Source organism: Trachinotus anak, unplaced genomic scaffold, assembly GCF_046630095.1.
Source record: "Trachinotus anak isolate AG129_WGS33_773 ecotype Australia unplaced genomic scaffold, CSIRO_AGI_Tana_v1 ptg000023l, whole genome shotgun sequence".
Lineage (NCBI taxonomy): Eukaryota > Metazoa > Chordata > Actinopteri > Carangiformes > Carangidae > Trachinotus > Trachinotus anak.
Genome location: NW_027273874.1, coordinates 5548115 through 5790541, shown reverse-complemented (window position 1 = coordinate 5790541; position 242427 = coordinate 5548115). Strand labels below are relative to the sequence as shown.

The window sequence follows — 242427 nt, the reverse complement described above, 5'->3', positions numbered from 1 at the left end:
GCAACTTCCTGTTGTCAACATGACCGACATTAGAAAGATTTCTAAAGTCATTCTGACATTTGTTTTCTGAATAACAACACATTTTGTGTTTCTGGGGTTATTACAGACTGTATATGAAGATGGATGTAGCCTCTGTGACGTCACCCACACGTTTCTGAAGAGAGGTTCTGAAGCGCAGAGTGGGCTGCTCCGCTGTCGCCATCTTGGCAGTGCCTGACTACGCCTAAGTTCCAGCTAATCCAAGAGGTGGGGCGTCTGTGGAGCTGACATTTCAGTGCATGAAAACAGTTCGTGGTAACCACCTGTCACTCAAAGTGGCACGCCTTCAGTTATGCTTCATTTTCAGCCTTAATATAGTTTAAATGGGTGAATTATATAAAAATTCAACCCCAGTACAGTTGTCATGAAGGAGGAAATTAGCCATAGAGACCAAAAACGTTTTTTGTACCAGGCTGTAAACATGTTTATTTCTGCTAAGTTGGATATCTTAACATGGGAGTCTATGAGGGTTGATCACTTTTGGAGCCAGACTCTAGTGGCCAAGGAACTGGTTGAGGAACTTCAGTTTTTGGTCTTGATTCATTTTTCAGCTGCTTAGGAGTAATTGTGTCACATGTTTTTTATTTTTCTTTTCTTTATTCATGCACATAGCTAGCTCTTTAGCTGGTTTGTTCACCTAGTTGCTAATTTTGCCTGCCTGTTGCAGCTGTAAATGACTGATGAGCTTTGAGAGTGAATCAAACAGTCAAACCAAAACGATGAGCTGAAAGATACTAAAACGCCAGGTAGATTTGAGAGGAGCTTCACAGTTGGATGATAATTCTCTGTGGGTTTGTCACTCTGAGGGGGGCCTTTCACAATAAATGTATTTCATTTCATTTCAGCCATTGTTGATAAAAAACAAAAAAGTAAAAAAAAAAAAAAAGATTAGAGCAGCTTTAACTTTGACCCAGATCTTATTATTCATAGAAAATGTCTCATCCAAAAGCTAAAAGCCCAAAACAGTTGACCTAAAGCGTCATGCACAGCACGTTATGTCAAACACAGTGCAAATTTATAGTGCTGCATCACCAGTCTAGGTCTAATGAAACTTGGAGCGGTGATGCATCTTGACGCCAATCTTTACGCACTGAGGGCGTCCTGCATTATTCACAGGCTACGACGAGTTTCCCCTGTTTCCTCTTGCTTCATCAGAACTAAGGTGTGTTTGAGGCTGAATCACCAGTGGCACTGTAGTCTCTTTCCCAAGCGGAGAAATACATGCATTATTCAGCGCTCTGCTGTAGGATTAAGAGGAGGACACCGACTTTTCAGACCCACCAAATCCCTGCAGCGCTGTCAGGACGTGTGATTCGGTAGTTAGCAATGGCTCCAGGGACCCATAACTCTGCTTTGATTAAAGGTCTCAGGGAAAGGTCAAGAGAGAGAGGGAGGCTGAAAGAGAGCAAGAGAGCAAATTGATGGACTACAGAGAGCCTTTGGTTGATGGAAATGTCCCTCTTCACTGTTGAAGTGAAGCTTGAAATGAGTATGTATGCTGCCGTGATAATGATGAGTTGGACTGACTGTACAGTAAACATTTACAACACTTCTTATTACATTTATAACCTTAACAGTGTGTTAAGACTGAATTCAAAGCAAGTTCTGACCTCACATTATTTGTGCAGCGTACAGTCGGTGTACCAACAGAAGAGATGTTAGCAGCGGCAAAGCTTTTTAGTGTCTTTCAGCTTATTGTTTTGGTTTTACGACACACAGCGTTCATGTTTCGGTTCACTCTGACTGCTCTCATCAGCTCTGGCAGCTGTTTTCAGTGAAAAAGCTCTGACAAACCCGCAGCAACAAACAGTAGTAAGACTAGCAGCTGGTGAGCAGCTAGCTGCTAAAGGTATTTACATCGTAAGTTGGCAAAAGCCCAAACAGATGTTCACCCGGTGGCCGGCAACATGATTCCAAAGAAATGATAATGTAGCGCTTTCTCTTTTAGATGTGTGAATAAGCAACAGTTTGCGAACATGTGAACCTCACATGTTAGCCAATGGGCCTAAACATGAGACTGACATATGAGAGAACATTCAGCTCTTGCATTGTGCTGTTCCTTGCTTGCACTTTCAGTTTTTAAATTATGACTGGAACTATTTTGTGGGTTGTCTTTGAATGTGTATGTCTACACAGCAGTTTGCCGAGGTTAGCTAGTAGTAGTAGTAGTAGTAGTGGTGGTGGTGTGTGCATGTGTGATTGGACGGTAGTTCCTGGTTGTCTTTTTTTGTCAATACCACTGGGAGGTAGCAAAGTTACAAATTTCCAAACTCTACACAAGGTGGCTTTAACTGCACTTATTTGCTAAGCTAACAATGAATCACAACCGGGGAAATGTCAGTGCATTTTGTTGAGACTATTGCTGAGGAGATGAGAGCATTTGTTGCTGTAATGAGCATAAATTTAACCTTTGAACAGCTGTGATCCTGCTATGAGCAAAACAATCAATAGTCTCGCTTTAATCTCCTCTCACTATCTTCATTTCCAGTTCACTCTAATTTGTTTGTCTAACCCTCATTTTATTGAGCAGGCATGTACCTGACTAAGGGCCCACCTGCATGAGCACGTTTGTGTGCATGCGTAGGTCATTATCTCCCCGTGGTGTGTTGTTGCAGCAGAGTGGTCTTTAAATGGGGCTTAGTAATGATGATGACGCCATTATTGACACCATGAAACTACCCTGGAAGGATTCAGAGACACAGGGGAGAGAGAGAAAGAAATAAAGAAGGGAAACAGAAATGATACAATGCCACTTTTCTATATTATAATAGTCACCTTTTTAATAATAAATTACAAAATTTTGGTCATATTAATGATATGAATATCCAATTAATTGTATCTTTAGAAAACCAGTCCATTTTGTACTTGGTTGAAATATAATCATTATAATACTATATGTAATTTATTTTCAGAATTTTAAACTAAAGAATTTGTAAAGAAATGATCCATCTGCTGTACCCTCCTCTCTTCCCTCCACATCCCGTTTTAACTCAGGCCTTAAAGGTGCACTCATACCTTCACATTTTGGCTGTTGCGCTCCCTTCCTCACTTCTTGTGCCCATCTGCCCATAAAGTGCAACATGCCCTCTGGTCCTGGCTCCCACTCCTTTTTTCTTCCACCAACTATATCCATCCATCCGCATCCGTCCCCTAGTCACAGCAGTTGGACTCAGACGCCGGCATTTCAGTGATTGCCCTCCAGTTTCTGGCTGAGGTCCTCTGGATGGAACCCAGGGGCCACGCTGACCAGATGCTGCCCAGCTGTAGTAGCTCTTGTCTGGATCGCTCAGTCACCAGATGGCCTCTCACCTCTGTACCCATCTGGATTGTCCTCATCATTCCCTCTGTCTGGCTGGGAAACCCATCAGTCCATTAATCCAGGACTTTTCTCTTGATGTTTTTTTCCCCTTTGCTTCTGTAGCCATATGCCCCACAGAATATACAGGACATAAACACAACTATACAGTACATACAGTATATAGTCAAATAGGCCATATGTGTAGTTTTGATGTAAATAGGGCTGCAACAAATGATTATTTTCCAAACTCAATAATCAACCAATTATTGTCTGGATTAGTAAACCTGAAGTTAATATCCATTGAACAGTCAAAGACCCAAAGATATTCAATTAATTATTATATAAGCCAAAGAAAAATCGCAAATCTTCACAACTGAGAAGCTGGAACAAGCAATGTTTGGCATTTTTCTTAAAAAAAACAAATCAATTATCAAAATGCTAGCGATTCATTTTCAGTCAAGTGACTGATCAATTCATTGACGTTTCTGCGACATTGAACCCATGAGGAGAAACTGTAGGTCTATCCACCTTCTCTGACTCCAACAGTGGTTTCTACAGTCTTCTTTTATCTAACATGGCCTGCTGTATGCAAATAGTTTCCTGTCGAATAAATTGACATTTTATACACATTTTATTTTAAGCGCTCCACAGGAGGATGCCTTTAATTTCACAGAGCCTTGAGGAGGAACTCATGTGCTGTCGGCTTATGCTATACTGGGATTCGCTAATGTATAATGTCACAGCACAGCAAGGGAAGCACAGACACGACATTAAACTAAAGATTTATTAAACGAAACAGAAAATGAACCATAAAACTATGTATTGTCACAAAAGTCGCCATCATCTGTTGTGCATGGTCGACTGGGACTGTAGCTGAGCAGCCAGCACAGGGGTCAGCCATCCCACTGATGGACTTCCTGCCTATTTCCTCAAGGGAAAGTGCACCACAGAGGACCAATCAGCACCAGAGGGCTGTCACCATAAAAACACACACACATACACACACACACACACACACACACACACAGCATGGTCTGTTGTCTCTGCACAGCTTCATTTTGTTGAGGGGTTTAAGAGCGTGAAGACAGAGGGAGGTCAGTGAGCAGAAACAAAGGAACTCACACAAAGCCCAGTGACATACTGTATGTACACACACACACACACACACACACACACACACACACACACACACACACACACACACACATGTCTTCATGCCTGGAGGTACTACTATTCCAGTCGGCTCCTGTTGAGACAAGTAGCAAGATTGAATGTGTGTGTGAGTGTGTGTGTGTGTGGCCCCTGTTGTGAGTGATGTGTCTGAAGGAGTTTCCTGCAGAGAGCTGCAGTGGTGTTTTGTCACCAGTAGAGATGCAGCAAGGAACCCTACAATGTATGTGTGTTTGTGTGTGTGTGTGTGAGAGAGAGAGAGAGAGAGAGAGAGAGAGAGCTGACAACAGGAGGGGAAAAAAAGATTGAGATGTAAGAGTTATTGAGGAGAGTGTTGCTCGGGGCAGAGAGGGAAAAACATGAGAAAAATGGACACGGAAAAATAAAGTGTGACAGAGACAGACATAAAGAGGGGTAAATAAAGGATGAGGGAGGCATCATACAATCATGCCTCTCTGAAAACACAATAAAGTCAGTGTAACGTCCATAAATAAAAGAGGAGACTACCTCACCACTTACAGGGAACAGACAAGGTGCTCTGCTCTCTGAGTAGTGAAAAGAGAGCAAATACAAACACAGGAAAGAAGAGGAGCAAGTAACATGGGCTTAATTCTGTCCGTTAAAAAGATGTAATTTCAATTAAAGATTCAATTTCTTTGCATTTCACTTCAGGATTATTTGAATGATAGTAATTTTGATTTGCAGTTTATGTTGGATGGTTTGCAACAAAATCCTTTGCATTTTTATCAACAGGGAAAATGATCCCCGTAAAGGCCACTGTTCGCTGTCAAATAGCCTTTTTACACATGGAGCCACATTAGCATTAATTTGGAGATATGCTTCTTGCCGCCTCGTGAATATAAGTCTATGGCCAGAAAGAGAAATTGTAAAGTTGCAGTGAAACTAAAACAATAAAATGAAAATAAAAAAGTATTAATTTTCGCTGTAAATTTGAAAAAAAAAAAAAAAGGTTCAAAGGTTTTTGTGTGTATGTATGGGCATGTGTGTGTGTGTGTGTGTGTATGTGTAAGTAAAACAATGATGCAATCAGACAGGCTGTTGTCACTGTGAGCAGCTGTGGGTTAGGACCCCACTGAGCCACACCACTGCTGTCTGAATCACACACACACACACACACACACACAGTCTCACACACCTGTCAGCCTGTATCACTGTTAACATGGGCGACTTGAGAGCCACACTGGGATGTCAGATAAAAATAGTGCCTTCTTCTTATTCATAGAATGAACAGCTTTGACGCTGATAGATGAGGGCAGCGTGCGTACGTGTCGCTGTGTGTGTGTGTGTTTGTGTCGGTCTTCATATTTCCTCAAAATCAAAGCTATGTGTCAGCTGACATAAATGTGTGTCACTTGGGGTCTGTAGCCTGGCCTGAGCATGCTCTGAATGTCTCGACATCAATGCTGAAAAAAAGTGAAAATCAACAGTGACAGCTCACACACTCACTAGCCTGCAGACAACACAACATGGAGCCACACACTGTTTAATTTAGCAATGTAAATATTTCAAACATTGGTAATCAAACACATAAAAATACTTAAGTCTGACATTCTTTTGAGAGTTTTGCTAAAGAAAAACCTCCATGTGGACTCTGTTACCTGTCTGTCCAGGTGCGTCTCTATTAATTACATGCCCTTTTTAATTAGATAACTTTATAATTCAGCATCAGAAAGAAGTAACACAAAGTACATGATCAGGAAAGCAGCAAACACCATTTCTTAAGTTCTTAAGTTCAATGCCAAGATATGAGCCACAGCAATGCTAACAGTTAGCCAGCTAGCAATAGCAAAATTTGCCAAACACATTCATAATATCAGTAACAGCTAGTTAGCTAAGGTTTATCATGCCCACTGCAGCCAGTCACTAATGTATGTAGCATCAAGTTACTTAGACATCAAGGAGAAGAAAAGCCAGTTCTGAGTCAAGCTGGAGCCCTTCAGCAGCTCGTGGGGTTCTCCATCTCAATAAAGCCAGACCAGTACTGACTCCACAGTCAGACTGGGAAAGAAATGCAGGCTTGGACTTATCCACTGGGAGCAGGCTGGATGAATGACCCTCATGGTGCCATTAAAAACACTGATGGAGCAGGTAAAAACTTTTAAAACTTAATGGATGTTTTGACGGACCATCGGCCGACCAGGATTTGAAGCGGTAGTCCTCATGGCCAGTCCGCCTGTGCTCAGGGCGTCATAACGCCACGATATCTTTACATAGAAAATAGTTGTTTACTGCTGTATCATTGTTTAAAATCTCGTTTACAGAACCTTTAACAATGTGTTTGTTGATTTAAATCATTTCCATCCCAGACCATTAGTCATGTTATTGGGTAAGCTGTTGGTTTGACTCTGGATCCACTATTGACCAGTGCTGTTTCTTTTCAATCAATTGATTTTTCTCTTTGCTGTTAATCAATTTGCCTGACATGTAAATATTCTGCAGCTACTATTTATAAAGTAATTGATTTCTAAAGGTCATAGATTTGCGTTCGCACTGGACTGAACTGTATCTCAAGAGCACAGTGGCTTTCATCATTCTTAAATGGAAGAAGTTTCGAGCTACCAACGATTGGAGGGGAAAGGTCATGGTAAGAGAGATGGCCAAGAACCTGGTTGTCACTCTGGCTGAGCTCCAATGATCCTGTGTGGAGATGGGAGAAACTTCCAGAGGGACGACCATCACTGCATCCTTGGTGAAAGACCCATGAAATGACCCATGACATGACTGTGAGAAAGTGGTCTGATGAAAAAACAAGACTTAACTGTTTGGCCTCAGTTCTAACTATCATGTCTGGAAGAAACCAGTCACTGACCATCACCGGCCCAGTACCATCCCAACGGTGAAGCATGGTGGTGGCAGCATCGGTCTATGGGGCTGTTTTACAGCGGCAGGGACGGGACACAGGTCAGGGTTGAGAGAAAGCTGAAGAGGGCAAAGTACAGAGATATCCTTAATGAAATCTGGTCCAGAGCACCTAGGACCTCAGACTGGGCAAAAGGTTCACCTTCCAACAAGACAATGACCTTAAGCACACAGAAAAGACAGTGCAGGAGTAACTCTGTGAATGTCCTCGAGTGGTCCAACCAGAGCACTGACTTGAACCCAATGAACATCTCTGGAGAGACCTGAAAATAGATGTGCAGAGTTTGTCACGTCATACCCAAGAAGACTGGAGGCTCTAATTGCTGCCAAAGGTGCGTCAGTGAAGTCCAGAGTAAATTGTCTGAATATTAGAATTCTGTTTTTGCTTTGTCATTACAGGGAATTGAGCGCAGACAGCTAGATTAAATAGATAGATAAATACTTTATTCATCATTGGGGAAATGCAAAATGAGGATGATTTTTAGCACGAGGCTGTAACAAAACACTGTGAAAACAATGAAGGGGTCTGAACACCTTCAGAATGCATTGTAAATTGACTTGACTTTTGTTGAGTTTAAAAAGTGCATTTTTTTAATCTTAAAACTAAACTCGTTTGAAAGTTTGATTATTTCGAATTTTAATCTGCACTTTGAATTTCTCACTCATTATTTGCGTGTTTATGGATCTGTCCTGCGAGGGAATCGATGCCAGCCAACACTATGTCCCATATGGACTGAAATATTGATCAGCACATACAGTAAGTGGCTGAGACCCAGCTTGTAATCGCAGCCTTTTACCCTCTGCTTCTCTCCATCTCTGTTTTGTTCTCTCTCGCTCCACCTCTTCACCTCCCTCTCCCTTTATAAATAACCGAAAGTGTGTGTATCACTGTGTGTATGTGTGTGTAGGAAGGTGTGATCTCACACAGTTTTGCTGGTCTGTGTCACACATGCCTTTGTGCACCTACACACACACACACACACACACACACACAACAATTGCAATAACAAAACAGTTGTTGCTTGCGTAACAGGCCAGCTGTTCCCGCAGTGGATGCTGAATATGAGCGATTGTTGTTTTGTTTTAATTATCAACTTTCTCACTCCGCTAATTAGCGCGTGAGATGTGAGCACACACACACACACACACATGCACACACCCACACGCGCACCCCACTTTCCGTGATTACATAACACAGATGCATCAGCCATACAGTACACCTACTGCTCTGCCGCTCGCTTTGAAAGTTGAATATCAAAAATTCTACAAAAAAAAAAAAAAAAAGAAAGAAAGAAAATCGTTTGAAGAGTTCCATCCATCATCTCATAGCTGATGATTTTAATTTGGCGGGTGTTAAAATATTCACACGCAGCGACCTGTTTGTGTGTTTGTATGAGAAGCACCTCCAGCCTATTTGTTTGCTCTACGAGTGATTCACAGTCTGCCCATTCACTCGGAGACATGTGCCTCCTCAGATTCTCATAGCTGCCATCGGACTGAAAGAAACATGTGGAGCTTTTAGATTTGTGATGTTAAGTCACGATGATTCAGAGTAAATTATGCCATCTTCTCAAACCACAAATAGCTGCCTTTTGTTATGTGTCATGCTGCTGCTTCTGCGCCGGCACATTATGGACGAATTGATTTAGACGGAACAATATTTATACACATGAGATTTATACACTCCACGGCCAGAAGTATGTGGACGCCTCAACATTATAGCCCCTGTCCACATGATTCTGGATCCTGGCTCCAGGGATTCAGCTGCCAGATCATAAGCGAGGTCCAACACTGATGTTGGATGATAACGTCTAAGTTGCACTTTCTACTACTATTTTCCCATGTAGTGTAAGTGTGCATTCAGTGTGCGTTTTAACACTTGCATCACATTTAAAATGCATGCAAATTACAGATTGTGTGCTCAAAATGTATTTTTACAAATCTGTACTTTTCTCATTTTGGTTTTGTTCTTGCTCAACAGTTTTACCATCTGTGGACTGCTGTCAAAGGTAAGTTGCAAATACACCTTTTGTGATTAAAACTGACAAATGTTGTCAGATCACTGCAATGTCAGTAGAAACATATGCTCTTGACAATTCGAGGGTTCTTTCAAATGTGCCAAACAATTCTGAGGTGCTTTTTGACTCCACCAGTTTCGTATTGTGCTCCTATAACACTGCAGGATTTATACAAGGCCAGTTGAAAAAGAAAAAAAAAAGGATCAAAGTCAATGCAGCAGAGCCTGATTTTGAAATTCCTCGTTTGTCAAAACCTGGCACCTACATTACCCTCACTGGCAGTGTGCTAGTTCTAGGCTAATGTAGCGTCAAAATGCTATTTTCACGAGAAACATGAGGAGCAGGCTGCACAGCTCAATTTTGATAATGATACACTCGCAGATTTTCTTTTTAAGACTCAGGTGACTCAGCTGCAGCCACTGAGGGTTTTATACAATATGCTTTTTTTTTTTTTTTAGTTTTTTTTTTTTATACATGCTACAAGATTGTTCTTCATTGATGTTCATTCTTCAGCTTCACAGAGGAAGTGGTCCGCTGATTGAAGAGAAAGTCCTTAATTTCAATGCATGCATCCTACAACATTTACTGAAGTGCTCTTGCACAGGATACTTCAATCCCAAAAGCTTCAGGGTCGCTGTTCAGCCTTCGTTTAGCTGAGTGAGGAAGGAAAGGGAATAATGTCACATTATTGTTAACTCTTTGTGCATGAAATGTGGTGTATTAAAAATACAGTGATGTGTGTTTCCCTTGCAGCTCAGCATTAATTTCACCATTGACACATCTGATTGATTTGTTATTTAAATGTCAGCTTGTAAGCCAGCAGCTCACCAACAAACAATACAGCACTGTGTGATTATGCAGCAATAATGTGTAAATTGTAATAATGAGCTGTTAAGCAGGAAAGCTGGGGAAACACCTGAGCGGGCAGAATAACCAGGAGTTGACAGAAGATGATGACCTTCTAGTAGACAGGTGCAGATAGCTTTAACCCAGAGGTCTAGAGCCGGTGAAGTGGTCATTTTCTGTACATGGTAATGACGCTTGCATCTGAGCTGTCCAGACTGTGAGTGTTCTCATCAGAATAAGCACCGGAATAGGATTTTAATTCACTGCATGAGTGTGCGTCATGCTGCTGCGGTCGCTGCTGCAGCAGTGCTGGTGTTTTTGCGGTAAAGAGATGGGATTACCAAGGGATTAATGAACAGCTGTCACTATTAACGCTGCTAACAATGGTGACATACTGCTGCCGCCGCTGCCGCTGCTCAGTCAGATTCTCATTTATTGTACCATTTGGTAAATGAGTTTCACGCTGGAGGTTTAGTAAACCACGGCAACTCTTTGAGGTTAACACCTCCCTGCTTATCTTGATGACACCGCTGCAAATACCAGTGCATCTCCAACTTCAATCAGTTAGATATTAGCAGGAATTTGATGAAAGCTTCTTTGTTGAGGTTTCATTGCAAACAGTTCTTTGGTTTTGATGAGAAACACTTTTAATTCATTCTGAAGGCTTTAAAAACGTTAAGTGCTTTCCCTTCATTAGCGCCTTTGTTTTGAATGTTCTGAAACTTGCGGCTTGCGTTCTTCTTCTCCTCTCTTATTGTTGCATTGCCACCTTTTTGCAGCACATTAATTCCCACCTGTTGCAGAAATGTGGTTATGGTGGTTTATTTGAAGCCACCGTGTAAACACGGTATCAAACGACACATGCAGCTTTGCATGCAGTTGACGCCTCAAACGCACAGATTTAGTGAAGGTACAGTAGCCGGGATCTGATCCAGGTCAGGTTTCGTCAATGCATTTCTTCTTCTTTGTCAAGACCTGGCATCTGTGTTACCCACAATCCAACTCTACCGCTCAAACTTCCAATCAGAAAGACAGAAAGTGATGGTGTGTGTGTGTGTTTTTGTGAACTCCCATTGCGGCATGTTGCTTCATTAGCAGCTCTGTGTTTGTGTTGCGTGTATACAGCCTGGTTGTTAAAGCCAACAGGATGTGTTGCTGTGCTCTTTGAGGTTACCACCTGTTCAACACTCAGTCTTGTGTTCTCATGGAAACGAATATGGTGAAGAGCCGCGCCAATCAAACACATAATGGCCTCTTTGTTTTCCCACGTGTGTGTGTGTGTGTGTGTTTGTGTGTGTCTCTGTGCTGTGGACAAACTGCATCTATCTCTGCTCCCCTTATTTTTTTTTTTTTTGCTGCTGCTGCTGCTTGCGTTATTGACTTCTAAATTGCACCGTGGCGCCACCGTAACGCCAGCAGTGCACTCTGCCTGGTTTTTCCTCCCCGTGTTCACCTGCAATACTCAGCCTATTAAAGTTTGACGTGCAGTCTGGCGCTTGCAGCTCAGCATGGCTGCTCAAAGTAGGCCTGCTGCATTAGGCTAGACTTCAAATGGCAGATGACTCAAATGTTCCTGATCTATGTATTTTCCACAGTGATATTTTTAGCTTCAAAAGATCACAGTGGGGTGGAGGCACTTTCTTTTTTTCCCCTTAGTGTCTCTCTAGATACTGTACATCCTTTACCTCAGTCTTTTTACAGGAGGCTTGTCCTTCATACTTGCTCTTCGTTTTCATTCATTCTCCTCTTTTCTCCTTAGTGGGGAGTTTACCACTCTTTTTTCTCTCTTCTTTTTATGGCTGTAAAGGTATGTGTAGTGTGACTTTTTTTTTTTTTCTCCATCCAGTGTCATTTCATTTCTTTGTCATTTAATCAGTGTGTGTCATTGAGCTGGAAACACCTACTGAGAACAGAAACAGCACTGATGAACTGAACAGTCTCACCACAAGGAGGTTTTGATAATACGAATGTCCTTGGGAGATGTAGTTTTCCCACTTTTGCCACAATTATAGATGTTTAAATTAAATTTTTTTTGATCATGTGATATGATCAGAAGTGTTAGAGCTGCTACTGAATGAACCCTGAGGTGAGACTGGTTAGTCAATTGACGATTCTGAGGTCAACTTTAGTAGTAGTTTAGAGTTTTTCATGTTTTATGCTGTATTTTAATATGCTGTCACTTATTTAGGCTGCTATCTTGACAAAGTCTCTCTTCTAAAAGGTATTTTTATCTCAATAGGACTTCCTGGTAAAATAAAGGAAAATTTGATTAAATAAAAAGACCTGTAGAAACAGAAAAAAAGGTGCAGATTTAAAAAAACAAATCAAATTACTATACTAACAATATGATAACAATATATTGGGAGTGTATTTATCTAATAGCAGATGGCTATTCCATCTCAAGTTTATCAAATCAATTATATATCAGAGAAAAACACTTTGATATACACTATCAAGTCTTTAAATTCTGGCACTTTGTCCCATTTTATTCGAGATAAGACAGAAAAACTTTCCATACATTTAACTGCGGTTAAATGTATGGAAAGTTTTTCACTGCAGTTCACTGGAGGTAAACAGCCCTGAGAGGCTGATCACTCTAAATCTCATCACAGACCAACAGCATGACACTCGATCATGAAATAACATTCCCTGTATGTCACCGTCTCCTCCTTTCATCTCGCTGCCTCACCCCTTTCCTTTCGTCGGGGGAGGCGCTCTGTCTCTCTCTCTCTCTCTTACCCGTCTTACCCCCATCAAAGTCTCTTTCTTCTTTTCCTTTTTCTGCAGATCCTCATCTCTCTTTTCCAGCCCTCCTCCCATCCCATGCCTCATTAGCGTTACCAGTGATTACCCCGTCTCACTGATCAATGGGGGAATCGCAGACTATAGTTAATAATTGATGCTCTTAAACAGCCCCTCATTTGACTTCACCACCACTTATCATGCCTCTTCTAACTGGTCACTGGCATCTTTTTTTTTTCATTATCTGTTCTTTTTTTTTTTTTTTTTTGTCACTGCATGTTGAGTCTGTTGCTACACAGTCCACATTCATTTTCTAGATGTTTTTTAATGGTGGAATAAATCACTAGGTGGCAGCATAGTAACACAGGGTGCATACATTGACAGAGTAGGTGACTGTATATTGTAAATGAACTGCACCAGACTACATCATGTGGCCAGCTAATAGTTTAAGACGCAGTATTGAGTGTGGTAAAGTTAATCCCAGATTAGTGGAGATGTGGAATGACAGCAACACCATTCATCTTTTCGTTTATCCCTTCTGCTCCTCTAATTACCTGATCAATAAGCTCCAGGTCGATTCCAGATCAATTGAAATAATGTTCCCCTGACCCATTAAAGACCTTTTACGACCTTTTAAAAGCATATTGGTGCTTTGCCAAGTCTGTTAACCTTCAGTGTCTTACGGTTAATGAGGAGGTTAGCTCCAAAACAATTAAGGGCTCAGTGTAAGAAGGGGACAAAATCCACCTGGGTGTATGTGATTTAAAGCTCTCAGATATTAAACATTCATTTAAAAAAAAAAAAAAGTGCATCTTATTTTAAAATATCAGTCCAATCGATCACAATGACATTGTCAATTCAATTAACCTGCTATTTTCACATTTTAACCGTCTGAGCATGTTGGCTCATATTTCACTGTGTTTGTGCCAATGTAAAAATGGTTCAATGACTAAGCATGACCATTTGGTTGTGAAATCCAAAGAGTTATCTTTCAGAAGAGACCAGAACCATGACTGTGAACAAACAGACTCAGGATCAGTAGCCATTTGCTTTCGGGCTATGTTATTTTCGGAGTTGTTGTCGAGAGTATGTCACCGACGGAAATAAAGACATAACTTGTGTAATGATGACTGTGAGGAGTTTCTTTTCCACAGAAGCTGCTACAGCATCTGACAGCGCTCTGTGAGCTCTCTGAATGGCTCATTTTCAATATTTGTGTGCAGGCTTATTTTAAGATCTGATGTAACCATTCCTTGGACGGTTTTAGACCGTGTGTGTGGGGAGGTGTGTGTGTGGGAGCCCAGTTTGGTCGTGGGTGGTGAGAACATGAATGACAGCAGAATTAGGACTGAGATTGGAGCATTTCCCATCTCACCTTTCCCTCGAAGCACCAGACAGGCTTCCCTTGTGATGCAGTTTATGATGATGATGACGGTGGAGATAAAGGGCCGGGAGTGAATCTGCAGCTTCCCTCGGCTTTAAAGAGCTTTGCGGTGAGATCTGGCTTGTTGTTTAGCTGTCTGACCAACAACTTCACTGTTTTGGTTCACTTTCACTGCTGTCCTGGTGCCATTTTCAGCCACAGTACACAGCTGTGTTTAGCAAAAAGTCTCTAAAACCCACTGTGCTCTACCTGTTCATCACCAACAGCGCACAGAAAGAGTTAGCAACTAGCTGGTGAACATAGTGAAGCATTTAGCAAGTAGTACAAAAGGCTGGACGTTCAGTAGTTGATGGGGCCAAAAACCAAAATTGGACTTACTGCAGCTCCAACTCTAAATAAATGCTAATATTGCTCCGTATTGGATGTGCAGCCTATAGCTGATTCCTCATTCAGGGGCTGCATCCTTCAGAGGCTGCTTTAAAGACTATTGCATCACAGTGGTGCGACTAGATGGTCCCAAATGCGGCCTTTATCTGAGCAACAAAGGATCCAACTGGTGGATCGTTCATTGCCCAACCAAAACCAAGACTGATTGCGCACCAGTATCGAAAGCAAACAACACTGACAGAGAGTGCAAAAGTGAGTAATGGATTTAGCTCAGTTCAACAACTGATGGTACAACTGTTAAAGCCAAGTTATGTGTTCAAGTCAAGGTTGCTAGCCTATAGGAGGAGCTGAAAAAATCCTCCAAAGACCAGACTGTCTCATTTTGGTTCGGCCTTCGCGGTCTCCAACACCTGTAAAGGACCAAACCTCCACAGACTGTGCCCAGTGAAGGATGCAGCCCTGCATCGGGACACAGCTAATACATGCAACTATCTGCTAACAAGTTCAACTTAAAAAGTTAATGCCACAACTTGTTTCTGCTGCCAAATGGCCCAAAGAAATCCAGTTTAACGGTTAGTTCAACACTCTAATTTTGTTTCTTCTGAAAAGTTTAATTAATACCCTTATTGCTGTATAATCATTGCAAAGCTACCACCAGCCGCTGGGTAGCTCCGTTTAGCGCAAAGACTGGACAACATGTCGTTTATACTTCGAATTTTGCACGAATTTAAACAAACGAGATATGATGTGTTAATTAATGAGCTTTAGAGGTGCTTGTGGGTAGATTTCACTACATTTGGACAGATGCAGTCTAACTGTTCCCCCCATTTACAGTTAGCTGTTAGCAGTAGCTTCATATTTAGCAGCAAGAGTGGCTTCAACCCTTTCATCTAACTCTTGGCATGAAAATGAGCGAGTGTATTTGTCAAAGAAAAACTGTTTGATAGAAACATGTATGCAACCAAAAAAAGTTGAAATAATGTATAGAAAGGGGTCAGAGTAGAAAATAATCTGACGAAACCTGCTGCATCCACAGAGCTATTAAATAATATGTGTTTTCCCTGCAAACAGCAGCAATAAGTGTATGAACACAAAGCAGAAGCAATTCCTGCACAGCGCTAGCTGCACATTACAAAAGAGATAAATATAGGGGTACGAGGACAACTGCTTGTGAAAGATTAGCACAGGATGTGCGACAGTATGTTCCTATTTGCATGATGATAATGACGGTGCAGTAATTTGCCCTCGGTTTGATACGTAACACGGAGCTGTTAATTATCTCTCTGTTATCAGTTTCTTTTATTCCCCAGCTCTGATTGCTGCTCCCACTGTGCACCACTGGGATGGGGAGGAGAGGACATTTGACAACCTGTAAGCAGCTCCTTGGGAGGGCTCTGAGGAGGTGTGTGTGTCAGAGAGAGAGAGAGCGAGAGAGAGAGAGGGAGTGAGAGCGCCTTGCTTCTTATTCATCAGTTTTCCCCTCTGTTTCTTTCCTGCCGTCCCGGATTTGGAGAAAATTGGAAATTATTAGTTTTTGGAGACAGGAATAAATTAAAACAACAACTCATCCTGTGAGAATAACAATCACTTGGTGGGATAAATATGCCACATGACAACATCAAATGGTGTCATTAGAACTGAACAATTAGTCTGTTAATTAAGCAGTCAATTGACAGAAAACGTATGTGATATTTTACTGTTTTGATTAATTGCTTGAGCTGTTTTTCATGCTGAAATGTCAAACATTCTCTGGTTCCTGCTCCTCCTGCGTGAAGATTTGCTGCATTCGTCTGCTTATACCATTGCAAAGTGGATATTTTTAAGTTTTGAACGGCATCACCTTGGATTCTGGAGAAGTGGGATGGACATTTTTTTGTAATTATTTTCACACTTTATGCATGATTAATGGAGAAAATAATGCAGATTATTCAAAAATTTAAATGACCACCAGCTGCAGCCGTACATGTGATTTTCACAGAGTCTGTTCTCTTCACATGCATTTTTGCCCTTGGTCTTCTTCGTCCCTCCCTCCTCTCCATCCTTTCGCCCTTCCTTCTCACCGTTGTCAAGGGCAACCGGAGGAAAGAGCCGAACACAGTAACGCTATCACCTGATCGGCGGGGGAATCCAGCAGGTGTGCGTGCACGCTTCTTCCTGTGCATGTGTCTGCCTTTTCCATGCTGACAGTTATGGCAAAAAAAACCCAAAAAAAACAAAAACACAGATACAGGTGGTGGAGGGAGGCTGGGAAGGGCACACACACACACACACACACACACACACACGGTGCAAATGAAGTGACTGTTGGCAGGCTCACAGCTAATTCACCATGAATATTTAATCAACTGTAAACAAATTACTATTGCACAGAGTGGTGCCCGTGTGTGTGTTGTGATAGTGCGTGTATATGTGTATATGTTTGTCTCTGTGCCCTTGTATCCGTGTTAGTGTGTAGCTACATGTTGCTCTCTCTCGCTCTCTGCCTTATTAATGTGAGAGTCTCTCTCTCTCTCTCTCTCTTTCTAATGGAGCTCTATCGCTCTATTAGGTGTGGACTTTCTGTACCAACAGCTCTACTCTAGATGTGATGGATGTGTTATCGCCTGCAGGAGGATTGTTGTGTCTAGGTTTGATTCAGCAGCAGTTTGCATCACTCACATGCAAACTCATGCCTGAATCAGTCTTCTGAGGTTATGACCTATGGCACTGTTGTGAGCACTTCAACTAAAGGGAATTTTCTTCCACAGATTGTTTCATTTGTTGGATTTTAGGAGGTTTCAACTGGTAAAAACTGGTTAAAATGTTATTTCACAGGAAAAAAAACAAACAAACATCTGAGAAATGTAAGAAATCATGACCCTTGAGATTTATCATGGGACCCAATGAGGTGTCCTTAACCGAGCTTGGTAACTACTGGGTTCAAAACTACATTACATTGACTTTTCAAGCAAACATGCATGAGAAAAGAAAAGTGTCCAAGAAAATGGAAATTCACAATTTCCATGACAACTCCATCTACTGATGAAGCTCATGTGATGTGACTGAAAACAGCTACTTAATAGACCTTAAGGTGAGCTTGTTTTGTTTATGAGCCACGTTGAAAGTTAATCTAACGATTTCATGAAACTCAGTGACGATTCTGTGCAAAAACCATCTAAATTCATCCCAAAAAGTTAGTTCTGAAAATGCTAAATATGAACTCGATTCTGATGCTTGATTCTTGAACACATGGAAACACAAAGGAAGTAGTTCAATGATATTTAATCCTATAATGTGTCTATGTGACACATTGGGATAACATTGTCCTCACCCAGTCAGTCAGGTGCGGGGCTTTCAAACCAGCTGTGCAGGTTGAAAACAATCGCCTTCATGCCATATTAATCGATTTCAACCCTACAAGGCAGGGCTGTAATACTGTACTCATCTAAGTGCCCTGATGTTGTCAGGTGTGAAACTGAGAGCGCATTTCCACCACACTCGTGTTTTCTTAGCGCTCTGCCTGCTGCTCTCCCTCACATCGGTCCGCACTTATCGGTGTGTGTGTGTGTGTGTTAATTGGTGCTTCTGTGTCTTTCTGTGTGTGTTCAGCCCGTGTCTGAGCGCATGCGTGCGTGTGCGTGTTTCTGCTCTCCGTTTAACCTCCGAGCAGCGACTCAACACGGCCGCTCTCTCTCTCTCTCTCTCTCTCTCTCTCTCTCTCTCTCTCTCTCTCTCGCCCCCTGCTGCCTCCTCTTCCTCCCCCTCCCTCCCTCCCTCCTCCTCCTCCTCCCTCCTCTTCCTACCTGATCCGCTCCGACGCTATGCGTATGACCGCGTCTCTCTCTGCAAGGCGAGCACCACCGGAGAGACCCGCACGCCGCCGCCGCCGCTGACCGCCGGCCGCCGAGCGACCCAGGCCGGGCAACAGGAGCGGGAGACGCCGCCACTGACTGACCTCCGGCGGAGGAGAAGGAGGAGGAAATCGGCCGGGCGAAGGTAAATAATGTCCATGTTTCACCGACACATGAGGGTTTATCTGTGCAGGGGGAAGGTGGCCGTCCAGGTCTCTGGCAGACGCCTTCGCGTCGGTGACAGCTGAGGCGACCGAGCGCGTTCGACGACCGTGCAGGAGTCCAATTGATTATTGAATATTGATATTTATTTTTGCGCGTCCGCCGAGAGCCGGTAAAACGGCGATATGGACGGAATGAATGATCGAGCTGGCGGAGGCGCACGGCAGCCTGTTGTGCGTCCGTTTTCCGCTCTGCTAAATCAGCCTTTCAGACCTGGAAGCCACATAAATATAATTGAACAGGCACAGTGTTTGTACCGGAGTCTGTTTTTCACATTGATGGGCTCAAGTTTGGTGTGTGTCCCCCCCCCCCCTCCCCACCGCCCCCCGGGGGGCTGGGGGTGGGGGGGGGGCAGTGAAGTGAGATGCAGACAGGTTTAGGAATAACGTGGCCACATCGTAATCAAGGAAACACACACACACACACACTCTCACTTCATCTGGTTGCCTTTTAAAAACCTGCTCCCAGATCTGGTGTAGTTGCAGGACAAGCTGTATCATGCAGAGCTGCCTTCCTGTAATGAGCCCTATTATCAGCTTCATCATCACTGCTGTTGTGCACTTGTTTGCCCTTATCATCATCATCATCACCGTCATCATCATCATCATCATAGTTTGACTGTGGGTTTGCCACTTGCCCTAAAGGGCTGCCATGCATCACCATAGCTCTGTTTGAAAACACAGGGCTAAACTGTTAACCTCAAAGTCTTTTGCCACAAATGCAGGAAGGAGTAAAGAAGAAGCGAGAACGACAGGCGGCAGTTGTTGTCTCTTTAGCTCTTTAACTGACAAGGAGGTGGAAAAACTAGTGAGAGTTGGGGAAAGACAGTTGTTCATATGCGCTGAACTTCCAGCGAGGGAGCTGCCAATCCCTCCTAAAAAAAAAAAAAAATTTAAAAAATAATAATAAAAACTCCAGTGAGCTTTTCTCTCTTAATCAATAATTCATTCCTCCATCTTTTCCAGAGCTGGCCCTGGATAGAGGGATTGGAAAAAGAGGACGAGTGCAGCGTCCCGAAGCCTGCCGTCCCGTTCGTCATCCTCTCCTCTCTTCCTCTGCTTAGCCAAGCATTCACGTCTCGCCAGACTCCACTCCCCCCCCCTTCTCTTCTTCCTCTCCTCTTTTATTCAGAACTCCTCCTCCCACTCTGCCACTGGCAAACTTTTCATCCACCTCTACATCTTCAACACCCGTGTCTTCTCACTCTCTCTCTCTCTCTCTCTCTCTCCCTTTTGCCATATTCTTCCCTCTCTTTTCCGTCACCTTTGACTCGTCATGGCGTCCAAACTGAACCCCAACGTCCTGTATGTGGCGGAGCCGGGCGAGTCGCTGGGATCGCCCCAGGCAGACTCTGAGAGGACTCACATTGTAAGTACTGTCCAGTCCAGAGAAAGTTTTGCTTTCTTTGTCCGGATGAAGCAATGGTTTCACTTTGACATCAGGGAGTGAAGGCCGTCAGTTATGAGATGCCAGTTACTCCTCACCCACCTCCAGGTTTTTTTTTTTCACTATCTTTCCTTTACACTTCTATAAAACTTGCATGTTAATTGCACAACTTAAACCTCTTTCCACGTCGTAATTTGACCGGCAGACAATTCAAAGATTCTTTAGATGTTACACATTTCTAATTTAGTACCTTTCTTAAATGCGAGTTGGGGAGATAACGCGTCGTGGCAACACAGATGATCTTAATCTTAAACCTGTATACCTTTGTGAAAGTCAGTTAAGAGTTTTTGACCTCAGGTCTACAGCTGTGCAAGACCGGTTTTTCAATCCCACACGTGCCTGTTCCCGTAGAGATGATAGAAACTCTACTCATCCTGGAGAGGAAATGAGACCCACATAGCCCTTATGGATTATGAAATACAAGTTCAGTTACTCAGCTGCAACGATCATCTGTAGAACCGTCTTTAAAATGCCTTTGGATAATAATAAAAAAATGTAATTAGAAATAGATCTTCACTCTATTACTGGCTTAAGCGCTTGGATCTTCACACAGGAAGTGATGAATGAAAACATAACCCTGTGCTCATACTGTGCCCATCAGAATGAATAAGTCAAGAGTTCATTTCCAACAAGAGAGACTCAGTAAGTGTGTGAAAAATCACACCGGTGGAGAAAATCTGATGGTCACAATTTATGTTTGTGCATTTTGGTTTTTCCATCCAACTTGATTTGCTGTGGTTTCAAAAGTGCAGAAAGTGCCTAAAAAGTTGAATCCAGGCATTCAAACTTCTCTTTACCCTTAATTTGAAGGATTACTGGGATACACTAGAAAAAAATGTCTCTGAAATAATCAATGGAGAAGTCTGAAGCAGGGCACAGAGGTCAAGTTCTCAGTATTTTTACACGGGGTCCTGACGAGCAGTTTACATTTTTACAAGATTAATTGAAGATTTTTCATAAGGTCCAGGTCTCGGTGAAGGTTTTGTGAGGTGGAGGGTAGGACTTCAGCTAATGTCCATCACAAAGCCCACCCTGCAGACACACAGCTGTCTGGCTGTTGTGATGTCTGGTAACCCTAATGTCTGCAGTAATTTCCAACTAAAACTTAACGTCTGTCCAACGTCTTTCTGATGTTAAATTTATGTCTGGTTCCTGCAGTAGCTAAAAACCCAAAGGTCTTCAGTTTATCATTCAGGACGGTTACGAAAACCAAAAAATATTCACATTTGAGAAGCTGAATGTGTAAATAAAATATTTGAATTATTAGCTTATAATTTATTTTTTTTTTCTGTGTTGATTGATTAAACAAATTATCGTTGCAGCTTTAGTCAAGGTTCTAGATGAACTGATGACCTTACTGATTCTTGTAGAAATTCAAATCTCACTGAACGCCTGCTTTTTAAAAGTAATTTGTTATTCCTGCATGAGAGAGGACGAACGCCATGTTTGACAGTCAGATCTTTAAGTTTTGCTCCTTTTTTCTGTCCGTTCAGTGTCAATTCAGCCCAACTTGTTGGCTTCCGATCTCATGAAACAACCAACGTTATGTGGGGCATTGTGAACCAACAGGAAACTGTGGCATCAGATCTGTAAATAGATGCAACTGAAGCTTTTCACACTTTGAGTGTGGTCAGAATTGCATCCAATGTTAACGTGAAGACAATACGAGTGACAAGAAAAGATATTTCTTCTAAAATAGCAGACAGAGTGAAACTCACCAGTCAATGGCTGAACTTTTCCACTACCTACTTAGTAGAGGGACTTTTGGTCACTGAGCCGTGAAGACCTAAAAATTCAGTTAATTTGCACTGTCATGTTGAACATTGCTAATATCTCATCTTTGCCTGACAAAAAAAAAAAAAAAAAAAAAAATTATAATTCTTCCTCTTTTTTCTCTGTTCTCAGGCTGGAGAAGCCGGAGAAGAGTCATCAGACAGCGACGGAGAACAAGAGGAAACGTCACACAAACTGATTCGCAAAGTGTCGACCTCGGGACAAATAAGAGCCAAGGTAGGAAAAGACGTGAGAGTGAAAAGAGAGTATGTGTGTGCGGAGGAGGGATCGTGGCCTCTGCTGTGTTTTATCCATTAATACGCGTTCCCAGTGGTCAGAGAGACTCTGGAATATTACTGTACATTGACAGGAAAAGTCAGGAAACTGGATAAAAATCTCTGGGACGTTGTCAGGTGATATCAGATCATTTTACTTTACAACCATCATGTTTTGCAGAGAGTGCATTTCTTGCTGTTTTTCTACATTTTTTGAAACGCTGTACCCCTTTGAGAGCTTTTTTTAAACTTTATGCATAATAAAACAAGCGTCTCCAAGGTAAAAAGCCATATTGGTGAACCAGGGAGGGATAAAATTTTTAGGTTCATGGAAGTGCTCTTGACTAAGTTAGGGAAAGTCATGGAAAAGTTATGGAATTTTTCATCAGGGCCACTCTGGGAACCCTGATTAAACATGCTGGCTGCTCATTTATTCAAGGATTGATACAAAATTTAAACATCTCACCAAAGAATGGACGTGTCTGTGGGTTTGAAGCCATTTGAAGGACACCTGCTTTTATCTACAGCTGCACGCATGACTGTCTCACTGTTTTCAAGGGGACTGAACTCCTGACTTGTTAACTGCATCAATCGACCCACTGAAGGGTCTGTTCACTTTATCTGTGTCTTTTATCTGTTCGATCATCTCTGCCTCTCTCTGGTGTAACTTCATCGTCGCTTTAATCAAACCTTTGCTCTTATCTGCACCCCGTCTGAGTCTGCTGAGGTCAGCTGACTTCCTGGTTCACTTCCTGCCCGCGTCATTTCTCTCTCTTACAGTCGCTGTGATGTTCAGATCTTTGACAGCCAATCGGCCCTAATCACACAGTAATAGCTTCCTCATATTGACCTTGGGACTGTGTCTTACTGTAACATATGGTTTGATATTAGCCCCTTACTGGAAAATACTCAAACACACTCACCCACACACACACACATAAATCTGCCTCATTAGTTATCGATGAGCTAATAGCCACAATGAGAAATGCACTATTTGAAATGCAAACACGCAGATGACACCAACCCAAATTATTATAATGCATGTGTGGGTTTTGAAATCCATTACCTCCTTTGGCCATCAGCTGTAAATCACCCTCAGATCAATAGGAGACACGGGATACCTGGCAACACATGTTGCCATGGCGATGACATCCCATAATGCTGCATTTGTTCCTGGAGCAGATAATGATATTGGATATCAGTGTGGTATTGATCGGGTAATGTCATCGGACGTGGCTGTAATGTTCTGTGTTGAGGTCTGATGTGCGCGCCCATATAAGGGCAGGAGAAAACTACAGGAGGTTGCCATGGTTCCAGGTTCAGAGAATTACAGGTGAAAGCCATGACTACATAGTAATATTTTTACCTTATTTAGTCTCGTTAATATTGCCTGTACTTTTTATATATGTTTTTACATGTATTTTATATTTATTTAATGTAGTTATCTAGTAGAAACTTAATTATTTTAAAGTAGTGATTAAATTTTTTAAAATTAATTAAAAAAGATTCCATTTCATGATATGGTATCATATTGAAGAAAATATAAAACAGACAAATAAAGCAGATTTAATATAGTGTAAAGCATTTTGAAAATTGTAGATAAAGTTTAATTGTGTATAAGCTTTTTGAATTTATTCTTATTATTTCTATTATATTAAAGTGTGTGGTATCGTGAGAGACAAGTGCGAAAAAGAATTAAACATAATCATCATCATGTTTACAATAAGATAATACACATTTGAAATACATAGTGGCATCTTCAATAGAAAGTTGAAGACTGTTTATATAATAGATGCAATGATAAGTCAATTTTAAACCATTCGTTGAGTTAAAGAAAATTTACAGCCAACTATTTTGATAATGAATTATCAATTATTTATCAAGATTTTAAAAAATCACAAAATTTTGATGGTTTCATGTCGTTAAATGTTGTTGTTGTTTGACCGTTGGACAAATAAAATCTGAAACTTAAAAATGTTAGTTACAGTAAAAAAAAACAAAAAACAAAATTAAGACTCCAGTATAGTGATGTCATCATGCAGCTCCCTTCCTATTGGCCCACAGAAGCCACTGCTAGTCGTGGCTCTATATCTTATATTCACCAGCTGTCAGTCACACTCAACAGTGCTATGATTAGTTCGTGTGTGTGTGCGTGCGCGCGCGTGCGTGCGTGCGTGCGTGCGTGCGTGTGTGTTGATTAGATTGTGTGCACCTACAGTCACGTGACTCAGATTTAGTTAGTCATCGACTTCAGGATTACGCTCCGGTGACAACAATGCCTTGAGCGGATTACTGTGCTTGTGTGTCCCTTTGTTTGTTTGTGTACATGTGGGTGAGTGCATGTGTGTATTGGAGTGTGCGTCTGTGTTGGTGTATTCGGCTGCATATGTGCTCTACAGTGCTTCGTAATGTGTGTTTGTGTTGTTTACTGCTCAGCAACATTGGAGCAGCCCTGCCGCTCGGCCCGCGGTCACGCCTCGCCTCATTTCGTCCCCCCGCCTGTTGCTGCACTTGTCACAGTGGCAGTGTGTTGGCGCACTTGTTAACGACGTGCTAATTCTTATCAACTGTGACATGACATCCTGACACTATTAGATTAATTCAGCTCCTCGGTGATGGGTTGCTAAATAATTGTACAGATGCAGCAAGAGCCTGCGAAGACCGGGCGTGCCATTTCCATTTCACTTGGGCAATGTGTTTGTGTTTGTCATTAAATGTCTTTGGGTGTAGACACAAGCTTTTGGGGGCATTAATGGTTCAAATTGCATGCCTCTACAAGTTGGAAGGAGTCACTTTGGCAGTTAACTCTTAGAGGTTTCACCAATTCAGGCACATTTCCAATAGTAAAACATATTTGTTGTGCTACTGAATGCTGTTTCCACAGCTGAGCCCCCCTCTGCCAGGCGTGTGTGTGACAACCTCTCACACTGTAAATGTTTTGCTGCCGCTGTTGTATTGTCTGCACTGTAATCAAGGTGAATGTGACCTTAGAGATTTGACAGTAGGCTGACTCTGTAAAACTCGGCCTGTAGACTCTAACTGCCTAGATTGGATTTTTAAGACTAATGGAGATTGATTTTTTTTTTTTGCCGTGCGTGTGTGTTCTTGTTTTGATATCTTTGTGAGAATCAGTTTGTGGTTTTGACCTGAGACTTGCAGCAGCCTGTTTGTGCAGAGGCTGTAAGAACTCAACCCAACCAATGCAGCCGGGGAGAAAAAAAAAGGGCACTTTTTGCTCTGATGATTTGTTTTTAATAAGAAAATACAGTCACAGCGGCCTAGGCACCTTTCTCCCCACATTTCCTGTTTTTGTATCAACTATGCGAGAGATATATTGTATAACTTAAAAGCTAAATTCCCCAAAACACATATGTAAACATTAAAAAAAACACCCAGATCTTAATAACAATTCTAAATGCCTTTACAATAAAGATAAAATCAGCCTCAGCTTGCAACAGTAGGAATTCAAAGTAGATAAAAGCGGCCCCTGTTGCTCTGATAGTTTATGTCTCGTCCAATAGCAGCACACACAAACCGGATGCTGAGACATCAGATTTCAGAGCAGCAGTGACAGTGTTACTCTTCAGCAATCACATTAGAGTAATGGAGCCTGTCTCTAATTTTAGTGACATCAGTGCATAATTTACCCAAGACTATGACTAATATAAAATGAGAGGGCGAGAGAGAAAAAACGTAGCTTATTATTTATTCATTTGTAATAGTTTAGGGTCTAAATGTAGGAAATAGCATGTCCTCATAAAGATGGGAGTCTGTGTACTTTTGTGCCAACAAGTACCCATCACCATAAATCCAGAAAACACGCTGCAGCTCTGTGTGCAGCAGCCAATCAATAGCACACGTTACATCCAGATATATGATGCTTTACTATAGCAGAGCGGAGCATAATTCACAGTCCAGTATAGGTAATCAATACAGCGATGCATCCGACACCCTGTCCTGACTCTATTCCAGGGACGGCGCACCACGCCACGTGCATAGCTGCGCGGTCACATGACCTGATCTCAGTCAGACATTTTCACCGCTCCCCACGCAGAGCAACTCTCTGCTGAGCAATGTTGATTATTTACAGGTGGTTTTTAAAAAGACCTAAATACTATGACGCTAAATGCTATATGCTAAGACTTTATGAAAGTTTATAAGGCTGCAGTGTATGGCTTTGGATTTTCTAGGTACAAGTTATAGCTTTTATTGAAATAGTTGCAAGTGTAATCGTGTATTTATGGCTTCATTCATATCTGACTGATCAAAAAAGAAGAGGTTTCCTGCACTTGATGGATGACTGAACGGGCCTCTGGACATAGGCCCAGGTGGGCAAGGGATCAGGGGGCCATGAGCCAGAGCCTCTGTCAGAAGTGTCTATTATAAATCAAAAAGTCAACCAAAACAACTACCAAGAGATGCAAAATGACTTTAAAGTGATGTAAAATGATCACAGAATGTCCACAAAGAGACATAAAACAACCTCAAAGAGACACAAAATGATGAAGAGCTGATGAAAAGAAATGAAACGACCACAGGTTGGCGACAGAAAAACTGCAGACAGCTAGAAAGAGGTGCATGACGAGCACAAAGACACACGAGATGATGTCAAAAACGCAAAATGACTGCAAAGAGACACAAAACTGCAAACAATCACAAGAAACAAGAGACACAAAATAACTATAAAGAGAAACAGAACAACTACAAAGAAGCACAAAAGACCAATGACTGAAAACATGTCATTTATGTCGCTTTAAATCTGAGGTGATCCTCTTGTGTAGGAAGGGTCACGTCCACACTACTCCGGCGTTTTCAAGCCCAAAAATTAGAGAGTTTTGGCAACGCTGCTGTACCGGTTTTAGTTTGAAGAATCCAGGTTGAGCTGTAGTATGGACGGGCAGAAACGGAGACCTTTAGAAACAACGACATAAATACCCACGGTCGCTACCTGATTGGGTTTTATCAGCCTCGAAGCGTTACGGACCTTGTCGTCTTTGCCGTCAGCTGTTGTGCAGTTAAATTCTGCATTTTAACGCTTTTGAAACGCTGTGGATGTGGCCTCGGCATGTTGCAATTGTAACTTAACGTGTGTCATTTCTAATCCGCTTTTTCTGATTGACCTCTCTGAATCCAGTCTTCCTCTCCTTTCGTCTTCCCTTCTTTTTGTCTCTCTTCGACTCCAGCCGTAGTTACGTAAGGATTCACACTCCTTCCTCTCCTCCTCCTCCTCCTCCTCCTCCTCCCGTTCACCTTGCTCTTGTTTACTGTGGAAAATAAAGGAGACGCAGGAAGAGAATGAGGCGGAAGAGCAAACAGCTTCTTTGAATTGTGTGTGTGTTTTGTATTTGTGTGTGTTCTTCTGTGTGTGTGTGTGTGTGTGTGTGTGTGTGTGTGTATGGCTTTGAGTAGGCCGGTCCCAAGCTGTAATGGACATGTGTATCAAAGTGTGCACACATGCACACACACACACACACACACACAGAGAAGGGCTGTCCCTTCATTATGTTTGTTTCCACCTCCTTTTCCTTTTTTTTTTAAATTTTTTTTTCCTCTACCTTTCTATCTCTGTCCCCAGACGCCTCTTCTTCCTCCACCTGTTTGTTTTCTTTACCTGTCTCTTCCCTGCACTCTTTGATTAATTTATTTTTTCCTTTCGTTTTTCTATTTTTGTTCATTTCTCTGCATGTTTTCACCTCATTTGTGTTCTACATCTCATCTTTTGCTCACTTTCATTTTGGATGTTCTCCAGCAGTCTCAGGAGACTTTTTCCTTCCAAAACAACATCTACAAAAAAAAAAGAATAATTCAAAATGTAATTTAAATTAACATCAGCAGCCTCTTCTTTATCATATCTAACCTTTTGCCCTTTATTCATTTCATTATTTTTCTTCTTTCCTATTCCTTTTTTTAAATATTTTTCCTATGACTGCTTTTGGAGCGTTTGTACCTTGATGTCATTTTTAGTTGTGAGGAATCAATAAATCTGAAGTTTTCTCTGCTTCCCAACCAAACACTTTTCCTTCTAAAATAGCAGCACCACTTCAGATTATATAACCAGTCGTATTTCTGGCATTTTGAGGGGTGACCAACAGGTAACGCTTCTGTTTTTTTTTTTCCATTCCTGTGGATTTCCTGCACGGCGCTTTGGAATCAAACCCACTATATTTGTTCTTTTTTATCTGCATCTCGCTCCCGGTGCAGAAATCTGTGTGGGTGTTCACTGCAACGGCGATGAGGACGAATTATAGATGTGTGTGTGTGTGTGTGTGCGTGTGTGTGTGTGTGGGACGGTAAACAGAAATGGCTTGAGGAGAGTGCATGAGTGTGTGGGATGGCCTGTGTTGCGTGCGTACGTGTGTGTATGTGTGTGCGCTTTGATTTATGCCCTTGGCTTGATGTGATACAGCTGCAGTAGTGTGTGAGTCAATACTGAGAGAGAGATGGAGGGAGTGATGGAAAGAGATGAGGAGAGAGAGAGAGAGAGAAAGAGAGAGATGGAGATAGGCAAAGGAGAGAAAATTAGTTAGTGGAAGAGGGAGAGCGATGGAGACAGAGTGGAAAGTAGCAGCGAGACAGATCCAGAGTCAGTTATATAAGAAATGTACACAGCACACAGCAGGCGCTAATGCCCATATTTACTATCACAACAGGTTGGCAGGCCTGTAGAGGAGGCGGCCTGACCATTTAAGATGTGTTGTTCAGTCGGTGGCACAAAGATTGCACAAAACACATTGTTTCCTTAAGGTTAAATAAACATGTTCAATGCATTTTCTACCTTATGAAACACCTGAAAAGCTTTTTTTTCTGTGAATGTTTCTGAATTGCTGAAATTGGCTTCTTTCGTCTTCTTTTTCTGTTTTATTGGTTTGTTGCAACCTTCACTGCCGCAATTTGTTGATACATGGGACTGAATTAAGCCAAGGGATGTCATGCAGCCGTTCTTGTCCATTTGATGAAATAGATATAGCTGGTGTTTTTTGGGTAAATGCCAGATTTATTCTTTCTTCAGAGCTCCATTAGCTCCCACAATGTGGCTCGTCTTAACAACTACGACAACAAACAATTATGTAGTTTTCACATATGCTTTAGTGAAGCAAAAAAAGGAATAACAAGTGAAATAAAATTCAGAATTCATATTAGCTTCAGCTTCACTTTAGCAACCTGGTTCCAATCTGGCTCCTGATTGGCTGCTAATTTTGGCTTAAATTTAGCTGTGTTCCCGTTTGGTGCGTACTTTTATCATGAGCTGGAGATGCTGCAGTGTACGGTAAAAATGATGTTTTTGTGTATAATTTGTCTTCCTGGTTTGAAAATAGCTTTCAACTACATAATAAGCATGAACGCATGAAAAAAATTCCAGCTTTAGATCATCAGCGTATCAAATACAACTTTTCATCAACAAGTTGTCAGTCAGATTTTAGACACTGTATCTCTCTATCTTTCTTTTGACTCACTCTTAAGTGTAAAGTAGATTTATATTGAAATTGTGACGTTACAAGAAGAGTATATTCACCAAAAGTGTTTCTTGGCAGGTACTGTAGCTGCAGGTGGCAGGTGCGCCAAAAGCCAAAAGACACAATATAAGCACAAACTTCCCCCAAGGAGCATTAAAAACTAGCTGCTGTTGGGAAAATGTAGCGATACAGAACAAAAACCAGTGTTTGTATATTGTGTTATTGTAGTTCATGTAATATTAGGTACATGATAATGGAATATAATGGTCATATCTTAAACGTGGTTTGAGCAGTGAATGTTTCCACAAAAAGCTTTTTTTCTGTTTCATTAGTTACAACATTCACCCAAGCATGTCCAATATCACTGCTTGTGTTTTATAGGTAATCTATGGTAAAGTGGCTAAGTTGTCATGATCCACAGTGGACACAGCGAGCGCTATTGATTTGCTCTAATGAAATTACTGTACATAGGCTGTTAATCATACATGCGTGAATGTACTCAGCCAAACATAACACACACACACAACCACACACCCACACACACACACAGAGTTCAAATGCTGAGTCGCTCTGTCTCCTGGACTGACTGGTGTTCGTTAACTGGAGCCTTCCAACCAAGTTTCCATTGATTTGACCTCATGTCCCCCCAGAGACGTCAGATCGTGTAGTGTAAGAACTCTTCACACTCAAAATGAAACAGGAAGTCCTCAAAAATACCACCTTACATTCAAGGAAAGTAGGAAGTCCTTAAAAAGCTCTGAAGAAAAGAGTTTGGGCAGAAAACAAAAAAAGGTTCTTCAGTTTTTAGACGCACTTGTGTAAGTTATGTTTCCTATAAATAAAACGCAAAAGGAGATGATAAAATACAACCAAGCCCATTTTAATCAAGTGAAACTAACTGTAGACAAAAGTGTCATTTACTGAAGAGAACAACTCACTCAAAATGTCTCACGTCCCTTTTTGGGCGCTTCTCATTTCACTTCCCCTCTCTATTTTTACCTTTTATCTTTTCAGTGTTTATCTTTTGTGTCCATTCTTATTTCAATTCCTGTCTTTCATTGCTGCCACCTGGTTGTGCTTTATATCTCCTGCCTTGATCTCTACATGCTCGCTCTCTCTCTTTTCTCTGACCTCCATCGCTCATCGTCCCATCCTTCCTTCCTTTCCTTTCATCCCGTCCTCCCTTCATGTGTCCACTCTGTTGCTTGATACCGCTCATATTTTCTTTCTTCTTTTCGTCCGTCATTTATGCATGTCAAATTAGTCAGGTTTTTTTTTTTTTGTCCTGTGACGCACTCTGTCTTTCTCGCTTCCTTGCAGACGTGATCAGTCTTATTTACTTTTTAATTTACTAATTGATAAACATCCATCAGACCAAGGAGAAAAGAGCCTTTACTTTTTTTTTGTGGATTTCATTTTCCTTAGATTTAATACCTAAATTGTTTTTTCCACTTCATTTGTGTTTCATTGAATCAATAAAAGATGCTTAAAAACACCTAAAATACTATCGACTAACTGTCTCAACTCAGGAGCCATTTACTGGCTTGTTCCCGAGCAGTCAACCGCAGCACAACAGTCAACAAGAGGTCCAAAAAATGCGAGAGTCATGGAAAGTTTGAACATGTGCATTCTAATGACGACCATGTCATATGGTCGAAAGCTCTGCGAAAAGTGAGTAAGTGGACCTTGAGCTGAGAATGTTTTGCCAACTGCTGTATCCAAGGTCAAGAATGAACTGTCAAACTTAAAGGTGCCATATGTAAGTCTTTTAGTTTAAAAGTATTTTATTTTAAAACATTAAGAAATGAACTAAGATTATGAACAGAATGTGAGGAAATGACAGTTTTGTCAAAGACGTCTGTGTATTGTGTTGCAGAGACACAGTATCTACTGAAGTTAGCATGCTAACCAGCTAGCCCCATCCCGTCCCGTCACTTTGTAGCTCAAGTGGTGGTAGCTAACCAAGCTAGCTACCAGGAGAAAAGTTAGCATGACTTGTTGTCACAAATACACAATCATGAGAATAAGAACCAGATTAAAAGATACATGAATTTTTCTTAAAATGTTTCAGCTGCAAGTGTTTGGTGTCGGCTCCAGAGTGGTTTAAGTTGGAGTCAGTTTTAACTCATTGCAGATACACTGGTGTCTGTTTATATGTCAGCCGATAAATTACAAGAAGTTAAAGTATATTTTATAGTTTGTTCAGAGTAGAGACAAGTTTCTTTTCAACAGTGAATGTTTAAGTGGTTGAGTATTTGTTAAAAAGTAATTTAAGAGACGCTTCTCTAAAATGTCAGGTGTTTAATCAGTTGCCTGGATATTGAGAATGTGTAAATGTTGACCCTGAGATCTGTAGTCTCTGATTTAGTGCTGGAACAATATCTCTTGTTTCACTTCAGTTTCCAAAGCTGCTTTAATGTCTTAACGTCACTTTGGGAACATTTTGTTTCGAGTCAAGTTGATGCATCTGTCAAACACTTGCTTTTTTTTTTTTTTTTTTTTTTTTTTTTATAACCTTATAAGAGTCTCACCTCACATGTCACATCACAGTGACTGTCACTGTACATGAACATCACAGATTTACAGCAACAGCAAAAGGAGGGGGAAGTGACTGTAGGTGAGTTTAGCTGCTTTTACAGTCACTGTATCGATCTGTTTTTCTTTTTTCCTGCCTTTTTTCTTTCACTCTTCCAGTTTTAACCTCCCCGTCTTTCTCCCCTCCGTCTTGACCTGTCATTCCTCCTCCCTCCTGTGTCTGCAAAGTCTAAAGCACCATTAGGCTTCAGTCTGCAACACACCATTAAGAAGAGTGTGTGTGCGTGTTTCAGCGCGTGAGACAGAGACAAAGTTGCAGAGTTATCTACAGCAGCTGTGTCTTACATAGTGACACTCACTTTGAAAATGTGCTAATGATGAGATGACAACAATATCTCTAGTGTGTGTGCATGTGTGCGTGTGTGTGTGTGTGTGTTTGGTCACCAAATGTGTGCTCTCAATCAAGGACAGCCGCGTGTGTGTTTGTGTTATCGCTAATGAGCGAGCACATTTCAGTCTTGACAGGTGTGCATTCATCTGCGTTTGTGTGTCTGCGTGTAGAGCTGCTAATGTGCTGACGTGTGTTATCAATCAGCAGGAAGGTGTGTGTACCGTTCGTCAGTGGTTGTGTCTGTCTGCTGTCTGCCGGCTAATGGAGACTGACAACACAAAGCGCACGCTCTGAAGTGAAATCTTCTCCCTGTCAGTGAGTGATGATGTTCACTCAGCTGGCTCAGCTCGCTAAAGCTGCACCGGTTGTAGTTTTCTTTTTCCAAAATAAACAAGGAAGTGAATTTTCTTATGTTTTGCATAACGCCTGCAAATGTTTTCAGCATTTCAGCTGTAATCTTCGCAGTTAAAGGTGCAATGTGCAATTTTTTGTGTGTCCATTAAAGAGCAAACCCCTAGCTCAGAGGCTAGGTGTCTCTCTATGCTAACAATGCTACACGTCTACGCCCGCTATAATTGTGTTTTCATCCCCCTGTTTTTATGAGTATCTTCAATTTGAAGAAAATATCGCAAAACAGTTTTCCCACTTGGACGAGGTGCAAAAGCTGGTGTATTGAAAAAAGCGAAATGCGACAAAGCACAATGGAAGCAGACTTATCAAATGAATCATGACTTACATGAATCGTGACCGACCTAGTGAATAGAATTGCAGCAGCAAAAACGTCAGACCTGTGTGGAGACGGGAAGAGGAGACGGGAAGTGAAATGAGAAGTTTCCAAAGAGGGACATGAGACATTTTGAGTGAGTTGTTTGCTTCAGTAAATGACACTTTTGTCTACAGTTAGTTTACATTAATTAAAATGGGCTTGGTTGTATTTTATCATCTCCTTTTGTGTTTTATTTGTTGTGTTTCGCTAAATGTGGATGGAAACGTGACTTGTGACACATTTTAGAGTTCTACAGTGCAGTGTCTGGTGAGAAAGAGACAGCCGTTCATTGCAGTTGGTGGTCATGAATGAAATAAAGTATAACTTCATGCCTCAAAAGTTAGGTTTAGTAGAGTCAGGCTTTAAGTTTAGGTTCAGAATATCCTGGTCTGTCCTAATCTCGTCATTAGCATATAGCATAAGCTAACTATTATAATGTAAATGGGAGCTATATTTAGCACCAGTCATTGAAATGGTAAAATGATTTCTTGAAAAGATTGGGAACTATGATTTTACTTTACTTTACATTTGGTATCAAATCTGCAGAATCACACAGAATATTTTTATCTTTTTTTTTCTTTTTGACCTTTGCCAGAATATAAAAAAATGGAATTGAATGAAAGAAAAGCTGAAGGACGTGCGACATGAAAACAACCTAGAGATGCGTTTGACACATTCTGTTGAGAAACGTGTGAAATGAGCCCTTATCTGACACGCATTGCTCCTGAACGCTGCACGTCGTGCACGCTGCGCCCTTCACTCGTCATGTGTGTCTATTAATGAGACTCTGAGGCCACAGCACTTCCTGTGATGCGCTGCTGCTGTCTCTGAGTACAGTTTATCCTGTCAGGGTGTTGGCCTTTAAAACAGGACAACAAACAAGAGGAGACTCTATCACACTCGTGCTCCTCTCTGCTTTGCATTTCCGCTTTTCTTTTTTTGTCTGTCTTTTTAAAAGATAATTTCTCGTCTTTTTTTGTTCTTGTTTTGTTGTTACGCCTCCGTGAACCTCCTCTTATTTTAACCCTGTTTATCGCTTCATCTTTCTTTCTCTCTCTGTGGCCAAAAATAGACTCACTCTGGGTTTTTGTCAGCCTCTCTCTTGAAACCTCTTTAACAGGAAGCAAGAGACAGTCACCACAACACACATACACACGCACACAAATGCACACACACACACACACACACACACACATGCGTTGCTTTTGCAATACTGCTGTCCTGAGAAATAAGATAAATTTTATGATTCAGTTTATTCTTTGTGACTGCAGCTTGCAAAATCAGCTTTTTTTTTTTTTTTAAACGTGTTTGTGTGTGTGTGTGTGCGTGTGTGTGTCAGATTGCCTGACTTGAAGTACCACATGAAGACTAAGTCTGAGTCAGCAGCATGAAAAAACACATCTGTTAATGACACTTGATGTGAAGACTGCACCCGGTGTGTATGTGTGTGCGGGTGTGTGTGTGTGAATGACAAAGACAGAGTCAGCTCTATTCACTGCTGTTACTTCCACTAGTACACATGTACTTCCTACAATTACAGTCATTAGAATGAATAGGATTATTACAGCTTCTGCTAACCGTCTACCTGCTATACACACACACACACACACACACACACACACATACTTGATTTTGGTCCTTACTATATAGCAAGTACAAGTACACACATACACACAGACACACAGACACACACACACACAGAGGGCTCAGTATTAAGGAACTGGAACTTCAAAACTGGATACTGGATCCCAAGATGGCGACTGCTAACTTACTCAGCACATAAGCCGAGAAGGTTTTCTCGTGTCACTTGTTCTTCCACATTGCGCTCCCACACCTTTTCAAAAGTGGAACTGTGGAGGTAATTTTCTGAAACAAACAGTCCGGCCCCTGGCAGGCAGCGATGAGCGTGTTTGCACGTCTCGCCCGTCTTTTTGATGGCCGCCTTTTTTGGCTTTGAGTGAGGCCAACCAGAGCCTTCATATGCAGTCAGACGGCGAGACTGAGTTCATGAAGCAGCACAGCCCGGGCCTTGGCGCTCTCCTCCGACTGCTGACGCTCAGTGTCTCCGAGGTGTTTCTCCACAGGGTGACAGTAGTTAGCAGTGGCCATGACGGCAGCGCGGAGGGAGCTCGGCCTCCTGTAAAACAGTAAAAATCAAGACTTAACACAATATAAACTTCATAATAGGATTATTGATGCGACCTTGACCTTGATGAACACCTTTACAACATTATAAACACTTTAATGACTTTAAGACCCAGTTTTTTGAAAATGAAGAACGTGTTAAACAGGAACCTTTTACAGATGAGCGTTGCAGACCTCCCGATGTCTGGTGTCTCCCCCGTACACTGTGGTAAACGTGTATTTTCCGACCTGCGCTGGCACTGTACAGCTCAGCGCTTCCCACGTGAAGGTACGACGGTTAAGTCAGACGAGGAGGAAGGCAAGTGTCTGATGTAAGAAGACACCTTTTGTATGTCATCCACCTGTGTAGGCGTGTGCTTCACTTCCTGCAGTTTACCACACAGGAGGGATGCCCTGTTGATTGTTTTGAAATTGACAGTGATGTGTATAAGAATTTTATTTTATTTTTTTTATTATTTCATTTTTAATTTAGCTGCCTCATTACATTGCTTATTATCCTACTACTGCTGCTGCTGCTGTTGCTATTGATAATTCTTCATGATATAAGCATTTATAGATGCTATTTCAAATTTTTCTCAACAATCCTTTTCATGTACTCGGTGTTAAAGAGACCGCAGCTATAATTAGAAAACTGCTGCCAGTGACGAGGTCATTGAGTTGACATGTGGCGAGCTACAACATGCAAATAATAGACTATCTAACCTGCACCGTGACCGCACGTTGTAAAAGGAGCTAAAACAGGACCGCCGCCCCGCCCAGACCCCTGACACAGATCACTCGTTTTTACACGGTGTTGTAAAAGGTCAGCGAAAGACGTTCAGAGGTGGGAAACGGCACGAGGCAGACATGTTGGCAGGAGCAGGAAGCAGGTTATTTCCAGCTATATTACATTGTGGGATTTGATTGGTCGGATGTTACTGAAGTCGGTACAGAGGCCAGAGAAGGTCACTGATTTCAAAAAGGGAAAGAAAAAAAAATCGTCCGGAGTTATTAGTGAATCTTACTGGAAACAGAGTCTGAGTAAAACCGAGAGAGAGAGAGAGAGAAAGATCGAGAACGAGAGTCGGGGTGACTGCACTGGAAGGATGTGGCTTTCCTTCTAAAAACAACACATTTTATTTTTATACTCTGTGTATGTGTGTGTGTGTGTGTGAGAGAGAGAGATTTGTAACAGTCATAACGAAAGACTGATAGAGAAAGAGTGAGATGATTAATAAATAGATAGATTTCCACTCTATCACATTAGTGGATGGAGTTTGCTCAGTCAGTTTGGACTTTGTGACCTTGGAAACAGCAGTTTGACGAAACAACACCAACTTAAAGATCTCTTACTTGCTTGTATTTGTAAAATGTGCTCTAGAAAAAAGCCAGTAAGTGGACCTTGAGTCCGTGAGGCTCAGGATTGCTCGTCAAACCTGTCTGGAGTCGCTACGAAGGCTCGAAGTCGCTGTGTCACTCGAGGACAGTTTCAAAATCTTTTGCATGGCAAAACAGTTTAGCCTTCTTACGAGACACCAACACCAGTTGCACTGTTGCGTTTCAGGTGCCGTTGCTCAATGCAAATCATTTTAAAATGAACAAATTCAAATAAGGAACAGGCCCGAGCATTTTCAGTGTCACACTCACCACCGTTTCACACATGGTCGTCTTCAGCGAATGAGGTTATATACAAATCAGATGTTATCACTATTCTGGTGCTAATTCAGCCGTCGAGCAGTGGTTTACAGCCCAGACAGGGCTCACGGAAAGCGGTCGATGTATATTTGTTGTAAAACTGCGTTGGCCTGTGCCTCATTTGTGTTTACATCTCAAGATCACGCATACAAACGTATATATATATTTTTCCCATGATCAGTGATGAAATTGTAGAATTATCTCGAGATATCTCACAATCTTGTGTTAACAAATACGAGATTTTTCCAAGATCTTGACCTGAGTTTCCCGTTAGTGTTGCTGAAGAGTTTAACAAACTGGCTAAATCTGGATTAATGACTGGATTAATTAAGTGATTGCATAATAAAAAATAACCTCACAGTCAGATGAGAAGTATAAATTTCAGCATCATCACAAATAAGCCATCTAGTGATTATTTTTATTAGTGATGATTTCTGATGTCCATCACAACCTATCGGAGATGACGTCTCTTCATATTTCTTGTTTTTTCCAACCATCAGTTCAAAACTCAAACGTTGTTATTTAAACCAGAATAAATAACAGATCCTCAGTTTAAAAAATGTGGAATCAGCAAGTGTTTTTTGTCAAGAATTACCGAGTAAATTTTTTTGCTTGACAAATTCAGCTGATTTTTCAACCTCCACCTAACCCGAACCCTCTGACTGAAAACTCTCAAAGCTTTAAGCTGTTTTAAAATCCAGCTGAAGAAACCCAAGCTGACGTCTTCAGATAGTTTGTCTCTGTCTGGTTAACCATCTAAAACTCAAAGATATTCAATGTGCAGTGATAGGAAACTTTAAAAAGCTGAAACCAGAACATTTTTCCTCTTGATAAGTGACACAAACAGTTTATTGACTGCTTGCTGTGCATCGACTAATTGATTCATTGACTTGTGTCACTTGTGTTCATCCCAGTAGACATTTAAACAAGATATTGGCCCGAGACAGTGAACAGTCACGTCAGCTTTCATTTTCTGCAGATTCTGTACTTCCTGTGTGAGTTTGGCTTCCTGACTTCCTGCTGGCGTCCGTCCGTCCCGCAACACCTTCATTTCATTTAAGCAAATCTACAGCATCTCAGCTAGTGAAGGTGGGACCCTCTTGTGTTGATCCAGCTCCACTTTGTGCCTTGAGCTGATGAGGCCGGCAGATTTTATCAGGCAAATCTTGCTTAGTCCGGCTTTTGAAAGCTGCATTTTGTTGATACATCCTGTTGCATTTACTCTAATAGCTGATGCCTTCCTTTTTTTTTTTTTTATCTAAGTGTCCTTTAACCTCAGCCAGCAGTGCTTCTGTTTTTGGAATTTTTTTTTTTTACTGGCACTTAACTTAGTTGGCCTTCAGAGGTTTTTCAGGCTTGGAGCGAGGCTTCCTCCCCCTCAGACTCTCCGACTCGGGGCCAAGGGCGCAACTGGCACAAAAAGATGAGGACAAGACGATTTATAATCATATTAGGAATGAGCGCTTACCCGGCCCCAAGTCGCTCGAACGCCAAATGCTCTCCAGTTCTATCTCTATCTCGCTCCCTGACTCGGCCTTTTCTCTCTCGCTGCCTCTGCGTCTGCCACTCTCTCTTCCCTTAGTCATCGTGCTCAACGCTGAGCCAGACTCTGAATCACAGAGGTGCTGGCAGCTCAACAGAAACACAACAAATACCCCTGTTTCTTCTGGGTAATGAAGAAGCACAAGTAGGCCTCATGTACATGGACACACACACAAAACGCATGCAGTGTCCCTCCGCTAACACACACATGTACTCAAATACACCCCCAAAGGTCTTCACATGCACTGAGGGTTTTACCAAGAAAGAAACTGATGTTTGTGAGAGAGAAGCCACATCCTGGGGAGGGGGGTTTCTAAACAAAGAGCTGATCGAATGTCACTGTAAGCAGTGAGAGAAGAAGAAGAAGAATAGAGAGAGAGAGAGAGAGAGAGAGAGAGAGAGAGAGAGAGAGAGAGAGAGAGAGAGAGAGAGAGAGAGAGAGAGAGAGAGAGAGAGAGAGAGAGAGAGAGAGAGAGAGAGAGAGAGAGAGAAGAAAGGGGAAGATGGAGAGGAGAATAGAGGGGGGAGGTGGGGAGTGAGTGTAAAACAAGAGATGTGTGTTTGTTGGGTGTAATGGAGGGAGGTGGCTGGTTCGCAAAGGCTTCTTTGTATTTAAAGTAGGTCTGTGTGTGTGTGTGTGTTTGACCATGTGCCTGCTGGTATTTCGTTTTCAACACCAAAGTGTCCTACATACCTCTTGTGCATGTGTGTTTGTGTGTCTATATGTTTGTGCATGTGTTTGAGAAAATGAGGGTACAACGCTTCCTCTCTGACACACACACACACACACACACACACACACACACACACACACACACACACACACACACACACACCCCTTACTGGTAGAGCACTGTGGTAAATCTGCTTGTGAACAGAGAGTAGATTGCAGCGCGGGAATCCAACGTTTGTGGCTTCCTCTGTGTGTTCACCATGGAAGTGCCTCTGTGTGTGTGTGTGTGTGTGTGTGTGTGTGTGTGTGCGCGCAGCATGTGTATGCAGATAAGTGTGCAAACATGTAAATGCCAACATGTTTTCCAACACATGCGTATGGTGCATAAATAGCAGCATAACAAACGATATGCACAGTGTGCCACAAAGCAGTGCTGTGGTTTGAAGTCGTCGTAAACAACTTCAGCCTCCTCTTGAACCAGCCTGCTGCAGCTCGGACTACATTTCCCATGAACACTTCATGAGAATAATCTGTAGTTCTGACCACCCACAGAAATAACCATTTTACTTTTGTCATCTTTGCTTTTCGGTTCAGTTTTTATTGTCAGTCACATGACAAGGAGTCAAAGTCATGATGTGGCTGTTTACCAGGCAGGGAACATCTAATAAATAAGTAAGCACTTATCAAAATCAGCCTTTACAATGTGGTTCCGGTCACCTCAGTGATGATCTCATTAGTTTACAGCAGCCTAAAACTGAATTAGGTCATGACTTATGTTAAAAATGATGATGCTGTTTATTACCTAATAATAAAGTTCACATTTGGATCAAAGATTGATAGAAACATTTCCAATTATTTCCAGAGAATTCATAGTTTCATGTATTAATAATGTAACTTCATTCCCTGTAGCTTTTTTACTGTGCAGCTCATCTGTACGACCAGATTTAATGACATTGTAATTGAACAGTCGTGAATTACAGCGACGCATCAAGTGCTTTTTTTAGTCTGTGCATGCGTGTGTGCAACATGTTTGCAGATGAATGAGTGAAAGCGTGCACATGATAAGATCATGATAAACTTCCCCACAGTTGTTAGTGTGTGTGTGTGTGTGTGTGTTTGCAGCAGTGTGTTACTGTTGCAGCAGCGCAGGATTCCCTTCAGTCTGATGAATAGGCAGAGGATTCAGAGACTCGTGGATGGAGTGCTGAGAGTCTTCTGCTTCCTGCACCACCACTAACCACTCAGCAGACTCTTTTGTAGGAAGTCTGTTTTTGTCGTCCCATGTCTATGTTTGAGAAACTATTCTAGAAACGGGCTGTACTGTACTGTAGTTACTGTACCTGGTAAATCCCCAACTGTTCTCTTGTTTTGTTTATGCATCAAGCTCCTTTTCTTTCTACTTTGCTTTTTTTTCAGGTTTTGTTCTTTCTTTTTCTTTCTCACTCGTTTGCTTTCTCTTTTATTTGTTCTCTTTCTTCCCTTTTGCCTTTCTTGTTTCTCTTTTTTTTCTCTTTCTCGCTTTTAATCTGACTTTCTTGCTTGTTTTTTCTCCCTTTCTTTCTGCCAGTTTTGCTCTTTCTTCCTTCCTCTCTGTCTTTCTTTCACTCTGTTTTTCCTGTCGGTCACTGCAGTAGTCTGTCAGTGTGAGTGTGTAAGCACGCTGTGCAGCAATCTGCTGCCTGTCACGGACACACACACACACAAACTTGCTTTCACGTGAATATACAGGGATACACACTTAAAGTATAGCATTACAGTAGTACAGACACACACATACACCCATCTGTTGTGCAAGCGACAGAGGGGAGCAGATCATGTTGTTACCACACAGAGGCAAACTTTGACACACCTCTCTCTCCAGCTTCCCGTTATCTGCAGTATGTTTTCAGGTCATCCGTCTGTCTTATTCTCATGAATGTGGTATCTCAGGAACACCATCAGGGAATTGATGGTGGTCAAAGGTCAAGGTCACTGTGACCTCACAAGGCATGGTTTTGGCCATAACTCAAGACTGATTATGACAAAGTTTTACACAAATGTCTAATAGCATAAAATCAAGACATTTCATATCCCAAAAGTGAAAAATCAACCTCACTGTGACATCATAATGATAATAGTAATAATACCTTTTTTTTATTTATTCCAAAAAATTAAAGGTCCCATATTGTATAAAGGTAGACATCCATGTCCTTTTTGATTATAAAGCAGGTCCAGGTTCTATATTAAAACTGTCCACAGAGAAATGCACAAAGCCTGTATTCAGAAACTGAGCCTTAAAATGAGCTCTCAGGACTTCTGTGACTTTGTGATGTCACAACAAAGCAGTCACTGCTCTCAGGCATGCCCCAGGCCCCGCCCACCAGGACCAAGGCAGGGAAAGTATAATAAATAATTTGGTTTCTGTGAGTTTTTACCTGAAATCTGCTATATTTTTATTGAGAAAACAGTCGGCCACTCCGAAGAGAGGCTCAGAGCCGCAGAGCTGCTGCCAGTTGCTTGGAGAGAAAGTATCAGGTGGATCATGTCTTGTTGTGTATCATTATAGTGTCATTAAAAGCCTTTGACTGTCAAACGCTGCTCATACATCATTCAAACATTCATAAGAAAAAAGAATAATCAAAAGACATTTTTGACTGCTATGTGTAATAAAACTGAAATAGAAACATACAGTAGTGAAATCATGGTTTATTGCATTTGAATGCGATGAAAATCAGTTTGACATGCAACACTGTTTTGCATATGTTAAATAGAACTGGCAGCGACAGTCGCATCACTTCCCCCTGTGGTTACAACATGTTTCCAGTTTACATTATGTGACCATGACACGGTGATAAGACACAGACGCCATGCTAGTTAATGCACAGCAGCCGCCCACCCACGTAAACGCACAGAACATATAAAATACACATCTACTGTAATCCTGAGTTTTCTGCACCTCCACTATCAGAGCTGAACACGTGCAGCTGCACCTGATCCGCTGCCGGATTCTCGGAAAGTGTTTCAGCCCTTGAGATGTTCAGAGCCAGAGTACAAAACAGAACGAGTGGAAGAAGAAAAAGGAAGGACTTTCACAGCCTTATACACAAACACTTGAGTCAGGAGAGGCCTTTTTCTCACAGTCCTGTGTCCTGAAGATGACCACAGACACTGTTGTTGATTTTTTTCCCTCCATAAAAACACTCCAAACCAGAGGAATTTCTGTTGTAGCCACAAGAATTCAGACATGTACGGTTCAGACACACACTCATACAGATATAATAAAAGTAGCCACGCACACAAGGGCTTGTCTCCATTTTTAGAGCCTCCTCTGGGATATGGAGTCTAAATTTAGAAGGTCATTTTGTTAAACAAATACAGCATCAGCGCGTTGGAAGATTGTCAAAACACGCTGGCCATGTGTTTCCGTCAGCGTGTGTGTTTATGTGCGTAGATTTATCCTCTTGTGGACACTACATGTCTGTGCAGAGTAAGGTTATTTTAACTTTGTGAGTTTTATATAAACAGTGAAGCCAAAAAGGGGGAGTAATGGTGGGAGAGAAGCACAGAGCTGCGGGAGGAGAGCTGAAAAAGGTGAGCGAGGGAGGGGGGGTGTAGCATTAAAAATGAAAAAGTGGACAGAGAGATGGAGAAGTGTAGGAGGAGGAGGAGAGTTCAGTTTCATTAGCATGACAGCCAGCAGAGAAGCCCTAGTAAAACCACCCAGAAGGCACACACATGCACTCACACACACATGCACTCACATGCACTCACACACTTACATGAATACACATGCATTTAGCAATCGTGGCTACTCTGCTTGTGCAAGTCCTTACAGGGGAACTTGTTGTCATAATGGAGCGTTTCAACACTTTTCAACCCTGTTTATCGACCTGGTCGAACTCCATTGTTTCATAATGACTGTTTGCTTGGTGTATATGATGAAGCAGTGTGCAACAGGGGAATATAAACATCCTGATGTTGCCACACGGCTACCTCCACAAGGCAGCTGCATGCTACCAAAAGCCAGAAATTAGCCTCCTGATAACCCCAAGTTGCTGTATTTACATGTTTTGCCATTAGCCAACCCACTAAACCCACATTAACAATTAGCTAATTTAGGTTTGAATTTCCAGAGAGCTAAGTTTAGCCACTGCGGCTAGCATTAAGCTAGCTGTTAAGGTCAAATACCTCCAAAGCCTTTACACTAGCAGCTTGTTAGGAGTCATTCAAAAACGACTTTGATGGAGCCTGGCTCTGTAACAAAAGTAATGTAGCAAGTAAAAGTAACTTTTAATGTAATTTTGAAGTAATTCAGGTATTTAGTAATTAGCTAGCTAGATTTAAATTTTAAGCTCATTTGGTAATCATGCTTTTTTTAAGACACTATAACGTTAACTATATCTTTAGATTCTTTACATTAAAAACATGATGTTTCTCTTTTTCTATGAACAAGTAAAATGTTCAAATCACACTAGTGAATAAAGTCATGATTTATTAAATTTCTATGTTAAAAATAAAGTAGAATAAATTCATATACCAAAAAATGAATATTGGTATCCATATTATATGAATCAGTTTATTTATTTATTTTAATTGTATTAATAATAATAATAATAATAATAATAATAATAATAATAATACTAATAATAATAATAATAGGCCGAACCCTTATTTTTTTGAGCTGCAGCAAGTCTTTCACAACAGAAAAAACATTTCATGCGTATTTTAAAGCAGTTTACTATTTTTTCATAGAATACTTTTTGTTTAAGACAAGAAAAAATAAACCCTGATTCTGAAACATTGTGGCCGTCTCCGGAACTGATAATGTTCCCACTGAGAGACCAAAGTTGATAAAAGTCAAACTTTGATTGGTATCACACCTACAATACCAAGCTCAGATCGTTAATAGCGTCTTTAATGCTCGAGGTCAAGCCATTTAGACCGCCAGACTGTGCAGGATGAATTTCAGTGGGAAAATCACTACAGTGAAAGAGCACATTATTATAGTCTAGACATGCAGAGGTCTGCCCCATCCATCACATTACAAAACCCAACGGAGGGGGGCGGAGAGCAGGGTCACCTCAATTCAGTTTATCTCCCTTTTTTATGTGACAAATAGTCTACCGGCCTTTAAGTCGGACAAAGACTCCAGAGAAATATGAAACTGATGAAGATGTATGAGCGCCCCATTTGGAGCAGTTTAACGTTGAAAATGTCAGAACATAGGTGTAGGATGCATTATTCCCAGAAAGGACAGATGATAAGGCGAGGAAAAATATTGACAGAGCGTTGAAAGAATGACGACAGAATTAAAATCAACTGGAGACAGTAGGTGGCGGTGAAAAGAGGGTTGAAGGAGACGGGAGAGGAGAGCTGGGGGATGATGAAAGAAGAAATCACAGTTTTAAAAAAAAGGAGGAGGAGGAAGCGGTATCGATCTGGGCAGTAAACAGATGCCCCGGATAGAGGAGGAATGGGCGAAGGGATGAGATGGAAGAGTGATATTGATCTGAGGCAAAGAATGAGAGTTAATGTGCAGAGAAAGGAACTGAGGCAGAGACTGGAAGAATGAGATGAAAGGATGGCACAGAGAAAGTGAGAGGTAGAAAGAGAGTGATGGAGGAAAGGAAAAATTGCCTCTCAGCTTCAACTCCACCTTATCTTTACATGCACGGGCTTGGACTAGCTTACAGAAAGTGACCCCCTATTCACTGCAGTACTGCTATATTGTGCTAAAACGTGCCGTCTTATAGCACTACCACTTTGTGACACTGAGAAACTGTTGACTTAAGAGCATCATCGTGCTGCAAATTGTAAAAGTACAGTGCTGTTCTCATCAAATTCTTATCGACAATATGCGCTGTCAAATTCTTACTCTTTCTGATGTACAGTCCAGGCGCCTATTTTAGTTTAGCTCCTTTCTTAAGCCTCATAAACTAAAGCTTAAATACAGCAGATAAAGTGTGTTGATATGTCTGACTTCTGCTTTGATTTAAGGTAATGCAGTGTCTGCTCTACATAAAACTCAAAAAAAAAAAAATATTCTGAAGATATCTGCGCCATTACAGATACACCGTGGTAACCCAAATGATTTTATTGACTCCTTTTACAGCCCCGTAATTACCACCGCCAAGGAGCCAATGTTTTCACCCGTGTCTTTTTATCTACCAGCACAATTACACAAAAAGTGCTGAATTATTGGCTTATTGGAGTTAACTAACCTGACTTTCAATCTCTTAAACAGCATTGCAATAGGCCATTATTGCTAGTTGGAGAGAAATGTATCATAAAATCCCCCACACACTGGCACCCACATGTTGTAAGCTATGATTCCCAGGCTGTTGAAACATTCGTGCAACTTGAGCAAGAAGAATTGAGAAATAATATTGAACTTTAGCTGCGTAAACTGAGCCTGTGAGACGGTGACGCTGCTAAAGGCTGCAAGTCTGTTGACCCAGTAAGTTGACACTGTAACAAAGTGAAACCTGTTCTAACTAGGTGTCTGCACACAGTAGCAGCATGAGGGTGTTGATGTCAGTTTTCATCAGTTATGATTCATGGAAAATTTTAGGGGATGTTGTGCAGCCTGTCCCTGAAGCTCTTGTGTTTTTTTTTGTTTTGTTTTTCTGGTTATTAATGATCAAGATTTTCCTGTAATTGCTTCTCTGACTGTTTACAAAAACAATTAAGAGAAGTGTTCTGCTTAAACAATAAATTAATTTGCTTTGCATCTTTTATTATGATAATAAAGAGAAGAAAATTTAAAACTTCGATGTTTTTCATCTTAATATCGTACATACATTTCCTTTTTTAATATGAGCAATATATTCCATCTGACTCATAATAGTAATTCAGTTTTTCCATTAAAAGGGACTCCACAGTTTCCATTATCCTCATTATTTTCTGTGTATGTAGATGTGTACAGTATGTGTCTGTGCACATGTGCACTGTGTGTGAATATACAGTATCTGTGTATTGGCATGGTTGTGTTTAGTAACCGTATGATCCACATTATCTTGACCTCTGTAATTAAATGCTATGCTAATGTAAACCTAGCCACTCTCATTTCTGAGCTGAATTACTGTCAATTCACCTTCAATAGAAGTGCTTTTATTCAAAAGTCCAGATACTGGATTAACTGTTTGTATCAGCAGAGAGTTATGAACTCTCTCAGTTTCTGAAGTTATCAACAACAAATTTGGTGCCAGTCTGCACAAAACGTAAAGAAAAGTCAGTGAAATAAACAAAAATTAGAAACACTTCTTGCAGACATTTTTAAAATCTGATAAGCAGTTTGCTTTTCAAAAAAATAATCAGGTTTCTTTGCGGCGCAGTTACAACAGCAGTTGCCACAAACGCATATGAAAACTGTATCGAATTAGTGGAACAAACTCTGAAATGAATTTTTATTTAAAGTGAGGGTGGCCGAGGGAAAGCAGAGTCCTCTCAGTCCGTGCCAGCTGCAGGGAAACTCATTGCGGCGACAGGAGAAACCCTCTGATTCATGTTCCTTTACTTGATTCGGAGTGACCTGACCCCGGTCTGCAGCCACCAAACCAGTCCGCAGGCTCCGAGCTCTTCAACACATTTAGCAGCGCGGAGGAGACTCTGGAGCCTGAAGCTTTTCCTCTTTCTGCTCTGATCTGTCAGTTCACTCGGCCTGTGTTTATGTGGATGACCCACCCGCCAGTCCACAGCTGAAGGCGCTTTGTGTTTAGACAGTGCAGTTAAAGGATATGTCAACACTGACTTTATCCTACAGATTAAATACAGTTTCTTTGTCAATTTCACTGTGAGATTCGGTTTTCCTGCTTTCCATTCAAGTCCCTGCCCTCCAATACAACCTGTAGGAGCCTCTCCTGAAATAGGGCCCCTACGGCAGCAGGTGTACCACGCCTTTGTCGTCATAGCTACAGTGAGAAACGGCTATTATTTAATAAGAGTTTAACACTCAGCTCTGCCTCATCAGGACAGGTTTGATCAGATTTTTATTGGTGATCACGTTTTGTTTTCAAGTGTTGCTGAGTCCTGATTGGTGCTCAGAGGTACATGACATCACCTCTGTGTAACGATGCCCTGCCCACTTTAAACAGCAACAACAACAAAAACAAAAGAAAAACAAAATACAGAAATCTTTTGAGTGAAACAACCACTAATGTTCGAACTTGGGCAGAAAATTGTGTGTTTTTGTAGGACCTCATCTCTGAGTTTGAGTAAAATATGTTTTGAAGGCCTTTAAAGGTCCCATATTTTACACTTTCCCAGTGTTTTTATTTGAAGCAAGAAGATCTACTTGTGCTTTTCACAAGAAACATCTCAACGTACTTTTACATCTCCTCTCTCAGGCTTCTCTCTAGTAACAATCAAATAAAAATATGTTAGATTTCAGGTAAACACATTATGCAATATGGGACCTGTAACAGTATCACAAAGCGACTCATTTGCAGACACCTCATTAGCATCCTCTTGCCTCTCGTGGCTCGATGTGTCAGTGCAGTCTGACTGTGTAGTGCTGAAAGTCCCAATTAAAAGCCACTTCGGCGGCGTCTCAGTGCTCTAATTCGAAACATTTGTCCCTAACAAAAGCTTACCCCATGCGTTTCACACTCACTGTGGCTGATGAAGCAAACCATTGTGAAATACTTTGTGCGTAATCTCGAGCTGATCTTGAGTAACATGCTGCTGTCTTATCACAGGAAAAAGGAGTTTTCAAAGGAAGGCGACACACAGTTTACCACATGAGAGGGAGAATAATTTCACAAGAAAGCGCTTTTTCTATGATATTTACCTTCGGGTGAACATGTGATTATAGTATAGATTTATTTTTTTTGTGACTTTCCACCATGCAAACACACCTAACGCGTAGATAGCTATGCTCTCCCGGGCAGATTCACAACCTCTCAGAGCAAGAAGGATTATGAGTGAAGTGTGAGAGGCGGTGGTGGTGACGGTGGTTAATATCTGTGGTCGTGCCTTATTGTAGTCATGAAATGTAATCTACAGACCCTGTATCATCTTAGTAAATCATGATGGGAAAGAACTTAAAAAAACAGGTTTAAATATGTAATGTGTTTTTATTCTCACTCAAAGCAAGAAAGGAATTTTTAACACTGTTTTCATCATTTTTATGTAGTTAACTTTCCAAAAATGCCAAGAAATATTAAAAAATATATTATTATTGCTAATAGTGTAGGAGAGAAAAATTAAAACGCACTGTCGAGCCAGATCTTCTGTTCCCTGAGCAGTGATAAACTTTCATATGAAGAAGAAGAATTCAAGAAATCCAGATTTTGTTTTGGGTCTGGTCGTACTGGTGGAACTAAAGGGGGTTTTAATAAACATAACTGTCAGCAGTGTCTGCAGGAGCGCAGCAGGATCCAGTTTACCACAGCAATTATGCTCTGAACGAGGCTGTAGGGGAATGAGTGGAGAGGGCAGGAAAAGCCCCCACAGGTTGCCGTGGAAATCACTCATCTCCCATGACGACGACTCAACCGATGAGAGAGCGAGAGAGAGAGTGTTTTGTTTTTGCCTCCATTTCTGTGTGTGTGTGTGTGTGTGTGTGTCCTAAGCTGTGTTACAAATTCCAGTGGGGAGAGACATTACAGCTTGACAGCACAGGGACATAAAAACAGAATATTGCAGAGCATGCACACGTGCACACACACACACACACACACACACACACACACACACACACACACACCTTCACACCTTCACTCAGACACACAAGATTTTGTTTAAATTTCTTTTAAAATGTCTTGAAATTTTTTTTATAAAATCTTAAATAGATTGCATCTGCATGCACATTAGGTCCTCAGAGGCACTGTTACAGGCACACGTGGTCCTCACACACACACACACACACACACACACACACACACACACACACACACACACACACACACACACACACACACACACACACACACACACAAACATCCATCATATCTGATGTGTGTGAGTGTGGGGAGACAAGATTAAACAGCACTGTGTGATCATCAGGGATAATCACCAGACACACACACACACACACACACACACACACACACACACACACACACACACACACACACACACACGCCACACCATATTTCATCTTCGCCTATCTCCTCCCATCTTTACTCTCTCCTTTTTCTGGCCCCACCTGCACCCTTACATCCTCTTTCCTCTCCTCCTCTCCTCTTCCCTTTCCCCTCCTTAACTTTCATTTCTCCTCCTCTCCTTTCGTTCCTCTCCTTTAATTTCCTTTCCTTTCCTTTTCTTTCCACTCATCTCTCCTCTCACCACTTCCCCTCTCTTCTTCTTCTTCTCTTCCTTCTGTCTCCTCTCGTCTCCATCTTTCTCCACCCATCTCCTCTATTTCAAATGTAAAACCTTTATTTGCACGACTGTTTGCAACAGTGCAAATAAAAACAAACAAAAAAAGCATGGATGTGATGAACAACATTGACGACAAGCTAATCACATAAGAAGAACCTTCCACCTCTTCTCCATCTATCTCTCTCTGGCTGAGAGACTTATCTGTTCATTCGGCTGTGTGTGTGCGCCACGTGTGCCAAACAGTGTGTGTCTGTGTATGTGAGGATTATGCTGCATCAGAGCCAGATTTGGTCCGTATGCTCCGAAGAGCGCACACACACACACACACACACACACACACACACACACACACACACACACACACACACACACACACACACACACACACACACACACACCCATCTCCTCTACCAGCAGCAGCAGATTATGTGTCCTTCAGCGCACAAACCTCACGGGCAGCGGCCAAAAACTGGATGATATTTCAGAAACACATTAACATACGAACATGAAATGTGGCAAAAGTTGAAGAAATGTGTGTGTTTGTGTGTGTGTGTGTGTGTGTGCGTGTGTGTGGAGATAGAAAGTGTGTGTTGTGTCTGGCTGTCTCTCCATCTGTCCATCTAAAGTACGAAGCAGTGTCAGTGTTTTTTTCACATATCACTGGTGTGTGTGTATCTATTAATAAATGCACAGAGGTACATGAGACAGGATGTGGTCGCCATGGTGCAAAGTCCGCCCACGCCTTGTTCTGACTCTGTGTGTGTGTGTGTGTGGTCAGACGTTGTGTTTATGCATGACAGATGATGCAAGCAGTTCCTATTTCAAATGATGCGTCTCGCTGTGTTACTTGCCGTTTCTTGCGTAACAAAAGTTGTCAAGGACAATGGGTTGACACTTACGCACTCACTCACTCACTCACTCTCTCTCTCCCTCCCTCACACACACACACACACACACACACGGAGGAAGCCTGTTCAATGAAGAAAATGCCCAGATGAAAACAGTGCTAAATTGAACTTTTTACTGTGTGTGTGTGTGTGTGTGTGTGTGTGTGTGTGTGTGTGTGTGTGTGTGTGTGTGTGTGTGTGTGTGTGTAAGCGTGACTCTGTGTGTTTCCTTACATTTCCAAGCTGAAGGTTGACTTGAAAGTCGGCCTGTTACCATGGCAACCCTGCATGCCTTTGCGTTACCAAGTTTAAATGTCAGGAAGCAAAAAGAGAAAATTTGTGTAATTAACAACACCAGACCTGGGTCGGCTATTATTTGCAAACGATACTGTGTTTGTTTTAGCCACCTCCGAGCTCCAGATGGGTGGGGTTTACAGCATCAGGATGATTCACTTGGCATCTGCCGGAGTCTTAAGCATAAAACATTCTCACAGATGTGTTTCGGTTCTGCTCAAACAGCTTTGAATGTGTTTACCTGTTAAACCCCACCTGTGTGGTGCTGCAAAGCTAATTCATAAAAAAATAATTTCCCTAATATAAAACCCTACAATGACTTTTGTATGTTTTAATTGTGGACACACACACACACACACACACACACACACACACACACACACACAGGTGGGAGGCTGTGAAGAGTTAAAACTGAGCTTAATCTGACAGAAACAAATGACTGCACCACTTTCTCCTGTTTCTCGTCTTTCATGTTCCTCTCTAATGCTTCTGTCGCTCCTCTCCTTCCTGAGCCCTCGTTCCATTTCCAGTCTTGCCGTTTCCCTCGCTGTGCACCCCCATCACCTTGCCCCTCTCCTCTGTTTTCCCGCCCCAGCTCTTTCTCAGTCTGCCATCTGCTGGAGAAAACGAACAACTGCGCCGCTGTGAAACCACAGCTGGTGACTTTGAGGCAGCTTCATTCGGCATTCCAGCGATGTCCACCCAGGGACGGCGAGCCCTCATGATTACAAAAACATGGCCGTGTTGGAAAGGTCAGGGGGTTCAGTGTCTGCAACAGTCAGCGGGCGTTTGCTTTAATTAGCTCTGGCACAGACACACCTGAAAGTGTCTCTGTGCTGGTTCCAGTTACTCATGAATAAACAGCTGCTGAGTTCTCTGTCCTTTAAAACACATTATTTTACAGATAATTCAAGGCAAAAATTTTAAAGAATAAAACGTATAAACTTGAAATCAGTCATGTTAAATGTTCAATGTTCGTGCATTTATAAAGATATGATTTAAAGTCACCGTGATACTTAGGCTTTATTTACAGTACGTAACATCATGTGATCTGGTCTTCCCTGAAATTATGACGTTTGACATATGACATTTCTTGTGAACCCCCTTTAGTTCCCCTCATTAAAGAGGAACTAATGCTTTCTCTGTCAATTCAAATGACTTATGAATAAACAGTCATCGTCCATTGTTTATAAAACAATACAAGCTTTATATAAAGTCTAAACATTTAGTATCTCACAAAGCCAGATGGTTCTGTCTAGGAAAAAAAAAAGTAATATTATTTGAAACACTTTTATTTTGAAAGCCAAGACTCATAACTTTAAATAAGAATCAGAAATGAGACTTAGATAAAATTTCATGAACCGAAACTATATATTTACAGCATGTTACACTGTTTTTTTTCTATGTCTTAAAAGCAGTCTCCACAAAAAACTAGTTCTACTACTTACAGCATTTATAAGAAATGTTATTGTCTGAGTCACTGTGGGATCTTGATGTAGTGACTGTATGTGTGCAGGTACTGGTGAGAAAAAGAAAGGACAGTCCAGAACATATCACAAGAGTAATACTTTATATCCGTGAGTTTTAAGGCTGCAAATTCTGCAAGATAAGATTTTGCAACTCTCTGGGACAGATAAGTTCTTTATCCCTTGTCCTGATGACCCTGGGGTAAACAATTAACTAACCCTGTTCATGTTATGAGTTACCAGGAATGTTTTCTTGCCTGTATTTTATTGTGTTGCTTCTAAAGAGCCTTCTTCTACTTTACAGCAATCATTTTGCCAGGACTCTCTGTTTTAGGCCCAGCTCCAACGCAGCGGTCTCATTGACATAAATGGAGACGCTGTTCTTAATGATGTCGTGGTAGTGTTTGTCCGAGCATGGCCCAGGGTCTGGCCGTTTTTCAAACCTGCACCTGTAAAGCTCTGTACTTGAATGGGAGGGAGGAAGGAGCAGTATTTTTTTAGCGAAGGAGGTTAACATAGCATTAGTGTAAGATTTCAGAGAAGGGCTGAAAGACAAAGGGAGCGAGACAGGGGCATGTTTGTATTTGTCAGATAGGATCTCGCTCCGGGTTACTTCTACTTTTGTTTTGGACGTTAAAGAAAGTGTGTGGCGTGTGAATACACTGCAGAAGAGGAGTGTATCTTGCTAAGGGCCAAGTCTGCACACCAAATTAAAATGCTGAGGATGTTTATACTGTACCTGTCCCACGCCTTCTTCTTCTTGCTTTCAAAATAAAACGTATACATTTGTCCATAACTCAAATTTTAGCTCAGTTTGCTGCAAAAAAAAACAAAAAAGAAACAAACAAAAAAAACAATTAGGAATCTCATTAACAGCAAATTAAGTTCTCAACATCAATGTGGCAAAGCTGTACCAATGTTCACCTCAACGTATTTAGCTTTGTCTGGTGCTAACAGGCTGAGAATCTGTGTAAGTTAATAATTTCATAATGTTAAAACATATTAATTGAGACTTTACTAATGAAGTAGCATGAACTCCGTGTCTGCTCTTTCTCCCTTCAGGGGAAACTCTGCAGCACAAATGGTCTAGACAGAGACACCATGCCTGTTATCAGAGTCATTTCACATCAATAGCTTTGCTACATGACTCATTAAAGTTGCTGATGGAAGCTGTTTGACCTGATTCTGAATTTGTTTAACCAGTAATAACTTGGATGGCGGGTGCTTCAAAAAAAAACAAAAAAAACAAAAAAAACAACAACTTTTGGAGAGAAAAAGTGAGAAGAGAAAAAAAATAGTGAAGGAAGCTGAGGGGGCAAGACAGAGGGACGGAGAGAGAGAGAGAGAGAGAGAGAGAGAGAGAGAGAGAGAGAGAGAGAGCTGGTGTCAGTGAGCGAGTCTGCAGGGAACAGCATGTTTCTGCTCATTAAAGACAGAATGATATGCCGACTGGCAGAAAACACACACACACACACACACACACACACAAACGCGCGCTCAAACACACTCACACACTTGCTGGAATTTGCCTTGGCAGATGAGACACTGATCTGACACTGAAAGCAGTCCGATGACAGAGCGTAGGCAGCAGAGCGCAGACACACACACACACACACACACACACACGCACACACACACACACACACACACACACACACACACACAGAGTCAGGACAGCTCATACAGGCTGGCAGGACATGAGTTTGTGTGATCACAGTGACGTCTCCAGCTAACATTATCCTCCCCATCATTTCGACATGACTGGACTGAATATGCACCGATCAGCCACAACATTCAAACCTGGATGTTTGTGCGTGTTTGTGCATTCTTGTATGTTTTCGTGTCTTTTTGTGCCTTAAATCAGTGTTGAAGAGCAGAACAGCTATTATCCTGTGTGTGTGTGTGTGTGTGTGTGTGTGTGTGTGTGTGTGCTCATGTAAGAACAAGCCTATTTCCTTGAGGCTATAAATAGAACTTGAGGAACCTGTCTGACTGCCGATGCGTGCACTCACACACACACACACACACACACACCCCTCCTCTCAGGTGTGTGTCACTCAAGGTAGGGAAGAGCTCATTTGCATGCTTTAGGTTGTGTGTGTGCGGGAGATAGAGTGTGTGTGTATAAGACAGACACACATATGTAAAAGAGGTGTGTCCTGCAGCACACCTGAGGGGGCGTGGCTACCTCGCAAGGGAAGTTTGAGAGGGAGGAAGTAGGTTTGTATTGTTTGAGGAACTGCTGGTGTGGAAGGAGAGCTACAGCAGAGGTGGGGCAAGGCAGGGAGGGAGTTGAGAGAAAAGTTTATATAGACAAAGTAAAAAGAAGATTTCAGAACTTTTTTAAAGTAGTAGAAGAAGAAAAGATGGGAAGAAACCAGTGCTAATAGGTCCAGAAAAGTTTAAAGAGGAATTTCTTCTCTACCTCCTGAAACCATCTTCTGGCAGCAGGGGACAAACACCGTTCAGATTGATTCTGCAATACTCGCGAGGGTATTGCTCACCAAGCACAGGAAGTGAGGTCATCAGCGCGTGCCGCCAAATGCTGGGGTTGTGTCGGGCCAGTGGGTGCTGCTTTGCGCCCCTGTTGTTTGGCTATGAGGGAGGAGGGGAACAGGGGGAGGACAGCCGGCTCAGCCACGAGGACCATCTGAACGCCAGTCACATCCAGAAGTTGCAGGAGAGTCGGCTGGTGGAAGAGGTCAGTGTGTGAGAGAACATCCAAGTGGACCCGTGAAGGATAGAAACAGGAGGTCAAAATGAGGAGATTGAGTGGTAAATTTCCCAGAATTTCCCAGTTTGGGATCAATAAAATAAATCAATCAATCTATCTATCAATGTAAATCCACATTTTAAAGGTTGTTCCTTGCCTTCACACTCAGACTTAGTTGGTGTATTGTAGTTTTAATAGTTGGTTTCACTCTGACAGGCTCCTTTTGAGTGTTTGCTGTGGTATTTACACTCCTGTCTATGTGCTGTTTCGTCATCGCATCCAAACAGAAACTTTTTTTTTTTTTTTTTTTTTACACCTTTGTCACCTTTCAAATCTTAAAAGGATAAAGCTGGCAGCGTTCTGCGTTGTTATTTTCAACGAGTCCCACAAAGAGACCAAAAGACTTCCCTACTGTGGCACTACAGCCGATTCATTCACACTGACAATGTGGAGTTTTAAAAGCAAAGAAGTTGACTGGGAATCCCAACAATAGGGGACTGTTGTCCGAGCATACAGATGTTTATTCATCTATTTCTTTCAATTTAAAGTAGTTGAGAAATGAGTCATTTTTAAAGAACTCAGTTCATCTTTTCTGCCATTGCGCCCCGATCTGTAGCAGCTATTGTTCATCACAGGAAATCACACTGGTTGGCAAACTGTCCTCAACTTCAAGTTCTGCTTTTTCATCAGCCGAAAAGCTTGATGAATGTCCACGTGTTGGTCTGCGGGTCACTCAGCTGTCTGGGGAAACAAAGCGAATCTCAAAGATTTGTTGACCGAGCGTTTACACTGCGACCGCTGAAGGTCAGCCAGTCATCCAGATGTTTCTTTTCACAGATGTGTGTGAAAGAAAAAGAGAGAGAGAGCAAAGGGTTGAATCAGTCAGGTGTGTGTGCCGCTGCGCCTCAGAGCTCTGTTTGTCTGTGTGTGCATTTTGCAGATGAGTAAGCATGTGTGTTAATGCGCACTTGTGTGAATATCCACTTCACGGCTTTTTCAGTGCATGTGTGTGTGTGTGTTTGTGTGTGCACATCAGGCCTACTGGGGATGATTGTTGTGATGTAATTAGTCCTGCTCTAATGAATACACTGATCTGTCTGACAACATCTCTCAGCCCCGAGAGGAGAGGAGAAAACACCATCGTGGGCGTGGCTACGCTGTGACCGCAGGCTGGTGCAGAACCTGACCTTTGCATGCAATATATGTAGTGTTTATACAGCCATATGTGCCGTCCCCATGTGCTGTTTGCTTTGCTGATATGCCTCTGTGCGCAGCACAACTAGTCAATCAGGAGGAGGCCAGACATTTTAATTAATCACCCTGCCAGGCCACTTGACTGAGAACACATGATCATGTACAGAAATGGCCTTGAGGAGGAGCGATGAGAAGGTCACACATGTTGGAGCCACGCTTACATGTGCATAATAACGAGACTGTTGCAAGTAAACGAAGTCTGGTTGGTTCCATATCACCAGTAATCCTCTGTATGGGGTTAAACACTGAGGATAAACTCAGTTATTGTGGTTATTTTTATTAATTGGAGAATAAGGAATATGTAAAAAAAAAAAAAAGTGTGTTGTTTTCAAAATGCTAACTTGTGCAGTTGCTTTTACTAATCCAGCTTCCACTGGTTTCCAAGAAGTGAGTGTAGCTGCACCGATGCGCATGTGAACGCAGCCTTTCACACACACACGCACACGCACGCACACACACACACACACACACACACTCACTCACCTTTTATCTGCAGGAGAGGTTTGGCTTTTACTGTAGGGCTGAGGTCCGTTAGCATTTCATCAAATCTGAATGCCTTTGAATCATTTATTGCTCTCAGCAGCTGCACGCTAAGTCAGGAGGAACCGTTTTAGGCTAAAACTCAAACATGGAAACATAGAATTCAAGCTTGAGTTTAGCTAAATGCCTGAAAGATACTTTCAGCTTCTGAAGAAAGCAAACTAGCCAAATGTTAGCAGCGGGTCACAGGATGTGAACCAACTACCTCTCTCTAGAGGTGCAGTGAACACACTTGGATTACAACATCCTGAGTTGGATCTAACTTCCGGTTTGTCCTTCACCTATATCAGTGGTTGCTATGTCATTAGCTGCTTTTGTCAAACAAAAACACACTGATTAGCTCCTTGACTGACAGTTCCCCTTGGCGTTTCTGGGGCAACCACGGATATATCTGATTGGTGGAGCAGGAGTGTCCCACCTCGCCATTATCTCCGACGTGTCAGGTGGTTCAGTCAAAGAGACCTTTACACCTGGTTGTTTGTATGCTTTTCTTCTTTCTTCTTCCTCCTCAAGGCATTGCCAGTTCTTTTGTTAATTCTCTTTCATGCCAACTCTCCAGAGTCTCTTGTTTGCTGTAATTCCTCCATCTTGCCTTTTTGTGTTGCGTTGTTTGTTTCTCTTCCCGCTCTTCGTCGCTGCCACAGCTCGGTTTCCTACTCCTATCTCCTCTCGCTAATGAGCCATGCCATCAGGCTATCCATCTTTTTTTTTTTTTTTTTCCCCCACCATCAATCATTTCCTCTCTTTCTTTCTTCCCCCTCTCTTTCTCTCTGGCAGTGCGACAGTAAGAGATTTGCTGTCCCTCAGGGCATAAAAGCAAATTTACTCTAAGAAAGAAACATGCACTGCGAGGGCACAAGAAGCTGTATGTGCCATTGCAAAGCGGGATATCTCACGGACGCACAAACACACACACACACAGCTGAGGAATGAGCTTGTGATGGAGCGATGAATTAAATTTATCACTGGTCTGGTGGTGCCTCTGACTTGTATTACTCCCTCTATTCAGGCAGCCAAGGCCATTACTGCAAAGATAGAGGGGCAGAGAAAGTGACACAGAAATGCAGAAGATGAAGTGGAAAGTGAAAAAAAACAGGAAGATGGATGAGTGACAGTGAGAGAGAGAGAGAGAGAGAGGCAGGAAGAGAGGGAAGCATTTAACAGAAATAATGCAGCCAAAAGAGAGACAGATCAACCAATGTAAAGACAGATTATAAACAGATGTCCTTTTCCGACCTCTTCTGATCTCTATCTTGATCGGAAGAGGTTGTAGAACAGGTGCTTTATGGGAAACTTGCATACAAATGCCAGTCATGCAAGTTATTACTCTTCTCTTTCTCTCAAGTGTATCCAGTATAGTCATCTATGTATTTATTAATCCTCTTTCCTTCTTTGCTGACTTTCCCTCTCTTGTAGTTGTATTTATATACTGCTAAAGGAATTGGCCTTCATGCTAGTCGCTCTAAGATAAAATTCAAGACACACTTGGCCAACTGGCCAGCTGCTGTACTCGATATAGTAATGTACAAGACGTCAGCAACACAGTTCACAGGCTAAACAAGATCAGATATAAGTAACTTGAAAACTAAGTATTGTTCAAGCACAAAACTTTAGCACTGTACTCGTTAGCAACTAGATTTTAGCTACTAGCTAGAAAACTTTAACAAATCTGACCAAGCCAACATTTGATACTTCATACTCTTTCATTTTTGTCAATAAGTATAATGGTTCAATCCCCAGCTGTAACATGAGCTAGAAATGTCACTGAGCTAATCTGAAAAAACACTTGTTTTACCTAATGGGCCATTTCAACTTGATAATTTAATTCAAAAACCGTAATGCCTCGACAACAACATTAATTACAACCGTGTCATTGTTCTGTATAGTAACAGTAATTTTGCTCTTTTTTTCCTGGGGCTTAAGAGACCATTAATTTTGCTAGCATAGGGTTAATGAGGAAATGCAGACAAACAACAGACATAATTAGAGCAAAACCTAGTTATGAATTGTTCCATTTTTGTAGTCAGTGAACATTACATCCAGCAGAACAACACATGGCTTGGTATTTCAGTGAGTAATGATCCAAACCTCAAACTAGTTAGTAAAAGAAGAATTTCTAATTTTAAAAAAAGAATTTCATTTAATGTTTTATATATTTTTGCTTTCCCACACACTTTCAGTTTCTCTCTTTTACATTCAGGGGCCCTCACTCTCTCTCTCTCGCCCTGCTGTCGGATCGCGGGTTGTTGGTCGTTGTCATGCAGGTGCTGAGCCTCGTGTCTGAGTCTTGAATTTTTCCCTCGGGGCAGATTTCCGGATCACTCTGCTGAGCCGGCTGCTCCCGGTCCGCCGCGTCTGGCCCGAGAGGTTTAGGAGTTTACACTGGAAAAGCAACATACCTGTGTAATGGAAAGCACCAGAACATCTTTTGTCATTGCCACAGTGGAATCTGGCAATCTGCCGCTGGTTTGGAGATAACGAAACCAACATCCTCTCACCTCTCTCCCACTTTTCCTTTCAGCACTTCGTTGTCGTATCAGTCTGCGGTGACAAAACTGTGTTCCACATCAAAAAAAGTCTGACCCTTGTGCTTCATAAGACTGAGAGCTTTTTATGTTTATACCATAGCTATTTCAGCCTGTTACACTGTTAAATCCGTGCATAAAACAAACCACAAAACAACTAAGCAGCAGCAGTCAGCTAAATTACATAAATATGAATATGATTACTCTGAATTTTATTTCCATGAGGGGGCTGTGGAAATTACACAGTTATATTTGGAGATAGTATTATAACAGTCAGTCAAACATTAAAAACTGAGTTGCAGCTCTTAAAATGAGCAGCCTGATGGTAGAGTACTCAGAAGCTCTATTTCAACATGTGTTTGCATACTTAGAGACACAGTTCACTTTTGCCCACAGATCTTAGTGGCAGTGCAGGTTGCGCAAGCTGATTCATTACAGATGATGTGAAGAATCTGTAAGGCATTTGTTCTAGAGGCTTATGCAAAAGAGCTGCACGATTAGTCATCCGGAGTTGTATCTAATAAAGCGGGGCACATTTTCAGGTCTTACAGAAATATGTTGAATATGTTAATGTTCTTATCTTCTCTTGAATTCTGTGTATAGGTTATTTTAGCTCCTCCTTCCTGTTTTTGAGAACATATTGGGCATTGCTACACAGACATTTCATCATGCCGTATGTGTGAAAAGCCCTGATATTGTAGACGGTGCTTTCTGCCATGAAACTATGCGGGCGACACACGTGCAGAGCCACACACTGATGCAGGTTATCTCATGGGAAAGTCACTGGCTTGTCATAGAGGCTGATCTAATGAAATCTGCTCGTGCAGCAATGTTGTTATATTAGATAATAAACTTGCAGGTATGGAGCGAGCCCTCAGTAACGTGATCGGAGATTTAAGACTGTATTTGTGTGTCTTTGTGTGTGTATGGGTGTGTGCGTGTATCACCGGGCCTGGGTATCCTTTCATTTGAGAAATGAGGAGAAATGAGGATCTCCATGGCGACCCCTTATCTCAAGTTGATTACCCATGGTGCATTCTGTCCTCTTAAGGCATGTACTCATAAATAGAGAGAGTGAAAGAACAAGTGCATGATAAGCAGAGGCACTGATGAGGATAAAGGGAAATAACAGCCACCACAGTACAATCATTTGGGGGTTTCAGCAAAGCAAAACCCATGGTATCGAATCAGATCGTGCGTCCTGGGCGTGTGAGTAATAACCTCCTACCCTGCTGCATCACCTCATCGCTCTTGTTCCACATTCACTGTACAAGACATTACCTCATTAACGCTCCTCTTTACTCAGTGCATACTGACACTCAGCCAAACCCAGCTTCCTTATTTCCTTGTTGGCCAGACAAGTGTGCTGTTTGTGGACACTGGGGAAATATTTACAGAGGTCCCCTGACTTTCCCACATCTGGTCATGAATTAGTAACAGGAATTTCAGAAAAATCACCGTAAAGTACTTTTTTAAAAAATGCAAAAAACACTTGCTTAGTCCTTTAAGTAAATGTTTCTGTGATTGTCTACTCGGCTGACAGATTCAGTCAACACCTCTCTGCTCATCTGAGCAGCTCTCTCTGTGTGTCTGCTGTGTTTCCTCCTAGTGACACTATCCAAACTGTTCTCCTTCTGTTTATGTGTGAACTCCAGGAAGAATAGCTGTCACTTCAGTTATGCAGAGCACCTGGATGAACTAACGTCTGTTTTCTCTTCCTCTTCCCCTCCCATTTTCTCCCCCCCCTCCTTCTTTTTTTGTCCTCTCTGTTTTTCTTCTGACTCTCAATAGAAAAGTGTGAAGGAGGGAATCCTGTTAAAGCAGACCAGCTCCTTCCAGAGATGGAAGAGGAGGTACTTCAAACTCAGAGGGAGGACCCTCTACTATGCCAAAGACTGCAAGGTACAGGAATGTGTGAAGCTGGCTACAGCATTTTGAAATTGACAGACTGTGTTTGGCATTTGTAAGCAATGCAAGTGTGGTTCAGTGAGCTGTGAAACCATAATTGCAAATGGGAAACTGTTCCAAAAGTACACACATTTTTACCCAAGCTATTGAATTACATACAACAGAATGCATTTCATATGATGAAGTGGTGTCAAAGAAAATAAAAAGGGATTTAAATGTGAATTTAAAACAATAAACACCTTTTTTTCCCCCCGACATTAGTCTCTGATTTTTGATGAAGTGGACCTGTCAGATGCCAGTGTGGCCGAGACCAGCACCAAGAACATCAACAATAGCTTCACGGTAAGTAATGCAACAGGTCGCCAAAATGTGGATTAAAGCAGTTCAGAACTGTACACTTGACTTTGTTTAGAAATTAAAATTAATATTTTTAACTTTAAAATCCACAGCTGGGTCAGAAACTAGCAGGCTTTTGGTTTTGCTAGCGACATGGGTCTGTGGGGGGCATTAGGAAATGTGCAGCTAGCATATTGCCTCACAAAGCTACAACGAGGCTGTGGACTCTTAGTCATGTGTTGGTATCATCTCAGTAATGAGTAAATGAGGTGTAGATTTTGGCTGCAGATCAGCTGTTGGTAGCTGTTTTTTCACCAGTTTAATGGGAAATTTTTCACTTCTGTTTTTCACTTTAGCTTTTGAATCCCTGTTTCTTTCCCCTTTTCTCAGGTGATCACACCGTTTCGCAAACTAATGCTATGCGCCGAGAGCAGGAAGGAAATGGAGGACTGGATCGGCGCGCTCAAGTCCGTCCAAAAATGGGAAACCTATGAGGTGAGTTTCTCGTCCCTCTGTCAGTCTCCTTTTAGGTTTCCACATCGTCGTTTATTCTGTCGGCTGACATCGGGGTAGACTAAGAAATGGGCCAAATCTAGTCAGGAGCGTGTCATTTATTTTGATGAGAACATGCCTCACATCTCAGCTCCTCTTCCATCTGTTCCTCACACAGAGTATCCACCTTTTCTCCTGTCTCGGAGGAAAATACTCTCCTCCTCCTTCCAGCTCTTTATTCCTTAATTCTTTCCCTTTTCTCTTACCTGCTTCTCATTGCAGCTCTTTGCGAGCAGATTGATGTCGCTCATGAAAAGAGCCTCTGCTTTAATAGGCTATAAAGGGAGCTGAAGACTGTATGCTGTTATCCAAGCTTTAGTTTATATTCTGCCATGTTTTAGACTTCCAGTGCTCCTCGCAGTTTACAGCAGTGCATTTAGGGTTTTGATTTAAGTCCTTGCCTTAACCGATTCATGCCATCAGTTGCAGCTCAGGTGATGGATAACATCTTCTCCAGAGTAATCCTTCTTTCAGATCCAGCATTTTTGGTATCTGGAGTTACGCAGACTCTCTGAAAAGGGAGACAGAAGTTTGGTTTGACAGTCTTGTCCTGCCAGCTTTTTAGGCACTGTCTGTAGGTGTATTTATCCGTAGGCTGTTCATCTGCAGCATCGATCTCATAGTCTAAACTTGTATGTTTCCCCCCTGAGGCCACAGAGTTTAATATTTGCTGCTGATGTCATTATCTTATCCTTGTATCTACGGTTCCTCTGGCTGTTTAGTACAACAAGAAATCTAAAGAGTCACTGTCCCATCCTGCAATATATCTCCTTCTCCAGGCTACTTATTCTGATGCAGGGCTCTCATGATTCTTGTCCCGTCCTTTGGGCGTTTCCACCTCCAGTTAAGCATGGAGTTCTGATGTCATCGTCCTCTCCTTTCCATATTTTTCTCCCTCCCCAGGCCAGCCAGTTCAACATGGAGCATTTCTCCGGGATGCACAACTGGTACGCCTGCTCGCACGCCAGACCGACCTTCTGCAATGTTTGCAGGGAGGCTCTGCCGGGCGTCACCTCCCACGGCCTGTCCTGTGAAGGTGCACAGACACACACTTACACAAATACACGCATTTGAGGACACGTTTCTTGGAAGATGCACCCAAACAAGCACAAATTTTGAGGGCCAGTACAAGTAACCACTACTATGAGCAATAGTCTCAAAATTGTGGGAATTTTTAAGTCAGTTGCCAAACCACAGCACTGGGAATTTCAATTTCTAAGCAAAATTTTGATGTTGCTTGTTATGAGTCAAAATGCTGTAAACACCAATGTATTTGTTCTTGAAAGAATTAAAATGAACAAAAATATACAAAGACATTTTTTAGTCATGACAAGGGAAACTTGTGTAATTTGAAATATTTAAAAATGCCCCACATATTTAAACATGAATTCATCTTCTATTATAATCATTTATTTAAGTTTGTCCAACATGAAATGTATTTATCTGTCCTCTGCAGTTTGTAAATTCAAGGCTCATAAGCGCTGCGCAGTTCGCTCCACCAACAACTGCAAATGGACCACACTGGCCTCCATAGGGAATGACATCATTGAGGATGAGGAAGGGGTGAGTGATCATGAGAGAGAGATGAGAGAAAGCATGTCAACAACATGTGTTAGAAAGCTTCAGTTTGAATTACAGTTTGTGAGTTAAAGTGTAAAAAACATTACAGATGTCACGTCATTATAATAACAGGACATAAAAAGTGGGAAGATTGTGACGTATGTCTGATGAGCCACGTTTCAGGACAGTTTGTGTCTTGTGTTTTCAGTATTTTTCCATGTTTTTCCCAGGTGTCCATGCCCCACCAGTGGCTGGAGGGCAACCTGCCGGTCAGTGCCAAATGTGTGGTGTGTGACAAGAACTGCGGCAGCGTGCGCCGGCTGCAGGACTGGCGTTGCCTCTGGTGCAAAGCCATCGTAAGTGGGATTGATTTTAGCCTCCGTCCTGTCAAAAAAACTGTCTTGTCAAATCAGTGTTGGTATTTAATGGGACATGGCTGCTAGCTGAGAGGTATTTTCAGTTTAGGTCTGACAATAGAAAGTATTTATTTAAGAAAAAGAGGGGGAGGAGGAGAGAAAGGAAATGGAGCTGATGAATCTGACCCGCCTCAAGCTGCTCCTGTGTGGGGCCATTAACAATGTGTAGTTTGGCCTTTTCAGCTTTGGTAACTAACCCTGTGATGAAAACCCAACTAGGACATTTTAGGACAGTATCACAGGACTCAAACTAACAAAAGTTACTTTAAAGCACTAATGCTCTGTTCCTTTAAAGTTAAAGCTGCACCGCTCAGTATTTTTACAATGGCAGAGGGGGTAAAGACCATATGTAGTGTGAAAGGTGATGATAGCACTGGAGTTCACCTCAGATAAACAGGTCGTTTTAGCTTCTATCAGCTCATTGTTTTGTTTTTATTAGCTCTCATCAGCTAAACCTGACCAGCATTAAACAGACAAAGTTAGGAGTTAGTGGAGACCAGAAGAGAGCTAAAAGACAAGTCCCTGAAACTTGACTCCAAATGAATGCTAATGTTGCTCTGTGCCTTCTAGATGTTTAAACAACCAACTGTTTACTTATGAGGTGTGAGCAGGTGTTGTTCTAGCTCATGACACTGCACCCAAGTCGCCTGAACAATAATTTATGGCATCTTCAAAATGAATTTTTGACAGTTTTTATTTGGATGTTCTGTGACTCAAGACGTTTATACAAGTTTTGCTGAAGCTGTCGTTTGCATTGAGTTCAAAGCAGCACAGAAAACAATCTGTCACAAAGAGAAAATATCTACACTGCTGCAAAGTCCAAAGTGTAGGTGAACGCGCATCTGCAGAGATGTTACTTTACTCTGTCTCACTCGGCTTTGCAAAAGGCTGCATTGCTTTTTTGTGTTTTGCACACATAATGCAAAGTCCTCAGTGCACACACACACTCACATACACATACACAGAAACACACACACACATCCACACAAATGAATCAGGGTAAAGGTTATAGAACTGACATTTGGTGGGTTTCAGAGGGATTTAATGACCTTTCTGCTTCTACCGTAATATAGAATTACTAAGGAGACTACTGACTGTGTGTGTGTGTGTGTGTGTGTGTGTGTGTGTGTGTGTGTGTGTGTGTGTGTGTGTGTGTGTGTGTGTGTGTGTGTGTGTGTGTGTGTGTGCGTGCGTGCACAATTACAGGTCCATAACAGCTGTAAAGAACAAATGGGGAAGGTGTGTCCCTTGGGTCAATGTCGAGTGTCAATCATTCCTCCCACTGCACTTAACAGCATTGACTCAGATGGTGAGACACCTCTTACACCTACACACACACACACTCACACACACACACACACACCTACACACACACACTCACACAGTACAGTAGGTTCAAAGTTCAGGTATGCCACCTTTCAAGTCCAGTGGTGTAAATCCTTTGACTGCACAGGGTGTGACACTGTGACTGACCCTCTGCTGTTCCTCTTGTTGCACAAATTGTTACATTTATGATGTATGTATTTAAAAATGACTATTTAAATTTCTATTTTAAATTTTTAACGTGCTTGGTCAAAGCTTTCTAGCAGAAGAAGAAGAGCAGAAATATTTGGAACATATTTGTCAAATTTAAGGCAGCTTTTGTCTTGTTGCTACATCATGTGGATCCTCGGATTAGATTAAAACAGTATCTGTCATCTGTTCTTATGCAATCATCACAAACTGCTTTCTCAACATGAACTGCAACATTTGAACTTGAATCTGACGGCTAGAAATGTTTTCCATCACAACAACCAAGCTTCTTTTTCAGGCTTTTGGAAAGCCACCTCGGCGTCATGCTCGAGCCCTCTCCTCGTCTTGGTCAACTCCAAAAGTGGAGACAACCAGGGGGTGAAGTTCCTCCGCAAGTTCAAGCAGCTTCTCAACCCAGCTCAAGTCTTTGACCTGATGAACGGAGGACCAGAGCTCGGGTACTTAAGCTCTTTTTTTTTTCTTTTTTTTTTTCTGAAATGCTGTAGTGTGTGTTGGCGCGTTGGCTATTGATGTTGTAATTTTGCTGCCTCTCTCTCTCTCTCCTCATCCTCCCGTCCCATCCCACTCGCTCCTCTCTCAGCCTTCGCCTTTTCCAGAAGTTTGTGACGTTTCGGATCCTGGTGTGTGGAGGAGATGGCAGCGTGGGCTGGGTGCTCTCAGAGCTGGATAAACTCAACCTCCATAAACAGGTGAGAGCGACGAGGTGGAAGAGGAGGAGGATGAGGGGATGATGATATAATACTGATGTATAAGGTAACTGCAGGGAACGCTGATGGGCGAGAAAAGGCAGCGAGTTACCCGCCGTGCTAACGTTTCAAGACAATTTAGCTAAAAAGCATTGAAAATAAACAATTTTTCACATGGGTTCATATGTCCGTCATCTTGAAATCTAAAATGCAGATTGACAAATATTAAAAATCTGGAGTGTAATGTTTGCAGACGTCTCAACTGAATTCAAACCAAAAAGGAAATGGATCAGAGTGGCTGAACTAATGCATTAATGTCATTGAATTAATCAGGATTAATGAATGCCGTGTTGGATAACATGGTTTTTATTTTAAATTAGCATCTCATTTGGATAAATAAATGCCATATCAAATCAGTCTGAATAATTTTTGGTCATGTCAGACTCGTCCGATTCACCAGTGTGTCAGGAGTCAGCCAGTCTGATGTTTCTCTCTTGAGACTAATATCAAATATTTCACACTGTTTCGACACATCACAGTGCTGTACATGATCATCATCTGATTTTTCTCTGAGATACAAGATGTTGTAATTAGAAGTAATTTATTTATTTTTTGTCCTTGAGGCTGAAATTTGGGAGCAGAGTGATATTTGGTCTCCAGTTATCATGTTTTCAGTTTGATTGTTCATCTTAACAATATTGTAAATGTTCTGACAAAACCCTGATGAATAATTCATCTTACTATCACTGTCTTGATTTAAAACCTTTAAAAAAAATAATATAAAGACTTTATAGGTGCATCTGCAACTTGTTTGTGCAGCCTGTTTGTGCCCCTAAATTATCAATGTAGGGAAGCTGACTGAACATTGTATCCTTTATTGCATCTGTGTAAAATCGCTCACTGTGATTTAAGAAACCAGATCCAAACATGATGCTGAAGTAATTAAATGTTTAATTAAAACGCTGAGTTTGGGTCTACAAGTTTATTTTTGTGCAGAATAATCTGACTTTGTTGCAGCCAGATTTTACTTTCTATCTACAGTCATAATACAACTAACCAATTAAATAAACTTCCATATATTCTTTATATTATATTTTGACACAAGCTGTGATCCCTGTCAAACAGATCCTCCAACAGCAATATTCCTGCTCTTACCCAGTTTTCCCACATAATAGATTTTTAAATTAATTTTCAATGACTTTTTGTACCATGGTGATGATCCTTTAGAATGATAGGGATTCAAGTATTGAGAAGGGTTGTACCAGTTTTTTTCTCTGTTGCTACCAAAGCAGGGGCGCAGGTATCTGCAAGGTTTGATTTCGAGTCCTGACTGAGTGAGAAGGCATAATGGTACTAATCTATTCTTGGTCATCCTCCTCCACTGGTGCATATAATTTCTTTTTTATTATAAAGTGGCTTCCTGCCCCTCCAGAGAAAGCTATTCATCTTTATTCGGCTCTGTTAGATCTAGTAAGAAGTCGGGGACTAAAATCCAGAGGTAGCATGTATGTTATATAATTAATCTTGGGCACTACAATCATCTTTAAAATGGTTATCCTTCCTAACAATTAGAGACCCAACCTTGACCAATTTAGCAGATTACTTTCTATTTTTTTGGATAAGAGGTAACAGATTTACATTCATTATATTGTGTAATCCTGGGGTGATCATGACACCCAATTAAATCAGTCCAGATGGAAGCTATGTAAATTGCCAATTACTGCAAATACTCTGGGGGTCCAATTTAGACAGGGGCACAGCCTCAGACTTTGGCCAATTAATCTTGTATCACATTATTTGTGAAAAAGAACCAGTCAGAGATTAAATCTGTCGCACTGTATTTTCTTAGTCGCTTAAGAAGAGTGAAATATCATCTGCGTATAGAAGTAACTTTTGTTCTGTTTTCTGTGCGAATATCAACGTGACCCTGGATGGCTGACGCTAGAGGTTCAAGTGCTAGAACGCAGCCAAACTTCATTGTAATGAACAAAAATAACTTGTTTAGTGCTGCTTTTAATTAGAAATGTGAGTCATCGATTTGTTTGCAGATGATCTATTGATCTCGCCCCTTGTTATCAGATTCTGCAGCAGTGTATCTGTTGTTAAGAAGTAAGTGATTCTGCTCTGTCTCTGCAGTGCCAGCTCGGTGTGCTGCCCCTGGGCACAGGTAACGACCTGGCTCGCGTTCTGGGCTGGGGAGGCCTCTGTGACGACGACGCTCAGCTGCTGCAGATCCTGGAGAAGCTGGAGAGAGCCACCACTAAAATGTTGGACCGGTAAGACCACAGGGAGAGGGGTGAGGCTGGTGGGGGGGCAACAACTTGGGTTCAGTGTCCTAAGATCAAATGTATAAATCTGACAGTGAGTGTTGATCTGTTTTTTGCCCCATGATGGACAGAAAAACTGTCCACAGGGTTGTCCTACGATACACTGGTGCAGGACATCCCAAATGAATGACTTAATGAATTTAATGAACTTAATGAATGCATTGTCTAAATCTGATCCTTCTTAGAGTTACATGTTTCTGAAGGGCAGCAGGCAGGAGCGAGCAATAGTCAAAACAAGAAAGATAATTAGATAAAAATACCACAGGCTGTTTGTTTAATTGTATCTCTGGAGAAGATGCATGAACAATTTAAAAATTAGCTTTGCATTTTTAATGCCACAGAGCTTAGCAATGATAGGATGAACATGAAGCAGTATTAGTGCACAGTTGGCTGACCTCCACCTCCCAAACGATTGGACCGAAAACAAACTAAAAATCAAAAAGTGACTGCTGCGTCCTGTATCTTGTTCGTGTAATGTAAAATAATGATGCACTTCACAGAGAATTACACACCCCTGTCGAATAGTGTGGAAGTTTGATGCTGTTTTTTATTTTATTATTAGCTTATTTGTCATTAACAGCGCTGAAATATCACAAAAAACACTGTTAAAACACTGTAAAAAAAAAAAAAAAAAAAGCTGCTTTAGAAATTTTCATCCACTGTCTCAAATTTTTAAATGATACTGAGGCTTTATTTTCTGTCTGTTATAGTTTCGTAAAGCAAATGTAATCGGCCTCAACTGTTCAATGAATTCAGCATTTACCTCCTGTGGCTACCATCATCATCATCACTTACTGTTTATATAATCATAGTTGTAAATCTGGTGTTGTGGCTCCATAGAGAATCAAATAACCAAGTGAAGACAGTGGGTGGCTGGGATGTGAAATATATATAGACTCGTTCAAGACAAAAGCCTTGTAAGACAACGTGGCTTTATTTATTAATTTTTTTTACAGTGCACCCTGAGCTTTGAACTGTTGCAGCACATTCTTCACTCAGCCGTCAAGATCAGCAGAGGTGGATACGTCATTGTAGAGTAGTAAAAGTCTAGTGCTTACTGGAATGTGACACTGAAGTGATGTGCTGTACATACTTGACTGCATGCGTAACACGTAAGAAATGTACACTATGTTGTGTAAATGTGTCATCAACTGTCATCACTTTCATCATCTGCCACATTTTACAGCACTTCCCCCTCAGACGTAGGCATTTGATCAGAGTCTATTATACCGTCTGGTATTCAACCCGTGACATGCTTCTGAATTAAATCAGAAACACCCAAACCACAGTAAATAGCTTGTAACAGCTTACATGTAAAGTTCAAGGATTAAATGTCTTGCTCAAGGGCTTTTGATCAGGGCAGATACATGTTGAAGTAAAGTTTTTCAAAGGAAGTTAAACATTTGATTAAAAAGAATGTAATTTGATTTGGTGAAAAGTGTTAAACCTTGTTGATCTGCTGTTGTTATCAGCAGGACAACCACAGAAAAAGGATATGAAGACTCCCTGCCTCCTGCCTCCTATCTCAGCCTGATTATCTGATAATCCAGTTTTTTTGTCTGGTGTTTGACATCAATGTATTTGTGCTTTCAGATGGAGTGTGATGACGTACGAGGTGCCCGCCACCAATAAACACACGCCGATCGTGAAGGAGGACGACAGCCTCGACTCTCCTCTGCAGGTAAATGACTCTGCAGAACTTTCAGGGAGGCGTCGGCTTTTTGACAGATGGTATCCATAAATTAGCTCCCACAAAACAAAAATGAGATCTCACAAGCTTCGAGAAATTATTTTGGAAAACATCCCCTGACAGTCAATTGAACCCAGCAGCTGGAAGCCAAAGCAATCAGACCTCAAACACAGGGAGCGGCGGAGATATCGATGAAGGGAAGCTCTGTGCTTTGAAATTAGGCTGAGCACTGCCTCGTAACCTTCACAACGCTTTGGTGTGTCCATATTTTATAAAGAAGGGTTGTGACTCTAAATGAGGAAAAGTCAAAGGATTTCAGGGAGGAAAGAAGAGGTTAAGAGGTTAATCATCAAAGTGCATTTCACTTTCAATTCCTTTAGCTTATATAGTTGCCAAGACCTACCTACCTAATACCAACATAATGTCTAGTTTCCAGATGTGGGAGCAAAATGCTTCCCTACAGCTGTTAGTACTGAACTATTTTATTTTAATCAACAATGTGCTCTGAATGTTTGTTTTAAACATTTTTATTAAACTATGGATCAGATGTCTTTAGAGGTTATGCTTTTTTCAGGTCACAATTTCATAGCACAAAAAAGGCGTGAATGGTCTAGGAACTGTCCAAGGTCAGCTCCCGTTCAGGGTTTCTCTAGGCCTTTTAAACAAAACAGTCTAAGTTTATAATTCAGAAGTTTTCTCCTCCTCTCCCTCAGGTCCACATCACTCAGTATGCAGACTCCGTGGCCTCCCACCTCGCCAAGATCCTGGACTCGGACAAACACAGCGACGTCATTTCCTCTGCCAAGTACGTGCCATGAATGCCTTCAAAAAAAAAAACAGGAGGGAGCAAGTGAAGGATGAGAATGCAAGAGAAATGAAAATAAAAATAGGAGGATGAAGAAATATGATGACAGAGAGAGAGGCAGACAAAGAGGGGCGAGTGAGTGTTGGTCAGTAGGTATTGATTTTTGCTTTGGCCTCATCTCTAAGGACGAACACACATATTCCCACACACATATAGAGGGGACAGTAAGTGCCACCGGGCTGTAAGTGAAAGAGACTGAGGAATCAGTATTTAGGGGTCGTCCTCAGTGCATTAGTGCATTAGTAGTCTTCCTTTGGGAAAAGTCTCAGGGCCATTACCGAGCACTTTTCTCCACTGTTGTGTGTTTTAAACTGCTGCTGATTGTAGTGGAGACCTGCAGCACATTTAAAACACCTCAGGGACCTAAGGACACACTTAAAGCACGTTTTTATCTGAACATAACACCGGTGTTGTCGGACGGAGTATTTCTGCAGTCCCAGCAGTGGGATCTGAGCAGGTTTTCGACGAGCCACGGGTCAGGAGGAAGGCTCCGCAGATGAACAGAAATAATGTCAAAAAGAAACAACATCAAAATTTCACCTGTGGGATTTTACAAGCATCAGCAAATTCACTGGTCTGTCAAACCTGTCAGAGTGCACCTGCCGAGCCGCACAGGAGGACAGGGCTTTAATCAATGAGGCGTGTGTTTTTAGGCGCAATATTCATTTTACAGGATCCAATATTTGCTGAACGCACGAGGACCGTGTGAGTTTAGAGAAACCTCCCTGCTGAGTCATACAGCAGCAATGTCACAGCTGCGAGTAAATAGTGTGTGTGGAGGCGACGTAGCTGACAGGCAGGTAGGCGGCAATGAAACAAGAGTGTGTGTGTGTGTGTGTGTGTGTGTGTAATCTCCAAAACACAGTGACTGCGCAGTGAATCACCAAATCTGAAAGGTTTTAACCTGATAATGTCTTTTCATTTTCAACGTTTATCATGTTAACATTCACCCTCTCTCTCTCTCTCTCTCTCTCCCTCTCTCTCTCTCGTCTCCTTTGTCTTTCTATGTGCTCTCCACCGCTCCGTCAGGTTTCTATGTGGGACGGTGAACGATTTTGTGGCGGAGGTGGGGAAGGCGTACGAGAGAGCCACAGAGAACAAGGAGGAGGCAGATGCAATGGCAAAGAAGGTAAATGGTTCCGTGTGTAATCGTGCGTATTATATAAGAGCTTGTATAACAGTAACTAGTGGGTAAGTGTAGGTGTGTGTGTGTGTGTGTGTGTACATAATAAAGAGAGTGAGACAGAAATAGTTGTGTTGAAGGTTCGGTGTCACCATTCCCTCCTTTACTCTTCTGTGCCTTTGGCAGTCCGTGTTTTTCCATCTATTCAATAATGTGACTTTTCATAAGAAGTTGAAGGAGAAGCTGAAGCTGGAAGGCTGAACACGTTAAAGAGGATATGTTTTGTTACACAGCTGAAGAAGTGGGTTAAAGTCACTCCCCTGGCTAAAATACTGCCTTTTCCATTTCAGAAAACTCTTAACCCTTTGATGCCCTGCTCATATTTCTCCAGTTCGTTTATACACAGCTTTGCCATGTAGAACCCCATTTAACTGTATTTGGATATGTTATCTAGATAATGACGTCCAGTCCATTAGTATATCTGGTATTGATATGTGTTCATGATTCCACCCACACTCTTATCATCTCTCAATATACAAATAGGGCTCACAGGCTTGTTAACAAACACGGTGTATCTCAGGTCAAGGAGAGCAAAGCCAAACATGGGCATGTTTCCTTTTTTAAGCTAGCAGGAAGGGGTGGAGTTAGGTGACCTTTAACTTGCCAGTCTATTAGCCAATCACATGCATTTAGACCTGCATTAACAGGACACAGATCACATCTTAATGTCAGGTGTAAATGTGTTGATGTTGTTATTTGTTAGAACAAGTTTGATAACTTAGAGATAAGAGACTTTTTATTTATGTATGCTGAATGATTTTTGTGAGATTTTTCCACCAGAGTAAACAGGAACTATAGTGTTGCCCTGGAAACAGTGACCATGAGATATCTTAGCAATCAATTAACTAATCAACAGTGGGAAATAAGATGATTTTTCAAACTTAAACCTACTTTTAAAAAAAGAGAAAATCTTCTCGCCCAGCAGAGCCACCACAACTCGAGCCTCCACCTCCTATTGCCTCTGCAAATAAAAGCCTTCTATGTGCTTAAATAAGAGCGCGTATTGATTTCACGCTGGTTTCAGGTGTTACTGATTCGAGGATTGAAGAAGTTCTGCGTGTGCTGTATTTACACTCCTCTCATATGATTTTTAAAAACGAACAATAATATTGTCTTTCTGTATCTGTCCCAGTGTGCACTGCTGAATGAGAAGCTCGATTCCCTCGTCAAGGCCTTAAGCGAGGAAGCGGAAGCCCAGGTAATAACTACACCAATCATAATCAATATGTAATAGTCAAAGCCATCAGTGCAGGCTTACACTCTGATTAAAATCATTTAGCAACCCAAACAACTGGATCAAGAAACAATTGAAGTGTTTTCCTCCAAAATGTAATTTTAGCCTTTTGGATTCATCAATATTCACACTTTATGGATGCGTCGTATTTGTTTAATATAACACATACTGTTTGATTGATTATTTACTGTTGAATTGACAACTGTTGTTATTTATAGCAGCAGTTTCCAACATATTTTTTTCTCCGTAAATTGGATTTCTCTTATCTTTGCCTCTTTCTTGTTAAATATGAAGTAGTTTTATCTCTTCAGGCCTCTAAAAATATTCAGATTAAAAAACCTTGAGAAGGTAAAAATCTGTTTAATCCATTCATTTTGATTTAATCCTTTGATTTTTCCCCACCATGAATATTCATGAATATGTTCCCTTGCTTCTTATTTGTCCTGATTTATGATTATTAATCTTTTAATGTGGAGTTTTGGCCTCTGTTTGTGAGGAATAGACGTATGTATGGTGTTTTATTATTGAGAAGTGAATGATGAGGGGATGTAAAGTTTTCCTCTTCAGTTGAAACATGAGACAGTTTTTAAATCCCCATGATTTCAACCTCCTGCTCAATAGAAGGAAAGAGGCAAATTCGGCTTCAAATCAAACATCGATGTATATTTTATATGATATAAATAAAATATAACCTCATCCTCCTACATTTCTGCCTGTAGATGGATATTAAAGGCTGCTTTCCTTTGTCAGAAATAAGAGGGAGACAAGATTTCACACCAGTCTAGGGCTCCACAGGGCAGGAAGATTAAAATTTTATGAATGAGGAGACATTTTCTGGTTAAATATTGCTGCTTTGGTGATGCTGCAGGGTTCACTCCACTCTTTAAATAGAATAAATCTTATGGGGAAGTCGCTCAACAGGACAAAAAGGTCACTTAACAGGAATATACCAGAGGATATTTTACAGATATTCTTCTATATTTCCTTTTTCTTTTTTCATCCAGGTGGTGCCAGCAGGTTCAGTGCCCACCCAGGAGAGTGGCAGCTCGAGCCCCGGTGAAAGTGGTGGAGAGTCAGGTTCAGAGGGCAAAACATACCGGTCCAAGGAGCAGCTGATGCTCAGGGCCAACAGCCTGAAGAAAGCCCTGAGGCAGATCATCGAACAGGCTGAGAAAGGTAAGAGGAAGGCCGATTGACCTCCTGGAATCATTTTATATACAAAAACATCAAAACCAGCCTTATTTTATAAGCATCATTGTGCTGTGAGCAGTTCAACAATCACTCATCTTCTTTTCAGTGGTGGACGAACAGAACAGACACACGCAGGTCCAGAGGATGTCGTCCTCGTCCTCCATCAAAAGAGAAAACAGCGAGGAGCTGAAGGATGCTGAGCCACGTGAGTGTCCCTTCAGTTCAGCAGGGGAATGAAGTGAAGGCACAAAATCCAAAATGCTTTTGTTTGTTGTTTGTTTAAGAACCATTTTTTTAATCTGATGACATTTATTACATCAGATTATCACCCATCATGCCTCCTTCCAGGTCAAGGAGGCTTAAGTCCCACCTCCCCCATCGTCCTGGAGAAAGCGGAGAGCCTCAACACCGTCACCTTCAACGAGGATACTGTGTAAGTCTGCGTGTACACTTGTCTATTTTGCATTTGGTTTTGCTCCACTACTGTGATGTTTTAATCAATAATCCATACTCCATGTATCTGTAGACAATGTTCAGAGAAGTGTGTGATGAACAACTACTTCGGCATCGGCCTGGACGCCAAGATTTCCCTGGAGTTCAACAACAAGAGAGATGAGCATCCTAAAAAATGCAGGTACGAAGACACACTCACACAAAAGAAAAGATTACATATAGATTTATGTTATATATTTGTATATAAAACATATTTAGAAAATGCATAACACCTTTGTTCCTTTGTTCGAAACTCTCCAGTAGATTTTAGCTTTAATGTGTATAGTTATATTTGAAATGGGGTCAAACAAAAACTAATGATTGAAGAAAACTCTACAGAAGCCCTAAAAGGCATGTGTTGGTTTTTTTTGTTTGTTTGTTTTTTTTTTTTTTTTTGCCATGATCATTTTTCTGATTTTTTTTCTTTCATTTGTATAAACAAACCTTAGGCAAGTAAATTTTTTTTTTAATAATAAATAATTTTTCCACTTGCCCAACAGGAATTGTTTACACGGATGATTTTTTTTTACTTTGGTTGTTTTCACAAAAAAATAAAAAATAAAAAATAGCCATAAGAGCGTGACATGCACCACTACCCCGGTGTTTTTTTTTTGTTTTTGTTTATTTTTTAAGTTTTTTTTCCATCTGTGAAAACAACCCCTGAGAGGCAAGGTGAAAAAATATGTCGTATTTACTGGCCCTTCAGGGGTTGTTTATACAGATGGAAAAAAGGAAAGGAGAATCGGCAGCACCTCCTACTTTGCACCTGTACTCTCATACAAATTCACGTCCAGTCTCTGCCACCAGCTGAAGTGACTCAGCTCCACCTTATTTATTAATGTCGTTCTCAGATCCATAAAGTTTTCACCTAATGCAACGGAAGCAGCGTTGACTGTTTTTCTCTGTCTCCTCCTGCAGTAGTCGCACCAAAAACATGATGTGGTACGGAGTACTGGGAACCAAAGAGCTGGTCCAGAAGACCTACAAGAACCTGGAGCAGAGAGTTCAGCTGGAGGTCAGACACACACACACACACACACACACACACACACACACACACACACACACACACACACACACACACACACACACACACTGATTTCCCTTAATGAATGAGGAACAGAATGTAGCTGCTTCTGTTGCGAGAAACAAATAGCTATCAGCTGTTTTCCTCTCACATCCTGAACGTGTTTTTTCTAACTTCCTCTCCTCAGTGTGATGGCGTTCCCATGTCCCTGCCAAGTCTGCAGGGCTTGGCTGTGCTCAACATCCCCAGTTATGCAGGCGGCATCAACTTCTGGGGGGGCACCAAGGAGGACAATGTGAGTGTATTGGAGAATGATCAGCACATTAAAAAGAAAATGCCTGACTCAAAAGTTTCTTTCTAAAACTTTGTTCAGAATTATTATTTTTTTGAATTGCTTAAAATTTTAGGCTGAGGACATTAAAAGTAATGTGATTGATGACTTCGCTCTCATCTCCTACAGAACTTCGGGGCTCCGTCATTTGATGATAAGAAGTTGGAGGTGGTGGCTGTGTTTGGCAGCATGCAGATGGCTGTGTCCCGGGTCATCAACCTGCAGCACCACCGCATTGCACAGGTAACACACTCATCCTTGAGCTAAGCTTTATGGATAGATAGATATAAATTATCATGAAAAACTCAGACGTTCTTCCCCCTCCTTGTGCAAAGAGACATGATGCTGATGCTGCTGCTGATGTGATTAAAGTGATTTGAACCAACTGCAACATTGGAAAACACTTAATTTGTTACTTAGCTGTTGTTAAAAAAAAAAAACCCTGAGTAATGTCTTTGCACCAGAAGATACTTAGCTGTAGCAGCGTTTATTTTAGTCTTGTAAACTAAAGAAAGAGATTCAATGGTGTCCTGCAACTGCAGTGGAATAGATTTAGCTTTAAAGCAGAATGTCACAACAATGGGGAGATGTGAACTTGACAACTCAGAAAAAGTTTTGGGGGATGGAATAGAAGAGAATATAACTTTATTGATTGTGACGGGCAAACTCCTGCTTTGAGCAGATAATCACTTCTGTTGTTTTACTGGAATTAAGCTCCAGTGCACTTTGCTGACTCTAAGCCTGCAGAGGAGTCACATGGTTCAGATATACCAACTCTGAAATGTCCAACAGCAGAGGACAGAGGAGGTCAAACAGGGAGTAGCTGTTAAAAAAAAAAAAAAAACAAGGTCTCTGACAAGCGCTGTTTTCTGCTCCGCTGCGTCTCAGTGCCGTCAGGTGAAGATCACCATCCTGGGGGAGGAGGGGGTTCCTGTGCAGGTGGACGGAGAGGCTTGGATCCAGCCACCTGGCATCGTCAAGATCATCCACAAGAACCGGGCACAGATGCTCACCAGGGACAGGGTAAAGTCCAGCTCACGTGTGAATTTACCTGCTGTGTAATGTAGTAAGAAAACTGAAACTGTGCACATGGTTTCTACTCCAAACTCAAGAACAAATAGCCTTGTTTTATTTTTACAGTCTGGAAATGTGGGTGTGAACTGAATGTTAGTACATTTCCATGTGCATATGTATATGTCTGCTATACACATATGAAAAACAGCAGTTCTGGCTCAAAGTACTCTTCCTTTCATAAATACTGCAGCTGAATACTGCAGCTCTCTGCCCATGTTGTTGACTCTTTCTATTTTGGGGATTTCTTGAATCACACTTGAACCCGCTGTGTTTGTTCTCTCGTCACACGGCTCAAAACCTCTGAGAGCTCTCCTGAGCCCGAGCACATTTGGGCAGTTTGTTTCCATGGTTTCCCTCCTTAAGCGCCACAGAGACAGAAGACGTTGGCTCACTGGTTTTTTATCTTCCTTCCAAGTGGCTTTTATTCACTCAAATAGTGACAGTAAAGTTTCAGCCTGGTTGAGTATATTGCAAGCTATTAATTCAATTCTTTCGAGATACAAGATTTTTCTCTTGTATCTCGGTCCTGATGTGTTTACAGGAACCTCTTCTGCCCTTTTATGAGTTTTCTTTATACATATAAACACAAATACACAATATGTGAAAAACCAGGTGGCCCTTGAATTTGGCAGCTCTTGCGACTTTTCCTCACGTGAACAGGTGAGTGACTCCTGCCTAAACCTTCTCTCTGTGCGGCCAGGCCTTCGAGAGCACGCTGAAGTCGTGGGAGGACAAGAGGAAGATCGACAGCTACCGCGCCACCAGGCCTCGCCTTAACTCCCAGCAGTCCATGGAGTACCTGACTGAGGAGGAGTGCGCTCAGGTTCAGCAGCTGGGCATGGTGGCTGACTCACTCATCAACAAGTAAGAAGCACGACGCAGCGAAGTTTGACATGTTCACAGACGTTTCGACAGAAAAAAAAACGCAGTTGTCCTCGCGTCACTGACCTCAAACCTTTATATAGTTAAATATTTGAACTGATGAAGGTCTGAGAATAACAGTGTGTTTTTGATCCAACAAATCCAACAGGTCACAGATCTCAACACCATAAATATGTCTGATTTTTTACATCGAGATTCAGACATTATTTCTTGAGCTGCGTTCTATGTCTGAAAAGTGCTATACATTATTATTATTATTGTTATTATTATTATTATTATTATGTCATAAGAAATGGACAAAATAGTTGACAAATGCCCAATCTCAATATCAAGGACAGTGATTAAAAAAAAATTCCAGATCTGCCCCTTTAGTATCAATAAACTATGTCATTTGCCCAGGGATATTTAATATATCATAAATTATTTTATTTGATGTTAACCTATTGTCAGTGAAGCTCAGTACTTCCTGTCGGTGCTTCACAATAAAAACCTACCAGAAAAGGGGAGGGATTATGTGCTGGAATACTCTTTTGTTGACAGTAGATTAACACAGAGTGAAAGAATGTCAGAATAGAGGTGGTTGGAGGTAATTACTGAATGAGAATAACATTTTCTTTTAAAAAAAAGAGAACCTCTGTGCAGCAGAGTTAAAGTACAACACTACTCTGTCAATATATTTCTAACAAATTAAACCAGAAGCAGATTAGAAAAGACGGAGAGTTCTATAAAAACATGATGAAATATAAAATCATTGAAAAAAACTGGCATAAGGAAAGAAGTTGGACAAAAGAGAGGGATCATTTTGGTTGGTTTATGTTTTTTTTGTTAGCACCCAGAAAGTTATTTTGCAAAATATGTAAATGCTTGAGTATTTCCAGTATTATTGTAACTTGCTTCTACAGCGATACACACACAGAACATAAAAGCAAACTTCTTGTTTGATGATCTGCATCTATTTGTGCTCTTGTGTTAAAGGGGTAAAGAGGGAATTGTGCTCCACATTTTGGGATTCTCTTATCCCACCGCAATCAGCCTGCTTATTGGCTTTTTCTCTGCTGAACTGATGAGCCATTTTGTTTCTCTTTTTGTACACTTACAAACCATTTGCGTCCCTGTGAAGTCTTCTCAGCTTGTGTCAGTTTGTCTGCTTTATTGTGATATTTTCAATCATTTTTGCAAACCTCCCCTTTCAGGATGATAAATGTTTTAATTCCTTTTTTGAAACGTATCTCAGGTTGTGAAATAGTCATAAAGGGGTTTTCTTTTGGTCGGGGAAAGTAAATGGGAAAAGATTTGATATGGGGAATTTGAGAAAAGAATAAAAGGCATGCATTGTGTAATTTCCACCCTTTTGTAAAAAAAAAAAAAAAAAGGTTACAGTGAAAACAAAAAAAGGTCACTTTGGGTCAATGTGGAGATTTTTATTTGCAGGGCAGATGTTACATAAAGCAGTGGGTATATTTTTAACTTGAAGTGGGTTTTCTAAATTTCTTCAAATGGACTTTATTAAAAACAGATGTATTGTAACTAATAAAACTGTTTCACTTGTGAGGTTTTGTCATAATTTGGATTCCAAACATCTACATCTCTTGAATCAGAAGGAGATACCATAGAAAGAAAGGAACCAGATATTTGTCCCATCAACAGGCAGAGATAACTTGTTGAAATGATCTCCATAATTATGCCCTTTCAGCTTGTTGAAATAATAATTACAGTTCTTTTAAGTCTGTGATTTCCTCCCGCGTCCTCCCCAGAATTCGCGAGGCAGCCAAGACCCACAAGCTGGTGGAGCAGGAGTTGGCTCACGCGGTCAACGCCACCGCCCTGGTGCTCTCTGAGGCCAAGCTGTCCAGCCCCGAGGTAAGACACCAAGGAGGAAAGGGGGACAGATGCACACACAGATGGCTGATTTGACTGACGAGATGGAAAAGTAAAGCATGCAGATTTTCAGCAATACGCTTAGGTCACATGTCAGTTTTTACAGGCAGTAAATTTTTCGACCTGGTAATCTGAAACCCGTCGGTGACGTCACTTCAAGGACAGATCAGGCTTTCCAGTCTGATTTTATGGAGGCTCAAATGTGTTAAAAATTAATAATTGATAAGACATTTCTAAAAAAATGAGAATTAATAAGAATCACATAAAGAAAACACATATAGACACATATGGCATAACCATTTGTCAAGTTTTTCGGGGTTTGTTTGTCGGGTAAAATGATTTTTAGAAGTTTTTTTTCCCATTTTTTTTCCAAAAAAGGAGTTAGTTTTTTGTTTTTTGTTTTTTATTTGAAACTTTAAAAAATGAAACTTAAAATGATACTTTAAAAAAAATAAGATTTTTCTTCTTTTCACAGATCACTTTTTTTTGTGGAAAAAAAAATGTGACTTGTTTTCGCAGATGGGGAAAGAAACTTTAAAAAAATTATCCTGGCAAACTTGGATTTTTCTTTTGGCAGGGGTTGTTTTCAGAGATTTTTAACAAAAAAAATTCTTCTTTCTTATGTGTTTGTCATCACAGAAAAGAAATCACTTGCATCCAGGGGTGCTCATATGGGTGAAAAAAATAAAAAATAAATCGTGTGCCTTGTTTTCACAGATGGGAAAAAAAAACTGGCAAAATTTTGTCTTGTTTGACAAAGACTTAATAAGCAGTGACAACAATCATTAGGAAAAAAATGACACTAATGAAATGAAAACATACTTTGGAAAAAGAAAAATACTGAAAATAACATTTTATGGAAATAAGCTAAATAAAAAAACATTTTATTCAATTATTTCATGTTTATCTGAATTTTGTCTGTATATGCATATTCATATTCATATCAAGTCTTATTTATTCATTTTATATTAAACATCTTTGCTGTCTGACATCTTTGTTGGGAAAATTAATTCACTGCAGTACTTATGTCATCTTTCTTTGAACTGCAGAATCCAGTCTATTGCCAGTTTTTTTTTTCTTTGTTTTTTTTTTTTACAAATTCTACATTTCAAATGAATTTTTGTAATCAGGCACATCTAAAAGTTGTGTTGTAGTGAAATCTTTAACTGCCAGAGAAAAATACACAATTTTTGCTGCAATATGTTGCACACTTACTGCGATAAATGAGGCAATAGAAAAAAATACATAATTAATTGTTCCACTGTTTTATTGATTTACTTACTTGGATAGGGAACACAATGGTGTCATCTGAGCCCTAAGGCCATTTATTGTACATTTTGTTCTTGGATGCTTTTATTATGAAAAATCATCAATCATTTGCATTTTCAGTGTCTAAGCCGCAGCACAGCGGTGGAAATTGTCAACAGCAGTAAAGTTCTCCAGGCTGAGACCAGGATGCTGCTCGATGGAAAACTACTGGTACAACTCTACAATTTCATCCACGTCTTCTCTCTGTTGTTTCCTTTGTTTCCATTGTCTGCTCTGTTTTCCTCTTTCTATGTCTCTCTGTTTTTGCTGAAGGGATTCAAACCTTGAGGTCTCACGTTTCAGTTTCTGTTGTCCATTGTCTTTGTTCAGGTTTTGTTTGCTCTGGCTTTATTTACCCAGTAAGGAAATTTACCATTTTTAACAATCTCTCTGTGCAGAAGAGCAAATATAATGACAACACTACTGCATACCATGACATACTCTAATTTTCTGTTCTGCTCTTATCTGCTGTTATGTGCTCTTCTTTTTTATCTTCCTCAGTTTTGAAATGTTTATTTGTTGCATAAATATGTTTTACTCATTTCAGACTTTATTAATTGGGCAAAACTTTCACTGTTTTTATCGCCTGTGCTTCCCTAAAACAACTCTAAATGACAGAGACAAGATTAAATGATTCGACACACAACGTATTAGCATAATATGCAAATTACTTTTAGTTTGAAAGAATTTGCAGCACGGTTGGCAGATTTACTGGTTAACAGATGTTCACTGTTTGCAAATCTGTCAATTTGCACATTATTCACAGGGTGTCAAAATGTACATCATCCTTAGTTTGTGCAGAAAATCGGAGCAGGTGTAAGCATTTAGCATTTTCAGATTTACAGATGGAAGATGTTCTCAGAAAAATGTCTACATTATTTATATATCTACATGATCAAATATCACATTATCCCAATAAACTGTGGTTGCATAATAAACAAAAACCCCTTTCTCCTCCTCAGTCGGAGTCTCCGGAGGAAGAGGAGCTGCGGTCGACTCTGAACAGCCTCAGTGCCGAGCTCCACAAGCTGGATGACATCCACTGGATCTGTCCGCTCATGCAGTGCTCTGAGGAGGTGGGGAGAGAAACCGCTTGTGTATGTATCTGTTTGTGTATGTTTCAGAGAGAATCTATATATATATATATATATATATTGGCAGTATCACCTCTGCTACTCAGTCTACTACTCTCACAGGTCTCAAGATCTTACACTCAATTTCCATGATCTCTGTGTCTTTCACAGGACTCAGTGAGGGGCAGCAGTAAGAGCAGCAGCAGCATGAAGCTGAAGATCATTCCCAAAGTGAAGAAAGAGAGAGAGAAGCTCCACAAGCAGAAGTCCAACAGCTCTCTCTCAGGTAAAAGATCAGGACAGAGCTTTCTTTAAAGTCTCTGGCCGCAACATTGTACATGCAATCATGTTTCAAAGTCACAGTATCCAAACCATATAAGTTACATTTGTCTCTATCATCTTTTTTTTTGGTAATATTCGTCAATGTATTGTTATTGGTAAAGAAAAGACGTGCACAGGTTTTCATTTTTATTTTGTTTTTCTCTGCCCTGCAGGAACTTGGGATATCAAAGGTGGAGCCGGTGATGCAGATTGCTCAGGCAACTGAAGTCATGCACGAGGTGCTTTATTTACTGCCCCCTTTACCCCAAAAACGAGGGGCGAGGAGCACCCCTCCTGTTCCCCCCCCCCTCTAACCATGAAGCCCAGTGGCTTGCCAGAGGCGTGAGGAAGAAAAGGAAAAACCATCTTCCTAACTTTTATGCTATTTCCTCCCTGTTTTACTTGTTTGTTCTCCTTTTTTTTGCAAACAGGGAGGATTTTTTTGAATTTGAATTTTTTTTTTTTTTTTTTTTTTGAAGGGGCTTGGCTTTGCATCGCATTGCTTCACCATTGGCATTGTGCTTTTGGTTCTGTTTACCTGCTTGAGCTAAGAAGTGGGCGTGGCTAGCAGCAAATCAAACAGAGGACAAGGGAGGCGTGGAATGACGGCGTTCTCCTCGCAAATTTGTTTTGACAAAGAAATGTGTTTACGTGGTGCTCTCCTTGCATGTCGAGTACAGCCATCTTATTTTACATCAATTATTATAAGTTACAGTCTTTTAATTTTTTTCTTCTCTCTAACTTTAATCGTTTTATTTCTGAACTTGGTGTCCTTTAGACTTTGATTTTCTTGAGACTTTCTAAGAGTATTTATTTCTTGTTGCTACTGCCATGAGAACTCCAACGGCAACAAATCAACAAAATGAACAAACTGAAACATCTCAACCTTATCGTCTACTGAACTGGAGAATATCTTAAATGTTGCAAAAAATATACTGAGGAATGTACTTGTGTGGACTTGTATTAACCTGTGAATAATGATAATGTTAAATGATAAATCATATACTGTATGATTTCACAAAGGTTCTATTGTTGTGGTTCTCAAGTGGTTCTTAATAGGCTGTTGTGTGACTTATGTGGTCCAAGGCTACGCAGCCATGCTGCAAAAAATAATGTTCTTTATGATGAGTCATTTCATCTGGATTTTCAGCCTCATGAAAAAATCCAACTGTGGGATTTCAAAGCACGGTACATCACTCAGCTATTATTGAGGTCTAAAATGCGACTTATGTGGGAGTCAAAGAATCTCATCCCACTGTGCATTTTTTTTTTCACTTCTTTTTTGAGGACCATTTCAAGGTACAGCACTAGATGAAATGACTCAATAAGTTAAGATATTTTTGGCAGTGTATGGTGAGGGTGTTTACAGAAGGAGGAAGCATCAAGGACGCATTAACATACATTATAGCAGCTCAGCATACTACTCCTACTTTGCCATACTATTGATTGTATGTAATATAAGAATAAGAGTCAGTGGATATTTGATTTTGCCTTGTCTGTGGTTAAAAGCTATTATTATCATTATTGTTATTACAAATATATATATATATCTATTTTTTTGTATATCTTATTTTCCCAATGGTAATCTGTGAAGCTGTTCTGGCTTTGCTGCTTCCCCCTTTGACAAACTCCTTGGCCACTGTGCATATAATCGAAGCCAATTAATGCCGTTCTGTGTGTCCCTGCATGCATACTTAGCCTTCCTTCGCCTCACAGTGGGGCCAGAAGTTGCCTCATAATAGTGAACTTTAGCCTGTTTGTTCAAACCAGTGGCATTTGTGAGTATTATTTTTTTGTTTGTTTGTTGTAACCTGCTTGTCGCTCCAGGTTGTTGGGGTTTAACTGCAAGAGAACGCCAGAGAAAAATGTAACTCAAATGCCTGTCAAATACTAGTCCTGTATTTTCCAAACTTAATGAGGGTGTATTGATTTACACCCTCTCCGCCCACACAGTTCTCCAAGCAGGTTGCAACAAACAGCACGATTTCATATATCTCAATATTATTTGGCCTAGCTACGGCCAAAGCAAGTACGTGAATGTGCTGCTGTTTGGACACGGCTAAAATGCTGACGTTTACGACTTCTAGAGACAATTTCTACCCAGGTTTTGCAGTAATGATCCTTTATGGAATACACCAATGTTTGGGGAAAGTCACTTATTTGCTGTATTACCTCAAGATAGACAAGATTAATACCTTTTTCATCTTTGTGCACTCAGTAAAGAGATAGAAAGAGAAAGCTCTAAGATATGATTAGCTTAGCAAAAACAGAAAGAAAAAGAAAACGGTCATAATTGGGGAAAAACCAGTAAAATACTTTTTATTTACATGTATCCTATTAGCTAGCAAATTGTTTTTTGGATTTTCCTTTACTACAGGTGTTAAATGTACATATTACAGTAAATAAGACAACTTTTTTGTTGTGGAAGGTACAGCTAGGCTAGCTGTTTCCATTGCTTTCAGTGCTGTGTCATAAGCTAGGCTAAACAGGTCATGAAGCTAACTGCATACTGAATGGACAGGAATGAATTTTAGATAGTTCTATCTAGTGCTGTAACACAGCAAAAATGTGTCAGAGTATTATTTTACAAGTTTTAATTGTTGGGATGTGAAGTAATGTTTACAAGTCAAGATTAGACCTAAGTCAAACAGTAGCTAGAAATGTTTGCAAGCCGTGCAGATTGCTAATGGTGGAGTTAGCTTCATCATCTAAAGGTTGGTATAAACTACGAAGAACCACGGAGAAGTATTTAGTTTTATACACAACTTATCTAGAGTTGATTTGTCACGATGCAACTCAAACTTCACAAAACAACAAAAAAAAAAAGACCAAACATGAACATCATCGCAAATACACTTTGACTCAGGTCTGATCAAGATGAAGTTATTTAGAGATTTAACTCGAACATTACAGCCATGAGATGTAAAGGATCATTTCTGCGCTTCTTTCCATTCACGTGAAGGGTTGGTTCTTGATTTTTCTCAGTTATTTACACGTTTATCGAACTAACCCAAGCTAACCCTTGACGGGGCGGAGCTACTGTGAGGCGTTGTAGATGTTCAGATCTGGTAGGATTGTGTTACTGTATCCATAGTGTGCCAGCTATACGCTCTACACCTTAGAGGCTTTAGTAGTGTTGTGCCAAGTTTGTACTGAGTCCAGTGGGTTATGAGACATACCAGGTGTGTGTAAGGGTGTGAGAACGCGTGAGCTATTTGCGCTTCAGATGCGAAAGTTGTTGTATGTCGTACATTTCAAAGTTTACTGTATCTTGCCTTGCACTTTACGAAGAAGCAAACTTAATGGGGGGAAAAAAGACATTTTTGTGTATGTGTGCGTGTGTGTTTAAGATTTTGAGTGGTTAAGAGTGTTTTTTTTTAAAAATTGATTTAATGACAAAATATTTTATTTATGACAAATGTATACGGACAAAAGTGTGTTGATAAAATGTAATATATCTAACCAAACATAAAAGAATGATAAATATATGGAGATGTATACACAAATGTTTATTACATCAGTGGTTGTACAATTACTCACAGCAGCTTACGACCTCCCATTTAACACCGATGTTATTACATGTGATTGTATGTCATTCCACTGCCACAACACTGTCTTTCCAATGTCTCACCAATTGGTATTGAAATCGTTTTCTAAAAGTTTAACCATTGTTAAAGATATTCTAACTTTAAGCCAAAGTTGTAGGAATTCTCCAGTGTTATTACAAACTATTAACAAATCGTTTACACAGAAAAGAGATGTCATGTACAGCCTATGTTTAGCCAATACTTGTGTGAAATTTTTGTGTATTATTTTTGATTTGATTTGCATTCGTTGTGCTAACAATGAACACAAAGATGTTTGGGGAACACACCTTTGTGAAAGCCATTTTAGGATTAAAAACTAGTTGCCTATGTTTAATTTTATTTTAATTAATGATTCCATAGTTTGTTTGTATTTTTAATATCATAAGATGTCACTTTTTTTGGGGAATTTTTTTTCTCCAAGTAGTAAAAATGAAATTTTGGACTGAAACTCTTCCAAGGAGTTTACAAGAAGCTGAGAAGAAAAATGACAGCTGAGAAACTGAAATGATTCCAAACGCTCCACCATGTTTGTGCATCAGTTTTCCATAGACAACATTAGTGAATGCACCCCCCCCCCCCCCCCCCCCGCCCCCCCGATCTGAACAGCCTATATATCGAGACTGTGTGCGCAATGCTGGAAGCCAGACTAGATGTTGCACGACCTTGTACGTTGCGAGGTGTTTTATTGTGTTATCGTGTGCAGTGTGTAACAAAGACAAAGTCAGCGCAACCCTTTGGAGATTAAATGAATTATTGAAGTGTGAAGCTGGTGTCATGTGTTGATGGTTTTTCATACTTACAAAATCCAACATCAGGATACATTTAACTCTCAGTCTGTGATAAAAGCTGAAATTTAACTTTTTTTTTTTTTTTTGCTCTTGTCTTCAGTTTTTGTTTACCTTGCAGGTGGACAGAGATGTAAAGGCCTCAATAGTCCCACATGATGTCCGACTGCATCTAAAGGTAAAAGTGTTTATGGCTGTTTTCTAATGGCCACACCCAAAGGCATCTCACTGCCTCTTCAGTCCCATTGGCCTCTGAGATTTAATGTAGTAATGTATCAGAATCTTTGAAAAGAAATGAACCTTTTTCAAAACCAGAATGTTTTGAAAAAGTAAACTCCGCCAACAAGGATTTCCCAAAATCTCAGAAAACGTTGCAGCAGAGAAACAAACAGGCTAACACCTGAACACACGGAGATCTCCAAAATATGAAAAAATATTCAAACTTAAATAAGGTGACATATTAAGAGTCTGTCAGTGTGTTAATAGGTGGTTCCAAACAGAGGTTACCTGGATGTAACTCCAGTTACTCGAGTATGTACATGAACCCACCATCGGTTTGTAAATGAAACAAAAGTGAACACAGGGATTGTGTATTACTTGTAAAGCACAATACGACTTGCGGCGCTGCTCAGGCCTTACACAATGAATGTGACAAGCACTTCAGTTGAAGCATACTAAGGTCTTAAGACGAACATATCAATCTTTGGTTGTCACCCACGCTTGTTCTTAACACATATTCTATCAGTCTTTCTTTCCCTGTAGTAAAGCTGTTCGGTGAGTAATACATGGAGTAGGCGTGTTTTTGTACAATAGGCTCATAATGATGGTAACAATGTGTTGAACTACAATTTCAGCATGACTCATAAACTAGAGGCTAATCCGACCTAAACTGTTTTGTTTACAGCACGTAATGCCAGTGGATACTCAAATGATTCATTAGGCTTTTAAATTAATCATTCATCTTAATCATTCATCTTAAAACGCATGGGGATGTGTGATGGATAACAACTCTTCACACCGTTTACCCAGCCATTTATCTGTGTTGGGTTTAGCTGTCAGTTGTGAAATGTTTTAGTTGGAGACTCACAGGAAAAGACAAAGATTTAGCCGTAGAAACAGACATAGAAAAGTCTTTATTTGTTGTTTTGAAGCATCCTGTGGTGTCTGAGTATATTCACATTTGAGAAGGACATCACGATCTCTAGAATTACGATTAAATAAACTATGAAGGAGCCAATGTGTTTGTAAACCAAAGATGCAAGGAACTTGTTAGTAATTGCTTCAAGAGAATCAACTTCTTAAAGTTCTCAAATTTTTTAAAGTTCGGTCGAAGTTAGATTGATTAATAATTTGGATTTTTAGCTACAAAACGTGGAGCTTGAATCTAGTTATCTCCAAAATAAATGTTTGATTTTCCTCGTTACAAAATCAGTTTCAAGTTGAAGTTTTTTCTACCGTTCTAATGCAAATCAGACAAAATCAGAACTGATCAACACCTTGTTTTTTGGAGGAGTTACTCGAGATCGGGCATGTCTTCGAATCCCTCCCCTTCCTCCTGCTTCCTCTGTTCCTCTAACTGCTTCTTCTCCTCCTCCGCCTTCCTCCTCTCCTCCATCACCCTCTTCATCTCCTCCTCCACCTCCTTCCTCTGTAAATTCTGCATCTCTTCCACTTTCTTGTTCTGCTCTTCTCTGTCTTTTGCCTGCTTTTTGTTCTCTGGTGTGTCGTAGGCCCACTCCTCGTCTGAGTCGCTGATGTCGTCGTCGGCGATGTCCCAGTCGGGTTGGTAAGACTCGTTGGTTTCAGTGAAGGAGTCCTGTACCGGCTCGGGCTCCGGTTTGTAGTTGGGGTCCTCCAGTTTGCCCCAGGCCACCTGGTCGGCCTTACGCAAGGAAATCTCCACTTTGGACGGGACCATGTGGACCGAGCTCTGTTTGACACTGATCACCTGAAAAGGGTCGGAAGAGAAAAGAGTGAAAGGCATCAAAGGAAAAATGGAGGTTTATGAAGAAAAAATCTGCCAGTGGGATGAGATTTTGCACTTGTTGCTAATGTAATTTCTGATGTTTGAAGATAAACATTACTCCAGACAAACCTTGAAACAAGTTGACTTGCATCAGTTACTGTAGGTAATGTCATCCCACTGGCAGAAGCACTGGGCTGTATCCTTGTACTCACCCCCCACAGGTGAAAGTCTCTCTTGAAAATCTTATTGTTCTCAAACTGGATTTGACATGAGACCTGCAGAGAAGAGGGAAGTAGGTGTAAACTGAAACCAGTAAGAGTTGAGATTGATAATTTTAGCCAACAATTTTATTAATAAATGCTAAATAAATCCTTCAGTAATGCTTGGTAGAGTTTTTTTTCTAGCTTTAGCTAACAATATTAATAAATGCCTTAGGTTAAAATATTGCCAAATTTTAACAAATTTAAAGTTTAACTTATTAAAAACCTTCATGGAAAAAAAATGTAGCACCACTTTCTGATATAATATAGTGGTTTCAGATTGATAACAGTTTGATGAAGTGAATGAATGTGTGGTTTGCCAACATGTGTTTGATTGTGTGACGCTGCACTCACTACTGTCCGGTTGGCCTCTATGCAGGAAAATTCAGGGTTCGCGTTCTTGGCGTAAATCGTTAGAACAACATTATTTCCAGTCTGGTGCCAGTCGTGTCGACACGCCACCTTCTTCTTGTCCTGTAAACACACACACACATACACACACACGACAACACTTCAGTCCTACATGTTTTTCTCACACATAATTTGAAGTGTGAGTCATCACACTCATTTTGTACGCATTATTTTTGGTAGTGATAGAACAATAGTATTTCTGCTGTTACTGACATTGTCAGTATAATTAAAACAGCAAACAGTGAATAGTACTAGTGCTGCTGACAAGTGACATCCAAGAGCCAACGTACTGTGGACACGATGTGTAGCATGTAGTGACAATTCACCAACATTTCTTTCTCTGGTGGGAATCATTCCCATCCTGATCTTGTCGTTTGGGCGACTTGCATCACTAAGGTTTGATGTGTTTTGACATAAAATCACAGATTTTCTCCCACTTCAGCCTGTATATGTGGATGTTGTCTGATCACATAGCACAACAGAGGTTTGCAAGCTCTACACACCAATCCTCATTCAAAATAGGGTCATTTTAAATGTTGAGGCTGTGCTGTTGCTGTTGTTATTTCTGTATTTCAAAGATACTTTCAAGGTCATTTCCCACTGACCTTCCTCCTGACTTTAAACCAGTACCTGCCATTTATGTTGTATTCAGCCCCAGGTGGTGAATGTACCTGTTTTGGGACCCAGCGGTGTTTCCCTGTGGTGCAGCCCTTCTGGTCCAGGAAAGCATTGAAGTCTATTGTCTTTATGCAGCAGCAGCTCCAGTACTTGTACCTAAGCAAAAAGAAAATTGCAAGTGGATAACATCAGCATGACTGATTGACTGTTGCTGCAGCCATACAAATTCAACACACAGCAGTTCTACCAGATTAATGTGGAAATGGTGGCAGTGGCAGTTTTAATTTACTTCTAAAGTCTCTTCTTCTTCTAATATTTGAATTACTGATCTTTAATGAACTGTTTGATCAGCCTTCAGTTTTGTTTTATTTGCATCCATCCTTTGTAGAAACTAATTTGGTTTGAAAAGACAAACAAAGATTGTAATTATGATTTTGTAGATTATGCACGATGCCTTCGTAATATCCAGACTAGACTGGAAACGTGCAGCAGTGACTTTAACTCGGTGTGTCTTTGTGTTTGTCCCTTACCCCTCGTGGAAGACGGGTGCACCGGGGTGGTGGGTGCAGACCTCCATGTCTGTTTCTGGGCCTTGATAGACCTAAACAAAAAAAGACCTAAAGATCAGCTGATCAGTAATGTTTAACAGCAAAGGTTGAAAAAGTGACATGTTGCAGTGATGGGTCGTGTGTTGTTACCTGTGTTGTCCACAAGATGGCGCAGTTAATAAGCTTTACAAGACTGAAGAGGAGGAATGAGTGAGTGAGTGAGTGAGTGTGTGTGTGTGTGTGTGTGTGTGTGTGTGTGTATGTGTGTGTGTGTGTGTGCTCCTGTTTGTGTGAATGATGAGTTTGTCAACTAATATCAGAGACTCGACTATTTTGGGCCACCTAAACATGCCACAGAAGCCGTGTACAGACACACATACAAATACTTACATGAACAAATAATAAAGATACCCACTGTTTTGCATCCTGGGTTCTTGCACCTTGTCCCTTGTATGACAGCCTGACTCTCTATTGGAGGAGAGAGAGAGAGAGAGAGAGAGAGAGAGACAAAGAAACAGGTGAGATAAGAAAATCAGGAAGGTGTAGCAGCTAAACCATCTGTCTTACTGAGGCAGGTTTGTCTGAACTTGCAGAAATATTTGTGGCGCACTGCCACTACTAGGTTTGTTGAATTGTTTATCAAACTTATCAAAAAAAACTTAAACCATATTTAAACAAATAAACATACACAGTTAATTTTGCCTGTATTGCATCATAAAAGGTTAATTTTCCTAAAATGTGAAAAAAAATCTGCTGGTGCAGTTTGAATATTTCAACCTTTTTTCAATACGATCAACATGTTTCAAGTATTTTCTTGATTTTAGTACAATGACCTGACTTCTTTTCAGGTTCATTTCTGTTTTGTTTTGTTTTTGTTGTCGACCAAGAATATTTTATTCAAAAATATATTTGATTTTTTTGCTGCACTGGAAGATTTTCTCGCTTCTTTTGAGAGAGTTTGTAGCTACATCTGAACTGAAGTCAGAAATTACTGATAACGTTTTTGACTAAATGTTGAGGAACCCCGACACACACTGACCTTTCTGCTCTCTCTCAGCTCTTTTACTGATTTCCAGCTTCTCCAGCGCCTGAGTCAGCGATGCAGACACTTTTGGGGGCAGCTTGGTCATGGGCTCGTCCGAACTGCACGGACACACACACACACACAGTCTTGTTAACATAGAAATGGGTGCTAGGAAATAAGCACTCTAGCTCAGATACACACACACTGCAGCATTAGCACAGGCCTGCAGACAGAGACACTGTGGTATCCATAAATCATTTATTCCAGGGATGTTGCATGCAACCTCTTCCTGACCTCTGTGAATTAATGCATATACAGAGGCAGCTGCATGCATGAGTTACAAGGTGGTGTATGTGCGAAAATACGGATTCCATTTCCATCTTATGCAAATGTAAAATAAAGAGGAACCTTGTTAGGAATGGAGCTGAAAGTAAAACACACAAACACACACCTGGGTCTCTCTTTCTGCAGCTTCTCTGCAGATTTGGGTCCCTGGTAGATTATCTCCTGGTCGTTGGTGTGTTTAATTTCCCCCTTATCTGAAGTGACCTCCGGCCGCAGAGGCTCCTGCGGCTTCTCGTTGCTGTGGCGCCCGCGGGTGCAGCCCTGTTCAAACCCAGAGAAGTCACTTCAGTCAGGTGCCGAAACTTCAGGTGTAATTCCTCTTAATTAATGCGTCTGTGTGTCCAGACTAGACCAGCTGACACTTGAAGTCCCAGTCCAACATTACAGAGCTGTGCTGACCTGAGTCATTGTCTAAACTGTACGACTTTTATTCAGATTGTAGATGAGTCACTTTTTCAAGCTGGAAGAACCTATTTCTGCACAAGTTGTTTTGGGAACCATCCATAACCTTTGGGGGGGTTCTTTGAAGCAGTGTTTCTCAAAGTGGGGGTAGGGTAGGGAAAAGGGAATAATTCATTTTCACAATAATTTCATCCCAACACAACGACACATCTAAAAGCATAAAGCAACCCTATCAGATGGGGACCCTGGGGTAAAATCTTATCAAGCAGGGGTCTGTGGTATAGTTTGTGTCAGTTTATAGGTCTTTGACACGAAAAGGTTTGAGAAGCACAGATTTAAAGAACCTTTATTTCTCTGCGTGTACATAAAGTGACAAGATGTTCCCTACATAATCCTCCACGGAGGAAAATGACTGTAGCTGCTGCACCATATAATGTGGTACTTTACTGTGTACCTGCACTGAAAAGCAAAATGACTAGATTCATCTTCTGCGTGTTTATAGGAGACATTAGCAGCTGGATCCTGCAGCAAATGTACAACACGTTCTGAAGTGGAAGACAGACTGGTGCTGACTGGTATGATGGGTTAGGACAGGTTCACACTTTGACTGTGTCTGCTCGCCGTAATCATCCCTCCTGTTCACACCGGCCTTTAAAAGTTTCCACTCGTGATTCATTATCAACACGAGTGATGAGGGACAAGACAGACAGCCCTCGTTCTTTGTAACAATAAATTCCAGTTTTTATCTGAAGCTGATATGAGGCTTCAACTGTCTGAGTCAGACTAAATCAAGTGTATTTCAAGGTTACTGTCTTTTCACTGCAGCTCAGCACACAAACACTGTCTGGTGAACACAAAGAGAGATTCTGATTCATTTCTTAATGAAAAAAACGATAAAGTTATTTAATTTGAGGAAAGTAATAATCAGTTGCTAATCTATTTCTGACAAAAGTATTTTTCACTTTTAGACTTAAATATATTTTTCTGTATTTATGCATGTGATTATTTGATAAAGTCTTATTTATCTGTTTATGTATGTGTTTGTTGTAAAATGTCATTTAAAAAAATATATTTAATATAGTCATGAAATTGTGAAATATGTTTTAAAACTCAAAGCTGTTTTTTTTTTGACTCAAGATAAATCAGAATTTAATAATTTTGATCAATACTAGTTTATAGAATTTACATAATTTAAACATGTGTTATTTACTATTACAAACTGTTGTGTTTTAATATACACTTGTTTCAGTTATTAGGAGAAAATAGAGGGAAGAATGGGCTGAATGTGTCCAGAATCAGCCTGTTAATGATGCCTTCACATCATGGCATCCCCCTTAACTCTGAGTGCATTTTACATGAGCTGCTTTTTTTGTTTTTTACACTTTATCTAATATTTTCACTACTTCTACTTTTGAAATATTTGATTTAATCCATACAGCGACCTTACGCTTCTTTCCTTCATCATAAAAAACCCACAGATATTTACAGGAACATGAATTTTCTACAGGTGTTAACAGCGTGTTTGACCCTGAGCTGTTACCTTGATGGAGAGAAACTCGGAGAAGTCTGTCGTCCTCTTCCTACAGCACGACCAACCCTGGAGCGAGAGACACACCAACAAACATGTTATTTTTTCATGCAGAGAAATGAAAGTATCGTTGTTTATTTGTTTACATGTGACTTTTACCTTCAGAGCATCATGGAAGATGGGGACTCCTGGATGGAAGAGACAGGAGTCTGTTGGAGGAGAAAGAAACACACTGTCAGTCTAGATTTGGACACACAGTCAGCAGGGAGCAGCAGCTGTCCACAGGGGTCACTGGAGTCGAGAGGCAGCAAGTGTGCCCCATAAAAGGCAGCTGGTTGGCAGAGAAGTGGCCGTGTAGCTCAGCCGTCCTCCCGGAGACACGTGGCTCCCCATGCATGCTAAGCTAGCTCAGGCTTTCTCTCTCAGACACACACTCAGAGCACGAACAACAATGAAGACACAACTTGTTGGATATCACAGAAACCACCACTTGGCTTTTGCAGATTTTTGACCGTAAATCTGGTTTCCTGACACCTGTTGTTTACTCTAAAAACTAGCTTAAAAATCCAAATTGACCTCTAATCAGTTGGAGTGTATATGTTTGTTTGTTTTTTTTTGTTTTTTTTAATTTTGTACTAAAATTTTTACCTTTAACTCGCTAATTAAGGAGAAAAAACTGAAATAAATCTGATCATATGAGCATACTTTCAAAATAAAAGGTTAATCCATTCTTTGAATTAAATACTATTCTATTTATTGGCTTTGGAAAAGTTGCCCAGGATTAATTTAATCTTAAAGTGTCTTAATGAGTCCCTTTCTCAGAAACTAAGAAAAACTAATTTTATAGATCAAGTGAGATAATGTTGAAATATTACAGCTTTTCAATGTGCTGTTTGCTCAGAGGTTACAAAAGTGACTGAACACAGAGATCTAAGTGTAAACTTTGAGGGTGAAAAGAGAAATCAAGGCATTTATCCCACAGACTGACCAGTGAGGCTTCATATTCACAATATATAAACAACACAGTCTGAACAGAGAATCATTTAAAAACTCATTTAAAGCCACAGAAACAGAAACAGGCGGTAGAGTCTTACCGTCCTTGTTCTCGTTAGCGTCATACTTCTGCCCACAGCCTTTGTTGTAGCACAGCAGAGCCATGTTGGCCTGTTGGTTGGTTTGATTTCGTCTTCTTCGTCACCCTACGGTCACTGCGTGTGCGATTCTTCTTCAGGTGATTTTCTTTCCTGGTCTTAATGCTGCGGTCAGACCTCCAGAAGTTTCTCCAACAAGGAGCAGGAGAGATCCAGAAGGAGTGATCAAGAGAGAGAGAGAGCGAGAGAGGGAGGTGGGGGTCTCTCTTTCTGCCTGTCTGGTTTGGGCCTTGCTGAATGAAAGATAAAAATAGCAGCTCACCTCCCTCCTCTTCCCCTCCTGTCTAAATTTACAGCTGTCAGAGCTTATCTGAAGGTGGGGGATGACATTCCTCCTGGTGAGCGTCGGCTGTCACAAACTGGCCCTGCTGTGGCCCGACGGCCGCCACAATGGGCCTGACAACTTGTGGATATCTGTCACTTTCTGCTACCGGATCCACTGCAGACTGGACACATGCTGGGAGCAACAGCCTCCATTATTTCACCTGCTAAAGATGCTAAAAGACATTTTCATTGCAGTAACATGTTTGTGCTAAAAATTTACTGGATTTTTTTTTTGGGGGGGGGGAAAAAACCTGAATATTACATATTTCACTGATTAGAACCGGATCAATATAAGAACATTAAACCCATATGTGACTGTTGACCCTCTCATTCCAAGACCATTGGCATTAATCAGCTGCTCTAACAGCCTCCATTCTTCTGGGGAGGTCCTGACTGCCCCAGTTAAAGTAAGTATTGTGTTAATGTAAAAAGAAACCTAGTTATCAGAAATAAACTACAAAGCATGCATACTCCTCCAACTTATTTCGCTTAAGAAATCCTTGCAGCTTTTTAAAGTAGACATGAGTAAAATTCATGCAGCTTAAATTGTATAATTTAACATATTCACCTGTGCTTTGGTGCTGATGTGGACGGATTGGTAAAAAGGTGGTTTATATCTTGGATTTATGCAGTTCTGCACCAAAATCTCATTCACACTGAGCGCAGAGAGACAAACTGCCAGCGACAACAGGTGGTACGACAATAAATTATTCACTAAAGACAAAACACTGCTGTTTGTCAGCCTCAGTACATTCTGACGGATGTATTTCTTACTAAGGACCACTTAGTCAAAAACAAAAACAAAAAAAAACCCTGAAATACAACCAAATACATCACCGCTGGAATCTGTTAGAGCCTCTTGATGTGATTGTGGAACAAATGTACACAAACACTTTCATTATTCAGAGCTCAGCAGGAGTCAGGAGGTGGGAAGCTGCTTTTAAATCCCTCAATGTGGGAGCGCTGAAGTCGGCGTAATAACACACAATAGCAGGGGACAATCAGACCAGGCTGGTAGAAGTGTTTCTGGTCAGCATGTTGCAGGGGATATACACTTCAAGTATAAACAAAAACAAAGAGGAAAACAGTAACTGTGCACTGGAGATAAGTGGTAATTAAATGCTTCCCACAGTTATAGGATCTCTGGGACATTTTAAAGGTACTTATGCAAAGTTTGTATGTAAACTCTTGCCTTTATTAGTGGTTTCGTCAAATGAAAGCAAAATAACATGTTATGGGAAATTCTCTCTCACTTTTAATTGTTAATATCTATAACAATCACAGATGTTTACTGACTTTTTATGTCATTTCTTTGAGATTCAAGTCCTCTTAATGGAAAGATGAATGTGTGGCATTTTAAAAGTATACTATACATTACTGCTGAACTACAGCACAGAGAAAGGTCATACTCGCAAATATTCTTTTTTATGCAATTATTATTATTATCATTATGCGTAATGCTTTGGATAATAAAGTTTGATGGGAAAACCACATATATAAAAAGTGCATTAGTAACACACTGCCCTCCATCACCGAGCCCCTGAGCAAGGCATTTAACCCAACAGAAGACGACAGGTTCTTGCAGGCAGATTTTAAGTGTTAATACATTTGTGGTATGAATGTGAAATGTTTACAGGATAAACAAGGTTGAAAAGTGGCTGCAGAACTTGCCAACTGCACAAATATGCAAGATGAATTCCTGCATTAACTATAAAACTGCAGAAAAAACCATATTGGACTGGGTAAAACATGCATTGAGACTTCACTAGAAAAGAGGCTGAATTAAGAAAACACATTCTCACGCCCTGAGGCACTGCAATTAAAAGTCAGAAGATGCGCTGTTTGACATTTCAAGGCCTCAAGTTTTTCTCATCTGAGACTTAAAAAGTATACTTTAAGGGTTTGTAGACTCTATGCAGTTAAAGCAGCAAGTTGAGGATGCAGTTCCTTCAGCAACTGTCAAGAAAACTCAAAGACAGACAATCGTTTAGGAATGGAAAATGACTTTTTATTTCTTCCAAAAAAAGAGAGAGAGAGAGAGAGAAAACAAATCCCTAGAATAAACAAATATACTGCTGTAAAATAAAAGCCTGTGATTTTTGTTGACTGTAACATTTGTTTGCCTTTCCATGCTTGATACAATCCATATATTTCTGCTTTAAATAAATAGAAAAAAATGTACAAAGAGATGGGGGGGGGGGGGGGGGGGGGGGAGGACAGAGAAGAGAGAGGAACGGCTCAAAAGGTGTACTCTGCTCAAAAAACATTTGGCATCATTGAGAATTCATGGCTGATCCTGATGTAAGGGGAGGTCTGCAGCCCTCGAAAATCTGCATCGTCTGTCTGTTTTAGCCCGCCCCCACTGAGTAGTAATCATACCTATATACTGCAGTATGAACGCTAATATCTTTCATGTTCAGAAAAATAAAGAGTAAATGAAAATAATGCAGTTGCGGATAATGAGAGTATGTATTTAAGCTCTGTGTTGTGAGTGTGAATGTGTGTATTTCTCTATATACAGAATAGTGAGGCAGCAATCCGAGGTTTTACCAAAAAACACAGATGTAGAAAAAACAGAACGTGCACAAGAGATCTTTGATTCAACACACCGGCTCACTGACAAAAATGAGGAAATTTTATCCATTGAACAGCCTCTCTCTTTGTTTCTTTCATTTCATTTTGTGGGTGTCTAGACTCTAGATTTCTCTTCTGACACTGCCACAGCTGCAGCACGCACAGCGACCCACAGATGGCGCCACAACAGTGCAGAATCCAACAGGACTAAATCTGCCATTGAGGACATGTGCTGCAAGTAACAAATGTGACATCTTTGGGAGAAGTAACATAAAAAAAGGTTTGGCGCTCCGTTTTGCTACAGTGGCTCGTTTATCGACAGAACAAACATCTGTCAGATTCGGTCCAAACAAGTGATGAACCTCGCTGTCACGGACGGCAAATGACCGGTCAAAAAAGTCTGATCCATCTTGCCCTTCGCCTTGTCAGGGCGCCTGACAGACAATACGTTTTAAAACAGGGACAACAAGAGGAGAGAATTTATCATCATCATCATCATCATTGTCATTATCACCATCACTGTCATATCATGCTTTTTTTGGAAAAGGACAACAAACATCCACAACAATACAACCATGCTCTCACCGACCCTAGAAAGAAAGAGGGATGGTTCGCCAGAGAGTCTGCTCTCTGAAGGTCTGATACACTTGACCTTAGCAGACAACAGAGTATTTAATATGACATCAAGGGTTATCAGTGTATCCTTCTCCACCTGGACTCGTGCTACAACAATGCAGAGAGGTGGTAGCAGCTTTTGAAGTTGAGAGAAACTTTCTAGCGAAGCTGGTCTGATCCTACATCGCCCAGGTTAACGGGCAACCCCAGAGAACAGTGGTTGTACTGGGAAATTCCCAGCCGAGAGAGTTGAGAATTCAAGGAAGGGAGTTGCCGAAAAAGAGCCTGCATGCTCGGCCAAAACCCTCCCTGGATAGCAAAATTACCTACATGATAAAGCTGTAATAATTACTGGCAGTTACATCAACGCTAAGGAGACGAGGAGACGAGCCAGTAACGTTTATGAGATTCGAAAAACCACAGTAGTCTCCTCTTCTACGCCCTCTTTGAAACCACTCAAGACACAAAGACAAAGAAAACCTCATTGCAACAGGCAGGACTGGATTTCCATGCAGAGAAATTTAAAAGGTTTACGAAGCAGAACGGGAGACGGAAAGAAAAGAAAAGCAACACACAGGAACACAAAATGTAGATTTAGCTTGCAAGAAAAAACTTGAAAAATAGTAAGTCAGACCAAGTTAAACTCTGATTTTACTGTTTTTCATACCAAAGCCAACCAATTTTGTATTCTACAAACATAAAAAAATGATAAGAACTGCAGGTGGACCTGATATGATTCACTGTTTTTAAGATCCAGTGAGATGATGATCTGATCCTGGATCAGTGCCATGGAAGAGGCTTCTTTTTCTGAAGAGCCAGTTTATCACACCAGATTAGAGACAGTAAGACAGCTGTCGCAGAAAATAAAGAACCATGATTAGAACTAATTTTGGTGCCAAAGCGGAGGCATCCATTAAAAAAAATAGTTTTACGAGTGCCAAACTAAATGCAAAGGTATTTTTGTTACAGACCCTGGAGAGGAGGATTTTGAGGATGGAGAAGCTCCAGAGAGTCTATGTTTAGGATGCATGCAGTGTCAGAGGGAGTTCATGCTGACACCAGTTCAGTTTTAGGGCATAACAAATACAAGAAAGCAACTTTCTGTTCAGAGACATTTGGCTGGACACAAAAACCAAAAATAAACAGCTTCCCTACTGAAGCTGGAATTGTGCTTCTCCGGGATCCATGCAAGCAAACAAGTGTCATTCGGACACGTTCACGAGTTTCTCTTACACTTGGTTTGGGGGTAGAGTTGTCGCATTTAATAAATCACAATGTAAAGAAAACAGAGAAAAAGTCTGGAAACAGAAATTAATTTCACCCCAGTGACCGAAACCACTACATCCATGAAACAGAATTTGGATGTATTAAAGTAAAAGCATGGGACGATGACAAGCTGGTGAATGAGAAAGCTGGCCTTCAATAGAAATGTGTTTTCCTATACTCTGCTAGACAATAAGTTGTGGCAGTAGTATGCTGAGATGTATGTCTAAACACTGAAAGAGGAAAATAGAGGAAACTTCTTGACAAGATATTGGATCAACCAATCAACTAGATTGGCGTGCAGGTCCAGATTATGCGTTTGACATCCCTTGCAACCTTCGGTTACCAATAACACTCTTCCATTTCCGCAGAAGCAGAATTCCAGTCTAACAGGGCAAGGAACTTTTGTTCTGCAACTTTCTGCAATTTTACGACTAAATAAAAGTACCCCTGAACATTGGCTAGTTGATTGGCAAATTGAGCAGACAGCTGCTGCTGAAATCTGCTAGCACTTAGCTTAAGCTCATTTCCAAACATGGTTGGACTATATACCGTACTTAGTTCTAGAAAAGCACTATATGTCTCCGTTATAGCCAACAAAGCCTCCATTTGTCATAAAACACCTGGATATCCAAGCATTAGATTCGCTGTTGAGGTTCAACAGTCCAGTCAGAAACAGTTTGTTGGCTGCTGACATCACAGCGAGAGGCGAAGATGGCTGATGTTGTCGAGACAGGAAAAAAAGACAGGAAAAAAAGACAATGACCTTACCTACTGGACACTGGAGTGATGCTAAGAGCAAGAAGAAAGAGCGCACTTAAAGCTAGAAAGAAGCGAACCACAAAGCCTGAGCCTCCGAAAGGTTTCATCTACAGCTAAAAGACAGAGACACCAAGAGAGATAATAGAGCTATAGTGAGAGCAGAGGTGAGGACAAGGTGGGAAACCTACTGGAGGAGGTCTTCTACAGGTTTAAAGAGGATACTATGAGGAGAAGCTAAGCTAACACAAGACTGCAACAAGAAGTGTCTAAGAGCAATATCTATCCAACAGCGACAGTGATGGGTGATCGCAGACAACCTGACAGAAACTGGCTATTATTACAATTTTTTTTTTTTTTTTTTTTTTTTTACATATCTACACATACCAAACAGTGACAAAGCAGGCTAAAAAAGCATTCTAGAGAGAGACCAACTAGACAGAGTTCAGAGACTGAAGCGAGATTCTAGAGATTTCACAGCAGAATGGATGAGTGCGATACAACTGGACTATCACTGATGGTTGGGATGTAGAGGCTGGACTGGGACCGGGGATTGGACTAATAAACAGTTTCAAGTTCATTGTTAGAATGGCAGGAAAATAACTTTTAGTTACCTGCCAAAGTGGCTGGTTTAGACAAAAAGATTAGACAAACTTGTTATTGTAAAACCCAAAACTATCTTTACAAACTTCAAATTTCTTTCTTAACTTTTTCCACACCAGAAATTCTGGCGACAGCTCTACTACGGCAGGATAGTCACTTCAGTGCAAAATTTTTGCATGTGCATTCTGCAACAAAATTTGATTTTACAAAAACAAAGCACATTTTGTGTCGAACTCGTTGGCTCAAGCTTGGCTCGAAATCTGACACAATTTGACCCTCAGAAATAGCCCTCAATGGAAAACATACACATAAATGTGTAAGCATATATGTGAACACACAATAAAATGCATTATGCACAAATACACCAACAGTCGAACTCATGGTGACGGAAGCTTACATGAGTCAAATTTGATCCCCAAAACTTCCTGGAACCACAGGGCGAGGGTGATGCCAAAGGTTCAGTGTCGTTTGGCTCTTGGTGCAGACAGAGTCGCACTTAAAGACTCTCACTTTGATTCAGTGCAATTTAAAGTGAATTCAACTTGATTCAGTAACATTTAACTCACTCACTCAGTGCTGCTGTCATCAATCATTGGCACATAACGTGGATCTGCCAATTAAGTGTACCTAATGAAAAAGCTTTTTGTTTGAATCTGCTTGGTGAGCTAATGAAGACAAGAAAAACAGATACACACAGGTAATCAAGGTGCTAACAGGCAGCTAACAGGCTAATGATGCTAATAAACACTCTTTAGCATGACATAAGTACAAATTTATTCCATTTTAGCCAAAAAGATAAGAGAGTGTAAAATCCCACCTAGATAAAGGCCCGGTCACACCGTCGTTTAAAGTATTTATAACTTGTTCATTCGCTCACATGGGGGCAGGTTAATTTGTGCAATTTTTTCATAGCAAGTTCAACTTTTGTGAACTTGGACTCAAATTTGTGCTGTTGACTGATAGCAAGCTGTCCTTTCATTGCTAAAACTAAAGTCCAAAATGGAGGCAGCGGTTGCAGCGATTGCAGCTTATTAGCTGCGTTGCACCGCTTTTATATAAAATAATAATAATGTTTCAGAAAATGTTCTGTTAGAGTATAAACTGCTCCACAAAAGAGGAATGGTTTGTAGACCAAAATACATCTTCTGAATAAGCTGTGTCAACTTATTGTCAGTTATCAACAGTTTCTGGTGTGACCAGGCCTTAAGAAATATATTTTTTAAAGAAACATTTTGGTTCACAGACAGTTTAGACAACTCTGTACCGTGCTAGCATGTTGTCACCGCTAATCCCTGTCTCTCTGTGTGTATCTGTGGCTTTAGGAAAAGAAAACAATGCAGTAACAGAGTAACAGAGACTTTAGCTTAAAACCCATAACAACAAACGCTCAACTACTATAAACAAATGGTTCAACAAATTGCTGTACAAGCCCCGATAACATTCAGGAGAGGCTGCAGGAGAAAACAGATTGAAAAATACAAATATATCCCAACAAAGCGGAAAATTACGGGAAACACACTGGACAAGATCTGCCTCCAAATCTCTCGCTGATTGGACAGTTGTGAACACGGGCAGAGAGGGAGGGAGTGGATGGAGAGGAGGTCGGTCGTCAAGGGATTGTCTGAAGCAACTGCTGCGCGAACACAAACACACACAAGTACACACAAGTACACATGCCTCCACACTTGCACTAAACAAACACTTGTCCTCTCCTAAGTGCTCCCAAGTTGCCGTTGCAGGCGGACAGTAACCCAGAGAAGACAAAATAGCACCAGTATGAAATAAAGCTAATTCTGCAGCAAATGCTCTCATGAAAACCAGAGGTAGGATTTCCTCAATCCCCTCTTCTCTCCTCCATCTTTCTTTACATCTTTCTCTCACATCCTTGTTCCCTTCTCCTGAAACATCACTCCATCGATAGGATTTAAAACACAAATCAGACAGAACAGAAAGAAGCTACACAAACACACACACACACACACACACACACGCGCAAGGAGTTGTTTCAGACAAAGGCCAGCTGCGACGACATCTCCCCCACCACATCCCTCCATCCTCTGTTCGGTCATCTTCTCCTCTTTCCAACGTGTTTTTTGGTGTTGGTTGGTTATCTTGTCGTCTGTCTGTCTCTTAGTCATTTCAGCTCGATCAAATCATTCCTCCGTCCATCTGATCATTCCTCTTGTGTGTTTTCTGCTGCTGTTTGTTTGTTTGTCGCTTTTGGCACTCTGCTTCCCCCCTGACTGGATTACATAAACTGCATCTGAGACAAGAGAAGGAGGGAAAAAAAAAACAGAGAAATTGTTTGTTTTGATTATTCTAATGTTTCACTGAAAATCATTTTGCTGCTGTGATTGGATGCCAACAAATGATTTTGCAACAGGAAAGAGGCACATAAAATAAATATTACACCTGAGGTTCCCAAACTGAGGGTTGGGACCCCCATGAAAGGATAACAACATAAATCTGAGAGGTCACAGGATGATCAACAGGATAGGAACATGGGAAAAAAAATACAGAGATATTTCTCTAATTTCATTTTGTTTTGTGAGTTACTGAATAATTTTTCATCCTCTTGTAATTTAAAAATAATTATATTATACAGGCAAAAACACAACTGGGAATAACATGACAGCGGTGAATGATAAAACACAGAGCACCAACAAACTGACTGATTTCTGTCAGTTAAACATCAATCTGAAGTTTACTTAGGTTGAATAAAAACAGCTAACATCAGCCAGCAGAAGCTAAAGGTCATACCAGACCAACATTATGAACATAATATACTGGGTTAAACTCATAACGCTGCAACTGCTGTGAAATGCAATAACTTGTAAAAACATTAGGAAAAGTCATAATGAAATTCCTAATAAAGGCACTTTATTGCCATTGGCCACTGTGATGTAATTAGGGGTGTAACCATTTTAACTGATGATGTTATATCACTGAGTAACTGGTAATAATACAAACATAACAGTGGAATTATTTAAGCTGTTATTATCATTATCATTATCATCATCATCATCATTATTATTATTATCATTATTATTATTATTATCATTATGACATTATCAGATCACCACCTTTATAATTTGGCAATTGCGATTATCATATCATTATAATGTAAAAATGAGCATCTATTACTTTGCTGTGCTTGGTCATGTGATAATGACATAATTTTAAAATTGTCTTCAAATAGTTTTTCAGTCATTTTGACTTTGTATTTATCTGTGTTTATTTGCTTTGCTTTTTATCCTGTGCCAGCGCTGCACTTAGGGAACAAATAAAGTGACAGATGGATTAGTTAAAGTGGGTGCATATGTTTTGTGTATTACCTGGGCTCCGGGCATGGGCGCGAAGGGGTTGGTAGGTCTGAGAACAGGCTGGTTGTACATCATTGGCTGAGGAGCCATCACTGGTACCCCACCCATCTGACCCATCTGGGGAGGGACCTGCAGAGAGAAAGACACCAAGGGAGAGGAGGTTGAGATGGTGATAGATGGACAGAAAACAAAACAAGAATTAAGAACACAGAGCGAGACAGAAAGAGAAAAACGAAAGTGAGAAACCAGTGATGCACAAATGGCAAAAGGGCATGAAATTCAGAAACAAATGGAAATAGTAGAAGAAAGACAGGTGTGAAGACAAAGAAAAGGGTCAGGTGACAGGAGCTACTTCTCCTGTGTATGTTCTCCATTAAAGGCAAAATCATGAGAATTTGATTAGTCAATTAACAGAAAGATTCACCAGCAACTGTTTTGATGATTAACTATTCTTTTGAATCACTTATTAAACAAAAATGTAAAAATGTGAGGATTTATTGCTTTAAGACTGGATATCAAACATGACGTTTGAAGACGTCACTTTAAGCTGTGGGGACTTTTTTCATTTTAATAAGGAAAATAGTGAGCTGCAGCCCTGCACTGCATGTATATGAGGGTGTGCTTGTTTGTACATGAACAGTGTGTTATTTGTGTGTTTTCCTTCTGTGCACACTCACCATTCCATACACAGGCACTTGCGGTGTGGAAATGGGGAAAGCCATGGGAGCTGGAGCCTGGAAGAAAAGCAAAAAAAAGAAAAGCAAAAAAGCAAAAAACAAAACAGGAATTTAGTGTCTTAAGCTCTGACAGACATCTCATCTGTCCCTATTAGAACTGTCTCACTGAACACCATAAATAAAACACACACCATCTACTGTACATGTCTACACTTAATGCTGATAAAGTGTGTGCACATCAGGAGCACAACAACGCAGCATGCAGCAGAGGTACTTAGCGGAATCCCACAGGGAGCAATCATTACCACCGCTTTAAAAGGGGGTGGCTCAATAGGACAGCGTTTAGCCCTGCCCTCCTTACTCCACAAATCAAATCCACCAAGGCTGAATGGGCCTCAAATTCAACGTGACGAGCAATTTGTAGCTGTCGTTTACAACCCACACACATCTGCATCAAAGCCACCGATTCCTGCCCGACAGATTGCTAATTTATGGGAGTGAGTGTCAGTATCATGAAGGGAATGTCCTGGAGGAGAATCAGTTTATAAGATGAGAAGTGAAGATGCAGTGCAGGGTGCCTCTTTGCACAACAGTCTACTATCTATAACACGTACAGCAGTATTAATATTAACAGATGTAAGATGAGGTATCTATAGCCTGCAGTAATTTCACAGTTACAGAGTACATATCACAGAGGCAGGCATCCTGACAACTTCTCTCAAACTCAACTAATAAGAATCTGGGTTTTTCAGTTGGGAATACCTGCAAGCATCTGCAGATGATCCAAGATAAACCAGTGTGTTTTTTTCCCCCCTCTATCACATATAAAAGTTCAGTATTTGCTGCAGTCAGAAGTTGAGAGCGTTTTGCTCTGCTGCAGGTCTGCTGGCTCACCCGGAAGTCGCAGGCTCCCACTGTTTTCACAAACCCATTAAAAACAGCTTGCAGAAACACGCTGCTGCCTTCACAAACCTAATCCATCACCGTAAATGAGACAACTGTGGCAGTTTTCTTAACATGACTTCATAACTCCTCAATCACTGCAGCACTATAGAGCATACTGGTGACTACTTCCCCCCTGCCAGAGCTGAATGTTGCAGCTTTGTTTTGCTGGAGAAATAGTACAAAATTTCCATTAAGCACAGTAATTAGCTGTGTGCTGTATATTACCTTTGGAGTCTTAAATAAAATGATGGATTACATTAATCAAGGCAATAAAATAGACCTATTAAATTTAAGCTTTTATGGGCAAAAATAAAACTGCACTAGCATTGTCCTGTAATTGCTACTTAAGCGACAACACCCTAATCAATGCTTTGAACAAACAGCATGTTACACTGCTTGATCTATAAAAAGAGTTTAGTCTCACAGTATGTTATGACTGCTGCATTTGTCTTTATTTAAACTTAACTGTTAGTTACTTTCATACAATTACTTTAAGATTTTTTTTCTTGTCAGCAGTGAATAAAAAGGAAATAAACTCCATTCCTTCTTTTAATAGATGATGTAATTTAACACGAAGCTGATGTGTTGCACAGAAAGTTTATAGCTATTGCTAATTTTCAGCTCTTGTCCCTGTTGGGCTTTTACATGTACAGTGTAATTAAAATAAGTTCAGCATGATGTATCACCTCTTCTGATACAGATGTTTTCATTAGGACAGTGGTTCCAAACTTTTATGGCCCACAATAACTTAAAGGTTTTTGAAGATCATTTAATTTTAATACATTTAAAAACATCACTTATATTTTTAATTTTTATAATTGTTTTGCAAATGATTTGTCGGCCCACTTGCAATACTTTTGCGGCCCAACATTGGGCACCAGCCCACAGTTTGGGAACCACTGCGTTAGGAGTGCAGTGTTTTCTGTTGAGGCTCTGAAAAAAAGAAAACTGAAACTCTTGTTGTGAAAACTGAGCCAAAGCAAATATAAAATGCTTTAACATCTAAGCTTCAAAGGTTCTTTAAAGGCGAGGATAGGAAGTGGAAGCGATCAACATAAAAAGGTTTCTTGTAGGGCCAGGAGGACCAGTGAACTGGTCTCAGGAGGTAATCAAAATGATTGATCAGGTATCGGCTTTTAATTCTAGCCCTCAGGGAGCAGGCTGTGAGAGTTGATCAGTCGGCAGCAGAGAGGTAAGAAATGAGTATTTATCTGTCACATACGTTTCCTGGTTGCTCCGTGATGCACTGGTGGCTTAAAGGTTTTAGTTTTCAAAATCCTAATTTAAGATCTAACCGACTTTACATCATCTGCACCTGAACCATGCTGCTTCACTTAGGTACCCATCTGTCTCTGAGTTTGCCTGCTTGTGCAGAATGACAGCAGGAATAATTTTATTGTATTTTTTTTTTTAAGGATGACAAGATGATGTCTGAGAGAAAAACAGAGCAGGTGAGACGCCGTTTATGCTTCACTTCACCTTCTCTGTCAGCGCTTTTGTCCATCTGTCTTTCAGCCGAGCCGTCAACCTAATGCATCATGTTTTAACATTTATCTGTTTGTCTGTATCTGTCTTTCACTGCTCAGCCTCTCCTCTCTCTAGCTTGTTTCCTTGTCTGCCTGTCTATCTATATATTCATTTTTAAACTTCTGTTGTCCCCCCCCCCCCCCCTCAGATCTTTAATCCACAGTTTTAGCGATTCAGAGCTGAACTTTTGCTATTCCCTTTGCCACTTCATTCTAAAGGGCGGCTGTCTTTTTTTCTGGGCCTTCTCTGCAAAAAAATCAGACATCTGCCCTCAAATGACCTGCATCGCTAAGTGCAGGTTAAATAACTGAAAGTCTTTTGCAGGATTTCTGGCATTTAAAGTATCAAGTGAGCAGAGACTGATGCACCCGTGCCCTTTCTGGTGAGAATCTCAGACATGGTTCTTACTTATCATGTGTGATGCACAAACAGCCTCTTTATTCTCTGCTGCCTGTGATGTCTTATACATTACTGCTACAGACTGCTATGACTTATTTATTTGTGCTCAGGCTTACAGAGGTTATGTTTGCTGTTTTTCAGACATGTGTACATTTACAACAGACATAACAGATTTTCCTTCTCAGGGACAATAATGAGAAATGTATTAATATTTTTTGTCTATGAGCAAAAAAAAAAAAAAAGCTTAATTTAGTCAAAGCTAATGCATTTTTCTGTGTTTGCTTGTCTTGCTGAATTTATACTGAAGGCAGGAGTCACTTCAATGCTGACCACACAATGCAGAGACTTTTGTCTTGCACCATGTAGAAGGACAAAGACATTTTGTTTTGTTTTTTTAAACGCCACATTTTTGCATGGTGCTTCTGAATTAATCCCCATAGGCAATTTCTGTTTTTATGTTGCCCTTGTCAGTAAGAGTGAAAGATGAAGTAATGCAGCCAATATCACGTCTCTGGAATTAGACTGAGCAGAGCGTTAGTTTCACAAGTCTTTGGGATTTTGACACAGACTGTAAACAATGTCAGAAGATCTTAACCCGTTCAGTCTGTCAGTACATGGTGCAGGGTTAAATGGTAAGGCTCCCCATGTTGTGTATTTTTGTTACTGTCAACAAATCCCAAAAGAAGTAGTGTATATTTATGACACCATGAAGGTGCATGTATGAAAAAGTGAAAAGTGTCAATCAGTGAATAGTTTTTTGGACAAATACGAAGCTCTGCAGCAGCGGGGAATAAGTTATATCAGGATTTGGCTACAGAGACAATAATGTTGAATAATTTTATTTCTGGATATTTTAATTTGATTCCTAATGATTAATTTACATCAGATAAACACCAGTGTTTCATAAAGCGCTTATTATAATACATCCTTGGAATTTAACTTTTTCCTGCTTGCAATGAGTAAGCAACACTGTTGATTCCTTGAATACAAGTGCGCATTATAGGCTCCACTGCAAACACATTTCCTGGTTATAAAACTGTGGACCAAGCATTTATTTTCCTCGGTATAAGCAAAACCACCAAAAAACATGATACATCTTCATTTTTTAGGCCGACATCTGCAAAAAAATTGAGAAAGAATAAAAATTTCACCATTCACACAGGTGTCATCATCAGGCATATTTAAAAATAAATGTTATCCCACATAACTACATGTCAGCTGTCAGCAGCAGGTGCTCCAGCTAACTACAGCACATCCACTGCAATGACCACTAACTTTGAGGATGGACAGGACAGAAATTCATCTGAATCGGCTGCTAGCTAGCATTAGCTTCAATTGAATCTCGTAGCCAGAGATAATCTCTCATCGACAAACACAAACCAAGAGCTCAGATCAACGTTTCTCCTCTTGTTTTATCTCTAGATTCGCTATGAGACCGGCAGAGTCAGATTATCCTGGGTGACACCAGTCCTGTGAACCACAGCAGGTCCACACAGACTGTAAGGCCCAGTCCCAGCGTTGTGACATTAAACACAAGGTTACCGTGGTTACCAGGGGACGTCCAGTAGCATAAATATATATATTCATACCTCACAGAGTGCTGTCCCATTCCTCTTTATACCATTCTGGGCCTTTACTGCCTCGCACACTCACTTATCAGGTGTGGTAAATTAAGTCTGTGAGGGTTCAGGACTTAAAGAGGACACTGGGATTGGGCCAAACTGTTCACATCACAGTTTACGGCACTGTTATGACTCAAGGCGACTCAAATGGCCAGCTATATATATTTTTTCTTTTACTTAAAATAACCTTTTTGTGCATATTGTAATAACTCACTGAAGCAAAAATCCAAAGATCAATCTTTGGTTTTTAAATTGAGACAGGATCCTTCAAATAAAAATCACAAATACTTCATTATTGGTTTAAATGAACAAGAGACAAACAAGCAAAATTTGATCTGATCTTTTTTAACCGTGTCTGAGGGAAGAGCAGCACAGGAGAAAAGATAGCACCTTGTTCTAACTTCCTGGTATCAGTCAGTTTACTTAGTGCTTACATAACTAGCACAGAACATTAGCCTTTAGCACAGAGGTGAGAGGGTTATTTGTGGAACGTGGGCAAGAACTGAATCAACTTCTTGTTAAACAAGTTTTCTTCAAGCAAAAGGGAAAAGGTGGCAGAGAGAGAGAAGAAGAGGAAGATGGTAAAAAGGGAGGTTGGAAGCAGATAAGAGAAGTTATTGGGCAGCTTGTTAAGACTTTTCTCAAGTACTTACATAACTAGTATAGAACATTCCATTCTGCATCAGGACGCAACAGGGAAAAAAGACAAAAGACAGAGAAAGAACAAGAGACAAAGAGGCAGAGAGGAGGAGGAGAGGGAAGAGTCGAGGTGACGAAGTGAGAGTGAAAGAGAGAATCCAAGAAAATGAGCGCAAGATGATGAAAGAAGGAGGGAAAAAAAGAAAAACAGGAAAGAGGGTTGGAAGAAAAAGGGAGACAGAAAGAATAAGAAAAGGAGTTAAAGATGGGGAGGAACAATATGTGAGAAAAAGAAAGAGTGTTAGAACGACAACGTAGGCAAAAAGAGAAGAGCGACAGAAGCAAGGAAAGGAAATAAAATGAGAGAAAAATAAACGAGGGGTCACAATACGGACGTGCAGATGTCAAAGGCAGTGCGGCGAAAACAGGACGAGCAGATGACAACGCAAAACAGAGTTGCGATAAAGCAGAACACGGGTGAAGAAGGGAAGGAAGACAAGTGGATGACAGTGCAAAAACAGATGGAAGAAATGCATGAGGTGGACGAGAGGGACAGGAAGGAGAGATTAGAGGGGATGACAGCAGGGGTGAGGGAAGAAAGAAAGAAAGGATCAACAGGAGAGAGCGAGACAGAGAGAGAGCGGAAGAAGATGATAGATATTGGGGAGAGGGAGAAAGAGAGGAAGTGGAGGGTTAGTGACAGTTTGTCCTCGTCAGCCAGAAATTGCAGTCCAGAGATCAGGAGGACAATCAGGAGCTGCCAAGATCAGCACACACACACACACACACAAACACACAAAAACACACACACAGAGCATGCACAGGCAGTTATAAACTGTACAACAGACTCACACAGACCTCCGTCTATACACAGGACACAACAAACATTCACATGCACACAAACAGGCAACGATTTTTAGTGAGGTGTCTGCAAGTTTTATTTGGATAAACGTAAGTTTTCACCATCATTTCTCTAGTCTGGTCCCAGACGGGAGGTCAGATGATCGGACAGATTACAAAACAAGCAGTTCAGCCACGTTATCTTAACCACTTCATCTGGAAGTGCAAACCAACAGTGAGCTCAGCTGTAATCTTGGTAATCATTCCTCATCGCACAGGCGTGCTTACAGCTATGTTAGGTAACAGTAAATCAAAGTTGCCAACCTGTAAATTTAAAGGAGCTATTTGTAAATTTTGCTATTGCTACATAGCTAACATTAGCACTGACAGCTGTTTATTTACCAGTCTAGAAGAAACCATCAAACTTCAGTCTTTTACTCCCCAGCAGCTGTCTCCAGCAACACCAATGTTAACTCTTGTCTCTGTCGCGTCTTTTCTTCTACTGAAGTTAGCATGCTAACCAGCTAGCCTCTTGTTACTTTCTCACTGCAGCCTCCAATCTGCCCTGAACATGTAGCGCTGCTCAGAAGATGCATTATAACCTCTTGACTTGTAAACACAACAAAGCTCTTGTCACCACCACCCTCTCCTGGTAAAAACCACGTTCAGGAGCAAAGAAAACTTACAAATAGCCCCTTTATGGGTTATGATTTTACCATTTGCTTTTTTTTTTCTTCTTCCAAATGCATCTGGCAGACTTAGGGCTGTTTCCGACCTGTCTGACTGCTCGTGTTTTGCTCTTGTTAAAACTGCTGCCGTAGTCCAATAGGAATGTAATAAACCACAATTATCCAAGACTCTTTCAGGACTTACAGACACCTTCATGGATCATTTTAGAGCACATGTGCAATTCACTGCACCACATAGGGATTAATGCATCTCCTTACCACGTGTGGTACAGGCATGGGCTGTGGGGCCACGGGCGCGGGGCTCCACTGTGTGGTCGACATGGTCTTATTCTGCCAGTTCTGTCCCCCCGTCAGCTTCTTCTCTCCAGGCTGGCTCCACTGCATCTCTGGCCTGGGAGAGGGATGAGCGGAGCAACAAAACCAGAACACTGTCAGAGTTGTGTTTTTCTGCATTTTCACCTGCTCAACCTGAGGCCAATTTCTCAAACAACACCACAATCATGTCTTGGAAGCTTGCTCTATTTTCTTTTTATTTCTCTGTGCACTGCATCATGAATTTTAAGGAATAACGATATTGCTGCAGAAACATTGTTTTTAACGGTCTACAGAAGCACTTTGTCACACACCTCAGCACATAAAACCAATTAAACACTTTACAGACTGTAGGTAGGATTTCTGGCAACAGTAGAGAGAGGTAGAACAGGAAGGCGGATTTGCTTCGCCCCTGCATAAACCCTCTAGCCTGGACTACAAGCACAACTTAAAGAGGTATCATCACAAGTCCAGAGACTTACTTCTTGGCTGGGGTCCCACCAAACTGCAGATCTAAGGAGGGAGAGAAACACAGTGAAAGTGAGTGATCATAGTTTAAAGAGAATGAATGAAAGACAGAGAGGCAGGTATTTACTCTCTGATTCCATCATATTTTAACTGGTTCGGAAAATATTCACGTTTTTAATCTTAAACTCTTCATGAAAAAAGGAAAAGAAAAAGATCTGTGTTATATAAATGTTTTACCAGTCAGCAAAATACTACTTTGCAACACTAGTGCAGACTGCTTATGCCTCTGCTACATGAGCACATGGATCTTGACACTCACTGCCCACGAGGTTGGCCAGAGAGGAGTCGAGGTCGTTGGCTAGCAGCTTTCCTCCATGATGTATGGCCATTTGAGGAGGAGGAGGAGGAGGTGCGGTGTGTTGGGGAACTGTAGGCTTCAACAGATCTCCTAGAGCATCAAAACCTGACAGAGAAATGAACTCGTACATGTAAATAAGCTGGAAAAATAAAGAAAACTTTTCTGGTACAAAGTGGAAGAAGAGTAAGAAATGAACACATAGGGGTTAGTATATCTTACAGAGACACAGACACAGTGGAAAGCAAGTACAAGCAAATCTAGTAAATATGCACTGAGGTGTATATACAAGACAAAGAAACCAAACTGGAAACAAAAACAGCTTTGAACATTGGATAAACCCCTTCTCCGAACAGAGATTGTCAAATCAAAGCTAACTATCAGAACTATAACTAGACACACAGGTCTGTCAAGCTTGGGTTTTTCCACATGTTAAAGTGTTGGACATTAAGCTGAAGAAGAAGAGATACTCCGAATTTAAGGAGTTTGAAGGGAGGCATTGTTTTTTTTCCAAAACCAAAAAACAAGTCTAGGAATCGGTTACAACACTACGCTGTGTTCACATAAGCTGCAAACATTAGCTTGCTCACTAGCCACCGAAGAAATCATGCAATACTTCCCACTTTTCATTAGCCAACTACACTTTGCAGAGTTATGTTAAAAAAGTCACATTCAGTGCTGAGCATTTCCCCACCGTGTGGACGCCGGTCCTGGATGTGTCAGCATTTAGCTAATGTTAGCAGCTCTTCATTGGTTTTGGTGATGTTTAAACACCCAGCTATCCTGGCAAACGTCATTCAGGGTCCTGATCCTAAAAGCCTTTTCTTTTGGAACCAAACTAAAAGCTTTTCATTCAACTCCTGAAGCAAATGAGGCCAACTAATGAGAAGCCTGTCGTCTGAAATCAAGGACCCATTGCTTCAAAATTGAAAAACTCTTGAGTGTTAAATTTGCAGTAGTTATAACTGTAAACTAAGAGGAATGAATCATGGGCAAAAATCTGAAATACAGTGAGAGGAAACTGATGCTTGAGGTCACATAACAACATAACATAACAGCCTATGAGTCTATGGGAAGACATTTAATCTTGAATCTAATGAGAGCCGACTCAACTTTCAGCCCAATTTTTTAACAACTTTTCAGAAACGTCCACTCGCAGTTCAACCGTTTTAATGAAGCAGAGCTGGACTGTTTTGATCTGAGAATATTGCTGAGTTGTACCTCCTTAATATGAAGCTAAATCTCACTGCTTTCCTCGCTGTTAATTGAATTCTTCCTGACCTATTTCTAGCATTTACCTACTCGGACAGAGATTCCTGTTTAAAGCAGATATACTCTACTTGGACTCTACTTTGCTGTAACACAGGAGCATCTATCAGCAGCGAGCCTGTAATCCCTGACTCAGTAGCTTGCAGCAGTTGTTCTAGATGATTGATTTATCTGCTCGTTGCTGTCATGTACGCACTCTGACTCCAAACTGTGATTAGTTTTGAACATGTATGTGTGCGTGTTTGTGCGAGAGTGTGATTGTGTTTGTCCATGGCCGGTGGGTGCAAACGACAGAGCAATTTCCTGTGTTGGTGTGTGTGTGTGTGTGTGTGTGTGTGCATGTAAGTGCCTGTGTTAACAACTTCCCATGTCAGCACTCATTCAGCTAATGGCTCAGTATTACTCTGCTGGCAGAAACCTGGAGGTGTAAGTGTGTATGTATGGCTTTATATGTGTGTGTACTTGGTGGAGTGAGTGTTCAACATGGCTGACATAAAAAAAGAGAAGTAATTTGAAATTGAAAGTGAAATTGGAAATGTAACCTTGTGATAAAATGTCAGTTTTCTGTGTATTTTTATGTATGGGTGGGATTTCAACTCCTTTTTCTTGCATTATCATTTCATCCCTATATCCTGTAAACAATTAGGAATTTAAAATGATCCCTGGAGACAGGAAGCAGAATTAAAGTTCAGACGGGAGCAAGACAACAATACAAAAGTAGAAGGAACCAAAACAGAAATGTGCAAGATGTAAATGCAAGACATCCGTTGTAAATGTACAGGATATGGGGGGGGGGGGCAACCATTGGTGGAAAAAAGGAGGGAGGAATAATATTTAGTTAGGAAGTGGTGTGTAGGTCTGACAGTGGTGCTGACACAAGAGATTCAGAAAACACTTTTCCTGCTAGCTTAGCAGACGGGAGAGAAAGAGAGAGGGAGCTGAGGGAAAGCACACAGAGACAGAAAGAAGTAGAAAAGAGAGGAAGAAAAGTTCGAGAAAAAAAGGGTAATGACGAAAGTAGGAACGAGAGCAAGGGGGAGACGAGGAAAGAAACAGTTTTGCCCACTATCTTTTTAATTCTCTTGAGTCTAATTTCTCTCCCACAGTCGGCATTTCCATTATTGTTGTCACTGTGATAAAACACTTTGGCAATGTGGGTGATTTTTTGTTTCTTAAACCACCGTGTCAGTAAAGCCCAGTGAATTAAATTGAAGCAAGGGAGCAATAGAAGAGAGGCAGAGATAAGAGGGGGTGGGTGGAGAGGGTGGGGAGCCAGAAACAAAAAAAGAAACAGAGTGAAACAAGCCCTCTCAGTAGATCTCACACACCACAGGGCAGTGAGAAGAAGGAAACGGATGGATGGAGGGAGTTGGAGGGTGGAGGAGAAAGAGACGGAGGTAATGAAGCGAACACAGAGTGATGTATTGAACTAGGAGGATAATGCTACCGGCGTTAGCTTAGGTGTTTCAGCAATGGATTTGACAGTCAATCGAGTTTGAGATCAAAGAGAGGGAAGGAAGTTAATCCATGTCAAAGGTTCAATTCCAACACACTGGGAAGGAGAGATCTATTACTTAATACTAAATGTGACAGAAATTTTAAAAGGTTGGATTATCCAAAAGCCCCTTTTCAGACAGGGAATACATAACACTGCTGACTCCATCTATCAGTTAAAGTGACGTAAATGTTCCTCATCGCTTTATTCGCATGATGTTTGGCACCTGGTGCGTGAGAGGGAACTGTGTTTGTATATTTTCTCATTAGTTTAATCATTTAATGTTATTATGCAAAGAAATGGCCATTCAGTTAGCAGCACCCTCCTTTATTTGCCTGTTGCTACCTGTGTCAAGCTTTCCATTATTACACGGCAAATAAGCAATTTACAATAACAATGTACCGCTTGAAAATCTCTTGGCATTTTTAAAACAGCAGTTGGTTCACTTCAGACGGAGGTAGACAAAAGTAAACTCCTCCTTTTTAGCTGCTGACTGGTGATTTACTGTAATCAATGGAACTGTAGCTTTGTGAGTTGGTTGAAAACGCCGTCTATGACTGACTTCTGGTGTAAAAACGGTATTAACAAGATTGCCATCATGACTTTACATAGACACTGATGTACCAATGTGCAGGTCTGAAAGGCACATTTTTCTTGTAGGGAAATATGAGTAGTATTGGGTTGTACTTTCATACCATGGGCAGAGTCTCATTTTAACATGGAGACTGTGTCATTTTACATAAAAAAAACCCCAAACACACATACTTCTCACATACGTTGACAATAATAAATAATGAGGGAGCAAAGCAAACTGAGAACAAAGCTGCCAATGAGCAGAAACTAAGACACTAAAGAGACATAAACTAGAATGAAATGGTATTGATACGAGCAGATACAGAGAACGGAGAAAAACTAAAACTGCCTAATAAAACTAACAACACTTTCAAATGCAGAACTCTGAAACCTGATTTGAAAACCAACAGAGAATTTGAACACTGCATCTTGTGATGAGAAAGCAAATAGATCATTTGCTCAAAATCTCAAATAAACTATAAAATAAATAAAATAACAGCAGCAACCTTCTACTGAAAATGGAAGAAAAAGTCTCTGTAGGAAGAAAATAATTGCAGGGACTGTCAAAAAAGAAGGCAGAAAACAAGATGTGAAAGATGGGAAATAAGACTACACCATAAAGACAACACAAAAGAACAAGTCAGCTTTAGTGACACATATGAACTGCACACTGCCCTTCAGAAAAAGCAAACGGCGACAACAAAAAAGAGCGACCACGCCTCCGACTTTCAGTACGCCAAAACATGAAAACAGAAAGTTCAAAGTGGACCAAAAAAATTTGAGATAAAGACGATGGACTTTGCAGAGGAGACAGAGGACGGTGAAAAGGACTTTGAATTGTAAATGTGAAGAGGGAGAGAAAAGAGGAGGAGGAGAGCAGATGGAAAGGAGTTGCCTGGGTGATTCTTGCCTTGTGAAGTGTGATGTGGAGACGATGAGGCAGAGACAGAGCGAGAGATGAAATAAATGGAGGGAGGAAGGAGAGGGTCGGCAGAGATGGAGGAGGAGGAGGAGGAGGAGGAGGAGGAATGGGTGGTGGTGGTGTGAACAACAACAAAACAAAACAGACGAGCAGAAGCAGACAGATGGGATGGAGCAAAATGACAGACGACGTTCGAACACACACGGACGTGGACACACACGGTTACAAACACTAACAAATATACAGACACATGTGGACGCATTTAGACACACAGATGACGCATGGGCACGCACACAGAGGGAAACAGAGACGTACAGTAGCTGCACACACTCAGGGATTTTTGTGAGATGCTGCCAGTTGCCCAGATGGTGTATGGATAGTTGTAGCGGCAGCTTCAACACACGCTCTATTAATAGAAAGAAGTTTGTCTGTCCAAAGCCAGAACCAGGCTGCACGCTGGAGCCACAAGCCTCCAACTGTTATTGAAGAGACTGACGAGGTTAAACAAGATTAGAGCGAGACAGAAATCAGCCGCTCCGGAACACAATCTGCACCCTGGACTCCTTAAATATTTGCTGGAACACAAAAGAAACAGATCTACACTGGCAAATGTTTGAAGAAGTAACGCTACAGCTGCACAAATGCAACTAATAACCATAATTATGACGATAAGCAGGCATCATATTATAACATTCATGCCTCCAGTGAGGAAAATTTAAGAAATACCTTCAGATTACACAATTTTAAGACTTAGTGATCTGGCTCTGTTTGATAATCCTGTTTCGATCAAATTAGTGAAACAGCTGGCTAATTAACCCTGGCTAATTTCCAATAATGCTGATTGATGGGCACCTTCTCTTTGAAAAGAGACTCAGCTAGAAAAACAGAAAACAAGTCTGGACTTAGAATAGTGACGAGAGTGAGACCTCACTGTGGACAAAATAAAAAGAAATGTGGAGCAGCTCATTGCCGATTGTTCAAGTCCATACTGTAACTCCCTCTAAACTCTGGCTCCTCTTTGCTCTCTCATCATGATGAAAACAGCCTTTAGATGACCTCTGCAGGTAGTCTCTCTTATCTGCTGCTGCGCCGTCTTTGGGGCTGCTGAGAACTCGCCATGCCTTAAAATTACACACTTTGCAGCAGGATCTTGGGACCCAAAAGGGGTTGAGAGGCACTGAGATTGATTTTGTCAGTTGTTGAGAGGTTAAAAGATGGTAAGCTAAGAAGTGGGCTCAGAGCCAGAGTCTCAGACCTGCAACACTTAAGAGCCATCGGTCGAAAGCAGTTACCGTAACAGGCAGGAAACCACAGCGAGACAGGATGAAGTAATTGGAGAAAAGGTTCCTACACATTGTCTATTCCAATCAAGACTTCCACATGTGACCTCAAAGATTTTGGCTGGTGGTTAAATGATATGGGTGAAAAGTTCCAAGTGAGTGCCAACTTTTCAAAATAGTTTTATGACTGATAATACTGATAAGTAACCCATTAAAATCAATCGAAAAAAGCACATAAAAAGACTTAACGTTAGAACAAATTTTCTGTAGATTCGTCATCTGGAAAAGGTCTGTGTGAACCTGTGTAGGAACCCTGAGAGAAAAGATGAGTAACTGAGGAAAATCAGCACTGGGATCAGTTAATGTTTGGTTCAGTCAGATGAAAAGCCCCTAAATGAACTAATGTTCAACACTTAATAGCCCTGAAAACCAATTATCTCAAATTTCCTTTTCAAAACGACAGCTGACAGTTGTGGAATTGTTAGTCTGTCAATCTGATCACAGCCCACACTCACGCAGACTAGCTGGGGTTTTGAGTGTTAAAAATCTTAATAAATAACACCTACAAATATTCTTTTTCTTAACTTTACCTTAAATTGTTGCTTATTTAGTCCAGATTGTTTACTGTTAAAGATCTGAAAGTTTTCAGGAGCTTTAATTTTAGATTGAAAAACTAATAGTAGTTACTTACTTTCTCAAGCTACTTGAAAATCCAACTGAATTTAAAGTTAACTGACCCCCCTGATAGAGTTAGGCTTATTGTCATTAGAAAATCTGTAAGAATTCAAACAGCCCATTTGGCACAGTTAGGAAGCTAAAAACACCCCCCCCTCACCTCCCACCCAGCAGCAGGAACAACCACAAGTTGCAGGAACTGGTCAGAGGGTTAGTTAAATGCTGTGCTTGCGTTGCCAGCGAAGCCAAAAGGTTTTAGTTTTCAGTCTGGCTCCATCTGGAGAGTCAGACAAAGCGGGCTTTACCGGCTGCAGGTTGTGGGCCGTTGTTACTGGGTGTGGCATTATTCCCAAACACAGCATCGAAATCTACAGTCATGGCTGGTACGGTCTGCTGCAGAGGCTGGCTCTCCAATCCTGAGGGAGGTAGTTAAACATGACTGATTAAAGCCCAGTTTGTGCTGTTATTTATCTAGATTTATATAGATCTATCTGACATATTTTCACAGTATATATACACATCAGATTGTGATTTTGTGGGGACCAGATTCATGGCTTTGAAGTGGTGAGGATTCCTCCACCTCCTGCTAAACTAATCCCATCAGATTAGGAACATGGACCTTGCAGTCTCCAGCGTACTGCCATTGTTGTTGCTTAGTAACTTGGGACTCTGTGCAGGCTGTTGGGAGTATCAGGCTTTCAGAGGAGTCTTAAGCCTGTGCACGAAGAAATCCACTGATGCACCTTTTGTTTTTTTGTCTTCATCCGCATCCCTGTTGGGGATTAGGATTTGAAACCTCAGAGAGAGGCTGTGTTTGTGGGATCCACCAAACAGGAATACACCAGACAGCACACCACAATGGCTATTAATAAACATGATGTCAGCGTTCCAGCTAACCTTTCAGGAAACACAGGGATACAGCCATTCATCAAGATGATTTACGACTGTTAGACTATAACTAAACATGACTAAACATGACAGAGAGAAAACAGTATACCAATGAAGTTTGTGTGTAAGAACCACCACCCTTTTTACTGTGACTTACCGAACTAGCATCTTACCTTACATGTGAATTACTAATAAAATTATCATTGGAAATTATGCAGTCATATAAGTTTTAATAGGTACATTACTGGGGAAACACATGTTATGAATAAGTTGGATGGGAAGAGCGATACCACTCTCAGATCGGTCCATTAAAGATGAAGCTAGAGCTGGTTCTCTTAGCTTAGCATAAAGACTGTAAACAGGGGGAAACAGCTAACCTGGCTCTGTCCAAGGGTAACACAATCCACCTGCCAGCTCACAAATTAACTTGTTATATCTGGTTTGTTTAATGCATACCAAAAAAAATGGTTTAAACGTGACCATTTTTCTTTTTAATGGGGATGTTATGTGCCGTCAGCAAGCAGCAGAGATTTCACAAAGTTACTGCTCCCAACAAGAGCATTTCCTGTGCATAAACTGACAAATTGAGGCTTTTGCACGTTAATTTTTGTACAGATTAAACATAACAGCATGTTAGCAAGTGAGCTTTAGATAAGTTGGTAGGAGGATTTTGCCATGCTAGCTGTTTCTCCCTTTTTCCAGTGTTTAAGCAACGCTAAGCCAACAAACAGACTGGTCATCCACCGTTTCCCAAAATGTGCAACTATTCCTTTACACAAACATAAATGTGTAGTCTGTTTCCTGCCTGACAGAAGCTGCAACAGTCTTGTGTACATCAGAGTGTTGGATGTTTACTGAGGGAAGTGTCCTTTGTGTTATTTTTGAGAGAAGCACAGTGGATAGTTATCCCCGCTCCTGTGTCAGAGCCGCTGATAGTTTGAGGGGCTGATATCTAAGCTGAGAAGTGGATCTGACTCTGAAGTCTGGCCAAACTCTTTATAAATGGCTTCAGTTTAATCCTCTGCCATAAAGCCTGTAATACTATGTGCTAACAGTGCTTCTAGATGCATCTTTGTGCTACTTTTTGATTTGAGATAGCTGAAATGTCAACTCTTTTCTTTTTTTTTTTTTTCAGAAATACTAGGAGGATATACTGTACAGCACAGTTAATCCGCAGATGTGTATGTTGCTGCTCAGCATTTCTGCGGACGCCACTTTTCCCCATATCGACCAATGAGACAATGAGGAGAGGGTGGTTGAATCTCAGCTGACATTTCCCCAGATTATTGAGCCGCTCAGAGTGTGAGCACATGGTTACAGGATTTATTATTACAAAATACTGCGAGTGTTTAGAACGAAGACACCTGCAACCGAAACTTGTTTGACTATGTCTGCACAAGACGCCAGCTGAGGTCATGCAACATTAGTTTCTGAAGAAACTGGGAGAAAGATGGCAGGTGGATGGATGGTTTTCATCAAAAGACAAATGAACAGTGTGACAGATGGATGGTGAGACAGGTGAATGACTGGCCAGGGGGAATATGTCTGAAATAAATTCATTTGTATGTGTGTAGGTGGTGGGTGTTTGTCTTATTTGCATGTCTGCAGCCCTGCTGGTGCCTTCATATATGTGCAAATGCAGTGCTGATTTTTCTGTGTGTGTACAAGTGTGTGTGTGTGTGTGTGTGTGTGTGTGTGTGGGTAGCGTACCTCCCCAGGCACTGTTGGCGGTGGAGATCGAAGGAGTGCTCTGCACAGCGGGGATGAAGGCCGGCTGAAGATCAAACAGGTCACTGTTCAGATTGGGCACACTGAGGGGAGAGAGAGGGAAGGAAAGAGGGATAATGAAAAGGAAGGAGAGGCGGAGGCAGTGAGAGGAGAGAGAATGAAGTACAGAGAGATGAGAGGGGTGATGGAGAGGAAAAGAAACCAAGTGAATAAGTCAGAGAGAGAGAAAAAAGAAAGAGAATAAAGAGATGTAGAAAGACAGATGAAGATGGAGCATTAATATTTAACCAATCGCGCATAAATAGCTAAAGCCACCACTAAAAATGTTCATTTGTCACAGATAAAGATTAATCCTCTCTCTCTCTGAAGGGCTGTAAAAATTTCAGAGGAGCAATAAAACAGTTAGGAGCAGTGAATTCAGAGTGTGCTACAGCCTGTGCATGTTGAGTATTAAATCTGTTCTGATTATCAAAAATGAACAGTCTAACTGTGACTCTGTTACAGCTGCAGTCACTCAGGGAGGTGAAGCAGGGATTTGCTCTGTTGCGGTGGACATCAGCCCAGCGAGTCTCTAAGTGCTACTGACTTTACAAACATTTACTGTGAATATCACTTTATATGGGAACAGTTAACTTCCAAACCATTCATCATTCCTGGGTCTCTGAAACCACTGCACACTGAGAGAACCCTTGGTTATGACATAGTTGTTCAACATCTCAAAAACTACTTAAAGGATGAAGCTGGTGTTCTTCTGTGTTGCATGAAAAGACCAAAATCAACATTGTGTTTGTGCACTTCTCGCTGCCTTCTGACTCCTCTGAGCGCTAGGTCTGTTTGCTCCTACTGAAGATGTAAATCTTTAAAAATCTGTCAATATATATACCAATATATATATATTTCCATTTTAAAAAGGTAAGATAGATAAGGTCATCCACAGCTGGGCACTGTAGTTTTTAGGAAACCCCGACGGGAGGAAATAGTGCATTTTTCCCAACCAGTGGGCCGGCTTCCATTATATATATATATATATATATATATATATAAATATATAATGGAAGCCGGCCCACTGGTATATACATATATATATATATATATATATATATATATATATATATATATATATATATATATATATATAAAATCATATACATATGTATATATATGTTTTTAAATGTTTTAAAATGAAATTATCTTTAAAAATATTAAACATGATTAAAACTACTTTTTTTTTCTCGTATTGAGGCCTATCACTGTGATAAGCCAATGATAGGGACTTTTATGCTGTCGCACACACACACATCATACAGTTGTTTGCTATTTCAGTGTGACTGCACACTTAAACGTTACATCCATTGCAAAAACTGAAGTATCAAAATGAATAGCTGGTTAGCAACAGGAAGAGCTAAAAGGAAAGCATCAGAGACAGATGGTGAATCGACAAGTGATCTCTCCTCCGTCAAACAAAAGGACAAATTGATCTTCCCCTGCTTTCAGTTCAGTCCTGAATGTTTGATTGATTGTTATCATTAAAATAAACACTGCTCTGAGAAAGCATTATTTGGCCTCCGTATTGTTACCGGGTCAGATGTGGGCTGCCAACATTTTTGAGATTTTCAAGTGGGCCATGAGTGGGAAGTTGGGAGCCACTGCTCTAATGGATATTTACTGCAGCAGGATACAGAGATAATTATTGTTAGTGGGATCACTTCACTGTTGTTTTTGGACTGATCCTTTAAGTTGGTTATATTTCCTTCGAAAGTGTTGCTTTTTAAAAACATTTAGCCATACTGCGCGTTTTAATAATTGAACATCTTGATGTATGCAGAGTGAATTATTTGGGCAAACTGGTGGGTTCATGTGTGTTTTCCTCTGTGTGTGTGTGTCTGAGCACCTGTTGGCAGACAGTGTGGAGCTGAACAACTCTGGGGTGTGTGTGATGTGGTTGTTGTTGGCGAGGCCTATCGACTGGCTGCTGGGGGAGGCAGAGGGCGGAGTCTGCATGCTGATCTCCTTCAGGCGCTGGTCCTGGAAGACACACACACACACACACACACACACACACACACACACACACACACACACACACACACACACAGAAAACACAATGTGATCAGGAAGACGATGGTTAAACAGTAATTTCCCACTGGAAATGAATAAGAGTTATGTTTCCAGTAGACTCAAATCCTGGAGAATGACAAACATATTTTCTCTCACGAACATTCCCAGGTGTGCACAGAGATACATGCATGTCACTCTCACAGAGAAGACAACACCCAACGTGAGATATTATAATATATCTCCAGCGTTTCTGCAGCTAATTTCACACCAGCTGTCCTGTAACTTCCTGTGTTAAGAACCTTGTTCAGAGATACCTGCGAAAGCGTTTAATCTCAATAACGTTGAGTCATTATGAGTGAAAACATAACGCAGAAGTTTAAATGTGTGTGCTTTGGTGATATTCAGTTAGTTGCTGGCTTTAGATTTAAGTCTTAAAGCCAGGCCTGCATCCAACTGAATTTCCAAACCCATGCCCTTGCTTTCTCCTGCCAACGTTGCCTGGTGGTGTGGGATTCAGTACACATGGTATAATGACAGTCTATTAGTTTCAAGAACTTTAAAACCAACCACTTATATTGGTTTTCTGTGGCTCTGTGAGTTTTTGCTGCCATGCTAAAAACCCCAGCCCCAGCAGTATGTGACTGTGCCCTGCTGAGACCCAGGTGCAGCTGAGATGCAGACCGTTGTTCTCTCTGCTGACAGATGCACAAACATCAGCAAAGTCCAGCCAAAAAAAACAAAAAAAAACAAAAAAAAAAAAGTAAGTGAAGTTGAGTCAAAAACAGAACAGCACTAGGTTTTGAATTTTACTTTGTTTTCAGTTGATTCACTGGAGTGACAGTGGCAGAATACTGCTGACGTTTGCACACGACCACATAACCAAACCAGGCTTCGCAGTCTCCAGTCTCAGACCGCTCTCAGGTCAGAAACACGACCCGTTACCACTAAAACTACCATAGGTTGATTTAGTGGCTGGTCTGAGATCAACACTCCAGCACTTTGAAGGTGTTCCTGCACATTTTGACTTAAAAAAAAAAAAAAAAAACTCCCTGCCTCCTCCAGACTTTAATTTCTTGCATGAATTTGAAGGTTTCGCTTTGGGGGTCAGTTTGACGCATGCAGGGAAAACTGACTCTTGACAGCTTCCTAACACTCTGTGCTTTAAAACGATTCTGTGTGACAAGTGTTATCGTTAGGTGGAATAACAGTGGGTTTAAAGCTAAATAAAACACATTATATGCAGCGTAAGTATTCCACAGTGTTCCTTCATGCAGTTTAGATAAAATATTCAGCCTGCCAGCACCGTTTCTGAGTTATCCCATAAGTGACTACATTAAATTTTATTGCTTTATGGATTGATTTTTTTTCACTCTTTCTGTTTGTATTGTTTTGTATTTGTACTGCTTATATTCCATCTGTCTATATTTCCCACTGGATCTTATTACTTTTGCTGCTGCAATGACCTAATTCCACCACAGGGATCAATACATTTGTGTCTTATCCTGTGAGAGCACATACTGGGAAATAACAACAATCTTGAGAGCAACATTTTTTGCTTTTGAAATCACAACATGTATTGTTTGGTTGAAAAGGAAAGCAATTCACAGTACAACAGAGGTGAGAGATTTACACGTGGTCACTCAGGTGTTTTAACTCTGCTCAGAAATCAAACTTTAAGGTATGGAAATGATCTAATTCCCTTTACAACCTTTCCCACCTCTACAGGAATTTGGAGCAGATTAATAAATAGGATCTCCTCCTGTAGCAGCCTCCACGGTCTTCATTTATATTCTGACAGTGTAGCGAGGAACAAATGGGAACTGCTGTTATTGTTTGGACTAAGACCCCAGCTGGACAGTAGCTGAGTGTGTAAGTGTTTTAATATGCGTGTGTGTGCGTGCGAGTCCATATGGACCCCAGAGCGCACAGACAGCTGGACTTGAGTATTTTGGACGACCCCTGCTGACCCCCCCCGGCTCTCTCCCTGCATTTCTTACTCTGTTATGTTCTCACTCGCACTTTGTCTTCCCCTCTCCTTTCTAACTAAACCCAAAAGGTAATCAGTGGACCTTGGCAGAAACAGGGCAACCAAGGGCACGGCTAAAATCCAATCAGCCGTGTGCGCAAACAAACACACCGAGACACACTGGCAGCACGCACTGCGCTTAATCTACCAGGGTGTAACCACGCTCCGTATACACACACGGATCAACAACGCTCGCAGAGATACTGGCAACACTATGAGACACATACTGTAACTTCTCTGCCAGGATGTAAGCATGCTTAACATGCGCACACACACACACAAACACACACAGCCGCTGTGTGCCTGTTTTGTAGCTTCACTGCTCTTACTCAATTACAGTTTGCTGTAAGGCAGGACTCCCAAGGCTGGAGCAAGAAATGTCAACACATTTTACACTTGACTTTTCTATTGCTGGGCTCGCCACTGAGAATCTCGGCCTTTTTCCTCAACTGGAGTTCAGAACTCACCAAACAGCAAAGTTTCTGGGCAGTCTATCAGCAACAACACAGTCAAGCCTGATTTCTACAGCATAGGGAAGCTGTATATATAATATATATATATATATATATATATATATATGTGCCATTTCCCAGGGCTCAAGTGCAGCTTTTCAGTTTATTCTCTCTCTGCAAGCACAGTCACACCGCCACAGTCTTAAATCTGGGGCAATGACTGCAGTTACACTTGTCATTTGGAGCCAATTTTGTTTTTGCGATGCGATTCACTACAGTTCAGAAGATCAAATTCCTCTCTGCACATGCTCACACCTCAAAGTTGCTGCCGCACATCTCCCGTTTCGGTATCTAATAAAAATCTGCAGTAAATTATTCTCATTTCATGCTTGACATTTTCACACTCTTCCTCACCTTCTCCTCACAAGAAAATTTAATTATGTAACAGGTTCATGGAGGGGTTTTATAGCTACCATGTCTAGTTTTGTAGGTGTGTTTGCAACGCGACCAAAATCTGAATTTCGTGTGTCTGGTCTAGTTCCCTACAGCAGTGGTTCTCAAAGTGGGGTCCGGGGACCCCCAGAAGGCCTTGAAGGGGTTCCTGGGGGTTCCCAGCAAAAAAGGGATTTATTTTCACTATAATTCCATCTATAAGTAACACAATGACAGAATTTGTCACTGTTTTGTTCATGGGTTTCAAAAACTTTCTGGAATAAAACACATAAAAGCAAAAATGGGACAAAATCTTATTAAATGGGGGTCTGTGGTCTAATTTGTGTCAGTTTAGGGGTCCTTGATATGAAAAGGTTTGAGAACCACTGCCCTACAGCATGAATATAACATGCAAAGCTACGCTAAACCGATAAGACATTAACTAAAATTATGTATTAGGGTCAAACAGAAACAACTACAAGCTGCTTCATAGATCAACCATCATGAAACAGAATTAATATCAGAAGCCTTTTTTATTGGCTGGACTCAAACAAGAGATTTGACCTTGGTTCTGTCTCTGTGTGTACACACTGTACAAAGAAATGAAAAAAAGACATCCATCATGAGTATTTGCACAGACATACAGTTAAAGATAAAATGCAAGACAAAGTAGTGGAAGAAATTGCTACACTGAATGTGGTTTTAAATGCTCCATTTATATCTGGCGTTAAGGCCCGATCAATATCTGGTTAAGGAAAAACACATGTTAAAGTGGCAGCGCACCAATTTAGACATTTAAGGCTGTTTACAGCTCTCAGGGAGGAACTGGTGCCTCTAGCGACGCAAGGCTACACACGCAAATCTTCAACAGCGCTTTCTGGGAAATGAGTGCTCCCTCATTAATATGCAGATTTATGCAGAACGGTGCTCCAAAGTTTAATCAGATCATCTTTTCCATATGGAGAGAGTGTGAAGTATGAAGTGCAGACCTGAGAGCTGCCTGAATGGGTGTGAAGGGGGGAGGTAAAGGTGACAGCAGTAGCTATTAGCCCCGCTGCTGCCACAGTGCTGAGTCTGACCCTGTCGTTCAGAGGTGATCCTGGTTTTAAAGCTGTTACCTTGAGAGCCTGCAGTCTGGCCTGCTCCTCCTCCAGGGCCTGCTGCTTCTCCTTCTCGTCCATGCGGCTGAAGGACATGCCGGTGGAGGAGAGTGACGAGACGGCACTGGACAGGGTGGACGCTCTGCAGCACAGGAGACAGGGTAGAGGGAACAGAGGGACAATCTTGAGAGCAAAGTTTTATATTTCCTCACAGGAACTGATTTTGACTTTTGAAATCTGCTTTGAAATCTGCTTTGTGCGTGGGTGAGAGTTTCTAAAAGTTTTCTCAGCTGTGTTTTGGGTGTCATGCATTTCAAGAAAACCTGATGTAACTGGCAGGCAATTAAGACGTCTACCTGGTGTCTGCATTCAGTTCCTTGGTCTTCTTTCCCTCCAGAGAAGCCAGGTGCTGCTCTAAAGCCTCCAGGAGGCTGCTGGGGGCCTGAGAGGGAGACGAGTATGAGAAATGGGAAAGAAGAGGGGAAGAAAAAAAAAATCAGTAATAATCTCAACTTTTTGATAATCGCTCTCTTTCTGTCTCTCATGTGCACCCACACACACTCTCAAACAAACACAGCACCCAGAGTTAGTTGGTCTCACAGGAAGGTAACAGAGTGCATCAGGTTCCAAGAATAGCCATGGCAACATGCAGCAAACACTTGCACTGTTAGCAGGAGACTCGAAAGGAGAGAGAGAGGGAGAGAGAGAGGGAGAGAGAGAGAGAGAACAAAGGAGGAGGTTTGACAAACAAAGAGTGAGGAAAAAGGTGGAGTGCGAAGGGAGAGGTCGCGCCATTTCTTCTCCTGGCTCCACATGAGCAGAGGGCGATCATTTCTGTGGTTTCTTTCATTCTTTCCATTCAGCTTTCCCTTTGCTGCGTTTTTGCCTCTTTGTCTTGCTTATACTGCAGTGTCCCCCCTCAAACTGAGAGGTCCCATCATCTTTACACAGCGAGTGCCAGGATGCACGTCTGTGCTGGGGTTTTACTGAATCTCTACCCATTGATTCTACTTGGGAGATCGAGATTATACTCTCATCTTTTTACCTTTTCTTAATTACTTAACCAGAAAAAAAACAGATGAGGCCAAGAGTCTCTGAAATGTGCTTTGTTGTGGGATGACATAAGGAAGTAGCATTAAATTTGAGCTGAAACGTTCTGGAGTACAAGTTAGCGAGCAGGTTACTTGGGGATTGTTGCTACGCTACAACAGCAAACAACAATTCAGCTGCAAATGCGAGTTGAGCTCCGATTGTTCACATTGCACAAAACAACACGATGTCTTCTGTGCTTGTTAGGAGCCTCATTAATGCTCAAAAAATTGAGAGAAACAAGAGGGCGAAAGTGAGCCAGACAGCTGCATTATTACACACATCTACAACTTTAACACGCTGGTGGAGGAAAAAAAAAAAAAGACATAGCTCTGCTCTCTTCTGGCTGAGGAGAGAGTGAGAGGAAATTCTTCCACTGTGAAAATATGACAACGTCATGTCTGTCTCTCCGTCCACAAGAATGCTGTCAGTAGCGAAACACACACACATACACACACACATTTGGGAGTGTTTTGGCTTCGGAGCCCTTTGTGGCTGGCTAGACGGTGAGCTTTTGCCAAACTGTTGCCTGGTTGTTAAAGACACAGCGACTTGCAGAGGAGAAAGAGACCCCCATTTAACTGTCAGTGGGTCTGAATGGGTGAAAAGACCTTGTGTATGCTCGGTCAATATTAGCTCTGACACACACAGACACACACTCAGCTGGGTGTCTGTGTTTCCTCATCTACTGCCTGTCGTACCTCTCATCTAAAGATATTTAGCGCGAGCTCTAACTTTGGAAGGCAGAGACGTAGAAATAGAAGTAGAAGAAGAAAAGAGGAAGAGAGAGAAAGAGAGAGAACCCCCCTTTTTCCTTTCATGTTTTTTTTTATTATTCCTATTATTAATGATTATACGGTAATGCTCGGGTCAGTCGCTATTAAAGCACCTCCACCATGCATGTTGAGGCAATGGTGTCGTGCATGACAAATATGAAATAAACAACATCTACAGAGGGGATGGAATTTAAATGAGTGAGTCCAAAGCCGGTGCAGGGATTCTTTCATGCAGATGAAGACAGAGGGGCGGAGGGGTGAAGCCTCATTTTCTATTCATGAGGTTTCATGCCCTTTTGCTTGTCGTGCCAGAGCTCTGTGAGTGTGTGTGTGCGTGTGTGCTACAAGCAAGCCACCTGAGGCCGACACACACGTATTGTATGGAGTTGACACCATATCGCTCCACACTGACAACAACGAATAAAGGAAGCATGCCTGTGAGTGTATAAGGTCTATGTGTGTGTGGTTGCACACACACATACGTGACCGAGAGTGATGTTCATGCAAGGGGGGGAGGGGGGGGTTAAGCAGGTTGGAGGGGGGAAGCAGCACAGTATGCAACCCACCACCTACAATGTATGATCCTTTTGTTTTCTGCGACAGAGGAGGGAGAAGAGAAAACGTCTATTTAACGACTGTGAGTGAACTGAGCAGCTTTATCACGACACAGTGGATCCTCATGCTGTTATTGGCCGAGGTCACGTTCCACTGTGAAACCACACAGCAGTGTGAGGGAGGCGGAAGCAGAAAAGCATCGAAAAGATGCCAAATTTGCAGTATTAGCATGTGGCCAAAGTACCTGTTGTTCAAACTGTAAATCTACTAAAACTAAGAAGAGAGAGCTTATTACTCCAAATCTCAGGTCCTTGCACTGGCTTCCAGTCAGATACAGAACTGAATTCAAAATTTCATATTGTCTACAAGTCACTAAATGATCTGGGCCCTAAATATATTTCTGAAACGTTCGATGCACATTAGATTAGATTAGAAAGTCTTTATGGCCCCCTGAGGGGCAACTTGGTTTGCAATCGTAGTCAACACAACCAATACACATCATAAATAAAATAATACAATAAACAGAAACATAAAACCATCATAATGACTTAGAGTGAGATATGAGGCACTAAAAGTCCATCAGTATTTGTTGATTGCAATGACATCTAGGACAATAACTCCTTTTAAAAGCCCAACAGCTGACAGGAAATACAGTATATGAGCCTAATAGGTCTCTAAGATCTGCAGAGCTGGTCCGTCAGTGAGACCTAGAGTTAAAACTAAACAGGGTGAAATGGTTTTCAGCCGCTGTGCTGCCCACTGCTGGAACCAGCTCCCAGTGGAGGCCAAATCTGCCCAAACTGTAACTGGCTTTAAAAAGAAGCTAAAAACTGCTCTGCTCTCCACTGCCTTCATTTAATTTTTTTTAAATCTTGCACTTTAATTAGATATTATCTGTGTTATAACCTGTGTTTTAATACTTCATTTATTTCTGTAAAGCACAATGAATGGCCTCTGTGTATGATAATGTGCTATACTCATCATTATTTTATTGTTATTTTATCATTAAAGTATCAATATTTTTCAGCCTGTTGTGTATCTTCATGTACGCCAGGCTGACCGGGGAAATCTGGAGTCTCTCTTAGGCCCTCTCATGAACCATCAGGAAGATACAAACCTCACCTCAAGCAGAATTCAAAACTAGGTTAAAAGGCAGTTTTATCCTTGACGATTAAAAACAGAAATGATGCAGTTTATTCCCTTGTAGTGTTGCCGTCTTGTTTTCAATCTTTTGTTGTTGCAATTATCACGATTTTTTTTTTTTCTTTTGTAGATTCAAGGTCTGAGCTCATTATTCGCAGTTGCTCAAGGCTTTCAGATCCACATGATGAAACCTGCATCAGGCCTGCCAGTGGCGCAGTGTTTAACCAGGCCTACTTAACACACCTCAGCCTGGTGTCCGATCTATAACGGGCGTTTAAAAGTGAAAGAGAAAGAAGAAAAGCACCAACAACCACAAAAAAAAAAATCAATCAAACAAGAAGAGAGCTGCCTAGATTTAAAGAGTAAGATCAGGTTAGACGAGATGGTTGTTTGAAATAAAAACAAGTGGGTGGAGAGTGAAGGGGAGAGAGTGAGGGAACGATTGGTGAAGGGGGGGAGCAGAGGTACATGTTAAGGGAGAATTAAGGTTTGAAAGCAGAGACGGAGAAGTGAAACCACATGAACTTTTTAAAGGAAAAGTGAGAAAAGACGAGCTGGAAACAGAAAGAGGAGAGAGAGAGAGAGTGGAAGGTGAGATGTACACTGACCTGTGAGAGATCTGGGATGTCACCCTGATCTATTCCAACTTGCTGTCATCAAAAACAAACAAATCAACAAAATAAAAAAGGGGGAGAAAGGAAGGTGGGGTAAAATGGAGAAGAAAAAATAAATAAAAGAGAAGGGCGGGGTTCATTTGAAAAGAAAAAAAAAAAGATGAGAAAAGAAAAAAAAGAGGGGAATCGTTACTTCATGCAGTGGCAGTGTCAACATAAATAACAACAGAAATAAACAAGGAAAAGTTGTCAACATCTGGATTGGCCGGTGAAGCGACCAATCCTCACGGTGAATGACGAAGATGACTGCACAGTGATAAATATGTCTGACCAATGAGGGAGAGCGGGCATGAACGACTCATGAGTGATGACGTGACAACATTAAACACATTTATATAAAAGGACAGCGACGTCAAAACCATCTGCAAACTGACTCATAACTTAGACGGATCACATCTGTGGGAACATGTTGACTTTGTTAGACACAGATAAAGAACATTTAGTCCTTGTCTTCTTCATAATCATCAACATGACCTTTACTGTCAGATTTATCAGCAGAAAATATGAGTAACGACTTGATAACTCAAACCACTTTAAAGCTGCCATTGTAGACATCTGGCCCCCTGCTGTTTAACTTTGTTTTTGGATTTCTAATTATTCATGAAGTGTATTCATGTCACAATAAAGAAAGAATAAATGTAAAAAGTAAAATCAGTAATGGCTTAGTTTAACTCAGTCACGTCAGTTTCAGGGTCCTGATGTTGTACATGCCAGCTCTGCAAACTTGGCTTGAATGTAACTGAAGTAACTGTCAATAACATTTTATATTTACGACTAAATGAACATCATTAAAATAAAAAAATGTTCAAGTATTACTTATTAAGGGCTTAACTCACCTAAGATCTCAGTGCTGGTTGTTGTTTTTATGTAACATGTAAATAATAAATATGACTTCAGTTCTATATGGTTCATTTTTGACACAGACGATTTCTTTAACCATTATTTGTGACGTCTCAAACAATCTAATCAATTTAAGAGTTGATTTATCAGCGGGTGTCATGGTCTGTTTTAATTCTGAATCTATGGAGGATGAAATGTGCCTTATTCATAAATAAACAAGTCCAACATCATTCAAAAGGCTGGATTATTTTTAATCATGATAACTTTGATATAAATTTGGGTTTATTACATTTTTGCACAACAAAGCCCCATTATATTCTCTACTGTGTATTGTACCTGGATTATTTTAACAACAGGGCGTTTATTGTACAGAATGACCACAATGACTGTAAAGACAAGAGGCTAATCTATCAATACACATATTACATGTCTGAGGAAGTTGGACATTGTGCGAGCGTCCTGTGGGTAGGAAAAAATTTAAAGACCACAAGTTTCCAGTCTGTTTACCTGCACCATCGTAAAACAGGATGCAAAATCTACCGAGAGAGTTGTCAGGTTATGGATTTAATACGTGTCTTATTACAGTGTGAGACAATAAAATGTGATTTTAGGGTTGGTTCTGTATTAGAGAGGCTCGTCCAGACGATCGTATAGGTTTAGATTCCAGAGTTAGGCTTAAAAAAGGTGTTGATACATTTGAGACGAGAAATGAGAGAAAAACAAAGCAACTCATTAGTTTATTCCCTGGATGTGGCTATTTTTTTTTTTAAATTGGGGACCATTATTTAAGGTTTTATCCGTAAAAAAAAGAAAAAAGAAAAACAGACACTTAATTGTTCAGGAAGCTCCTCAAAACCTAATTATAAAAGACAAAGGAGTTTGACTGGGACCATTTATTTTGATGTACATTCATGCAAAGAATATGAACCAGTGGTGTAGTTTCCTCTGCTGAAGTTACAGTAGAGGATTCTCACTGTTTCAAATCTGCTGAAACAGAGGAGAGAGGGAAGGAAGAGGGAGGGGAAAAAAAAGAGGGATGATCTGTGGGCACGGGGCGAAGGAGAACCACACGAGTATCCATCTTTGTCAGGGGGAGAGGGAAGAGCGAGGGAGAAGAAAGGATTAGATGGAGGAGTGTGGGGAGCAGGGAGAGAGGGAGCTAACGGAGCGCCTAACCACATCCTCCATCTTAGGGTTATTTTGGGTCTATACATATGTGTGTGTGTGTGTGTGTGTGTGTGTGAGTGTGTGTGAGTGTGTGTGAGTGTGTGTGAGTGTCTGTGCAGCAAATGTGGGGCAGTGAGGGTAAGTCAGGTTCTCCTGCCTGCACACAGTACAGTAGCTGAAAGGGCAAAAATTGTGGTTGTATGAAGTTGTATGTGGGAAATACAGATTTTAAGTTTTGTTCGTGAATGTGTGTGTGTGTGTGTAAATATATCTGTGTCAGGGGATGTGTGCTCAGGACAAGAGGGAGAAGAAAATATGAGGAAAAGGGAATGTTTGAACAGGATTTGCTCTTCCAAAAAAAAAATTGAAAGAAAAAAAAAAAAAAAAAACCTTTTAAAATCTTTTTCCAGGTGTGTGTGTGTGTGTGTGTGTGTGCGCACATACATATACATCTGTGTGTGTGTGAACATACCTCAGCCACTTTGAGAAACTCTGACAGCTTCGTCATCCTGTAAAGAAATTTCTTGTAGATGTCCAGAGCATCTTTACACTGGTTCTTCTTCATGTCAAAGTATTTCTCTACAGAGACAGAAAGGACGAGGAGGAGGATGAATAAGGATTGAAAAAAGAAAAGGAAAGGAAGGGTGGAAGAAAGGAAGGAGGCAGGAACAATCAGTGCATGATTGAGTAGAGACAAACAGGAGCACTTAGCAGCTACATGACAGCTTGTCAAAGCCTACCACTGCTGCCGTGACAACCAGACTGTGAGCACATATGTTGGTGTGTGTTTCTGTTGGGTTTGTATCTGCCTGTGTGTGTGTGTGTGTGTGTGTGTGTGTGTGTGTATACTGCAAAACAAACTGAAGCTACACTTACACCTCATCATTTCTGACACCTCTAGAAGGGAGAGCATCAATTGGCTTACTGTAGGCTGTGTTTACACTGGGAGAGTGTGTGTGTGTGTGTGTGTGTGTGTGTGTGTGTGTGTGTGTGTGTGTGTGTGTGTGTATGTATGTATGTTTGTGTGTGTGTGTGTTACCCAATAGGTTGATGACCCCTTCATTGTAAGCAGCGAACAGCCTTATGGAGTCTTTGAAGAGCAGCATGAAGGCTGAGTTGATCACTCCGTTGGTCAGCTCATTAGGGTTGGCCTGGAGAGAAGAGAGAGGTAGAGAGAGGTAGAGAGAAAGTGGAAAAAAAAGAAAAACAGAAAGGGGGAGATGGAGACGGTAAAGGAAACATCTCTATCACATCTCTCCAAAGCTTTTCACAGAAAAAAGAAAACATCTCTTTCAAATATCCCCAAACATCTTTCTCCAAATAGCGGCACCTCTCCCTGTTGGCGTGAAGCAAACACATCACTACACACTGAGCAACTGTCAATTCAGTTTAGGTGGGGGGAAGAAAAAAAAAAAAAACGCACGCAGACTCACAAACACACACAGGCATACACACTCTCGAGAAGTACACACACATATACAATACGCACTGCTATGACAAAATTCACCATCCATTTCCATCGCTCTTTGAAGCTCGTGGGCACAAACCACAATGCACCCACCAATTTCAGCAAATCCCCACCCAATACCCTTCTCCCCTCTGCGCACACACACACACACACACACACAGACACACACACACACACACACACGAAATCTGTCACCATACTATGCTTCTTAGACTCAAACTTTGCAATCTGTTGTTTCCATTAACATTTTGATAGGAAAGTGAATCAACCACAACTCTGACAACAAGCATGCATAATGACACACGCACACACATGAATGAACAAACAAACAAACAAACAAACAAACACACACACACACACACACACACACACACACACACACACACACATACTTAGTACCTGGAAATCCAGCAGAGCATCCAGCTGGTTCTGAATGATGGGCAGCGTCTTGATCAGCTTTTCTGTGTTCATGGTGCGCATCACCCCGTCAATCCTAACAACACAGGAAACAAAAACACACACATCAGCAGCAGGCACCTTGTTGACAGAAATTCTTATGCAAATCTTGATGCAAATTAAAAAAAAAAGATACACACACAAAAAAGGAATGAAGAAATTAATGGGAAACTATGGGAGGTAAGAAAAAAAGACAACTAGTGTTTTGCATAAAAACGTTTCCTCAGTAATGCAAAAGTCTTCACGGCTACTTGGGGCGACTGAAACCTAAATTTCCAACAAATGATGAGGCTCTGCTCGGCAGCATCAGCATGACAAAGGACTCTATGTCATTCCATAAAGGTTGGGCTGTCTGAAATTTAAATGATCCTCCCAGCACAACCTCCAGAGATGATAAACCTATCGTCACTTTCATACAATAAGTCTCCAGTGAGGTTGTCATTAGAAGATGCATTAAAATATCACAAAGTGCGTTTATTTTTTTGCGCACGTGGCTGAAAGTGGGTGACATTAAAGGAATAGTTTGAAATTTTTGGAAGTACACTGACCTGCTTTATTGCTGAGAGTTAGATGAGAAGATAGATACCACTCTCACGCCTGTGTGGTAAATATAAAGCTATAGCCAACAGCTAATTAGCTTAGCGTAGCTTAGCATAAAGACTGGAAGCAGGGGAAGACAGCTAGCCTCACAAATTATATCATGTTTGTTTAATCTAAAGAGAAAAAGTAAATGATGCTTAATTTTTTTACCTTTCGACACAGGCGGGCTGTCAGTTTCCCCTTGCCACTCTTTATGCTAAGCTATGCTAATTGTTTCATATTTAACAAACAGACAAGAGAGTCTCTCTCATCTCACTTTCAGCAAAAAAGTAAATTTCCTAAAACTTTTCCTTTAAAATACCAAGTGCATTTCTTTCCTCTCACACATGGCCTGCACTAGCTGACATTGAAGAATTGTAACAACTTGCATAACACCGACTTCAAATCTTCAAAGCCCATCCTCCTCATGAATAAGTTATAAATCAAAATAATCTGTGTTGTCTGGAGCATCTTGACATGGTATCCATACTAATAGGTGTTGTACCCTATGTTGGAATCAAGCTAAGAGATTTTGCTTAGGAAAAAAAACAAAACTGTCAGTTCTCTGTTTCTATCACCTGCTCTCTCACTGTACTACCAAGAGCTAAACACCGTCTCCTGGTGTGCAACAAGATGAGTGTAAAATGATGAGTGAGACTGTCGTTTAATGTGTGCGAGTGTTTGTGTGTGTGACCTCCCCTACCCCCTCTTCATCTTGGTGAAATCCACAGCCACCAGTCTATAGGACATGGCCTTCTCGTTCAGGTAACGGCTGTATCGTCTGATGAAGGTTGACATGTCATAACCTGGAGGACAGAGGAGGATGTGTTATGTGAGACAGCTACAAATGATTGCTACCATTTGTTACATAAACTGTCTTGTTTGTTTTATACATGTTATACTGTATATTGGCACAGCATCAGATGCATTTCGATCAAGTAATCAACAGAAATACCAATTCTGACTTTTAAATACTTTTCCTTAATTGTCTGAAACACTCTGTTTCTCAATTCTCAGAGGCAAATCCTGCCCATCTGGTTCCTTATAAACAAATTACCACATAATCAAAATGTAGCGAATCATCTTCACACGACTTTTAAAGAGTAAAAGGTGAATGAGTGTGCGCACTTCACCTTGCAGAGCTCCCTTATCCAGGAAGTTGTTCAGGTTGAACAGGGTGTTTCTGGAGGCCAGGTACTGGATGAAACGCTGAGATAAAGAAAGACAAAGAAGGAATAGTTAGGTTTTGATGAGTGTTGCTCTAAAATAAAATATAAAACAGATGGACACGGCAGATGAGCCTTAAAATAAAATGTCAATTAACTGCCCATCTGTGTTTGGTATCAGATTTTCCTGTCTGACATTGGTGTGGAGTTTGTAACTGAATTTCCAGTTTCTTTAATTCTTCATGGATTAGTTGCAATTTGGAATAAAGTTGAACTTTTTTTGTTTTACGTAGGTATGTGACTGTGGGGTTGCGTTTTGAATCCTGGCTGACTGAAAAAAGCTGGGTGCTAGAGAAGCAACGACACAGCAACAAAAGTCTGGACCCCAAATTTCTCCATGGTAATAAAAACCAGAGGCAACATATGAATGATTTTATAATGGAAAAGTTTACTATGTTCCTGTCTTAGTTTGGTGTGTTAGCATGCTAATATTTGTGTATTAGCGCCAAACCTAAAGCACATCTGAGGTCAATGAGAATGTCATTAGTCTTGTGGGTTTTTGGTCATAAACCAAAGTACTGGACAAAGTGAAATTTTGACCTGATGGTGGCACTAGAGGAAAAATCATGGGATCACAAAAGTCAGTAGGATTCATGCTCTGGGGAGCATGAATATCTGTGCTAAATCTGCAGAGCTACAGCCATCCTGTCGATCCCATCAATAAAGGTGATTTTTACTTATTTGACAGATAAGTGAAAAGATAAAATTGATGTAGAGAAACACACACGCTCACTGTCTGTCAGATGGTAATAGCTTGTGTTCATTAGCCAGGGGCTGATAAGGAAGATTGATATGATTCATCACTGACATAAAGTTAAGTCTCTATTAATATGCGACACACAGAAATCTCTACTGTGACTCAATATTTAATCTCACAAGATGTTTAAAGGCACTGTGATGATTAAATAATAACTTCATGTTCTTAGAAACTGTCTTCTGTTGGTGTTTGTTTCAGTCTGCTTTCCTGCAGCAGGGTCAGAGGTTAGCTACAGAAAAAGCTTCAGTTTCTAGCTCTAAAACACCAGCAACACATCTCACCACTGCTACCCCTGCTGCTTTAGGTGGTTTAACCCGCACTGCTTGCATCACCTCAGGCTGGGCTGCCTACGTTTAAAAATTAACTTTCCGCCTGCTGTTTTTTGTCCAGTCATTTATTAGGACTCCTGAGCAGCTCACACAGAGCTAAAGACGGAGGGAGGACAAATGGCAAGAGGAAGCCGTCAGAGAAAAATTAATTAACCTTTGGGAGGAAGCGGAAGATTGGCAGCACAATATTAGACATTATTATGTAATAACCCTTTGAAAATGTTAATGAGATCAAATCTAAAGCTAAAACTTAGAGTCCAGATATTCATGAAAAATGTCATCACTATAATTTACAGACTTTTTGACATCCCTGTTTATATTTGAACATTTTTCCAAAGCCGTGTCACAGAAGAGAAATTTGATCCCTCTTCTACTTTCCTGTCCAGCTCTTAAAACACTGGTTACTTGTTCCTTTTCACAAATCTGAGCAGGTGCTGGAAGCTTTTCACATCCCATTTTCCAGTGAAGGTTTTGCTCAGCTCTTTTTCCAACACCACCTTGCCTCACATGTGAACACGCTCATACTTTCACGCCTGGGGGTTGCCCGCTCCGGCCCCTCTCTTTTACTGTTGGCCACTGAGCAGCTCCTATAGGACTGTTTCTTTTCGTTTGAGAGATTTTTTTTTTCCTTTTGCCTTGTTTGAGTGCACCCTCAAAGTTAAGATATTAATGATGCAGAGAGCTTAACTTATTCACTTTCTTAAGCCAAGAAAATTTTGGCTGGAGCTGGAGATTCAGAGCGTATTCAGACTTCTGGGGGGGGCCTGAGTCCCTGAGCAGGTGCTAGTAGCTCATCCATATTTCCAACTAACTGTCTTCATCTGTCTTCAGAGAATCAGCAACTAGCTTTACAGATAAGTTGACTTGAGACGTGATTTGAAACTTGTAACTTCAGACAAAGATTAGAGAGGCACCGTTGAATGAGTCTGTGTGCTGCTGCCACGGCAGGTGTGAGAAAACAAAAACAAACCAAGCTGTTTATGCAATCTGTTTTATTATCATCACCTTTGAATTGAAGGACTCCAAAGGTCTTGGTCATTGAAGAACTGTATTGTGTTAATAAAGTGGAAAAGAAGACTGCAACTACTTTCAACTGTATATGCACCTGAAAAACACATCTACACAGGTGTCAGACTGCACAACCTCGACCTTGAGCTAACTACAGAACAGAAAAGTGAAATTGCTCATTATGTAATGCCAGATGTATCGCTTTGTTTGTTAACCTTGTTCAAACAGTGCTTCCGCATATGTTTCATATTTCTGAAGCGACTTTATGGCATGTGTTCTTCTGACAGATGGTATTTGCTGAGCTGTGAGAGAGGTTATGGAACAGGTTAGCTTTCTTCTGTTGGTCAAAAGCTCCTCCAGTATACTGCTGTTCACTGTCTGTATTTTACTTTCTGAAATTGTACAGTTGTCTGTTTATCCATTAATATTCTGCTCATGGGTAAATCTCATTTTATTGTTTTATTGTTTAATCTAAAAGTTGAAAATGATGTTCAATTCTCCAGCTGCTACTATTTACTACATTACACACTTATAGTATGGTCATGATGAAGTTTCTAGTTTCTATTTAGAATTCTATTCAGTTTTAATAAAGACTGCTAATTTCCACTCAAATGTAAAAGACAATGGGGTAATCACAGCTGTGATATGTTCTCAGCAATCCATCTGCAATAAAATACTGTTGCTAAGTCAAACTGTTAAGGAGGTTAGAGACATGACACAAACTCTGAACTGACTTGACTTGACACTTCACCTGGACTCTCCCTCTAAAGGCCTGAACTTGCGTTTTGTCTCTTACGAACATCTCTGCCATCTCGTCTTCCCTACATCGCTGAATAACAGAGTGCAGTGGGATAAGTCTTGGCCATCGTCCACAGTTTTGGGAACTCAGGCCTCGGGCTTCCCAAAAGCATCTTAACGTTAAGGCTGTCTCTGTCCAGCTGACTTAAAATGATCTGAGATTTGCCAGTTTGCCAATTCCCAATCTGGCAGAGGACCGACCCTCACTGGCTGTTGGAGCATCTAAGAATGTGTATGTGTGTTATGCGCATATGTGTGTGTGTGTGTGTGTGTGTGTGTGTGTGTGTGTGCCTGTGTGCACAAATATGCTTGCGGGCATGTGTGTTGGATTCAGCTGCACTGACACGTTTCCAAAGGCTCTGGGACTGTTTAAAAAGGCATAAAGAATTTGATTTTGTTCTTGTCCTTTTCTTGTGTGTATGCCTACACTCTAGGGACAAAACTTTGTTCACGCAGTCACATGTGGGGATTCAGCTTAAAATCTGTGGACAGAAATGTATTTCCCAAAAAGTTGACCTTTGATTTTCATGGCTAGAGTTAGGGCTACGTTAGAGTTGAAATAAAGGGCTGTGGTGCAGTTATGGTAAAGCTGAAAGTGAGCCTCCAAGAAGTAAATGTAAGTAGGATAGCGACTTTAACTTTGGCAATAGTGGAAATACAATAAGTTCAGGACTTTATTGTTTTTAAAACATGTCCAACAAGTTACCTCCCAAAAAACCCTCAAAAACTAGAGGCTCATTTCATCTTAAATTAATCTACTTACCATTTTTTGATTCATTAGTCCATAAAATGTCAAATGAAAGCAGATCAGCAGTTCTTAAAGCCCATGGTGATAACTTAAAACAAAGAATATTCAATGTACAAATAAAAACAGCAAATCCTCACACTGAAAAAGCTGGGAGCAGTGGACGTTTGGCATTTTTAGTCATGCTAACAGCGTGGCTGTAATCCACCACTTTGGTCTGGACTGGAATATTTTAACGATTGGATGGATTTCCATTTCATTCATGATCCTCTAAGGATTATTTGTAAGAACCTCGGTGATCCCCTGACTTTTCATTAAACACCATCATCAGGTCAAAACTTTGATTTAATGACCCGTCAGCCTCAGATGTAGTCTGTGTTTAGTGCTAATTAGCAAATGCTAGTTCTAGCACACTACAACTAGGATGGAGACCATGGTAAACAAAGTGTAGCTGTGTATAAATACAACCTATCAGAGCTCCCAGTCTTGTTGCTTGATAAGTGACTCAGACAATTAATTGATTAATGCCTGCAATCATCAAATTAATTTAAGCTCTGAATGTAATGTCCTCAGAAGTACAAAAAAATGGGTCTCAAAGTATGGTGTTAGATGAGAAGCTGTTTTGATTGGGGGGGGGGGGGGGGTATGCTTTATGAATTGAGAATTGTGTGATGACTTTAGCATTCCGCCTGTTTCAAAATGACCCCAGGTTAAGACACAGAAATTTAGACAAGATGGCTGCAGATACAGAGAGGGAGGAGAGCGAGCAACAAAAAGCGCGCATAAACTTCATACGCTCGCTTTCTCTGCCTCTTCTCGTGTGCCCGACTGCTCTCTTCCTCATCAAAAGTCCATCTGACGAGAGCCTGAGTTTCTCCCGCAGCCTCAAATACAAAGGCGGAGGCAGAGAGAACCCACACAAGACGCATGGATATAGTTAAAAAGGAGAAAAACTATAAAAGGGCAGAAACACTCGCCGCAGAGAGAGACAGAGAAGGGGAATCAGAAATCCGCTGAGCACTAGATTATTCAATGAAGACGTTCCAAGAAAAAGATGCCGTTCTGAGAGGAGATTCAGATTTTGAGAAAAGCTGTAAGAATAGAGAGGAGAGAATGAGAAGATGTAGAGAGATAGACGGGGGTGAGGTTGGCTCGGCTTGTCAAATAATTCATGTTAGCATATCGGAGAACAACCTCATGTATTATTGATACATTTAGATCCTGGCTACTCTCTGCCTTTCTCAACCTCAACGCTGAAACATAGCTATACATAGAGCTACCAGCATCCGGCTTTCACCCATCCCTGGCCCTCTTCCTCCCTCTCTTAGCCTCTGTTTCTCCACCTCCCTCCATCCACGTCTTTCTCTCAGAGGTGCACAAGTTGGTGGTTTCCGTAGTAACCAAACACCACGGCCTCAGGACTGACCTGCAGCAGTTTTTTTTTTTTTTTTTTTTTTTTTTTTGAATCGTGTCGTCAGGTTATGTAGAGAATAAGCCAAGGCTGGAACTCTTATGCAGAATTTCAACTGTGGCTGGATGAAGGTCCACTCGAGCCTTGTGTCACATGAATTATTGTTTAAAATGACTAATTAAAACATGACACGTGGCTGTATATTACATTGTGACTGATGCTTCTTCTGTCTCACTCACACAGAAATGCTAATATAGGGTTAAGATGACCAAATGTACCAAATGTATGTGGTCAGCCTTGTCCATATACTTTTGGTTAAGGGCTATTTTTACTGGTTCACTCTACCAAGGCCCGTTGGTTCCATTTCAGATAAAACACAGCCCTGAATTAAGAAATGCAGTTATGGCAGCAGATTAATGCCCATGGTTTTTGAATGGGACGTTTAACAATCCTGTATGGGTTCATGTCCACATACTTTTGGCCATATCATGTAATTAATCAGGTTTACCTTCACGATAATAAACATTACAATAGTATTTTTTTATATATCAGTGATTTTTCTGATGTGTTTGTCTTGTTTAATTACAGCATCACCAGTTAAAGTGATTGGTTGCCATTGGTTATTGAGGCTATTGTCACTTCTAGATATTCACTAGAAATCGTGATTAGGTAAGAGATGCAAAATATTGGTGAATATATTTGATAAATTCAGTTTACCGTTAAGCCCCAGGCTGAAGTAGAGAAATCACCCAATAGCTGAAACCATAAAGTTAAGGCAGGGCTATGCTCACTATAAACTAGTCATAAGCCACGTTTACATCTAAATGTAGCACAAATTTGAAGAAAACTGGAAATGCAACACAACCCACTATTGTTTTGCGAATGTTAGGAGTAGAATACATTGAGTCTGGTGCTGTGAAATCATCATAGAGGTAGGGAGGCACTGAGACGATATAATTAAAAGAGCAGCAGTCAACTGTGAAATCAAAAACAACATAGAAAACATGATGGACACAGTGAATTCATGTTTGTTTCATTTGTCAATTTGAGGGAAGATCCAATGTATTTATCTGATGTGACTTTTAGTCCTTTTCAGAAAAGCGGAAGCTCAAGTTTTGACATTTCAGTAACATGCTTCATGTTCGTCTGTACACAGATCTGAGTACATAGTGTTTCCATTGCACACATTTTCTGTTCATCGATACGTCATTTTTCCACCTCAGCCATGTCTAGAAACTCTCCCGCAATATTTCGAATTTTCAGTGTTTGCAGTAAAGGATTTTATTTATTTTTTTGTGAATTGAAAACATTCGTAGAAACGCACTTATATTGAGATGTCATTGCACTTGTTTGGTATTAAAAATGATGAAAGTAGTCGTGTGAAGAATTAAAAAGGGACCTTTAGAGAGACGTTTAAATCAAGCTTTTTTACCCACCTCTGGGCTTCTACTCGATGAAGTCAGCATACTCACCAATTCATACATCAAAAAGGTGTTAAGGTGGGGGTTTCAGACACTGATAAACCATCTGACAAGAGCTTTTGATGACACATACTGACGTCTTTAGATAGTTGCCTTATTTGTCAAAAAAAAACCCCAACTTTTCTCACTTTTCATTTTTCTACCCACCATGATAATGAATAGTAAATCGAGGCTGAAATCTAAACCTCCTCCCAACCAGAAGCACATAATCTGTCCACAGAAAGCAGCGCACGCTGACTTCAGATCTTTTTCATCTCGCCTCCCTTTGGCATATATATGAATAAAAAATAAAAAAAAAGTCACAGACCAGCCTGGTTGGTAAACATGAGTGAGCTGTACACTGCTTATTGACGTCACATTATATGATATCTGGGAAGTTGAAACAGTTACCACTCGGCCTTCTTTGGACCTGCCAGTGTGTACACAGAGCCTATGAACAACAGCGTCTTCTAGCAGCAGATGAATTATTGATCCTGGCAGTGAAATTCTCTGTTAGCTTTCACAGACTGCACAAATAGCTGTAAGCTATTTGGGATTCACTGTCTTGCTCAAGGACACTACAGCAAGGAATCTATCTACAGGGGAACAAATAAGGGTCAATTAGGGCCAGTTATCTCCAAACGGGGGTCAGGGAGTCCACGGGGGGAAGCTATTTTCAGCTGCTGTGCTCAACTTAAACGCACACATGCACAAAATCGTCAGAACTGACTGCAAACCGAGTTCCACTGAAAGGTGATGACTCACACGAGAAGAATGAGTCGTGATCGGGCTGAGTTGAATGAAAGCAGCTCTTATGCAAGCACAGAAACACACAGCCTCGCACACAGGGAGACGGACGTGTGGATACATACAGACACGTGTACACGCACAAACTGCACACAACACACAAACCGCCTAGCCTAAATCCTGCCTTGGATTCTCCCCCCTCCTCCTTCCCTCCATTTTTTTTCTCTTTTTCTTCTTCCCTCTCCTCCTCCTCCTCCTCCTCTTCTATCTTACGTAGTGTTTCTCCTCCTCTTATGCAATCAACCATTAAGCCCCTGAATCCAATCTGAGTGTGGAAGAAACAGAGTCACAGAGACACTTGGTGGGAGTTGAGAATATAGGATTAAAGAAATACGTCTACATTCAAACGTTTGCAAGTCCAGCTTTGGAAGTACTGTAGTGTGTCTGTGCATGCGTGTGCGTGTGTGTGTGTGATCCTCTGCCTACAAGGTGACAAGGCTAATAGTGTGTGGGCTCCTGCTCCCAGGGGAGCAGTTGTGTCTTGCTGGTGGATGAGTGTGTCTGTGAGGTCAATGAGCTAGCCAAGCAACATGAGTCATCATTTGAAACACACACACGAACACGAACACACGAACACGAACACGAACACGAACACACACACACACACACACACACACACACACACACACACACACACACACACACACACACACACACACACACACACACACACACACACACACACACACACACACACACACACACACACACACACACACACACACACAGAGTGGGTATTAGTACAGTTTTCTCCCTTAAATAACATGGTCATCATGTTTACTAGTGTGCAATTGACAGATACTAGGAGTGCAAAGAGTCAGGTAGTACAGACACTCTGGTCCATCATCCAGCATCAGAATAATCAGAACTAGCTGTGGGGAAATTTGGTTGATTGTCTAAGCCACAGGTTAAAGAATTAAGTTTTGGTGATTTAGTGGTTGCAAGGTTGGAGTCATTTCAGGGCGTTCAGAGCTCTGAAATTAAAAGTCACATTCTCTTTCTGGACAGTCGGTGTTGGGTTACTGGTAGTTGGAGCACCTCCAAATGTTTAATGGGAATGAAGCAGTACAAAAGAACTTATTAAGATCAACTGCTACACTGCACTGTTACAATACAGTGGCTAATGGGATCTAACTAAATAACTAAACTGTGTGAAAAACAGCTAGATTTTTAATGAAAATTAAAACGAACAAACCTGTGTACACATGCGAAAAATTTAAGTCAACAATTCCCAAGGAGCATTTAGGCAGGAACCATTTAATCCCAGAACATCTTTTGTGTGCTAAAGCTAAAGCTAAAGATTGTGCTTAATTTTCAAACTCTGGATGAATTCAGCGACTGTGTTACAGTGTTTGGTCCCCAGTTTCAACTCCAAAGTGTTCTGAATGTTCTACAGCTCTGCTTCGTGCTTCTATCTGGCTTTGTCTCCATAGCAACGGCGGCTGAGGCTCATGGGTATTGTAGTACAGTATTAAAAGTCATCCACCAAACCAAACTCAAGGATAAATCCTAAACTCTCAAAGAGAAAGATATAAAGGTATAATTTTGTTACGTTATTGGAGACTCACATGGTTCTACATTGAGGAAAAAATGAGGATATCAAGCTTCTTCTCCAATCACTCCACTATATTCATCCCAACCCAACCCAGTAAGTTTGACAACTTAATAACTCAAACAATCAAAATCCACATTCCTAAATAATAAGTGTCAACCTTTAGGACATAGGGGTGTGTCTGATAAAGAAACATTAGGCTTAAAAACTCTGATAAACATATCAGAGCAGAGGAAGGTGCAGATTCTTGTCGTTTGTTTGCCAAAATAGATTTTAAAAGACACTGAATCTGGAAAACCGTTTTGTTTTTGTTATTTGTTCAAAAAATATTTTGTTATTTATTCATAAGGACAAAGATCCTGAGGAGGAGTCATGTCTTTGTTAAGGAATTCCATTACTTACTTATATCACTGGATCACTTTTAACCTTAGATCAAATGCAGTGAAACAGCTAATTGTAATGTTTTCAGTGAAAATGTGTTGAGCGGCAGCAGCAGCAGAGCTAATTACAGTTCCACTAATTAAACCTGGCACTTGAAGAGAGGCGAGTGGAGGGAGTAAAAATGCCTTTGCGCAGGCACTACCTTTTAGAATAAGTGTTCAACGGGGGAGACGACATTAGACGAGATGGTGTAAAAGCAAGGTTACCACAACAACAAGAAAAAAAAGATAAGAGAGGGATTATTCAGTGTGTTGCCCTGCACGAGCCGACGGTTTCAGGGGTGGGAAAACGTGGGCTTTTGCCATTTCATGCAACATTAGGAGCTGCACTACAGTTTGACCTCTACACGCTGTCAGACACCATCCTCCACCACATGTGCAGCAAGGTGTGAGAGGCTCATAAAAAGATGTGACCACACTTAGCTTCAACACAAAACATGAAGCAGACATCAGCCCTATTTTGCAGGAATAATTTGAGAGTTATTTTTACGGTGGTGTAAAAGACAAGATTATTCAACTGACCCCCTGCCTCTCAGCTAAACGTGTTATCTTACAGAGAGTATTGTTCTTACTACAGAGTCACGCACACAACGTCAACCTGTGGAGAAATCTAAAGCTCGACAGACCTGCCGCGCCTAGTTATGGCTGCTAAGCTTTGATTGGACAGTCGCCGTCCTGGGGAGGGGTTTAATTACAAATCAAATCAGTAATGTGTCAGCAGATGCTTCAAATCAATAATCTGAATCAGTATTGAAGACAAAAAAAAAGTAACAAAAATAGATGCAGGCATCCCTGACTGGGAGAATCTCTATTGAGCTGGTTGTACCCTGCAAGTTTCTGGATGACTGAGCCTGCTGAGCCTAGTAGGATGGCCAAACACACACACACACACACAAATTTACTTTACTTTCACCTATTGATCACAAAGATGCAGCCAATTTACTGGAGTTGGAAAAACTTGTTTATCTCCCCGAAGGAGCAAAAGGAAGAGCGTGGTGTGTGGTGAGTTTGTCAGCTCATTGTGGGTCACCCTGGAGTTTTTACTTTATAGATAGGATGTGTTGGTATCAAAGACAAGCAGGAGTCTGTCTGGAGCTTGCAAACACACACACACACACACATCTCTGCCTCTACACTAATCATCTTTATGTTTGCCTCACCAGCAGCTGATAGGAAGCACATGTGTGGTGACTTGTGTGTGTGTGTATGTGCATCCAAGCTTGTCCGATTATCACAAGTGACCCCTATTAGAGTCAGAGTGACCTCACACACACATACACACAAATAACATCCTCCCTGCCCCTGCTCCCTTTGACACAGTGCTTGAGTCAGCACTTTTCTATTTTCCTTCTGTCTTTCATTTTCACATTTTTTTTTCCCCCTCCTGTTTCTTTCCTCTCGGTCTGCCTCCTCTTGCCTCAGTCAAACGTCTGGCTTTCATAATATCTCGGCTCACCCTTGCCTTGCTTAAACCTCTGCCTCTGTCTGTGTCCTCGCTCTCCCGGGGGAGCCGGGGGAGCGTAGTGATGAGAGTGCTTCGGTGACGTCGCTGAAACAAATGGGCCGTTTGCTATCTGGGACACTGGTGTGGCAGCGAGGTGGGCTGGGGTGGGAACCGGGGGGGGGGGCGTTGGCGACTCACACTGCAACTTCACACTGCTGTAAAAGCACACACGCGGTGTTGTCTAACACACACACCTTACTGTTCACTCCCACCCTCCCTGTATCTCTCGCTATCTCACAAACACACACACAGAAAGAGGGAAGCGGTGTGTCCTGCTACCATCAGCACTTTCTCTGGTGTCCTCGCCAGATCGTCCCTGTCTCCTCTCATGTCCTTAATGACTCTCACAGTCTACTCTCTTCCTGCCTCACTCTCTCTCCCTCTCTCTTGTCCTCTCCTTCTCTCACCCTACCATCTTTCTTTCACTCCCTGAATGCACTCCATCCATTCCTATATTCACTTTTGATGTACAGAGTCTCAGCTCTATCCTGAGTCCCGATGCACTGAGGTGAAATCAATCAGACTGTAATTTTCCCCCAATGACACTTACAACCATCCTGTCCTACAGAAGAAAGGATGATGGGTTGTGTTTTTCAGCACTTGGCGTCCTTGAAAACAAACTCCCAAACAGGGTTTCACAGGGCCGTGTTATACTGTACCTTGTGGTCTGGGAAATCTTTGGGTTGTGACATTCCTCGAAGTCACAGTACACTGAGGAAAAACAGAAAAACTCTGAGGGCTATTAAAAAATGCTGTTCATCTTGGAAAATATTTAAGCGTGACAGGTTAGGGTTGCACAGGTTTTCTTTTCTGCTGTGTTTAACTTGCAATTTAAATAGCATTTATTCTTATTTCCAAAACTAGATTTGAGGGGGAAAGGTGTACTGATTCTACAAAAACACATCTAGATTAGTCAGAACTGTTGAACTGTATTAACTAAGCTGTAAAAATCTCCCGAACAAAGTTGTGTTTGAAGCAAAAAATCACCCTCTAATACAAAAGCTGTGCAGTAAACACCAGTTTCAAATATCAGACTGGTTGTGCTAAAGAGGTGGTGATTCACCCACATGGTCATTTTCATTAGTTATGCTAATGACGCAGCTATAGGGTTGGAAATGCAGGTCAGTCTGTCAGTAAGTCAGCTCTTTGTTTCAGTCTGGTCAAAGTTTTGACTTATCCAGTGAAACATCTCAATATTTAATGGATGGACTTAAACGAAGTTTTATCATTCATGGTGTCCAGAGGATGTATCCTAATGATGCTGATCATCCTCAACATCATTAGGATACATTTTCCTCTGGAGTTACTGGAGGAAAATGAACTGCAATAACTGAGCCAGCACCATCATCAGGGCAACAGTTTAACTTTTCCATTACTTTGGTTTTAACTACATACCTGCAAAACTAATGCCATTTCCATCAGCCTCAGTCGTACTTTGTGCTTACTGTTAAGTTTTGCCCTCATAATATTGTGTAATTTTGAGTGTTTTTAACCAAGTATCAGGCTTATGAGTACCTCTGTGACATGCTAACTTGAAGCATAACCAACAGCCTTGCATGCATTCATTGTGTTCACGAGTTCAATCATGTGGTTTTATGCAGAATTTAATAAAGTTCCATTAGATTATAGTTTTAGAATTAATCATGCCTGTTAGGAAAAATTACATTTTATTTTAGGATTTCATTTTACAACAGCTGTACAATGAATAGTGGTTATTGGAAACCAAGCTAAACAAAGCATTACTACTAAGATATCTCATTACATGAAGTAAATAGGGGGATAAATGAGTCTTTGAGAGTCTGTTGCAAGAAATGCTGGGAGAGGAAAGAAATTCAGGTGGATTAAGTGTTGAAAACCCATTTGAAGAAGTGCATTTAGCCTTTCAAAAATCGATTTTATAATAACTTTGACTTCAATATGACCCCATTTTCTACCTCTTACTCGAACACCCATTTCTTGAACTGTCACCCCCTACATCTTTCTTGCATTCTTGCAATTCCATGAAAAATACCCCCTTCTCTTTTTCTCTCAAGTCCTCACTTCCTCTATCGTTGTATGGCCTTGTTCAGGTCTTGGGTGGTCAAAGCATCAAACGCTCCCTGGAGAGAGCCCCTGCAGCCTCCCTACAGGGGAGGGAGACAAGCACTGTGGCTGGGAGTGAAGAGGTGGAAAATGGCTCTCCCAGCCATTGTTTGGGGTTTCCTGCTGGATTGTTTTTGGTACATATTGGCCCATCATACAAAAACTTGGAAGCAGGGGCACATGCTGACAAATGATAACAACCGAGACAATGGTAAGACAAGGAGCCAGCACTCAACGCTTATCACCCCCCCAGGCTGTAGAGACATTAAAAATTAAATTTAATGTATCTGTTGGTCCGTAAAGTTCAGACTAGCGCCGGCATGTGTAAGGAAAGCCTGCTGCCCACTTACTGCCATGAACACCTGGAGGAAGAAACCGGGGGCTGTAAATTTAAGGTCCTGTAGCGGCGTTTTCTTTGAGATGTACTCTTAAGGTGGCTTTGTACCAGCACAAAAGTGAAATCATGATCAAAGATATTGACCGACTCTTGATTGCTCATAAGATTCAGAGTGTCACTGGGGAGTGAGCCAGGATTGCTTCTTGGCAGGGAAGAAAAAACTGGAGGTGAAGAATTGAATGACTATCAATACTGGCCTGTCAACTATTCCGCCCCCACACACGCACACACACACACACACACAAAACGCGCTATTACTCTAATCACAATCCCAAGCCCTTTAACAAATATGGCAGCTGAGGTAAATAGGAGATATTGAAACTTAATTCACCTGGTATTTGCTCTGAATGGTAAATTCCCACTTTCGATGTGAAAGCATGGGCTAAATATATTACTGCGAAAAGCAGAATAAAATGAGCTGCATTTAAAAAGGCTGCATTTTGCTGACATCCAGACCAACTTACAATGAATGCAACAGCAGACTAAATTTAAATACGCTCAGATATTACAGTCTGCTGATTTACATGCAGTTGTTGACCACACAGGAGATGTAGAGCTGAAAGAGCCAAACTCTTGAAGGCTTCAACCTGAACTACACGCAAGTTTGGTCGAGATCTCCTACATATTCGAATGTCGTGACTTGTCATTGGAATAGTAAAACGTGAAAAGGTAATAAATTATCATTGCCAACAGTTGCGCCATCATTATCCATTTATCCTACAGTTACTCAGTGAAACTATTTATTCATGTTGTCCTTGTCAACCGGAGATGGCTGCCACTGAACGTCTGGTATTAACATTCATAATGTTGAAGGTAAAAACTTTCGTTGAAATTGGTTTTCGAGGCCGATACTAATACCACTATATTTCAACTGTAAAAACATTTCTCTTCTGTCTCCTCTTTCCTTTCTGTCCTCCCACACTTCATTGTTTCCTCAGCACACAGCAGGGCCACCCCTATTCATGCAAATGGTCACTGACTGAGTCATGAAGTTACGCCACTAGTTGGCTGTGTGATGATAAGATAAATACGATTTCACGCAAACAAGCAGTGTTGCCAACTTAGCATCTTTGCCGCTAGATTCACCGACTTTTCAGACGTCTTTCGTGGCTTTTTTTTTTTTTTTTTTTTTTTAAAGCAGATCGCAACAAATCAAGTGACTCTTTGGACAAACATTAGTTACCTCCTCTAGAAGAGATTCAACAGTATTGTTCCGTGAGGGCAAGGTTTTCCCTCTGCAAGCACACCGGTCTATGCTTCCGCAGAGAGAGAGAAGCCGGCGTGAATGAGCTTCTTCACTTTCCCTCTGAGGGATCATTTCACAAGTAAATATAGCTGAAATCATAGCACAGCCGTCAATTAATGTGTTTGGTGATTTTCTCCGACGATGTTGTAGTTAGAAAATCTGGATTTTAGCAGCAGCTTGGAAATGGCTTGGAAGTGAAAGGAAGTTAACATGCAGTCTTAATGGGCTGCATTTTGGTCACTATTTCACACTTGTTCTGTTGTCTGACAACAGAAACAAAAAAAAGAATCATCTGTATTTAAATACTGAATATGTGAGCACGAGTAGGAGAGAAGCAAACAGATAAAGGAATAAACTGGCTGACACTAGGCAGAATGCAAAGAGCCCACTGTCCAGCCACATACTGGGTTTTGACCTAGCCTTGCTCTCCTGTACCCTTCTTCCTTCTCCAGTACCCAATTTATTGTGTTGATGTAAATTTAGAAAAACAGTTGAATTGAATTTGGCATTTTATGTCTGAAAAACATGGATCTAGTTTATTTAGCAAGAAGCATTCAGTTTTTCCTGTTGAGCTTTTTTTCTTATCAGAGTAGAAAAGCCACTGAAAGCACTACTCAGAGTCCTTGGGAGACTGGAACACCGTCATTGAAACCCAGACAAATGAAATTATTTCAGGCTTTGCAGCCATTTTAGCCAGGGTGACCCGAGACAAAAACATTTCAGGGTGAAGCGTTGATTGTATCAGATGTGGGCGCGGCTGACGGGCTGATATCTAATACATAATGTGACACATGTCAGTTCTCTGAGTCAACTATGTGAATGCTTACATTCATCATAACACTGTCACGAGTCCTGACTATTGAATAACATGACAAACAGCTTGTCACAGGTCTTGTGCACCAGTCACTAGCAGCCCCTCCAATCCCATTGAATGTAAATGTTCTTTACTATCACAGCATTCATCAGACATTGTCCAAGGTGTGGCAGCCAAGCTGGAACCAGTCAGGGAGTTGATCTGAAAGGGAATGTACAGTCTATTGACCCCAATTCTGTGGGTCTGTGGTTTCTAATTTTACGGCCAGATTTCTCTCAGCTCTGACTATAATGGATGAGGCGGCCATGAGGGAGCAGGGACACCTGGCCACTGAGCCTCAGTCAGCACCGCTGTCCTGACAGGCCTGATGAATGCAGGCTGATGAGTACACACAGTTGTTCCTTACTACAGCCTGGAGCCTCACTCTGTGAGGCAAGACCACAAATACAGTACTGCAGTGTACTGTGGGTGTGTTTGTATTAGGGTCTTTTCATTATTTTACATCACATTTGTAGTTTCCATGATTAATAACCACTAAACAGCAGCATATTGACATTAAAACACTGCATTTAAATGCCCATTGCACTTAAATTATTTGTTATGTTAATGCTTTGCATGGTTCTGTATTATTAATTTGAAGAACAAGATTACTATATTGCAACATACATATTTTATATGCACAGCTTTATTTATTTAATTGTTACGGTTCAATGTGAAAAAAATACAAGGTAATAATATAATATTGCTTCTGTTCTGAAATGCAAAAGACAAAAATATGCTGTTAATTACTTTGGACTGCAGACAATAAAATGATAGAAACACAACACTATAAAGCTATACTAATATAAAAAGACCCTCCATCCTTATTCTGGTGCTCGTAAACAATAACAAAATTATCTACCACAACACTAAACTTAAGGCAGTGATTGTGATGAGCTGCTTGTTGGTACTGCAGGAATTAGGAACTAGCAGAGCGCTGCAGTTGCTGTTAATTGACTCTAGGTGAGACGTCAACATCAAAAAGGTTCAATCTGACAATGACAACTGAGAGATAAATCAGCCTGCAGTTTGGGAATACCTCTAAGCCGCTTCCTGCTGCTCTGCTGTGACCTACTTAGCATGATTTGGTTATCAAAAAATGTTACGGGTATTTCCACAGCTTGAGCAAACATTTGGCATGGAGTCATCTGATGACCTGATGTCTCTCTGAACCGTACGCGAGGTCTCAGCTTATGTAAGAGCCTTATTAATAAAGATTCCAGTTTACTTCTAAAGCACCTGTACCGCTAACACAACATCTATTTTAGCAGCAGTAAAATCAGCCAGGCTGCTGTTACTGTGTCAGTGAGACACAATGATCTCACACGCTGCTCTTCCTCTTTTCTGAGGAAGTTTAGATTGATGCAATAAACAAGAACCCAACAAAAGGAAGTGTTGCAGAGTATTGACAAGTGATCCTGACTAAAGGAGGAAGTGATGCTTCCCTATTTCAAAGGAAATTGAAAGGAATGTTGCTCAGGGTGTGTCAGCTTTTTGGTCTGTTGACTATGATGTGTTTTTGTACAAGAAGAAGCAGTAGTGGTTATAGTAGTTAGTATCTTGATGCGTGAGGGTGTATTATTATTATTACACAATGTGTATGACATTTATAATGTTCACAGGAAGCAGATGTACTGTAAAATTGTTAAATTGCAGAAAATATAACAAATGAGGAGCAGCAAAGACAGCTGTAGCGTTAAAATTCTGAATTAACTGCACAATAGCTGCTAGCAAGGGTCAGTAGCGCTTGTAATTCATTATCCATGTGGCTTTTACCATTGATAAACTCTGTTTTAGGTGCTTGAAAACTCCAGAGTAGTGTGGACGCCAAGTGTAAACATAGCAAAAGAGATGCATTTTAGAACTAAAACATAGTAGTGTGGTTGTAGCCTTAGGAAGAGTTAGATGAGAAGGTCGATGCCAGTCAGGTGTCTGTGCGGTAAACCAGCAGTGGGCCAGCTTAGCTCACCACAAAGGCTGGAAAGGGTTCAGATTTGTTTACGCTGTATAAAAACAGAGGTGTAGAGATGACAAGTCACACTGGTCCTTACAGTTAAGTTAAAGGAAATTGGACAAAACTGCAAGTCAGAAATCAAAGGTGGCACTAAATACATGACATAACTGGCTACTACTGCAAAATGTCTATGGATCATACATTTTATGGTATGATCAAAGTAAATATGTCAAAACAAAGCAACATACTCTGCTTTGATTGTTGTTTTCATAAAATATACATCCAACACTGCACCAGTATAGTGAGCACCAAATGGCACGAAACCATCTGAATATCAAAGTGTACTCTTGTGTAAAAATATATTGTGTTCCTTTCTGTTTTAAAAAGACTGAGCTATGAATAATTAACAGCCTGCAAACCAGAGGATCGATGTAAATGCAAGCTATCGTAGTATATTCAAAGAACAATGTGCATTCTACTCCTGTTGTGTTAGAAATGAATAAAAACTAAAAAAAAAAAAAAATGAAACTACAACTCTGTCTCAATTAATCTCCCCTCTCCCTTTCAAAGCGCACAGCCCAACCATCGCATATAAATTGAGACATTTTGCTGACATGGGGCTTGATCAGACCTTTTCATGCAAAACAGCACAATGCCTGGTAAAAGTTCACAATTATGAGACTCCAAAAAGTTCCCCTAACACAGCAGGGACTGCTTGAATTTCAATTTCCAATTATTGTCTTTGAAATTCTGCAAATCCATGGAGGGACTGTGTTATTCTTCCAGCTTTTAACCATGTTTTTATTAAGTTAATTTATTTGATTATTCATTTGCTTCTGTCCTTGTCTCCCATCTTGCTTCCAGCTCGTACTGAGCTAATTAATTCCTCTGCGCTGCTCAGCTATTTCGATTTTTCACTCCACAAGTCCAATGTGTATGTCCTCAGTAGCTGCACGCGCCATTTGTATCCCATATGCATTAGTCACCCACCCGCCCCCTCACTGCTGATCCCGCTATGATTTAAAAATCAAAATGTGTATGTATGTTTGTATTTATGTATGAGACAGAGTTGAGTAATAATACAACTTATTGATGCAGCCTCTGCTGACTGCCCTGGAGGGTTTCTGTTTGTGTGTGTGTGTAAGCCTCCTACCTCGTTGCCATACATCATGAGGTGGTGGGTGGTGATAAGGGCTTTGAAGACCACCACCCAGCTGGAGTTGGCTGTGCGCTCAAACAGCGTGTCTGCCAGCTGGGGAATGTTCACGTTCATCTCATTGGTGCAGTGGATCAGATCTGGACGAGAAAAAAAAAGACAAAAAAAAAACAAAGAGAAGTAATGAGAAAAGCTTTTAAAGGTTTGAAAACCACAGTCGACAACAACAGTTAATTGCTTTGAACGTAAGAAAATGCAGACACACTGACACCGCCAAGGACAAACAAACACAGCACACAGACAAAAACACACGTGCACACGCTTCAGCTGGATATTTAAGTGAATAAGGTGTAAGGGACGCATGCCGGCTGCAGAACTTCTTCTAACCTAATCCTCCTCTCCCGGTCCTTCGCTCCTCCATCAGACGCAGGAATTTGAAGTTACACGAGTAAACAAGTGTTATTCTGTATACCAGACGACTTTGTGGTGGTCTTCAGCATCTATTCAGTTTTCTTTTACGGTGTGGTGGTGTGTGGTGAGGAATGATGACGAAGCAATTGAGTCACCTACAATTTTGATCATCAATTAATCATAAAAGTAGGATTTCAAACAGAGATGGGTAAATTTCAAGGGCTGGAACAAACTGAAATGCACTTTAACATCACAAGAAAGACTAAAAAGAAACTTAAAAAAAAAAAAAAAAAAACACTAAAAAGCACAGGCATATATACACACACATATACAAACCAGTGCATGCAGTTAATACAACTGGGCCTGTATGAGCACAGTACGACATGACCAAAAAAACTACAATAATACATTTACATTTTCAGACACTTAACTAAATAAATATTCTGAATTTTTTTTTACTTCTATCATGAGGGATCATGTTTCACTGAGTTTCCTTTGTGCTCATCATGTCACATCCTGCTTGAACCTGAATGACTCTGTACCATGTGACTCCGTGACGACCTGAGGTTTTACTAAACACACTGACATGATTTATTAGGTACAACCGTACAATCTAATGCAGTCTAATACAACAGCTGTGCCACTGCATTTAATAAATTACCTAATAAACCAAGTAATGTACCTAATATAGAGGTGACACACATTCTCACAACAATGACCCTTGGGAAACAGGAGTTATTTGTGTGTTGATGTCTCACATTCAACCTAAAATATCTATTGCAGAGAAGACAGAGGACCTACTTTCTTTTTTTTTTTTTTCCACATAAATAACACCCCAGATCTTATCAAGCTGTCAATGGTAAAACATTGCATAAAAAACAGCTTTAATTCACAACAAGTCAACTTTATTTCACAGCTGCCTGATGCGATCTGACCAGATGCTAACAGCTCGTCCCCGCCTCACTGTTCTCACCACTTGTGTCGAGATTGATTTGATTCTTGCTCGGGTCCCCGAGCTTATTATAAAGATTCGGTGCCTTCACTCACAACATGTAACACACACGGTGATCCTCTCAAGCACAAACATCAATACAGACACACGCAGTTAAATTGATCGTTCACACCAGACATCAGAATACTGTTGTTTTTTTTTTTATTTTTTTGTTTCTCTGGCATCCTCCACTGTTTCATTCCTTCACCTTTACTTCCATCTCTGCTCTCTCCCTCTCTCTCTCTCTCTCTCTCTCCACCTCATCTCCCCATCCTTTGTTCTTCACCACTGGACATTATGAGCTGCCGGCTCTCACACCTGGTAACTACGGAAACAGCTTCTCATTAGACTACTGGAGGACCGTAGCAGGGAGAGTCCCGTCAGGAGCCTTCATCATCATAATCACGCGCGCACGCACGAGCACGTGGTGGGGCACACGTTCACTCAATGAAGCCCTGTCTTCACTCTTTCCATCACTCATTTAACGCATTACCTCCCTCAAGCACTTGCGCGCACACACACACCATAACAAAACACATCAGACCTCCAGTCCACCGTTATTCTCAATCATTCACTCAACATGACACCTCTCCCACTTCTTCTTCTCTAACACACACATATACACACACACACACCAGGCTATTTAGTCAATACAAATGATTGTGGTGTAATGTAATACAAAGGTACATTAGAGCACAATACATCCATTTAGCTGCATTTAGGGGTGTGAATGACAGCCAATCAGAACAGCGTTCAGCGGCTAACAGAGTGTGTCTGAAGTGCAGTTGTCAACACACAATGGCAGGAGGATACTTCACAGGGTTTCATGCCTGTTGGGAAATATCCCCATCACATGAATGCATCAGCATGTTGAATGAGTACTTTCAATAGCAGCCTTGCTCTGACTGTCAGCCTCACCCTGTCCCTCTGCCTCTCTGCAACTCTTTTCCCCTCCTCCTGCATCCTGCTGCATTACTGACACTGATTAGAAACAATTAATATCGCTGAACTGGAAACGGGCATTAAGAGCGACTGGTGGCCATGGAAATGAATCAGCTGCCTCACTACTAGTTTGTTTTCAATGTATCCACTCCATCTCTTTCCACCTTTTCTTTCCAGCTTTTTTTCCCCTCTCTGTCCATCTTGTCTTCTTTTTAACCAACCTCATGTTTTTTCATTAGGTCTGCAGGGGTGTGATAGAGAGAACTAAGAGAAGGACTGATTAGGTCTGCGGGGACGCTCGTGCATGAGTGTGTATGTGTGCGGGTGATAATGTAAAGAGGGTACATGTGCTGACTTAATCAGGCGGAGTGGAAAGCATTAGATGCCACAGATCCCGGACCAGGGAGAGAGAAAGGGGAAGGCGAGGTAATTGAGGCAAACATATGGCAGAGAAAAAAAGGAGGTTAGAGGTAAAGAGAAGGAGACAGAAGGAGAAAAGAGAGGTATGGGAGTAAAAGAGAGCCAAACATGGAGGATAAGAGTCTAACTGAGGGTTACAATGAGAGATAAAAAGAGAGAAAAAGAGTGTCTTAGAATAGAGGAAAGGAATATGAGACAAACAAGAGGAGATAATGAGACATGAGAGACATGAGTGTCTCGTCATCCAGACAATTTGCAGGAATCCACACACAGCTCAACAAGCCTCCTCGCCTCACTTTATCTCTCCTCTCTGTCCTGAGGAGGTCCATAGCACAAACAGGTCTGGGGATGGGTTTTTTTTTTTTGTTTTTTTTTTTTTTATCCCAGCACCCCCTGAGCAATTATTCTGACAACAAATGGAAAAATACATATGTTTCCTCTTAACTTCAAGACTGACTAACACCTCATCATCCTGCGAGCAATTACCTGCACAACAGCTGCATGAGGAATCTGACCCGGCTAATTGGCGCCGACATATTACAGGATAGTGAAACAACAGAGAAGTGAAGAGCTCAGCGTGGGAGAAAAAGCATAAGAAGATGTCAAAAGTCTGAACTCGCTACAAGTATTGGCTGAGTGGTGGGGTCTTAGTGGGGGCTTGGATGTACTGTACGGACATAATTGGCTTACTCTGCATGGAGAGATCTCGTTGCGCCGTCTTCTTCTGTGATAACTTAAAAGGCACCCAAGAGGAGAATTACTGGCACCAACTGTTTATCTCAGTGCATGTGGTGGAAGGAAATGGGCATTTATTTGCATTTTCTGAAAATGTGGTTAAAATTTGGTTAAAACTGGTTAAAAAACAACTTATTTGGAGGGAAAACTTGACTGATGATCAGAATTGACTCATTTTAGTGGCTCATTTTTAAAGCTCAGAAATTAAAAATTATGATCTGAAATTTCATGTTACATTCGGTCTGTTTTTATATACAGTTGGTTTATTTGTAGTTTGACATTTTGGAACATTTTTTAGTTTACTGACTTTTTTTGCTGAGAGTTAGATGAGAAGATTGATACCCCTCATGTCTGTATGCTAAATATGAAGCTAAAGCTAGAGCTCAGCTAGCTTAGCTTAGCATAAAGACTGAATATAGAGGGAAACAGCTACTCTGGCTCTCCATTCCCCAATTCCAGCTACGCAAATGTCTTATGAAATATCTTTGGATTTTGGACTGCTTGTTGACGTTGTCACTTTGGGCTCTCAGAAATGACAAGAGACATTTTATAGACTAAATGATTAATCAATTGATTGAAAAAATAATGAGCAGATTGATCAATAACAAAATTAGTGACAACCGTAGTGCGTATGGATTGGTAGACAGAGTTGATGGTTTCCAGTTTTGAAAGATATTTGCCTAAAAAGAAAGCTCCATTTGAGTGTTGAACAATCCAGCAGCAGCAGAAATCTGGGCTTCTTATCATAACCTGCTGCCTCTGCAAGCTGGACCCAAATAAATAAAATCATTTCCAGATGTGTCTCCACTAATCTGCCACCTCCAAGAATCTGCAGTGTGACTACCGAACTAAAACACTCACACACACACACACACACACACGTGGAAGGAACGACTGCTGAGTAAATATGATCTCATTCCCAACAGTGACCTTCTCTGTTCCCGTCGGATCTAGGATCCATTGTTACTAGTCATCTGTTGACCTCTGTGGCCTTTGATTGAACTACAATAGATTAGGGACTTCCTGGTACCAAGGGACCAGTGTGACAGCTGTAAAAACCAGACTGGGGATCTGATGAGAAAGTGTGATCTTGTGTGAGCACACTGGGACGCAATTCAATAAACCAAGACGGCTATTTATCAATTTGCCTTTACACGGTTGCTGTGTCTGTGAGGTTATTTTGTCAGCTGTGGGAGTTAGCATCTGCAAACCTGAACTTGAGATACTGCCTCTGTGTGTGTGTGTGTGTGTGTGTGTGTGTGTGTGTGTGAGTGTGAGTGTGAGTGTGAGAGAGAGAGTGAGAGAGAGAGTGAGAGAGAGAGTGAGAGAGAGTGTGAGAGAGAGTGTGAGAGAGAGAGAGAGAGAGAGAGAGAGAGAGAGAGAGAGAGAGAGAGAGAGAGAGAGAGAGAGAGAGAGAGAGAGAGAGAGAGCAGGTGGTCAGATCAAGCACAGGAAGACGTGCAGGAGGGAGGAGACAGAGATCACATCTGGCCCAGCTGGCTACCTTCTATCTGTGCTCTCCTCTCGTCTCTTCATCCACCTTTAAGTCCCCCCATATCCACCTGCTCCCAGGCAATACACACTCACAAACACACACACACCAACTCCTGATTCTCTATCCACTTTTATCTCCTTCTTCATCTCCTGTGATGTGGAGACAAACTAGCTTCCTGTCCCTGACTCGATTTCCGTTTCTCTGCCTGGCGCATGTTTGCAATTTTGTGCTACAACTAAAACATCTTCCACCAGTTACCTGCTCATGGCTGCCTTTTCTCTCTGGTTGTCGCTTTCAACCTATTTCTCTTCATCTTTTTTATTTAATTCCTTTCAGCCGCACAAGATCAACTGCCGTGATATACAATGACACAATGATGCCAAAAATGGCCAAAGAATCCCAACAATCCTCAAGCATTAACTGCAGTTTCCTCTGCAGTGTAAACCACAAAAAGCCATTATTATTATTGATGAAAATCACAGTGATTATTTAGTGGATTTTCTCCCAATCAAAGTCGGTTTAATTCTGCTGCTATTTTGACAGTTAGGTTAAGTACAGGGATTTTAATGAAGATTAGTCAGTCAAGAATGTATTAGCCAACTATGTGCAAAGTTGGCACATTTTTGTCTGACCATTTTGCTTTTAAGTGTTTGTTCTCAGAAAAGGCCAGATGTTGTGCAACTGTATATTGTAACCACAGGGTGAGCAGGAGCAGAGGCATCATTATGTTTTAAATACCTTGTGCAAAAATAGCCCATTTTTTCATAGAAGAAAAGCATGTATTTCTGTATAATACAAGCTTTGTGTATTTATTAATCGATTTTTACTATTAATGCGGCTGATAGTTGTTTAAATTGCTTGAAATTTGAATTCGTAGTGAAGGGACACCAAAAAAACTACCTAACATTTGTGGTAAAACTAAATTCAGCCTGGTGTTAATATTGTTTTCAAAGCTGGCATCAGCTGATATTGACTCTAGCATGTTACTAACATTGGACTGGGTTTCACACTGAGTGTTGACGCCAAGATTTGGAAGGTGGGATTTAGTTAATTCAACAAAGCCTTCTGGTGGGTTAGAACCCGGGGTGGATTAACCCTAAATAACAAACCCACAATCAGCTTCACAATCCTATCTTAACATCTTTTAAAACCTTGGTCAGACATGAAGGGACATCAGTGCCTTGCTTTGTGTTCTTGCCATAGTCCAGCCTCTCCACAGTTAAGTCCCTTCAGGAAGCACCAAGGGTAGGTCATGCTAACATAGCTGGAATTCCTAAAGGGGAGGCTATGTAGAGAATCTATCTACAAATCTTGACACAGCTCTCGGTCGAAATACTTTGAAGGAACACATGACTGTCAATGTAATTGCTGAACTTGTGACCTTCCTGAAAAAGATGTTATTATTACCAGCCACTGATAAGGACACCCAAGTAGTTACTACAACCAGAGATGACATCTTGGCAACAACCACAAACCAAGAGCTCAGATTTTCAGCCCATCCCTCTCAGAGATGTGACCAATGTTCCCTCTAAGCTGCGTGCTTGCGCAATCGCGCACTGCTCACACATTCTCAGCGCACAAGAAAATCTATACAGCGCATAAAATAAAATTCAACATAAACTGTAAATTAATTATAGCAATAACATTTTTTTCTGTAACTTTTTGCAGTGTAACACAGTGAGTGACAGATGTCCAGCCAATGACACGATACGGTTCACTTCCGCTACGCAGCCAATCATAGCATTGACATTGCTTGCGTAGGTGCCATTCCCATACGCGCCGCGGCGCCGTGCAAGTTAGCTAGCTAACAGCAGTGCATTTCATTTTAAGTGGGCCAAATCACTTATATTAAAAGTAAACAAATGGAAATTGCTGCTGTAATTTGATTCTTTTAATAAGCCATGTAACTTGCTATGATCCCAGGTGTTGATCAGGTGTGATACTGGTGTGTGGCCACAGCGTGCACATCTGATGTTGCTCACAATGGTCCTCAGTGTGCTCAGGGAGCTCGTGTGTGTGCCCAGACACATGAAAAATTAGAGGGAACATTGGATGTGACTTAGATTCACTACAAGATACCCAGAGCCAGCTCACCACCTGGAGTCACAGCAGTACTTAAAACTGCGACAGTTGCACAAGACTCAAGACAGCTACTTCAACCAACTATCAGTTAGTTACTGTTTGACTCAGTATAACTTTTTTGTGCACCTTGTAATAACTGAATTTTCACAAATCTTGCGAAAACAAAAAGTTGAATCGATTGAATGAATTCGACATGCGCCCTAATCTAATATTATTTGTGCTTAGTCACTGAGACAGGTCCTCATCCATGTGACCAGAACACTGCACATGTTCCTTTTCCAAACTCTTTCTTAAACCTTTAAACTCTAGACTTTTGAAACGTTTTAGTCCAGACCACTTTATTGCTCGTCTTCATAAAAAGAGCAGAAATAATTTGTTGATTAGTTGATTGGTTAATCAACAGAAAACATCAGTTGCTTGTTCCAGCTTCTCAAATGTGAGATTTGATGCTTTTCTTTGACATATAGCAACCTGAATATATTTGGGTTTTTGATTGGAGTTCAGATAAAACAAGCAATAACACTGGTCTCTGTTAAATTACAAAGGAAATTTTTTCAACCTCTACCAACCCTGTATGACGATCGACGAACTGATACAGAACACCAAACCAATAAAATTCCTCACAGATCTCATGGGATGTGTGTTACCGTTTCCCTCTTACCATCAGAGTGGTCAGAGGTGAACCACACTACAGAACACCTCTCTTGCTGGTACTTCAATCTCAAGGGCATTTTCCACACGAAGGCTTGAATGTTGCTCATGCAGTTGAAGGATGAGGTTTCTAACTTCTCATCCACCCTGCCGTTCCAATCACTCCACAGGGAACTGAGATTATCAAGGTTTAACGACACCGCTATCTGAACAAGGGTACTGCCGCAGAGTTGACTGACCTTCATTCAAAATCTGCACAGGCACTGAGTAACAGGGGGGATGTACACACTAACAGACGCCGCACAGATGAAAAGCCAGACATAGAAGTGCGGCCCCAATCTGTTAAAGATTAACGCTCCGCAGTATCCGCACCTTGTCTGGCATGTACTAGTTATCTCCTTCTCTCCTCTGTCTGCCTCTCTGTTAGGGACTGCAGAAATGGTTCGCCTTAAAGAGGATTCCCTGTTCACCCCTCCCTCCTTCTTTCTTTCCCTCTCAAATCCCTCTGATAAGAGGAGGCAAGAGGTGTGAAGAATTGTAAGAGAATTGCTAAATTTGAGAAAGCATCTTTTCTCTTCTTTTCTGCCTTTACAATCACAGTAAGCCAGTATTTTCTTTAAACCTGCAACAGTGGCTTTTGTAAATATGATATAAAGAGTGGATGAATATGAAAATCTTGTCCTGCTTTGTAGCATTGACGGGGGAAAATAAAACATTTCCTACATCTTCTTAGACTTTCTGATGTCTTCAGTTCTTTCTATGATTCTATTCTGTCAATGTAGCTTGTCAAATAACCAAGGTTACATCTGTATTCATGTTGATGCTGTCAGATGACTTCTCAAGAATAAAATGCTGATTTGACGTTAGTGCAGCAAGAGCAGCAGGAGTTTCTGTTTGCTTTGGTTAACAGGTAGCATTTATAAGCCACTGACAAATCACCATTTTTATTCTCTCGCAGTTTTCTTTTATGGAAGAATGTAGTGTTTCATATGTTACAAGAAAATATGTTATCACGAGTTGTGTCCCAATTCGGGGGCCGCATCCTTTGGAAGCTGCATTTGAAGAACTATTGCATCACAGCGGCGGGACTGGGCTGTCCTAATTCGAAGACTCCTTCAAATGTGGCCAAGAAATGCAGGCTTCTTTTCCTGGGCAAACAAAGGCTCCAACCATCCTTGGTGGTCCGACCTATCCCAAGATTCATTGCGCTCCAGTACTATAAAAAAATAATATGGCAGTAACCGCCAACCAAGACCCTGAGGATTATACCTGTAAATATAAGTATTGGGTTTCAGTTCAGTTGAGCAGCAACTGCAAAAAAAGTTTTTGTAAAAAAAAAAAAAAAAAAAAGTCACTAGGTGATCTGACTTTGTGATGCAATGGTAAGGACAGGCACAGTTGGGGACATTTCATATCGGTTTGGCCTTCACAGTCTATGACGGCTATGAAGGCTATGGAGTGAAGGAGGTGACAAAACAGACCTGGATTGTGCTTGACTCTCCATTATAGGATGAGAATAAGCAAGAAATTTAGATGTGTTCCTGTTGTGTTTTCACAAAATACACAGGAAACACATTTTCACACAGAAATTGTTTTGTTTTTTTTAATTACCTTAGTGTAGACTTGGCCTGTTGTTGTGTCTTTGCTGTAAGACGACTTCTAGACCATTAAAAGTGATTTGATTGAGTCTCTAAGTGCCACAGCAGAGGGACTGCACTTCACCTTGGTAAACAGGTTGCATTAATGAGCCTTGCATTGCATCTGTCTCAATAAGAGAAGCAAAGAAACAACTTTACACAATGGTATAAAAGTCTACACCTGTAGTTAAGAAGGGATCTTTGCTCACAGTCTTATGTTAACCTTACACATGAAAGAATAATCCCAAGCAGTTAGGAAAACAGACTTTAAACTGGAAATGGAAAAACAGCACTGGTATCAGATCAGTGCTGGGTATCTGCCAAAACTCATGAGTTTTGGCATCAGAATCTGAAAACAGAGAGAAAAGGGAGATCAGTGCAGGAGTTAGGTGGCAGACAGGGAGGAAAGATGGTAGGAGGGATGAGATGATGAGCCAGGAAGTAAAGGAGAGGGAGAAACGGGGAGGGAGGGGGGAATTAAGGAGAGGGTAGAAAGACAGTGTCACTAAAAGTTGGTCTATTAATAGACTAGCTCTGGTTCTATAGCTTTAATTCTCCCCTTGAGGTCTTAAATAAGAGCGATGTCTCCTCTTTTCTGCGCCTCTGTCTCTTTTAGTCACACACAGAGAAAGACAGAGGCAGTGGAAAAAGAGATGGAGACAAACTCCCTCTCTTCTCCAACTACACTGTTTTCATGAGGGGGTTCGGGAAATCTTGTCAAGCGTATAGGTTTGAAGTCTCTGCATGCACATCTCGGAGAGTGTGTCTCTGCGTGAACGTCTTGAGGGAGCGTCTACCGATTTCTGTCAGGAGAAGAGAGTGACACCAACAGAGAGAATGGCAGGCAGACAGACGTACATGCACACAGGTAGAGTATGGGAAGAAAAACAAGCAGTTGAACCCAGCCAAAGGCTCCTGAGAGAACACAGCTAAAAATAAGCCCACATCAGAACGGGACGGGAACACAAGCACTGAATGTTCCCAAACACACGCACACAAACGCACACACACAGACAAAGCCTATTTAAAACCATGTGCTCTCATTACCTAATACACTAAATGTGTTTAATAACTATTTGGTGCTCCTTCTGTATAGCTGGATTTCTGTAGGCGAAGGGACGGCAAGATTTCCCTTGAGGAGGACACTTAACACAACCAGTCCAGTGAAGTTTCCCCAGATAAATAAAAGTTAAATAAATCAAACAGCCTAATTCTTATTATGCTGGTGATTGCGCCTCCAGATGCTAAATAATAAATAACAGTCCTACAAGCACACTGGTGTGTTAGCCCACTTGCAGTAATTTACAGCATAAATTAGCAAAGAGCTAGCTCGAGGCTTGTTTTATCACATTTGCTAATGCTCAGAATAATACAAGATGTATGGTTAATGCACATGTTTCTGTCAACCCATGAGAGGATTCCATATAAATAATAATTTCTAATGATTCAACCTTGGATCTTTAAAATGTCTGATTTTAAAGGACAAAGAAGCAGCCTTTTAAAGCTTGATGGCAAAGGATAATTCAGTGATTTTTCCAAGTGTTTTGGGGACAAAGAGTTTGATGAAATGGTTCTTGATTGGTTGAGAAAATTCTCCGGTCACCTTATCTGAAAACAAATCAAGCAACTTGCTTTGTTATTTTAAAGCTAAAACTAAGTGATTTCTGGCAGCTGGAGCAGAACAAGCGGAAAAAACACAACCTTGCAAAATTGTTACAGTGAATGTGTTAGCAAATAATTGTGTGTTTACACAGAGAAACACTAACACTCATTTAGAGTCATGTTTCTGGCCAACTAAAGAATTTCTATTTCCTTTTATCTCACCAACTCCTAAATAAAACATCTAGGTCTTTAGCTGCCTAATGCTCCACTATGTTCACTAGCTATTTGCAAAGTTGGTGCGAGGTAGGTAGGACACAGTTGTATTATCAAACCTTTTATCACTGAAAACAGCTGCCAGCTACAGCTGGAAACAAGATTGTTGATGGTGATGAGAGTGAAACAATTACACATATTAAAGTTGAGACCAGAGAACCAAAACAATGAGTACAAAGCCTCAAAAACACCCTGTAAAGCTGTGGGAAAGTGCAGAGCTGGTTCATAATTCTCTAGGGGTTCCTCACTGAATGACACTATTCACATTACACACAGTCATTTGATCCACTGCTAATATAAAAATATTGATTATTGCCGCTTTAATGTCTAATTTCCTGATGACACATTACAGCAACACTTCTGACTGAGCACATTAAATTTAATGCGTGATGTTAATTTATCATTTGCTCTTCCTATGTATATTATAAGGACCAATGACCTCTATAAAAGTGCAGATTCACTTTATTTTTGGCGTATGTCAACTGGCAAGTAGCACGGCTGAGGGATAAGACATGGATTTTGGGTTTAAGTAGCTGAAGATGTGGTTAACTTGATTATTTCCACAATAATAAATGAGTACATGAAGGGGAAAATGAGTGGATTTATGCAAAAGAAAATTAATTACATTGGAACTTTCTGCAATAACATGATTAATGTAATGAAATAGTGCCAGCCAATTTAAAGCCAACTAAGCCTTAAAGTAATGTAACAAATATTTTATAGATCCTGAATTATGTATGACACCCTTAATAAAAAGCAGACCATTACAGCAGACTCTGGTCATGCAAGCTCCTGTTGAATGTGCTTCAGTTTGAACTGTGCAGTGATATTGGCACATTCAATCACTACTTGAGTGTGTGTGCAGTGGATATTACATATTCACCAACTATGTAGCTTTTTACAGGGAATGAAGTACTCTCTGGAGAAGCAGACACAACAAAGCAATTTCTTCCTCTTCCCATACATACACAGTCTCACACGCTCTCACACGTGCATTCCCCTGGGCTTAACTTGAAACATACGTATCCAGACAGTCAGCAGTAAGTCTTTTTCCTGCCCGTTTGTCTAAACTGTCCATATCTCTGCTCTGCAGCCAGGGAGGGGCTGTCCTGCGTTGTTTAGATAGCAATAGACTCACCTACAATCACTTAAGAAACAGGCACCCCCACCATGTTACTAACCAGCTACACCCTGCGATAGGTCTATCAGGGCTGGAATCAATGCAACACAAATAGCAGGAAGTAAGCTGCACTATTTGTATCCTCAAATGTCCTTAAACCACATTTCAATTCCCTGACTGTTTTCTCTGGTGGCGTTCAGTCGATGGTAATAAATCACTCCATGTGTGTACACGGTGTAATGAGAGAGAAGAAGAGTAAAGAATAGAAAGGAACAAAGTGACAGTATGCAAAGAAAAACACTAATTATGAGGAGAAATGCACATTCAACACTGATCTTTGAAGTTGTACTGAAATTTGAATTCTCAACACTTTTTGTGGAAGACAAATAAACTATAAAGATACTGAAAAGAGGACAAAACCGTTTTTGGACATATTTGTGGAAACAGTGCAGATATGTGTATATAATGCACTTTATACCAAACTTCATTGTGACTTTTGTAACACAAATAGTATAAGTGAAATGTTTGTACAGTAACTGTGAAATAATCCCCCCCCAAAAAAACACACAAACAAAAATATACGTACACATGCACAGTGAACAGATCTGCCAAGGTGACCCATGAGCTCCTGTCTAAAATAGAGCTGTAAAGTTTGAATAAGTACCAACTCACTGCAGGCTAAAACACAAACCACATAAACCCGAGCTCAATAACCCACTCTCTGTCTCTCTCCGCCTCCTAAACTAACCCGCACTGTAGCCCACACAGAGCCGGTCTAAGTGTTGGTGTGGATATCTCCAGCACCGCATCAATTTGTCACGTAAGTGTAACCTACTTTTCAGGTTTGGCTAAAATTTGCTCAACACAATATGATGTCAGAGGACGTGCCGTAGCAGCAGCTCAGCCAGCTGATAAAACCAATGTGGCATGTTGTATTAAGGTACCATGACTTTGGCTGCTGCTGAGTAGAAAAGCCTGAAAATGCTCTAAATAACAGGATAGTCTGACTAAGCAGCTGAGTCAAAAAGCTGTGGTTCAGACTCCTGTGAAAAACGGCATGTAGGGTGGTCTAAAACTGCCTGACCAGGTCAGGACAGCGCGCCAGCCAAATGGTCAGTACCTGCCACTTTGGTCATCAGCCACTTTTAGAGGTTTTAATATAGTATGAAATACAAAAAACTACTTGGAAGTAAGCATCCATGTCAATTGCCTATGTCTGCAAAGACTGTGGATGCCTACAAACGTGAGTTCATACCTACAGAAAGGTCTGCTGTCCCTGTCCACATCTGTTATCTGGCCCTTCAGCTGTTTTAAGTCAGCCCTACACACATTGGACATGGACAGTGTCGAGCAACAGCCAACAGAGCAAGCAAAAGGTCAAAAACATGTCAAATGTTTCCTGGCAACAAAATATGTCAATGTAATGACTCAGCAACACAGATGCAACTCCACAAACTCTGCCTCCTATTAGAGACACAATAGACATGTAGTGAATCCAACAGGGAATGTCTCTTTTCACCTTTTACATGTCCTCTGAGAGGGCAAGGGTCAATAACAGTTGAAAAATGTCTCTTTTGACATCTTGTGTTGTTCAAAGGTACCACAACAGGAAGGATGGTTGCAGACACTTTTGCAATTCACTTTACTGACTACAAAGCTGCTGTAGTAAGCACAGGTTGTGCTTGAAACCATCTAGTACACACCACGTGTAAACAACCACATCCGGGAGCAAGGTGTTTATAGTTTTTCCAAATTTGTCTTACCCCGATGCACCATAATCGTTCAAATTTGGATAACGACACAATTTTTTGGGCAGTCTCCTTGAAGGCATTTGCTGCGTTGCACTCATTTGAACTCATATGTGGGCATAATCATCGGTTTTGGAAAATTGCAAAGAACTGTCAGATGCAATCCTCCCTCAATTAAGACACCATTAAGGTGTTGAGAGAGGGGGTTTTAGTCACTGTTCTGACGATCCAACAAGCACTTTTTTCAAAGCACCAGTGCCTTTATTGAGCATCACAATGTCTTCTTTAAAACTCTGACATTTTTTGCCCACAACTAGGACAAATAAAACCAGAAGAATTGCCAAGAAGGAGCAAGTATTTCATGCATCCCTGGTTCCTTAAGTAAAGTCCCATAGACAATGTTTCATGACTCACAGTTGGATCTGTTCAGGTTCAACCATCAGTGGATATAATTAATTAAGTGCATTACAAAATATCTGGTTAACCAGGACGATTCTCAAGGTGTATTTCAACAAGAACCATACAGTCACTAAACTTGAAAAATTCAGTCATGTGAGCCAACAATGTCGGGTGTGAAAAAATAATTGTGGTGTTCAGACAACTAAAACTAAAAATCTGCAGCTCTGATCAAACCACTTTCAAATTTGGTGTCAGTTTTGACAGAGTTCAGCAGCCATGGGTCAATGCTTTGTTAACTGCAATGACGGAAGGTTTTAAATTCCCTGTTGTTCCAGTTCATACCTCTTACTTGCTTCTTCTCCATAGCAACTGCACTCAAGGCTCATGGGTATTATGGTAACAAGACCCGTCTTCCATGCCAAATTATAGACATAATATGATTTCTCAGAAACTAAGCTGAAATAATTAAAACTGGTCGCCATTAACATAAACCTGTTGGGTCATCACATTATCTGGGATAGCCTTGTGCTTCATTCAGTAACACAGGATACTGTTAAAAGAAAAAACAGACATGGAAATACAGAATATAGGGGGATATACATTTCTATAACAGCAACACCTCTCATGTCACAACTCTATTACTTAGTCAGATTTCTGGTCGAATTACTCTTGCAATACTTCTGAGGATAAGATCTTCTTGTGGATTTTTTTTTTTCTGATTCATTCCGTCGTGGTTGATTTCCCCTCAACCACTCATCTTCCCCCTTCCTGTCATTCACTCCTTTGAAGACAATGAAGTACACATTCTGGACAGAGAAGACAGAGGGTTTGGAGGAGGCATGAAGAAGGCCATCAACAGTACATCAAGCCCGAAAAACGCTCCCTGAACAAAGCAGCGGTGGGACTACTGCGTCACTTTTCAGCCACTTGCATCAATTCATTCACACCTCCATTTATGTGACTCCAATGACTCTCACATGACTACCAAGTGCCTCTCATGTGATGTCAAGGTGTGAATTTCACACAGAGGTTAAGTGCCGGGGAAACTTCCCACCAGTCGTTCAGCAGAGCAGGTAAATGGCAAGAGGGTAAAGTAATTCTTCCAGTTGTCTCTTGTTGACAATTAGACTTAAACGATCAACAAACACTCGGTTGAAGTGCATTCAAAAGCTGCAAAAACAGCACCGATACCGCGCCTGCAGCCGATTTCACCATCATACTTCCCCCTGTCAACTAGAGTCCATTTAACGCAAGCCAGTTGGCTGGTTTGCTGCCATGACAACAGAGTGCCTGTGAAGGGGAAACTAGACTTTAGTATAAATGTCACAACTTCTCTCTAACATCTGTAAGATGGTGAAACAATCAGTGTTTCACTGATGCAAAAGTGGAAAGAAGTGGCCTCCAAGTGTGAATGCGTGCGTGCCGTGGCAATCACTTAGCTGCTTATGAAGGATGGATTAAACACACAATATCTCTCACTTTGACAAACTGCAAGCAGGTGTGCATGCAGACACAGATATATTCCAACACTGTCTGACCTTCCCTCATTGATTTTTATGATAATAATCTCCATAAATAGAAGGGCTTTTCACAACTGATGGGAAGGTCTTGTCATTTTTGCCACTGACTCACAAGCCAGGGTTAATTGAGGTGGACAGTCCCAATCATGACACTAAATGGCTTTAAAACGGCACTTATTTTCACCAGTGGTGCGTGAATGTCACGGCTGCTAGAGCTAACAGCAGCCCCCACCCCGCCCCCGAACCCCTGCACACTCATTGCTGGCAACACTGAAAGATTTCTGCCAGGGTTATTCGGTTATTGGGTCTAGATGCAAATATGCCGGTGAAATCATTCACAGCCTGCTGTCAGACAGTCACAGCTGCTTGCAGTGAATTTGTGCCAAGGGAAGAGAGCGAAAAAGAATGATGGTCGTATGTGTTTACGTGAGTGTGTATTAGGAACAGGGGCTCAGACTGCGTGAAGAATAGATATACAAAGAAAAAGCGACAACATAATTTAACCTAGGTTTTCAGACTCACAGCAATGATCAGGTTTCCCTAGGTTTCTTCTTGACTCTTGATAAATGGCTCCACAGGCATAAAATTCACTAACTGGTGGACTTGTTAAGTGACTCACATGCTAGTTGGCTGGCAGGCTGGCAGGCTGAGCTGCCAACTGCCCCCTTGCCTCCTAGGCCCTGTTCAGACCTCCAGCATCTTGCTTCCAGATGTATCTAGACGGTGCCAATATGCAGCTGAATTGGACTGCAGTTTGTTCTTGGCTTCTGTTTGCATCTTAAATGTGTCTGGAGCAACAACTTTTGATTAGGTTTTCACTTCTCTTCATCAAGTTTGACGTGTGACGACATATTTACGCTCAGACACACTCTTGCAGACTACGGCGGTTACAAGGCGACTCAACCTTGGGTACAGATGTCAAAACCTTTTAAGAATTACAGCATTTGGAATTGGAAAATATACTTTGTACCATGACCACTGCAGATTCTGGTTTCTGATTGGATGCCAGGCTTGAATTAACTTTTTGTAACCACAGAGTATAACTGGACACCTACTACGTTTGAAGTAGTAAATTATTGCTTTAGTATTGAACTGCAGAGCTAGAGTTATTTGTGTAACCACCACAGAGAAGAACAACAGAAACTTAAAGCGGACACATTTTTAAACAAAATTTGTGTGAATCTGGATGCAGGATACAGAGTGTCTCCTCCATGTCATCCATTACAATCATGAAACATACAACTTGTTGGGTATTATCCCCTTATGTGGTACTTATTAGGAGGTTTGTTGTGTTATATAGACTTTAAGGCACATACTTCCCACATCACTCACATATTTGGACACATTACATTCCCTCTGCAAATCTTAGCAGAACGATCAAACATCAGTTTTTTTTTTAATTATTCAACAGTGGCTTACAGGTATTTTTCAGATCTCACTGGTGTTTTCTGTCAGTCTAGTATTTTGCCACAGCAAAACCAAGGTTTAAATGGAAGATTTCCGCACTGCAGTGCCACTCTGCTGAGCTTTTCTTCTTTGCTGGACCTTCATTTCAGTCTGCTGCCTTTGTCGTGGCAGCCCAGGAAAGGTCTTTGGAAAATGTATGACTGAAATGTTCATTTTGGCCCAGGGAAATATTTTTCTGGACGGACTGAAGATATCAGCTGGATCACAAAAATACAACCAGCTGTTCAATAACAGGGAATTTTTTCCACCTTCAGATTTGCACAAGTTTTGGCCAGTGACAGAGTTTATTTATTCCAACTGTAAGATTACAATAATACCTTTAAAGATACAACAAAAAAAGACATTTTGATGAGAGCTGCAACAATCAGTCAATTAACAGATAATTTACCAGAAACATTTCTGATTATCGTTCTCTGGTTCCAGCTTCTCACATGAGAGGATTTGCTGCCTTCTCTGTGACTGTAACCTGAATATCTTTGGGTTTTGGACTTTTGGTCAAACAAAACAAGGAATTTGAACATGTCACCTTGGATTCTGGGAAGTTCCAATGAACATGTTTTTCCCCCCTTTTTTGACATTTCATAGAGTAAATGATTAATCCAAAAAAAATAGTCAAATCAATAATGAGAACAAATGTTTGTTGCAGCCCTGGCTTTTGAGTAACGTTTGCGTAGGAGACACTATGTGGCAGTGGAGTACATTAGCATTTCAGTGGTATGACTGATTCCCAAGGTTGAATTATGAATAGGGCTGAATGAATGGCTGCCGAACAACCTACTTGGCTGCCTGTGTTCATTACTTTACAGGATGGTTGGATCAGTTGACTGAGTAGTGATCGAACATGCTGCCAGCCTGCCAGCCTCCCTGGCTTGCTAACCGACTCACAAATTGACTACCTGCCTGCCTGAATGACAACCTAACCTATACCCTGCCTGCTGAACACCCTTCCTCATGCTACCAACAGCACAATGAAACCGACACCCCGACAACCCTGGATTTTACCTGCATTGTAAAATTCATCAAATGGTCAAAGAACATGGCAATCAGGCCTTCATGCAATGCACCACTCGCTGTCTGTTCCCCCTACGGCACTGAGGTTGTTGCTCTCACAAAGAAATCAATACCCCTCAATGATTAAGCTCGACGTGGTGTATTGGCTGTAAAGGTCTGGCCAAGTTCACAAAGGAGCAGAGACAATACATGACTTTTGTTGAACGTCAGCAGCTGAGTCTTGTGAGGGAGGAGGAGTTGACGGATGTGAGGCAGCTGAGCCGAGGCATCGATCAAACATCTGCATCTCATGCCGACAGAGCCGGGTTCCCGGAAACAGAACTTCAGCACATTTAGTCCCAGGCATGTCTAACACGAGCTCCAGTGTTCTGCATATGCCCCCGTGTGACTCATTCTTTCAAATCTATTTGTTCTTTTATTCACTCGTTCTTTTGTGTCATCTCACTTGCATCACTGCCACCTTCAACATGACTCAGTTTAATTTTGGTGGGCTATACTGGCAACGCAACACAATAATCCACTCTTTGAAAACAATACGTGAGAAGACAATCAGGATACAGTGGACTCAAAAGAAAAAAGAAAAAGTCGAACTAGTGGTATTTTGTGGTGCTGGCTGCATTCTGCTCCTCACTGGCAAACCTGTGTGTTGTGAGATAAGTTTTCCCAAAAACAATAAAGCCCATCGAAGCTTCCTTATGAGAAAATATGATGCTTGTGTGGTGGTTTCCGCACATCATCTGTGAGATTTATTTTCTTTTTTGTCTTTCTTCGGAAGCAAGTTTCATGAAAGACCTGTTTTCTGTTGCTTTTGTCTCTCGGTTTGGTCTGTCTGTGCCTTGAAGTCTGCACAACAAGAACCTGCTGTAAGAGTTTTGTAACTGAGCCATACCCCCGGTGATACGAGATGTTATTAATGTAAGATGAATGAATGAATTGCCAAGTCGATTAACACAGTTTATCACCAACGGTTTTGAAACTACGTGAATCATTTAAGCCATTAATAAAGCAAACATCAAACTCAAATGTGAGGATTTGCAGCTTTTCACTGTGTGTGGCATCTTAAGGTTTCAGACTGTTTTCCTGGCGAATGTTTTCCATCTCCACGTCTTGAAATGTGAGGATTTGTAACTTGCCTTTGCCATAAATGATGTTGAACTGAGTGTGAGTCCCTTTAAAGCCATTTAGAGGCGTCACCTTGGGTCTGGGACATTGTGACGGGCTCTTTCTCACCACCTCCAGAGAAAATTGTGTGCATTCAAAATGAAAATAATTATTGGCTGCAGCGCTTATTTGAAAACTTCAACATTGGCTCTGGGACATTTTGAAGCATTTTTACAGTGTTTTTTTTTAAATATTTTTCATCAATTCATCTAAAAAACAATCAGCAGATTAATCAATAATGACAGAAAACATTGATTGAAGCTTTAACTGAACACTTGAAGATATTTGGTTGTCGATTGCGCAATTTCAGGGCATCACAGCAGGCTTTGGTATGTAATAAGAGGCCTTTGTCATCTTGCCTTATATCTGACGACCAATGGATTGATCAAAATCAAATGTTGGCAGTTGTTAAGAATTGACTCCAGCATCACAAGAGTTAATATGGTCAATCTGTCAATTATTGGCTCTTTCTATAAACAGCTAACAGGCTGTATAAGAGCTAAACACAAGGAGGCATCGAGGTGACATCTTTATTCTCCACCCTGGGCTTGTATAACCCAGTGTCTGTCTTCCTGGCGCTGTCCAGCCAGGTGGAGTGAAGGAATGTGTGCATCTCAGATTCAGCACTACCAGCCCTGAGCACCGATACAGTATGTCTGCTTCTGAAGCCCTGCAGCTGGCTGACAACACACACACACACACACACACACACACACACACACACACACACACACAGGATATACTCACAGTCAAGGTGTTTCTTCTTGGGTCCGCTGACTTCATGTGTGGTGGCTTTGCACACAGCCTTGCTGATAGCCGACCCGGTCATGCTGTGCTGCGCAGCAGCGATCCGATCCGTGATAGATTGGCCCGACATCGCTTCTATTCCTCTCTCTCTCTCTCTTTCTCTCTCTCTCTCTCTGCCTTTTCCCCCAATCAGCTAAAATAGCACGATAACGATCCGATCAATGGATCAACTCCCTGCGGGACACAACTCAACGTGACTTCACTGTCAAGTGGAGGTAAAGGGTTGCGATCAGACACCCACTGTTGTGTTAAGTTTTTTTTTTTGTTTTTTTTTCCCCAGGTGCGTATAAAACCAGCAGTAATGTCAGATCACTGGTGGCACAAAAAAAAAAAAAAAAACTACTGCAGGTACAAGAATATGTGGTTGGCTTTACAGTCAGCAGCTGATCTGCAGCTTTCTTTTTGTAGTTTAATTGTTTGGCACCAGTTTATTCTGACTATCTATCTAGTTAACAAAACACACGACACTAATCTGAGCTAGTGTGTGTTAGCTAATGTTTCCGCTGCAGTACCCGAACCAGGAAAGAGTCCCACTGTGGAATTTGTAAACACTTGAAATTACTTTCTGGCCACAAATAAACATAGCTGACTGGCTGGTTTGTAACCTGGACGCTTCGTTTGGGCTCACCAAAGAGAAAAGTCCACCTGGGTGTAGGCAAAAATAATAATAATCCGTATGAAATCACAGCTTGGAGAACATCAACAACAATCTCGACAATCCCGAAAAAGAAAAAAAAAAAATTCGAGTTCCTCCTCCACGTCAACTTGTTAGCTCGGGCTGTTTAGCTATCACTGGTCGCAGGGCAAAGTGTGTGTTAAACCCCCCCTCAGGCGTAAAAAGTCCTTCACAACCGAGCAGCACATTGTTTGGAGTTCATAAGAGGACACTGTTCAGCTGACAGCCGGGACAGGTGCGGTTTCCCCCGGCGAGAAGAGCTGCGAAAGGCGGTGGGTGTTAGCCGAGCAGCTAGCGGGGTGAGCTAACCAGAGAGCGGGCGAGTGTCTGTGGTCTGACCGAAGAGCAGAGCCGGCGGACCCGCTAAGTTAAAAATGACAGCTCGCTCAGCTCGGTTGTTTCCCCTCACGGTTCTCGGGCTCAGGCGGTGCTGTCCGACTCCACATTACCGGCTCGGGGTTGTTTGTTTCACCGATAGTCCCGGTCCGAGCCGCTGCCTGAAGAGTCTCGCCAGTGGTTTCAGTTGACGGACTGACTGGCTGGCTGCTTCTCTACCGGACAAAATGGCAGCGTAAAAAATCAGCTGATCTCACAACCGTGCTGCGTTCAAGCATCTCTTACAGGCTCGGAATCTACAAAACCAAATTCCTGTGACTTCCTGCGCGTCCAACTTTTTTTTTTTTGTTTTTTGTTATTTTATATGGTGGAAGATTCTTTATTCAAGTAAAAGTACCAATAAAACATTGTAAAAAATACCAAATTAAAACTAAAGGTACTGTATTTAAAACTAAACTAAACTAATTGATTCTGAAAGGGCAAATTCACCTGTTACCACATGCTGTGTGGGATTGCACTGCATGTAGGATAAATACACAAAAAGAAAAATAGTATTAAGTGCTATAACAAAAGGGTGAAAAACATAAGAAATATATGATGATGAACAAATAAATAAATATACTTTATCTGAGATATATTGTGCTAAGTAGCTTTGATATTTACTGAACTGTGTGTGTGTGTGTGTGTCACCTTGAGCTCTGATCAATTTTAATATGCATTTTTCATTTTTTCCCCCCTGATATTTCAAAGGCAGTATCGTCTTGGTAATGTATTAATAAAATCAACTGACAGATCAGTGGATAGTGAAAATAACTGTACTCCATCGCAGGAGCGTTATGGTGCATATGGCTGAGTCTTTAAGTTTTTAATTTCTGCATGTCGCGGTTTGGATGTGAAGCTGAAAATCTACTGTGATGAAATGAAGGATGGGCTTTGTCTGACGTTATTGTCTTATCATAAAAGTCAAAACTATAAAGTAACCAAACTGTCACACCATGGACAGTATATGGTAGCAAAAGTAGAATAAAAATGTTTAAATATCCTTTTACAATCAACATCAACAACAACAAAGAAAAAGCTAGTGTTTCATGGCTTCTTTATATTGTTCATGTCTGCTGAATGATTAATTGCTGTGTTTCCCGACAGCTCCTGAACGCCTCCATAGTCTATTGGACGCGCTGTGAGGAGTGAGTGTGAGCTTTAAGGTGTCACGGTTTAAATTGGAGCGGAATCCATGAAACAAATGTCTGAAACCTCAGCTCTTTTTTTTTTTACATCAGAGCCGTGTTTCCGCCACAGCACAGCCACAGGGTGACTCCAGTCTCTGCGCCCCCCGCTTTGGAAAACGCGTTTTCCGCGCCGCGCAAATCCAAGTTTAAGGTGGTATTAAATTATTCCTCAGACGCCGTGTCCTTGTTTGACTCCAGACTATATGGAACACGGTGTGCCCAGCGGGCATCGCACCGGATAAATCAGATAGTTGACAGTGTTTCACGCATCTCGTCGGCTGCGATGAGATGCGGGGCTGCTGCTGCACGAGTGCTTCACGTCGATCACAGCTGCATGCGTGGAAGCAGCCTGGTCATGATGCAACAAAACCCGCACATCTTATTCTGTCAAGACATGGGTGCAAACGTGTGTGTGTGTGTGTGTGTGTGTGTGTTTCTAGAGAGCGGTTTTAGTGACAGCTTAACTCCCAGATGTGGCGCCTGATGACTTGTGGGTAATTTTTCCTGTTGGGGTGTGCATGCGTGCATTGGATAGTTTCTTTTCAGTTTCAGAGATCCAGCTGCAGTTTGCAGTATTTCCTGCCTGGGTGAGAAATACTGCAAACTGACCCCAGCAGCAGCTGCAGCTGCAGGATTCCTGCAAGCCACCGCTGCTTTTGACCTTTAATGACCTCCCCTCTCCCTTCTGCTGCCCACTAGGAGGCTCCTCAAGATGCTGATGATCGATGCGATGAACTGTCAGGGCGGATGATGAGAAACACACACAAGCAGCCAGAACTGATCAGCACTTGGAAGCTGAAAGTGTGTGTGTGTGTGTGTGTGTGCGCACGTAATCCACCTTTAAGTAACTGTCAGTTCTCACTTGTGCTCATCTGGTTTCTTTTTCACTCATTTATGCCAAACCCAGTGACGTGTGTGTGTGTGTGTGTGTGTGTGTGTGTGTGTGTAAAAATGTGCATGCTGCAGAAAAAAGGAAATAAGAAATGCAACCACAGTAGGTGGAAGTGGTTAGCGCTGTGCAGACCACCAAAGTGGGCCTGGTTTATCAACATCCTCTTTCACATGCCATAACAGCTGCAGCACTGCATCAAATCAACTGTTTTTAATTATAAAACCTGATTTGTTGTTATATGCATGCATACATTTTCATCCCAAGTCTCATTAGATACATTTAAAAATACAAACATTACTTTAAAGAGTTGTGTAAAAATAGAACAATGCACATAAAGAATTGACATACAGCAGCACAAAGACTGGCAGGCAGACAGTCACGGTGATGCCTACGGGGAATGCTGAGTCTCCACCTGACTTGCATGTAATTGAAAGGAAGTGCGGCACCCAGAGGAGAGTAAGGTGGAAGCCAGGGTGAACATGCAAACCATGAAATCAAACCCACGCTCGGCTCTTTACAAGATGTCAGTGCCAACTGCTGATTCGCCGTGCCGCCCGCGAACCCGTTTCACCTCTCCTCTCCCTCCTGACCTGGAGTGCAGTGTTGCCATCTGCAGGCGGAGGAGCTGAACTCCTGAATTTCCATGGCAACTGCATGCGAGGATGCGGGAAGCCCTCGTAGCCCCTGGCAACAGGCTCTCAGCCATGAATGGAGTCCGATCAGCAGCTGTCAATCACGGCATGAGCCGCTGCTTTGCCTTAGGCCAATGTGCTCAGAGAGACGGGAATAAATCCATTACCGTGCAGCCGACAGGGACGGGGTCAGCTGGAAACTCTCGCAGAGACAAAGACCCAAAAGGGCACACAGTTCATCCACAGTGTGGTACAGTGTGTCAGGGAGGGTCATTTACACTGTGATTACCATGGTTACAATTGATGGAGTGGCTCAGCGCCAGGCGAGCTGTGTAACGACAGCTCTCGGGTGTCTTGGCTTTGATGTGTACCTGTAGAAAGTTTCCTTGGACCACTTGTCTATCAGTTATGTGATGACACAACGTCTGCTTCTGCATCATTATGATCATAAATGGATTATGAGACAGTGGGAAAGGAAACATTACAGCGCTAAAGTTCTGATAAAAATACAAATGTTTATAACGGTCACTTCCAACACATCCTTTGGGCCTGTGCACGGTCCATCCATAATTAATAATCCATCCATAATTAATAGTAACGTATGTGAACTAATTGGCTCCATGTGCTCCGGCTCCTTCTTATATTTCCTGCACAATCGTGGTCCCCCTTCCCCCCTCACCTTTCCCCTCTTCTGTGGAAGAGTTTCCCCAATGATGCTATAATAAATCATCATCAGTTCTGTAGTTTCTAATGATTCACAGTGTACGTCTTTGTGAAACTGCCAGTATCAAGATGACTGAAATTGCACATTAACCTCTTGAACCTGCTGCTGTTTCTCACTTCCTTTGTCGTTGTGGTGTAGTCACAGCGCACGTCAGACAGGCCTGTCACAAGGTGAGGATGCTTTCAGACGTTCTCCTCTGTAAATCTGAGCACAGTTTTTCAAAGTACTCGGCAGGTAGGGTGCTTCCAAGCACCTTAAGAGAACTTACCCCAGTTCCTCTGTCTCAGTGTCTTCTGAGACACGATGTTTAGATCAGGGCTCTGTGGGGGTCAGACCGTCTGCTGCAGGACAACCCGATGGTTCTTTATGACTCTTCCTGTATGTTTGAAGTCGTTGTCCTGCTGCAGAATGAATTTGGGATTGATCACACATTTCCATCATGGTATTGCGTGATGGATAAGAATCTAAATTTTTTAAGTTTTGCACATTCCTCTGCATGTTTTTCATCCATCCATCCATCCATTGTGTATCCATCTATCTCAGTTCACAGGACAGGTAGCCAGACCGTCAGGGCTGGATTAACCCACTAAAGCATCCCAGAGCAAAAGTGAGCTGTGGATCCGAACTGCCTCCCACTATCGCTCCCTGTCTTTTGTGTATTATTTGTATTCATTAGCCATTACTAATTAATTCATGGTAATTTAAATTAATTTATTTTTGTAAAATGCAACATCTGAGCACAATGTATGAAAATAATAAAGTGCTCAAAACTAGATTTTAACTTAGGGCCCTCACAAGGCAGGGTGTCAAATTATCTAATGATGCAAGAGTTGCCTCTGGTTTACGAAGTGCTTCAGTTGTGCTCTCAGTGAATTCAGTTACCACAAACTGTGGAGTGTTTGAAAGTTGGGCACATTGCTCAGTTACTGATGTATCCTTCAAATATTCACACATACATTCACATCATTCTTACATTTGTACAGACCTAACATGCATGTCATTGGACAATAGGAAGAAACTGGAGTTCCCAGAGGAAGCATGAAACTCCACAGAGAAAGGGCCACGGCTATATGTAATCATATATAAATATTATTGCTGTCAATCAATTAAAATTTTGAATCGCGATTAATCGCATGATTGTCCACAGTTAACTCGCGATTAATCGCAAATTAATTGCACATTTTTTATCTATTCTGAATGTAGCTTAACAGGAAAATTTTCAGGTTTTTAACACTCGTATCAACATGGGAGTGGACAAATATGCTTGCTTTATGCAAATGTATGTTTATTATTATCGCAACAATCCAAAACAATGACAAATACTATCCAGAATATTCTCCAGAATAACCTCAAAGATACTGCATGCAGGCTTTGAAGCTGAACTTGCCGTTCAAAAGACCCTTTTCTTCATCCATTTCTGCTGGGGAGGGTTTGTTTCTTGTTTCCAAAAATTCCAAAAATTTGCGTTAACTCGTTATTATCGCGTTTACTTTGACAGCCCTAATAAATATCTTAGATATATAGTCATATGGTAGTTATATGTGAAGTTGAAATATTACATTTATGTATTCACTTTTTGATGCAATTTGTGCCCAGAGGGAAGGATGGAATAATATGTGGATTACAACATAGCCTTTTTTTCTTTTCTTTTTTCTGTTTTTTCATCTTTACTTTGTTGAAAGATTTCTCTCGTTGACTAATAATGAAGTATTAAACAAAAATTAGGTCCAAAGAGATGCCTGGCTCAACTCGCATCATCTCACATTTACCAGCCGCATATCGAAACATTGCAAGTCAAATGTCAGTCGGTGAATCATCATTACCTTTGTCCAGTTACATCACTGTGGCAGAAGCTAGCTGCTGTATAAAGTTACATAAGTTATATATTTTTCTGACTGGCGCTCAGCCTGTCAGTCACGTCGGGCTTATGTCGAGCAGAACCTGCAGACTGACTGAGCTATAAATGTTCAAAACTGTATGAATTTTTAAAAGCTGTCAACAAGTTCACCCATTAAAGTTCTGCTCCACAGCTTTAGGTTGATCCTTCAATCACCATGTTCATGCGCAGGTACGTTGTGTGTGCGAGTGTGTGTGTACACATGCATAATTCCTGGCTAAAATATTACACCCCGCTGCTGGTGCTGCTGTGAAGACCTCTGTCTGCTCGGGATTCTCTCAGATCACTTATTCATTCATTGAGCTTTTAAAAGATATGAAGCTGTGGAATTATGAGCCTTATAAAATTTAAATGGATCTGTTAAGATGCAAACTTGATAGCCTTCGTCTTTGCAGAGAGGCTCGGTCCATTATTCAGACAGACAGCGAGGTGACTCATCTTTCAACTGAAATGTTTTTTTCTTTTTTAATTCAGAGACAAATTCCAACAGTACACAGAGTCAGAGACTGGCATGTGCTATACAGAGGATTTATTTGGAAACGAGCTGAAAAAAGACCAACAGAATGGAATAGAGTAGAGTTGACAACAACTCTACATCTATTTAAACTTCCCAGCATCAGATAGCAAAATGAAACTCCTGGATCCTCGGCCCAAGTCTGGCCCATATACTTTCACATCTGGGCAGAGTCCAGCTGTTATCTTCTGGTATTGACCAGCTGGAGGATTTTCTGGATGTGCGCCAGAACTGGTTCAGTTGTGGAGGTAGCGGCTTACAATCATGCTCCATATGAGCCAGATTCAGGTGGTGGAACTGGGCGAATACTGGGCCACATACTGTGGTCCAAGTATGGGCTGGATTTATTTCGCTATTTTGCACATGTACAGTAAAAAATATAGGATTATTCTTTTATTCAGTTTGATAAAAGTGTGTACCTTTGTTAAGTCAAACCTGTAAAGACTTTGCTCACGATACAATTAGTAATACAACCCTCTTAAATTGCTTAATTACTGGTAACAAACTTGTGATTTGTGCTTTAAAATTAGTGTCAAGTTGTGGCAGCAGGAACTGAAATTACAGGTTGTTGTGACGTTTGTTAGGGAGGAGAAAGTATAGGGTTAGCGCTAAGCTAGCAGCTGTGTTTTGGCACTGAGGTGTCCACAAATACTGAATGCACTTCTGTGTATGAATACTGGCGGGTTATCACGTTCATTACACCTGTCCTCGTGCCTCTGACGCCTTTTTTAAACAGCCAGTTTAGTTCAAGAGCACAAAGTAATTTTTTTTATTTTTAAATTTCTAATTTTTAGCATCTGTCAGCTCAATGTTTTGGTTTTACAGCCTATAACTTTTTTACTGTTTTGGTTCACTCTGTCCTCCCATTGACGCAACCATAAGGGTCGCTTCTCTCTATACTCTTGGATATGTCTGTGCATACCAACGTCAGGTACACTTGACCTTCATTGTCAGGTTAACGATCATAAACACAAGGTTAACGTTGTGGAACAGTTATGCTTTGGTTAGGTTTAGGCTCGGTTTTCATCAGCCTTGTTTACAGCAGCAGTGTAGGCAGCTGTTTTCAGCCCCAAACCCCTATGAACCTCCTGAAGGTTATCTGCCCAGCGAACAGCAGACTTAAGTAAAGTTAGCAGCTAGCTGGTGAGTTTAGCTTTGCATTTAGCAGCTTAAGAGCCAGATATTTCTCTCAGTAATAATAATTATAATAAACTTTATTTATGGAATACTTTTCATACACAAGATGTAGCTCAAAGTGCTTTACAATAAGAAATGGAATAGTACAGTAAAATAAGGGTGAAGGACAGTTAAACTAGACAATTCAAATATAAAACGGGAAAAAATAAAAAATAAAATAAATAAAACAGGAATCAGTAAGAATTGTAAAATATGAGAGAATTAATTAAAAGCCAGCTCAAGAGCTGGTGGACACCAAAAAGGAGCAAAAAAGAGTTAATATTGAATTTAACTTCATTGGGTGGCCCAAAATATGGCACCAAATGAATGCCAACAAAACAAGATTCTGCTATAATACAAAAGCCTCGTCAGCCATTTTTTCTTTGGGTTTGCTATTTTTCCCGTTGTTAAACCATATTTAGTGTCTGATATACCAGTTAAGTTCAGTTTTCCATGTTGATTAAAGAAATATTCAGATACAGGAGTTGTTTTTTTCTGTAAGCTGACTTTATACAACCTGTAAAGTATGTCAGTAATTTTGCACCTCACAAGAACTAATTTTAGAGCACAAATTACTCATTTGTGCAGATAAATTAGTTCTTTCCCCCTTCTGTTCAGTTCAAATAGGTTACAATTTTTGTCACATTTGAAAATGCAGAATTTACATATGTCTTGTACAAAGTATAAAAAAGTCTTATCAACAAATTCCCAGCTTGCTAGTGAATAGAACAAATTCAAAGGTGTGAAGAATGTCATCTTAACCCGCAAACAAAGGGAAATACCCTGTGTGACTAGTTAGCTAGCATGTCAGTGAGAAATACTCTAACTCACTCAGACAGGACCTAATGGCTTCACACCATCCCAGCCAGAGGATCTGATTCAGTGCCGACCGCGATGGGCTGGCAGCAGCCGATGCAAACATATCTGAGGACCCATAAGTAGATACCGCCAGACAGGACGACAGTGAGTCCCAGCAGCAGGAGGCTGATGAGGGACTGAGGGCTCACACTGAACAGCATTATGAGGGAGGAGTGGATGGAGTCATCTCTGGATTTCTGGGCTAAAAGCAGAAGCAGGAGAGAAGAGGAAAAAAAGAGAAACCAGTCATAAAGGGAGGCTTTATGAACGGCTGAGATGAAGCAGCCTGAAGTTCCTTAATTGATGCTTGGAAGTGCTGGATAAAGACAAATTGATGAACACAAAGAGAATGCAAACACGTTGATGTGTAGCAGGTAACACAACGTGCAGCTGAGGATGATCCATTTTGCAGATATTTGGGCACAAAGCAGGACTAGACAAATTTAAATTTTGACCTGATAATGGTGCTAGCTGAAAACTTAAGGGATCACCAAAGTTGATACCATTCATCCTGAGAAGAACATGAATAGGTGAAACTAATTTCATGGCAATCCATCTGAATGTTGTCAAGGCATTTCAGTCAAAACTAAAACTGTAAACTTCACAGCGGCAGCAGAGAAAAAAGTCAGGGATGACTAAATTTATTGGGATGCATCATCTGGGAACCATAAATGTCAGTAAAGAAGTTGTGCCAATCATTCTGGTAGGTACATTCTTGAATAAATGAGAAAACTTTGACCTGATGATGCTGTTAAAGGAAAAGTCAAGGAATCACCAAAGTTATCATTGAGGAGACCATGAATGTCCATTCAATTCACTAAAAACAAAAAAAAGCAACCTCATGGTGGTGCTAGAGGAACTCAGTAGGATTTATCTCCTCTGGATCTTGAATTTCATAGCAACCCATCCAGTAGTTGTTCATATGTTTCAGAGATATTTTGGACCTAAGTGGTGGATTGACTAATTGACTCACAATGCCATCTAGAGCCATATTGCAAGAGTGGGTAAGAGGTTATGTAGGTGTTGCAGAAAGACAGTAAAGGAAATAAAGGGAAAGAGGGAATTCATAATAACACGGAAAGAAGAACTGATCTTTAAGTACTGTTCTATGCAGCGTGCATCATGAATGCTACCGTCTAATCAAGGACGAAACTCCTGGAGCGCTAGTATAGAGACCCTCAATCACTGTAAGCACTTGAAGGGTACTTGAAAATGACAGGGTGCACACACAGTGCACCATGGCCTCTTATCCAGCCATGATGGTATGTGATCTGAATCACTAATAAGCTCTCCACCGAAAGAGTCTAGAGTCCCAGCAAATAGATTTTTTACCACTGCCAAGCCCAAGTATGTCCGGCTTGTTGATGAGAGGTCTATCAAATGACAGTGATGCGCAGACATACAATCATACCCCAATACTCATTTTCCATCACCTATTTCATACCGCACCACATTATAAAATGAAATTGCTCACTGCAAAGTCAGAAATTCATCCACTTGATGGAACATGGTGCAACATGTGTCTGGTAAGAAATGCTTCTCTGATTCTGAGGCAAAAACAATCATTTAGCATTGATATTCAAAAGAGTTTCATATCTTTCTACTCTTAAAGCTCCCTGGTAGAGGCATTAAAAATTCTTTGTACCAAATCGTACAAAGTCATAGATCTCAGCACCATACAAATAAAAATCTAATTTTTTTTTTTATCAGGATCTATACATAATTTCCTGTGAAACTGACTAAAGTGTTGGGGAAAAAAACACCCTACGTTGCAATCTTTAGGAAAGTGATGAAAGTGATTAAATCTTCTAATCTTAAATCTGCCCCTTTAATTTTAACTAAAATTTAATGGGTTCGTCTCCGGCCCATCCCTCTGTCCCTCCTCGCTTTTTTCCTTTTTTCGTACCTAAGGAACCAGTCCTGTCAACTTGTGGGTTGGGGCTCTCCAGATCAGAGGAGACTCCAGGTGTAGGTAATTATCAGTATTTTGCAAGCTAGAGCTGCTGATCGGCATCTAATATTAGCAATTATTAGCATTATTAGCTGTTTGGTACCGTAGTCTAACTGGATGTTGTGTTTCTGTGAAGGAATTTTCTTCCTTTTCGTTGTTTTTGTATTTTGTATGCCTTACTCACACTCCAAGAGTTCAGGACATAACAACCTCATATTTTTAGATGATGGTTCACTGTTTAGCTTCTATTATGACTGTTGGTGTCCAGATGAAGCCACTACTATGCTCTGTAACCAAGGTCTTATAGATAAGGATGCAGGGAAAAGCAACACTTCAGTTACAGTCACGGATGAGTGAAGCAGGAAAAGGGCAAAACGTGGTAAGAACATGTGACAATGTCCAGGCTTAAGCGAGCATTGAAGTCCTCACACATATACAGTGGGTTTAATTGTGCAGGGCACAGAAGAGTGTTACAACCATGTGATACATAGGAATATATACACCCTTGCTGGCTGTGTACTGCGGATCTTTTTCTCCTTGGTGTGCATCAGGCTTTCAAGAAATACCTCTGCTGGAGACATTTGAACCCCTAGTGATTGTCTTTTTCTTCAGCTCACAAGATTTCAACCACAGTTTCCACAGTTGTAGAGAGTGATGCATGAAATACACAACCATCCTGACACAATGACTTGCAGGTGATTTGCTCATCTGCATCTGCCTTCTTCTGTGTGACCACTTAGCACTGTGTAGCATACAAAACGCCATTGTGTGTGTGTGTGTGTGTGTGTGTGTGTGTGTGTGTGTGAAATAAAAGTGAGTCACATCATAGCCATTTTAAGGCTATGAAAGGATTTTTTTTTTCATGGAAAAAATTGTAAACATGTTATTTTGAGAAACAGAGATGAGGTTTTAAGGGTTTATTCAATACCAGGAAAGTAACTTCAAAGGAACTTTAAAGTAAAAAGGTAATTAACTGTGATTATAAGAATCATTATGATTGATGCGGAGATTATTGCAGTCAATGTATAAGTGCAATTTCATCTGCAAGGATGTCATTCATCAACAATACAGGCTTCTCTTCAGACTCAAAGCACACAGGAACAAAAACCTTTTTCAAAGTCAATAATTATGAGCAAGACTGAAAAAGGCTTTTACCCAGTCAGACTGGCTGCAGGTCACTCAGAGCCACTCACCTCTGCTAAAGTGTAAAATCAGCAGAAGACTGATAAAGATCTTAACAGCAGCAACCGTCTTCATGGTGGACAGGATTCACTGGGAAGACATTATGAAAATAATCTATGATTTTATTCAAATATAATGTGAACATACTAAAACACAGATGAGCCACATGATCAAAACATGAGACACGAGGAAGAGATGTGACAGTAGGTGTACTGTAAAATGGAAAAGCAGACGAGAAGCATCCTATTTAAGATTCATATGGAGGTGTGAGGAAAAGAAAGCCTTTTGAAATGCAAAGAGAAATGCAACAAGAAAGGAAATCAATTTATTCAGCCTTAAAAATACAGAATCAAGAAACACTCAGAACACTGAAATTTTCAATAATCAATCAATCTTTTAGGTTCTTAATACAATAAAAACAGGAGAGAACAAGGCTAAGTTTTTAATTATTCTGACTTGAATCTACAAATTAAGCACTTAAAATAAGATGTGATTATACTGTAACCGAACCATGTGGAATGTAAATCAACGTTTGCAAAGATAGAAAACAAGAACAAGATGGATGCATGACAGGATATCTGAAAAAGAACTTCTGTTTGTGAATAGAAATATACAACATTTTCTTCTTCTGTCTCAACTTACAGAAAAAAATGTGAGATATCCTCCTGCCAGTGCTGTCAGTCTTCAGAAATGCAACAGGTTCCTGGTGAAAAAAACAACAGCAGATGCCAATAATCCGTTTCTCTCAAGAGGACGAAAAGAGAAACAAATCAATTCAGCAGGGGAGGTTGTGCAGCCAGCATCTGCTCAGGCGACGACTGTTTCTCTATCTGGGGGAATTAGCAGTGACCTCTATTACTAATGCAGTGAGGAGACCTGAGAAGACTCCAGCCCCCCTACCCCCCCCACCCCCACCTCCATCTTTTTTTTCTCTCTCAGTGTTGCTCCTTGCTTTTTCCTTCATGCACTGATTTCAGTCACCGTCACTTTGTGGCTGTGTGATCATGGGAATTTGCAGCACCAGAAAAATACTCAGGAATTTGACACAGAGTGAGAGAGAGAGAGAGAGAGAGAGAGAGAGAGAGAGAGGAGAGTGTATAGGAGTAAACACCCAAAAAATAGAATCCACAATGGCAATAACAGAGAAAAGAGCTTTACAATATCTTACTCCTACACAGCTGGAGTGAAAGAGGAGCAGAGGAAGATGCAACTGAACAAAAGATGACACATCCATAAGATGAATTATTGAAAACTGCAGTTCACACAATAATTTCAACTGGAAAACACTGTGCACCTACATTTTCCACTTTTGAACGAAAGCACAGCTTGTTGCTCCCTCTAGTGGCTCAAACCTCTATCAGACACATCAGGGCACCTTCACTGCTTCCTCATCCCTGTGCTCACAATGTCAAGAGATACAGTGTGACCAAAGGGAGGAGGAAGTCATGTTTACCTTTTATTTTTGTTTTTTTTCCCAGGTAATGTAAAGTGAAAAGAGTTTAGATGGTCAGTTTTTGCATTTTGATTACAGAAATGATTAGTATGGGAAGAGAGGGCTGAATGTTGTGGTTCACTTAAAAAATATGTCAGAATAATGAGCTATAACATATTTGACTTGGTACAAGTTACTTACAAGTTATACTAATAACGAAAAGTGCACAAAAAATTGCAATCTGATCTTAATGGAGAAATAATTTTCACACATCTCTGAAATCGAACAATAGATGGAAGTGTTTTCTCCTTTAAAACACAGAGCAAGGTTTCCACAAACACTGAAAGCGTGCACGGTAGAGACAACGATATTTCATCTACTTGAATTACTCGACGTCTTCTGAAGGGGCTTTTACTTTCTCGAAAGGATTTATTTGTCTTGAAATAACAGGACGTAAAACACTTGAGTTATGTTGAGTTATTGTTTCCGAGTGAGAGATCTCAAGGGGACACGTGGATGACGATGATGTCGGTGTTTTCATCAACACATTTGATGGATGTCTTTGCTGCAAAGCTTTTACAGCACACTTTCCAGAGGATCTGGGTGGGTGAGGGTGGGTTGTGAACTCATGCTGCTGGGGAGGTATGTATTATCTATATTCTGGCACAGGGAGTCGGGATATTAACATGGGTGGGCGTTAAATTACAGTGTGTTGCCCATCAAGCAGAACAGTATGTGGAGAGCGTAACTGTGCTGAGCAACGCATGAACACACACGAAAACACACACTCAAACGCTGCCTTTGACAACCAGTCCATGTAATTAAGTTTGGTTTTCAAGCTTTTAATTACAGAGCAACACAACTGCAAGACAGAGAACAGAGTAAAAAAAGTAATTCATTCTTATTCTGCAGTCATGCTGCCTCTTTAGCCAAGAGGTGAGTGAATGTTGACAGAATGAGCGCATACTAGACATGTACTTATATTTCACTTTTAAAAAGCAAGAAACTGATACAAGATTTTAATAATTAAAAAAAAAAAATGAAAGGAGATTGTTGGTTGATGTCCACAGAAAAGCAGGATTGAGATATGAGCTCTTTGAAGAGTGTGACATTTAAAAAATGCATGACTGCGTGACTGAAAATGAAATGATGCATAAGTAAGCAACATGAAGTGATGAGGTTTTGATAATCCATCTCTAAACACAACCGTAATCCAACCAGAGTCTAGTCTGTCCCGTGATTCATAGCTACTATGGCATTTACTGTGTATAACACACTTTTCTGTTCGTGTGGAATAAACAGAAGAAGATTAAAAGTCTATTCTCATGATTATACATGTGGTGCATTGTGACGACTCTGTGTTAATGTCCACAGAGGTGCGCGGGCGTACTGAATGCTCATATTTGTCGAGCTTGGACCCGAGCTGCACTTACGGTTGAGGGCGCAGCCAAGTGCAGCTGACCACTGCTTTGAGAGAAGCACAAAATACTAATCAGCCTTCTAGTGTCTGAATTTCCAGGAGTGGCCCCAGATGAGAGCAGAAAGAAAGGACGGGTTTCATGGCAAGCTGTTGAGATATCTCATTCTGGTGCAAAGAAGTGGACCAACCTACAGACCAACGTCACCATCCCTAAGTGTAGTTTTAGCATCGCTAAAAAGGAAATGGCTAGCATGAACGGACTCAACCACAGAGGCAGAACACATAAAGAGGGCCCCCTCCTGGTACTCGAGCAAGACCCTGTCGCAGTAACTGCCCACAGTGGATGGGGGGGGTTAGTGCAGTCCAGTGTCGAAACGCCACAAAGGGAGACTAAGTAAAAAAGAGGCAGCAAAACAAGGATTGCTACTTTAAAAGCTACCCTGTCGAGTTTTCTTGTAAACAAACCGATAAACACACGTAATATGTGCTAAGATCACAGTGTTTCTCACCAGCACTGCTGACATCAGCTGTTCGGTTCGTCTGCCTTCCACTGACACACTGGGAAGGTTCTTGTTGCACAACTGCCACTAATGGCGTGTGTACATATGCCTCCTCGTGCACGTGGAGAAACTTAAGCAAAATGCAGACCTGCCCATGAAAACATTGCTCCATAGCACCACTAGTAGCTGAGAATCTAGAGGTGACTTTAAATTCTCAGCTGATCCCCTGGAACTGAACAGAAGCTGCTGTTTAATCATTATGCGAATGACTGCTTTGCTTTTTTTCACTGATACTGACAACTGATGACATCAGCAAAACACTGTCAGTGACGAACACACAAGACAGGCAAGTGAGGGAGAGGATGGGGACGAGAGAGGGAAGCCATCCTGACTCGCACCGCAGATAAAACACACACATGATCTTGTTACAAAATACAAAACTGTGTTCTCACTGCCGGTCAGGAACACGTTTAAGCAAAAGCGTCAAAATGAAGCCTCGAACGCGTCTGTTAGCCCTGCTGCTACACTTTCATAAACTTAACACTTTGCCCTCGGAAGCTTTAGTGCATGTGAAACTCATCAAACCGTCTTGTGACAGTTAAATACTGTTCACTTATATACAAAGCAAACCTAATTCAAATGATCTTCAATAACTCAAGAGTGCCATGACGACTGATAAATAAATATAATAATCAAGAGACAAAATCCTAGAGAGGTCATTTTAAAAACTATTTTTTTGCCTTTAAAATTAAACAGATGCTGCCTCCTCACATTCAAAGCCCAAATAGCATCTGCCGTCTGTTTCGCTCCAGCAAAAGCATCACAACAAAAACCAAGACCTTCAAAATGTTCAGGCAATCTGTTATTCACGAGTGAAAGTACTGAATTCCAAAATGCCACCATAAACAAAGAAATCGAACTCTTTCATGAATTTCTTCTTCGTTAAATGTGAATATGTTGCTATGACCTTGAAAAATGTCTTTCAGTAACTTTCTGAAAACTTCTCTCTTCAAAGCGGAACCTTTTCTCCCCCATTTTATCTACACGTTTTCAAAATAAAAGATTTTTTGTGAAGATGGGGCAAATTTTTGACTCAGTTTCTGTCCTAAAAATAAAGTAATTTCACAATTTGTACAAAAGGCGTCTTTTAAATCTTCTTGTTTTAGATTAAAATGCTGAACTGTCAAACTGAGATCTCTGACGAAATGCATTCATGAAGGCAGAGGGAGAGGATGCAACTCTAAATTACAATATTAATTATTTAACAAAATAATCTCCCCACACTCCTCTCCCTGTCTCCGTCCAGTCTTTTGGTCCAGGCCCATCCCTCTCTCCCACCCTCAGTGGTTCTCTCTGTCTCTGGGTTTAAGCGAAGCGCATCCTGAACATCCACCGAGTCCTTTCTCCTTCACGTTGTAATCGAAGCGAGGCAGGACGAGAACGCTGCCCTCTGGTTCGCTTTTAGCACCGCCGTTGGCCGCTTCACTCAAGGCTCTTTCCTCCTCCACGGACATGATGTTTTTCACCAAACACGTGATGGCTGCATCGATGTTGGTGTTGTCCTGGAGAGAGGGGTTAGAGAAGGGTGATGGAGGAAGAGGAGATGTAATAACAGACACATCAGTCACACCGAAAATGCTATTTAAACAATGAGAACAATGATCACATTAGTGTTTTCTAGTTGTTTTTATAGAGATCTGATAATAATCTGTGGGTTTGTCATTTTCACATTACATATTAATTTTTCCATTGTTACTATAAAAATATTTGTCAGTGGAGCTTTAAAATCTTTAAATTCCTTAATTAATCAAATATATTTTTTGACGGAAACCACTACAGAAAAAGGCGACTGCTTTAAATATGTTCTATTCAGTTAAATTAAACATTATTTTTATTTACAATTTTTTCTTAATTTAAACATTTAAAAAAAAAAAATTATTGTATTGTATTTATTTTTCCTATTTCTCCACTGCGAGGGAAGTTCTTTCTGTGGTGAAAAGGGGAAGAAACATTAAAAGCAGAGGTTAGTCCTGAAAAAAAGACTTTCACTGTGAACTATAAAAAACTGTGCTTCCAGCTTGCTCTTTCAAACACAGATGAATTGAATAAGTAGATAAATAAAATCGAATCAACCAAACAGAACAGATGCACCACAATATAATCCCTTGTTTACTGATCATTTCATCTTGTTGTCGACGAGAGGGAGCTGAATCAATTTTGAAAAGTAATATGAGTAAATGACATTTAAATTAGTTCTTAGACGTACTTCCAAGTACAGTCCAACTTTCTTCAGGGGTGAGTTTTGTTTTTTTATTCTTAAGCCTAAATGAGCAAAGATTTGCAGCTGGTGACCATACCAGCAGCAAGTCCTTTAAATTCAATTTAAAAACGCAGAGATGGACACTGATGGAGCCAGAGAAGTGTGAAGAGAGAGAGAGCGGAGTAAATATATAAGGGAGAGAACAATCTATTGAATGTACGGAGGAGCGGGTGAGACATAGGGCTATGGACAGAAAATGTGCTGTCGCATATGTTTACAGAGGAAATAAGAGCTCTCTGTTTAAAACCATATTTGCGTTAAACATGAGTAAAATCAGGCCTTACCTTGGCAGAGGTTTCGTACCAGCCGACAAATCCGTACTCTCTGGAAAAGTTCTCCAGTTTGGGCAGTTTGGGGCACAGACCGTGACGATGCTGGTCACACTTATTGGCCAATAGAACAGCTGGAACTGGCCTCCCGTTGCTCAGAGCGACCTGACAGGACCAGAGAGAAGATGGATGAGAGACAAGTCCTGTCCCGTTGCAAATGCTCCTTCAAATGAAGCCAAGAAATAAACCATCGTTTGTCCATAATCTGCAGTGTGGATGGATCCTAGTCAGATCATAAAGTTGAGAAACATCCCATAACCTTGTTGTATTTTCCAGGTGCAGGTGTTTGGTTCAGGTAGTCATCGGTTGCTGGTAAATACTTGACTTGTTGCCTGCTGTGGATGCAGGCCTGTACTCCATCTTCATTCTGCCTCACCTCAGTTCAGTCTTTACCACAGAAGACCTCAGTGTCTTAATGTGAAAAACTCTTTTTGATGTCGGCGATGTGGCTTCATCTCATCAGTCTACCAGCTCCTGTGTTGTGATTGGAGATGCGCCTCTCTTTTGTGGTGTCCCCCAGGGATCTATTCTTGGGCCCCTCTTATTTAATATTTACTTGAGATCCTCTGGCAGGGTTCTACTAATGGTTCCTATATTTCAACTTGTCACTTAAGGTGACCGCACCTTTGCTGTCTGGGCCCTTCGGATCTCAGACAGGAATTTTTTTTTCCTGGCTTTTTATGCCTCTATTTGAAGGTACAGTGAAAGACAGACAAGAAAGTTGGGGAGAGAGAGAGGGGATGAACCAGTATCATGAATCACTTTGTTGCCTGTTAGCTGGAGGCAGCTTCTTGATGATAAACCTGTAAATGTTTGACTTTATTTATTTGACGTTATGAGGAGCACCTGAATGCACCATTTGTTATGGTCTGTGTGAGGCTTTGAGGAAGGGGAGCAGCACTGCTGTTATATCTCTCGTTGTCTCCTTTTTGTGTGTGTCCTACTACAGTTGTTTCCTGCTTCATGGTGTTGTTATGTTTGAGGTTGGTTTTTATGTTTATGTTTATTTTTACACATTCATTCCATCTTCCGTGATATTTCCCCTGAAGACACAATTAAGTAAAACAAATTGAGGTGAAGCGAACCCGACTGAAGATTCAGGATAGCGGATACTTGGATTTGCCTTTTTTTTTTTTTTTTGTAATTTCAATCTTGACCATTTGAAATATTGGTTGCACAAGAAAAAACAACTGCATAAAATCCTGCAAGCATAAAATACATCAAAACAGTGCACAGAGCGTACTTCCCTCGGTTCTGATGCAACATTCAGTGCAGCAAGTCTACACTTGGTTTGTCGAGGTTATTAAAAGACTTTCTGGGTAATATGGCAAGTCATGACTGAAGCAGAAGTAGACAAGTGGAGGGAAAAGGCCGACACAAAAAGAAAACGCAGCCAGCATTAGAGATTAAAGGAATATTTCAACAAAACCCTGTGTTTTGTGACTAAAAACAATCACCCCTTGCAGCTGTTGTAGGTAGGTTTGGTGTAATCTTGCCTTAATGACACTGTGTTACTGTAAAACCAATCAGAGAGTAGATATTCCCTTCACGCTAGCCCCTTTCTACCTCATTCCTTCTCTCGCTCCTCAAGTCCTCCTACCTTCCTCTTTTTTTAATCTTTTCTCCCTTCAGCAGATCTACCTTTGAGTCCAGGTCTCCTTTCCACTTGAGGACGGCCTGAAACGTGGACAGTCTGGTCATGTCGAAGACGACGAGGGCCCCCACGGCCTCTCTGTAGTACACGCGGGTCATGTTTCCGTAGCGTTCCTGCCCTGAAAACAGACAGAGTAAAATATATATATTTTTTTTTTTAGTGGCTGAGTTATTTTTCCACAGGGTTTTTTTTTAATAGACTTGATCAAGAGTAAGTTGAATTACGAGCCACCGACGTGATCAGAGGCAAGTGAAAGAAGTCACGTTACTTTGTGGCTGTGCAGCAACACCAGAGCCCATCAGAGACGTCATGAAGCTTTATTTAGCTAAACTTGATTACAGACCAACTTAAAATAAAGACAATGGAAACTTCTTCTAAAGTGTGGTGAGTCTTTCATGCTGGCCTGGCCTCAAAGTGACTTCATTAAGAGATTTTTATTGTAGGCATGAATTTTTTTTTATTCTTTGAAGCTATGGATTTAGATCCGCAGCTGATTATAATTCAAATGATTAACCTGCCCATTATTTCCTTAGTTAACAAGGAATCATTTAGTCCGTAAAATGACAAAAAACTGTGTAAAATTCCTGTTATAAATTCCCGTCGGTTGAGGTGAAGTATTTATTCACATAAGACCCAAACTAAAGCATCAAATCTTCACATCTGAGAAGCTGGAAGCAGCTTATGTTTGATATTTCTGCTTAAAAAATGACTTAAATAATAATTAAATTATCAGAATAACAATAAAAATCTACTAATTAATTTATCGACTAATCATTGCAGCTCGAATGTCAGTGTTTTGCTCAAGGGCACACTGTCAGTTGCAAAGTTTATATGTTTTTGTGAACTGTTTATAATGTTCTTTCCAACTTAAGTTTCACAAGTGACAGTTTTTTTGAAGAAGACGTTTTAATCCTGTGTTTAATGTGTAATAAGGTGCATATTTCTAAAAGGACACTATCACTGCTAAAGTTTTTCACACTGCTGACTTCCATCCTCATTACAGTGATATATTATCATCTGTGAAACATTGCAATTGGCTAATAAACAGAGAGGTTTCATCGTTAGTCAGATGTACAGGCAGGCATCGGGGAGAAAAGGACTCAAAGAGACTGAGAGATTAAGAGATCAACATGAAAAGCTGTTTTTATGCCACAAACTACACGAATTGCAAAAGCAACGAGAAGACAAGTGTTCATTATCTGAAGAAGGAAGCCTGCCTGTTGGCTCCAGCGCTGAGGTCAGAGCTCTGGATTTAATGAAGGCTGTGGATGGGTTTAAAACGAGACTCTTTGAACAAACACCACTTTTAAGGTCAGACAGCTCACACTGTGCATTTAAGGAGGATTAATGAATGTTGCTATGGCTCCGTGTCTCCGAGTTTCAGTCTGAGAAACAGTGACAGCTCACAGAGGAGCAGATGACGGCTTTGGGTGGAAAATGTGTCACATTATGTTTAGAGTTTTCCGGGGATATGATAAACAAGCACACAGAGTGTCTCCTCACGATCCTGTGTGGCCGATCGATAATACTGATTAAATCCTGTACTGGCAGTTTTTTTCCGGCACATATCCAGTGTCTGGGACATTTTGAGGAAAGAATAGGAACAGGACACTTGCTAATGTTAAAAATATAATAGCCAGAGAGGCTACACCAGTGCTCTGAGCAGGAATTTCACAGGTTTTCAGCGAGTAGCTTTATTTCAAAGTAGTAAAAATGTGCAGAAGCAGTTATGACAGGAAATGTGTTGTGTGTAGTAATGTGTTTTCTACCCCAATGTGTGCATCTTCAGTGGTTTGTAAATGGGACACGGTAATTACACAGCGCAATGACCGACTCAAGAAAATCTACAAGAATCTGAAACAGAGTTGTAATAGAAAATTTTGTTAAATGTTGGTGCGTGTATTCAAAAAAATGCATCTTTTGTTGCACATAAGTACATGTGCATGACCACGTATGTGTGTGTGTGTGTCTGTGTGTGTGCCTAACTGAATATATGAATAAGTCTCTATCCTGGGAGCTAACTTCCTCCACATGATCCTAATATAGTGGTGAATCAGCAAGGGAACATCACACACACACACACACACACACACACGGCCTACAAAAACAGCTGATACAAAAAACTTCACAGATACAGTCTGAGAGCTGTCTCCTAACAGCAGATACCATCTTTGTCTTTCACTCGCCAGGACATGAGTGTGAGACTCTCTGAACAACATCTGATCAGTGCTGACAGTATAAGGTTAAAGGTCCAGACCAGTAGTGACCAAGCTGCACATGGCAGTATAAAAATATGTTAAGTCAACTTCCATACTGACTTTCCGGAGAGAGCATCACTAAGGGCTGAGACAAAGTGCTAAAAGAACAACAGCTCACAGTATTCTTGATTAGTTGGCTAAACAGCATTTTGCTACCTTCGAGCTTGATGGTATAACTGTCTACAATTATTCTGTCACGATGATTCTGTGATGATGCCTTTGTGGAGACCGAATTGGAAGTTACCTTCATTTCAGGCTAAATTCCTGGATTTCCAATGGAGGTTTTGCATTGTATCTTAAAGAGTGTTGGCCTGTAGCGTACACGATGCGTTGCTAGCTGTCATATTTGTATCACTATAACTGACTGTGTGGTTCTGATCTGGTTAAAACTATGTAGATTATGGGAAATGATCCTGTTTCACAAAAGATTGGAACATCAGGCTTTACCTACCATAAGCTAACTGTTTTCATTTGTGACAGATCCAATGCAAAACCTCCACTGGAAATCCGCTATTTAAGACTGGAGGGGAGCTAACTTTCAGTCTGTTATAGCTTGACTTGTGTTTTAAATGGCGTCTACAGACAGGATGTTTCCGTCTTGCTTTAATGAGTATTTGTGAAGTAAAAATGTAATAAAGTTCAACTTTACTTGCTAATTGTCTCTTGACACCTGTATTGGCTGTCGTATGCAGGGAGCATATTGGACAAGAGAGCCGGGACAAACACTGACTCATTCACACAAAACAGTGATGCAATTATCACTTTGACGAACTAACAAAGTTAATCTGCCAGCTCTGTGTGTGTGTGTGTGTGTGAAGGACCCACTGACCCGTTTAAAAGTCTTCATACAGTGTCTCCAGTGTGAACTCATCACTGGCCTACAGCCTGAGCTGACTTCTTCATGTAAATGACATCTCTTATCAGCTGTCGTCTTGCTCAACAGCCACACACTCAGCGAGAAGAGATGGAAGATAAACTACAACAGGCTTTAATGTGTGTGTGTGAGAGAGAGGAAGCCGAGACGAGGAAGCAAACTTATTTCCAAAAGTATGTGCATTAAATTATGTTCAAGCAGAGAGACGTGGTGGTTTTATGAGCTGAATATAAAGAGCTTTTCTTGTTAGAACAGCTAACCTAGAAGACAAGGGGGCGTATTAGAGGTCAACTCGACATCTTTTCTGCAGAAATGGAGCTTAACCACATTTCTGAGGTAGTAACTTGTCATATCATCACGGTTAGATGTGTCAGCAAGATGCAGCCAACAAATGAGAAACTGCAGACTTCAGTATGTACTTTTAGGGTTTGGCTTCCTGTATGACTGGCATCTGCCACTTTGCCAATTTTCTATGGCACAGAGATCTGACATTTTCAAAATAGTTAAGATAAAAATATCTGCAATGACAAGCCAAAGCTTTCATTTAAGATGTCTAATTACAGTCTGTAAGTCTAGTGTTGGTGCCATTTAAGATGAACCTACCCATGTCTGCAGACCAGGTTCCACATTATTGTTCTACCTGGACAGACAGTGAGCTGTTAGGTGTTATATATCATCGTCACATGAGCAAGTGAAGGGGTGTTTAACCATGCAAATAAGCTGATCTTTAAACCTACATATATAACTACACTCTGGATTTTTTTTTTTTTACGCACCGGCGATGTCCCACAGCTGCAGCCGCACCACCGTCTTGTGATCCCAGTGGAGCACTTTGAGGGCGAAGTCCACCCCGATGGTGGCGCGGTAGTGCTGGGAGAAGACCTGGTGCACGTAGCGCTTGATGATGGACGTCTTGCCGACTCCGAGGTCACCGATGACCAGCACTTTGAGCAGGCGCTCCTGCTGCATCGCCGCAGCGGTGTGGCGCACAGGGGTCACACGGCGAGGAGGGTTTTTACAACAAAATACGCGCTGTAAACGCGAATAAGTGTCATATGAGGGGTAAAAGTTACTTTCAAATTAAGATTAGGAGTTCGTTTAGTAGTGATGTAAACAAACAATTAAAAAAAAAACACTAAAAACTTTAGAAAACAAGCCCGCACAGGGTCCGCAGGGGACCATTAAGTGCGCGTCATCATCGGCACCGTCCCGGTTTCTGCCTCACTCAGCTCCGTGGAAAAAACACACGTCTGCAAGTTTAAAAGCAGGAGAACCGGAGAAGTAGAGGATGTCAAACCGAGTTAAAGAAGGTAAAATTAAGAATAAAAAAACAAAACAACGATGATAGTGTTTAGCCCGAGGTCTGTGTGCGCGTCTCCACCGGTGCCATGTCCTCACTGCGGGGACGAGGAGCCCGGCGACTTGAGCTGGAGCTGGAGCTGCCGGTGAGGATGACCACGCCCCTCTGCTGTCAGTGCTATTTATGCTTTATTTGTGAAATTTATACGATTCATTTATTGTGTTGTTTTTTATTTTCTTCCGTTTTGTCAGGATCAATGTGTTGTTTCATAACAGAATCAAACTTTTAAAATCTAATTTGATATATTTTATTATTATATTTTTTCCACTTGTTGCTGTTATTTTTAACGTTATTATTTCTGCTCTCATATTCTTTTGCATTGCATAGAGCACTCTGACTTCTCTTGTGTATGAAATGTGCTGTGTATATAAATCCACTTCTTACAATATGTGACACAATAACTGAAACTATATAACATCCTCCCTTTAATAAAAAGACTTTTCCAGCAGTAGAGTGAACTACGTCTCAAAGCCTCGACACAGTTCACTGAGGATAAAAGTGGCTCGAGCTTACTGCAGTGACTCTGCAGCCTCCTGATGTCAACCCACAACAGAAAGATCGAAATTATTCTGAAAGGCTGGAAGACTAAAACTCCCTTTGTTTGCAAAAAATGGTACATTTGGAAAAACTTGAAACGTCATGTCCTGCCCACTTGACAAAACTGTTGTACCAGCAGTTTGTTGCATCCGTGTTACCTCTACCACCTCACATGCAGCATCTTTAAATATTCATTCTTATAACCTGAAATAATCCAAATTCACCTTCAATCCAAATTTTGGATTTAGAAGCTTAAACTAACAAAAAAAAAAAAAAAACCTGCCTCACTCATCTTGGTAGAAAACACAGCTCACACACACACAGACAAGGCCCCTGCTTTGCTACACGTGTAAAAACTACACCTCCCACCTTGCAGCGCGTCCACTTCCGTGTGTGCGCGCTGATACGTGCGCACACGGCCAGCGCAGTTTCTCTGGGAGTGTGCAGCCTCTCTCTTGTTGCACTAACTGTGCAGGATGACTCTTGAAATAAAAAACAAACGCTGTGGCATTGACACAAATCACTGTGACATTACAGAGCTCCTCTGTATTCAGCAGAGATTCTTTATGGGGACAGTCTGCTTCTTATTTAAGCTTTTATTCACCCTCTATCACGACCTGTTTGTTTACTTAAAGATACTGAAATGCATCCAGGCTCTTGCCACTTGCAGATCACGTCCTCAGCAGACCTGTCCATGTCTGACTCCACCACTGCGGCCTGTATTGGCCACAGCGGGTGCTCTTCGGTGTTGCGCCTCTGCGCGGTCCTTTACGGTAGTGGTACTGATGCGGGATGAGTCAGGCTATATGATGCTGCTGCCATTTCATCAGCAGCGCAAACCCGCAGCCGCTCAGCCAGCACGGGCATGACACCGCGGGGTCCCCCTCCGCCAGAGAGCCTCCTGTCCTCATAAACCTCCGCGGCTCGTCCCGTCGAAGGAGAGAACCGAGCCGAGGTCGCGCTTTCTGTCCGCGGCTCCACGGGCTGAAAGATCCGCTTTTCCTCGCACCTGCTTCGGGGTTTTTTTTTTTCTCCCCCCCCTCCTCTCTCTCTCAGCTCTCGATCGGGCCTGACATTAACGAGGAAACCAGCCCCCGGCTCCAGGGGCCTGCTGCAACACCGAGCCTCTGCCACCGGGCTGGAAGACGAGCATCGACTCCCGGAGGGTTGTGTCGCTGCTTCGGGTGTTTTCGCCGCGTCCCGAGGATCGATCCAGCCAGACTCGTCGGTGCCATGGAGCCCACATCAGCCTGGTCCTGAGCAGCCATTCCGGCCTAAAGTCCACTCCACTCCTGCCCCGAGTAGGCTTGCTTTATCTTACTATTTGCAGTCTGTATTTCTGTTATTTATCACAGCATGGAGCCCAAAGTGGCTCGGGCTGTCTTCAGAAAACACGACAGGCCTTTTTTCCCTGTCGTGATGTACACTGGCCTATTTATAGCCTGCGATGAAAACAACCTGCTCTGAGCCCTCTTGTGAGTGGGCCTGCTAGAAGCCAAAGTCCATTTAAATCTTAATTGCTTTTACGCCTTGCTGCATGGAGCCTGGTGATGAAACAGGCTATTGGAGTATTTCTCAGTACAACAGGCTGTCAGTGAAAAGTCACATCATAACGCCCACTTCTCAAAATAACGCACCAGTCCAGCCACCGATGTGTCCCGTACGTGGTGGACCTCCAAAGTGCCCCCGACGCATCCGGTGTGAGAGCCCATCAGGCTGCTATTCACCGGGGATTCGGCCACTAATGTTTGCATACCGACCGGGCTACGCAACCCGGCTCCACAGAGACACGCAGGGGGTGATGGGAGGCTGCATGTGTCTGGCCCCCTGCCCGCCTGATGGCCTGGTCAGTGATGGCTGTGGTGTGAGGATAAGGGAGGCAGATAGAGCCTAGACAATCTCTGAAGAGGTGATGCTTCCTTATCATTTGCACATTTACCAAATGGAATAAAGAAATTCCCACTGGACCAAACAGGGAATATTGCACGCTTTCTGTGTTATATTGGCTGTGCATGAACAAAGTACAGTGTCCTACATAAGGATATAATTTCATTGTTTTTCCTCCCTGTTAGACTTAACTCCAGTATCAGAAATTCAAACACACTTATTTAGGATTTGGGGCATCTTGTCCTGAGAATAAAGCACTGTCAACACGATCACAGATATAAAGCAGATGAAAAGCAAGTCGGACCACAGCTGGGGTCTCAGAGAGCAAACACAAGTGCTGAGTTGTTTCCTCTTGTCTGAAACACAAAAATCTGCTACAAGTCATAAAGATAAAAATGTTTTTTAAGCTGTTAAATGTTAAACCTAATCAATATAAGGCAAGCATGGGAGCATGTAATCAATATTTATGGCTTCCCTTTGGTGCATTTAAGATCAATTCCACTAGTTTTACTCCGTGCAAATTTCATGTCATTCATGTTAGAGACAATGAGAGGTTTTTGTTGACTCTTTGCTGTGAGGTAAATAAACTTATTCTGTGCTAAAGCCAGAGCTGGAGTAAGTACTGAGAGCCTTTCTGTAAGTAAAAGTACAAAAGTATTGTGAGTAAAATACACTTAAATTACTTGATACTTGCAATAAAAGTGCAAATTACCTCATTCAGATTGATATTACAAAAGATGCTATAACATTTCAGCAATGTTTTACTATATTGTTGGTCAAGGAAGAGCTGGCAGAAGCTACTTTGTCTATAACAAATAAATGTATTTTAAAAGGTGAACATACATTTTGTAAATCAAGTCTTAATCCGCAATGTAATTATATCTATCTGAGAACTATATGAAGTTCTCAGATAATAAATAGTACAGTATTTCTTCCTAAAATGTAGGGGAGTAGCTAGAAATGGAAGTAATGAAGTAAATGTACTTAGTTACTTCTCACCTCTGGCTATATCGTAACCCACAGAAAAAAAATGTTAAAGAATTATGTAAGAGAAAAGAAATGCAAACAAAAGCTGAGTAAGAACAGTGATCTCCCAATGTGTAAACAGGACTTTGGGGTGTCAAACTATAGCTCTCATTATTTGGAAGGTCAAACATTCAGATGCCAGAGCCTCATATCAAAAAGGGCATTATGGCCAATAATCCAAAAAAGCAGGCTTATTAAAACATCAGTTGACGCCATCAAGTGACTAGAAAAGCATAAGAGGATTTTCTCTTATATCTCGTGGTTTTAACTGAGGCCAGCACTGAACACGATGAAGCACAGTAAGACATTTATGTGTGTGTGAGGGGCGGGGAAGCTGATGTGTGGGCAAAAAGCCAGTTAAAGGTTAAAGTTCAGTGATTGAATCAAAGGAGAATTAGTTGAGGAATATGCATTGTTTTAATATTTTTTGTCCCCTCTGACTTCGCAGTGTTTGGATTCAGCAGCTTCAGTGTAACGATACAGAAAGACTGAAGTGATTCATGGTGGATTTTTACATACATAAATGTATTACTGAGTGTCAGAAGACCATACCAATCTTAATGTGTAGGTATCTTAAGGGTAAAAGTTCCCTATTGACGTCTCTGTAGGCAGCAATGGAAAGTAACAGTACAGTGTATTTACTCAGTTACTGTCCTGATGTACACTTCTGACATACTTTTAGCATATTTGACTTGTGTATTTTCATTTCATGCTACTTTATAAGTGTACTGTATACTGCTGCTTCTCTAAATTTAATAGGGACGTATTATACTCCACAACAAATATTTGACAGCTTGAGTTACTTTACTTGTTACTTTATTGATCAGGATTTTACGTACACACATCAGTTCAGAAAATCTGATGCTTTGCTTTAGAGCAGAAAACATGATTTACCAACGTGGCCAACAGCAGCAGCAGCTGCAACAGAGGCAGCTGGAAGCAGATCGCTAAAGTAAAACCTTAGGACTGGTTTGCTTTAATTTGTCCAAAGTAGCACTCTTTCTTGGAGTCACAACTCCGTGAAATTTGAACCCACGTACATGAGACAAACATTTTTAGATTTAGTGTGACTTACACTTTTGGTGGATATCGTTGTGATGATGTTCTTTGTGAATAATCGTCCATAAATCTGCTTTAGCAATCAATGAACAAAAGACGCTCCTTACAACTTCAGAACTTGGCTGAGAATCATCACGTTTTTAACTTTTCTTTGGTGTCAAAGTAATAACGTGATAGTTGTGTGTACGTCCGTGGATGTACTACAAACAGGAACTGCTGATAGCTCATTCGGCGTACTGTAATGCCAATTTCCCAAAACGTAAACAACAGTTAACTCACTGAATCCATGGCGACATTATCCTTTTCACGTCCCCAAAGCATCATGGGAACTGTAGTCCCAAAACTGAGCTGAAGTAAGACATGGAATAATAAATCCACTATCAATGTGTTTGTGTTATTGATACTTTTTAAACAATCATGTACTGATGTGTTGAAAGTAAAAGTATATTAAATAAATCATAGGAATGTTGTGATAGATGCACATTTCCTATGAAGTAGGAAACTTCATTATATCACAATAAAGCTATTACTGAGTGGCCTACCACACAGACTAGGCTACATTATAAACCCCTATACAAATACAACTTCCTATATAGTTGTCTAATATTATATATTAAAAACTATAGGAATTATCTAATGATCCCTCTCTCTCTCTCTCTCTCTCTCTCTCTCTCTCTCTCGGACACGCACTAGACAGACCGACAGACAGACCCAGGGACCGGCAGAGCGACAGACAGGCGAAGGCCAGGTCATGGAGGCGATATGGCTCTATCAGTTCCGGCTGATCGTCATCGGGGACTCCACGGTGGGGAAATCGTGTCTGATCCGGCGGTTCACGGAGGGCCGCTTCGCCCAGGTGTCGGACCCCACCGTCGGCGTGGACTTCTTCTCCCGGCTGGTGGAGATCGAGCCCGGGAAGCGGATCAAGCTGCAGATCTGGGACACCGCGGGTCAGGAGCGCTTCAGGTGAGGGCGGACGGGTGCATGAGAGAGACAGATGTACTCCTGCAACATTACCATGGTCATGTGTGGAGCAAAACCACACTATGTGAATACTCTACAAGTAAAAAAAACTACATTCTAAGTAAAAGTATTATTAGCAAAATGTATTAAAGGTATTAGTTCAGTTTTACATTGTTATAAGTCTAATAAGTGAATGATGGAGCTGGTGAGATTTTGTTAGTAAAGGATGAACCTGAAAGATATTTTGTAATATATCAATACAGTTAGATTGTTAGAGGGATAAAGACAAAGAAGCGTTTTATTTACACGTATGGGAGTTGGAGGTTTCTCTTTGTTACCTTTTCCAGTCATTGTTAAAGCGTCACCTCGTACTACTGAACATCTGCCGTTGTTCCAGGTTAAAAGCTCAGTTGTGCACAATAGGAGGTGTACTGTGTGTTCCTGTGAAAGCAGAGGAGATTACACAGGGAGAGCAGCACCAGCAGCTGCCTGACAAATAAAAGAGAAACTCAAATTTTGACAGCTCAAAAACGTAAGGGAAACACGTCATGTTAGGTCTTATGGCGCTCAACGGACTGGTGATCTCTGGGAAATGCACCACAGATGGTAAAGAGACCAGCTGCTGCACAGAACTGGGAAATGGATAGACTTCCTTTCATCTAGCTGACCTCTGCCCTCTTTGTTGGCGGGTGGAGAGTGAAAAAAATTGAATTTTCTCGTAGAGATCAATAAAGCATCACATTATTACAAGATTAGACGGATTAGATATCTGATTAACAGCTGCCACCACACAGAAAGTGTCGGAGAACTGCCATTTTAGTAAATGTCTAAATGTAGACAAAATGCAACAATTTTTCTGTTTTTAAAGATGTAAATAAATGATGCATTTATCTATAGTAAAAACTTCTTAACATCGTCTAAATTCAGTGTCTAAACGAAACAAAAACGGAGAAATTGGATGATTAGTATAGGGAACACTTGTTAGTGCCCAGAAATTAAGCAAATAGCCTGGAGGCCTGAAAACTTGAATTGCTACCTGGAACTAATTTGTTTTCCTGCACAAAAGATAAGCTGTTATTTAAATGAGGTTTGAGGTGATACAAGCTGAAAAACGACCTGAGGGGTTGTTTCTAACGAGTAAACGCCTCCAAGTGTTCTTAATACCTGAAATTCACAAGTGTGTGCTTTAGTATCTCAGGTGATCCAGCCTCTAAAATAGGCTACACTTGTTTTTGGGTCTTAAGGGGACTCTAAACTCAAACGTGGTTCAGTTTCACGCTGTAGAAGTAATTTCAAATTGTGTTAATGCTTAAAGGGAAAGGTATTTTAGAGGGTGGGTGTGATAAGGTGTGTGTGAAAAACTGTACATTACAGCTCACTTACAGCCTAACTTTTATTTACAAAAACAGGGGACCTTTAAGTTTTTGTTAGAATTATCTTGTTAATCTGTTATTATGAAGTTATCATTGAGATATTGTGCTTCATCATTGTCTTGAAATATCTTCTTTTATTGCCACAACCCTGTTTACCCCTCATACTTATTGTAACCTTTACAAATGGTCTCGAAACATTACCAGACCCCTGCCTCTGTAATTGTCAGAGTAGACCATGTTTTCCCCGAGATATCATTGCGTTATTCCCCCGCTTTTACTGAGTTGTAATGTAAAATGCTATAATATATTAATAAACTTTATTTATGCAGCACCTTTCAAAACAGTGTTAGAAAATGCTTTAGAGAGGAAAGCAAAAAATTGAAACAAATCTACGGCACCATTAAGAAAGGAGCTATTAAATTAAATTAAAACAGCAACAAAACAAACAAATAAAACACACATTAAAAAAAAATCGCAAACAATGTCATAAAACAAAAGTGGAGCTAGGAAACAAAAAACTATTAAAAAAAGAGACAGTGAAGGACTTTTTTTTAAAGCAACATGTCCTATAAAAGACAAGGAGCTCCAACATTATCACAGTGTGAATTACATTTAACTGAATGGCTAAAATGCAAATGTTTCCCTATAAGAACACTATGAATAAGGAGGGATATGATAAAGCCACAATGATGTGCTGCATATATACATCATCACACACACTCATCACCTTGACAGAAGGGGACTGGTCTCACCTGTCAGCATGATTACCGTCTCCATGGCAACAGTGACATGTCCCTCTGAGACCGAAGGATTCATCAGAGCATTTTTTTCATCCACAATGCAAAACACCGAGGGGCCATTTTGATGAGAAGTCGGAGCGTTTCTTACAAATAAACCCGTGATCCGATCATTTTTCTCCGTAACAGCACAGGATGGGAACAGAAGAGTCACTTCATGCAGGGAGGGCAGCGCTCGCCCTCTGTTTCACCTCTTTTTCTAAAGGGCAGTGTTAGATGAGATATCCACCATGTGGAGAAAAGCGGAATCTGTGCTGGTGTGTTTCATACGACAGTCCTCATACAGCCTGAAGCGTTCATGTTTTTCACTCTGATCAACTTTAACGTAAATCAAGTCAGTTGTACTCACTCAGAAATTAGCTCTTCACTGTGTTTCTCAGCCACTGTTTAAAAAAAACCAAACAAACAACAACAACGTATAGCTTATACCTTATATATATAGATACTTACATTTATTTCTACATATTTCCTGAAGCAAACGTGGCTTCAATGGCATTATTCTTTCATTTTGTAAGAAAAGTCACAATTAAACTGCTGGAGACTACAGTCTCATCACATATATGGTATCAATACATGTATATAATTTGGTTAGACATAGAGAAAATGAAAAACAAAGGTCCGCTTACAACATTAAACCAGCATTAAACAAGGATTTTAACTGAATTGTGTTACAAGTGGTCACTCTTGTGTCGCCATTTCTCTTGTGATGTGGTATTAATTTAGTGGTTCAAGTTTCTCAAGGCTGTCGCTTTGCAAACGGACATTTTTAGATAATTTGCGATTTTGTGACACATTGGGTTTTTTTGTTTTTTGTTTTTGAACATCATCTGTTCCCTTCTTCTGTACTGACGACTTCTTAGTCACTGTCGTTTCATCTATGTGGTCCTTCCTTCCATAAATATACATGTGTGTTTGTGTGCGTCGAATCAAATGAATCACTTGCTGGTTCTGATTTTTCGCCACCTACTCCTCCTCCCTCACCGCATCCTCTCCGTCAGCTAATCCTCCCCCTTTATTCCTCTTTCTTGACACGTCTCTCTTTCCGTCTCTGCCTCAAACCCATAATTTGGCTTCTCGTTATATTTGTGTTGTCGTTCTCTCTGCGAGGATAATGGTGGGAAGATAGACGCCTCGCAGGGTTGGGTGTGTGTTTGTGCGCATTCGGGATGTCACATCTTGTCAAAATCTAGCAGCACTTCTCCTCCCAGTCAGACTGCAGTGGTGAAGTAGTTACGTAAAATCCAAACCCCCGTTTCTAGTTTCCGCTTGGGCTCAGCTGATGTTGGCGTTTAAAGGCTGATATTGATATTATTGCATCAAAGTTACCTCTGGATGTACAGTTAGTAATTGTGCTGATAAATTCCATTTCAGTTTTAGTTTAAATTAATCAAGATGCTGATAAGAAAACTGATTGAAATCAAAATTGGATAAACCAAAGCAATTGCTACGAAGGGAAGTAAGACTGTGTATGACTGTGCTCTATTTGTGCTTTTTAGTTATTTTGACATTTGGAAACATTTTCTTTTTTTTTTTTTTTAAATAGCCCCTACTTAAATTGGATTAATGCATGAAACCAAAAAAATTCTCTGTTTATGTAATCTAAACAAATAAAGTTCACAATCACATGCAAAACTATCCAGGTTACCATTTCAGGCATATTTTTTCATACCCAGCTATCTCCAACATCCCCTCTCCATCTGGTTTATTCTCACCTTCTTAGCTCCTGACACCTCTATGACTTCTGCCTTTTCTCCTTCTTTCACACCTTCTGTCATCTGTTTCTGTCCCTGATTAGATTTTCCCCCGGGTTTGTCTCTAATTATCCTTTTCACTGAATTTTGCTTACTCTCCGTCTCTGTATCTTGACCTTAGATTAACCTTATTCTTTTCCTTTCAAACACCAAAAATCCAAGAGCAAAAGTGCAAGGAATGGACGTTTATGTGTTTGTCTGTTCTAATGTAGCCTGCAGATGTTAGTGTGTCCGGCTAACTAGTGTTACGCCCCACCAGAACCCCACATCGAACCAACAAGACTCTTATAAAAACAACAGAATCCACAGTTTATTTAACACAAATATAAATATATATACAAATAACCAGACACCAAATCAAGGCTACAGAAAACATCAAGTAAGGACAGATCAACCAAGCAACACATAAACCCCAGGCTGAGGGCCAGTCAGGAATAGCAGTCCCCATGCTCGGCCTCTCGCTCCTGATGCTGGCCCCCGAGCTTTTAAACCGTCACTGGCCAGGTGCATCTCGTGGAGGCTTGGCTGGGAACAGCGTGGGTGGAGTTAGAGGAGAGACAGGACAAGAAAAGACAAAAGGCACCAGGAACAACACGGTGCCGTAACACCAGCTTACTGTGGAAATCGAACCCAGTTTTACTTACTAGGCCAAAGAACATTTTCCTAGCTGCAAACAAACACTACAGCATACATTTAACCTCCGTCTTATCTTTCCTAACACTAGAAATACTGTAGTTCTGCTGCATTAGGAACAATCCTACTTCTGTCTTTTCTAGCATGATATCAAGTATGGAGTAAGTACATAAGCATGAGCGTTAGCATTAGCAGCTGTTTATTTACCAGTCTGGTACAAAGCGTTGCCAGTTCAGCATCAAATTTCAGTCTCGCCTGACGAAGTAGCCCTGCTCAGAGGGCATGAACCCTCGTAAAGACAACGATGGCTGAAGCTCTTGTCAAACAACAAACACCACCACTAGCTCAAAGCAAGGAACCACATTCAGTGGCAGAAAAAAACGTACAAATAACCCCTTTAAAAAGTCGGCAACAGACATCATCGGCTGAAATGTGAGCACAGCTTTTATTGTCCGTTGCAGATGAATTGCTCTAATCTTAACCTTTCCCTCCATTTTACATTCTCTGCAGGTCCATCACCAGGGCTTACTACCGTAACTCTGTGGGCGGGCTCCTCCTGTTTGACATCACCAATCGCCGCTCCTTCCAGAACGTCCACGATTGGCTGGAGGAGGCTCGTAGCCACGTCCAACCCCACAGCATTGTCTTCCTACTGGTTGGCCACAAGTGTGACCTGGAGTCACAGCGCCAGGTGTGTAACATATAAAGCTAAATTGAAATATGAAGAGAGCAATGTCTGAGAAGGCTTTGTTGTGTTAAAGATTGTTGCTGAGGATAATTCCTGTTTTGAATGTTACATAATATACAGTTTATTAAAGTGTGCAGTTTTAAAAATAACCTTTCGTTCACATTTAGAACAGCACACATTTGGATCAGAGGCGAGCCGTCACTGGTTGTTTAATTCTCCTGGGGCAGCTGGCAGACAGAAAGCAAAAATATCACCACTGAAAATCAGGATTACACAGCAAAGCGCTCTGCACAACAGTGTCTCGGCAAGATTAAAATCAAATCAAACACGGAAATAATGTAAAGTTTCCGGTCTTAGCCACTTCATCCTGATGTTGATCTACTGTCTCTCATCACTTACTGTAGAGGGCTAATTTTCTAGCTGCTTAGCTGGCATCATCTCAAAAATCTAAGTGAAGCTACTCAGTGCAGACGATTTGATGTTTTTGTTCAGTCTTGGCGATGTTATAATGTTGCCAGATGATTTTTATCAGTCTCTGAGTGTCCAGTCTGGCTTATTTCAGCACAATCAAGATGCAGAGATGCTATTTTGCAATTTTGCTCACACATTTAGTGAATGCATTAATGCACTTAGCGTTGCAATATCAAAAACACATTTCTGACACTTTGGAATAAAGTGTCCTAGATGAAAAAAACTTCAATTATACATTGTTCTGTGCAAGTATCCCCTCACTTAGAGCAGGATGTTGTATTCAGGCAAACATAAAACAATTTGTTTTGTAGTAGGCTCCTAACTGCTTACTTTTACCTGCTCACTTCATCTTTATGTCTATATTCCTCTTCTGCCTGCTGCCAACATTACATGACCATGACATAAATCTAAATATCTATAAATAAAGGGTTGCCATGTGAACAAAACCTTAGTAGGGTTTGTGATGGATCCACCATAAAATAGAATAAAAAGGTTTGTTGGTGTTTATTGGCTTTTATTTGTGACATTTTAGTCCGACATTAATATTCCTCAGACAAGTAGCTATAACTGGCTCTATCATGGGGAGCTATTGGAGAAGAAGTGGTCCACAAAACACGGTTTAATGTACCACAAGCATGCCTTTCAAAGACATAAATTATGTTTTGTGTTATTTCAGTGTGACACACTAAACTATCCTGATTTTAGTTCTAGTCTAAACTCTATAACTCTGGCTATATAGCCACTAGGGAAAGTCAACATAATGTAAACATAGTCAGAGGTATCGGTATGTAAATTGATACTTTGCTGTTAAGATTAGCACAGTTGTCCACAATGTGTTGTATTCTTTTGAGACGTATAAAGGGAAATTTACAGTTATGTTTTTTTATGAAATGTGATACTGAACTATAAATCCTAAAAACAGGACTGCCATCAAGCCTTCATATCATTGTATAAACACAGCCTAAAAGCCTTTTTCCACTCCTGGAATTTTTTCAAGTTTCCAGGAACCTTTTGAAGTACTCATGAACCAGGGTCTAAACTAAGTGGCTCTGCCATAGTTCCTGGCCTCAGAAATGTCTGCTCCATACTTCCTGATAACTCAGGAACAATTGGGTGGGGTTTGTGTTGTGTTGTTGAAAATTGCGTCTCAAGCAAAACCATTGTTTAAATCCTTAATCTGATTAATTAAAAAAAAAATCTGTTCTTGAGATGCAGTGATGAGGCAAATAGAAATGCATGAATTGGGACTCAGGTTCATTTTCCTTCTTGGTACAATTCATTTGAGGAGATTTGAAAATAAGAATGGTACTAACACGCAGACTAAAACAACCACACCAAGAGCCTTTAGAGGGAGGTGGTATTGGTCTGGCACAAACAAGTTCTAGACAGGTTTACTTGAGGTCAGCCTGGACAACAGGAACAAAGTACATTGCTGTCTTGATATTTGATCAGACAGGACCTTCTTCCGGACTTTCTTACTATATATAAGTTCTCACTCACACCCCATCAGTCTCAGCTACCCTTTGGTTTACTTGAATTATTTTCTGTGAAATTGCCGTAGTTTGTGACGGACATTTCCTGACGACCTGGATTTAAGATCTCAGAACTTCTGCCGAGGTTCTCAGAGAGTATGCTATATCTACTAGCTCTTCCCTGCCCAGTTTCCACATCTTATGTGATTTGATCTTCTAGGTGACCCGCCAGGAGGCAGAGAAGTTGGCAGGAGCGTACGGGATGCGCTACATTGAGACGTCGGCCCGTGATGCCATCAATGTGGAGCACGCCTTCACTGAGCTGACCAGAGACATCTTCGCCTTGGTGCGGTCTGGTGACATCACAATCCAGGAGGGATGGGAGGGCGTGAAGAGTGGGTTTGTCCCCAACGTGGTTCACTCCTCCGAGGAAGTGACCAAGAGTGATCGCCGCTGTCTCTGTTGATCTGGAAAGAGTTTTGAACGATAGGACTGAAGGTGAAAAGGAGAGGGGAGGATTCAGAGGGGAGTGGCTGACGGACTGAAGTGTTGGCCCTCTGACTGGCAAACCTCTGTTGTTCTTTCTTCAGACTGAATCCAGAAGGGGATGTTTGAAGAGTTTCAATGAAATGGATGGTAGAAGGCGGCAAAGAACACCTTAAACATGGGTGGCTTGTGCCCATTTCTAAATACATTTTATTTGTCGGGGAGGAAGGATCACAGATGCTCATTTACTTGCGAGGGCTCCCATGATTTAAATCCTTTAGTTTTGTTATGGGCTTCTTGCCTGAAAATCCCTCCCTGAAAGAATTAGAAAGGCCTTAGAAAGAGGATCCATTTTAGTTCTTCGCCAAAGTGAGATGACGCTCTTGACTTGTCATCTTTCTTTCTCTCATCATCTCTTACTTCACCTCTCCCCCCACTACTTCTTCACCTTCTCCTCTTCTCCAATATGCAATTACATGATCACATACAAAACGATCACCTTTACGTTTTTTTGTCCAACATCCTAGCACATATCATTCGAAACATTTTAGTCAGCACCTTTAGATTAAACCTCCCTTGTTAACAAGAATTGCGTTTCTCTTGTGCTGACAACTTGCTCCACATTCCACTATCAGAGCTCAATGGAGGAGTCCTGGAGGTCCTCATTTTAACAAGGAAAGGCAGATTTCCTTCCCGAAGCCTTTATTTTGTTACCAGAGACCAGATTATTTCTCTGTGGAACAAATTGGGCCTCCAGTGAGCTCAATGACATTGACATTATGGTTATATCCACTATCATTCTGCTAAATACCGCACTAAAACATAACAGTCACCCATCCAGTTCCTAATGGACTCCTTAAGCAGGAAGAGACAATGTGTACAGCTGAACTGACCGAGGTGGACTTGATGGACTAGCTTAACAACTTCTAATTGTCTGCCTTTAACTATGGACTTGTTAAGGTGGACTAGCAAGAATGTTGCAGCCACAAAGCACCTTTATAGGCAAGTCCACCTTAACTGTGGAGTTTCATTTGGGACATTTGAAGGGTGCAAATAAGCAAACTGGAGATAATTTATTTCTCAAAGGCAAAACAAACTGAGGGGGACCATACCACTCAGAAGGTAACTTGATGAACCACATTACCCACAATGCACGCATATGGACAGAACTGTACCACAACATAGTAAAGCAAAGAAGGTCCAATTGACAGGCATTAAATCAACCCAACACAGATAGAGGCACAGGGAGATTACAAGATTAAGTTTTGTTCTGAGCGAGTGGTTTACATGCCTTTTTTATGTGTGTGTGCGCAAGTGTAATATGACATTAAACTTTTATTTTCAGTTTAATGCTTTCCAAAGTTACAGGTGAATGTAACCACCATGATAACTTTGGAGTTTCAATAGTTAAAGCTATTAAAGCAGTGCAAGGGGAAACAGTAGTTGTGGTTTCACTGATTGGCTGTAGCAGATGTCTTGATTAAAACTGGTTTAAATTTGGTTTAAATACCTCTATATTGCATAAAGCTGTTGTTTCAACTAAGGCTGCAACTAATGATCATTTACATGATGATATATATATTATTATCTTGATTAATTGGTTAGTTGTTTTGTATATAAATGTCCAAAATTGATGAAAAATGCCAAGTTTCAGCATCATTTCAACTATTTCAAGGTGTAGTCAGTGAGACTGTTGAAACATAGTTATATGTAACCTAGAAAAAACACTTTTCAACCACATTTAGCCCAGTTTTAAACTAATATTGACCTAGATGCCAAAATCAATGCTTACTGGGATGTTTGATGGTTTAAAACACAGTTTTCTGCCTGATGTGTTCATTTTTTAAAGGAATAGTGTGACATGTTGGGAAATGATTGGCTTATTGGCTTTCTGGTGGAGAGTTGAATGAAAAGATCAACACCATTCTCATGTCTACACACTAAGTAAGAAGCTACCTCCAGCAGCCGGTTAGCTTAGCTTAGCACAAAGACTTGAGATGGGGGGAAACAGCTAGCTGGGCTCTGTGAGTGGTTGCAAGAAAAAACCAGCTGAGACGGTCTGGAACATAACCCATGCTAAAATGGCAAATTGTTCTTTTTACACTTCAATTTTTGTACCAATTAATCAAACAATATATAAATGATCATTAGCGGTTGGTGAATTGTGTTACCTTTGAACCGAGCCAGGCTAGCTGTTTCCCCCTGCCTCCAGTCTTTTCGCTAAGCTATGCTAAACCACGGCTCTTCTCATCTAAGCGTATAAATGAGCGCATTTCCTATTCCTTTAAAGTGTGCAATTATTTTATTGTTACATTAACGTTATTATTTCAGACCAGTTACTGGTGGTCCTTTAAGTGCAAGGAAAACTAAATGTGATAGTGTATCATACTGTGACATTGGCTGGGAGACCGGGAGACATGGAACAGGGACGGATGAAAGAAGAAAAAAAAGGTCAATCAAAATCAGCAGATGACTCATCTGCTGCTTGTTCAACACCAGTAATCTACTGCATATTCTTATGAAATCAACACTGGACCAAATATATTGATCTGTTTACCCTGACATATATATTTGGTTGCATTTGCTGCATTTCAATAAATTAACCTCATTTTAATAGAGAAGGAACAGAAAGACACTGTTGTTAGCAATTAAATGTACCTTAAATTATGTACCACAATTAAGTGAATGGCTTAGTGTGCATCTAGATATTTATCATTTTGCAGAATCCCCATTTTAAGTGTTTGCTCCTCCCTCTCTCAATATGAAGAAATGAATTTGTCTGATTGAGATGCTACTGTAGGTGTAGGAAAAAAAATTGTTTTAAAACTCTTTTTAACTTCTAATCTGATCTGCAATCCAACATCATTTGCAGTACAGGACATTACTTCAATGAATACAAGACTTATTTATTTTTAAAATTTATTTATCGAGTAATCAATAATTACAGTCCTCTGTAGGGCAGTGAGGATACTGTGAGTGCTTCATTTGCTCACACTGTACGCCTTCTTTTAACATGTTTCCAAAGAGTTTTGTGTGTGTCATTTAATTTTTACATGAATGTAACCGTAGCGGAAAAGGTGAGATTTTCACACCATCATGTAATAAATGTGTGAATGTGTGAATTAGAAACATTTCCAGTAAAAGCAACACAACTTTTTCTCCTTAAAAAGCTTTGATGATGAGTCTTGATAGGAAATTATTCTAATGATAATCCATTTCCATGGCTATACACGCTGCGTTATTCTTCACTGAAGTGTGTCAAATGCTGTTGCTAGACAGAAAAGTTCTCCCAGGAATTAAAGAGTTCTTCCTGATGCCCTTGTGTTTTTGAGATTCGACAGTGAGGGTCTGTTTTCGTTTCTCTAACTTGCTGTTTCATCCGCAGTGCTTTCTCCTGAGGCACCTTTACGTGTTCCCAAGCGGCCATCTTGGAGTAGATAGTTCAGAAGTGTTAAAGTTTGTGTGGGTTGGGTGTGGATGCAGTCTCCTCCTTACAGGCCGCCAAGACTCCTTCTCCAGCAGCTGGTAGATCTGCTCTACTGTACAGCACTAAGTCTAATGTCCAAGCTCTGTAATATTTCGCTTCCACTCTGAAATATTGTCTTAAAGAAACACAGTAGTCACATTTTGGGAAACACAAACTTCGTGCTGAGAGTTAAGGTGAGAAGATCGATACCACTCTCGTGTGTGTGTAGGATAAATGTGAAGCTACAACCAGCAGCTTGTTTCCAGACTGGTAAAAGCGGCAGTAACAAGATCTATCGACCAGCACCTCTAAAGCTCACTAATTAAGACTTAATATCTTCTTTGTTTAATCTGTACTAGATCCATGCTGCCGGTGTCCCCCTTGTTTCCACTCTTTATGCTAAGCTAAGCTAACCAGCCGCTGGCTGTAGCTTCATACTTAGTGTACAGACATGAGAGTGGTATTAATCTTATTTAACTCTCAGCAAGAAAGTGAAAAAGTGTAACATTATTTCCCACAATGTCAAACTATTCCTACTATTCCTACAGTTCCTATAGCTACAAATAAAATGCAGATTATCTAAAAGGTCATGTTTGGACATGTTTACTTTTCCTTACTTCCTTATTATTGTCTTGGTGGATCCATGATTTTTTTTTACCACATACCTTAACATTGCAATGTCTTGGTGGGGTCATGTGCTCTACTGAGTGCCATTCTAGTCTGAAAATGTATTATCGCAAAGCTTAAAGTAGTGCTCTTTTTCTTTGCGTGTGAAAAGTTGCTATTTTGGAGACATGGTTTTACAGGTCAGCAATGTTCATTTTCTAGGCCAAATCTGGGCAAAGTTATAATGTTTACATTTATGAGAAAATGTAATTTATTCACTTAAAAATAATTTCAGTAAAACCTGCAAAAAGCCTGGTTTTGCTCTGTCTCTAAAGTAATTTTTTCTCTTCCAAAACTGTTGGAGTATTTGGCAGGGAGACTAAACCTTAATATAGCTTGTCAGACCAAAATATTTTAAACGGAGGAAATGTTCTAAAGATTTCTGCAGTTTATTGTTGGGTCATTGTTAAAACATGGCTTCTAGTAACAAAACCTAAAATGAGATGTGATCAACCAACATATCTTAAAAACTATGGAGTGTTTTTTGTGTTGATGTTTTGTGTTCACAGAAAGCAACGAGACCAAAAACTTACACATCCTAGAATAAAATAGTTAAGCAGTCCTTATTCTGAATATACCAAAACGAACAGGACTGGGCCACCACTCATCTGATTACAGTAAAACATGATTCATTTCGAGCACGCAATAAGCAGCTGGCGGTTAAACACTAAAGATGCCCCACATTTGAGAAGCCTCTTCTTTCCTAGAAGCCCAGTTGTTAATGGTCTGGATGTGGATGTTAATGTTTTTGGCTTAATACTGCAGTGAAGCAAGTTAGTTTCTAGGAAGTTATATGACATTAGTGAACTTGGAAAAAGCATTTTTTAGACACTTTGCTGTCCACTCCATCAAGTCTGTCCCTTTTTTCCCCCACTCAAGCAGTTGCAATCATTTTTTGATCTGAGGCTTTGCTTGGTGCAAATAAAGATATGAACATTCAGAGATGCTGACAGAGTCACCTCAGGCCCCACATGGATCAAGAAAGTGCATTTGAGGTGATATTGGTGTGACTGAAAGCAGTTTCATTTTTTGACAGCAAAGCAATCTGCTTTTTGGCCCAATTCCAGAGAAACGTAGAGGGTGATTTACTGGCACTCTGCGCCGCTCTCTGCCGGGATCCTTGGGAGGGTTTGGTTTCACTAAGGCTGCTTTCATACAGAGGGCGTAACACTGCTGGACTCACTTCAGCTGTCAGCAAAGCGGTTGCTATCAGCACAGCTGTAACCTCGAGCAAACGGAAAATAGGTTTCTGTTGTAATTCTGATGCCTCTTTGTTACAATTTCTTGTTCAGAGGACTAGATGAGGAACCACACTCAGATGTACTGGACTGCTTCTTAGCCAAGATCAGCTACTTTGTCAACATTAATGAGCTTTAAACTAGTGTTATATTCTCCACCTCCTCATGTAAGCAAGGGTCATTATCAGAGGACGACTGTGTACCCTCCAGTTTGTTGTGTTACAAATCCACACAGAGCCCGAATAAGAGCAATTAAACATTTGTTGTAGAATAATCGTAGCTTCCAGTCATTACGCTAAGCTAAGATCACCAGCTATAGCCGCATAGCTTCATATTTACTGCACCAATTAGCCTTGTTTGTGCTTCAAATGTATTGCCATTAGCTTTACATTTGAGTCACAGAGATAAACATGCGTTTCTCGGAAAAACAATTACCTAACGGTGTTTGAAAAGCACATAAGGTTGTTCAATAAGACTTACTGCTGCGTGATAAAAAAAAAGATTTCTTATACATGACAGGCACATACTGGGATAATAGGGACAGCAAGTATGTAGATACAACAAGTTAGCTTAGCTTAGCAAAAAGACTGAGCAGAAGGGTAAAGACTGAGTCTGCTACATCAAAGAAAATCCTAAAGCTAACTAATCAAGACAATACTCTAGGAGGAAAACCAAGAAATAGTCTGGCACTTAACACACTACAAAAGCACAGTGTGTTCTCTGGTTTTGTTCAGATTAAACTGATGATAAAACATCATAAAACGTTCATTAGTAAGTTTCAGGTTGATTTTATTACCTTTGGAAACAGTTTGGTTAGCTGCTCCCTGCTGTTTCCAGTCTTTGTGCTAAGCTAAGCTAACTAGCTGCTGCTTGTACAATACTTAACCCACAGACATAAGTTGTACCTATTTTTTTCATCTAACTTGTGACAAAAAAGCAAATGAGCAAATTTACTAAGACATTGAAATATTCCTTTAAGCATCCATTTTTAAGAAAATGCATCAGCCACGGATCTTGAAGGCATTCTTGAATCTATGACTGAACCACTGAACTACTGACGGCCAGTTGAGTAAAGACGTCCAAGAAAACCACGAACAAGCACTCTATCAGAGGAAGACACACCAGTTACGATCCTCAAGAGCGATAACGACTCTGAGGTCACGATGGATGGACCTCAAACCACCAAGTCTGCCGATCTCTCTGACTCTGGTTGCAAATCTACAACCAAGGCAGAAAGTGAGGACCAGCTCGGGCTGTTTGTCACTCTGTTGACAGTGAAAGGTCTGACAAAGTGTCTCGCTGTCGAGAACCGCAGCCAGTAGAAATGGATCGACCACACCAAAAGTCTGGGGAACCGGATGATGGAGGGCTTCACCATCACTACAGGCTTCTGTCCAGAAGTGAAAAACATCAAGGAAGTCTGCAAGGCCGTAATGAAAGACCTGGAGAAGAAGTTCTGTGAAAGGCGCCTGCTGGAGTCTGTGATATTGTTAAAGGATCCAGCTGCGGACACTGTCATTGTTCAGCCTCTGCAATCAAAAACCTCTGTGCTGAGCTTGCGAAGAAGGCTGCCCCCAAGAAAACATGGAAAACCATCCTGTGGGTTACAGCTTGCATTCCAGGTTTTCTTACCTCGCTCCTTCTACTTCTCATCCCCTAAAGCAGCATACTTTGGGGCGTGGGGGCATTAAACGGGTGCACAGTGGTTCATGGGTAACACTGCAGCCTCCAACAACACTTTCAGGTTGCTGGGGGCTGCAGTGTTACCTTGCTGGGTGCAGTTTCTCCCTGTGTCGGGGCGGGTTTTCCCCGGGTACTCCGGTTTCCCCCACACGCCCAATTTGGACAATTAAAATACTTGACTGCGTTTTAAATGCATTTAGTATTTATCTTAAATAAGGCAGACAATGTGGATAACAGACCTTGACACAAACTCAAGGAGGTCATTACTGCGTGCAGAGGTTAAACACTGTATAATCTAATTGTGGCCCAAATAGATACTAGATAAATATATGAAGAAATAAATACATGTGGTAGAGAACCACCAGCAGGCTTCAGTAATTTCAGAGTAAGGTTGAGAGAGGTGAGTAAACTGTGGTGGAGGGACACGTTTTCCAAAGATCTGACAGGAAATTAGGTATTGTATAGTTTGTCCTGCTGATTTGGCCTGTTCACCAACAGTCACCACAAGTGGCGGCTGCAAAAAAAAAAAAAGCAGCTGATGGAGGTCATTAAGCTACTTATAAACCATAATTTGCTTCAAAACTGAGAACGATGACTCTGTGAAATCTCAACACATAGAAATGAAAGTTCATCAACCTGAGAATCACCATGCTTCTCCTTTTTCCTCAGTATCAAAACAATGCAATGAATTGCTATTAGCTAATTTTGCATGCTAATGATGCCAGGTAGAAGTAAAACAAACAATGATAATAAAAGAGACTGAACCCATTAATATTGGTCATGCACAATGTTTTAAAAGCAGTATGCTGTGTTGTAATTCCACACATCGCCACTGGGTGGAAGCACCAGAGCATAAACAGGTGCCCACAGGTCTGACAAAAGCATCATGTCAGCTGATGTGCTTCACATTACAGTCAGAGATGGAGCATTCTGGACAGAGGTAACTACAACAAAGCATTCAATGAAATGTCTTAGTGTTTCCTTCTTCAACATTTCAACAGTCAGTTAATTGAATATCTTTAAGCTGTGGACTATTAGTTGACTGATAACACACAAGCCGAAGACATCACCGTGGCTTCTGGGTAAATACTGAAGCCCCTTATTCAGTTCTCTTTTCCCTTTTGATTGTTTGATCATTTTATTAATTGATTATACTGTCAGCCTGAGAAGAAGTATAAAAAGAACTAAGATCAGGGTAAAAAAAATTTGCCAAAAAAAAACAAAAAAAAAAAAACATACAAAAGCCAACAAACACATAATTTCAGTGAGTCTGTTTATGCATTCATTTGTAAAATCTGTCTTAACTCCTGGTTTTATTCATCAATTAATGAAATGTTTTATAATTATTCCCATGACACTTGTGATCCTCCAAACCATACATTTTTTGTAAATAGACCTTGCACGAATGCACTGTTCAAAAGGAATGAATCATACAAAAGGCCTTTTTGTGTCCACTGTCTGCCTTGTCGTTTATTTATTGTGCTTCCACATCAGTTTTTTTTTTTAAGTCTTATGTCCAATTTCATTTTTTTGCTACCTTTTCCTATCTTTCAGTGTTCCTCTACTGTGTGTTGCACTTTGTTACCTGCAGGTTCTTGACTCCAGACGACTTTTCTACTTTATCTGTTAGAGGTTTTCATCAGAAAATAAACAACACACAGAGCATCAGGTCAAGGTCTTATCTCTTTGTCCAGATGTTCGTCTTTTACTTCATTCGTTTAATGAGTACAGTGAGAGACAAATAAATACAGACGGAACAGCAGCAATAAGGAGAGGAAGAGATGATTGAGTCAAGGGACAGAGGAGGACAACGGTGGATCCTTCTGAACTCCTAAAAGTCCTGAAGTGAGAAAACCAGAGCCACAAGGCAAAGCTAGTTTTATCCTGGATTATTTTTCTGTAGACATCTTTGTCCTCCAACAAGTCTGGCTCTGTGGAGTATCATGGCAACTGTGTTCTTACTAACTCGAGTAAAAGTCCCACGTGTGAATGTTGTTGCAGGCTGAGAAAAAAACAGAAGTGTCAGGTCCGTAAGGAGGAAAACTGCAGGGAGGAAAAGACGATGCGAGAGAACCCTCACTCATAGTCTGCCAAAAAAATAACAGGAACATCAGAAATCATTAAAAAGAATACAAAAATTGCCTCGTTGCCTTTGTTTTTTGTTAGTTTTTACTTGAAAAAATACTTTAAAAAGTAACAAATCAACAGAGAACAGTAGTGGTGGAAGGTTGAAGCTTGACTTGATAGAGGACATATTTAAAAATCCAGCAAAGATGAACTGTGACGTGCGCTCGACTTAGCCGGCTTTACGTATGGCACCTGCACAAGTCCGCAAAACTTGTTAAATCAAGCACACCAGAACCTTTGGAAATATTTCAAACATGTCCTCTATCTGCCAGGCACTGGGGGTGAACATACACATGACTTGGGAGACGGGGTCTGTTTTTTGTTATTGACTAAAGAGATGATAGTTAGCATAAGGGGATGTGGAGGCTGTCTCGTCGATATTAAGACTTGTCTGCTGATTTGAGGAGATTTTCTTTGCTCCTTCTCTTCACGTCCCAGTTGTAGACTCGGGCCATGTCTGAGGAGAGCGGTGAGTTAAGGAACAACAGTGGCAGGAGGATCAGTCGTACTGACAGCATGTTGTTGAAATACCCAGATTCATAAAGCCCGACGAATCCCTTACCAAATCCTTCACTCTCCCTTTAGTCTCTTTTAACCACAATGAGAGCAGCGCGGCCACTAGTCCTCTGACTGTTTGATCACAGACTCAGATCTAAACCATTCATATAAATACAGATCATAATTTCACCAGCAGATGACACCATTCTTGACTTATCAGCCCCGGTTGTCCACCTAGGTAGGGCTATGTAGTGGAAGGATACTGACTTCAACGGTGGTGAACTGGTCTCGCAGGAAATCCAGATCCTCCACCAGAGTCTCTAGGTTACGAGATGCTGTGGACAGGTTCTTCTCTAGGAGAGCCTGGGCTTCATCGATGTCATACTCTAACATGACGTTGGCCTTTTGGGGGGGGCAGGAATGAAACGATATAAGAGAGAACTGAAGTTATGGCATTCAACGCCACCACAGAACTTGACTTGTACAGACACTGGGAAGACATGGTTTTGTAATGAGGTAAATGATCCCGACTCTAATTTAAGCTTCACTTACCCCTAACCATAGGCAGACTTTGTCGGTGGGCGGCACTGAGGCCTTGCAGTAAACATTGTCAGCCAATAGGAAGTGTGTCTCCATGGGTTCTGTGGTTTCCTGGAGAAACAAAAAGTGTGGCAGACTTGGTCAAAATTTTGCCATTATCAGTTTTTTCAATTACGATTAAGACCTTTTCTTCGACCTGACCTGATCTTTAGTCATTTTCTGACTGAGCTGCAGCTCAACAGCCGAAACAACCTCAAACATAAAGAACTGCCTGTGCTTCATAAGGATTTATACGTCAAGATCTAAGAGCTATTCATTTCATTTTAGAGACTTTCTGAATAAACTACTGAGTGCATTTATGCACAAATTAATATTTAACTTCAACAGAAAATACCGACTTGATTTATACTGTGACTTGTATCAATATCAACCAAAAAATGATGACAGTCCGTAACATTTCAGGGATACTCCACAAAGACCTCACACACCTTTTTCTTCTGCATGTGTCGTAGGATTTCTAGCGTCTGTGTGATCTGTGGGATCTGGTTTTTCAACCTAAATGTCAAGAGAAATTAGGAGATTTAGTCGAGGAGACTGGAAAGCAACCAGAAACTTCTTACATCGTTATGTAGCTGAACGGGAAGTGGATGTTATTACTGACATGTGCGTGTGTGAGCGTCTTTCAGTTACCTGAGTTTCTTCTGAGACAGGTTGAGCTCCATGTATTTGTATTTCTGGTACTGTTCATCCAGCCTCCTCAGTGCCGCATCTGCCGTCTCGTTGCCGGGCTGCTTCATAAAAGAGTCGACATCCTCCTGAAAAACCCAGCAGAGGACAGGGAACCGTGATGTTAGATGATATTAATGACTGAAATTATATGGAACGACTATATAGACTAAATAAAGTATAAAAATAAACATTAGTATACTGATAAATCAATGCCTTTTGATGTCACAAATGATAGTAAATTTAAACATCTTTAGGTTTTGGACAGTTGATGACAGGATGCCACTATAAGCCCTAGGAAACTGCAAGTTGGTCACATTTTTTGAAACTGAATGGAGAAAAATAATCAGAGGATTAGTCCGTCATGAAAATAATGGTTAGTCTGCAGCTTTATATTGAACTGAATCTCTGCCTGAAAGCTATTTAAGCAGGTCCCTATGGCCTCTGGGGAATCATAGTAGGCATCTTGTATTACTCATAAAGAAAATAGCTGAAAGTGATAATAAGTTTCAGACATAATGATGATAATTATAAGTGAGAAGACGCCTGACAGCCAACATGTGCCTGTTTAAATGCTTCCATGTATTCCCTTTAGGTGTGAACCCCAGCCTGTATTCATTCCCCTATTAATTATGTAATCGATTGTGTACTTAATGCTGAATTTAAAGCTGTTCTGCAGCTATTTTAGTACGAGAAAATGAATGAAAGAGGAGACTGTGGAGCAGCTGATGGTACTTTCAGCAGCACCGGTGGCTCCAGGAGCTTAGCAGCTGCTAGCTGATGTGCGTCGAGCTAAAATGTGCTTAAAATAATGAAATATGGTGAAATAAGAAGCAGCTGGAGCACCGACGGTCTGTAATGTCCATAGAAGGAGATGAGCAGCCGCCCAGCCCGCACACACACACACACACTCTCACACACACACACACCAGGATTAGCTGTTAGCTAGCAGCTAGCATGACGCGCCCACACACCGGCCACAGCCACAAAAGGCGCGTTTCCAGCCGCACAATCCCGCTGTAAACATCCGGCACGGTGAGAGATGTCGGGGTTTACGCACCACAAACGCCGCTTCGGGGATCCCGAGGTGCTTTTTCTTTGTCGCCTGCACGGCATTGCTGTTGTCTATGGTCGCTGCCATCTTGGAGAGAGGCTGCTCCTTCCTTCCTCACGCCCAAGCCCCAGCGTCTGAAGAAGGGCGCGGAGGCTCTGCCGCCCCCAGCGGCCGCAGGCTGCAACTGCTGCCGGGGCAGCGGCCGCTGCTGCCGGGGCAGGAACCAGGGCAGGAACCATCTCGTGTTCCTTCATCTGCTGTAGTTTTTATCTGCCAAAACTCAATCAGTAAGTGTGCAAAAAAATAAAAAATGACTCCCTTGTGAGTATCTCAGAATTATAACACCTTTTCAATCAAAATCCATACTGAGTTTGAAGTTTTTATTAATTTTAACTATGCTGCAGTGTGTAAATAATGTTTTTTTTCAACAATATATTTATTAAAGTTTTACATAGATACACAAAATACACCAACATACACACTCAAACAACATACCAACGCGAGGTACACTCAATAAAAGCACTCAAGACCATCAGTGTTCATACAGGTGTTAGACAGTGAACAATTATGCTGTCCCAGATTCACACAGCAAGCCAGACAAATCCTTATACTTAATATACTGGATGTAGCACCCCCATATTTTCTGAAATATTTCTTGCTTATCTTTCAGAGTATATGTATATATTTTTTCTAATGGTAAACATAAAGACATTTCTTTAAACCACTGCGCGATACTTGGTTTGCCAATATTTTTCCACGTTAGAGCTATCACTCTCTTCGCTTGTAGTGTTCCCATATTTATGAAAATTTTTCCATAGCGATTTATATTATGTCCTATAGGATATAAGCCCAACAGGAAAAATTTGGGTTCCATCACTAGTCTAATCGATAAGATCTCCTGTAATATTACTGTAACCTCTTCCCAAAATTCCTTTATTTTTGGACATGACCATATACAGTGGAACAATGTGCCCCTATCTTCTCCACATCTATTACAGAGGTCAGGAACCTGCATATTAAATTTGTTAAGTTTTTCTGGTGTAATGTACACTCTCATTAGCCAGTTAAATTGCAGCAGTTTCAGACCTGTCTGTGTTTGGGCTAACTTACACGCTTTACTCTATTGTTCCACTGTCAATTCCTCCTGTAAATCAGATCTCCATGCATTAAGCTTAGCAGCAGAGGATTCAGGAGAAGATGTCATCAGCAATTTATACATTTCAGAAATCATACCTCTACCAAAAGGGTTTTTAGTTAGAATTTTCTCCAGTGCGGACAACGGAGGAAATTTTTTATATTTTATTTAACTTTAACTTAGAGTTATCTACTTTTGGATTACGGTGAGTTTTATAATAAGTGTGTTCTTCTTTCAGGTTGACATAAAGAGTTCAGCACAGAATTTTCTCATTTTTTGTCATAATAAAGTTGAAAAATGATCGATAAAACAAACAGGGGTCTTTAGAGATCCTGTTCTCCTGTCATGTAGCCACAGTAAGAGAAGAGCTTCAGAGTCTGAACCACCTTGTAACTTGGCGTTGAACCTGTGTGAGGCCTTCTTACAGAAGAGAGACCAGAGAGCCTCAGAGTCTCTCTGCAGCCTGCACTCTGAGAAACTCAAACCCTCCTGTCTGGACCATCAGCAGCCAGTGTGTGTCGTCTGCAGAGATTCAGAGAAACGCACCAGCCACAGGTTCAGACCCGTCGATGAAGCTGCACGACAACACAGGAAGGAACTTCAGAAAACTCTGGAGCCCTTGAAGGAGAAGTTAAAGGGTTTTAAACATGTTAAAGTGAAGTTTGATCAAACAGCAGAACACATTAAGGTCCAGGCCCGACACACAGAGAGGCAGATTAAAGAGCAGTTTAAGAAACCTTACTGGTTTCTAGAAGAGGAAGAGGAGGCCAGGGTGGCTGCATTGTGGGAGGAAGAGCAGCAGAAGAGTCAGAAGATGAAGGAAAAGATGGAGGCTCTGAGCAGAGAGATAGCAGCTCTCTCACACTCAGTCAGAGCCACAGAGGAGCAGCTGAGCGCTGAGGACTCTCATTCCTGTACAACTGCAAGGCTGCAGTGGAAAGAGTCCGGCAGCACCCTCTGCTGGATGATCAGCAGCTGGGCTCAGGAGCTCTGATAGACCAGGCCAAACATCTGGGCAACCTGACTTTCAACATCTGGAACAAGATGAAGGGCATGGTCTGCTACAGTCCTGTGGTTCTGGACCCAAACACCACACATTCAAAATTCATCCTGTCTGAAGACCTGACCTGTGTGAGACAAGGAGAGGAGCAGCAGCACCTCCCTGACCGTCCAGAGAAGTTTGACTATTCCAGCATTGTCCTGGGCTCTGAGGGTTTTAACTCAGGGTCTCACAACTGGGGCGTCCAGGTTGGGGACAGTGAACACTGGACACTCGGTGTGGCAGCAGAGTCTGTGCAGAGGAAGGGAGTCACACAGTCTGGGTGATGGAGAATAGGGTACTGTGGAGGTAGATATTCAAAATGGTCACCACCAGCTCCAGTTACTCCTCTCCCAGTGCAGGAGAAGCTCCAGAGGATCAGAGTGAATCTGGACTGGAACAGAGGAAAACTATCGTTCTCTGATCCTGTTACTAACACACACATACACACCTGCACTTTCACTGAAAAGCTGTTTCCATACATTGACTCCTGGGATTCCCCCCCAGTGAAGATCTTACCATTGAACGTCTCTGTGACAGTAGGACAAATCAGTTAGAGACAAAGAGGATGATTATATTTATAGTGATGTTTATCTCTGAAAGGGAAAAGTCACTTAAAATGCACCATACTCTTTAGACTGACTGATTTTCCCTTTTATTATTGCCCTTGTGTAAAAATGATTTCACTTATTTTCTGATCCTTGTGTTTGGTTTGTTTAGCTGTTTTACTTTGATCAATATAGTGTCTTTTTAAATCATCGAGCTTCATCTGAACTGAATGCATTTTGGGTGTGTGCTCATCAAGTATCATTCAAAGGAAATGTGCTGAAAGGTTCATTTGTGACTAAAAACTGGAGAGAAGAGAAAGTGGGTCCAACTTTTGACTCGTACTGTACATAAAGTAATCTAAAAAACAGGTGCCCACCATCCACCCCAACCACCTCCTGGTGTACTGTACACTGAGTCGGCCACAACAGGTAAAAAACAATGAATACTTGTCCTGGTTGTTTCCTAACCCTCTATGAAGTTTAGATTCATAGAGGAGTCTCAAGTGTCTGGGGTTGCTGGAGAACACGAGGTCCCACCCAAACGTCTTCCGGGAGATTTTCATTCATGCTGTCAAGCCTCTTCCGGTTAGAGACTTGACCGAACTCCTTTGGCCACAACTATCTGAGGTGGGGTCCAATAAGTGGATGGTGGAAAACCGCACCATCTGCCTTTGGCTGGACTGGCTGCTGGATATAGCTTTAATCTAGCTTATTACTTTAGTAGAGAGCCAGAAGTGCACTTCTCTATATCACCGAGTCTGTCACATGTGCATACAACGTATTACTATCTACCTCAAGATGTCAATCACTCACTCACTCACTCTCTCACTCGCTCAGCTCTGCTTGCCCGTCTGTAAAAGTCACCACATGCCTGCATTCTGTTTTTTATACTGGTTTCTCATTCTCTTAGGATGAACTGATTCGATTTTGGTTGGCAAAGGTACAAAACTTCACATGAACAGTTAATATTTTATGTGACTCAGGATAAACAGGGATATAATCTGAATTCTGATCTGTTAAGCACATTGAATGAACTCTGTGTATGATAACATTCACAAACAAACTTGCTTTGCCTTTGAATGCATTAGTTCAATTAAAAAAAAACAAAGACAAGTGAGAGAAAGAAAACATTGAGCAATACACTCATGCACTCATGCATGTTTACTTTTCATCCAGTGTGTCTTAAAGTAGTTCATAAGAAAGACTGTGTACAGTTATTTCCAAGGAACAACATCCTATTAATGCAAATGTTAATTATTAATGGATCACAACTGATCTATAAAGAGTTCAATAATTGTTTTTTAACCATTAATCAATCCATTAATTATAGCTCTTTTTGAACTTCATTTGTCACAGATTGATCTTCTACTCATGTCTGAACAGGCTCTGCAAACCACACTAAAGAGACAGATGTTGCCATTTGTTACAGTTAAAACAGCAGAGAATTCAAAGAAACTGAAAGGACAAAGAAATGCAAATAGATGCATATTTGTATACTGCTATGTACTGAAGAGTACAGTCCAAGCAAGACTGGTTTCTGTCTGTATCAAATGAACAAAAACAACAAATCCTTAAAACATAGGCATTGTCCCTACTGATGTCTTCAACTAAACTGAAACAGGGTCTAGGACTTTGTATCTAACCAAGACTTAGAGAACCGTTTCACACCTTCATATCCCCCAGAGTTGACTATTTTAATGCTCTGCTCACCTGTTTACCAAATAAAACCACTAGACAGCTCCAGCTGACTCAGAAAGCTGCTGCTAGCGTTCTGACTAAAACTAAGAAAAGAGAGGTCATCTTCCAGTCCAGTCATACTTATTGTCTATGAGTCATTAAATGGTCTGGGCCCTAAATATATTTAGATATATATCAAAAAACAGTGATTGGTTGTTTCCTCTTCATAGCACCTTGGTGTAAGTAAAAACAATGCACACATCCACAGGTTTATGTCACAAAATCATTTTACAACAATACTCACATGTACACATGTACACAGAATGCATTACATACATACAGTATATATAATTAGTTAAAGCTAATGAGGCTTTAACAGTTTGTGTTTTCTCCCACGGCTTCAGGTTATGTGTAATTGGTTCAGGGAGGGGATGTGGCAACACTTCGTCATCAGTCAAACAATATAAAATCCTACGTATCACAGCTTTGGAGACGAAGTGAAGACAAGCAGGAAACAGTTCGCCTGGCCCCCACCACGAGTGATCAACCATCAGAGACCGAAGAGAAACTTTCTTATTACAGACTATAGTTAAAGAGGAACTTTAAGGTTTATTACACCGGTTAAATTAAGTAATGGGAATGGCAAAGTTTTAATTCCATGTGCTAACTTTTTACACTAAATAAGTTAAATATACATTTTTGGACGCGTACGACAGACCTCAGATCTGTTGTAGATCTAGTGAGTGCTTGGTGAGTGACCAGCAGCAGCTAAAAACATAGAAAACTGTGGATTTAACGTAAGGCTGAGCTGAGGTTAAAGTGTTAGTTCGGGTTATCTGATGTGAGGTTCTGTGAGGTGCTCATACATAGTCAGTGTATAACCTGTAGGAGATTTGGATCGACCCGCTCCTTCCTTGGAGATGCAGCCAGACGTACCGGCACAGAAGCCCAGCTATGTGCTGCTGTGAGTGGGGGCAGTCGCAAAAACAAAGGCCCACTGTGTGTATAAATTCAGTAAGGAATTCAAACTACACGTTGATCTATGAGCAATGCATGTGTTGTGATGAAGTACACAAGTTAAGCAGAGTAGAAATGCTTTGCATGTTTTGTTTTCGACAGAGAAAACCATGGCGGTGTCCAGTGTTAAGGCAGAGGAAGGTGGGGCCCTGGGACCCTTCGCCTCAGATACAACTCTGAGGTACAACACCGTGATTACAAACACTGGTGATGCCTACAATGAAGGCACAGCTAAGTGTGTGTACAGCTACACTCATAAGCACTTGTTTAATTTGGGAAGCAGAAACCCATGATTTTGAGCAATGGGGTGGTGAAAGGGTTGATGCTGCACCACCAGGAACCACCGAGAACCACCAGGCAATTGTTAAGACATCTGACATCAACACATGCTAGCCCGATAGCCCGTTGTTAGCCTTCATCTCCTCTTTTCCTCCTGAAGTCCATGTGGCCTCACAGATGTCTGTAACAACAGCACTACACACTAGCAAGTCAACTTTGTATATTGTGCCAAGCTTTAGATCCACTATTCACAAATGTTCACAGTAACTCATTATGGTGGCAGATTAGTTACATTCTTACACAAACACAACCTCTAGCTTCAGCGACGTAAAGACAGCATTTGGGGAAAAAAGGGATTCTGCCCTTCCTTGGTTCTCTGCCTCTGTCTGTCAACACTGACCTTCCCAGTTAAACCTCCCTTCACACTTCATTTCTGTTGAAAGGCCTTGTCTTTTTCTCTGAAATTCATCAATCCTGTTTCTACTCCCTTTGCCTTTCTCTTTGCATTTCTGTTTCCTTCCAGCCAGCCATTACGTTTCCTACAAAATGTATGTCCAAATGCAAAAAGGTGTTGCAGTTTAGTTTTAGTCCTCAATGATCCTTCCAGGGAAATTCACACCCTGAACAAATTTCTCAGGAAGATGTGGAGCTGCGCCAACTTGTCCACAGGATTGCAGAAGGTTCACCAGGCATTGAGTACCATGTTTGACGAGAGGGATGCCAAAATACACTATGTATGGAGTTTCACTGTTGAACAGATAAAATCTTGTATGTGATTGTTCCACTCCTACATTGTAACTATAGCCTACAGGCCAAGGTACATTTGAACCATTTGCCATCTTTTGGTACAACTGACAAATCAGAAACAGGTTTGTGTTGCCGTTGCTCTTAGAATCATTGTAAGAAAATACACTGAAAGGTTGATTAAAGTCTCCAGGTGTCCAGTGAACGAGCAGGAACCAAGTCCATATTTGCAGTGGGGGGTAAATAAGTAAATAAGTGGCCCCACAGTTACAGCGTGCTTTGAATTGTACTTGATCAGCTAACGCCCAAACCATAGCCATGATTTCTCCTTTGGGCTCATACATTTATCAGATATGTGTTGGTGTTATTTGGCTGGTATATCTAGCTACTACTTTTTGGGCAGTGCAGTTTTTGCATCAGGTGGGTGTTACATCTTGTATGTTATTAATTTGCGAGCTGATGCAAATACTTAAAATATAAAATGTATTCAACATTTGTATGTGTTGTTACTGTTCTTCCTGTAAAGCAACAAGCTGTCTATCATTTAGGGTGGTCTCACTCCTAACTCGTCACATACGGATGTGAGGTGGATTTAAATCAGGTGTGACTGTGACATGTGTCCTGTGATTGGCTGTTTCTACGATAGTACGTTAAATTAGTGGTTTTCCAGAGGGAAGCAACAGCAAGTTTGCTGTTGCTTCTACGCCTCTGATTTAAAGGCTAACTAAAGGCTAAATGGCATCATGGCCTTTGATCATAAACAGTCAGAACCTTTATTTTGAAGACTATAGCATAAATATAATTGATAGAGGGCAGTAACCAATCAGAAGCATGGAGGTGCTGAAGGCCCACCCACCAATTTGGTAATGGTAAGTTTTATTTGGTCTGTAGGATCAGAAAAGAAGAAATTGAGCTGAATTTGTATCTTTTGTTTTTTGCTCAAAATTGATAAAACTAAAAAAACAGCATGTTTCTGGTTTCTGTCTGTGTCAGTTGAACCAAAGCAACAAACACTTCAAATGTGTCTTGGTCCCTTTTAATGACTTCAACTGAAGATGTCTTAACAACTGCCTCGTTGTTCTTGTGCAGTATCAGCGCTGCTGTCCGGTGTCCTCCAGCATGGTAGAAGAAGGTGAAATAATAAACACCGGCAATAGGTGCAGTGAAGACACCTGTGGAAACAAGACATGCATCAAATTCATGGGTTTCTGCTTCTCAAATTAAACAAGTGCTTATGAGTGTAGCTGCATATATGCTTACCTTTGGCTTCATTGTAGGCATCACCAATGTTTGTAATCACGGTGTTGTACCTCAGAATTGTATCTGAGCTGAAGGGTCCAAGGGTCCCACCGAATTCTGCCTTAACACTGAACACGACCATGGTTCTCTCTGTAGAAAACAAAACATACAGAGCATTTCTACTCTGCCTAATTTCTGTATTTCATCATAACACAGGCATTGCTTATAAAGTGGCTAAAACACATTTTTGCGGCTGATTCTATTCACTCAGATCTACAACAGCTCTCCATATATTACAACTGGTGGCTTCACTTGTGTATTAGGCTACTGGACACTGGACGACTAAAAGTTTCAAAACTGGAAGACTACGTTCTGTTGTATGTGTGTGATTATGTATTTTTAACTTTAAGTTAGCACATGGAATCCATACATTGCCGTTACCATTAATTTGTTTAATTAATGTAACAAACCTTAAAGTTGCTCTTTCATGAACTCTTAATTACAGCCTGTAATAACACGGTTTTGTTCCACCTTTTGCAAGTTTTTCTTCAGTGTTGTTGGCTGATCACTCGTGCTGGGATGCCAGACAAACTTCCACCTGTCTTCACTTCGTCTCCAAAGCTGTGATTGTTATGATACCTACAGCTGCTTTTATATTGTTTGACCGATGAAAGTCTTGTCACGTCCCCCTCCTGAACCACTTACAGAGAATCTATGGTGGCTGGAAAATGTGATCATGGAAAATTATTCATTTCTCATAAATATGTAAAGTTGCACCATTTTGTGAAATGGTTTCACAAGGTATGTTTTATAAAGTTCATAAACTCATGTAAACTTCCTTCAACCAGTGTCTCTTAATATTTCTTAGGCATTCATGTACATATTCATGCAGTTATCCAGTCATATGGCAGCAATGCATACGTTCTTTTTTATAAAGATATTTTTTGGGGGGTTTTGTGCCTTTATTTGATAGGACAGTGGAGATTGAAAGGGAAAGGGGCAGAGAGGGGAATGACATATAGGAAAGAGTCAGGCCAGTAAGGAGCCGAACCGGCGAATCACCTGCCAAGAGCATTTGCACTCATGTGGTATGCACCCTAACCATACGGCTATCGGGTCACCCTATTCCTACTTTCTTTTTTAGTTATAAATTAACCATTGTCTTGGTGTGATTCGGATAAATACACACCCTGAGCAAATTTCTCATTTTGCACTTGTCAATTACAGATTGGTGGAAGGTTCACTAGGTATTGAACCATATGTTTGACAAGAGGGAGGCCAAAATTCCTCAGAGTTGTCAGACTTTCAAAATGCATTTAGGTCCTGCTCCTCCTGGTCTTCCATTCTTGGTTCTTTGAAAAGCCTCACAATGGACATTTGTTTTGTCATTGATACGTTAACTGTTGCTCAACACTACTCATTTTAAGCTATTCACATTGGCTAGCATTAACTCACTGCTGCATGTTTTGGCATGCTCTCGACGAATCAACTGACTGGTAGAAGTGACAGCAAGCACGTTTTAGGCGAATAGCATTAACTAGCATTAACCTGCTGCTGCTTCTTTCTGGAATACAACCAATTTGGTACCAATTTGGTGCACTCTCACCGAAAAAGCCAATTCCAGCACAGGTTACACATGGCTGAAAGTACAAATCATTTTTATTAAGTAGTAAATAACTGCTACAAGTCCATATGTGATGAGCTTAACAATAGACAGCTTGTTGCCTCCAATCTGAACTAAAATAACACCCCTGACCCGCTGTGATATTTTACAGTGTGAATGACAGTGAGTATGAATCAGTGTCAATATCATTTAAACAGACATAAAGAGATGAGTAATGCAAATCACGAATTAAGTCATTTTAATAATAGTAATAGTAGTAATTATTTATTGCAACACGCCACTGAGTTTAATGCAGACAAAAGTTCCCAGTGACTTCATATATGACATGTTTATTCATATTTGACCTGAACCACTGGTCCGATGCTAATGTCAGGTTTCCTCTCAGCATGATGCTTAGAATTGAGGCCATATAGTTCAATCTTGGTCTCATCACAGCAGAGGAATGTAATTCTCATCATCTGAGAGTCCTTTAGTTGCTTTTTTGCGAACCTTCACTGAAGAGAGGCTTTCCCTCAGGCCACTGTACCATAAAGGAGTGTTGCAGTGATGGTTGTCCTTTCTCCCATCTCCACAAAACAAATTCAGTATATTTAAATCAATAAAAGAAACCACTGGAAATAGGCAACTCATTTGAAATGAGCATATACACCTGTTTTCAGATTATTTTATATACAGCACTGGTCAAAAGTTGGACACACTTTCTCTTCTCTCCAGACAGTTTTTAGTCATAAATCTTTGGAAGATTCACCAGGCATTGAACGTGTATATGTCTGACAAGAGGGAATCTAAAATTCCCCAGTCTGCTCAGTCTGTGACAAAATGCATTTGGTTCAGCTGAAGCTCAAGCTCCATCAATGATTGGCTGTTCAAACATGTCCAGTGTTTACTGTCCCATCGCATTTATGTTTTTTCTTCAGAAATATTAAGAAAACATAGAACATATTGCTCAACGCCGTATGTAAACAGGGTTATCTAATCAGACAAGGTCACACTCAGATTCTCTGTAATTCGTTCAAGGAGGGCGCATGATAAGACTTTCTCATTGATCAAACAGTATAAAAGCAGCTGTAGGGATCCCACAGATCACAGCCTTGGAGACGAGGTGAAGACAAGCAGAAGTTCGCCTCCCACCACGAGTGATCGACCAAAAACTTGCAAAAGGTAGAACGAAACTTTCTCATCAAAGACTTTATTGAAGAAATGTATTAATGAGCAGCTTTTGAGCAGGTTTATTTTGGTGTGGGGAAATTATGTAGAAACTGGATTTGAATAACAAAAAACAATAATACATGAAATAATGAATCAATTGGTAAAGTATGAATTCCACTGCTATTTTTTTTTTATATTTTACATTGTTGAGGTTGAAAATACATGAACACATACAACAGACCTCAGGCTTCTAATATTGAGCCTACCAGTCATCCAAGTGACCAGTAATTGTAATAGACTGACCACAGTCCATAGCCTAAGCCCAGTAAAGACCTTTTGTTCTATGGCTTTTACATAGTCTCCTCATCCTCTAGCACCACTTCTGTCTATGGTGGTGATAAAGCCTACTGTAGGTACAACTCTCAGCACATTCTACGCAGCGAACCCTGAGAACCATGAGGTCGTAAGAGTCGAGGCCGACACACGGTGACGAGTACTCACTTACCAAAATGCTGATACCAGCAAATCTTTAGTTAGTTAGTTTAATTAGTTTATTCCATCCCTCCAAGATACATCATCTCCAACGTCATCTCCAGGACCTGCTGACAGAGATTCAGCATCATACCTGCCTCCTCATGTACCACCTGCACCTCCACTGCTTCATATAGATGTGGTCCACCTACACCTGTGGCAGCTGCCACCTGTTACTGCTCAGTGGTGGAGTGGTGGTGCGCTGTGGAGAAATGGACTCATTTATGTGATCTCTGATTTCCCACGTGAATGTTTAATAAAACATCAAATCTTATCTTCATAGTTTCAAAGGTTAATTTACATGATATCCTAGTAACATGTAAATTACAGTATAAATTAAAAAAGAAATTCAACCTACAAGTTGTTCAATAAAAAATGAATATGTTGTGATGATATACACACATTGAATACTCTGCATGTGTTGGTTTACATACAGAAAACAATGGCAGCATTCACTGTTAAGGCAGAATACGTTGGACCCCTTGGACCCTTCAGCTCAGACACAGTTATGAAGTACAGCACTGTGATTACCAACATCGGTGACGCCTACAGTCCTGCTACAGGTAAAGTCACATCATATGCAGCCACACCCTTAATCACCCATGTTGACTGTTTGATTTCAGTATTGTTGGGACATTTTTCACAGTCTTAGTGAATATACTGTAGCTTTGTATCATAAATCATATCAGTAACCTGAATACCACCTGTGCCTTCCCATAATGCAACTTGAAGTTTTAACCAGGAGTATTTTGATTTGATGTACTCATTCTGAAAGTGGGTACATCTGCCAAAAGACTCATATGTTGAATATCTTGTTGTTTCCACAGGTGTCTTTACTGCACCTGAAGCAGGTGTTTATTATTTTAGCTTCTCCTACAATGCTAAAGGAGACATTCCATCAAAGCTGGTACTGCGCAAGAACAGCGAGGAGATTGTTGCATCATCTGACCAGGAAAGTGAGGATGGCCAGGATTATAATGGAGGAAATGTAGCTGTCCTGGACCTGAAGACAGGGGACGAGGTGTGTGTGTACCTGGTTGCAGGTACTCATGTTTGGGCATCAGAAGGCCTCACCACCTTCAGTGGTTTTCTGCTCAAACAAAGTTAGAATTGATGTCTCCAGAAAGATGAAAACCTGACATCAATGATGCATCTACACTGAAATCAAAATTCAGATTGAAACATGTGGCTGTTGCTGTCACTGTATCTAATCAAAATAAATCATTACAGCATTAGTCAAGAGGGTTAATTTTCTCTTTTTGCAAATGGTCTTCTTGTCTTTCTTGCATTAAAATTCAGATTGTAACAGGTGGTTGTCGCTGTCGTGTTACTGTTTTCAATCAAAATAAATCATTACATAAATCAAATCAGTCTTGACTCTTTTATTGTCTCATGTCATGAAATTGACGAGAATGCCACTTCAAGTTTATGAATTTTACAAAAGATATTTGTTGTTCATTTGTCTTTTGCTTTTAGCTCGATGTTTCATTTTTTGAATGACATGATTGATGCAAAGGCAAATCAAGTTTATTTGTACAGTACATTATCATAGACAGAGGTCATTCAATGTGTGTAACAACTCTGGAGGATATGGGATGAACAAGACACAGATTCTCTGACCCCAGTTCAGTTCAGTTGAAGTCATCAGAAGACTTGGACTTGAGCCATCAGATCCTCAAAGCTTACTTACTGGCACATTGTCTGTTTATTACATTTCTGTTCAAGGTGCCAGCATCACTAATGCTAAAGAAGAAGACTTGGATGTGGATATTAATATATATTTAGTCCTATTATGATGATTAAATAATTTGGTGGTCATTGCTCTGTCCCACAGATGATCAACTAGTCGTTACCTAATGATTCATTAATGTAGTATCCTCAGTTCTCTAATAAGTCGTCATTATCTACTGTGTGCTCCTCAATTCTGAGTCATTCAAGAACGATGCGTTCATGATTCATTAATTATAAAGTGAAAGGGTTGATCCTCAGTGGACCATTAGATTTCTGACATTTATCAATATCATGACATGAAACAGTCAAACAAACAAACAAACAAACAAACAAAAAACAGTCGAGACCCATTTGACTAATGATGTAATGATTTATTTTGACTGGATACAGTGACAGCAACAGCAACAACAGGTTTTAATCTGAATTTTAATTTCAATGTAGATGCATCATTGATGTCAGGTTTTCATCTTTCTGGAGACATCAATTCTAACTTTGTTTGAGCAGAAAACCACTGAAGGTGGTGAGGCCTTCTGATGCCCAAACATGAGTACCTGCAACCAGGTACACACACCCTGTCAATATCCACATCCAAGTCTTGTTCTTTAGCATTAGTGATGCTGGCACTTTGAACATAAATGCAATAAACAGAGAATGTGCCAGTAAGTAAGCTTTGAGGAGTTGATGGCTCTGTGTGGAAAGGCAATGGTCCAAAGGCAAATCATGGAGTGTATTTACATATTTAGAAAGTATCTCAACATCTTGCAAGATAATCAATAGTCTAAAAATAAAATGGGAAAAATCCAAAGCAACACTTATTCAATGAAAGAGCAATGAACTGATGACTGTGGATTTTACCTTCATCAAGCCAATAATAAAAAATGTATCATGTGTGACAATAGAACAGGTCTTAGTTTAGGCCTTAAGTTGTTAGCGGAATGGTTTTACTTCATCTCCTCTTTTCCTCCTGAAGTCCATGTGGCCTCACAGATGTCTGTAACAACAGCACTACACACTAGCAAGTCAACTTTGTATATTGTGCCAAGCTTTAGATCCACTATTCACAAATGTTGACAGTAACTCATTACAGTGGCAGATTAGTTACATTCTTAGCCCGTTCATCTTACACAAACACAACCTCTAGCTTCAGCGACGTAAAGACAGCATTTGGGGAAAAAAGGGATTCTGCCCTTCCTTGGTTCTCTGCCTCTGTCTGTCAACACTGACCTTCCCAGTTAAACCTCCCTTCACACTTCATTTCTGTTGAAAGTCCTTGTCTTTTTCTCTGAAATTCATCAATCCTGTTTCTACTCCCTTTGCCTTTCTCTTTGCATTTCTGTTTCCTTCCAGCCAGCCATTACGTTTCCTACAAAATGTATGTCCAAATGCAAAAAGGTGATGCAGTTTAGTTTTAGTCCTAAATGATCCTTCCAGGGAAATTCACACCCTGAACAAATTTCTCAGGAAGATGTGGAGCTGCGCCAACTTGTCCACAGGATTGCAGAAGGTTCACCAGGCATTGAGTACCATGTTTGACGAGAGGGATGCCAAAATACACTATGTGTGGAGTTTCACTGTTGAACAGATAAAATCTTGTATGTGATTGTTCCACTCCTACATTGTAACTATAGCCTACAGGCCAAGGTACATTTGAGCCATTTGCCATCTTTTGGTACAACTGACAAATCAGAAACAGGTTTGTGTTGACGTTGCTCTTAGAATCATTGTAAGAAAATACACTGAAAGGTTGATTAAAGTTTCCAGGTTTCTATTGGTTAGTTGTGAACAGCTGACTGAACAGCTGATAGGACAATGACATCCACGGGCCGGAAAAAAGAGGGAATAATGAGTGAATGTGTGAGAAGAGGTGTGCCTTAATTAGGATTATATACAGCATATGCAAGCAAGAGGATAGGTCTTCCTGATTGAACTTATGCTAGAGCTTCATTTCATAAACTCATGTAAATTTTCCTTCAACCAGTGTCTCTTAATATTTCTTTGGCATTCATGTACATATTCATGCAGTTATCCAGTCATATGGCAGCAATTCCTACATTCTTTTTCTAAAGATATTTTTTGGGGGTTTTTGTGCCTTTATTTGATATGTTATGTTATATTTTACAGTGTGAATGACAGTGAGTATGAATCAGTGTCAATATCATTTAAACAGGCATAAAGAGATGAGTAATGCAAATCACACATTAAGTCATTTTAATAATAGTAATAGTAGTAATTATTTATTGCAACACACCACTGAGTTTAATGCAGACAAAAGTTCCCAGTGACTTCATATATGACATGTTTATTCATATTTGACCTGAACCACTGGTCCGATGCTAATGTCTGGTTTTCTCTCAGCATGACGCTTAGAATTGAGGCCATATAGTTCAATCTTGGTGTCATCACAGCAGAGGAATGTAATTCTCATCATCTGAGAGTCCTTTAGGTGCTTTTTTGCGAACCTTCACTGAAGAGAGGCTTTCCCTCAGGCCACTGTACCATAAAGGAGTGTTGCAGTGATGGTTGTCCTTTCTCCCATCTCCACAAAACAAATTCAGTATATTTAAATCAATAAAAGAAACCACTGGAAATAGGCAACTCATTTGAAATGAGCATATACACC

The 242427-nt window shown here is 40.9% G+C and overlaps 6 protein-coding genes and 1 pseudogene across 12 annotated transcripts; 3 read left to right on the top strand and 4 right to left on the bottom strand.

Moving 5' to 3' along the window:
- Positions 1-18537: 18537 nt before the first annotated feature.
- Positions 18538-85570, top strand: LOC139606765 (diacylglycerol kinase delta). Of its 5 annotated transcripts, none has more exons than XM_071459097.1 (31): positions 18538-18739; positions 19782-20184; positions 22168-22272; positions 61263-61373; positions 61641-61721; positions 62106-62210; positions 63171-63303; positions 63724-63830; positions 64058-64183; positions 65450-65552; positions 66054-66213; positions 66357-66465; positions 68599-68738; positions 70383-70470; positions 71193-71284; positions 72374-72473; positions 73660-73725; positions 74766-74937; positions 75059-75157; positions 75274-75385; positions 75479-75586; positions 76363-76459; positions 76659-76766; positions 76932-77045; positions 77691-77825; positions 78577-78740; positions 80513-80618; positions 82026-82115; positions 82907-83020; positions 83189-83303; positions 83512-85570. In XM_071459097.1, the coding sequence occupies exons 2-31, from the start codon at positions 20092-20094 to the stop codon at positions 83562-83564; spliced, it is 3306 nt and encodes a 1101-aa protein (XP_071315198.1). In that variant the 5' UTR covers positions 18538-18739; positions 19782-20091; the 3' UTR covers positions 83565-85570. The 5 variants fall into 5 exon arrangements, with proteins under 5 accessions (XP_071315198.1, XP_071315197.1, XP_071315201.1 ...); XM_071459096.1 differs by having other exon boundaries at positions 82907-83041; XM_071459100.1 differs by having other exon boundaries at positions 18539-18739; positions 75301-75385.
- Positions 85571-88824: 3254 nt separating this feature from the next.
- LOC139606766 (cysteine and histidine-rich domain-containing protein 1) lies at positions 88825-96416 on the bottom strand. Its single transcript, XM_071459101.1, has 11 exons — positions 95907-96416; positions 94972-95021; positions 94825-94881; positions 92989-93143; positions 92553-92656; positions 91929-91981; positions 91496-91566; positions 91019-91121; positions 90291-90410; positions 89889-89951; positions 88825-89658 (listed from the first exon to the last, which is right to left on the bottom strand). The coding sequence occupies exons 1-11, from the start codon at positions 95968-95970 to the stop codon at positions 89224-89226; spliced, it is 1275 nt and encodes a 424-aa protein (XP_071315202.1). The 5' UTR covers positions 95971-96416; the 3' UTR covers positions 88825-89223.
- A 6435-nt stretch (positions 96417-102851) lies between these two features.
- Positions 102852-178078, bottom strand: LOC139607107 (phosphatidylinositol-binding clathrin assembly protein). Of its 2 annotated transcripts, XM_071459739.1 has the most exons (19): positions 177680-178078; positions 157265-157407; positions 138676-138751; positions 138246-138348; positions 136907-137000; positions 136079-136190; positions 135512-135618; positions 132967-133008; positions 129152-129237; positions 128814-128937; positions 124619-124752; positions 122710-122810; positions 120417-120527; positions 113862-114005; positions 113557-113587; positions 113021-113153; positions 106102-106158; positions 105437-105553; positions 102852-104364 (listed from the first exon to the last, which is right to left on the bottom strand). In XM_071459739.1, exons 1-19 carry the CDS (start codon positions 177807-177809, stop codon positions 104350-104352), a joined length of 1860 nt encoding a protein of 619 aa, XP_071315840.1. In that variant the 5' UTR covers positions 177810-178078; the 3' UTR covers positions 102852-104349. The 2 variants fall into 2 exon arrangements, with proteins under 2 accessions (XP_071315840.1, XP_071315841.1); XM_071459740.1 differs by lacking the exon at positions 120417-120527.
- A 12767-nt stretch (positions 178079-190845) lies between these two features.
- On the bottom strand, positions 190846-202060 carry LOC139607165 (ras-related protein Rab-38). The gene is made up of 4 exons (XM_071459838.1): positions 201370-202060; positions 197449-197579; positions 195763-195912; positions 190846-194720 (listed from the first exon to the last, which is right to left on the bottom strand). The coding sequence occupies exons 1-4, from the start codon at positions 201560-201562 to the stop codon at positions 194499-194501; spliced, it is 696 nt and encodes a 231-aa protein (XP_071315939.1). The 5' UTR covers positions 201563-202060; the 3' UTR covers positions 190846-194498.
- A 1139-nt stretch (positions 202061-203199) lies between these two features.
- On the top strand, positions 203200-219147 carry rab39bb (RAB39B, member RAS oncogene family b). Of its 2 annotated transcripts, none has more exons than XM_071459843.1 (4): positions 203200-203791; positions 207160-207428; positions 212490-212670; positions 214831-219147. In XM_071459843.1, exons 2-4 carry the CDS (start codon positions 207214-207216, stop codon positions 215074-215076), a joined length of 642 nt encoding a protein of 213 aa, XP_071315944.1. In that variant the 5' UTR covers positions 203200-203791; positions 207160-207213; the 3' UTR covers positions 215077-219147. The 2 variants fall into 2 exon arrangements, with proteins under 2 accessions (XP_071315944.1, XP_071315943.1); XM_071459842.1 differs by having other exon boundaries at positions 203210-203791; positions 207156-207428.
- Positions 219148-223819: 4672 nt separating this feature from the next.
- On the bottom strand, positions 223820-227258 carry vbp1 (von Hippel-Lindau binding protein 1). Its single transcript, XM_071459844.1, has 6 exons — positions 227101-227258; positions 226005-226129; positions 225803-225869; positions 225327-225425; positions 225038-225176; positions 223820-224733 (listed from the first exon to the last, which is right to left on the bottom strand). Exons 1-6 carry the CDS (start codon positions 227179-227181, stop codon positions 224657-224659), a joined length of 588 nt encoding a protein of 195 aa, XP_071315945.1. The 5' UTR covers positions 227182-227258; the 3' UTR covers positions 223820-224656.
- Positions 227259-228539: 1281 nt separating this feature from the next.
- LOC139607170 (nuclear factor 7, brain-like) lies at positions 228540-230654 on the top strand (annotated as a pseudogene).
- Positions 230655-242427: the final 11773 nt, after the last annotated feature.

Bases quoted from the DNA above. Each gene is read 5' to 3' on its own strand.
- LOC139606766 (XM_071459101.1), bottom strand. From the start codon at position 95,970: ATGGCTCTGCTGTGCTACAACAAAGGCTGTGGGCAGAAGTATGACGCT. The intron at 94,882-94,971 runs GTAAAAGTCACA...CTCTCGCTCCAG, and splicing joins TCTTCCATGATGCTCTGAAG to GGTTGGTCGTGCTGTAGGAA. The intron at 91,567-91,928 runs GTGGGTATCTTT...TTTTTTGTTTAG, and splicing joins AGAACCCAGGATGCAAAACA to GTCTATCAAGGCCCAGAAAC.
- rab39bb (XM_071459843.1), top strand. From the start codon at position 207,214: ATGGAGGCGATATGGCTCTATCAGTTCCGGCTGATCGTCATCGGGGAC. The intron at 207,429-212,489 runs GTGAGGGCGGAC...CATTCTCTGCAG, and splicing joins GCGGGTCAGGAGCGCTTCAG to GTCCATCACCAGGGCTTACT. The intron at 212,671-214,830 runs GTGTGTAACATA...TTGATCTTCTAG, and splicing joins ACCTGGAGTCACAGCGCCAG to GTGACCCGCCAGGAGGCAGA.
- LOC139607107 (XM_071459739.1), bottom strand. From the start codon at position 177,809: ATGTCGGGCCAATCTATCACGGATCGGATCGCTGCTGCGCAGCACAGC. The intron at 138,349-138,675 runs GTGAAGTGCGCA...TCTGTCCTCCAG, and splicing joins GGATAAGGGAGCTCTGCAAG to GTTATGACATGTCAACCTTC. The intron at 114,006-120,416 runs GTAAAGCCCGCT...TTTCTCTGTCAG, and splicing joins CGGCCCACAACCTGCAGCCG to GTTTTGATGCTCTAGGAGAT.
- LOC139607165 (XM_071459838.1), bottom strand. From the start codon at position 201,562: ATGCAGCAGGAGCGCCTGCTCAAAGTGCTGGTCATCGGTGACCTCGGA. The intron at 195,913-197,448 runs GTAGATCTGCTG...TGGTCCTGTCAG, and splicing joins AAGGAGACCTGGACTCAAAG to GTCGCTCTGAGCAACGGGAG. The intron at 194,721-195,762 runs GTAAGGCCTGAT...CCCTCTCTCCAG, and splicing joins GGTACGAAACCTCTGCCAAG to GACAACACCAACATCGATGC.
- vbp1 (XM_071459844.1), bottom strand. From the start codon at position 227,181: ATGGCAGCGACCATAGACAACAGCAATGCCGTGCAGGCGACAAAGAAA. The intron at 226,130-227,100 runs GTGCGTAAACCC...TGGGTTTTTCAG, and splicing joins TCCCCGAAGCGGCGTTTGTG to GAGGATGTCGACTCTTTTAT. The intron at 225,426-225,802 runs GTGTGTGAGGTC...TTGTTTCTCCAG, and splicing joins GACACATGCAGAAGAAAAAG to GAAACCACAGAACCCATGGA.
- LOC139606765 (XM_071459096.1), top strand. From the start codon at position 20,092: ATGGCGTCCAAACTGAACCCCAACGTCCTGTATGTGGCGGAGCCGGGC. The intron at 72,474-73,659 runs GTAAATGGTTCC...TATCTGTCCCAG, and splicing joins CAGATGCAATGGCAAAGAAG to TGTGCACTGCTGAATGAGAA. The intron at 77,046-77,690 runs GTAACACACTCA...GCTGCGTCTCAG, and splicing joins AGCACCACCGCATTGCACAG to TGCCGTCAGGTGAAGATCAC.